General features: G+C 42.5%; 4 protein-coding genes across 13 annotated transcripts; all 4 read right to left on the bottom strand.

The window, feature by feature from the left end:
- Positions 1-12,121: 12,121 nt before the first annotated feature.
- On the bottom strand, positions 12,122-76,730 carry LOC140486423 (interleukin-10 receptor subunit beta-like). Of its 2 annotated transcripts, XM_072585533.1 has the most exons (9): positions 76,298-76,434; positions 50,300-50,417; positions 44,567-44,724; positions 37,944-38,055; positions 35,024-35,211; positions 33,391-33,554; positions 31,306-31,453; positions 26,945-27,102; positions 12,122-17,563 (listed from the first exon to the last, which is right to left on the bottom strand). In XM_072585533.1, the coding sequence occupies exons 1-9, from the start codon at positions 76,347-76,349 to the stop codon at positions 17,264-17,266; spliced, it is 1,398 nt and encodes a 465-aa protein (XP_072441634.1). In that variant the 5' UTR covers positions 76,350-76,434; the 3' UTR covers positions 12,122-17,263. The 2 variants fall into 2 exon arrangements, with proteins under 2 accessions (XP_072441634.1, XP_072441635.1); XM_072585534.1 differs by lacking the exon at positions 50,300-50,417 and having other exon boundaries at positions 76,298-76,730.
- A 49,973-nt stretch (positions 76,731-126,703) lies between these two features.
- On the bottom strand, positions 126,704-166,097 carry LOC140486422 (interferon alpha/beta receptor 1a-like). Of its 4 annotated transcripts, none has more exons than XM_072585530.1 (8): positions 165,904-166,097; positions 151,035-151,158; positions 148,208-148,249; positions 146,122-146,297; positions 143,651-143,814; positions 137,863-137,998; positions 135,633-135,790; positions 126,704-133,604 (listed from the first exon to the last, which is right to left on the bottom strand). In XM_072585530.1, exons 1-8 carry the CDS (start codon positions 165,962-165,964, stop codon positions 133,308-133,310), a joined length of 1,158 nt encoding a protein of 385 aa, XP_072441631.1. In that variant the 5' UTR covers positions 165,965-166,097; the 3' UTR covers positions 126,704-133,307. The 4 variants fall into 4 exon arrangements, with proteins under 4 accessions (XP_072441631.1, XP_072441629.1, XP_072441633.1 ...); XM_072585528.1 differs by lacking the exon at positions 165,904-166,097 and adding an exon at positions 157,328-157,472; XM_072585532.1 differs by lacking the exon at positions 148,208-148,249.
- A 9,301-nt stretch (positions 166,098-175,398) lies between these two features.
- Positions 175,399-198,828, bottom strand: LOC140486421 (interleukin-10 receptor subunit beta-like). Its single transcript, XM_072585527.1, has 7 exons — positions 198,709-198,828; positions 190,408-190,531; positions 187,349-187,533; positions 187,085-187,245; positions 184,205-184,349; positions 180,439-180,596; positions 175,399-178,423 (listed from the first exon to the last, which is right to left on the bottom strand). The coding sequence occupies exons 1-7, from the start codon at positions 198,764-198,766 to the stop codon at positions 178,259-178,261; spliced, it is 996 nt and encodes a 331-aa protein (XP_072441628.1). The 5' UTR covers positions 198,767-198,828; the 3' UTR covers positions 175,399-178,258.
- A 20,838-nt stretch (positions 198,829-219,666) lies between these two features.
- On the bottom strand, positions 219,667-259,922 carry LOC140486420 (interferon alpha/beta receptor 2-like). 6 transcript variants are annotated; one of them, XR_011962561.1, is made up of 10 exons: positions 259,722-259,922; positions 258,683-258,815; positions 254,128-254,218; positions 250,451-250,580; positions 247,575-247,798; positions 246,823-247,001; positions 243,136-243,307; positions 232,106-232,224; positions 227,576-228,592; positions 219,667-219,993 (listed from the first exon to the last, which is right to left on the bottom strand). XR_011962561.1 is itself a non-coding variant. In XM_072585524.1 (9 exons), exons 3-9 carry the CDS (start codon positions 254,174-254,176, stop codon positions 227,942-227,944), a joined length of 1,524 nt encoding a protein of 507 aa, XP_072441625.1. In that variant the 5' UTR covers positions 254,177-254,218; positions 258,683-258,815; positions 259,722-259,922; the 3' UTR covers positions 219,667-227,941. The 6 variants fall into 6 exon arrangements, 3 of the variants coding, with proteins under 3 accessions (XP_072441625.1, XP_072441626.1, XP_072441627.1); XR_011962562.1 differs by having other exon boundaries at positions 219,667-227,684; positions 227,769-228,592; XR_011962563.1 differs by having other exon boundaries at positions 227,769-228,592.
- Between the last annotated feature and the right edge of the window lie 28,436 nt (positions 259,923-288,358).

Genomic DNA, 288,358 nt, shown 5'->3' with positions numbered 1-288,358 from the left:
TCCAGACACAAGTTCTTCCCCTAAAGAATATCAAATGACTTCTGTGTTCCCAAATGTTGGCTTGAGCACCTTGACTGCAATTGGCAACTAATAGGACAGTGTTTCCCTGATGGATGAGGAGATCTCTAGTTACTTGTTTAGCTGATGATGTGAGAGTTACAAAAGTGTGGGCAAATGAAAACAAGCACCTCCTTGCAGCGCTGGAAGATGGCCCATATATTGTTGCATTAAATTGCAACTTACTTTAGGACAATGGAAGTGATCATATATTATAGAGTCATAGAGATATACAGCATGGAAGCAGACCCTTCGGTCCAAACTGTCCATGCCGACCAGATATCCCAACCCAATCTAGTCCCACCTGCCAGCACCCGGCCCATATCCTTCCAAATCCTTCCTATTCATATACCCATCCAAGTGCCTCTTAAATGTTGCAATTGTATCAGCCTCCACCACTTCCTCTGACAGCTCATTCCATACACGTACCACCCTCTGTGTGAAAAAGTTGCCCCGTAAGTCTCTTTTATATCTTTCCCCTCTCATCCCAAACCTACACCCTCTAGTTCTGGAGTCCCCCACCCCAAGGAAAAGTGCCTATTTATCCTATTCATGCACCTCATAATTTTGTAAACCTCTATAAGGTCAACACTCAGCCTCTGATGCTCCAGGGAAAAAAGCCCAAACCTGTTCATAAGACCATAAGACATAGGAGTGGAAGTAAGGCCATTCGGCCCATCAAGTCCACTTCGCCATTCAATCATGGCTGATGGGCACTTCAACTCCACTTACCCGCATTCTCCCCCTAGCCCTTAATTCTTTGTGACATCAAGAATTTATCAATCTCTGCTTTGAAGACATTTAGTGTCCCGGCCTCCACTGCACTCCACGGCAATGAATTCCAAAGGCCCACCACTCTCTGGCTGAAGAAATGTCTCTGCATTTCTGTTCTGAATTTACCCCCTCTAATTCTAAGGCTGTGTCCACGGGTCCTAGTCTCCTCACCTAACGGAAACAATTTCCTAGCGTCCACCTTTCCAAGCCATGTATTATCTTGTACGTCTCTATTAAGTCTCCCCTTAATCTTCTAACCTCCAATGAATACAATCCCAGGATCCTCAGCCGTTTCTCGTATGTTAGACCTATCATTCCAGGGATCATCCGTGTGAATCTCCACTGGACACGCTCCAGTGCCAGTATGTCCTTCCTGAGGTGTGGGGACCAAAACTGGACACAGTACTTCAAATGGGGCCTAACCAGAGCTTTATAAAGTCTGAGTAGCACAACGGTGCTTTTATATTCCAACCCTCTTGAGATAAATGACAACATTGCATTCGCTTTCTTAATCACGGCCTCAACCTGCATGTTTACCTTTCGAGAATCCTCGACTAGCACTCCCAGATCCCTTTGTACTTTGGCTTTACGAATTTTCTCACCGTTTAGAAAGTAGTCCATGCTTGTATTCTTTTCTCCAAAGTGCAAGACCTCGCATTTGCTCACATTGAATTCCATCAGCCATTTCCTGGACCACTCTCCCAAACTGTCTAGATCCTTCTGCAGCCTCCCCACTTCCTCAGTACTACCTGCCTGTCCACCTAACTTTGTATCATCGGCAAACTTCGCTAGAATGCCCCCAGTCCCATCATCCAGATCATTAATATATAATGCGAACAGCTGTGGCCCCAACACTGAACCCTGCGGGACACCGTTTGTCACCGGCTGCCATTCCGAAAAAGAACCTTTTATCCCAACTCTCTGCCTTCTGTCAGACAGCCAATCCTCAATCCATACCAGTAGCTCACCTCGAACACCATGGGCCCTCACCTTGCTCAGCAGCCTCCCATGTGGCACCTTATCAAAGGCCTTTTGGAAGTCTAGATAGACCACATCCGCTGGGTTTCCCTGGTCTAACCTAGTTGTCACCTCTTCAAAGAATTCCAACAGGTTTGTCAGGCATGACCTCCCCTTACTAAATCCATGTTGACTTGTTCTAATCCGACCCTGCTCTTCCAAGAATTTAGAAACCTCATCCTTAATGATGGATTCTAGAATTTTACCAACAACAGAGGTTAGGCTAATTGGCCTCTAATTTTCCATCTTTTGTCCTGATCCTTTCTTGAACAAGGGGGTTACAACAGCGATCTTCTTATCATCGGGGACATTCCCTGACTCCAGTGACTTTTGAAAGATGTCAACCAACGCCTCCGCTATTTCCTCAGCCACCTCCCTCAGAACTCTAGGATGTAGCCCTTCGGGGCCAGGAGATTTGTCAATTTTAAGACCTTTTAGCTTTTCTAGTACTTTCTCTTTTGTAATGGCAACCATACTCAACTCAGCCCCCTGACTCCCTTTAATTGTTGGGATATTACTCATGTCTTCCACGGTGCAGACTGACGCAAAGTACTTATTAAGCGCTCCTGCTATTTCCTTAGGCTTCCAGCATCAGTTTGAAGTGGCCCAATGTCTACTTTTGTCTGTCGTTTGTTTCTTATGTATTGAAAGAAACTTTTACTATCATTTCTAATATTACTGGCTAGCCTACCTTCATATTTGATCCTCTCCTTCCTTATTTCTCTCTTTGTTATCCTCTGTTTGTTTTTGTAGCCTTCCCAATCTTCCGATTTCCCACTGCTCTTGGCCACTTTATAGGATCTCTCTTTTTCTTTAATACATTTCCTGACTTCCTTTGTCAGCCATGGCTGTCTAATCCCTCCCCGGATAATCTTTCTCTTCTTGGGGATGAACCTCTGTACAGTGTCCTCAGTTATATCCACAAACTCCTGCCATTTTTGCTCTACTGTCTTCCCCGCTAGGCTCTGCTTCCAGTCTATTTTCATCAGTTCCTCTCTCATGCCCTCATAATTATCTTTATTTAACTGTAACACCATTACATCCAATTTTGCCTTCTCTCTTTCAAACTGCAGACTGAACTCTACCATATTATGATCGCTGCTTCCTAAGTGTTCCCTTACTTTAAGATTTTTTATAAAGTCTGGTTCATCACATAGCACTAGGTCCAGAATAGCCTGCTCCCTTGTGGGCTCCATGACAAGCTGTTCCAAAAAGCCATCCTGTAAGCATTCCATGAATTCCCTTTCTTTGGATCCACTGGCAACATTATTTACCCAGTCCACCTGCATATTGAAGTCTCCCATGATCACCATGACCTTGCCTTTCTGCCATGCCTTCTCTATTTCCCGGTACATGTTGCGCCCCTGGTCCTGACCACTGTTAGGAGGTCTGTATATAACTCTCATTATGGTTTTTTTGCCTTTGTGGTTCCTCAATTCCACCCACACAGACTCCACATCTTCCGACGCTATGTCATTCAGTGTCATAGATTTACTTTTGTTCTTAACTAACAAGGCAACCCCGTCCCCTCTGCCCACCTCCCTGTCTTTTCGATAAGTTGAAAATCCTTGAATGTTTAACCTTCAGTCCTGACCCCCCTGTAACCACGTCTCTGTGATGCCTACCACATCATAATCATTCACGATGATCAGTGCCATTAGTTCATCTGCTTTGTTACGAATGCTACGAGCATTCAGGTAAAGTGCCTTAATGCTAACTTTCTTATCGTTAGAGATATTGGAAGTCATAAGATGTCCTAAGTTATTCTTCCTTTTTGCTACATTCCCAGTCTGCCTCAAGTTTAAATCCGCCTGCACATATGCTATCCTGCTGCTTATCTTTCCATTTAACTCCATATTCCCTGTCGCTTTCACTTTCCCTTCCCCCCAACTCAGAAGTTTAAAGTCCTACCGACCACCCTATTTATCCTCTTGCTAGAACATTGGTACCAGATCGGTTCAGGTGGAGACCGTCCCAACGGTACAGATCCCCTCCGGTTCCAAAACTGATGCCAATGCCCCATGAAGTGGAATCCCTCTTTCCCACACCAATCCCTTAGCTACGTGTTTACTTCCCTAATTTTCTTATCCCTATGCCAATTGGCATGTGGCTCGGGCAGTAATCTGGAGATTATGACCCTTGAGGACCTGTACTTCAATTTCTTTCCTAGTGCTCGATAATCCCCAAACAGGTCCTCCACCCTAGCTTTGCCTATGTTGTTGGTCCCAACGTGGACCACAACAACTGGATCCTCCCTCTCCCGCTCCAATATCCTTTCAAGCCGGTCGGAGATGTCCTGCACCCTGGCACTGGGCAGGCAACACATCATGTGAAACTCCCGATCCGGCTTGCAAAGGATACTATCTGTCCCCCTAATTATAGAATCCCCTATAACCACTATTTGTCTTTTTGCTCCCCCGTCTTGAATGGCCTTCTGCACCATGGTGCCTTGGTCAGTTGGCTCATCCTGTCCAGAGCCCTTTTCCTCATCCGTACAGGGAGCGAGAATCTTGTACCTGTTGGACAAGGTCAAGGGCTGAGGCTCCTGCACTCCTGAACTCAAGTTCCCCCTACCTGCCTCACTTACAGTCACACTCTGATGTCCCTGATCACTAACTGAATGTGAATTACATAATCTCCCAGGTGTGACTGCCTCCAGGTAACTCTGCCCCTCCCGGATGTGCCACAGTGTTTGAAGCTCAGATTCCAGATCATCAACTCTGATCCAGAGTTCTTCCAGCAACCAACACTTGCTGCAGATGTGGTCACTGCCTTTCACAATGGGATCAGCCAGCTCCCACATCATACAGCTACAGCACATCACCTGCCCAGCCATCTCTGTTTAATTAATTATTTTATTACTTTGTATAAATTTGAGTTAAAATACTTTCTGATACCTCTCTGCTATAGTCTTTTTTCTAAAAACCAATTAATAGATAAACCAAAAAAGTAAATTTTTAACCAGTCACTGATAAAGAAATAGAAAATACTTACCTTAACAAACCAGAGTCCTTATTCACTAGGTTAGAGGAGGAGGGCGGGTGGGATACACTACAGTTGTAGAGTCTCGGGTCTAGCTGCCTTCCTGATTTATATACTCACCGCTTTCCTTCCCGGCTGCCCCTCTGGTCGTCATCACTTTCCCCCGCTGCTCCTGCTCCTTCTGTGAAGAAAAAAAAATCGCTGCTCGCTACCGGTAAGTAGTTTTAAAACAAATTGTCTTTACCTGAGCTGCAGTCTTCCGGGTTCGTTTAACCTCAGCTGCTGCTCGCACTCAAAATGACCGTTGGCGTTGAAGGGTGAGTATTTATACTCGCTGCTTTCCTTCCCAGCTGCCCCTCTGGTCGTCGTCACTTCCCCCTGCTGCTCCCGCTCTTGAGCCTCTCCTTATAGCTCAAATCCTCCAACCCTGGTAACATCCTTGTCAATCTTTTCTAAACCCTTTCAAGTGTCACAACATCTTTCCGATAGGAAGGAGAACAGAATTGCACGCAATATTCCAACAGTGGCCTAACTAATGTCCTGTACAGCCGCAACATGACCTCCCAACTCCTGTACCCAATACTCTGACCAATAAAGGAAAGCATACCAAACACCTTTTTCACTATCCTATCTACCTGAGACTCCACTTTTAAGGAGCTGTGAACCTGCTCTCCAAGGTCTCTTTGTTCAGCAACACTCCCTGGGACCTTTTGCTTTCCCAAAATGCAGCACCTCGCATTTAGCTGAATTAAACTCCATCTGCCACTTCTCAACCCATTGGCCCATCTGGTCAAGATCCTGTTGTAATCTGAGGTAACCCTCTTCGCTGTCTACTACACCTCCAATTTTGGTGTCATCGAAAACTTACTAACTGTACCTCTTATGATCGCATCCAAATCATTTATGTAAATGACAAAAAGTAGAGGACCCAGCACCGATTCTTGTGGCACTCCACTGGTCACAAGCCTGCAGTCTGAAAAACAATCCTCCACCACCACCCTCTGTCTTCTACCTTTGAGCCAGTTCTTCTCCAAATGGCTAGTTCTCCATGTAATCCGTGAGATCTAACCTTGCTAATCAATCTCTCATGAGGAACCTTGTCGAACATATTACTGAAGTCCACATAGATCACATCTACAGTTCTGTCCTCATCAATCTTCTTTGTTATTTCTTCAAAAAACTCAATCAAGTTTGTGAGACATGATTTCCCACGCACAAAGCCATGTTGACTATCCCTAATCAGTCCTTGCCTTTCCAAATACATGTACATCCTGTCCCTCAGGATTCCCTCCAACAACTTGTCTCCACCGACGTCAGGCTCACCGGCCTATAGTTCCCTGGCTTGTCCTTACCACCCTTCTTAAACAGTGGCATCCCTAGCTTCCCACAGAGTTCTCGGGTACACCTGATCAGGTACTGGGGATTTATCCACCTTTACCCATTTCAAGACATCTAGCAGTTCCTCCCCTGTAATATGGACATTTTGCAAGATGTCACCATCTATTTCGCTACAGTCTATATCTTCCATATCCTTTTCCACAGTAAATACTGATGCAAGATATTCATTTAGTATCTCCGCCATTTTCTGTGGCTCCACACAAAGGCCACCTTGCTGATCTTTGAGGGGGGCTATTTTCTCCCTAGTTACCCTTTTGTCCTTAATGTATTTGTAAAAACTCTTTGGATTCTCCTTAATTCTATTTGCCAAAGCTGTCTCATGTCCCCTTTTTGCCCTCCCGATTTCCCTCTTAAGTATATGCCTACTTCCTTTATACTCTTCTAAGGATTCACTCGATCTATCCTGTCTATACCTTACATATGCGTCCTTCTTTTTCTTAACCATACCCTCAATTTCTTTAGTCATCCAGCATTCCCTATACCTACCAGCCTTCCCTTTCACCCTGACAGGAATATACTTTCTCTTGATTCTCGTTATCTCATTTCTTAAGGTTTCCCATTTTCCAGCCGTCTCTTTACCTGCGAACATCTGCCCCCAATCAGCTTTTGAAAGTTCTTGCCTAATACTGTCAAAATTGGCCTTTCTCCAATTTAGAACTTCAACTTTTAGATCTGGTCTATCCTTTTCCATCATTATTTAAAATCTAATAGAATTATGGTCGCTAGCCCCAGAGTGCTCCCTCACTGACACCTCAGTCACCTTACCTGCTTTATTTCCCAAGAGTATATTAATGTAGGAACAGAGTATATAAATTGCTACCGATGTGCAATAAAGGTATTTCTTCCCTCATTACATATAGGTGCTACCCTAACGTCTGCAGCTAGGATGAAATCAGTTTTTCTTAATGATTGTACAGGATGTGGGAGTTGTTGTCGAGGTCAACATTTGTTGCCCATTCCTATCCTTAATTGCTGTTGAACTGACTGGCATCTTCCAAGAGCAGTTATGAGTCCAATCACATTGCTGAAGGCTGGAGTCATATGCAGCTAGAATGGGCAAAGACATTATTGATGGACTTTTACAACAGTGGTTACATGGTGGCCATGAGGCTAATTTTCAATTCAACATGATTTGAAAAATTAAATTTAAATTTCATCACTTGCCATGGTGGGATTTATACCCATATATGCAGAACCTAGACTTCTGAATTACTGTCACTCATCTAGTGGACAGTATCCTCTGGTGACTTTGAAGGCTTTAGAGGGTACTCTAGGCCTTGAAGGCTCTGGATGCTAAACATCTTCTGTTTAAAGTGCAAATGTTCTCTCCTCAGCCTGAGATGGTGCAGGCAATGGAGTTGCTGAGAGATGCATGGTGTAGGAGTAGACTGCGCAGAAATTTAGAAGGATATAGACAAGTTGGTGGGCAGATTGCAGGTAAGGTTTAATGCATAGAAGTGTGAGGTGATACATTTTAGAAGAAAGAACACGGAGAGACATTATAAAATATTGTGTCCTAATTAAAGGTTATGCAGGAGTAAAGGGACATCGGTAAGTCTGTGCAAAAGTGGTTTAAGGTGTTGGGACATCTTGAGAGAGCAGTCAATAAAGAATAGTGTCAGAAGCTGTATCAATGGGGAGATAGCTGGAGTATTGTGTCAGTTTAGCAAGGTTGGGAATGGATTGGAGAGGGTGTAGAAGAGGTTTCTATACCCTCTCCTCATTAATGAGGAACTTTAGTGTTGAATATTATTTGGAGAAGTTGGGACATTTGTCCTTGGCGAAGGGAAGCCTCAGGGGTTCAAAATCATGAGGAATGTGGACAGAGTAAATAGGGAGAATAGTTTATCCTCATGATAACAATGAGAATGAGGGGGCTCCAATTTAATGTGATTTTAAAGTAGCAAAATGAGAAAAGGAAAATCTTTCTCATGCTATGAGTGCCAGGCTGTCATTGCTGCTGCCTATTGGTGCCTGATGATACCTCTCTATCTCTTTGAGAAGATGGCGTATCTGGAATGAGATTGAGGTATCTCTTCCAGGTATTGCATTGAAGTTAATCAATTATTTCAAACTGAAATTAGATATGCTTTTAAGGAAAATAAACTATTAGGATTTGGGGATCCCTCTGCAGAAGAAGCCCTGTATGGACTGATCAAGTTAAATGGTCTCCTGTGGTGTAATAATTATGACTTATCCCCTTTGAACAGTTGAGTTTGTCAAGAGGGGTACTGAGTACAAAGGCTGCTAAGTATTGCTTACAATTAATTGCAGAATCTACCTTTTATAGACATGAGTAGATTTTGTTTCTGTGTCAGAATGATATTAAAGTGCAGAGTTCTCTTCTCCAGAATGGAGAGAGGCCTGGGTTTTCACATTTAGTCAAGACTGGGTTAGATAGATTTTTTATAGAGAGGGGAATCAAGGCTTACTGGGGGCGGCTTGGATGGAGGAGGCAGCCAGGGTGCAGGAACAAAAACCAAATCAACCAGGATCTTATTGAATGATGGAACAGGCTTGAAATGACCCACACCTACTGAGCTATATGTTCCTCTAATGCTCTGTAGCATACTTTAGGAAGGCTTTGGTGAGGTGACATTTACCAGGATGTTGCAATGGTGAATGTGTGGATAGTGTAGCGAGGGAGTAACTGTTCTCCCTCCAGCTGAGAAAGTCAAGGGAGACGTAATGGCAATATTAAAACTATGATGGGTTGGATAGAGCATGGAGGGAAAAATTGCTCCGTCTGGCAAGGAAATCAATGATATACAAAAGAACAAGAAACAAAGAACAATACAGCACAAGAACAGGCCCTTTGGCCTCCCCAAACTTGTGCCGACACATATTGAAACTGTCTTTAGTTACAGGATTTGTATCCCTCTATTCCCTTCCTACTCATGTATTTGTCCAGGTGATTCTTGAATGTTGTTATTGTGTCTGATTCCACCTCGGGCCGTGCATTCCCAGCACTCACTACCCTTTCTGCGAAAAACCTGCCTCACACATCTCTTTTCAACTTCCTCCCTTGCACCTTGAACCTGTGTCCCCTAGTAATTGACCTCTCCACCCTAGGAAAAAAGCCTCATGCTTTCCACTCTGTCCATGTCATTCACACATATTTAAAATTATTGGCAAGAAAGTGGAAATAGGAACAGCTGATACAGGTATTATAACTCGGGAGGTTATGACACAGTGGTTTTATTGTTGGACTATTAATCCAGGGACCAGATAATGTTCTGGGGATCTGAGCTTGAATCCTGACTTGGCAGTTAGTGGAATTACAATTCAATAAAAATCTGGAATTTAGAGTCAAATGATGACCGTAGAAATTGTTGCCAAATGGGGGGAGAAAAACCCCAGCTGGTTCATTAATGTCCTTTAGGGAAGGGACTGCCATCTCTACCGGGTCTGGCCTACGTGTGAATCCAGACCTACAGCAATGTGGTTGACTCTTAACTGCCCGCTGGCTGTTAAGGATAGCCAGCAAGGCCCACATCCTGTGAATGAATTATGTAAAAAAACTTGGATAAGCCATGGAATCGGTTTCCAAAGAAATCTCAGTAAATAATTTGACATGCATTTGGACAGAACATATTCCCAGGATTATGAGGAGAAAACCAAGTGGAATTCATCAGAAAGTTCACTTAATGTGATTCTGTGGAGAAGGTGAGTAATAGTAGCCAAGGCACAGATTCTTTGAATCCGTGATTTCTTGAGTGACCCTGCATTTAGTTTGGAACAAAAAAAGGCGATAATTCTGCAACTTTATCACCTTGATTCTCTAACTTGCTTTCCCTTTCTCGAGTACAAATCCCTATTGGAAATGTTGAACTATTTAATTTATCCTAAAGTCCATGTCTATGTCTATTACTTGGAAACTTATGAAACCTGTTTTCTTACATTACAGATAGAAAACTGGAAGGTCAAGGAAAATGGTAAGTGTCAGACCACAGAGTTTTCAGGAGATCAGTCATACAAATCAGTACATGTCCGCAAGAAGTTCCATTGCACAATGAATCTTTAATACTGAAAATTACAGAAATGATTGAGATGTTCTGGTTGGCTATTACGTAGGTGGTCTTTATCCCAACTGTATTGCTGCGATTTGACAAAAAGGACACCCATTTTCATTTCACTCAATTTCTCCTATTGCCTCATTACAGAGAAGAATGATCCACAATACAGAGGCGGCTCTGGTCCAGGTTGGTGAGGACCACTGCCCATTCATTTGGTGATGCCAAAACAAGTGACCATGTGAGAAGCATTGTCCATTGCTGTGCTCCTCCCTTTACTGCCACTGTGAATGAACTGTTAACATGCCAGAATTCACACTTGTTCATGATGCATTCTCTCTTCTGCCTCCTACAGTTAACAGTGATATCTGACTGGTCTCAGCTGCCAAGGAAGTAACTCGACAACAAAGCTCTTCTTCCCCCTCTAATGGAGAAGCTGCAGACCCCTTAATGGATGACATAGTAAGGCTGCCTCCAGATCACATTTTATTACAAGCTTGTCATGCAGAATAGTAATATTTTACAAGTGACTGATCCAACAATGAGGAGTGGAAATGAAAAGGGAGGAGCATCAGCCATGATGCAGGAGCAAACACCAGATCAGCAATGAACTTCTTGAGTGGTGGAACGTGCTTAAAATAAGCGACTCCTACTCAGTATACATTCTAATAATGCTCCATAGAATACTTTAGGAAGGCCTGAATGAGATGAGGTTTACTAGGATATTGAAATGCAGGGACAGTGTGAAGTAACAATGGACTTATTTGCCAGGGCCTCCTGACTGAGGGCCATCTCCTGTGACTTTACTGATGATTACCTCCCTTAGCCATTGAGACAATGTCATTTAGTGAAGCACATACAGTGTGTTTGCTGTGTATGTAGCTGGCACATAGGCTCTGTCGATCTTACACCTGCACTATTATTATACAGCAGCATGTCCACCCTCTTGAATGAACACTATTGGCTACCTAGCTTTGTGTCTGTGTTAATAGACAAGGCAAGACATAAGTACAGTGAACATTTATATTCTGGTTAAATGCAAGGCAGAGATGCTGAGATATTGAAGTGGGCCCAAAGTTAGTGAGTGATAACAGAGTAAACGAGGAGCCTGGAAATGAACCCTGGTTGACTCCATGCATTGGGTGTCTGACTCTGCAATGTGCCCTGGCAGCAGTATTGTACTGAAAGGTGCTGGTGCATTCCAAAGTGCAGAACAACCCTGCAAGTGGTTTGAGGACATGATATGAAGGTATGGTGAGGCTGGTATGTGTCAGATGCCAGCATCCATGTGCGGGCTTCTCTGCAGTCTCTGCCTATACGGGTTGCCTGGTGTCCAAGACGGATGTCCTGAGGGGCAAGCAGTGAGATGGAGTTGTAAGGTAACCATTCTGCCTTTTATACCAGGAATTCTCAGCATCTAGTTTGTGACTGAGAGTGGGAGAATGGGAAACTGCATAGCTGAGGCCAGCTCATGTAATAATATGTTAATGCATGCAAATTGCCTCTCCCCACTCATTAGCAAGAATCTTGTCTCAGCAATGAACACTTGGTTGGAAAGTGAGGCTTTTTAGTTTTGATCTTAAGAAGTACTTCAATGGCCATTGCATGCAATTTTCTTAACTTCCTTCCCAATGTCCACATCATTCAGTGTCTGAGAAAATACTGCCCAGGATCTATGCTTACTGGTATGGGTGGATGTAGTTCTGCTCATCTATTTTTGCTTTGGTGAATCGGGATCCCAGGAATTTCAGAACCAGAGCCTATCTTTGGGTAGCAGTAACTGATTGCCTGAATACCAACTGCACAAACTGTAGAGAATGGCACTGTTGTTACTCTCTCCCAATGTGATGAACACAACATCTTGTCAAAACCTAAGCACATTACAAAAATGAGTCAAACAGTCTTTATTTTCAATAACTTTCACATTCAGAAAAAACAAATGAAAGACATAAATGGATGAAAAATTACAATTTTTGAAAGCTCATACATCAAAATGGAAGCATGAAGACAAAAATGTTTGTACTCCTGATTGGTATTCACAAAGGTACCTGCATATGAGATGTTCGTTGAACTAGTGGTGATGTATTAACAGTGGCTATTACAAAACACAGGGATTGTTATTTCCACAGTAAATGAAATGTGACATGGTTCACCATAATTGGCTGAACACTTGACGAAACAGTTTTACTTAATTTTATTGAGTTGAACCTTCCACGAGTTTGAAAATACCAGATTGCAAATTTATAAAATGACAATTGTCAAAGTCTAATGTTAAGATACCTGTATGCAAAGAACTAATGTATGTTAACAAATACAGGATTTTCTGAAGAAACTCAGCATGTTTGGCAGACTCTGTGGAGAGAAAACAGAGTAAATGATTTGAGTTCAGTGACCCTTCTTCAGAATACTCCACAGATGCTGCCAGATCTCCTGAGTTCCTCCAGCAAATTGTTTCAGATTTCCAGCATCTGCAGTTTGTTTTAAGATAGTAATGAACATAGTTTGAATGATCAGAAAAGTGAATGTTCACTTTCCTAGTTTATGACATTACCCAAATTCTTTTAACACAAATCACACATAAACGTGTGCAATTCCATTGTCACTTATTTCTTCCACAAAGATCTAAAACAATGTTCTGTGTCTTAACTCAGTATTTACATTTTCACTTGATAAAATCAAGTCCTAAACATCTAACCTCACACTTCCTTGTAAAGGTGTAAGCTGTATATTATATCAGTACCAGGGAAACTGAACAATCAACTGAACAATCCTTGCTCCTAAACAGTAACATGAGTGGAAACTCTTCATTATTTAAGACAAGACACAAGCAACTTATGAATTGACAGTGTTTTACAATAATGAAATGCATTTTTTTCAGATGTGATATTAGAAAAATCGCTACTACCATTAATCTTTAAAAAAATAAATTCAGGAATGTGCGCTTTGCTGACTGGGCAAAACATTTATTGCCCATTCCTTTATGATGATGATCCGTTTGCCATGATCTATATAAAACAGCAACTTGCCTGCTGACTCCTGAATGCCTGCTCACCAGCTACAAGACACAAGTCAGGAGTGTCTTGGAATACTCCCAACTCGTTTGGGTGGGATGCAGCTCCAACAGCACTAAAGAGCTTTACCATTTCAGAGAAAGCTGCCCACTTGATTGGCACCTAATCACAACCTTCAACATTCCCTTCCTGCACCACTAATGCACAATGGCAGCAGTGTGTACCATCTACAAGACACAATGTGCCAACTCATCAAGGTTCCTTTAACAGTACCATTCAAATGACCAACTTTAACTGACTAGGACAGGGTAGCAGATGTGCATGGGAATAATATTATTTGTTAGTTTCCTTCCAAGTTATACACCATGTTGATTCTTCACTGTCCCTGAGTCCAGACCCTGGAACTCCCTTCCAAACAGCACTGTGGGTGCATCTACCCCTCACAGCCTATAGCAATTGAAGAAGGAGGATCACCATTCCCAAAGGCAATTAGGAATGGGCAATAAATGGTGATTTTGTCAGCAACGCCCATATTCCATGAACAAATAGAAACAAGAACATTGCTTCAGCATCACACTGTAGGAAGGATCTGAAAGTATTAGAAAGGTTGCAGAGAAAAATTCACAAGAATGCTTCCAGGTTGAGAAAATTTGATTACCTAGAAAGATTGGAGAAGTTAGGGTGCTGAGAAAATTGACAAATGAATTTATGAAGATGTTCAAAATCAGAAGTGATCCTAACAGGTCAGGTACGGTCACATTATTCTTAATAATGGAAGAATTGAGAATCAGAGGGCAAAGATTTAGAAAGAAGCAAAAGAAGCAATAGCTACATGGGGAGTAATATTTTTACACAGTGAGTGATTAGGATCTGGAACTCATTGCCTCATTGTGCAGAGTCATTCAAAAATGAGTTGGATCACTAATTGCAGGGCTATGGGGAGAAAGCACAAGTTTCAAAGTTGAATTGCTCCTTCAGGGGATTAGCACAAACACAATGGAGCGACTGGCTTTCTTCTATGTTATTATCAATATTGTATAATTAACTACAATAAACGTCAGTTTTCATGAATATGTAGATTCTGAATCCCAGTAAAAATAAAAAATTATAAAATAGTGAAGAGAGTTGTGCTGAATTGGTGAAGTCAACTATAAGGTTGCCAGTTTTCACATTGACACGATTTTTAAATAATTTTCTGTTTAAATTTTGCATAATTTTCCTAAATGCACCTCTGTTTTGCCACCATTTACTACTGTTTCCCATTTCATTTGGGAATCTGAGACAGTCTGACCCACTGAACTGGTCTCTGTGGCTTAACAATTTACATCTGTGAGAAGCTATTGATTGCAAAAGGTATTGAGCACAAAACTGAATTGTCTGACCCGACTGACCTTTGCTGATTGTTTATGCTCTGAGTTTTCCCTTACCCAGTTTCATTTAACCTTATTGACAAAATAGCAGGAAGTATCCATGCAGGGATCAATCTAGGAACCCATGAGTGGCAAAAACTTGCTCAGTAATGAAAAACAACCTAAAGATGATACTTAAGACACAAGTTCACGTCTGTGGTTTGTGTTTGCTAGAGCAAATAGGCCATTTAATACTGAAAATGTTGATGTCATAACGTAATTTTCTTCCAAGTTAACTGAGCTTCCAAACAGAACTGTCGAAAGAGTGATTATTGCCAAGTTATTTGTGCTATTTATTTAGTAAACATATTTTAATGCTCACATCATCAACTAATAATCTAGCTGAATAAATGTTATTTCCATATTCAATAAAAAATGATTGTGTGTAAAATGAATGTACCTTTTTTGAATTTTAACAAAGGTAATTTACATGGTGGGTCTATAAAATCCACTTTCCCCAAGTACCTACCTAGACTATGGCTTAATAATACGTATTCAGTGCCAGTTACTGTTAATAATACTGTAAGTCTCATTTCAGCCAATGGACATGAAGCGTGTTAAAATAGCACAGAATGAAAGTTTTCTTTATTGAATTGTTCTGACTAACTTGAGTAGTACATGTGCCACATTTATATTGAAGTGAAAAGAGAATGGCTGTGGAAAGTGAAGCCAGTAAACTTGTACGCTTTGTAAATAGCATATTATGGACGATATAAAGTTTAACATCAATGAAATATCTCTCCAAAGAAATGTTAATTCTTTAATTGAACTAACTATAAACACAATAGTCAAAATATTCTATTGTTTTATACTACAATGCAGGCAACCAAGAATTTATGTCAATTTTATAAGTTATTTCATTAAATCAGGGATGTGCGCATTACCAATATATCCTGTTGCTAATATCTGGGAGGACTGTTCAGTCAAAATAGGAGGGCAGTTATGGGTTAACCACATTGTTACAGGTTTTGTTTCACATACAGATTAGATTGTAGAGCAAATTTTCCTCCCTAAAGGACAAAAATCAGATTGGTTTTTACAACACTCACCATTTACCATTACTGACACTGGTTTCCTTATTCCAAGTCTCCTCATCAACAAAATTTAATTCCCAGATGCCATTTGAACACATCCCTTCAGACTGCTAGTTCAGTAGCATGACCGCTATACCTTTCCTTAATGACAATGCTGTGCAATATCTGAGGTAAAGGACACTTGTTCTTTGTGTAGGGCAAATGCATATTGCCAACCCACAACAGCAGGGTTAATACTAAGTGGAGACCTGGTTCCTAGCTCCATATAAACAGGAGATCGGGTTGAAGTCATTCATGTTTTATCCAGCTTTCTACATCTGTTACTCACATACCAACATTGGTAGAAAGCCGGGAGGTCTCGTTTAAGCCATCGATTCACTACATGCAAAGACTATCACTGAAAGGGACAACCAAAAAAAAAAAGCATATTTCACAGGGTCTGTTCACTGAGATAAATAAACCTTGGACTTGACAACATCTTGAATCTCTCAACCTTCCAATCCATGTTGTACATTTTGCTTTATTTAACCATGGGATGTGGGTGTTGTTGGCTGGGCCATCATTTATCACCCATCCATAGTTGCCCTTGAGAAGGTAATGGTGAGCTGCCTTTGTGAACTGCTGCAGTCCACTTGGTGCAGGTACATGCACAATGCTGTCATTGAAAATAAAACAATTTGGTGGAAATTGTTTCAGGAGATGTCCTGTTCAGACAGTGCCTTGGAGAGATGTGGAAAGGTGGAGTCAGGTTTTGTGGAAGTGATATATGATCTGCCATCGGGTATGAAAATGGAAGGCAAATGGGTTTCCCCACTTTTCCGTTTGTGGCCAATTAAGTGGCTCCTCCAGTCAGGCCTGCGCCACATGAAGGCCCCAAGCTGGTACTGTGTCTGGAGGATAAGGCCAGCAACCTTGAAGGCAGGTCTTATTTGACAGGTCGGAGTGGTGTGTGTGTGTGTGTGTGTGTGTGTGTGGAAGGCTAGGGCCATGTAGAGTCCAGTGATGGAAGAGAAGTTTGTTGAGGGCATACAATGCTGGGGAAGTGCCACTGACACTTGCCGGCCCCTTCATGGCCCATAGTGAGCCCTAGAATGCAACACTCTCATGTTACCTTCACCCCATGTCAGGGTGGGCCAGTATTCCATCTGCTGCTGGCTTAATAGGGAAGGCATTATCACTTTAACCACCTCTTTTTACCTATTCCTATTTTAGAAAGAATAACTTGGAGGGCAACCTTCTGTTAAGTATGCCTAGAAGTTAAGAAAGATTTTGCACAAATATTTCAATTTTCCAATTTGAGTTTTCAAATTAGATTGTGGCTTGGCTATTTAGTTCCCTCAGCAGTCCTATGAATTAAAATGTTAATACCAGGAAGCTATTTATGCTTTCCGATTAGCTCCCAAATGTCTGTTGTTCAGTACTGAAAATAATGTTGATCACAGAGATTCTCAGTTCCATTTCCCTTTGTGAGTGCGTCAGTCCTTAGTATACCACAAAGTCAATTTCAGGAGGCCGAAGGAACCTAATGTTAATCTGCTAAATCCGTATCGTCTTTGAATTGCAATGGTTTAGGTGTTTCTTCTCAAACTCTGTGGAGTTTTATGGGCAGAATTTTCCGTACTATTGGAATAATGTCCAGAATCTACACTTGATTGACTGCTTTGCACATCATCTTCTTCATTAAGTATTTTCCCACCAGATGTGGTTTCATTCTTGTTTGACTTTGAACCATCAGTTTTAGTTGAATTTGGTAATATCGAAGGAATTTCAGACTGTGAGACAATGGAGAGCTTGTCCCAGTGCTCTTCACGCAGGTCCTCCTTAGTCAGTGTTCCAAGCATCGGTTGTTGGGATGGCTCAGTCAAGTACTGAAAAATTAAGAATATACTACTATTAATATTAGTTTGGATCATCTATTGATCATTTTAACTGCAAGTGCTAAATTAGCACGATTTGGAGTCTTGTCAAATTCAACGACAGATCCCACAAGTTCCCTCCCTAAAGATTTTGTTATTTTGTGCTGACGTGCCAATCAGCCCAAGCACCTATAATTTGTAATTTTATCCCCCCCTCATCCACACCTTCCCCATCCCCTAAGTCCACTGCCATGGTTCGAGAGCAAACTGCAGTCTGACACTGAAAGCTTCAGAAGAACATTACAATTGAGCAGACAAAGGAAGCACATGGTGAGGACAGTGCAGGGGAGAGAGAGAGAGAGAGAGAGAGAGAGACAGAGAGAGAGAGAGAGAGAGAGAGAGAGAGAGAGAACCTGCACAGTTACCGCCTTTGCTGTTTGAATTTGTGTATTGCTGGACATCGGAGTACATCTGGGAAAATTAACAAACAGTAAAATTCACAACGAATCTTGGAGGAACTGTTGGGCGAAGTTCACAGCACAGAATCAGATAAGTTAATCATTGTTTTAAGTCTGTCCAAGAGAAAGGCTGCAGTAGTGAGTATAGTGGATTCTTTCTTGATTATATGTTTTTGGAGAAAAGTCTCTTGATTAAACTTAAAATATAAGCCTTGGCTATTAATTTAACCTGAGGCAGTGTTTGTAGAGGAATAAGACAGTGTTATTTTCTGGGTCTGTAGATTGTGAAGGAGCAAAAATGGCCGTTGCAGTGATATGTACTTCTTGTCAGATGTGGGAGTTTAAAGTGAGTTTATGGGTTACTGCGGATTATATCTGCCATAAATGCTGTTGGATGTGAATCTTATCAGATCGAGTGGATTGGTTGGAGAGACAAATAGAAACGATGAGGAATTTGCAACAGCAACAGTATGTGATGGATGGCAGTTATAGGAAGGGGGAAAGTCTCAGATACAGTCACATAGATGGGTTAACTCCAGGAAGGGTAAAAGAGGTAGGCACCTAGGGCAGGAGTCTTTTGTGGATATACCCATTTCAAACAGATATGCTGTTTTGGAAAATGTAGGGGGTGATGGATTCTCAGGGACAGCCAAGTTTCTAGTATAGAGTCTGGCTCTAATGCAATGAGGGGTACATCGGCTTCCAAGAGATCAACTGTGATAGGGGATTCCGTAGTCCGAGGTACAGACAGACATTTCTGTGGCCAGCAGAGAAAAAGCAGAATGGTGTGTTGTTTCTCTGGTGCCAGGATCAAGGATGTCTCAGAGAGGGTGCAGAATGTTCTCACGGGGGAGAGGGCCGAGCAGGACGTCATTGTCCACATTGGAACCAATGACATTGGAAGGGAAAAGGTTGAGACTCTGAAGGGAGATTACAGAGAGTTAGGCAGAAATTTAAAAAGGAGGTCCTCAAGAGTAGTAATATCTGGATTACTCCCAGTGCTATGAGCTAGTGAGGGCAGGAATAGATAGACAATAGACAATAGGTGCAGGAGTAAGCCATTCTCCTCTTCAAGCCTGCACTACCATTCAATATGATCATTGCTGATCATCGTTAATCGGTATCCTGTTCCTGCCTTATCTCCATAACCCTTGATTCCACTATCTTTAAGAGCTCTATCCAACTCTTTCTTAAATGAATCCAGAGACTGGGCCTCCACTGCCCTCTGGGGCAGAGCATTCCACACAGCCACCACTCTCTGGGTGAAGACGTTTCTCCTCATATCTCTCCTAAATGGTCTACCCCGTATTTTTAAGCTGTGTCCTCTAGTTCGGCACTCACCCATCAGCGGAAACATGTTTCCTGCCTCTAGAGTGTCCAATCCTTTAATAATCTTTTATGTCTCAATCAGATCCCCTCTCAGTCTTCTAAACTCAAGGGTATACAAGCCCAGTCGCTCTCCAGTCTTTCAGCATAAGGTAGTCCCGCCATTCCAGGAATTGACCTCGTGAACCTACGCTGCACTCCCTCAATAGCCAGAATGTCTTTTCTCAAATTTGGAGACCAGAACTGCACACAATACTCCAGGTGTGGTCTCACCAGTGCCCTGTACAGCTGCAGAAGAATCTCTTTGCTTCTACACTCAATCCCTCTTGTTATGAAGGCCAGCATGCTATTAGCCTTCCTCATTACTTGCTGTACCTGCATACTTACCTTCATTGACTGGTGTACACGAACACCCAGATCTCTCTGTACTGCCCCTTTACCTAACTTGATTCCATTTAGGTAGCAATCTGCCTTCCTGTTCTTGCCACCAAAGTGGATAACCATACATTTATCCACATTAAACTGCATCTGCCATGCATCTGACCACTCACCTAACCTGTCCAGGTCACCCTGTAATCTCCTAACATCCTCCTCACATTTCACCCTGCCACCCAGCTTAGTATCATCAGCAAGTTTGCTAATGTTATTACTAATACCATCTTCTATATCATTAATAGAGCAGATGAATGCATGGCTGAGGAGCTGGTGTATGGGAGAAGGATTCGCATTTTGGATCATTGGAATCTCTTTAGGGGTAGAAGTGACCTGTACAAGGACGGATTGCACCTAAATTGGAAGGGGACTAATATACTGGCAGGGAAATTTGCTAGAACTGCTTGGGAGGATTTAAACTAGGTGGGGGAAACCCAGGGAGATAGTGAGGAAAGACATCGATCTGAGACGGGTACAGCTGAGAACAGAAGTGAGTCAAACAGTCAAGGCAGGCAGGGACAGGGTAGGACTAATAAATTAAATTGCATTTATTTCAATGCAAGGGGCCTAACAGGGAAGGCAAATGAACTCAGGGCATGGTTAGGAACATGGGACTGGGATATCATAGCAATTACAGAAACATGGCTCAGGAATAGGCAGGGCTGGCAGCTTAATGTTCCAGGATACAAATGCTACAGGAAGGATAGAAAGGGAGGCAAGAGAGGAGGGGGAGTGGCATTTTTGATAAGGGATAGCATGACAACTGTGCTGAGGGAGGATATACCTGGAAATACATCCAGGGAAGTTATTTGGGTGGGACTGAGAAATAAGAAAGGGATGATCACCTTATTGGGATTGTATTATAGACCCCCCACCCCCCCCACCCCCTCCGAATAGTCAAGAGGGAAATTGAGAAACAAACTTGTAAGGAGATCTCAGCTATCTGTAAGAATAATAGGGTAGTTATTGAAGGAGATTTTAACTTTCCAAACATCGACTAGGACTGCCATAGTGTTAAAGGTTTAGATAGAGAGGAATTTCTTAAGTGTGTATAGGACAATTTTCTGATTCAGTATATGAATGTACCTACTAGAGAAGGTGCAAAACTTGACCTACTGTTGGGAAATAAGGCAGGGCAGGTGACTGAGGTGTCAGTGGGGAGCACTTTGGGGCCAGCGACCATATTCTATTCGTTTTCAAATAGTGATGGAAAAGGATAGAACTAAAAGTTGAAGTTCTAAATTGGAGAAAGGCCAATTTTGACGGTATTAGGCAAGAACTTTTGAAAGCTGATTGGAGGCAGATGTTTGCAGGTAAAGGGACGGCTGGAAAATGGGAAGCCTTCAGAAATGAGATAACAAGAATCCAGAGAAAGTATATTCCTGTCAGGGTGAAAGGGAAGGCTGGTAGGGATAGGGGATGCTGGATGACTAAAGAAATTGAGGTTTTGGTTAAGAAAAAGAAGGAAGCATATGTCAGGCATAGACAGGTAGATCGAGTGAATCCTTAGAAGAGTATAAAGAAAGTAGGAGTATACTTAAGAGGGAAATCAGGAGGGCAAAACGGGGACATGAGATAGCTTTGGCAAATAGAATTAAGGAGAATCCAAAGGACAAAAGGGTAACTAGGGAGAGAATAGCACCCCTCAAAGATCAGCAAGGCAGCCTTTGTGTGGAGCCACAGAAAATGGGGGAGATACTAAATGAATATTTTGCATCAGTATTTACTGTGGAAAAGGATATGGAAGATATAGATAATAGGGAAATAGATGGTAACATCTTGCAAAATGTCCAGATTACAGAGGAGGAAGTGCTGGATGTCTTAAAATGGTTAAAAGTGGATAAATCCCCAGGACCTGATCAGGTGTACCCTAGAACTCTGTGGGAAGCTAGTGAAGTGATTGCTGGGCCTCTTGCTGAGATATTTGTATCATCGATAGTCACAGGTGAGGTGCCAGAAGACTGGAGGTTGGCAAACGTGGTGCCACTGTTAAAGAAGGGTGGTAAGGACAAGCCAGGGAACTATAAACCGGTGAGCCTGACCTCGGTGGTGGGCAAGTTGTTGGAGGGAATCCTGAGGGAATCATGGAATACAGGGAGAACTAGCCATTTGGATACAGAACTGGCTCAAAGGTAGAAGACAGAGGGTGGTGGTGGAGGGTTGTTTTTCAGACTGGAAAGGCAAGGACTGATTCGGAATAGTTAACATGGCTATATGCATGGGAAATCATGTCTCACAAACTAGATTTGAGTTTTTTGAAGAAGTAACAAAGAAGATTGATGAGGGCGGAGCGGTAGATGTGATCTATATGGACTTCAGTAAGGCGTTCGACAAGGTTCCCTATGGGAGACTGATTAGCAAGGTTAGATCTCATGGAATACAGGGAGAACTAGCCATTTGGATACAGAACTGGCTCAAAGGTAGAAGACAGAGGGTGGTGGTGGAGGGTTGTTTTTCAGACTGGAGGCTTGTGACCAGTGGAGTGCCACAAGAGGCCTTGGAGTGCAGGTTCATAGCTCCTTGAAAGTGGAATCGCAGGTAGATAGGATAGTGAAGGCGGCGTTTGGTATGCTTTCCTTTATTCGTCAGAGTATTGAGTACAGGAGTTGGGAGGTCATGTTGTGGCTATACAGGACATTGGTTAGGCTATTGTTGGAATATTGCATGCAATTCTGGTCTCCTTCCTATTGGAAAGTTGTTGCGAAACTTGGAAGGATTCAGAAAAGATTGACAAGGATGTTGCCAGGGTTGGAGGATCTGAGCTACAGGGAGAGGCTGAACAGGCTGGGGCTGTTTTCCCTGGAGCGTCGGAGGTTGAGGGGTGACCTTATAGAGGTTCACAAAATTATGAGGGGCATGGATAGGAAAAATAGACAAAGTCATTTCCCTGGGGTCGGGGAGTCCAGAATTAGAGGGCATAGGTTTAGGGTGAGAGGGGAAAGATATAAAAGAGACCTAAGGGGCAACATTTTCACAAAGAGGGTGGTATGTGTATGGAATGAGCTGCCAGAGGATGTGGTGGAGGCTGGTACAATTGCAACATTTAAGAGGCATTTGGATGGGTATATTAATAGGAAGGGTTTGGAGGGATATGGGCCGGGTGCTAGCAGGTGGGACTAGATTGGGTTGGGATATCTAGTCAGCATGGACGGGTTGGACCAAAGGGTCTGTTACCATGCTGTACATCTCTATGACTCTAATTCAAAGATTACTGAACATAAAGATAGCTATTTACTCCATCCAGAACCTGCCACCAGGAGATCTGTTACAGTTAAGTAGTACAATTAAAAAGTTGTCTGTATAGCGGGCTGATAAAAGAAGACAACAAGCCAGCCAAGGCGATGTTAGACAACCAAAATCACCTGGGGAGGCAATGGCCTAGTGGTATTATTACTAGAATATTAATTCAGAAGCTCAGCTAATGTTCTGGGGACATGGGTTCAAATCGCACCCTGGCAGATGGTGATTTGAATTCAATTTTTAAAAAATCAGGAAGTAAGGTTTTAGCGATGACCATGAAGCCATTGTAGAAAAATTCCATCTGGTTTGTCAATGTCATTTAGGGAAGGAAATCTGTCATCCTTACCTGGTCTGGCCTATTTGTGATTCTTGACCCTGAGTTAAATGGTTGATGCTGGACTGCCCTCTGGGTCATTAGGAGTGGGCAATAAATGCTGGCCGAGCCAGAACCACCCTCATCCCATGAGTGAAGAAAGGAAAAAAAGGGGCGTGGTCAAAAAGGCCGTTTCGAGATGCGTTTTAAGGAAGGAAAGTAAAGTGGAGAATTTCTGCAAGACAATTCCTGATCTTAAGGCCTAGGCAGCTGAAAGCCCAATTATCAATAGATGAAACAATTAAATTATGGGACACTGAAGAGGATGGAACTAAAGAAGTTGAGATAATTCAGAGAACTTTTGTGTTGGAGGGGATTACAGAATTAGGGAGGGGCCAGCATGGACAGCCTTGAAAACAAGGACAAGAATTTAAAATCAAGATACTGATTAATCAAGAGCCAGAGAACATCAGCACAGGAGGCATGGGTGAATGGGATTTGGTGCAAGTTAGGGCGAGGACAGCAGAATGTTTGACAATCTCAAGTTTATAAAGGGGAGAATGTTGGAGGCTGGTCAGGAATGCAATCTGAAGGTACTCAGTATTTGACACATAGAAAATTCAAGGTCGTTACAGTATCATCAATGCAAGCTGAAGAGCTGATGTTGTTGAAAGCAAGTAATTCAAATCCATTACCATGGTATGGCACATTCATAATTGCAATGTGGGTACATGGGAGCTTGAACACACATTTGTGAATGATGGTTATCATGTATTGAAATTTACCATCAACTTCCTCAATGTTGTACTTTTCCAATCAGTCCCCAATTCTGTAATCTTTACATAACATACATAAAACTATTATTTGTAAACCCAATTCAAAAACTGACAACACTATAATAACCTCCCATGAGGAGGTTGAACAGTTCATCAACTTCACCAACGCATTCTATCCTGACCTTAAATTCACCTGGATTATCTCTGACACCTTCCTCCCCTTCCTGGACCTCCCCATCTCCATCAACGGTGACTGACTCAACACTGACATTTTCTACAAACCCATCGACTCCCACAGCTACCTGGATCACAACTCCTCCCACCATGACTCCTGCAAAAATACTATCCCTTATTCCAAATTCCTCCACCTCTGCCGCATCTGCTCCCAGGACGACCAATTCCACCACAGAACATAACAGGAGGCCTCCTTCATTAAAGACCACAAATTCCCCTCCCACGTGGTTGATAATGCCAGTCTTCACCTTCCACCTCACCAACCTCCACATACTTCGCATTATCCTCTGCTATTTCCGCCACCTACAAACGGACCCCACCACCAGAAATATATTTCCCTCCCCATCCCTATCTGCTTTCCGAAAAGAACGTTCCCTCCACGACTACCTCGTCAGGTCCACAGTCCCCAACAACCCATCCTCCCCTCCCGGCACCTTCCCCTGACACCGCAGGAATTGCAAAACCTGCGCCCACACCTCCATCCAAGGCCCCAGAGGAACCTTCCATATCCATCAAAGTTTCACCTGCACTTCCACATGCCATTTACTGTATCTATGCTCCCGGTGCAATCCCCTCTCCATTGGAGAGGCAGAATTGCACAGCACTTCAGAGTACATCTCCAGGACACCTGCACCAACCAACTCCACCGCCCTGTGGCTGAACATTTCAACTCCCACTCCCACTCCGCCAAGGACATGCAGGTCCTGGGCCTCCTCCATCGCCACTCCCTCACCACTCGATGCCTGGAGGAAGAAGACCTCATATTCCACCTCAGGACCCTCCACCGCCATGGCACCAGTGTAGATTTCACCAGTTTCCTCATTTCCCCTCCCCCATCTTATCCCAGTTCCACCCTTCCAGCTCAGCACTGCCCTCATGACCTGTCCATCTTCCTTCCCAACCATCTACTCCACCCTCTTCTCCGACCTATCACCCTTACCCCCACCTATTGCACTCTCAGCTACCTTCCCCCTCCCTTCCATTTATCTCTCCACCCCTGAGGCTCCCACCTCATTCTTGATGAAGGGCTTTTGCCCAAAATGTTGATTTCCTGCTCCTTGGATGTTTCCTGACCTTCTATGCACTTTCAACACCACACTCTCGACTCTGATCTCCAGTATCTGCAAGTCCTCACTTTCGCCTAATACTAACATCAATCTCTAAAGTATGTGATTTCACTGTCTGGATCACTGGCTACAAATTAATATTGCTAAACAAGCAGCCAAAAGCGTTGAAGTATAAGGTAAATGTGGAGTAGTTTAAAGATATTCTGGTTTATGAATAAATAACATTGCCTGCTAATTGTAATCATCACAGGAGCTTTTTCAATTAAGGGCCTTGCTTTCAATATATAATGCCACACAAAAAAAATCAGTCAAAAATATTACTGTTTATCAACTGAAGAGGAGAATTTACAGATTATTTTAAATGACAGAAAGTGAAACCTAATTTCTTGCTAATTTTTCTCCTTTTCTTTAGATCACCCTGAGACACAATGTCATTCCTTATCTAAGTTAATTGGGAGTTAGTAGGTATGCAAGGCTGGGTTGAGGTGATGCTCCATTTTTTTTGTTTTCTTGTTAGTAATGCGTGGCTGGCCCTAATGGCTGACTAAGATCATGGCTAAGACCACGCATTTCCTGTCACAGAAATTTTGGGGACTTCTCTGTATGATGTAAAGCTTGTGAGTTATACATATTTTAACATTATTTGTTTTAGAGCTTGGATTTTGAACTCATGGCATGTGGAGTTTGGTCTATGTGTATGAGGGGGTTTAATGGTTAATTTGTCAGTATTTCTGGAGCCATGTTTTCTTAAGAGACCCTGGGAGTAATAATAAGGATTTGTTTGCATTGGCTGAATTTTCTGAGCAGCCAGAGTAATCATAGAGGAGCATTGGCTTGCTTTCTGTGAAAAAGATCAGAATTATTTTTTGCTTACATGGGAAAAAACCCATAGCTATTGGAAAAGCTGTTGTTTTTCAGTTTGTAGAGATCCTGCTATAAGTTAGATATTTGAGTCAGCTTCTCTTGAAGAAAGGAAGCAGTTTAAAACTGTTAAGAGGTAGCTTGCTTCAGTATAAAGACTTTAGTTTGAAAGTTCTAGATCAAAAGTATTTGGTTAAAACCCTAGATGACTTATTCAAGGTATAGAAAGTCTCAGCTTAGTTGGAATAATTAGGAAATAGGCTACCAAACTCTCAAGACTACGTTAAGTTGAACTTGTAGATACAGTACAGAATGAACTTCTTTCGTGGTTAAGCACTGTAACATGATGGAATTGCATTTTTACTATGTTTCAAAATCTTTCAAATTCTGTTATATGTAAATAGCTTTAATAATTCTGTTTTATCTTCCCTTTTTCACATAATAAACTTTCTATCTGTTGTGAAAACCAGAAATGTGCACCCCATATTTCCATGAAAGACCAGTTCCTTAAATAAAAATAAAATTATGATCCATCAAGCCAGTTTTTTTAGTCTGGGATCTGACTTGTTCAGTAATAAAATCAGCTGGGATCATAACATCTGCAACACTATGTGGCCAAACAGTAGTCAATTAAACATTCTCAATGTACTAAAATAAAATAAAAACAGATAAAAAAGTAGTCATACCTCTCTTATGTGTACTGGGAGACTGTAGGAAGGATACATTAAATACTTAATAGCTTTGCGAGCATAGATCACAAAGAAGAAACAGCCCAATGTTACCACCAAAACAGCAAGCAGTGTTACAAAAAGGATCTGTGCCATTGCCAAAGCTCTTCTCCGAGCTGCAGACAAAAGAAAAACATGCTTTGTTGTATGTAGATGAGTAAAACAAGAAATCAACACTGCTAATACTGCAACATGCCAACTACAGCTGAGCTGCTAACTGTATCTTGGACTCCCTGTAGTTTGGGTTGTGACCTCAGACAATGAAACAAGGTCAGGATTCTCTAAGTATTGGTCCCATTTCCAAAACAGACCATAGCTATTATCCTCAAGTTATTGTATCTTCTTTGTAATTGGATACATCACTAGTTCAGTGTTCAGCTCAGCGGTTCAATACTAGGATAGGGTAAATACTAGGAATAAAGAGTGAGTGGAGATAAACACAAGGCTGCAGGGCTGGTGTAGGAGAGAGGGCTTCAGATTTGTGGATCATTGGGATACCTTCTGGGGTAGGTAGGACCTGTACAAGAAAAATAGGTTGCGCCTGAATTGGAGGGGCATCAATATCCTGGGTGGGAGGTTTACTAGAGCTCTTTGGGAGGATTTAAACTAAATTGGCAGGAGGGTGGGAACCTGAGCTATGGATCAGATGATGGATTAGGTAGTGGATAGTCAGATACAGCATGCAGAGAGTCTGTGAGGAAGGACAGGCACTTGATAGGGCAAAGGTGCAGTCAGTGTAATGGGTTGAAGTGTGTCTATTTTAATGCAAGATGTATCGAGAATGAGGGTGATGAACTCAGAGCACGGTTCAGTACTTGGAACTATGATGTTGTGGCCATTATGGATACTTGGATATCACAGCAATGGTTGTTGGATGTTCCAGGATTTAGATGTTTCAAAAGAAATGGGCGAGAGGTAAAAGAGGTGAGGAGTGGCATTGCTAATCACAGCTGTAGAAAAGGAGATCATTGAGGAGGGTTTGTTGACAGAGTCAGTATAGGTGGAAGTCAAAAACAGTAAAGAGCAGCCACTTTAATGGAAGGTTTCTATAGGCCCGCCAATAGCAACAGAAACAGGAAGGAGTGGTTTGGGATGCAGATTTTGTAAAGGTGCAGAAGTAACAGGGTTGTTGTCATGGGTAATGTTAACTTCCCTAATATTGACTGGAACCTACTTAGTTCTAATAGTTTGGATGGAGCAGTTTTTGTCAGGTGTGTCTAGGAAGGGTTCCTGGCACAATATGTAGATAGGCCAACTAGCCAGGAGGCCATATTGGATTTGGTGCTTGTCAATGAACATGCCAGGTGTCAGATCTCTCAGTGGGAGAGCACTTTGGTGATAGTGATCAAAAACTCCATGACCTTTACTATAGTCATGGAGAAGGATAGCAGCAGACGATATGGGAAAGTGTTTAATTGGGGGAGGGTGAATTACAATGCTATTAGGCAGGAACTGGTATGCCTAAATTAGGAACAGATGTTCTCAGGGAAATACACAACAAAAATGTAGAGGTTGTTTAGGCAGCACTTGCTGATAGTAACGGACAGGTTTGTCCCAGGGAGGCAAGGAAGGGATGATAGGTTGAAAGACCCTTGGGTGATAAGGGATGTGGAACATCTAGTCTAGAGGAAGAAGGAAGCTTACTTAAGGTTGAGGAGGCAAGGATCAGACAGGGCTTTAGAGGGTTACAAGATAGCCAGAAAGGAACTAAAGAATGGAATTAGGAGAGCTAGAAGGGGGAATGAGAAAGCTCTAGTGGGTAGGATTAAGGCAAACTCTAAGGCATTCTACACTTACGTGAGGAACAAGAGGATGGCCAGGGTGAGGGTAGGGCCGATCAGGTGTAGTAGAAGGAACGTGTACCCAGAATAGGAGGACATAGGGGAGGTCCTTGATGAATACTTTGCTTCAGTATTCACGACTGAGAGGGACCTTGATGTTTCTGAGGACAGCATGAAACAGACTGATATGCTTGAACAGGTGAATGTTAGGAAGGAGGGTGTGCTGAAAATTTTGAAAAACATAAGGATAGATAAATCCCCTTGGGCTAGACAGGATATACCCAAGGATACTACAGAAAGTGAAGGAAGAGATTGTTGCACCTTTGGTGATGATCTTTGTGTTCTCACTGTTCACTGGAGTCGTGCCAGACGATGGGAGGGTGACAAACGTTATTCCCTTGTTCAAGAAAACGAATAGGGATAATCCTGGGACTTACAGACCAGTCAGTTTTACATCAGCAGTGGGCAAAGTATTGGAGAGGATTCCGAGAGACAGGATTTATGATTACTTGGAAAGCCATTGTTTGATTAGAGATAAATTTAAAAACCACACAACATCCAGATACAATCCAACAGATTTATATTGAAGTAGTGGCTTTCAGAGCACTCCTCCCTCGTCTTGAGAATGTGACTGAAAAGAAGTTCAGGGATTTACATAATAATGAACTGAAACCTGCAACCCATTCTGTAAGATGAAAGACTTACCAGCAATCTAGGTTTGTTCAATATATAATTTTAATTACATAACACTGTAATCTTTTGCTATAAATTCTGTGTCTGATAATCCTTGCCCACTAGTTACCTGATGAAGGAGCTGCGCTTTGATAGCTAGTGCTTCCAAATAAACCTGTTGGACTATAACCTGGTGCTGTGTGATTTGTAACTTTGCCCACTCCAGTCCAACACCACACCTCCACATCATGATTACAGAGAGTCAGCATAGCTTTATGAGGGGCAGATCATGCCTCACAAAACTTAGTGAATTCTTTGAGGATGTGACAAAACACGTTGATGAAGGTAGAGCAGTGGATGTGGTGTACATGGATTTGAGCAAGGTGTTTGATAAGGTTCCCTATGGTAGGCTCATTCAGAAAGTAAGGAGGTAAGGGATACAGGGAAATCTGAGCTGTCTGGAGACAGAATTGGCTGGCCCATGGAAGACAAAGAGAGGTGGTGGGCGGAAAGTATTCAGCCTGGAGTTCGGTGACCAGTGGTGTTCCGCAGGGATTGGTTCTTGGACCTCTGGTCTTGGTGATTTTTATAAATGACTTGAATGAGGAAATGGAAAGGTGAGTTAGTAGGACTGCCGATGACACGAAGGTTGCTGGAGTTGTGGATGGTGTGCAGGGCTGTTGTAAGTTGCAACGGGACATTGACAGGATGCAGAACTGGACTCATAAATGGCAGACAGAGTTTAACCTGGAAAAATGTGAAGTCATTTATTTTGGAAGGTCGAATTTGAATGCAGAATATAGGGTTAAAGGCAGAATTCTTAGCAGCGTGGTGGAACAGAGAGATCTTGGGGTGCATGTCCACAGATCCTTCAGAGTTGCCATCCAGGTTAACAGAGTTGTTAAAAAAGCGTATGCTGTGTTGTATTTTATTAACAAAGTGATTGAGTTTATGTACAGCTCTATAGAGCCCTGGTTAGACCATACTTGGAATTCTGTATTCAGTTCTGGTCACCTCATTATAGGAAAGATGTAGAAGCTTTAGACAGTATGCAGAGATGATTTACCAGGATGCTGCCTGGACTGGAGGGCATGTCTTATGAAGAAAAGTTGAGGGGGCTAGGGCTTTTCTCATTGGAGCAAAGCAGGATGAGAGGTGACTTGATAGAAGTGTACAAGATGTTGAGAGGCATAGATAGAGAGGATAGCCAGAGACTTTTTTCCATGGCGGAAATGTCTATCATGGGGGGGCGGGGGGGGCCATAATTTTAAGGTAACTGGGGAAAGGTTTAGTGGACTTGTCAGAGGTAGGTTCTTTACTCAGAGTGGTGGTGCAGGCAGTGGTAGTAGAGGCAGATACATTAGGGACATTTAAGCAACTCTTGGATAGGCACATGGAAGTTAGTACAATGAAGGGTATGTAGGTTGGTCTTATCTTACAGTAGGATAAGAGGCTGGCACAACATCAAGGACTGAAGGGCCTGTACTGTGCTGTACCATTCTTTGTTCTTTTATTCTAAATGGTCAGTTCAATGGAGCAATGGATGAGATATGTTTGGAGTCCAAAATACATTCAAGCACTTTAAAAAAAAGTAAAGTCAGTTTTGAACTGGTCTTATTTGCTTTAGCATGGGGTAAAAGCTGGAATGTAGGATTAAATTGGGTAGCTTTTTCAAAGTGCTGATACAAGCACATTGGGCCAAATGGACTACTCCTGGGCTGTGAAATTCTGCAACTGTGTCATTGGCATCGATTGATGAGCATGCAATACCTTTCCTTGTTTCCTGAATGCAGCAAGCAACAAACCTAATCATTATAAACATTAACATTATTCAAATATAATGAAGAATAAATGTAAAAATCTTACTATCAGCATTGACATCTTCACAAATCACAGGACTGAACTGTCCTTGTTTAGAACTCGCCTTAGAATAGGCCTGTACTTTCAAACAGTATCGGGTCCATGGTTGGAGATTGTGCAAAACAGTTGATGTTTTAACAGATTTGTTATCCATCTGAAAGATAACAAGCACAAGCCAAGTGGTTGGCAGTTTTTGTTAGCTATTAGTTTGTGGAGTGGAAAATAGTTGCTAAGTTGTTAGCTGCATCAAGCAAAACCCCAGAATAAAATCTGCATTGAAATAATTCCATTCAAATATTTGATGACAGACCAGTCACAATAGAATCTGAGATCTGTAAATGAAAAAATACTGAGAACTGAAAATAAGAAATGCTGATGTCCAATAACATCATCAAAATTGCTAAAGGTGATGTTGACAAAAAATCTGGAGAGTTAAAATTAAATACTGCAGATGCTGAAAATCTGAAAGAAAAATAGAAAATGCAGGAGAAACTCAGCAAGTCTGGCAGCATCTATGGAGAGAGAAAGAGAGTACAGAGGAACCTTGAATATCTGAATGACATGAGCGGGAAGTATTTTGTTCAAATAATCCAATGTTTGGATAATTGAATACCGGCTAACACAGTTTAGCTAAGCATCAGGACCTTGCGATCTTGTCCGGATAATCTGAAATTCGGATCATCGAATGTCGGAAAATCGAGGATCCTCTGTAAACACATTTTCAGCCCAATATAACTCTTTCTCACAACAGTCTTTTCAGAGATATTGGAAGATATAACATTTTAAGTATTTCTGAAAGAAATATTTAGTCACAATATATTGTCTTGCATTCATCAGGATGTTTCACAAGAATGCCAATTCAAGGGGAAAACCAATATTTATGCTGCATGAACGGAATGTTGATTGGATAGCAAACAGACTGATTTGTGGAAGCATTGGGGAGAATGCACCCATTTATACTTTATTGAGTGTCCTTTTAAAATGCAAACAATTTATATTCATTGAGTCCTCCCTGTTTACCTCACTAAGTTACACATTGAAAAATCTCTTGGCAGATCTGTCAATCATAGTTTCTCTATCATAAACCATGTTGAACCTACTTAATCGCATTGTGATTATTTTTAGTGCCTGGTTACCTAATAATTCCAACTTGCTCCTTACTGTTTATGTCAGGATAACAAGCCTAAATTTTCCTGTTTCTTCTCTCTGTTCTGTGGGATTACATTTGGCACCTTCAAATCTGTAGAGACAATTCTAGAGATTAGAGAAGCCTGGAAGATGCACCTAATGCATCCATGAGCCCTGCACTTACCTTTAAAAATCCTAGACCCATGGAACATTTTGTTTACCTTTAGTCACATTAATTCCTCCAGTACAGTTTCTCTAAGTTCTCCAGTACAATTATTCTAAGTTCCCCAAGCCCTTGGTTCCTCTTTCAATATTTTTGTATCCTTCAAATGTGAAGTCAGATACTAATACTTGTTTGACATTGCTATGGTTTCCTTATTTCCCAATATAATTTCTCTTTTCTTTTAAAGAGCTTAATTTTTACTTTTGCTATTCTTTTCCATTTTAGATTCTTGCAGAAGATCATATTTATCTTTCTTTCTAGTTTACTCTCAAGTTCTGCTTTTTCTCTTTTTCTTGATCATCCTTTGCTGATTTCTAAAACCTCCCAGTTCTCAGGCTTACTGCTCTTCCTGACAACATCGGACACGTCTTAAGCCAACTTCTCTGGCGAATTATGGTTGGACCACTTTTCTCATTAAATTTTTATTCCTCATGGAAACGCATGCTAACTGAGAATTAATTGTGAATTATTTCTCTAAATATGCACCATTGCTTTTAATTTCCCGAAGTAGTCTCAGCATTCTAGACCCTTACATGTACATAATTGTCTTTGTTTAAATTAAGAACTTAGTTCTGGATAAAACAAATGAAGAAGAAAGCACAGGAAGAACATATTGAAAGGATGAAATGAAGCTACTGTGGAGCATTGAAGCTGGTATGAAAATTGCCAGGCTGAATGCTGAATTCTAATAATCAACATTTCTTAATACCGGTGCCAAAGAAATGCTAAAAAAAACTTACTTTTACATTTCCATCTTCATTCTCTTTCCAATAGAATATATGGTAAGCAAAATCCTCATAATCATTGCTCAGAGGGTGTTCATTTTCAGTGAATGGCCCTTTAATAGCGACATGGAGTAAACCTGCCTCGGACAACACATCAACTGATGGAGGCCCAAACACAGCTATAATTTCAAGACAGTGCACATTGTCAGAGATCCAGTGGTTTACATTTCAACAAGATTCATAATTTATACTGTGTTAAAAACCTGATTGATTGGCAGTTGAAGGATTCTGGCTTAAAGTGTCACTGTTTTTTACTTTCTCCTTTATATTTTTCCAGTCCTATCCTGTAGACCCACTGAAGAGCATAGTTTGAGGTTCTAAGGGCATAATCAGCTGTTCCGTATCTAACAAAGCAGCCAAACATCATTTCTGAGGTCATAGAGTAATAGAGGTGTCCAGTTTAAAAACAGGCCTTTGGCCCAACTGGTCCATGCCACCCACTTTTCACAATTTAAACTGGTCCCAGTTGCCTGCATTTGGCCTATAGTTCTCTGTACCTATTCCAACTACGTACCTGTCTAAATATTTCTTAAATGACAAAATTGTACTCACTTCCACCACTACCTCCAGCAGCCTATTCCAGATATTCACTGGGTGAAAAATTGCTCCTCTGGACCTTTTTACCTTTTTATATCTCTCCTCTCTCACCTTAGACCTATACCCTCTAGTCTTAGACTCCCCTACCACGGGGAAAATGTCTGCTATCTACCTTATCTGTGCCTCTCCTCATTTTATCTCATCTTTGAGGTCACCCCTCAATCTCCTATACTCCAAGGAAAAAGGTCCCAGCCTATCTGTCTTAAACAATCAGCTCTCCAAAAGTGTCAGGCATAATAGACAAAAACCAGATCAGACTACCTGCAATTGGACTAGGAATAAAAATGTTCCTCTAACTCCAGAGAATGAAATTAGTATCTCTACTCTTGTTATTGGGGTGTGGGATGGAGAGGACAGTGAATGAGGGATGCGGGGGCAACCAAAGTTGCTACAGCTCACTAAATAAGTAAATTTCTAACTAAGTAACAAACGGTTCAATCAGTCACTTCAACTTATTATGGTTCAGTGAGTGCTGGATTCACAGCCCATTCCAGACAGACTGTGCACAAAGCCCAAGCTGACAAAGGAGTACTGCACCCTTGTAAATGCCATCTTGCAGAACAGATCTACAACTGAGGTCCTTACTGTCCTTTCAGGTAGTTGTCCCATGGTGTCCCACATAGAAGAGCAGAGAGATCACCTTGGAGTTTGGTCAATATGCATGTTCTGAGCTGGATTATCAGCTCATTGTCACACTGCTGCCTGTGACACCTTGCTGTGTGCAAATTGATGCCACATTTTCCAAATTACAGCAGTAATTACATTTTAAAAAAGGCTTCAATAAGCTGTAAATAATTTTGGACACCCTGACAGCAAGAAATCCATCATAAGTATGCTTTTCTATTTTAAGATATAGTGTCTGCAATTTTGTGGTTGCAATCAAATACCTATCAGAACAAGGCAGCTAATCATTTGAATATGTTAAAAAGTTTAAAGGTACGGAAGGCAAAAGTGTTCAAACAAACATCCTGAATATAAATAAATTTCTTACTGTCTTTATATGGATAAAAGGCTGGTATTTCAACCCAAGGTGATGTTGCACTTCCAAGTTCTGCTCTCACTCTTAGAAAATACTTTGCGTAGAAAGCCAAACTGTCCCACAAATCACAATCCGTTTCAGTAATACGTGTACAGTTCTGTGCTTCTGACCAACTTTCATTGTGCAATCTTTCATAATTTCTGGAGAAAGTAAAAGTTTGAATTGTGAAGATTGACTAAAAGGTGATACCATAACAAGTTAATCAATGTTAAGAAGGAACCTTATCTTCTGTAGAAAGCAGCTAAGTCAAGAGTGGACATGGTGACCTGTATTTTGCTATCAGTTAAACAATCGGATAAATCAAACTAAAAAAAACTGAATTTACCTTTTTAATATGATTTAACTGAGTTGTTTAAAAGGAAACTTACATTAAAACAAATGAAATAGCACTATAAATCACTAGATTTAACAAGTATAATAGTGTTGTCAGTAAATCAATTCAATTTAAAACTTAGAAGATATTTTCTGGTGTGCATCTTTTCAGTAAGTATTTGCAAAATGACAGAAGCCTCCTTAATGCCCGGAAACACCAAGAATAAATTTTCTAGTGGGTGGTAGCTCTTAATTATTGAGCAATCTGCCCAAATTTCAGCTGGTCCCATTTCGCCGTTAGAAGCAGTGAACTCTCAGGAGCAGTATTCATTGATGCATCACAAATTCTGGATTTGTGTACCACAGAGCTCATACTACAGAAAATTAACAGGACTTCCTGGTATTCAGTAGCAGTTAATGCAGAATGCATCACAATTCTTAGAACTGTAAATTCCAGGCCTTTTAATTCATTTCAGACAAGTCCTCCTGCTTGTTAATTGGTACTGTAATCTGGGATTACTGTGAGAGGTAATTATAACATGAATGCTTAAACATTTGAGCAATACTATTCCATAAATAATGAAAATAAACTAAGTCAGTATTTATAAACAATACAGAAATGAATTTGAGATAAATTGTGCAATAGCACCAATCATAATCAATTCAGGTCTGTCTCTACGCTCTCTTTCTTTAATCTCAGAGAGTATCCAAACACAACATAAAAATCAAAGAAGTTCAACATTATTTCGCTAAGGACCACAACGTCAATCAATACTGGTACTAAATTAAGTATTATAAAAGGAACAACTTTGTTCAGTTAGTCACATGCAAAATAAGTACATATTCCTTGCCTGTTTAATGTCAGAACTCCAACAGATTTTACATGATGGATCTCTCAAACAACAGGGAGCACAAACCACTTCCACAATTACATGGGCATTCAAAGACATTATTTCAATACTTTGATAAGCATTTCTAAATTTATAACCAACACAGTTCCCAGAATATTCTAATAATGTGGGGAAGTGTGTAATGGAATTTTCCATCAAAACTTAAAACCAAACTTAAACACACAATTGTCAGTATATTAATAATTTAATTTTTAAAAATATCCAAAGCAATAAAAGATGTCTTTAAAGAAAGATAATTAAATACAAAAGCAAAATGAAGATTGCAAGCAAAATATGAAGAAATAGTTAAAAATAGAGGTGATATATAATAGATTTGTTTAATATAATGTATAATAACGTATAATACCACAGGAAATCAATAAGACTAAAAATAGCAATGAGAATTGTAAAGCATTGAATCTGACTGGAGAAAATCACTCCACATAGCACTAAAGAAACTAAATGTAACTCTGACTGTGGGACAGTTCCTCAACTGGCACAAGAAGCACATAGTATAGTTGATGACTATATGAAAAATTACACACTCAGAAAATGTTCTTGTGAATCACAAAGGAAATGCTTAGAATACTTGCTGCTTGGAATTTGCCCTGGCAACAGTCCAAGAAGCAGGCAACATTGAACAAAGCTAGACAATGTGATGAACTGGTCATGTAAGGTAATTATCCTGACATTTAACTCTGTTTCTCTCTACAGAAGTTGCTTGACCTGCTGAGCAAATTCAGCAGTTCATAGTCTCAGTTCAGATTTTCAACACCTGCAACATGTTGTTTCTCCACAATCTACATGTAAGAGGAAGATTTGCCCATGAACTAATACTCCCCTCTGATCTTTAGCTGTGTGAGAATGGGGGGAGGCGGGTGGGGGGAGGGGACCAGGGAATCCAGTGCCTCATATATGTCAGCCTACACAACAAATGTACAGTGCTGAAGGAGGGCCAATTTCTGTCAGCTGAGAAAAGAGCTATCCTGTTTAATCTCACTTTCCAACTCATGGCTCTTCAAATCCGAGCATTTTGCAATTAATTTAGTCTTTCTGCCTCTACCAACCTTTGAGGGAATAAATGCAAGATCAGCTCACCCACTAGGTGAAAATATTTGTTTCAACTAACTTCGAATAATTCTGTCAATTAATTTAAATATATGAGTTATCAACTTCATATTCTCAGAAAAATTATACTTTCCTATCACCTCATCTGGGCCCCTCTTAGTTTTATACAACAATTAAATTATCCCTTAGCCTCCTCTTGTTCCAAGGTAAACCACCCCAGCCTATCCAATCATCACTCTCAGCTAAAATTCTTAATTCCTGACGATGTCTTTAGAAATCTCCTCGGTTGCATCATCCTACAATTCTACAATGAATCAGAGAGTAGAAATGTACCCTTCAAACTGCTATGGATGGAACTATGGCCAGATTGAGCTCTGGTTGTAGTATTGTGATCCAAGGCTATAAAATACAGATGTTTGGTCTCTCAAGTACTGAAGGGATATAGGGAGTGGACAAGAAGGAATATGTGAGTTGAAGCCCAAGATTAACCATGATTGCTACCTCTTTGCTCTGATCATTACTGCACATTTGACATCAGTGTAAGTTCATTTGTAACAACAATAACCAAGCCAAATTCTTTAATTTAAAGTCCATTCTCTTACCCTTGGTACTGGACAGAATAGGTCACTGAGCCAAGTTGGCAAGCATCTGGTTCCCATTTGACAACATGCTTTTTATTCAAAGAATCAACTCTCACATTTTTTGGTTCAGCCACTACAAAATAAAAAAAGACGTAGTAAGAGCAAATCAGAATATTATAAGGATTTTTAAAAAAAACTCTAGGTTTGATTACATAAAGTGGCATTGTGCAAAACAGTATAATCATTGTTTAAATAATGTGTTTGCAAGTAGCAGATACATGCCTCCTAGGGTTTTTCCAATTCTAGATGCAGCCAGTCCATCGTGAACTCAGATTGAGAAAGCCATCATTTCATAAGAGTTTAGTATTGCAGCACTGTTATGAAATGCAATTTCTCAGTGTTAAGGGCAAGATCATAACTTCCTTGCTTGAAGTAAACATAGGATTACCTCTGTGGGATGGTAATGTTAATTATGGCTCTGTGAGCAACTAACTTAGATACTAATGGCTTCAGTACAAAAGGAGGCCATTCGAACCATTAAGCTCATGCCAGCTCCATGCAAGAATAATTTAGTTAGCCCCCCCCCCCCCCACCCCACCCCCCCCACCCCTGATCTTCACAAGAAAAAACTTGTTGCAAGTAGCCTGAGTGAAATTGGCCACATTATCTATGCACACACACTATTACCTGTGAAAGCATGTAAACTTTGAAAACCCTGTGACAAAAGTGAGGGAATCTGCCATTTTAATGCTAGTGGTTGCTGCTGCTGATGAACTGTCTTTCATTTTCCAGTTTGACTGGAACTTCTGAATACATTATAGGCTAATCATTAATGACCTTAACAAGGAGAACTGATTTCTTCCTTTACTTTTAAAACAATTCTCAGCTCTGAATCTGAAGGAATAAATACTTTCAGAGGAAGCTAAACATGATCAGACAGTCTCCTCATGTTTACCGAGCACTGTCTATTACTACTTCTACCTACTAAGTGACATACAGTTACGATATACAGCAACTGATCATTTGAAAAAAGGTGGGTTGCAGAAATCTGATGCTAAAGTATGTAGGATGGGGAATAATGCAGCTCCAGGGAACTGTAGGCCAGGCAACTTAAAATCATTGGTAGGGAAAGTAACAAAGTCCTGAATCAAAAAAGAAAATAAGAGTAACATCTGGACCCAAATACATAATCCTCATGGATTTCAAAAGGAAACCTTTGCTTGTCCAACCTTATTGGATCCTTTGAAAAGTTGAAAATGAGCAAGCAAGGGTAGTGTGGTAAATGAAATTTATTTAGATTTCGAAAAGACCTTTGATGCCACGTAATAGATTGACAAATAAGGTCAGAACAGGCAGGGTTAAGGGTCAACTAGTAAAATGGATAGCTGGTGGCTTCAAAACAGCAAAGAGCAGAAATCAGAGAGCTGATCAGAGAGGGAGAGTGAAGTCACACAAGAAGTAGTGCTGAAGCCATTGGTGTTCACAATGTAGGTTTTTTGAATTAAAAACATAATTTCTCTGACACTAGACTGGGGGCAACAGCAAATACTGAGAAGGGCTGGAGGAGACATTAAAGGGGACGTTATTAAATTGAAACTAAGCATGGACACATAACTTGGGTTGTTTTTATTCTTTCATAGGATATGTGCATCACTGGCCAGACCAGAATTTGTTGCCCTTCAACTGAGTGATTTGCTAGACCATTTCAGAAAGCAGTTAAGAGTCAACTATAGTACTGTGGGTCTGGATTCAAATTCAGACAAGGTAAGGACAGCAAATTTCCTTCCCTAAAGATATGAATATATGAAATATGAGGAGAGTATACTTGCTCTCGCAGGGGAGGACCAGGATGCCTCCGTGAGGTCTCCTCCTGTGGATATGCAGAGATATCAATGTCCCAGCCACCTGGTAAGTACCACTCATCATTGCAACGAAACACTGGCATTAACCAGGTGGTCAATGCATTGGGTGCCACATGTAACCAGTGGCTAAGCGGCTTTCTGGCTCTTCTGTCTTACATGTGCAGCTAGTGTCCTCGGTATATTGGTTGAAAAATGTGGTGCTGGAAAAACACAGCAGGCCAGGCAGCATCCGAGGAGCAGGAGAATCGACGTTTCAGGCATAAGCCCTTCTTCAGGAAAGTCCTCACTTTCTCTTTGGTATATTGGCAGAATGCCAATCTTTGCAGGCAATAGCGCTCAAGGCCAGGTGGAAGTTTTGACAAGGGAGTTTTCTGTGCCCTACCCCTCCACCAGCTCTGCTAGGGAAATGGGTGTGGGATCGAATGCTGCTGAGGACCTCCCACTAATTGTTCTGCAGAAAATGCCCCAAGGCACTGACAGTGAGAGAAGTGTTAGAGATCAGGCACCTGCTCAGCCACTGGCAGAACAGGACCATGTGGTCTCAGTTCAACAGGGTGTTCGTGCAAATACAAAGGGAGGGGCAGTAGCAGCCTGACTTACAGAATGCTCTAGCTGTCACTGCTCAGATGCAGCTGCAATGGCCCCAGCTCCCCAATGACGGAGAGTCATGGCCACCTGTAGACTATCACCCCCAGGTATGGCTGGTCAGGAGTGAAGGAAGGGTAAGTGTGGGGCAGGGGAGCCTTGACCTGAGTCCAGGTGCCCTTCCTCACATGGAGACAGGGCAGTGCCAGGAAGCACCAAGCCAGAGGAGGAGCCATGCATTCTTTTCAGGTCACTGCATCTGTCCCTGCCTGCCCCTTCCAACACTTGGAAGGTCAGACTGAGAAGGGTTAGCTTGCCTTTTGTAGGAAAACCCTCACCTATGCCTGGCCAGTCCAGACCCAAATGCTCCCGATATTGTCTCGGCAAACCTCCAGTGTCAAAGGACTCCACTACAGAGCAAGTACCCTCCACCCCACCTGCACATCAGGATAGTGCAGTGAGCGCAGTGGCGGGGAAAGGATAAGGAAAGGTGGGGGCCAGGCCTGACAGTAACCTAAATCATTTGTCCTGCTGGTAAAAGTTTGTTTTTTCATGGTTCGTTGGATGTATGATTCTCTGTGTAGGTTCTAGCTGCATTGTTCCATCCAGCAGTATCACTCTTTGGCCAGTTATGAGGCACAGCAGTTGGAGGTTGATGATAAGCAGGGTTAGAATACATGTCCTGGCTTACTATAGAACTCTAAGACATAAGAGCAAACATAGGCCATTCAGCCCATCAGGCCTACCCTACCATTCAATGAGATCATGGCTGATCTGATAATCCTCAACTCCACTTTGCTGCCTTATTCCCATAATCCTTAATTCCCTGACTGTTTAAAAATCTATCTCAGCCTTGAATATATTTAATGACCCCACCTCAACAGCTCTCCATGGTAAAGACTTCCACATATTCACTATTCTCTGAAAGACAAAAATCCTCCTCATCTCTAGCTTCAATGGGCGACACCCAATTCTGAGTTTACTTCCTCTGTCCCACAAGGGAAAACACAATCTACTCTGTCAAGTCTCTTCAGTATCTTCTATGTTTCAATTAGATTGCCTCTCATTCCTCCAAACTCCAATGAGTACAGGCCCAACCTGCAGACCCCTAAGAGATTCTGCCCAGACAGTCATAGAGTAATAGAGATGTACAGCATGGAAACAGACCCTTCAGTCCAACCTGTCCACGCTGACCAGATCTAGTCCCATCTGCCAGCACCTGGCCCATATCCCTCCAAACCCTTCCCATTCATACACCCATCCAAATGCCTCTCAAATGTTGCAATTGTACCAGCCTCCACCACTTCCTCTGGCAGCTCATTCCATACACGTACCACCCTCTGCATGAAAACGTTGCCCCTTGGGTCTCTTTTATATCTTTCCCCTCTCACCTTAAACCTATGCCCTCTAGTTCTGGACTCCCGGACCCCAGGGAAAAGTCTTTGTCTATTTATCCTATCCATGCCCCTCATAACTTTGTAAACCTCTATAAGGTCACCCCTGAGCCTCCAACGCTCTAGGGAAAACAGCCCCAGCCTGTTCAGCCTCTCCCTATAGCTCAAATCCTCCAACGCTGGCAACATCCTTGTCAATCTTTTCTGAACCCTTTCAAGTTTCACAACATCTTTCCGACAGGAAGGAGACCAGAACTGCACGCAATATTCCAAAAGTGGCCTAACCAATGTCCTGTACAGCCACAACATGACCTCCCAACTCATGTACTCAATACTCTGACGAATAAAGGAAAGCATACCAAATGCCTTCTTCACTATCCTATCTATCTGTGACTCCACTTCAAGGAGCTATGAACCTGCACTCCAAGGTCTCTGTTCAGCAACACTCCCTAGGACCTTACCATTAAGGTAAGTGTACAAGTCCTGGTAAGATTTGCTTTCCCAAAATGCAGCACTTTGCATTTATCTGAATTAAACTCCATCTGCCACTTCTCAGTCCATTGGCCCAACTGGTCCAGATCCTGTTGTAATCTGAGGTAACCCTCTTCACTGTCCACTACACCTCCAATTTTGGTGTCATCTGCAAACTTACTAACTGTACCTCTTATGCTCGCATCCAAATCATTTATGTAAATGACAAAATGTAGAGGACCCAACACCGATCCTTGTGGCACTCCACTGGTCACAGGCCTCCAGTCTGAAAAACAACCCTCCATCACCACTCTCTGTCTTCTACCTTTGAGCCAGTTCTGTATCCAAATGGCTAGTTCTCCCTGTATTCCGTGAGATCTAACCTTGCTAATCAGTCTCCCATGGGGAACCTTGTCGAACACCTTACTGAAGTCCATATAGATCACATCTACTGCTCTGCCCTCATCAATCTTCTTTGTTACTTCTTCAAAAAACTCAATCAAGTTTGTGAGACATGATTTCCCATGCACAAAGCCATGCTTACTATCCCGAATCAGTCCTTGCCTTTCTAAATACATGTACATTCTGTCCCTCAGGATTCCCTCCAACAACATGCCCACCACTGAGGTCAGGCTCACTGGTCTATAGTTCCCTGGCTTGTCTTTACCGCCCTTCTTAAACAGTGGCATCACGTTTGCCAACCTCCAGTCTTTGGGCACATCACCTGTAACTATCGATGATACAAATATCTCAGCAAGAGGCCCAGCAATCACTTCTCTAGCTTCCCACAGAGTTCTTAGGTACACCTGATCAGGTCCTGGGGATTTATCCACCTTTCCCCGTTTCAAGACATCCAGCACTTCCTCCTCTGTAATATGGACATTTTGCAAGATGTCACTATCTATTTCCCTACAGTCTATATCTTCCATATCCTTTTGCACATTTAGTGTCTCCCTCATTTTCTGTGGCTACACACAAAGGCCGCCTTGCTGATCTTTGAGGGGCCCTATTCTCTCCCTAGTTACCCTTTGTCCTTAATATATTTGTAAAAACCCTTTGGATTCTCCTTAATTCAATAGATGCTTTAAAATTGTGAGAAGTTTTAATTGAAGTCACACTGAGAGAATCTTTCCATTTGTGGGGATGAGTAAATCTAACGTTCACAGGTCAGTGCAACATCGAGGGCCGAAAGGCCTGTTCTGCGGTGTATTGTTCTATGTTCTAAAGGCCATCAATATAAGATAGTCATAGAGTCCCTATTGTGTTGAAGCAGGTCATTCAGCCCATTGAGTCCACACTGATCCTCTGAACAACATCACACCCAGACCTATCCCCCTACCCAATCCTTGTAACTCTGCATTTCCCATGGCTAATCCAATCAGCCTGCACATCTCTGGACACTAAGGGGCAATTAAGCATGGCCCATCCACTTAATCTGCACATCTTTGGACTGTGGGAGAAAACCAGTACAAACCCATGCAGGCACAGGGAGAATGTTTGTGTGGAGTTTGCAAAGTCACCCATGGTCCTTGGCGCTGAGGCAGTAGTGCTAACCACTGAGCCATGGGGCTGCCCTATTCAAGAAGTCATCAAGAGAGTAAATGGGAAATTTAGCCAGAGACAGGTGACAATCTAAATTCACTACAGGGTATTGTTGAAGAAAATAGTACAGATGCCTTCAAAGAGAAGCTCAACCAGTATATGATGGAGAATGGATTAGAGGTTTATGCTGTTAGAAATAGATTAAGAAAGATAAGAGGAAGTTCAAATGAAGCACAAATACCAGCATTACCACTAAATACTTGTTGAGCCGTTTATTCAGTGTAACTCTGTAATAGTTGCTGATGCACAATTCCATGATTGCTGACAATCTTCTGCTAGTTGCTTCAATGTCTATTCATTGTACGTAATTTCAAATATTCCAACACAGAAGGCAAAATATCCCATTTACAAACAGGCATCCTTCTGGCTGAATATGGGGCTTCCTCATTAGGGCTTTCTGAATTCATAGTACTAGAATTCAAGAACTGAACCTGGGCCTTTACAGATACTTTTGAATTAACCTGTTCAGAGATGTTGTCAAACTCCTCTGGAACAGGTGGGACCTGAACCAAGGCCTCCTGGCTTAGAAGTCAGGACACTATCACTATGTCACAACAGCTCTTATGGAGCCCTTACTGTCTCTATGACACAGTAACACAAATCCAATTCAATACTGTTGTCATAGAGCATGAGAAATTCCTAGTGTTCAATTTGAAGTTTCAGTGTATGAAAAGCAGAACTAGTCGAGAAACAACATAGAAAACGTTACTGATGGAAGTGTATTTCTTACCTGCTTCAACCCAGTTTGAGGTTTCATTTCCATGTTCTGCTCTCACTCTTAGGTTGCAAGTCACATTGACATCGTTCAACAAATTACATCTTGTTTCAGTGGTCAGCATACAGTTATGCACGTCCAGCCAACTTCGATTGTCATTGCTTTCGAAAGTTCTAGAAAAAGTAGGTTACGACAGAAAAGACATTGACACAAGTGAAGAGCATATGAATCTGTTCCAAAGAGAAGGTAAAATTATTTAGGGGTTACTTTTGGGTGCCCTACAATAGGCAGGGAATCAAGGCCATGGGGAAAGTGCAGAAAAGATATCAGGATCAGTTGCTATAGCTATATAGGAGAAAGTGAGGACTGCAGATGCTGGAAATCAGAGTCAAAAAAGTGTGGTGCTTGAAAAGCACAGCCCATCAGGCAGCATCTGAGGGGCAGGAGAGTTGATGTTTTGTGAATAAGTCCTTCAGGAATTCCTGCTGAAGAGCTTATGCCTGCTCCTCAGATGCTGCCTGACCAGCTATGCTTTTCCAGTGCCACACTTATTGAATGCTATAGCTATATAGCCTAATGAAGGTAGTGCTCCTTTCAACACAACAGGGAACATTAAGAGTTCTGCTACAGATGTTCAATATTATCATTTCCTGTTTTTCATAAAATCAGTAGAGAAGAGGGATTCTTGTGGTGCCATGGTAATGTCCCTACCTCTGAGTCAGGAGGCCTGGGTTTGTGTCCCACCTGCTCCAGAAGCTTAACACCAATGAACAGGTTCATCGGAAACTATCTGAAGAAAGTGGAGAGAAAAGCTTTTTCCAATGATCAGTGTAATTAATAACTGACAGACATAACGTTTTAATGATTTCACCAGAAGAAAAAGATGAGGCTTTTTTTATACCTAATACTTTTTTATTAGGAAGTATTGATGAAAGTAGAATCCAAAGTAGTTTTTTCAAAAGGAAATTGATAAATATTAGCAAAGTGAATAATTATACAGGTCTGAGTAGAAGAGGAACAACTTGACTGTTGCCTTCACAGAGTGCTGTGAGCTGAAATACCCTTTGGGCTGAAAGTTCTATTAGCCTGCATGGTTACAGGGTACCTAGTAATAAGGAAAGTGGATAAAGGGGAGCCACTTGATATGGTTAATTTGGATTTTCAAAAGGCTTTTGACAAGGTCACACAAAAGAGATTAACATGCAAAATTAAATTGCACAGGTTTCAAGTTTGTGCACTAAAATAGATTGGGAATTGGTTGGCAGACAAAAAACAAAGAGTACTAGTAATAAAGAAGATGTTTTCTGGGGTACCACAGGGATCACTGCTTGGACCCTGGCTATCTAAAATACATATTCATGATATCAACGCAGACACAACGTGGCATATTTCCAAATTTGCAGATGACACAAAACCTGATGGAAGGTACACAGTGAGGAGGATGCAAAGAAGCTTCCGTGCAATTCGCACATGTTAAGTGCATGGGCAAGCACATGGCAGATGCAGCATAAAGCAGGTAAATATGAGGTTATCTATTTTGATAGCAAAAGCAGGTAGCACGTTATTTTCTGAGTGGTGATACATTGGGGAAGGGGTGGTGCAATGACACCTGGGTGTCTTCATACACCAGTTGCTGAAAGTAAGCATGTGGCTGCAGCAGGCAGTGAAGGAGGCAAATGCTTTGTTGGCTTTAATAGTGACAGGATTTGAGTACAAGAGCAGGAATATCTTGCTGCAACTGTACAGGGCACTGGTAAGGCCACACCTGAAGTATTATGTAAGATTTAGGTCTCCTTATCTGAGATGTTCTGCCTATACAGAGAATGCAAAGAAGATTTACCAGATTGATTCCTGGGATGGTGGTACAGACATACAGGGAAAGATTGGATCTATTAGGGCTAAATTCACCACAGTTTAGAAGAATGAGGGGTGTCTCATAGAAACCTATAAAATTCCAACAGGATTAGGCAGGGTAGATGCAGGAAGGATTGTTCTTGATGACTGGGCAGACCAGAGTCATAGTCTAAGGATAAGAAATAGACCTTTTAGGACCGAGATAAGAAGAAATTTCTTTACCGAGAGAGTGGTGAGACTGTGGAGTTCTCTGCCACTGGATGATATTGAAGGCAAAACATTTAAAACTTTCAACAAAGGGGTAGATATCTTTCTTAGGACTAAAGAGATCAAAACAGAGAGAAAATAAAAACAATGTTCTGAGTTGGATGATCAGACGTGATCATATTAAATGACAGAGCATGCTCAAAAGGGCTGAATAACTTGCTCCTGCTCCTGTATTATATGTTTATTTAATATTTCATTTCTACTTTTTTTAAATGATTCATTCTCCCTGCATTCCGGCTAATAAGACTGAACAAAGGTTTCTCCAGCAAAGCTTCCTTTGAAAAAGCACAAGCTTCCCCATGGCCTGAGTCAAGTATGATGAAAACCTCGAGAACTGTAAATAAGGCAGACACACCAGGTGAGAGGTTTACAGGCAGAATTTGTGTATTTGCTGGATAATCTAATCTCACTGGGTCAAATGAAGTTCTACAAATTACCTACATAAGCTACAGACTTGTAAGATGTACAAATCTGGGAAATTAGAATGGAAAATCCCACACAAGACTCCTGCCAACTCCCATCACTAACGTAACTTCTCTCTTTTGTCTGAAGTATTTTGTGAAAATTCCACTCCCTGTTCACTTTGAAAGCCCATTCTGCATGAAACCATTTCTTTATACTCTGTGAAACACCCACTCCACATTCCCTCACACCTCACTCTCTCTAAGAACAACAGCACAATCCTTCTGTAACTTCAAAGCTCAGCGGCATATTTGCACTGAAAGCCTCATGTCTTGTTCGCTTCCACATTAGCACTGCTGCCTCACAGCACCAGGGACCCAGGTTCAATTCTAGCCTTGGCTGACTGTGTGGAGTTTGTACATTTTCCCTGTGTCTATGTGCATTTCTTCCCGATGCTCCGGTTTCCTCCTACAGTCCAAAGATGTATAAGTTAGGTGGATTGGCCATGCTAAATTACCCCATAGTGTCCAGGGATGTGCAGGCTAGGTGGGTTAGCCATGGGCAATGTGGAGTGGGGAGGATGGCATGCTGGTTAGAGGGTCGGTGCAGAATTGATGTGCCGAATGGCCTCTCTCTGTACTGTAAGGATTCTATATTTTGTTCTCTTGCTCGCCCAACTCCCAAACGTTTAGAAGTCATGTCCCCTTGTTTATTAAAAAGCCATCATACATAGTTAGAGCTTTTGATGAGACATTGCGGGAGCAGCACCACAAGTAATTCAAGGAGGAAACCCGAAACCAAACTCTCAGAGCAAGCCAGGAGGAATATTTAAATAGTCATACCCTAGATGATACCTACATTCTGGGTATACATGAAAAAGGAAAATAAAGCAGAGACAATTTTGAGGTTTTCTAGGTCCTGTGCCCAGTTTGGATACCCCAATGAATCACATCTGAATCCTTCATACATGTGAACACTGGTTTCCTGTTTGCATCCAGATCACAGGTTGGAAAGGAGTTGTTTGCCAGTCCTAACTTCATGTGTAAACAGAGTAAGTGTATCAGGCAGATGTACATTTTTCCTATCTCAGATCTTATTGATTGTAGACTTCCTTCTGGGAACAAAGCCAATATTCCCAGAACTCATCTAATTTACAGCACTGCACGCTTTTATTTTGTCCCTCTCCCATTATGACTGCAGTGTCAATAAACTCAGGAACAAACCTTATGAACTTGTATTTTATAGAGTACCATGTTAATCAAATATCCTACATCCAAGAATTTGATTTTTGATCCATGTCTTGTATTGGAATTGGACAGAAAGAGAAACCTGTTCAAACTAAATGCGTAATATCTGTCAGCTGATTCCATAAAGCAAATACAGAGAAAATTTAATTCTACTGGGGGTTCTTATACTCTTTCTGATTCTAATCACTTAGACATTTATCCCATTTGTCTTTTCGACCAAGAAGGACATGAATGGTAAATTCATGGGAACATTTAGCACATTTGAGTCACACAGCATCCCAAATTAGACATTTATAATGGATATATCATTATCATTGGTCAGAATACACTACATGAAACTGTTGGGAGGGTGGAGGAGGCAGGCTGGAGGTGGAGAGGAGGATTAGCACAAGAACTACAGCAGCTTAGTAAGTCATATCCTCACAGTAACTAAATTTGGACTCAGTTTTACCAAAATCAATGTTCCTCCAAGACAATGATTCCTGAAGCATATATGAGAAAGCTACAGGAAGGTCCGGGGCTATATTGATATCTTTTACCCTGTGTACAAAATTTATTCAAATGGGGGCTAACTGACCTGAACCATACCTTTTGCAATAATACCGCTTTTGAACAGTTTCTTCAGCTCCAAATTACTTACCTATTCTTAACATGTGCTTCATCTGATTTCTCTTTATGGGATCTCTCTTCATAGGTCTGCAGGTCCCATTTCACAATTACTTACTTTCTAAACTGTAGCAAATACTACGTTAACATTACAGAATGAATTGATGCGTTTTTCTTGGAATTGGTCAAATGAACTTTATATTCCTACACATCTTCAATGTTCTGTCAATTGTTGCACCTGTCTGAGTTAAACCCTTGCACTTTATTAGCCAAATCACTTCCTTGAAATAGTCCTGGAACTCATTCCTTAACACCGAGTGACTGTATATTTATATACACTATACGACTGGCCTGATATTTCTCTTCTTCAACATCCCTCTGCATGTTGTTATCTGAATGTTAATCATCATTGTTAAATACTGCAAGGAGAGTAAATGCATTTTCAAAAGGAAATTTGGATAGAAAGTAATTAAACATATATAACTGCACATGGTCAATTATCTTTAGACAATGTAGAGTCATAGAGATGTACAGCACGGAAACAGACCGTCTGGTCCAACTTGCCCTGCCGACCAGATATCCCAACATAATCTAGTCCCATTTGCCAGCACTTGGGCCATATCTCTCTAAACCCTTCCAATTCGTATACCCATCCAGATGCTTTTTAAATGCTGCAATTGTACCAGCCTCCACCATATTCTCTGACAGCTCATAACATGCACCACTCTGTGCGTGAAAAGGTTGCCCCTTAGGTCTCTTTTATATCTTTTCCCTCTCACTCTAAACCCTCTGGTTCTGGACTCCCACACCCCAGCAAAAAGATTTGTCTATTTATCCTATTCGTGCCCATCATGATTTTATAAACCTCTATAAGGTCACCCTTCAGTCTCCGACGCTCCTGGGAAAACAGCCCCAGCCTATTCAGCCCAGGACTGAATATGCAGCATTCATTAAAAACAGTGCAGGGATCAGTTTAGAAAAATTATTTAAATTTCTTGTCTGTGAAATTGTTCTGAAGGGCCTTTTATTGCTAAACACTTCAAGTAGAATCTTCGTTACTAACTATAACTGACATAAGCCAATGGTGAGTTATGGAAACTGGATGAGTAAGTATCCATAAGTTAATCACTCGCACTTAGGGCATATCAATATCTTAAGTATGGAACAAAAACCATAACTTAATTTTTTGGGAACTGTGACATTGATTTATGTCATAATCACATAAATGTAAGTGTGCTCTGCAATCTAGCACCATATCATACAAGGGCATATTCAATGAAAATTACTCCAGGATAATTGGGAAGTGAATAATAAGGATACAGACAATATAGTTTCCTCATTTTTTGTCCTGAATTAAAATGCAGTGTCTTACCTTTGAACAGAGTATGTTACTAAATTGCCTTGATAAAATACAGAGTCCCATTTGAGGATACGCTTTGAATCGACAAAACCAATTTGCACGTTTTGTGGTTCTGGGATCTGTCCGAATACTACAGAAACAGAAATGATATTAAAATAACTTTAATCATGAAGAAATTAGTTTTTACTTTAAAAAAAAGCTAGATATGCAAACTTGCAAATATAAATTTCTGAGTAGGCATAATTCCATGTGTTTAGATCGGTTGTGATTGTAATGAGATCAGCCAGGTGGACCACATAGAATATGAGTTCCCTGATTGGACCAGTTTAACAACCCCAATCAGGGAGCCATGGCAGCCAGATAATAACGGCAGTGCCAGACATCCTGTTCACTCTGATAGCTAACTCTGAGGGAGCTGGATCAGTATCAAGGATTCTCCATGTGTAAATAAAAGGTGACTTGATGATGAGATATCAGCCTCTGTGGCATTACTTCAAGGACCAGTAGTAATTTTACATTTTAACACAGCCAATAGGAAGTCTCACTTACACCCTGGGCTTAAATTTATCCCTCATTTCCTCAAAGGTGACACTTCGAGGTACATATTCAGTGAAACTCAAATCCATTTTAGCTTGTGAACAACAAACAAAGACTTTCAGTGGAAAGATCATCGGTTTTTATTATTAGAGGTTACTTTTAGGTTATGTGAAATTTGTATACTTTGCAAATTAAAATACTCAATAGACAGCTGTCTTTGTTTAAATAGTACTAAACATTGACATGACCAAGACTGCTCCTTTGCTAGAGAACTATTCTAGCATGAGCTAGGTGGAGATATCCACTCCACGCTACAGTTCAAATATTCATACTATTCATAATCAAAACTGCATCAGACCCCCAACTCTGGAAGTCCCACTCCTGAATGTGGCACCCAACATCATCAGGAGGGGAATGGGTCAGGTTGAACTTTGCACATTTGTGGTGCATGGAAGCAGTTACATAGATCAAAGCGCAGGTGCCTTCAAAGAAATCCTGCTTTTCACAGAGGGATGTCTACAAGATGACTTGTTGGCTTTACATTACTAGAAAATTGAAAGCTGCCAGGGTTATTTCAAGAGGTAGGGTAACTTTTTGGATATGTTCGAAGACACCATTTGGACAGGTCAGGTAACTTCAGGAATTGTTACAAGTATACATAAGTGTGCATGAAAAGTGGATAAATTCCTGTCCTCTAATTATATCAAAATATTTGTTTGAGGTATAAAACAAAAATATGTTTTGCTATTTCACTCTATATATTGGTATAAATAAGGGCTATCATGAGAAAAAATGTTCCGCACTATTGATTTCACAACCTATCATTATCACAATGAGGGGACGGTTTGGTGTCTGCCAGTTCACATTTTATCTGACAGCTCCACTAGTTGTCTTTGTACGGGAGCTATGTATACAAATGCCTGTTTTGAAAAAAAAATAACTTGCTGCAGGAACTTAAATGTGGTAAACAGGAATTAAATCAAGGAGAACTCTACTTTTGAATAGTGAATTAATCAATAGACATTTAGAACTTCAATTTATTTCAACCAAGAATAGCTCCAGTGGTCTGTCCAAGATGGATATTGAGTGAGTTGGCACAGAGGGTGAAGAGGCAAAGGGTAGTGGGGTGGAAGTCAATAGGTTGGCATGAGTTGGCACTACAATAACATGTTGGCTACAAAGATCCATGGGGGATGGTAGCTCCTATGGTTGCTCCAAACCCTTGCCAGAGCAGCTGGCTGGACTCCAGTTAATATCCACTCCCCTGTAACAAAATGTTGACCATCTGTGGCACTTTCCCTTCTGTCAGGTTTGCAAAACCAATAGGTTTGCTAACTCTGTCCCAACCCAGTACTGAAATTCAGGTGAACTAAGTGTGGGGGCATATATTAGATTAGATTAGATTACTTACAGTGTGGAAACAGGCCCTTCAGCCCAACAAGTCCACACCGCCCCGCCGAAGCGCAACCCACCCATACCCCTACATCTACCCCTTACCTAACACTACGGGCAATTTAGCATGGCCAATTCACCTGACCTGCACATTTTTGGATTGTGGGAGGAAACCGGAGCACCCGGAGGAAACCCACGCAGACACGGGGAGAACGTGCAAACTCCACACAGTCAGTCGCCTGAGGCGGGAATTGAACCCGGGTCTCCGGCGCTGTGAGGCAGCAGTGCTAACCACTGTGCCACCGTGCCGCCCACATATTCTTGTGGTTAAGCGTTAGGATTTCACAACTGAATTCTCTCAGTACTAAAATATCTTGACACTAATGAGTCTCTTAACAGGAAACCATTTAAATATGGTTAGCTTAGTTGGCTGATGGGAGATTCAGATGAATGCCAACTTTGCAAAGCACAATTCCCATTCTAACAGGATTCGCTCTGCAGTGTCCCTTCTCATCCTGTTCCATTGTAAAATTACAACATAAACCATGGTTCAGCAGTTCTTGAATAATCAGTCTCCCTGGAGGTGACAATTCGTCTTGCCATGACTTGTTTTTTCCAGTTTCCTCCTAGTACAAAGAAACTGGAAATATTCCTAATCATTTTATTAGGAATGTGTCATTTTAATGAAGAAACTCCCAGCTGTTGTTTTTCTCTGCGGTTCAAAGTGACATAATTCTTCAATTGGTGCACAGAAAATCTACAGGGTCTTTTCCCACCACAGGATATCACAACCAGGACCACTTGTAGGTGTCAGTCTTTAAGCTGGGGTCGCCCTCTCCTCTTGGAGTCAGAAAGTTCTAGGTTCAAGCTCCACTCCAGGTATTTGAATGTATTATCCAGGGCTGATACTTCACTGCAGTACCAGAGGGCATTTGGATTGTCAGATGAGCTCTTAGTTGAGGGAGCAGAAAGAGACGCTGCCACAAAAGATTCCACAGCACTTTACGAACGGCAAAAGTGCTCTTCTGATGTCCTTGCCAATGTTTACTCGTCCGACAACTTCCCTCAAACATACTGCCATGTATCCTGCAGTCTGTAGGCCTTGCTGAACTCTAATTGCCTGCAAAGTACCTTGACATTAAAGAAGGGACAATACTGCAAAAGTATTTAATTGGCTGTAAATTGACTTTAGGGCCATCCCAAGGTTGTGAGTGAAAGCACATTTTGTGTTGCCTAGTTGTAGGGAAAGGCAGTTGAGTAACCCTTGAAAGCTTAAAGAAGCAGCCTCTAAAATGTCATAATCTTGCAGTGATGACTGCTCATTGGAGATGATTAACCTCCATGTTCAGTTTCAAAGTGGCTTTGACGAGCTTGGTCCTAACCATGAGAATGGCAAACAATGAAGATGAATGCACATGGAAATCAGCTCAGATATTCATTCGTAAAGAGCAGATTATTTGTTCCCTTCACCCTATTGCAAACAAATAAAAATGGCAAGTTATTTACCAATTAGCTTTGAAGCTGAGAATCCAATGTTGGAAGTGATTGCTCAATAAATTTCAAAATTGAATTGCGAGATTTGACCCATTGTAACACGAACACTCCAGTGAGTCCATTCACGCAATTTTTGAAAGATATCCGTTCTCCTCCAATCTAGACTCGACAACAGGCTTATGGCAGACTCTGAATGTTTCCAATTCATTGTTCACAATGTTATGTTACTTAGAGTCATAGAGATGTACAGCATGGAAACAGACCCTTCAGTCCAACCTGTCCATGCCAACCAGATATCCCAACCCAATCTAGTCCCACCTGCCAGCACCCGGTCCATATCCCTCCAAACCCTTCCTATTCATATACCATCCAAATGCTTCTTAAGTGTTGCAATTGTACCAGCCTCCACCACTTCCTCTGGCAGCTCATTCCATACACGTACCACCCTCTCCGTAAAAAAGTTGCCCCTTAGGTCTCTTTTATATCTTTCCCCTCACACCCTAAACCTTTGCCCTCTAGTTCTGAACTCCCCGACCCCAGGGAAAAGACTTTGTCTATTTATCCTATCCACGCCCCTCATAATTTTGTAAACCTCTATAAGGTCACCCCCTCAGCCTCCGACGCTCCAGGGAAAACAGCCTCAGCCTGTTTAGCCTCTCCCTTTAGCTCAAATCCTCCAACCCTGGCAACATCCTTGTAAATCTTTTCTGAACCCTTTCAAGTTTCACACCATCTTTCCGATAGGAAGGAGACCAGAATTGCATGTGATATTCCAACAGTGGCCTAACCAATGTCCTGTTCAGCCGCAACATGACCTCCCAACTCCTGTACTCAATACTCTGACCAATAAAGGAAAGCATACCAAACGCTAGTACAAAATTTAGGTTCTTCATTATACACATTTATCAGCATTTGATTAAGCATTAAATGGACCCAAGATTCATCACAAGTAGTCAATAATTATGGTGCTTATAGTAAAGCTGAGGCTAAAGAAAGACAGCAGTTAACATGCTCGCCTCTGAAGGTTTGCTGACGCTCATCGGTTAAACTCACAGGGGAATAATAAACACTTGGCTGAGATATCAGAGGCTGAGGTCTTTTGGGACCATATTCCAGCCAGAAAAAGCCAACAGTAAATGGGGAAGGAGATTTACGAAAAAGTAACTAATTTCAGTTACTATATAAACATAATTGCATATATGGGATTTTTATATGACTGTATTCCTAATCCTTGGCCTGAGGTTTGTCAAAAGCTGGAAGTATGTTTTTAATTTGAAATTATGCTGTCCAACATTGGTAAGACAGAGGTTCATGCATTTGTGTGAAACCAAGTTCATGATATTTTAAATACAGGTGACAGCTTTGAATTTGTTACTTAGTTCACAATCCTTCCTCAGAGACCTGAACGTGATTTGATCTGATCGAGCAAGGTCACAAAAAATGATAATTAAAAACATGCAGGCAATATTCTTTATATAAATAAAAACATTTTTGAATCGCAAAAACACATTATGATGGTGGTGTCTGGTGTCTAGCTTTGACATAAAAGCTATCAACTTTCTAAACATGACAAACACGTGGAGGAGAAAGTGAGGACTGCAGATGCTGGAGATCAGAGCTGAAAATGCGTTGCTGGAAAAGTGCAGCAGGTCAGGCAGCATCCAAGGAGCAGGAGAATTGACGTTTTGGGCATAAGCCCTTTCGTGAAGAAAGGCTCATGCCTGAAACGTCGATTCTCCTGCTCCTTGGATGCTGCCTGACTTGCATGACAAACACTTGCTCTGTCACACAGTGTTTGGAGAGGGTGGAATGCCTGACAGAGCACGAATATATTGAAGCAGAATTCATGGCAGAGGTGATAGCAATGAAACAAGTACAGTGCACATCATCCATGTGGCTCTACTACAGCTATTATCTTTATTATGATAAGAATTGCATCAACATATTAAAGGGAAAGCAAGATAAATACATGAAGGAGAAATGCCTATGAAGAACCTGTTAATGGTTGTGGATGAGGAAGGGTAGAAAAAAGCTCATACAGAGAACAAAGATTGACATAGACTTACTGGGTTGAATGGCCTCTTTCTGCACTGCCAATATAATGTAGCAATTCTACTCCACCCCCATGTCAAACTTTTCTTCGAATCTTCCCTTTAAAATCTCACCTAATTCCATTTTAAAAGGTACAGTAGTAACCTGACTCAATGGCCACAATGTCCTCAATAAGATTTTGTGTTCTAGTATCTCCTGAGGCAAAAGTTCTTTTAATTCTCCCTTTTGTTCTTGAACTTCTCATCTTCATCTATCCTTTGTTGCACTAATTCATCAATCAGATAAAGTAAATTTGCATTCGTGTAGCAACCTCAGGACGTCCCAGCTGATCAATTACTTTTGAAGTGCAGTCATTGTTGCACTGTAGGAAACATGAAAGTCAAATTGTCCTCAGCAAAGGCCCACAAATGACAATAAAATGACAATAATCTCTTATTTAGATGGTGCATGAGGAATAAATATTGACCAGGAGAGCTGGTAGAACCATGAGGGCTACCTTGCTCTTCTCTGATGTAGTGCCTTGAGACTTTCATATTCAACAGAGAAAGTTGATGGAGCCTCAGGTCTCATCCCAATGGCAGCACAACTGATAGTGTAGCACTCCCATAACAGTGCATGCAAGTGTCAGCTTTGACTTTCTGTACTCAAAAATCCCTGGAACAGGTTTGAAATTGCAACTTTCTGTCTTAGAGGCAAGAACACAACCAATTGAACATGAATAACCTTCCAAAATGTAACCTTAAATTTATACTAAGCAAAATATAGAAGTGTCTAAATAAAACAGAAAATATAACCAAGGGAAAATATGTAAGGAATAAGGAACAATTTAGCAAAAGATAACATTTTAAAAAAAAAGGAAAGCACCAGCAACAATACCACAATAGAAATATAAAGAGCAAGAAATCTGCAGGTGGAAGAAAAGGCAGAGGGAAAATAATGAAAGGAATTGCATTTTAACTGTCACTTGTACTCTCCATAGTATCCCTCAACCTCCATAGTAAATTACCATCTGCTGTGTAGCCACTGCGGTTACACAGACTATCACAATGTATAAACCCGAGGACAAATGTGAGTAGAGGGAGGAAGAGATGTCAAAGATACAGGTAGAAATAGAAAGAGATCACATCAGCATTTTCAATAAGCAGCTAGTTTGAAATGCTAGCCAAATGAGTGTTGAAATAGAGACTAAGGTTGGTCATTTTGAAAAACAGAAAATACTAGAAATACAATTCCATTAGTATCTGAAAGTAAATTCAACAGAGGTTATCATTTTGAATATAATTCTTCATTGGGGGTAGAGGTTGGAGGACAAGATAGTTGCTGTGAGTGGACAAACAAAACAGAGAAAGGCAAAACAAGAGTCTGAAATCAGGTATACTGACAACAGGAGGCATTTAGTAAAGTTTAACGTGAGTTTAAAAATGATTTGCGAACAGGAGCTTGGCCTCATCCTCATCCACGCCTCTTCGGACTCTGCACTTATACAGTGCACTGCCACCCCGCCCCCCCCCCCCCGCCCCCCCCCCGCCCCCGCCCCCCCCCCCGCCCCCGCCCCCCCCCCCGCCCCCCCACCCCAGTCCAAGCATTTGGCTCTTGTATTGTTCTATCAAATTCACCACAAACCTTAGGAACATTCAGCAAGGTCGTGATAATACCATGAAATCTCTAAGTGTAAAAGAGCAGGTTAGAGAATCAGCAGATTGGAGAATGGATCAATGGTTTCACTCAGTTAGGGTGCACGCAAGATTTGTAATATCATCAAACTTTGCCTGGTGATGCTTCTCAATGCTTAATATCCCTCACCCTGCAATGCTTAAGCCAGACTTTCAATGGCTTGTGGGAGTTAGAGGCGGAGAGGACATGCTTCAAAAGTAACTCTTCAAGGTGTTCAATCTGTGTTCCAGAACATCAGGGACATATTGGCATTTTGAGTCCTAATAGGATCTTACTCCAGATGGAGGTGCATTCTCTTGAATTGGCCATTTCACAGATTCACATCTGTGCACAGTGAGGGACTGCCCTTTGAGGTGCTGCCTTCCTCTTTCTGCAAGTCCCATTGCTAGTTTGATCTACTTTTGCTGCTCTACATGATGCTCCTATTCCCCTGCTACCCCATGATGTTTAATAAGTGAGTGCTGAGCTCATCTCTGGTGCAACTTGGGCATTTACATTTGACACAGTGGTGCTGTATAAGCAACACACATGCTGCAGGATCTGGACCTGGAAATTAGCCATAATTCCAAGTCCTCGGCTCTGGATTGAAACTCAACTCCAAGCATGAGTTTAGAAGTTTCAATCCAATTTCTCTCACCCTCCTTCCCCCACTTCCCCCACCTCCACCACCACCCCCCACACCCCCCAAACTTTGTAAGCCTTAGTTTTGTTTTCCTCTTACTTTTTGCACCCCTGATTTCGGCTATTTCCATGTTATTTTTATTCTTTTACTACTTTTCAGTGGGACATACTAACACACATTATCTTTTCATATCAGAGACATGCCTCCTGACTTTGAATCAAAACACAGAAATGGTTGTGAAAATTTCCATCAAAGCTGTCAAATGTTGCAACATTGGTCACCCAAAAACAGGCTGAAATGTTTCTAAAGATATCAATATTAATTTGCACACGATCAGTATTTTGTGGTGATTCATCAACTTAAACTGAAAAGCCCACAAGACGCATTTTCTTGTTAAAATAAAGAGCTACAGCACAGGCAGAACTCTGTCGGATGGAAAAGATTTCTATCCCCAATTCTACAAACCAGAATTTCATCATAACTTTTATTCCATTGATTCAGGGAAAGCAGGGTTTTGCTGGCTATGCCACATTTATTTCCCATCCCTAACTTCCCTCAAGCAGATGGTAGTGAGGTGAGCCACCTTTATGAATCATTGCTCTCCGTTTCCATCAGTCCACATGACTGTTATGAAAAGGCTTCCAGGACTTTGATCCAGTGATAAGGAAGGAGTGGTGATATAGTTCCACGTCAGTTTGGCATCTGGGCTAGAGGGAAAATTGCATGCGTTGGTGTTACCATGAGTCAGTAGTAACGTGGTCTTTCTGGAGAGTAGAGGTCACAACTTTGCAAGGCACTGCTGAGGAAATGTTAACAAAGTGCTGCTTGGCCTGGTGTCTGTAGTGGTTTTGACAGTGAACATGTCACTTTTCTCCACTGAAACTAATAACAAATTCAAGAGTCCACACATGTACAAAGTAATGCACAAATCCAGAACTTGCTGTCAGTGTTTTTCCTTCCAAATCTCAGAACACAGTGTTAAAAAGTAGATGTGCTTCTGTAACAGGGCAATATTTGTTGAATAATCCTGAATGCACAAGGAATGACACTGAGAACCAATTAGGATTGCCAGTGCAATTTGAGTGTGTTACACTTGCATGCTGTGGAAGCTACAAACTATATCAGCAATTCCTGATTTTTGCAGACTGAAAGAATGCACTGTGCCTGTTTCAACTCAACAAAATAAGTGACAGCCATTTGCTATTTATTCCTCAGGGTGCAGGACTGACAATTCAGTCAAACTGCCTAGTTTACAATTTGAACAAAGTTTGGCTATTTACCATCAATCAGCATTAATGGTGCCTTCCCCATGGCAAACCATCAGATTCTGCTTACTATCTATTAGCACTCTCTGCTCATGCAGTATAAATGTTGGATCACCCATTCCTGAATTTGTAGATTTTTGAATCAACCCGTTGTTATGAGACATCTTTGGTACAGTTCAGACTTCAACTTGTGCCTTTTAGTCTAAGGGTAGTAACACTAGGAATGCGCCGAACAACCTCTACCTCTGCAAATTGGCGTTCTTGCAAAATGTCCTGATGAGTACAAGACAGAAAGTTTCAACAGACTGTGTATTTTTATCAGCAGTACTTTTAAATTCTATACCAACAATAAGTCGGTAAAAGTAAGGCATACTCAGTGCCTTGAACTTCCTCATTTATTTTCTGAAAGAATACACAATGTGATTGGCTGCATACCCTGAGTACTGACTTCACTGATGCTGGATGCCTGAAGATCCCTTAGGCTCAGCATATTTCAATTACCATATGGAAGGGGGAACTCCATTTCAGAGACTACAACATTTTTGCAGACAGTTTTTTTTAAGGTCAGCAGTAAGGACCATTGCTTTGTGCTGCTGACAGCAAAACTCCCCCCCATTACAGTTCATGGAAAGCGTTTTCCCAAATTTATCACTTGCCAAGTGGCTATGTCAATTAATCACAATATTAGCATCTGGACATTTCTGGGAATGGGTAGGATGATATGCTGCATCTGTTGACAGTAGCATTTTTAATTAAAGGGATCATACTGGGGGTCACAATGGCTCACCCGAATTTGACTTTTTGAGGCTTCAGCACCCACAGGCAGGGAGGCTTGGGAAAGCTACTCCCCCCCCTCCCCAACTCCCAGCTTCCTCATTTGCGCCTCGAGGTCATGATGTGGAACCTAATGGACAGCAGCAAGGTGGTCTCTGCAAGAGTTGGGAGGGAGAGGACAGCTTCTCTAACCGAGCAGAAGGGGATGGAATTGAGTTGCAGATGTACAGTCCCTTCGACATGGAGACTGTGTAATGAAAAGGATCCAGGGTGACACAGCCACATGGTTTGTGAGTGGTGTTGCAATTTCTGGTTTCAAGCCGCACACTCAGACATTCCCCAATGTTCTACTCCACAACGCTGCTCAGAACAATACCCTATGCAGCTCCACTCTTCGTCAGAATCTCACATCTTTATACCTCACTCAGCATTCACGTTTCTTCTCATCCTACTGCCTTTGCACCTCCATGTCTCATAGCCACCCTTGTCAAATCACACAAGCAGTCAAGAATATTCACAATGCCCTGCTTTCATGCTTTCAGAAGAGCAGGTCATCCCATGTTGGGGGTGGCAGAGGCCTGAGTTGGGGGCTGCCTTTCAGTGACAGACACCTTACCGACAACGAATGATGCAGATACGCACACTCTATTGGGAAGGAAGTCTGTTTCCAGAGGCTGCAGGTGTCAGCAGTGATCTGCCAAGAGATCTTGAGCCATCATCAGACATGTCGAGTGGACTGTTCGTCCGTCTTTAAAGCCTGAATTGGGGTCTTGCTTCCAGTCGAGTAGGACTATTGTCCATCCCCTCTCCCCTATCGAGGCACAAGTGGAAATCCTACTTCTGGTCCTGCTCCTAGTGCTCATTTTGCTGTTCCTCCTGCCCTCTGACCTGTGACACTACATAATCTGCCACTAAAGCCTGGTACCAGCTGCTAAGAAGATAATACTCCTGTAGGTGAATAAAGTGCTGGACAGGTGTCAAACAGTGATAGTACAGTCTCTGAGAAGTGATTTGAATCTCCTGCCTGATCATGACTGGAGCTCTTCAGTATAACTGCTCAAAGCCTCCTCATCTTTCAGTTTCACTGGGGAAGCTTTCCTATCTGCGTACAAGCCCTAGTGACCCTGTTGAGTTGCTGACAGTCAGGGAAAAGGTGCATGAGCTGAACTAAAGGTTCAATAAGTAACTATTATAGAGAAGTTTTACAGACAGCTGCTGAGGAATTCGTCACTTGCCTTCAAAGCCACTCTTGTGAAATCCAGATTTTGGGCGGAGGGTTAATGGGGTCCTGGCTGAATGTCACTTTTAGGGGATGCATACACCATAAAACACCTGCCTTTAGCTGCAAAAGATTTCCCTCCAAGTTTCTGCCTGGGACTTGCCCATTTTATTCATTCTTCATTCCTATTTCTCACCTCAGTCTCTGATTCCAGCCACGGCAACCCACTTGCACCCTCATCGAAAACATCCCCCTTGCCTACACCAAACATTCACACAGATGAAATCTAAACTAAAGGGAATCCCTGTGTGGTGAATTCTGAACAAAATAAGCATAACTGTAGTTCCCAAATTTCTTATCACAGAAACTCACAGAAAAATACCCAGTACTAAAGGTTTCCAGAAAAAGTCAAATTTGCAGAACAGATATTGTATTTCTACCCCAGCAGCAGGAAGTCCCCACCTTGGTTTCAATAAGAATTGAAAAGAAATTGTGCATTTTGAAGTACATTACAATTTATCACAAAGTTTAAGTAGCTACAATTGAGAAACAGCAGTTGTCTACTTCAGAAGAAATGACTGCCAATTTCCTCATAGAATAGATTAGATTCCCTACAGTGTGGAAACAGGCCCTTCGGCCCAACCAGTCCACACCGACCCTCCAAAGAGTAATCCACCCATTATTTCCCTCTGACTAATGCACCTAACACTACGGGCAATTTAGCATGGCCAATTCACCTAACCTGCACATCTTGGACTGTGGGAGGAAACCGGAGCACCCGGAGGAAACCCACACAGATACAGGGAGAACGTGCAAACTCCACACAGACAGTCGCCTGAGGCTGTAACCGAACCTGGGATCCTGCTGTTGTGAGGCAGCAGTGCTAACCACTGAGCCACCATGCCACCCCCATAATTTTGTACTTATTCAGGATTCAGTAATACAAGTGATACCTGCCTCCCACCCTTGCTCATTTTGTGCTTAAAGTTCTCCTATATCTGTATAGATGGGATATTTTATAATGAGCACTCTTTCTATACAAGAGCTTAACAGGAGAGGAATTCATTCATATGGTACCATTAATCAGTCTTACAGCCATTCCCATAGGGCACTATCTGAATGACACTCTTTACTGAGCACTGCTTGCCTCCATAGAGCTGCCAAATCTGTACAACAGCGCTGCATGACTAAATTCCTCCCTCAATATTCTCACCTTAATTTCTGTGTATGTTACTTTATAATAGCTGTGAACCTGAGTTAATGCCTGTGTTTGAAAACACTGTTCCTGGAAATCCAGCACAAAAACATTGAGTTCTTATTTAAAGACAGACTGATCAGGGAATGTGCAGCAGGTCAGGCAGCATCTGAGGAGCAGGAACATCGATGTTTCAGGCAAAACCACTCTAATCTTGACTTTAATCTCCAGCATCTGCAGTACCCACACTTCCACTTGATCAGTGCATGCATTACAGCCCTGCAATTTCTTCTTTAACACCAGCCCTAGGCAAGTCATCCTACTTTAGACTCAATGGAATGAGGATTAATAGCGTACTGACTGAAGAGTGAAGAGTTTACTTGTCATTCTTATCGATAGTGCTTCTTCTATCAAGGAAAGTTACAGACAAGGAGAGACGTTTGAGATGTTTCATTCTTGCCTTTTTGGCTAAGATCCACCGCAAGCCCATGGATGCAGTGAAATTAAATGGAATCCTATTACTTACTCTGTATAGTTTAGAATGCTGTTAGAACCAAAAGCAAACTAATGCTTTTAACAAACAAAAGGTGGTTGTGCAAAATGAACTGAATATCAACTGAGTATTGAGGTAATTTACAAAATGACAAAATAGTTTTTTTTATGAAATTGTGGGAGAGTACAAAGTAGGTTTAAATTCATACTATTTTTACTTGTTGACTCATTAGTCTGAAGTAATCTGTTTCGGGAACTCATTGACTGTCGGCCAAATATTCCTCTGCGTGCCAAGTATGATAGAGAGGTGATATTGCTTGCCTACTATTTTGCTCTTAATGGTGTACAGGCAAGGACTGTATGTTTTCATATATTTTGGTGAGTGGGAACACCAAGGAGCCAATAACCTTTCTGTCTGTTTTCCACAAGGTTTACCTCCATTTGGGCAGAAAACAAGATTTTGGACAATTTTGGAGACATCAGCAAATTCTGAATTTGCTTTTCTGATGCTTAAATTGTTTGTGCAAGTGCTCAATAGTGGTCCCAGCACCGACCCTTGTGGAACATCACTTCCCACTGTTTGTAATCTGTGCAATTATCTTTAGTCGATCATTTCTGTTTTATTGCTGGCTTCCAACCATTTTACTACTTGTTGTCCAACTCCAAACGATTTCAGCGTAGATGTATCTACTGTGTGGTAACTTATTGAAGGTTTTTTCAGAAGTCCAAATATATTACCTCTGCTGCATTCATAAAAGTGTCTATTTTGGTGTTGGTCTTGGTGTCTGTTTTCATCATTTTTTGGATGACTTGTTAACTCAGTTTTGCCAAGTACCTCAAGCTAACACGTACCTGCCCCAACAGATATGCTACAAATTAGGAAGGCAGCTGGATCAGTGAATTATAGTTTAAAGACTTAGAGAAAGTGTTTCAAATTGGAATTAGAATTACCTTGTGTCTCGTGTACTTTTCTGAATGAATACACTTTTCAAAAACCAACGTTTAACAGTAACCTTTTTCCAAAATCCTACATCTATTTTCATATAATATCCACACATTAAAAGTGCAAACCTACTTTCCCCATACTACAAGTAGATTTTGTTTTGTGTAATGAAACACTATTTATATTCAAGAAATAAATTAAAGATCTTATACTGCATCATCTGACTAGACAATATTTTCACTGGTGATACATCCCCACTTCTAGCTCCATACCTCCAGCATTTGTTCTCATAGAAATCTACACTCTAATTCACTACAAGTAAAGCTCCAAGCCATTTGCTAATTATTGGTTGGCTTTAGCACACTTTAAGATATCGCATTCCAATATATTGAAAACAGCCACTTGCTCCCATTTTTGTTCGAGGAGACACATTTGAAAATTTCTGACAATTTACAGGAAAACTTTCCCAAAAAGTAATCATTATTTGACCATAGGATAGGCCCATGTGAAAGAAATAAAGAAGATATTCACTGTTTTACCACGGTAACAAAATAGTACATTGGATAAAGCACCTGATTTAATACAACAATGTACTATCCAAGTTACTATTAGCAATGCAATGTAGGATCAACTCAAAATTGAACCTCTTAGAGCACAAATGTGAATTTGTTTGCAACCTGTTGATTAATTTTGTCAACATACTGCCAATTAGTGTTAACCTTTGAAGAAAACATGCCAAGCATTCCTGTTCTAATCAAACAAAGACTGCTCTCTTTGGCATGTGCTCAGTTTGGAAGCTAGCTGCTTCCCCGTGGATATATTATTTGGGGAGGTACCTGACGTTAAGTTGTGGGCAGAAATTTCCCACCACTATGGTACTACCAAAGCTCTAAAACAAATTGCTTCAAGTGTACAGCACAGCTGTGTCTTCAACAAGGGGACTTTATTGAAGTGAAGCTTAAGTTGTCTGCCTCAAGGTGTTTGCCCCATGGCAGAGGTCACGTGACTATGGCAGACTAGGACAGACACTTGTACATAATTCCATTTATATTCAAACATCCTATTTTGAGACAAAAATGAAGAAGAAGACATGAATTATCATGTACATTTTTAGCTACAGAAGTTATCAACTACATATATTACTGGTCTCTTGCCTTAGCAATTTATTATTACCATCAGTCTCTGCACATGCATCCCACACATTGTCTTTAAGTTGTGCTGGTCTTTTAATGGGTGTTGCTGTTGTTGGTTGCTAATCTGGGTAATGTTGTTTCACCACTGAATTTCATTCCTGCGTCAGTCATTGTTGCTATGTAGCTGTTGTTGTTCTTTTTCTGTTATTGGGCTGTTGTGGACCTCTGGCTCTGATGTCTAATGTGCGTTCTGTATAAATTATGCATTCGTCCTCACCTATCACCTTCAGTTGAGGAACAGCTTCAGTAAGTCTATGTGCTTGTCATTATGACCGTAATTCTGGTCATTTGCTTCCACCAAGTACAACTGAGTTGATGACTGGCCCATGCAGGTCTCAAGTTGTCACTTTGCCACTGGCTTTTCTTGGGATCATTGAATGTTTGTACCTGGGCTGGCTCTCTAATACTCAACTCTGGCAATGATTGCGCAGCTGAAATGGAATTTAGCTTTCTGCTATTTCACTTTGACATTTATCACTCACACAGATTACTACATCTGGCTTTAGTAGTTTTTTCTTTGCTATTGGAGGAGTAGTTTGTGTGCAATGCAACATTAGTTTTTGTACTGAGCTACTTTCCATGCCTTCAGTATGTGCATTTTTCTGCTTGAGAATTGCCTTGTATATACGTATGTGCTGGATTTGCCAGATTTCTTTATAATTCCTTTGATGTTTTGACTGAGGATAGTGAAGAGATGATGGCTAGTGATGAATTTCCCAATGTTTCATAGAGTGACCGAATTTCTCATTCATGAACTAAGGCCCATTATCACTCATGACAATATCAGGAATACCAAAATGGCCAAAGTGTGCTTTTAGATACTTGACAATCTCTATTGTGATCACCAAAGTCAACTGGTCCATTCCCAGTGGTCACAAGAGTAGTCCATGGTGACAAGATAATCAGTTCCTGTGAATGTGAAGAGGTCTTCTCCCAGTTTCATCCATGGTCTGTCTGAAATCTCTTATATCATCAGGGGCTCTCTACCTTGCTTAGTTTAGCAGTGCACTGGCCAACTTGGGGCTCTTCTGCTGGTGTCCCTAACTCCGAGCCAGAAGGCATGGGTTCCAGCCCCATCTGCTCCAGAGGTATGTCATAATGTATCAACCAGTTAATTTAAAATATCTGCATTGGCTAATGTGGTCCTTGATTTTGTTGCTAATATTCAGCCAGTAGAGTGTATCCTCAGATTTGACTTAAATCCTTGCTGGTGTGCATAGACACACATTGGCACCTCTCCTCTCAATATGTTTGGGACAGTAACACTACTTCTCTTGTAAAATAGGTGACCTTAGACTGTCAATTCATTTCTATGTACCCAACAAATTCTAAAAGCAAAAGATATGACCTTGATATTCTCAAACCATCTTAATATTACTAGTTCTTGTAACACTTCTAAGAGATATGCATCATGTTGGAGAACTTGCTTGGTTTAGAGTCGTAGTCTCATAGAGATATACAGAATGGAAGCAGACGCTTCTGTCCAACTCATCCATGCTGACCAGATATCCTAAAAATTTGAGCAAGGAGCTTTTTGTTTTTAAGAACCTCTACAGTGTGGAAACATGCCCTTCGACCCAACAAGTCCACACTGACCCTCCGAACAGGAACCCATCCAAACCCATTCCCCTACTGCTCTACATTTTTACCCCAGACTAATGCACCTACATTCATGACAAAATCTGGAAGGCCAAAACAGCCAAAGTGTGCTTTTATATACTTGACAATCTCTATTGTGATCATTGAAGTCAACTGGTCCATTCACAGCAGTCACAAGAGTAGTCCATCTACAGATCCCTGAACACTATGGGCACTAACAGCATGACCAATTCACCTAACCCACACATCTTTGCATTGTGGGAGGAAACCCACGCAGACATGGTGAGAATGTGCAAATTCCACACAATCACCCAAGGTGGGAATTGAACCGTGTACCTGATGCTGTGAGGCAACAGTGCTAACTGCTGAGCCACTGTGTGCTTGTCTGTTATATTCACTGTCTCTGCTGGATTGATGACTTCTAGAACATGATGAGCTGCTGCTTCATTTTGAATCTGGATGATATCATACTCTGTTGCAGCATCTTTCACTTTCTTCAATGGGAATGCTGCTCTTAACAGCAAGATTGCAACATGTTTTTGCCTCTTTTGCTTGAATGTCACATCCAGATGGAATCTGTAATCAGAGTAATATTCTTTGCGGTTGCTCTGAAGCACGTGATAACAGCTTGAGGGAAATGTTTTGATACAGCTTGTCACTTGTTTCTTCCAAATAGATCCTGAAGAAATGCTTTGGCACACTTCCTCAGTCTTAGCACAGCATCTTTCTGTTGTGTTAGTGCTCTGGATACAAATGTAACCAGTTGACCTTTCTGCATTAGGGTTGTTCCAAGTCCTGTCTCACTGGCTTCATACTGCAACGTGGCTTCATCACTTATATCACAATATTTCAACACTGGTCGCTTGATTTTAATGAATACCGCTTCTTGTTCTGTGCCCCAGTACCACAGTACGTCCTTGACTGAGTTGGCGTAATGGTTCACACTCCAACCACAAATTGGGCAAGAATTCTGCTTAATAATTGACACATTCAACAAATTGTTGCACTGTATTTACATCTGTTGGTGACTGCATTGCTGTTGGACACTGCATTGCTACTGCAAATGCAACTCTAACATTTTCCAGATCTGGGTGAAGAACTTTTTCTGTCAGTTCCTGGCCAATGCACTCGACTTTGAGCATCCTCAATTGTAACTTTGTTTCTCTTGTTTGACTTCAGGTTTACCTGAGGAGCTATTGCATTAGATTTGGTCACAGTCAGTAATAACTTCTTTCATCATGTCTCCACAAACTAGCAGATCACCCACTGTAGCTTCCACTTGACGAAGGTCACTAATTATCTCAGGCTGTCTTCATTGGTACTCTTTTGATTTAGGATGGTGAAAAACTTTGGCTTTGCAAGTTGCAGCAAAATTGTTTCAATGGATAGGCATGGGATAGTGAAATCTATTCAGGGCTTTACTTTTTTTTGGTCAATGTATGTTCTCAGCTTTCCAGGTTGTTTGATTGATCTAATGCTGTTAATCAAGAAACTGACAACTCTTCTTTTTCAGCTCTTCTATCTTTTCTTTCGGGTTGGCAGCTGGAACTTTCCTCAACAACTACTGAATTCTTATCTATTTTGAGATGATATTCTCCTAGGAGGTATCCCAACCCCATCAACACATCTTTCTACTCATCTAGGATAGTTCCACAATCAGTGCTATGACATGTTGCAAATCTCTTTTGGCAAGTCAAGATTTGTTGGGCAAACCTGAACATGTACAATTCACTATCCTTAATTTAATCGCTTACGGGAAAAGATTGGTTGGTTCAAAATATATTCCATCTTAAATCTCTCTGAACATCAGAAACTTTAAAAGTTTTGATGGCAGATTTTGAGCTCCAAGTATGAAGTACATATCAATGAAACATATTCAATACTAGGGAACAAAACAAAAGAGTTCATTGATCAGTGCATAACATCATTAACTGAGCTTGTTGAAACCCGTGAATTAAAAGGTTAAACTAATAGAGATGGGATTGTATTAGGAATAAAGGATCCATACGTGAAAGAGTACCTATTGAGAGAAGGCAGAGGTGCACTCAGGAGAGCAATTTACTTGTGTGGAAGTACTGAGGTTGTGATTCAATGTATTCATGGCAGAACAGATCAGGTCTTGCATTCTGCTGACACATACTCCAGGTATACAGGGTAGAACAATCAGAGTCAATGGTAAGATGCAAATACTGCAGAAGACATTATGCAAAGCGAATAGGCATCCCCATTGGTTGGAAAATAGTGCTCTCACTGCAAGAAGCTGAATCATTTTGTATGCAAGTACGTGGCTAAAAGGAAACAGATACAGGTAACCACTGAAGAGATACCAACTGAAGATTCTGATAAATCACTTTATAATAGGTTAGATCAAGTTTAACCATTGGAATGAGGACTGCGGAAGAAAAGCAATATAAAATGTTAGATAGACACCAACCAATGTCCGCTTTATTTCGGAGGACAAAGGCAGCAGATACATGGAAAAACTACCACCTGCAAGTTCCCCATCAAGCTGCTCACCACTTGATGTGAAAACATATCATCATTCCTTCTGTGTCGTTGGGTCAAATTCTGGAATTCCCTCCCTAACGGTATTATGGGAGGTCTACCAAGAAAACATGAGTTGCAATGATTCAAGCAGTCAGCTCACCACCATCAGGTCAAAAGAAACAAGGATTGGTAATAAATGCTGATCCAGTCAGCAATACCAATATCTTGTGAGTGAACCAGTAAAAAAATACACCACGCAACACCATAAACTTCACATGCAAAGAGAATGGCGATCCAAAAATGAAGTCCTCAAAAGTAAGGTTAATGCTTTATGATGACAACTATTTTGTCCTGACAGAACAGATTACTCTGAAGACCTATTGCGATAACATGAACAAGGATTTGGAGTTCCAGATCAAACACAGCAAGCAAATGTCATTCAAGTCAGCTGGAGCTTATCTGAAGCTTGGACTGATGACCCTTTACATTTTCCTAGCACCAGCCCCATAAATTACTACTTTTTTTCTGTTCAGTTTCACAACCTGGTTTTGTGTGTTTGTGAGTTCTCTCTTTTTTCTGTTTAAAATTCCAATGTTTCAGAAAGGGAAACTTTACAGTCGGGAAACTGAAACCATTATAAATTAGGCAAATTTTATTGCAACCATAATTCTCCCATTTTTCATGGAAGAATTCTAAATTTTGTTTCAGATCCCCAGTCAATTGAGCAGGTGTTAATAGAGAAAAAAAATTGCAGCTAGTTTCCCTTAAGAAGTGCATGTTCTTAATTGTTTTTTTCTGCATCATTGGCAGCTCAAAGCTCTACAAATGTGCTTTTTTTATATCAGTTCTGGACACACACCATTTCTGACACTATCTTGCAAATGTACAGCACAGCAGCATTTTCAAAACAAAGATTTTACTGAAGTGAAACTTAAGGTATCTGCCTAGAGGGTGTGTGCCGCATGGTAGAAGTCACATAACTATCCACTTTAATACAAGGATCAAACAGTAGCCATGAAAACAAGGCATCAGTAAAGATCATCCCACACCAATAGTGAGGGATAACTTTATGTCTGGCACTTGTGGCAAACTTTGCCTTTCTAGAACTAATCTTGTTCAGCCATCAAAGCAATGCAGCAGATGATCTCATCTAACCTCACCAAAATTCTGAGTCACTTTCCCATCATCACTTGAAGACAGAAAGAAGCCAACCAATTGCAAATCCACAACAAGCAGAAGCTGAATTAATGCTGGCTAAATTCACTTCATCCAGGACTGATCCCGGACATCGGAAATATAATAAGCTATTACTGTTGGGTTAGATTTAAACAAGAGGTCCCAGGTGGTAAAAGATCAATCTTTTAAAACATTGCACCACCCAATCCCTAGAGACATAACACGCTTGACATCTTTGACAGATGTACAATACTATCCATATCAATGGTACCTACAACTAAAGAGGAAGTCTCAGTTATATGCAAAATCAGGACATGAATCTCTGTGAGGTTTGTAAACTGACACACAGCTACGTGACAAGAATACTAAAGATTAAATGTGTTTCTGCTTTGTCAGTCTTTGTAAATCCTCCATTTCAGATTTATTAGTAACAACATGTCACTATAAAATGTTACGCAAAAATATTAATATTAAGAGGAATGGAAGAAATCACAAGTATAAATGACCCAAACGATGTACGCAACCAACAAGCTCCTCTTTAACTGAATGCCATTAACTAAAATTGGGAACTCAAGATCTTCTTCCACAGGCTTGGTTTTTCAACATAATTTCCTTTCTATTAATCAATGTATCAGGCAATGACTGTCTCACTTCAGTCAACCTTAACAAATAAGTATTCCAGCATGCTAGCTATATCAATAACATCGTGTATTCACAGATTAAGCAGTTACTACTGGATTAGTGGTGCTGGAAGAGCACAGCAGTTCAGGCAGCATCCAACGAGCAGCAAAATCGACGTTTCAGGCAAAAGCCCTTCATCAGGAATAAAGGCAGTGAGCCTGAAGCATGGAGAGATAAGCTAGAGGAGGGTGGGGGTGGGGAGAGAGGAGCATAGAGTAGGGAGTGAGTGGGGGAGGAGATGAAGGTGATAGGTCAAGGAGGAGAGGGTGGAGTGGATAGGTGGAAAAGGAGATAAGCAGGTTCGACAAGTCCGGACAAGTCAAGGAGACCGTGCTGAGCTGGAAGTTTGAAACTAGGATGAGGTGGGGGAAGGGGAAATGAGGAAGCTGTTGAAGTCCACATTGATGCCCTGGGGTTGAAGTGTTCCGAGGCGGAAGATGAGGCGTTCTTCCTCCAGGCGTCTGGTGGTGAGGGAGCGGGGGTGAAGGAGGCCCAGGACCTCCATGTCCTCGGCAGAGTGGGAGGGGGAGTTGAAATGTTGGGCCACGGGGCGGTTTGGTTGATTGGTGCGGGTGTCTCGGAGATGTTCCCTAAAGCGCTCTGCTAGGAGGCGCCCAGTCTCCCCAATGTAGAGGAGACCACATCGGGAGCAACGGATACAATAAATGATATTAGTGGATGTGCAGGTAAAACTTTGATGGATGTGGAAGGCTCCTTTGGGGCCTTGGATAGAGGTGAGGGAGGAGGTGTGGGCGCAGGTTTTACAGTTCCTGCAGTGGCAGGGGAAAGTGCCAGAATGGGAGGGTGGGTCGTAGGGGGGTGTGGACCTGACCAGGTAGTCACGGAGGGAACGGTCTTTGCGGAAGGCGGAAAGGGGTGGGGAGGGAAATATATCCCTGTTTGTGGGGTCTTTTTGGAGGTGGCGGAAATGTCGGCGGATGATTTGGTTTATGCGAAGGTTTGTAGGGTGGAAGGTGAGCACCAGGGGCGTTCTGTCCTTGTTACGGTTGGAGGGGTGGGGTTTAAGGGCAGAGGTGTGGGATGTGGACGAGATGCATTGGAGGGCATCTTTAACCACGTGGGAAGGGAAATTGCGGTCACTAAAGAAGAAGGCCATCTGGTGTGTTCTATGGTGGAACTGGTCCTCCTGGGAGCAGATACGGCGGAGGCGGAGAAATTGGGAATACGGGATGGCGTTTTTGCAAGACATAGGCTGGGAAGAGGTGTAATCCAGGTAGCTGTGGGAGTCGGTGGGTTTGTAAAAAATGTCAGTGTCAAGTCGGTCGTCACTAATGGAGATGGAGAGGTCCAGGAAGGGGAGCGAGGTGTCAGAGATGGTCCAGGTAAATTTAAGGTCAGGGTGGAATGTGTTGGTGAAGTTGATGAATTGCTCAACCTCCTCGCGGGAGCATGAGGTGGCACCAATGCAGTCATCAATGTAGTGGAGGAAGAGGTGGGGAGTGGTGCCGGTGTAATTACAGAAGATCAACTGTTCTACATAGCCAACAAAGAGACAGGCATAGCTGGGGCCCATATGTGTGCCCATGGCTACGCCTTTGAGATTAAGTAGTATCTAACCCACAACAAATTATACATGTTCTTTTTTATGTCAAATGCCACATCTTGGAAAGAGCACAGTGGTATTACTGTCAAACAAATATTCCTTAAAGCAAATTAAGCTGTCACCTTAAGTCATTTACACAGAAAAAGGAAACATTCCACCATCACCCTGTCAAGTTGATCAGGGACAGGCAATAAATGAAGATTTAAAATCGTCACTCATAGTTCCAGAACAAATCTGAAATAAAATCTTCAATCAACCAAATTCTGAACTGTTCCTTCCTACACATTACAGAGGACTGGCAAAAGAAATATGTTGATAGCCAAAAAGCTATCCATCCAGGGTTTTCTTTCCTTTACATACTTTCTCCTCTTGTACAGTGGAATGGGGAGGCATGCAGTGATTGAAGTTGGTTTTGGGTGCTGTTGTAAAATCAATAACAGCAGATCAGGAACCCAGTTTACACCCATTTTGAAGAATTCAGACACGTACAAAACAATCCATTAATTTTAATGTGATTTGTCCAACTACACAGTCAAGATCAATTTCAACCTGACCGATTCTTCTTGGAATAATCTTCCAAGGTCCCAGAAGCTTAGCAATACCTTGATCATGTACAATGATTATTGGCAAGATAATCAAATGTAAGAGGATCATGGCTAAATGCAACCCCACCCTCTCCCAAATTCCACAACATACATCTTCCAGAAGAATTGTTCAACTGCATTTAGGAAGCGGGATGTCTGACTAATTTCATTTTTCTTTTTTACCATTAAATCGAATTGTCACTTCATTGTGATTGAGACTTGGATATTAAACATTTGTTTTTGTCCTACAGAAGTAATTGTAGTACTCAAAACTATAGCACATATATTCAGGCAACGTATTTATTTTATAATTAAGAACCACGGAAATGGAGAGGATTCGAAAGAATATGGGAGGTGACTGAGTTCAATGAAGAACTACTAAGTAAGATCTGTTTAGAATTGGTGATTGAAAGCTTTCACACAAACAGAGACTAATGTGAAATAGGTTTCAGGATAGATTCAGTGGTGGGCGAGTGGGAGAACAAAAACAATGGACAAATTGAAGTGACAATCAAGTGCCGTTGGTGGAATTGTAGGTTATTTCCGGGTGTAAGTTCTCAGATAGGCTAAATGGCTTTCCTTCTCTATATGGTGTTCATGGCCCTATGAACTGAAGGAGATCTAGTTAATGGGTAGGGTCCATGTTTCTGAGCCTGAAGTTCCAGGTTCAAGTCTCATTCCAGGACTTGAAGGCATTTGAGTTTCAAATTGTAAACCTTTCCAACATTTGCCAATGGTGGGCGATAAGAGCAGGAGATCATTCTGGTTAGCCACGTGGTTGAAACAAATTTGAGCCTCTATCATCACTGTCCACAGCTCCAGGCTACAGCATGCATGCAAACTTATGGGTTGCTATATCAAATGGAACTTTAAAGTGAGGAGGTCAATTGGCTTAAAAGCCAGTGTGGATCACACTAGGTTTCAATTTCACTTTTCGAATTGGGGTTGGATTTAGGAGCTGACCCCTTGCCCTATCCGTGGTGAAAAATGTGGACCTGTGGAACAAACCAGCTTTTGCACAGATAATTCAAGAAGGAGAAGCATTTATGAACATGTGATATACCTTTAAACAGTGCAAGCAACAGTGGTTGTACTACAACATTCTATGATCCTATGGTTTCAGACATAATCCAGCACCACGGGTACTGTATTTACACAAATCAAAGTGTACAAATGGCACATTCACGATCTCTTGTAAAAATTCTTTTATCAATCAAATCAATCATTTAAAGGCCATTCATTATTGATAGGAGGGGCCGATGAGATAATGGTGTGGAAGGAAAGTAGAAGGAATAGCAGAGGAAAGAGGGATAGTGCGTGAGAAGACTGGGGGAGACATATTATGATGATGGTGAGGGGAGTAGTGAAGAAGACTGAGAGATAATGGGGGAAGAGAGAGGGATAGTGGAGGAGGAAGGGGAGATGATAGGGAGAAGGGGGGATAGGGGGAGAGACACAGTGAGGGTGCTGTGGGGAGGATAGTGGGGGAGAAAAGGGGGGAATAGTGGGGGGGAAGGGGATGGGGAATGAGCAAGTAGGGGAGAGGGAGTAGTAAGGGGAGAGAGGGGCAGAGGGATAGGACAGGGAGATAGAGTGAGGGAACAAGGGAATAGAGAGAGGGGACGGGGAAATATAGAAAGGGAATGGGGGGAATATAGAGAGGGGACGGGGAGGATAGAGTGAGGGGACGGGGAGGATAGAGTGAGGAGATAGGAGGATAGACTGAGGGGAGTGGGAGGAATAGAGTGAGGGGACAGGAGGAACAGAGTGAGGGCACGGGGGAAATAGAGTGAGGGGACGGGGGAAATAGAGTGAGGGGACGGGGGGAATAGAGTGAAGGGACGGGGGGAACAGAGTGAAGGCACGGGGGAATAGAGTGAGGGGACGGGGGGGGGAATAGAGTGAGGGGACGGGGGGGGAATAGAGTGAGGGGACGGGGGGGGAATAGAGTGAGGGGACGGGGGGGGGAATAGAGTGAGGGGACGGGGGGGGGAATAGAGTGAGGGGACGGGGGGGGGAATAGAGTGAGGGGACGGGGGGGGGAATAGAGTGAGGGGACGGGGGGGAATAGAGTGAGGGGACGGGGGGGGATAGAGTGAGGGGACGGGGGGGGAATAGAGTGAGGGGACGGGGGGGGAATAGAGTGAGGGGACGGGGGGGGAATAGAGTGAGGGGACGGGGGGGGGGAATAGAGTGAGGGGACGGGGGGGAATAGAGTGAGGGGACGGGGGGGAATAGAGTGAGGGGACGGGGGGGGAATAGAGTGAGGAGACGGGGGGGGAATAGAGTGAGGGGACAGGGGGGGTTAGAGTGAGGGGACAGGGGGGGTTAGAGTGAGGGGACAGGGGGGGTTAGAGTGAGGGGACAGGGGGGGTTAGAGTGAGGGGACGGGGGGGTTAGAGTGAGGGGACAGGGGGGGTTAGAGTGAGGGGACGGGGGGGGTTAGAGTGAGGGGACGGGGGGGGGTGAAGAGGATAGAGTCAGGGGTAGAGGTAGATGAGGGGACGAGGATAGTGAGGATAGTGAAGATACGGGGAGGGGGGGAGTGGGGGACGGGTCATAAGGTTTGGCCGGGGGGGTGTGAATGAGGGGAGTTGGGAGGTTATTGTGTCTATGAACTCGCATTCCTCTGGCTGCCGATGAGAAACAGAAACAAAATCTGGAGAAGGAAGTGAGAGAGGCCGGGCCCAGTGCTCAGTGTCCCCGCCGGCAGGAGGTTTCCGAACCGCCCGGGGGAGGGGGCTGGGGCTGGGGCTGGGGCTGGGGGGGTTAACTGCGTGAATGAAAAAGCACCCACAGCCCCCCAGAGTCTCCCCGCCCTCCTCTCTGTCCCTGTACCCCCCGGCCCCAGGTTACACTGAGGGCAGGAGGCCGGCTCCCCCAGCCCCAGCCCCAGCCCCAGCCCGTGTCCCTCAGGCCGGCTCTGGGCTGGAACACACCAGCTTCTCTCTCACTGCCCCCCGCCCCCCCCCTCATCCACCGGGCAGTGCCCCCCCTCCCCTCCCCGAGCCCAGACACTGAGCCAGATTAAAGCAGGGAAGGCTGCAATCAGACAAACACTCCTTACCCAGAGCCCACAACAAGCCAAACACGGAGGTCCTGGATATCAGAGAGATCATGTTTGAGCAGCTCTCCCTCAGATAGACTTGTGTTCATCAGCTTCCTCTTCTGGCGTCTAAGTGCTTCACTCCACCCTCCCCTCCCCTTGCCCACGCAGACACAGCACCCAGCCCGGTCCTCCTTCCTCCCTCGCCGCTTGTCCCGAGAGTGAGTGACGCGAAGCGCAACTGGGAACCGAGCCAAAAACACAACGCTCTCAAACCCAAAATAACAAAGGCAGCCTCTTGATCAAAGATCCCCCTGTACTTCCAGTCCAGAAAGGATACCAGCTTCTTAACCCCCAGCAAGTCAGCCAAAGAGCAATGCGCCACTCGTCAACCTCTTAACTGCAAATCCATTCAGATTTACTGAATATTGTGGAAACCTTTGCGGGAGACGCTGGAGAAAGCGCTGGAATTATGTGAAACCAAGAATGGTTCTAGCTGTCAGGGGAGAATGAAAATCACGGTGCCCACTAATCTCCAGGTGGCCATGGTGGGATCTAAGGCAAAAGCGAGGACTGCAGATGCTGGAAACCAGACTTTAGATTAGAGTGGTGCTGGAAAAGCGGAGCAGGAAAATCGACGTTTCGGGCAAAAGCCCTTCATCAGGATTAGAGGCAGGGAGCCTCCAGGGTGAAGAGATAAGTTGGGGGTGGGGAATCTGAAGAGAAGATGGCAAAGAGTACAATAGGTGAATGGGGTGGGGAGGTGAATGGGGGTGGGTGGAGCGGATAGTTGGGAAGGGAGATTGGAAGAGCTTCAGGGCAGAGGAGATGTCCTGGGGGTTGCAGTGAGATAAAGACTCACTGAGAAACTTGTGGAGAGAGGAGGAGAACTTCTTCAAGGAAGGCATCCTTGCAAGAGGATTCGCAGTAGGTTAAAATCAACTAGGCAAAAGTGAGGACTGCAGATGCTGGAAACCAGAGCCATTCACCTATTGTACTCTTTGCTACCTTCCCCCACCCTCCTCACTGACCTATCACCTCCATCCCCACCCCCACTCACCACTCATCTATTGTACTCTTTGCTATCTTCCCCCACCCTCCTCACTGACCTATCACCTCCATCCCCACCCCCACTCATCTATTGTACTCTTTGCTACCTTCCCCCACCCTCCTCTCTGACCTATCACCTCCATACCCACCCCCATTCATCTATTGTACTCTTTGCTACTTTCCCCCACCCTCCTCTCTGACCTATCACCTCCATCCCCACCCCCATTCACCTATTGTACTTGTTGCTACCTTCTTCCCAGCCCCACCCCCCATTTATCTCTCCACCCTGGAGGCTCCCTGCCTCTATTCCCGATGAAGGACTTTTGCCCGAAACGTCGATTTTCCTGCTCCTCGAATGCTGCCTGACCTGCTGTGCTTTTCCAGCACCACTCTAATCTAAAAAATGGTGGGATCTAATCAGAGTCTTTACAATTCTGAAAGGGTTTTGATAGAATAGGCAGCGAGAGAGACCCAGATTTATCAATCTCTGGAGACCATGCACATTCTGAAAGATTTGATTCCAAAAGCATTGACAACATGGAACCCGGAATTTATCAGCATCTCTAACGTTTCCCACTTTGAGTTAGAACTGGAGACTTTGGTGGGTTTCGACTTACATCTCTGGAAGGCTGCTGATATTTTCTGAGCACTGCTCAGAGGTGATGTACCTCTCGTGCCAATGGGGCTGAAAGCTGGCTTCCTTGTTCAGAGGAGAGTACTCTATGACTGCACAAGAGCCCTGTTGTATTATGACAGATTCCATACAGACTTGTACCTTTAAGTCAGTTATACAACATCAATGTGTGATGTATTATAAAAGTGCCCACCTCACCTTCTGACAGACCCACTGTAGTGGACTCACTTTAATGTCTTTACTCAGTCTTTAGTCAGTCATAGAGATATACAGCACAGAAACAGTTCCTTCGATCCAACTTGTCCATGCCAACCAAATATCCTAACCTAATCTAGTATGTATGCAATGTATAATAACATCAGTAAGCACAAAACTGGCTTTGTGAATAAGTGTACAATATTGCAGCTGTGTAAATAGTGTTGTAAATAAACTTTATAACATCTGCCTCAACAAGAACCTAACTTTTTGTGACATATGGGTAAATAGGTGTGATGCTGGAGAAGCACAACAGGTCAGGCAGCATCTGAGGAGTGGAAAAGTCAATGTTTCGGGCTGAAACCCTTCGTCAGGTTTGACCTGCTCTGATCTCCAGCATTTGTTGTTTTCAGTACAGATTCCAGCATCCGCAGTAATTTGCTCCTGTTTGTGATATATGTTATGTGACAATATTGAAAAGCACAAAGCTGAGAAATGTTAAGTGTATTGAAACCATATCTAACATAGAAGTGACACCTTTTCCATTTCCCTACTAGATCTGCCTAAATCTCCAACAATCCAACCTACCTAATGTAGCTACATCTCTATTCACACCTGATCCCTCACTCACCTGCCACCAAGCCCCTCACCCACTCACGTCCCCACCCATGTCATGATCCCAGACAAGACCAACAAGTTTATGTTATGGTCTGGCTTGAGACCAGTTACTTATTTTTCTGTTTGAACTAGGTAAAGTTTGAGATCCCCAACACTTTCTGTTGTATTATTGCACAGATTTCAGAAAGACATATCTTTGAGAGAGTTAGATAACCTCAAAACATGTGATTGGTATAGGAGGTATCTGTTTTGCTCTCTGATCAATCAGTCGTCAGTCATTATGCAGATGGTCAATCTGCTAATCAGTCTGTTAGTTGTACAGTCAACTCAGTATGTAATATAGTAACCCAAATAAAATATAAACCAAAGTGCATACATAAGTCTGAAATGTCACTTGAATATATGTAGTTAGTTGTTAGTAAACTTTCAGATATATGATTCAATATGAACCATATTCTCTGTTATACATATATATAGTAACATAGAGAAAACCATGGGGTTGTTAAAGTACAGATTTGAGATGGCCCAGGGAATTCCTTATGGACTCAGACCTTTAAGCCTCTCTCTTGTTTCGTCCCGGAGATCGTACTCTTTGGAAGACTGGAATAAAAAACACCTCTTACAGACAGATTAGTTTAATTTTAGTCATCCCTTTTATTTACCAATAGCATCACTGTTACAACATAACACTGATACCTATAAGCTAAACTAACTAGGTTCTAATAACCTAGAAGAATAGGGTACCAGCTCTTCAAGTGCCCCAAGAGGCTACTCTGCTGTACTGATACAAAGTGGCTTCCTTTGTACAAAAGTTTTTAAAAAACATTGCATGTTCTTAATTAGACAGATAACAGTGAAAGACAATAATTTGTAAGCAAGAAAAGCTAATTGCCAGGTCTGTGTATGCTTGACTAATCACTCCTATAGGCCCTAAGCCATTCATCAGGTGGGAAAAACATACCCAGCCGAGTTAGGTGCCTGCTAGTGAGATAAAGTCCTATCATAAAGAGGTATCAGTTTGAGTTAATTGGAGAGTTCATAAAGTAACCTTGCACAGCTAACGTCTGATACAATTTTTTTTTTATTTCAAAAATATACTTTATTCATAAATGATTTGATGGTCTGTACATTGGATCATGCAATACATATGTCCATATTTACAAACACAGATTCGACTTTATTCTTGTCCTTTACAATCCTGTGCATTTTTTCAATCTTGTATATATACATATATTTGGCTGAGGCATCAGCAGAGCCCAAAAAAACGTCTGTATGGGCCCCCTGTTCTTCTTTAGGCAGGCCGATCTTACACGGTGGTCTTTCCCCACCGCGCCTTGGCGGCAGCTGCCCCAAGCTTCAGCGCGTCCCTCAACACGTAGTCTTGGACCTTGGAATGTGCCAGTCTGCAACACTCGGTCGGGGTCAACTCCTTCAGCTGGAAGATCAACAGGTTTCGGACCGCCCAGAGAGCGTCCTTCACTGAGTTGATGATCCTCCAGGCGCAGTTAATGTTCGTCTCGGTGTGAGTCCCGGGGAACAGGCCGTAGAGCACGGAGTCCCGCGTCACGGCGCTGCTCGGGACGAACCTCGACAAGCACCACTGCATTCCTCTCCAGACTTCCTCTGCATAGGCACATTCCAGAAGGAGGTGTGTGACAGTCTCGTCCCCCCTGCAGCCACTTCGAGGGCAGCGTGCGGTGCGGCAGAGAGTCCGGGCGTGCATAAAGGATCTCACAGGCAGAGCCCTTCTCACCACCAGCCAAGCCACGTCTTGGTGCTTGTTGGAAAGTTCTGGCGATGAGGCATTCTGCCAAATGGCTTTGACAGTCTGCTCAGGGAACCACTCGACAGGATCCGCCCTCTCCTTTTCCCGAAGGGTCTCAAGGACGCTACGTGCTGACCACTTCCTGATGGACTTGTGGTCAAAGGTGTTTTTCCTCATAAATTTCTCCACGAAGGACAGGTGATACGGAACGGTCCAACTACTCGGAGCGTTCCGCGGCAGCGAGGCCAGGCCCATCCTTCGCAACACCGGGGACAGGTAGAACCTCAGTACGTAGTGACACTTGGTGTTTGCGTACCGGGGATCCACGCACAGCTTGATGCAGCCACACACAAAGGTGGCCATCAGGGTGAGGGTGGCATTGGGCGTGTTTTTTCCCCCATTGCACCGGTCTTTGTACATAGAGTCTCTTCGGACCCGGTCCATCTTTGATCTCCAAATGAATTGGAAGATGGCCCGGGTGACTGCGGCGGCACAGGTCCTGGGGATAGGCCAGACCTGTGCCACATATAGCAATACTGAGAGTACCTCACACCTGATGACCAGGTTTTTTCCCGCGATGGAGAGCGACTGTTGCCCCCATCTGCCTAGTTTCTGTCTCATCTTCCTGATCCGCTCCTCCCAGGTCTTGGCGCACGCCCCAGCCCCCCCGAACCAAATACCCAGCACCTTCAGGTGGTCAGTCCTGACGGTGAAGGGGATAGAGGATTGGTCGGCCCAGTTCCCGAAGAGCATGGCCTTGCTCTTGCCTCGGTTTACCTTGGCCCCCGAGGCCCGTTCGAACTGGTCGCAGATGCACACGAGTCTGTGCACGGACAGCGGATCCGAGCAGAAAACAGCGACGTCATCCATGTACACAATTATTTTACAAAATGGCATCTTAGCAAGGAGGGAAAACTTTTGACCATAAAATGGCTTCCTGACACATTGTGCCAGAATCTCTTCAATGTTAGGCTTAGAATAATTTCTAAGCTAGGAGCAGGCTCCTGCTTTTTAAGCACTGAATCATTTTGTACCTGAGGCTGAAATGTTACCATAAGGGTGCATTTAAACTGATTCATTCGTCTTTGAATTAACATGCTTTCTTTTTAGGTTTGTGATTCAAATTCAAATAAGACATAAGATCTGATTAGTTAGAATTGACAGTGGGGCAGTCTGTAAGGTCTATAGAGTGGTCTGCTAGAATAGCAAGTAAGTTAAGGCTTCATCAATATTACCTTTTACAGAGTTTGTATTTAATAACCGGAAATGGCTACTCAATATCATTATAAAGTCCCAAAATGCAATTAAATTCAATCCATTAGCAGGTAAGCACTGAGAGTTAATTTTCTACTGGCTCCAACAGCCTCAGCACTAAAACGGTCTCTCTCTCTAGTGTCCTTTTGAACTCTCAAGTCAGGGTTTTGTAACAACAAAGCTTTTTATCTCTCTCTATGTCTGCCCTGCTTGCAAGGGGTAATAAGAATCCATTATAATTACAAAGCTTTTGATAGTACCGAATTTCGTTTCAGGGTCAAAATCAAACATTGTCATTAATTTCACAAGGGAACGGCTGTGAATGCTATCACTTGGTGTCCTGTTCACATACATTCACCGATGCTAAGGCAAAAGTTCTTAATTGCCTTACAGCATCCTGTTATCACTTGGTGAGCCCAGATGTCCCTATCTTCTGCATTCCTTGAATTCCCCCCTTTTTCTAAGCTTTCCTGCCTGTCTATTTTCTAGTGCAGTAAATATGTTCTATAATTCAGCATTACATTTTAGTCTAAATGTTTAAAGCCAAGTGTTAAGGCTATAGACTTTCTCAGGGTTAGTTGTGGCAATAAATGGGTACTAGAAGATAGTGGTGATACTAAGTTAGAACCAAAGGTTGGAAAACAGATTTCTCCCGTGACAGTTCTTGAAAGGTTCATTCATCATACATCTGAGTCCAGAACTGAGATTCCAAGTACAATACTGAAGCAACTTTTGAGAAGATTTGTAGCTCAAGTTGACGTCAGGTTGTAAGTTTGCTGCTGAGCTGGCAGATTTGTTTTCAGACATTTCGTCACCATGCTAGGTAACATCACCAATGAGCCTTTGGTGAAGTGCTGGTGTTCTGTCCCGCTTTCTATTTATGTGTCTTGTCTGTTAAGATGGGTGATAACATTTCTGGTTCTATTTTTCCAGAGGTTGTTAAATGGAGTCCAAATTGATGTGCTTATTGATGGAGTTCCGGTTTGAATGCCAGGCCTCCAGGAGTTCCTGTACATGTCTGTGTTTAGCCTGTCCTAGGATGGATGTGTTGTCCCAGTCGAAGTGGTATCCTTCTTCATCTGTATGTAAGGATACTAGTGAGAGTGGGTCATGTCTTTTGGGAGGCAAAAGTGAGGACTGCAGATGCTGGAAACTAGGATTTAGATCAGAGTGGTGCTGGAAAAGCACAGTAGGTCAGGCAGTGTCCGAGGAGCAGGAAAATCGACGTTTCGGGCAAAAGCCCTTCATCAGGAATAGGGCTATCCAGCACCACTCTGATCTAAACCCACATGTCTTTTGGTGGCTAGGTGGTGTTCGTGTATCCTGGTGGCTAGTGTCTGCCTGTCTGTCCGACGTGGTGTTTGTTACTGTCCTGGCATGGTATTTTGTAAATGACATTTATTTTGCTGCTTGTTGGTACAGGGTTCTTTCGGTTCATCAGTAGCTTTTAAGTGTGTTGGTAGGTTTGTGGGCTACCATGATGCCAAGGGGTCGGGGTAGTCTGGTAGTCAGTTCCAAGATGTCTTTGATGTATGGTAGTGTGGCTAGAGTTTCTGGGTGTGTTGTGTCTACTTGTTTGATTTTGTTGTTTAAGAATCGGCAGACTGTGTTTATCAGGTACCTAGGTGTCAGGTGTCCTTGAATACGCTGTATAGGGTTTTTTTCTTCTGCCGCTCATAGTTCCTGGGTGCTGCAGTGTGTTGTGGCCCGTTTAAATAATGTCCTGATGCAGCTCCATTTGTGGGTGTTGGGATGACTGCTTCTGTAGTTAAGTATCTAGTCTGTGTGTGTGTTGCTTTCCTGCAGATTCTGGTCTGCAGTTCACCATTAACTGTTTGTTCCACGGTGACATCAAGGAAGGGGAGTCTGTTGTTGTTCTCCTCCTCTTTTGTGGAATTTATGCCAGGAACAATGTTGTTGATGATGTTGTAGGGTTCCTCTAATTTGTTTCATTTTGCGAATACAAAGTTATCATCCACATAGCAGACCCAAAGTTTAGGTTGGATCGTGGGGAGAGCTGTTCATTCAAGTCTTTGCATCACTGCTTCTACAAAGAAGCCTGATATTGGTGATCCCATGGGTGTTTTGTTGATTTGTTTGTAGGGCTTGTCATTGAAGGTGAAGTGGGTAGTGAGGCATAGGTCTACTAACTTGAGGATGTTGTCCTTGCTGATGAAGTTGGTGCTATCTGGTGTTTGTGTCCTTGGTTCATCTCGTAGTGAGACCAGTGTTTCTTTGGCCAGGCTGATGTGAATAGGCCTTTTACATCAAAGGAGACCATTGTTTCATCCTCTTCTATCTTGGTGTCTTTGATGATGTTCCGGAATTCTTGGGTGGAGGCTGAAAGCTCCAATTGTATTGAAACATTTATACACCCTCTCTCTCAAAAAAGGATGCCAGGGAATCCTTATGACATTAAAAAAAAGAATTTAAGAAGTTGCTGCAAGGACAGGTCGACTCTATTAATGCACTTCTAACACAAAATACAAAAAAATTGGGAAAACCATTTTATACATTAAAAAAGGCCTTGCCTGTGTCCAGATATCAGTTGATTCTGTCATCTTGCTGTATGGAGTGTTGTAAGTATTGCCGTCAAGGCAGGATGCATTGTCCATAACAAATCGCCCTTGAGGAGATAGTAATGGACCACCTTTTTGAACCACTTCAGTCAGTCTGATGAAGATAAACCCAATATTGTTTAAATAGTAACAATGAAAGCATATTGGTACATTTTTGAAAAGTGTGGTGCTGGAAAATCACAACAGGTCAGGCAGCATCCGAGGAGCAGGAGAACCAATGTTTCAGACATAAGCCAGATTCTCCTGCTCCTCAGATGCTGCCTGACTAGCTGTGCCTTTGCAGCTCCACACTTTTTGACTCTGACCACCAGCATCTGCAATGCTTACTTTCTCCATATTGGTACATATCCCAAGCTGCAGAGATGTGTGACTAGGAGAGGAGTTTGGAGATGTTGGTGTTCTCGTTTTTCATCTGCTGCTACCTTTGACCTTCCAGGATTCCACATTTAATCATGTTGTTGGAGCCTTGGCTAGTTGTTGTGGTTTATTTTATAGATGTTACACATTGTGACCATGTAATCTGAGCCAGTGCTGGTTTTAAGGTAGGGTATACTGATCAGTGAATGTGCTCTGGATGATATTACATTTCAAGGTTGTTTTGGGGCGGCACGGTGGCTCAGTGGTTAGCACTGCTGCCTCACAGCGCCAGGGACCTGGGTTCGATTACAGCCTCAGGTGACTGTGTGGAGTTTACACATTCTCCCTGTGTCTGCGTGGGTTTCCTCTGGATGCTCTGGTTTCCTCCCACAATCCGAAGATGTGCAGGTTAGGTGAATTGGTCATGCTAAATTGCTTGTAGAGTTAGGTGCATTAGTTAACGGGAATGGGTCTGGGTGGGTTACTCTTTGGAGGGTCGGTGTGAACTAGTTGGGCCGAAGGGCCTGTTTCCACACTGTAGGGAATCTAATCTAAGTGAGCTCACGTGCATTTTCAAGCACATTTTAAATGTGATTAGGCAATGAGTTCAAGACCCAAGATTCTTGAACTGAAAAATAAAATTCTTCTCAACTCCCCTTAATCTATCTACAAATCACTATATAACTATGTCCCAAAGTTATTGGACTCTTTTAAGGGAAATATATCGTTACTGTCCATTCTGACTAGGCAGCTCATACACTTTTCGTACAAATCTCCACTCAGTATTCTCCATTTCAAAGAAACAACTCTAGTGTGTCAATGCTTTTGTCATTGTTAATATTTTCTATTTCTGGCAATATTCTTGCAAATTTTCTTCATACCTTCTCTGGTTTGACCACATCCATCCTGGGATATGATGACCAGATTGTGTGCAGGACTAGCTCTGCCACATATAGTGCCTTTGAAAGTCTAGCAAATTATCTCCCTACTTGTGTATTCCATTCTCATCTAATATAAGATAGTTATATTTAAACTTTCTTATTCTTTTTGGGGAAAGATCCTGGAGTATTGGTAATGCCACCAGACTAAAGTAATCCAGAATCAGTAAGTGTGGCACTGAAAAAGCACATCACCCCCACCTTCATCGACCTATTGCATTCCTAGCTACCTTCACCCCCAGTCCCACCCGTCTTCCATTTATCGGTCAGCACCCTTGCCCTCAACTCCCCGCCCCCCCCACCTTCCCCCCCCCCCCCCCCCCCTCCACCCCTCCACATTCCTGACGAAGAGCTTAAGCTCAAAACATCAACTCTCCTGCTCCTTGATGCTGCCCTGACTGGCTGTGCTTTTTCAACGCCACACCTCTTGACTCTGATCTCCAGCATTCTCCTAAAGTAATCCATAAGCCCAGGCTAATGTTCCAGGGCTGTTGATTTACGTCCCTCCATGGAAACTAAACTAAGTTTCTAAAAACTCTGGAATTAAAAGTCTCATTAATGCTGACTATACATTATCACTGATTGTTATAAAATCCGATCTGGTTCGCTAACCCCTTTTAAAGAAGGGAATATTGTTCTGATTTACATTTGACACCAGAGCAAAGGCATTGTGGTTGACTCTAAACTCATCTCACGGACAATTAGACATGGGCAATAATTTTTGGTCCCACCAGTAATACCCTTATCTCAAGAACAAAAGAAACACAGCTCAGTGACCTACCCTGCTTGGTTCAGAGATCAATAGACATTCACATCAAGCTCCTTCTGTTTCTCTACACTTCAGAATTTCCGCTAAAATACTGTGTATTCTCTTGCCTTATTTGACCTACCCAGATAGATTACTTCACACATTTCTAAATTGAATTCCATTTGCCACATGCTTTCCACTTGACTAATCCATTGATAGCCTCCTAACTAAGAGCAGCACCCTCAGCAAGAGTATATTCTGTGTGATTGTTTCCCTCAATGTATTTTCCAAGTGCTGTTCGAGGTGGAGAAATATTGATTCCTCGGCCGATGAAGGATAACAGGTGGTGATCAGCAAGAGGTTTCCTTGGTTGTATTTGATCTGAACCTTTGAGACTTTGTGGAGTTCAGAGTCATTGTTGAGGATTCCCAGAACCATGAGCCCCCAACTGTATACCTGTCGCAACATAACCTCCCAACTCTTGTGCTCATTGCTCTGACCAATAAAGGAAAGCATACCAAATGCCTTCTTCACTATCTTATCTACCTGCGACTCCACTTTCAAGGAGCTATGAATGTGCACTCCAAGGTCTCTTTGTTCAGCAACACTCCCTAGGATGTTATCGTTAAGTGTATAAGTCCTGCTAAGATTTGCTTTACCAAAATGCAGCACCTCGCATTTATCTGAATTAAACTCCATCTGCCACTTCTCAGCCCATTGGCCCATCTGGTCAAGATCCTGTTGTAATCTGAGGTAACCTTCTTCGCTGTCCACGACACCTCCAATTTTGAGGTCATCTGCAAACTTACTAACTATACCTCTTACGCTCACATCCAAATCATTTATGTAAATGACAAAAAGTAGAGGGCCCAGCACCAATCCTTGTGGCACTCCACTGGTCACAGGCCTCCAGTCTGAAAAACAACCCTCCACCACCACCCTCTGTCTTCTACCTTTGAGCCAGTTCTGTATCCAAATGGCTAGTTCCCCCTGTATTCCATGAGATCTAACCTTGCTAATCAGTCTCCCATGGGGAACCTTGTCGAATGCCTTACTGAAGTCCATATAGATCACACCTACTGCTCTGCCCTCATCAATCCTCTTTGTTACTTCTTCAAAAAACTCAATCAAGTTTATGAGACATGATTTCTCATGCACAAAGCCATGTTGACTATCCCTAATCAGTCCTTGCCTTTCCAATTACATGTACATCCTGTCCCTCAGGATTCCCTCCAACAACTTGCCCACCACTGAGGTCAGGCTCACCGGTCTATAGTTCCCTGGCTTGTCCTTACCACCCTTCTTTAACAGTGGCACCATTTTAGCCAACCTCCAGTCTTCCAGCACCTCACCTGTGACTATCGATGATACAAATATCTCAGCAAGAGGCCCAGCAATCACTTCTCTAGCTTCCCACGGAGTTCTAAGGTACACCTGATCAGGTGCTGGGGATTTATCCACGTTTGTATTTCAAGACATCCAGCACTTCCTCCTCTGTAATATGGGCATTTTGCAAGATGTCACCAGCTATTTCCCTACAGTCTATATCTTCCATTTCCTTTTCCACAGTAAATACTGATGCAAAATACTCATTTAGTATCTCCCCCATTTTCTGCAGGTACTCACAAAGGCCGCCTTACTGATCTTTGAGGGGCCCTATTCTCTCCCTAGTTGCCCTTTTGTCCTTAATATATTTGTAAAAGTTCTTTGGATTCTCCTTAATTCTATTTGCCAAAGCTATCTCATGTCCCCTTTTTGCCCTCCTGATTTCCCTCTTAAATATACTCCGACTTCCTTTATTTTCTTCTAAGGATTCACTCAATCTACCCTGTCTATACCTTACATATGCTCCCTTCTTTTTTTTAACCAAACCCTCAATTTCTTTAGTCATCCAGCATTCTCTATACCTACCAGCCTTTCCTTTCACCCTAACTGGATTCTCGTTATCTCATTTCTGAAAGCTTCCCATTTTCCAGCCGTCCCTTTACCTGTGAACATCTGCCCCCAGTCAGCTTTTGAAAGTTCTTGCCTAATACCGTCAAAGTTGGCCTTTCACCAATTTAGAACTTCAACCTTTAGATCTGGTCTATCCTTTTCCGTCACTATTTTAAAACAGATAGAATTCTGGTCGCTGGCCCCAAAGTGCTCCCCCACTGACATCTCAGTCACCTGACCTGCCTTATTTCCCAAGAGTAGGTCAGGTTTTGCACTTTCTCTAGTAGGTGCATCCACATACTGAATCACACAATTGTCTTATATACACTTAACAAATTCCTCTCCATCTAATCCCTTAACACTATGGCAGTCCCAGTCTATGTTTGGAAAGTTAAAATCCCCTACCATAACCACCCTATTATTCTTACAGATAGCTGAGATCTCCTTACAAGTTTGTTTCTCAATTTCCCTCTGACTATTAGGGAGTCTTTAATACAATCCCAATAAGGTTATCATCCCTTTCTTATTTCACAGTTCTACCCAAATAAGTTCCCTTGATATATTTGCGGGAATATCCTCCCTCAGTACAGCTGTAATGCTATCCCTTATCAAAAATGCCACTGACCCTCCTCTCTTGCCTCCTTTTCTATCCTTCCTGTAGCATTTGTATCCTGGAACATTAAGCTGCCAGTCCTGCCCATCCCTGAGCATGTTTCTGTAATTGTTATGATATCCCAGTCCCATGTTCCTAATCATGCCCTGAGTTCATCTGCCTTCCCTGTTAGGCTCCTTGCATTGAAATAAATGCAGTTTAATTTATTAGTCCTACATTGTCCATGCCTGCCCTGACTGTTCTCACTTCTGTTCTCAGCTGTACCCGTCTCAGATCGATCTCTTTCCTCACTATCTCCCTGGGTCCCATTCCCCCCCACCTTACTAATTTAAATCCTCCCGAGCTGCTCTAGCAAATTTCCCTACCAGTATATTAGTCCCCTTCCAATTTAGGTGCAATCCGTCCTTCTTGTACAGGTCACTTCTACCCCAAAAGAGATTCCAGTGATCCAAAAATGTGAATCCTTCTCCCATACACCAGCTCCTCAGCCATGCATTCATCTGCTCTATCTTCCTATTCCTGCCCTCAGTAGCTCATAGCACCAGGAGTAATCCAGATATTACTACTCTTGAGGACCTCCTTTTTAAGTTTCTGCCTAACTCTCTGTGATCTCCTTTCAGAATCTCAACTTTTTCCCTTCCTATGTCATTGGTTGCAATGTGAACAATGACCTTTTACTGGCCCCTCTCCCCCTTGAGAACATTCTGCATCCTCTCTGAGACAACCTTGATCCTGGCACCAGAGAAGCAACACACCATTCTGCTTTTTTGCTGCTGGCCACAGAAACATCTGTCTGTACCTTGGACTAGAGGGTCCCCTAACACAATTGATCTCTTGGTACCCGACGTACCCCTCGTTGCATTAGAGCCAGTCTCAATACCAGACACTTGGCTGTTCATGCTACGTTCCCCTGAGAATCCATCACCCTCTACATTTTCCAAAACAGCATACCTGTTTGAAATGGGTATAGCCACAAAAGACTCCTGCACTACCTCTCTTACCTTTCCTGGAGTTAACCCATCTATGTGACTGTATCTGAGACTTTCCCCCCTTCCTATAACTGCCATCCATCACATTTTATGACTTCAGAGTAGGCTTCTTTTGATTGAACATTATGCCACCCCAAACCACACTATTAAAAAGTAACCCTGGACAACATCCAGACTTAATTTACTCTGTAGGAAATAACATTCACACCTTTAAAGTGCTAGATAATAAGCAACTTCAACAAGAGAGAATATAACCAACTCCCTTTGACATTGAAAAGTACAACTATTTTTGAATCCCCTAGCACTAACATATTGGAACTATTGGCATTTGATTAACCAGAAAGTCAATTGGACCAAACAAATAAATACAAGAGTCAGTCACAGGCTGGGAACTATGCAACAAGTAATTCAGCTTCTAACCCCAGTACCTGTCCACCATCTATGACGCACAAGTTAGGAGTGTGATGCAATATTCTCCATTTCGATCATTGAATCCCTACAGTGCACAAAGAGGCCATTCGGCCCATTGAGACTGTACTCTAAAGACCATCCCAATCAGACCTAGCCCTCTGCCTTATTCCTGTACCCCTGCATTTACAATTGCTAATCCATCTCGCCTGCACTTGTCTGAATGAGTGCAGCTTGAACAATACTAAAAAAAGTTGACACCATCCAGGACAAAATGATGGTGAATAACGCCTAGCCACACTTTAGACCTTCTTCCCTCACTGCCAGGACATAGTGGTAGCAGCGTGTACCTTTTACATGTGACAACTTGCTAAGGGTCCTTCAACTGCAAATCCATACCCTCTACCACCTAGAAAAATAAAAAGCAGCAGACCCATAGGAACACCGCCACTTGCAACTTCACCTCTAAGTATCACAGCATCCTAGCTGAGTAACACTACGTAGACCTGTTGATCTACTGCTGGTGGGTTAATATCATAGAATATGGGTTTACTTATGCCACAGGATTTTAAGAAGCTGGTTCACTAATACCTTCCAGAAGGCAGTTAGGGTTCGGCAATAAATGTTGGCTTTTCATAGATGTCTACATTCCATCACAATTTAAAAATGGATGTCCATTGCCCAAGGAACCATAACCTGACCAGGAGTCAACACCTTTAAGCAAAATGTAAGGAAGACACAGGAAAAAGAGAATTCAACTGATGAAACCATGAAATTTGATATATATATATATGGGAGGCAGGGAGGTACTGAGGAAAGTTGAAAGTAACTGAAGAACGCACTTTGGCCAGGAGTGTAAAGATCTTACTAATTTGATGCTTGGATCTCATTACCACTTTTTAAATTCTGTTTCATATCTAGCAGATGGTCGAAATCGACAGGCTGTCAAAAGAGCAAACCGCTGCAGGAAATCGCTGTCAGAGTGACTTTGAGGGACAGTCCCTGAAATCAAGAGATGTGTAGACTGCAGTTCAGGGCTTAGGGTTGAGGGTGAGGAAGGTGCGGTCTGTTGTGATTGCTGGAGAGAGTACAGAGAGGCCATTACTGGTAGAAGGGAGGTCAAAGTCTTCCCCAAGTAATCCAGAGGAACCCTCCTGCTTCCCCTGGTCCATGAGTAGTGCTGCAGAAGGCGACTAACCTTTTTGGAGACAGCAGCAGGTAAATTTACATCAAGCTCACAATTGCACTATAGAAAGCTGATTTACAAATGTTGATAATGTGCCCAGTCTTCCATGGTGGGACACTCACCATGTTGTCCACAAGTGGAAAAGGAGCAATGTGTACATGGGTTTGCTTCTCACATTGCTCACTCTTTTAAGGTTTAAACCATCCCCTCTACCCCAGCCTTGCCCCACCAATTATGAGTGGGTTAGTTTTTAACATCTTGAAGTTTAATCATCCCCTACCGTCTGTCCTGGGGAAAGACTATGAGGAGCCAAATACAGTTGCACTGGGGTGAAAATGTTCTCTTTACCAGCTATGTTGTTTAAAACAAAATGTACATTTAAAATAAAACGTAATGTGGTAAGCATTCCCAGCTAAAACATTGAGACACTCACATATTCATGTGTAATTTAAATATTTTCTATTATTATTATTTCAGATTCCCCTTCAATGGCAACATTACCTCAAGTTATTTGAATTGAGACATACTTGGTGATTATAGCACGTGCCAAGGAAATCAATAAGGGAAGTGTTTTTCACCAGTCAGCTATTTTTGTTCTCTGCAGTTTTTGTTGGTTTCAGAGAATAGTTTTCACCACATGACTGCCACCTGTAATGAATGATTAATATTTGCAACACAATTGATCTATTGCCTACAACAACAACTTGTGTTCATATAGCACATTGTAAAAAGTTCCAAAGCACTTCACAGGACAAGGGTCAGCACACAGCCAAAGCAGAGGACATGAGGACATTTGGCCAAGTGTTCAGATAAATGGGTACATTTTCATGAGCTTCCTGAAGGAGGTAGAGTGACATAAAGGTCTAGTGAGGAAATTCCAAAGTTTGGAGTCAAAACATACGGGAAGCACACAGGAAAATGAAGTTGAGACTACAGTCAGATTGCAATGACCTCATTGAATGGTGGTGCAGGATTGAGGGTTGAATTGCCCATTTCTTCTAAGTTCATTGTTCCAGAGTTGGAGCTCAGATCATTAAAGACAAAGTTATTAATGACAGGGTAGAGGAAGTAAGGGATGCACAAGATGGCCTAATGGTATTATCACTCGACTAATAATCTGGAGACACAGATAATGTTCTGGGGACCTGGGTTTGGATCCCACCATTGCAGATGGTGGAATTTGAATTTGTTAAAAAAATCTGGAAATAAAAGTCTAGGGATTACCTTGAATCCATTACTGATTGATGGAAAAACCCATCTGATTCACTAATGTCTTTTAGGGAAGGTAACTGCCATCCTTGCCTGGTTTGGTCTACATGTGACTCCAAACCCACAGCAAAGACATTGACTCTTAACTACCTTCCGGAGAATTTGGGATGGGTAATGAATGCTGGCCTGGCCAGTGATGCCCACGTCCTGTGAACTAATTTTACAAAGGCCAGTATGGGAATAGGACTATGTTGTCAGAGGTTTGTAGGACTATTGGAGGTTCTAGATACAATGAGGGATATATGCCATAAAGAGATTTTAGACAATAGACAATAGACAATAGACAATAGATGCAGGAGTAGGCCATTCTGCCCTTCGAGCCTGCACCGCCATTCAATATGATCATGGCTGATCATTCCTAATCAGTATCCTGTTCCAGCCTTATCTCCATACCCCTTGACTCCACTATCTTTAAGAGCTCTATCCAATTCTTTCTTAAATGAATCCAGAGACTGGGCCTCCACTGCCCTCTGGGGCAGAGCATTCCACACAGCCACCACTCTCTGGGTGAAGTAGTTTCTCCTCATCTCTGTCCTAAATGGTCTACCCCGTATTTTTAAGTTGTGTCCTCTGGTTCGGCATTCCCCCATCAACGGAAATATGTTCCCTCCTGCCAGAGTGTCCAGTCCTTTCATAATCCTATACGTTTCAATCAGATCCCCTCTCAGTCTTCTAAACTCAAGGGTATACAAGCCCAGTCGCTTCAGTCTTTCCGTGTAAGGCAATCCTGCCATTCCAGGAATTGACCTCGTGAACCTACGCTGCACTCCCTCAATAGCCAGAATGTCTTTCCTCAAATTTGGAGACCAGAACTGTACACAGTACTCCAGGTGTGGTCTCACCAGGGCCCTGTACAGCTGCAGAAGCACCTCTTTGCTTCTATACTCAATTCCTCTTGTTATGAAGGCCAGCATGCTATTAGCCTTCTTCACGACCTGCTGTACCTGCATGCTTGCCTTCATTGACTGGTGGACAAGAACACCCAGATCTCTCTGAACAGCCCCTTTACCTAATTTGATACCATTGAGGTAGTAATCTGCCTTCCTGTTCTTGCCACCAAAGTGGATAACTAGACATTTATCCACATTAAACTGCATCTGCCATGCATCTGCCCACTCACCTAACTTGTCCAGGTCACCCTGTAATCCCCTAACATCCTCATCACATTTCACCCTACCACCTAGCTTTGTGTCATCAGCAAATTTGCTAATGTTATTGCTGATACCATCTTCTATATCATTTACATATATTGTAAAAAGCTGCGGTCCCAGCACGGATCCCTGCGGTACCCCACTGGTCACTGCCTGCCATTCCGAAATGGAGCCGTTAATCACTGCCCTTTGTTTCCTATTAGCCAACCAATTCTCTATCCAATCTAGTACTTTGCCCCCAATCCCGTGCGCCCTAATTTTACTCACTAACCTCTTGTGTGGGACTTTATCAAAAGCTTTCTGAAAGTCCAGGTACACTACATCCACTGGATCTCCCTCGTCCATCTTCCGAGTTACATCCTCAAAAAATTCAAGAAGATTAGTCAAGCATGATTTCCCCTTCATAAATCCATGCTGACTCTGTCCTATCCTGTTACTATTATCCAGATGTGCCGTAATTTCATCCTTTATAATAGACTCCAGCATCTTTCCCACCACTGAAGTCAGACTAACTGGTCTATAATTTCCTGCTTTCTCCCGCCCACCCTTCTTAAAAAGTGGCACAACATTAGCCGCCCTCCAATCCTCAGGAACCGACCCCGATTCTATTGAACTCTGGAAAATAATCACCAGCGCATCCACGATTTCCCGAGCCACCTCCTTCAGTACCCTGGAATGCAGGCCATCAGGACCCGGAGACTTATCAACCTTCAGACCTAACAGTCTCTCCAACACCAAATCCTGGCAAATAGAAATTCCCTTAAGTTCAGGTCCTTCAGCCACTTCCTTAGTTCAAGGAAGAGAATTTTAAATTCACACCACTCTTGGAATGGGAGTTAATGTAGGTCAGAGAACAGAGGGATAATGAACGAATGGAACTTGATGTGAATTAAAACTAGAGAGGCAGAGATTCAGATAAGATCAAATTTATGGATGCTGGAAGATGGATTGCAATTTTAAACTTTTCCCACTTGCTCTTTATTTTACTTCCAATGATTTGTTCTGATCTTGTTAATTCCCACTGAGATTTTGTTGCCTATTTACATAAGTAACCTGAACTGAATTTAAATACTGTGTGCTTGAGTTTTTCATATATTCACTTTTGTCTCTATCTTACTTAGACATTTACTTAGAAACACAAAGTGTGTTCCCATAATTTTCTTTTATTTACTAAAGACATTAATATTTGCTGGGATATAGCTGTTGAATGCTTATAGGTCCCAATGCCGAGACCAGGCGTCCATCCCTGAGAGGTGAGGTGTTAAGACCATTAGCAGCTGACCTGATAGTACCCATGCCTGACATTTTCTCTTTCGCACAATCTATGTGCCCAGCTTTACAGACCAAGGCACTTTTTCTGTCCTGAGTTCAGGAATGCTGAGTTGAATTGTGGTATCTTTGAGAGATCAGAGACCAAACCTGAAACTTTGGTCTTCCTGAAAGTTGTTGGCCTTCCAGAACAAGGAGTTGCAGATTGGCACATTCCAAGGTCCAGGACTATGTGCTGAGGGATGCACTAAAGACTGGAGCAGCTGCTACCAAGGCACAGTGGGAAGGCCTGTGGAAAAACAGATGATAGGAGCAGGAGGAGGCCATTTGGCCCATCTGAGGTCTTCCTGCTGAAGGCAAATGGAGGTCCATTCAGCTATTGGATCCTCCTTGTTTCTCAAATGCACGTAAATATAGTCTTGTATGTGCAAGATGTCCTTGTTTTATTTGGATAGAGCCAAACTCAAATGTGTGCTTGTTTCCTTGATATGCTGCTGTACAGAACCGAGCTGCATTTGTGACTACGTATATATACAAAGATATCTTTTATGAATAAAGTATATCTTTGAAATAAAAATCTACTTTTACCATGATCTATTGGGCAATACACCTAGAAAGATTCTGTCGCTCATGATGGTACATTTATTTCAGTAACAATGAACAGGATGCGTACCATTCAGTCCCCTCAGCCTACTCTGCCATTTGACTGACTGGCCTAAACCTCAGCTCTTTTCCTGTCGTAGCTCAACTCCCTATGATTCTGCTATGTAACAAAAATCAAGCTAACTAAATCTTGAAAGCCTCAGTTGTCCTAGCACCTATATCCTTTTGGGGGGGTAATTTTGGATTTCAAGTACAAACCAGGTCAAAGTGCAATGGGGTGGGGCACTCTTTTAAAGCTGAGTTACAGCATTAGCTTTGCTTTGTATTTGATTTTTATGATACTTGACTGAGATTGCGATAGAGGGTAGAACAGAAATAACTATCCTGTCCTTGGGCAATTACTAGGATAACTGAGGTTTCTCGGACTAATTTTGATTAATTTTTATTGCATTACAGAAGCAAAGGACATTTCTCACTTTGACGACCATCAAACAATACAAAACAACAATACTGGTCAGCTGTTAAATGGGCTGACCAGTACAGAATTGAACTCTAAATACGTGAAAGTCTGAGTTTAATCTCCAATTTGTGTGAAATTACCAATTTATAGCTGAACAGCACTTACCGCTGATTTTCTTTGGTTTGGGGAAGTTATTAGCTCTGACCATTTTACAATTTGTCTTGCCTGAAAACCTGCCAATGTGAAATTTGACAAGCACAGAATAGTATTTGGCTGTGATAGCAGCCTATGCTACCTACTGCATAGGTAACGAATAGCCAGTTGGAGTAAGGACTTTTGATAAACTAAACATGTGATTAAGCTGGGACTTGGGGGAAAAACCTTCCAGTTTAAAAAAATAAGTTATTTACAAGAAATCATTGGTTTTCTGATTAGGGAACCAACTCTTGGCACTTGCAGCTTCTGAGTATACATCGAGAACTAACATAGGAAGTAGTAGTTCTCAATGCTTGACTTTTGATCTGTATATGAGGAAATAAGTCCATGTGAGTTATTTGGGACTCTCCCCCCCGCATTTTTCTTTTTCCTTCTGGAGTGTCTAATAGGATAGGTTTTCAAAAGGGCCTGCTCCTCCACTGTTCTGAAAATGGATTAATGGATTTGAAACATTAACTTTGCTTCCTTTCCACAGATCCTGCCAGACCTGCTAAGTTTCTCCAACAATTTCTATTTCAACTCCTCCACTTATTGCACTCCACACTGTCAAATTAAATTTTTAAAATTTTCATTCACAAGATGAGGGCATCCCTGGCTAAGCAGCATTTAATGCCAATCTCTAATTGCCCAAAAGGCACTTAAGAATCAATCACATTGCTGTGGGTCTGGAGTCCCATGTAGGCCAGACCTGGTAAGGATAGCAGTTTCCTTCCCTAAAGTACATTATTGAATCAGGTGAGTGTTTCCAACCATTGACAATGGATTCAAGGTCTTCATTAGACTCTTAATTCAAGATATTTATTGACTCTAAATTCCATCATCGGCTGTGGTGGGATTTGAACCTGGGTCTTCTGAACATTATCTGGATCTCTAGATTAACAGGGAGAAGATGAGAACTGCAGATGCTGGAGAGTCAGAGTCGAAACGTATGATGCTGAGAAAGCACAGCAAGTCAAGCAGCCTTCAAGGAACAAGATAGTTGATGTTTCAGGCATAAGCCCTTCATCAGGAATGTGGAGGGGGAAAGGGGCTGAGAGACATATAGGAGGGTGGGCTGAGGCTGGGGAAAGTTAGCTGGTGGCAGATAATTGTGATAGGTTGGTTGGGAGGACAGAGCGGATAGGTAGGAAGGAGGGTGGACAGGTAGGACAGGTCAAAGTCAAGAGAGTGTTGCTGTGTTGGAGGGTTGGTTCCGTTTCCAAAGTAGGAATTTGTAAAATGTCACATGGACTGACTGTTTTGTGTGTGTGTGAGAGAGAGAGAGGAGGAAAGCACGTGTGTGTGAATTTGCGTGTGGGAGAGGGAGAGTGTGTGTGTGTGTGTGTGTGTGTGTGTGTGTGTGTGTGTGTGTGTGTGCATGCTTCCTCTCTCCCTCCCTCCCTCTCTCTCACACACACACGCGTCTATGGGTGAATTTGTATTTGCAGATTTGTATTTGCCAGTACATGCTATTTTGTTCAAAAAGCACACAATCTGTAGGCAGTCAGTCAATGTGACGTTATATAAATTACTACTTTGGAAACAGAACCTGTCTGACTTAAGGTTGGGACACAGGTGGAGAGATCCAGCTCTCCAACATAGCACCACCTGCTTAACCAGTGCTTCACCAGAGGCTCACTGGTGATGTTACATCTGAAAACAAACCTTCCAGCTCAGTGAGCTAACTTACATACTTATCATCAATCTGAGCTATAAATCTTCTCAAACATCACTAACATTTTGTAAATTGCTACTTTGGAAATAGAACCAGTCTGAATCAAGGCTGATATACAGACAGACTCTAACTTCACACCTTTAATGCATTGTCTGAGATGAGATGTCACTATTTTTATACTGATAAAACCTTAACTTATCACAGATATGTGACTTGAAAGAAATTCTGGGATTTAAATATTAATGAATGGAAACCTGCATCCTCATTCTAAGTAATTAAAGACTTAACAACAACCTAGGTTTGTTCAATACATCACATCAGTTGTATGACACTTTGATCTTTTACGATAAATTCTGTGTCCTATGATCCTACCCCAGTATCTACCTGACAAAGGAGCAGCACTCTGATAGCTTGTATTTTCAAATAAACCTGTTGGATTATAACCTAGTGTTGTGTGATTATTAACTTTGAAGTAAAACAAAATATTCTGAATGTCCAATGGCTTGAATGTCTTCTCCAATAATCAAGGAGGAATTCATTTGTCAGTTTGGAGCTCCCTTCCTAGTAGGTCCAGAGGGAACACAAACCATTTGTACTACTTAGACTCATAGCGTCATAGAGATGTACAGCACGGAAACAGACCCTTCGGTCCAACCTGTCCATGCTGACCAGATATCCCAACCCAATCTAGTCCCACCTGCCAGCACCCAGCCCATATCCCTCCAAACCCTTCCTATTCATATACCCATCCAAATGCCTCCACCACTTCCTCTGGCAACTCATTCCACACACAGACCACCCTCTGCATGAAAAAGTTCCCTGTTAGATCTCCCTCATATCTTTCCCCTCTCTCTGCCCTCTAGTTCTGGACTCCCCGACCTCAGGGAAAAGACTTTGTCTATTTATCCTATCCATACCCCTCATGATTTTATAAACATCGATGAAGTCTCCCCTCAGCCTCCGACGCTCCAGGGAAAACAGTCCCAGTCTGTTCAGCCTCTCCCTAAAGCTCAAATCCTTGAATTCTGGCAACATCCTTGTAAATCTTTTCTGTACCCTTTCAAGTTTCACAACATCTTTCCGATAGGAAGGAGACCAGAATTGCATGCAATATTCCAACAGTGGCCTAACTAATGTCCTGTACAGCCGCAACATGACCTCCCAATTCCTGTACTCAACACTCTGACCAATGAAAGAAAGCATACCAACCGTCTTCTTCACTATCCTATCTACCTGCGACTCCTCTTTCAAGGAGCTATGAACCTGCATTCCAAGGTCTCTTTGTTAGCAACACTCCCTAGGACCTTACCATTAAGTGTACCAGCTAAGATTTGCTTTCCCAAAATGCAGCACCTCACATTTATCCGAATTAAACTCCATCTGCCACTTCTCGGCCCATTGGCCCATCTGATCAAGATCCCGTTGTAATCTGAGATAACTCTCTTCGTTGTCCACTACACCTCCAATTTTGGTGTCATCTACAAACCTACTAACTATACCTCTTATGCTCACATCCAAATCATTATATAAATGATGAAAAGAAATACCGATGCAAGCACAGACAAGGATATCAATAAGTCATGAAGATGAGTTCTATTCCAGCCCCGGGTGATTGTCTGTGTGGAGTTTGCACATTCTCCTCGTGTCTGAGAGGGCTTCCTCCAGGTGCTCCAGTTTTGTCCCACAATCCAAAGATGTGGAGGTTAGGTGAATTGGCCATGCTAACAATGCCCATAGTGATCAGGGACATGTAATCAGCAGTAAACATAGAGTAATAAGGTCGGGGAATGGGTTTGGGTGGGATACTGTTCAGATGGTCAGTGCGGACTTGTTGGGCCGAAGGACCTGTTCCCACACTATAGGAGTGCTATGATTCTATGATTCTAAGTGGACTCAGCACCGATCCTTGTCGAACTCCACTGGTCACAGGCCTCCAGTCTAAAAAACAACCCTCCACCACCTCCCTCTGTCTTCTACCTTTGAGCCAAAGGTATCTGTATCCAAATGACTTCTACACTTCCAACATCCTTTCTTGATACATCCATTTCCTTTCTTGATACATTCCTCAGACATTTGGACAACAGCAATAGGTCTCCTATTCTACATCCCAGCGATTAGCTTTCGTATGTTAATTATTTTTATTCTTACAATAAAAGTGTATCATTTTCTTTATCTTGCTTTCAGGTTCTAGACTTTCTCCTTTATTATTCTGGCATTCTTCCATTTGTTCCCTAAAATGAGAACATTTCCACATAGAGATTTCACCTCCTCCAATATGATAAGATCAGAAAAGTAAGACTCTTGACATTGAAAAGAAAACGCCTGACTTCTTCACTCAAGAGTTTAATGGTGAGATGAGAATCTTGTAGTTAGTGATGCGGGGCCTATTTGCAGGCATTAACATCTCATTGGTACCTAACCTTGCCTCATGCTGATTAACCAGCAGTGAGGAGAAGTTAAACAGCAATAATTCCCGAGATGAAAGTTGGAGTGGGTACTTGGCAGGTCCATCTCACTGCTTGCTCATTTGACCTCCACCAACACACCCCCCCCCCCCCCCCTTCAATCCAACACATTTCTGATGAAGGGCTGATGCTCAAAACGTTGACTCTCCTGCTCCTCGGATGCTGCCTGACCGGCTGTGCTTTTCCAGCGCCACACTTTTTGACCCCCAGTAATCAACACCAAAACATCAGAGTCTACTCCATTGGCAGCAATTACTTGTATCCTTCAAACAAGAAGGTTGGCATTGGACATACGCCAGCTTCATTACATAATCATGGCACATCTCCATATCCACCCAGAACAGAGTTCTCCACTTCAACAGTACGTGGAAACCTTTTATTGTAATGCTGCTGCCAGGCCACCCTGCACACAGTGACAGGACCTCATACATTGGAACAGGGTGTATCTCAGGACTCTTAGTGTGTACTCTTAGTGTTCACTTATTTTGCATCTATGTGGATGCTCAGAGTATCTTATGTTTTAATGCATTGCCATATCATTCAGAACTTGCAGCAACACCGTACTTTTAGTCCAGCCACAAAGCCAGACAACCTGTCGTGTGTTGTCAGCTGTGATCAGTTAAGCGGGGGGGCATGAGCTATATGGCACTGTGCTGTGTCAATGCTAAAGCTGCAACATTTGCCAGCAGCTAATGTGGCAAACATACTGCATACAAAATTAGTTGAGCATTAGGAACAGAGAATGATGGTCAATGGATTGTTTTGGTCCGGAGGAAATTTTATAGTGGAGTTCCCCAGGGGTTGGTATTGGATTCCTGGTAGGTATTAATCTTGGTATGCAGAGGACATTTTCAAACTTTGCAGATGACACTAAACTAAGAAGAATTGTAAACTGTGAGGAGGAACGTGTGGAACTTGCAAAGGATATTGGCAAGTTGGTCGAGTGAGCAAATGTGTGGCAGATAAGATTCAGTGCAGACAAGGATGAGGGAAAAATAATGTAAAATAAAGGGTAAAGTTGTAAAGGGCATACAAAAGCAGAGACACCCAGGTGTATGTGTGCACAGATCATTGAAGTTGGCAGGGGGGGTATAAAGAGAAGTGTACTGTTTTTTTTTAACAGGACCATAGGGTACAGGAGCAAGGGTGTTGATGGTGAACTGTACAAAATACCTGGATTAGTGGTGCTGGAAAAGCACAGCAGTTCAGGCAGCATTCAAGGAGCTTCGAAATCGACGTTTCGGGCAAAAGCCCGGTTTCCAGCATCTGCAGTCATTGTTTTTACCCTGTACAAAATACCTATTAGACCTCAGCTGGATTATTTTGTATATTTATGGGCTCCACATTATAGTAAAGATATGAATGCATTGGACAGAGTGCAGATATGATTTACAGTAATGGTTCTATGAATGAGGAACTTCAGTGATGAGGAAAGCTTGAAGATGTTGGTATGATTTGGAGATGCTGGTGTTGGACTGGGGTGTACAAAGTTAAAAATCCCACAACACCAGGTTATAGTTCATCAGGTTTAATTGGAAGCACACTAGCTTTCGGAGCATCGCTCCTTCATCAGGTGATAGTGGAGGGCTCAATCCTAACACAGAATTTATAGCAAAAATTTACAGTGTGATGTCACTGAAATTATACATTGAAGAATTGATTGTCTGTTAAGCCTTTCATCTGTTAGAATACAGTGATAGTTTCACTTCTTTCACGTGTAAATCACAAAACCTTTTTTTAAAAAGTTGCATTCTCAGGTTAGCTATAGGGAGGGCCTCAACCAGGACCTTGGGTTCATGTCGCATTACAGGTGACCACCATTGCACTATACACACACACACAGACACACACACACACAGATATTCCTCCACACACACACTCTCACACACACACACACACACAGACACTCCTATACACACATACATATACACAGACGCGCACACAGACACCCACACACACCCTTACAGACACACACACTCCCGCACTCATACACATGCACCCCCTCACAGACTTAAGGCACTCTGCACTCACTACACACACACACACATACGCTTTCTCACACTCACAACCCCCGACCCAGACAGACATACACACAGACAGACAGACAGATAAACACCCAAATGCACACGTATATTTTGTGGGGTGAATTTGTACTTTCAGGGTCACATTGTACTTTGCTCAAAAACTGCATGCATTCATGTAGAACTCTGAGCTCAAAAACTGCATGAATTCATGTAAAACTCCGTTATCTCACTTTTTAGATTAGAATCAATCTAAACATCAGGTCATAGACAGAGAACACAGGGGGCTAACACCTTCAACATATTGTCTAGCTATCGCCATTGTTAACAGCTAACCCGAGAATGCAACTTTTTAAAAAAAGGTTTTGTGATTTATACATGAAAGAAGTGAAACTATCACTGTATTCTAACAGATGAAAGGCTTAACAGACAATCAATTTTTCAATGTATAATTTCAGTTACATCACACTATAAATTTTTGCTATAAATTCTGTGTTAGGATTGAGCCCTCCACTATCACATGATGAAGGAGCGATGCTCCGAAAGCTAGTGTGCTTCCAATTAAACCTGTTGGACTATAACCTGGTGTTGTGTGATTTTTAACTTTGAAGAAGTTGTGTTTCTTGGAGAGACAAAGATTGAGAGAAGATTTGATAGTGGTGTTCAAAGCCATGAGTGGGCTGGATAGAGTAGAGAAGAAGAAACTGCTCTGCTCGTTAAAAAAATTAGAATGAGAGGGCATCTTATAATCTTAATGGTAAGGTCCTCGGGGGTGTTGCTGAACAAAGAGACCTTGGAATGCAGGTTCATAGCTCCTTGAAAGTGGAGTGACAGATAGATAGGATAGTGAAGAAGGCGTTTGGTATGCTTTCCTTTATTGGTCAGAGTATTGAGTACAGGAGTTGGGAGGTCATGTTGCGGCTGTACAGGACATTGATTCGATCACTGTTGGAATCTTGCGTGCAATTCTGGTCTCCTTCCTATCGGAAAGATGTTGTGAAACTTGAAAGGGCTCAGAAAAGATTGACAAAGATGTTGCCAGGATTGGAGGATTTGAGCTATAGGGAGAGGCTGAACAGGCTGGGGCTGTTTTCCCTGGAACGTCGTAGGCTGAGGGGTGACCTTATAGAAGTTTACAAAATTATGAGGGGTATGGATAGGATAAAAAGACAAAGTCTTTTCCCTGGGGTCAGGGAGTCCAGAACTAAAGGGCATAAGTTTAGGGTGAGAGGGGAAAGATATAAAAGAGACCTAAGGGGCAACTTTTTCACACCAGAGGAAGTGGTGGAGGCTGGTACAATTGCAACAGTTAAGAGGCATTTGGATGGGTATATGAATAGGAAGGGTTTGGAGGAATATGGGCCGGGTGCTGGCAGGTGGGACTAGATTGGGTTAGATATCTGGTCGGCATGGAAGGGTTGGACCGAAGGGTCTGTTTCCATGCTGTACATCTCTATGACTCTAAATGAAGCAAATGTGATGTGAGGAAAAACATTTTCACTCAACAAGCAGTTGCCTTTGTCTTTGTCTTCATCAGTTCAGTCATAGATTATAAGAGCAGGAAGATGATATTGGAGCTGTGAAAAACTTTGGTGAGGCCATAGCTGGAATACTGTGCACAGTTCTGGTCACCACACTTGGGTGAGATGCGATTGGACTGGAGTGGGTGCAGAGGAGATTCACCAGGATGTTGCCTGGGATGGAGATATTTAGCTGTGAGAAGAGGCTGGATAAGCTTGGGTTGTTTTCTTTGGAGCAGATAATGCAGATAGAGATGTGAAAAATTATGAGGGGCATGGACAGGATGGTCAATTTAAAAAGGGCATCATTTTAAGGTGAAAGGCAGTAGGTTTAGTAGGGACTTCAGGAAAACAATTTAACTCAGAGATTGGTGGGGACCTGGACTGCACTACTGGGGAGGGTAATTGAGGTGGGCAAACTCATAACCTTTAAAAACTCACAAACTTTGATGAATAATTGAAATGTGATAACATTCAAGACTCTTTTTTTTTGGATTAGTGGTGCTGGAAGAGCACAGCAGTTCAGACAACATCCGAGGAGCAGCAAAGTTGACGTTTTGGGCAAAAGCCCTTTCCTGATGAAGGGCTTTTGCCCAAAACGTCGATTTTGCTGCTCCTCGGATGCTGCCTGAACTGCTGTGCTCTTCCAGCACCACAAATCCAAAATCTGGTTTCCAGCATCTGCAGTCATTGTTTTTACCCATTCAAGACTCTTGGCCTAGTGCTGGAAAGTGGGACGAGTGTAGACTTACTATAGCTTTGGCAGTACAGGCTTGATGGGCTGAAGGGCCACTTCTGTATGGTATGATTCTATGATTCTACATTGGGTATAGAATACACTGCCCAGAAGTGAAGGCAGGTGCAATTGAAACATTGAAGACATTCAAGAGGATTTTTTTTTGGAGAGTAATAGTGTGGAGAAATGACAGGGAATAGCACAAGGTAATAAAACTGGCCTCCTTCTGCCATGATAATGCAAGGATACTGTGAACGTGATTTCCTTACCTTATTATTTAGCAGCCTTGTAGAATGATTTTGCCTTTTTGACATATTACATACAGCCTTATGTTTCTGGAGCTTTTCTTTTAATAAGGTCTAAGCCACTCAGGACATTTTTTTCTTCTGTCTATTTTGGAGATGTTAGGTTGGACTGTCCATTTTACAGACCTTCTCTGTCAGAATGATATGCTCTGAAAGAAGCCTGCTGAATGGTTATACCTTTGTAAAATAAATTTACACTGATGACGCAAATGGATCACCCAATAATATTTCACAAACAAATTAAAATCAACATTGACTAAATATTACTAAACAAGCAATTAATATACTATAAAAAAGATTGAACTTACTAGTTGTTTAACACGGCTGGCTTTCAAGATAGTAGCAGGTTTAATTTTTATGTCAGAAAATTGCAGCAGGGTAGGTACCACGTGTGCCCTGAATAAGTTATGAATATTCTGAAATGAAAACAGAATCATAGAATCTTTACAGTGTGGAAGCAAGTTATTTGGTTCATCAAGTCTACAGTGACAATCTAAATTCACCATTATAGGGAATCGTTGAAGAAAATAGTACAGATGCCTTTAAAGATGAGCTCAAGGGAGAATGGAATAGAGGTTTATGCTGTGAGAAACAGATTAATAAAGATGGGAGGAGGTTCAAATAAAGCAGAAATACCAGCATTACCACGAAATACTCATTGTAACTCTGTAATAATTACTGATGTACAGTTCCATGGCTGCTGACAATCTTCTGCTACTTGATTTCATGTCTATGACTAACTCACCTGGCCTGCACATCCCCAGATACTATGGGTAATTTAGCATGGTGAATCCACCTAGCCTGCACATCTCTGTACTGTGGGAGGAAACCGGAGCACCTGGAGGAAACCCAGGCAGACACGGGCAGAATGTTCAAACTCCCAAGGGTGGAATCAAAACTAGGTGCCTGGCAGGCTGTGAAACAGTGAGCTACTGTGCTAAAATGCTAGCAATGCGCAGCAGGTCTGACTGGATCAAAAAAGGCAAGAACAGTTTAGTATTTTGGGTAGAGGACATTTCTGACGCAGGATATCTTCTGAAAAACAAATATATTTTTTGCCAAAATGATAATTGATCTGTTAAGCATTTCAATAATTTTCTAATATTCTTTCATTTCTTTTACAGTTTCTATCTTCATTTTACTTCCAAATTATTTTTATTCAGCTCCATCTTTATTCACACTGTCTTTCAGTGGTAATATTCTTGACTCTGAATTAGGAGAATCGACGTTTCAAGCATAAGCCGTCCTTGGATGCTGCCTGACCTGCTGCGCTTTTCCAGCAACACATTTTCAGCTCTGATCTCCAGCATCTGCAGTCCCCACTTTCTCCTCTGAATTAGGAGATTCCATTTCAGTGACGTAGTATAAAGAATGGGCTGTCTCATGATCTACCTGATTTGATTTCGCTGGTATTCTATCTTTACAATTTTTGGCCTTTTACCTATTCTTTTCCCAATTCATTGGCCTATTTTTTCACAACTGACACCAATGGACCTGTTGTCTATGTGTAAACTTTTCTTTTTTTATTTTCAACTTCAGGATTGGCACACTTTATTTCAGTTTTTAATTCTTCTGCAGTTCCCAAACTGGCCTGTAGTATTTGCTGCAGACTACTTTTCACCTGGAGTTAACTATTGTCACTATACTGCACTCTGCCTGTGAAATGAAGTTCAATTGTAAATAATTGAGGACATGTTCTGTGGTCAACTAAACCCAGCCACACTGAAACTGGTAACTTTAGCATTTATTTTGCTGTTTGAACTCAACCACAAAAGTTGTTTTTAAACTGTTAATTAAAGAGTAAGTTTTTAGGTTAACAGATCACTAGCAGTGCAATTTCAGAAAAGATAAAGTAAGCACACATTTAAAATATGAAGTAAAACATTCTTTTGCTTTTTTATCAGAGGAGATATTCAGTTCAAAATGTATTTTGTTTACTTTACAAACAATTATTTGGAAATTAGGAGCAGAACAACAGAGAAGGACCATGGTCTTCACCATAATTGAATAGCAATATTGCATTTATTATAATTAAAACAGAGCTCAGGGCTGATGGTGTGGTCACCACTGGTAGGAGTGGGGCAGGGGGTGGGGGGGGGGGGGGGGAGCCGTGGTAATACACTAAAGACTAGAGTTGGCAGAAAACAGAATTCTCAGTGGAAGCTGGAGGAGTTTACAAAGATAGTAAGAAGAAGCAAGTGGAGGGATTCGAACATGTGGATAAAACTGTTAAAATATAGGCATTAATGGACTGGGAACCAGTGTTGGTCAGCAAGTAGAGTAGTTATAGGTGAGTATCTTCTTATATCCTCATGTGGCTTGGCTGCCATTTCAAGTGAATACCATTCCTTTGACACTGTGTAATGTTTTATTTCATAAAGGTGCTAGATAAATGTAATTTGGTGTGGTTTGTTAAGTTTTAGTGTTTTCTTTTATTCACTTGTGGGATATGGGCAAGTATTTATTGCCCGTCTCTAGTTTCCCCTTGAGAAGGTGGTAGTGAGCTGCCTTCTTGAACCACTGCAGTCCACGTGCTGTAGATGGACTGACAATGCCAATAGGGAAGGAATTTCAGTATTTTGTCCCAGTGATCCTGAAGGAATAACAATATATTTCCAAATCAGGATAGTGAGTGGCTTGTTCAGGAATTTAAAAGTGGTGATGTTCCCATGTATCTGCTGTCCTTATCCTTCTAGATGGAAGTGGTCATGGGTTTAGAAAGTGCTGTCTGAGAATATTTGGTGAATTATTGCAGTGCATCTTGTGGCACTCACTGTTGCTGCTAAGTGACAGTTCTGGGTAAAGTGAATGTTTGTGAGTGTGGTGACAATCAACGGGGCCTACTTTTGTGGATGGTTCAAGCTTTCTGAGTGTTGTTTGAGCTGCACTCATCCAGGCAAGTGGGGAGTATTCCATCACATTCAAGACTTGTGCATTGTTGACAGGCTTTCAGGAGTCAGGAGGTGAGTTACTTGCTGCAGAATTCCTAACATTTGACCTGCTCTTGTAGCTGCTGTGTTTATGTGTGGAGTCCAATTGATTTTCTGGTCAATGGTAACCCCCAGGATGTTGATGGTGGGCGATTCAGTGATGGTAACACCATTGAATGTCAAGAGGCAATTATTAGATTGTCTCTTGATGATCATTGCCTGGCATTTGTGTGGTGCAAATGTTACCACTTGTCAGCCCAAGGCAGGATATTGTCCAGGTTTTGTTGCATTTGTACATGGAGTGCTGAGAAGTTGTGAAAGGTGCAGGACATTATTGACGGACATCTCCATGTCTGACCTTATAATGTAGGGAAGTGCATTGATGAAGCAGCAGAAGATAGTTGGGCCTAGGACACTACCTTGAGGAACTCCTGCAGAAACCTCCTTAAATTGAGATGACTGAACTCCAAGAACCACGACCATCTTCCTATGAGCCAGATATGACTCCAACCACATAGACTTTTTCCCCTGATTTCCACTGATTTGGCCTTGAGGTCATGGGCTGTCACTCTGACCTCACCTCTGGAAATCAGCTCTTTTGTCCATGCTTGAACCAAAGATGTCATGAGATCAGGAGCTAAGTGGCCCTGACAGGTGTCAGTGAGCAGGTTATTGCTGAGGATGTGCTCTTGATGTATGTACATGGACTTTTTGATGAACTTATGTTTATGGAAGGCAGAAAATAGCAAGCTGTAAGTGCATTCTCAAAGGGACCATAATATTAAAATGGAGATAAGAGCGGTTTCTATTCTGTATTTAATTTTTCATTACTCTGTTCTATTTTTAATCCTTCCTCTCATTTTCACAGATTGTTCTTTCATAAGCAGAATGAGCAGATTGTTAACGTTTTCTGTTGTGACAGCTGATGCAGTGATGCGTGCTTCTTGAAAGGTGAAAAATAAGTAACAACTCAAGGGATTGGCACTAGCCTCTTGGGAGAGCTTTGTTCTGGTGACCTAGCAGGGTCTTATGCCTCAGGGCTAATGCTCCTGACAATGTTGTGGGTTATACAGGCACATAGTCTTTGGTCAACCTGTACAAATGTGCAATGACACAAAATCATCTGAACAAAACACAGCTTCCTTCTGAGAGAAAGTGAGGACTGCAGATGCTGGAGAATCAGAGCCGAAAACTGTGTTGCTGGAAAAGCGCAGCAGGTCAGGTAGCATCCAAGGAGCAGGAGAATCAAATTTTCGGGCATAAGCCCTTCTTCAGGAATGAGGAAGGTGTGCCAAGCAGGCTAAGATAAAAGGTAGGGAGGAGGGACTTGGGGGAGGGGTGTTGGGAATGCGATAGGTGGAAGGAGGTTAAGATGAGGGTGATAGGTCGGAGAGGGGGTGGGGGTGGGGAGGTCGGGAAGAAGATTGCAGGTCAAGAAGGCAGTGCTGAGTCCGAGGGTTGGGACTGAGATAAGGTGGGGGGAGGGGAAATGAGGAAGCTGGAGAAATCTGCATTCATCCCGTGTGGTTGGAGGGTTCCTAGGCGGAAGATGAGGTGCTCTTCCTCCAACCGTCGTGTTGCTATGGTCTGGCGATGGAAGCCAAGGACCTGCATGTCCTTGGTGGAGTGGGATGGGGAGTTAAAGTGTTCAGCCATGGGGTGGTTGGGTTGGTTGGTGCGGGTGTCCCAGAGGTGTTCGCTCAAATGTTCCGCAAGTAGGCGGCCTGTCTCCCCAACGTAGAGGAGACATTGGGTTAAGCTTCCTTCTGCTCCTGTACAAGTCCAAATAAAAATTTCAAATTGCGCGATCCAATGAATCTTTGAATTTTCTGCGGTTTTTAAAGAGATTTGTAGAAAGTCCAGCAATAAAAGTTCCATTGGGCGAACTGAAATGCAGCATAATACTTGGATGTTTGTGACACTCTGAATTAACACATTTTGTTGGGGGGGGGTGGTCAGATTTAAATGTAAAACTCTTCCTTTTCTGCCACCTATTGCATAGATCAATTTTAAGATATTTAACAGCTCGCCAGTTGGAATAACGACATTATTCAGCCTGGTACTAAGGTTTTAAGTTCAGTTCCTCATTTATGCTGAATTGGAAGTAAAACTAGGAAGCATTTTATCACACTGAGAGTCCTGTAAATATGGAATGTGATGATGCACTCCCACCCCAACTAACCACCACCTAAATGCTATGGTTATTGGCTAAATTGAAATTTTCAAGACTAAGACTGCTATCAAAAGAATATTATCAAACTGGAGATGGTTCAAAAAAGATTTACCAGGTTGTTACTGGGAATGGAAGGTTTCAGTTATAGGGACAGGCTGGACAAACTGAGATGTCTTTCACTGGAGTACAGGAGTACAGGAGTAACCTTATAGAGGTTTTTAGAATCATGAGGGCTATAGAGACGGTGAATAACAGTGTCTTTTCCCTAGGTTGTGAATTTCAAGATTAGGGGACATATTTTTAAGGTGAGTAGGGAGAGATTTAAAAAGGACATGAGGGCCAATTTTTTTTTACACATTCGTGTGTGGAATGAACTTCCAGAAGTGGTGGGTGTGAGTACAGTCACAACGTTTAACAGACACTTGGGTAAGTTCAAGAATAGGAAAGGTTTGGAGGGATATGGGCCAAGCACAGGCAGGTGGGGACTAGTTTAGTTTGGGATAATGATGGTATAAACTGGTTGGACTGAGAGGTCTGTTTCTGTGCTTATGGTTCTATGTCTCTAAGACTGGAAGGTGTTTGTTAGATAACGTATATCCAGGGATATGAAGCAAATGAGGTTCTATGGAACTGAGGTTCTAATCAGCCCTGATCAAATTGTATGTTGGTACAGAGCCTAAAGGCTGAATGGTTTGCTCCTGCTCTTATGTTATTCACAATGATCAACAAATGATCACAGATGGTGCAATTCTCCTTTCCATTTTACCAACAAAAACATACATGCAAGAACTACAGGGGTGGCATGGTGGCTCAGTGGTTAGCACTGCTGCCTCAAGCACTAGGGTCCCAGGTTCAATTCCAGCCTTGTGTGGAGTTTGCACATTCTCCCCGTGTCTGCATGGGTTTCCTCCGGATGCTCCGATTTCCTCCCACAGTCCAAAGATGTGCAGGCCAGTAGAATTGGCCATGCTAAATTGCCCATAGCGTTAGGTGCATTAGTCAGAGGGAAATGGGTCTGGGTGGGTTACTCTTCAGAGGGTCGGTATTGAGTGGTTGGGCCAAAGGACCTGTTTCCATACTGTAGGGAATCTTATCTAAACTGTGCATATACAGCATTAAGATCACATGCCCACACAAATTGTTGTTTATTAATATAAAAAGCAATGACCCACAATCCTATAATGGATTTCCAATTAGTCACATGAAAATAATGATTAATATATTCAACAATACTGAGAGCTTTACCTTGCATGTTAAATCTGCTACTTGCACATTGAGATACAAGTCTGGAATATCTCAGGCTATGAATGTTTACATACACTATCTCTGTGGCTGTTCTTTACTACATCTGGCTCTACAACCCCTCATAGAGTCACAGAGCCATAGACTCATTTACTGTAGTTCTCCTTAATTTATGTCTATACATGTAGATTCTCAAATACAGCTCTATAGTGTAGTGTCTAGAACCTCCCTCTTAGCAACTACATTTGAGACTGCGGTAGTCTCTTGCTGATGTCAGAGTCACATGATAAGTTACATCATTGTAATTTACATTGAATCTCATGAAACCACACAGTGCTTGTAGAAGCTTGGATGAGAAATATATTAATCTGGAAATGAAGGCTGGGAACCAAACTGAACATTTACAGAGTAAATGTCCTGCCCAATTTACTACATGCTTACAAGACTTTGACTGTGAACCAGAAAATCTGAAAGAAAGTCAGCTACTTTCACTTGCACTGCCTTTGGAAGTTTCTGAAGATCAGATAGCAGGATTGAAGGCCAGATATTGAGGTGTTCTCCTGAGCTGATGTGCCAAGCCTCCACATCATATTGGAACAATCACAAGAGTGTTGAGTTGGTCACGGAGCCAGAATGCCAGACAATCACTATCCAAAGCAAGTCTTACATGAAGAGATTGATCTGGAGTGGGGTCTCATGGCAGTCAAAGGAAGCACAACTGAGAAACTTGGAAGATTTTGTTTTGGAGTTTTGACATTGACATTGGGCCTTGGAGAATCTTGCCCTGAATAATTGCAACTGATGCAATCAAAAAAAAAGGGTGGTTTCTTTTGAAAACAAGGGGCTGAGAGAAAATGCAAGGAGAGGAAATCCAAGCTAGCAATTTATCTAAACCTCATTCGCATGGTCGTTCATGTCCTGTTTGCAGCAGAACCTGTTGGGTACAGATTCATCTTAGCAGTCACAACGTGTCATCGAACATTATCAAAACTGATGAAAATGGTCATCTTCACCTTAAAGGAAGAACGAGACATTGAAGTAGCTTGCTTTAATTACTTCAACTATTTGCACAGTGTTCTTTAGTGGCATCATTTCGGAATGCTATTGTCATGGACCAGACGAGACCCCCTCAAAACCTTTCAAGAAAGTAGCCCAGACTCTAACTTTGCTCGTTGCTTTAAGCAGATGTAAAGTGGATATTCCAGGAGGGATGCAGCTGGCCCAACCACTTGGTTTTAAACAAAACAGAATTTATTTGCAAGATTACCGAATGAAACACAAACAAAAGAAAGCCGAATGTAGAATAACTTAACCTATCCGAAAACCCAATAGATTACCCCAATTTAATGATGCTGTTCCAAATAATTGAAACAATCCTCATAAACATCCCTTGGCAAAAAAGGTAAAGTCAAACACAGGATCTTACAGGAGAGATGTCAGACAGAGGGAGGATCAGCAGGGACTTGCTTCTTTGGGTCGAGCAGCTTCTCAACTGACTGCCTGCTAAGACCAAACCAAGCCAGAGAAAAGCTGAGCTGGGAGAACTGACCACTCCCCTTTCATTGTACACGTGTTTTTTAAAACTTGAAAGCTTGAGGCACTATCTCTAAACTATAAGCAAATTGGCCCTAAAACCCATCTAAACCCAGACCTCTTGGCAACTCTGCATCTATGACCCCTCTGAGAAAAAGACCAAGGACAACAAAATTTGTTAAAGGAGCAGCATCATCACACTATGTTGGTCACATAGGGAATGACCCATGATGAGGGGCTGAAATCTATAAGTAATATTTCACAGGATGCAGTCAGAAAGTTTATCTTATCATAGGTAGCATTACCCTAGGCATACAACATCCTACTATGACAGCGTTACTGCTAAGGTAAGAGGATATCACTCTTTACAATGGTAGAAACTTATGTAGAAGCTCTGTGATTATAAATTAAAATCTACAGCACATATGGGAAAACAGAGAAGTTTCTGCACAAAACTTGGGATCTTCTGCTCAAAACCACCAAGATCGCCGCATTGTTTTCATAAGTATCTCAGATCTGTCCACCATGTTGAAAAGCAGCTGAGACTTTTCAGAGGCAACACTGTTGACTAAGGCAACAAGTATCCATTTAAACACCAGCAGAAAACTCAAGACTGAAGGGAAGCTTGTCTATATTGCAGAGGTCATCATATAAAATGAAAGAAAGACAGTATTGGGAAACCAGTGTGTTAACTGCAAGAAGCTCAATCATTTTCCATGTGATCGTTCAGCTATGAAGAAGATAAATTAGCTTAGATAGCTAATAGACACAATTGATATGGAAATGTTGGACAATGATTCTGACAAATTAATTGTAGGTACTAATTAGATAAACTCTAGAACAGGTTGGCAACATCAAGTCTAAGACAGAAAAAAGATTTGTGACTTCTGTAATGAAGATAACAGAATGAGAGGTAACAGATGGAGACTGGTGCTTCCTGGAATGTTATGAGCTTTACAGGCCTGTGTAAAGTCACACCGGATGGCAATCCAAAACACAAATCCCCAAGTGTAAAATTGTCTCTGTAATGGGATCAATTCTCAGTCCATAATGATAAATTAATCTCAGTGCCTAAAGCAATGATGAGACTGAAGACCTGAACATGATAGTCGCAAAGCTACTGCCACTTAACACACCAGAAGCAGGGTGAAGCTTAGTCTTGGAGCCCTAAGTATGTCAGGACAGATTTACAATACTTGGCTGGTCACATGATTTGGTGAATAGATAAACAAAACGTACGGGACAACAATGTTCCAACGACAGCATCACAAAGGATGCCAAGGTTAAAATAAAACTAAAAAAATTGCTTTAGGGGACACAAATAATGCAACTAAAGGAAAGAGATGTCTAAGACAATAATGTAGATCAGCAGAGTCAGTCAAGAAGATATCAAAACAGAACCAAAGAGCACATCGTTCCAACCAGCTATTCTGATGCGAAAACCAACAACTTGCGCTTGTGCAACTTAGGCCACCATAGTCCTAACAGACCCCAGGGTTTCTTTCTCATTAGAGAGAGATTATTGGTAGTGGTTTAATCTGGGAGTCATCATGCCCCAGGTGAGGGGAGAGGTTGGGAAGGGAGTCATAGAATCATAGAGATGTACAGCAGGGAAACAAACCCTTTGGTCCAACTCGTTCATGCTGACCAGATATCCTAAATTAATGCAATCCCGTTCGTGAGCATTTGACCCATATCCCTTTCAACCCTTCTTATTCATGTAACCATTTGGATGCCTTTTAAATGTTGTAATTGTACCAGCCTCCACCATTTCATCTGGCAGTTCAATCCATTCACGCATCAGCCTCTGTTTGAAAAACACTGCTCTTTCAGTGCCTCTTAAATCTTTCCCTTCTCACCTTAAACCTATAGCATCTAGTTTTGGACCCCCTATACCCGGGAGAAAAGATATTGATTAGATTTTATAAACTTCGATAAGGTCACCCTTCATCCTCCAGTGTTCCAGGGAAAATTGCCACAGCCTATTCAGCCTCTGCCCATAGTCTCATAAATCTTTTCTGAACCCTTTCAAATTTGACATCTTTCCTGGAGAAGGGAGAGTAAAATTGATTGCAGTATTCCAAACCCAGCCTAACCAATGTCCTGTACATCTGCAAAATGCCCTCCAAACTCCTATACTCAATGCAGCTTACCGAACACCTTCACCACCTTGTCTATCTGTGACTCCACTTTCAAGTCCCTCACAGTACACCCAGCCAGTGTAGGAATTGAATACATGCTGTTGATGTTACTCTGGTTTGCAAAGCAGTTGAGAGAAAGTAAGGACTGCAGATGCTGGAGAGTCAGAGTCGTAAAGTGTGGTACTGGAAAAGCACAGCAAGTCAGGCAGCATCCAAGGAGCAGGAGAGTCGACATTTCGGGCATAAGCCCTTCATCAGGAATGTGGGGTTGGGGAAGAGGGGCTGAGAGATAAATAGGAGGGTGTGGGTGAGTCTGGGGAAGGTTGCTGGGAAGGTGATGGGTGGATGCAGGTGTGGGGGGGGCAGTGATTGTGATAGGTGGGTGGTGAACGTGGAGTGAATAAGTGGGAGGGCTGATAATCAGGTAGGACAGTTCAACAGGGCGGTGCCCTGTTGGAGGGTTGGATCTGGGATGAGGTGGTGTAAAGGATATTTGGAAACTAGTGAAGTTGCTGTTGATGCCGTGTGGTTGGAGGGTTCCAAGACATTCTTCCTCCATTTCTCAGGTGGCTTTGATTTGGTGGTGGAGGCGGTCTAGGACTTGCATGTCCTTGGGGGGGGGGAGGGGGTGGGAGGGGGAGTTGAAGAGTTGAAGTGTTCGACAATAGGGCAGCAGGGGTGTTTGGTGCATGCGTCCCAGAGATGCTCCTTGAAATGCTCTGCAAATTGGCATTCTGTCTCCCCATATAGAGCAACGGACACAGTAAGTAAGGTGGGTGGTTGTGTAGGAAAATCTCTGCCATATGTGCAAAGTAGCTGTCTAGCCAACTGAGCTGACCAATCCCCAGTGAAGTGACCAACAAAAGAGGGACAAACTTGAACAGTGCATAAGAAATGTTCATGCATGAGAATGGTTCTATGCATCACGGGTAACTTGGGTAATTCACAGTGTAAATAAAAATGCATGCAAAGGTTTTGTTTTTTTCCATTTGAAAACAGAATCCTTGGATGGAAATGCAAAACTGCACGAATGTGTTTCCTGGTCTGCTGTGGACAGGTGGCCTCTACTATGAGGCATACTCACTGCAGCTGGCCATTTTATTATCAGTGCTAATGCTGACTGAATGCAAGCAACATTTTCTTATTGAACATGTGACGGTATTGGAATGTGAGAATTGTTGGTATTACAGGCATTTTTGTGTTGAATTGATGTCTGGGATTAAATGCTGAACACATGCTGATATAACATTAGGTATTTCAGTCAGTTTCATATCAAAATGACTGTGGACATAAAGAAGCAGCTGCAAATGGAGGAAGGAAATATAAAGGTTCAGAGAATTTTCTCTAATTGAACCTCATTGGTATAAAATTCAATAACATGAATTTATCTCTCAACGAATTAGAGGTTAGGAGAGTAAGCACTAGCTTGGACATTTCTTCTCTATATAGCATGACTACACAGCCAATAACAGGAAGGGAAAAATCTCACCCATAGGCTGCAGAAAACTGGAACATGGTGGCTGGAGTCAATGTGGGACATCCATGAGGTGAAGGAATATGTGGATAGCACTCTAGGAAGATCTTCACACCTCAGGAAAGGAACATACGGCAGGCGGGAGAATGTATAACTGCCAGATAGGCAGTGCAAGTGGTGAAATGAGATTATTTTCCATTTTGGGTACTGTTAGTTTGTCAGAGAAGTGTATTGCAGGTGGCTCAGCTGTACAGGCAGGCAGAACAGTGGAAAATCAATAATATTAGGGCATTCCTTTGGGGAAAATACAGGTCTGTGTGTGCATCCAGAATGGTGTGTTATTTCTCTGATGCCATGGCCAAGGATGTCACAGGGCAGCAATGGGGCATACATCTGGGCAAGGCTGATCAGTCAAAAGTCATGGTCCATGTTGGTACCAACAACATAGAGGCTGGGGGGAATAGGGGCCTCCATTTGCAGCTTCTTCTTTATGTCCATAGTCATTTTGATATGAAACTGACAGAAATACCTAATGTTATAGTCAATAGTCAGAATTTAGGGAGCTTGGAAGAAAATTAGCAAACAGATCCTCAAAAGTAGCATTCTCCAGATTATTTCCAGTGCTTAGGAATTTATCAGCTTCAATCCCACCAATTTCGTCAACACCATTTCTTTGTCAATACTGATTTCCTTCACTCGACTGTGAATTCCCCAAAACTTCAGTAATGTTATTTGTGTCGTCCTTTATGAAGACAGAACCAAACTATGTATTGATTGGTCTGTCATGTCTTTGTTCCTCATCATAACTTCCCCTGTTTGATGTACATTTGTCTTCACTAATCATTTTCTCTTCACATACCTATAGAAGGTTTTACAATCTGTTTGCATGGTTCCTGCAAGTTTATCCTCGTAATCTATTTCCCCCTTTTAATCAATCCCTTTATCTTCTGTTGCCGAAATCTAAACTGTTCCTGATCCTAAGGTCTGCTGTTTCTTTGGCTAATTTTTATGCCCCTTCCTTGCATCTAATACTACCCCAAAGACTTTCTAGAAAGGAAGGTTCTAAATGTGTGATATTACTGTGATACACCACAACTTCCTGGGAATTTACATCATTCCATGAATACTTCTATTGAAAGCAAGAAAATTGTCACAGCCACTTCATCAATGTAGTCAATAACAATTGTGAGTTTGCTGGATTCAGGTGTATTGTCTCACTACAACACATACAGCCTGCTTTTTAAGTTATCTCTGAAAGACCACCATGGGAACCATTAAAACAGCGGAGCTTCAGTCTTGCAACATGGAAATTGTCCTCAATTATTCCTCTTTTCATGTTTCCTCAGGCTTGGCAGTTTTTTGGTCCCAGTTTTACCATTCAGAGTCACATGTGACTATTTCTCTATGCATTAAGAAAGTGAAAGAATTGCAATGGAATTTTGTTCTTGATTATTATGAACCAATGAAAGAGACCAGGAGGCAACATGGTCATAGACTGTTTTGAACCCACTATTTCTCCCTCCAGAGAGTGAAGGTCAGTCAAGGCACATAGTCAGAGAAGATACGCTGAGCTTTATGAAGGAAGCAATCGGCCACTATTGCAGAAATCTCCATGAAGATCTGAAGGTATGGTTTACTTTTGATAGGGCAGTGTATATGAAGGTAATAGATATGAAGGTAATTCTGGCTTTTTATTTCTATGGCAGTCCTTCCTTTCAGTCAAGTACGGGAGACCTTTAAAACAAGAGTTGGAAGCTGTGGGAATGTAGACTTGTAACATTTCAGTGAAGGAAGATGAAACATAAACATGAGAATACGTCTGGTAAGGAGTGTAGCTTGTCTCTGTGCATTATATTTGAAACTGGATAGCCGCTCCTCGGACATGATGACATTCTTCCCAGAAGTGATGGTCTTTCAGTTATGGTGCAGTCAGTAGCACTCAACCTTCTTAAGAAAGATATCAATGGTTCTTTAAGTTGCAGTCCAGGATGAGTGCACTGATACTTCAGCACAGTATGAGATTCCATTTCTCAAGTGAGGTGTTAAACCAAAGTCCAACCTGCTTGCTCAAGTGAATGTACAAAATTCCACACTAGTTCTTTGAGGAACAGGAGAGTTACCTCTAGTATCCTGGCCAATATGTATCCCCTAATCAACATCACAAAAACTGATTGTCTGGTCATTATCCAATTTCTATTGAGGGAACCTGCTGTGCAAATTGGCTGACATGGTTCCTATAATAACAACTATATGTCAAGTTTACTTAATTAGCTGCAATGCACATGGAGTGATCCCATTGTTGTGAAATCCTTTCTGCATAGATGCAGGATTTAATGTTTGGGTAACTCCGCAGTCCTGGATAGAGGTGTTATATTTTTCTGTATGCGTATATGTATACAGAAGAGACAGAGATCGATTTCTGCAGAGTAAGCTGCTATCTGAGTAGATGAAGTGTGCAACGTTTCTGTTCCAACCTTGATTTCCTCTCTTTAATTATGCAGTAAGACAGACTTCAGGGAACAGGGAAGGTTTGACTTTAAAATATGTTATTTTGTCCTGGGTTATTTTGAAGAGAGGTTGTAAAGGCAGAGGTGCCGAAGTGGCTAGGGGGCCAGCCTGAGTCAAGTGTTTTTTAAAAACCATTTAACAATGGAAGGGGAGCGGCCAGTTCTCCCAGTTCAGGGGTTTGCAGTTTTTGTTTAGCTGTAGCAGTCACAAGATGTAGGAGTCCAGCAGGGTTACAAGCTTCAGTAAAGGATTCAGAACTGACTTTCTCTGAAATGTCTCTGAATGTTGTTCCCTCCTGCCTGTAAAAATTGTGTTTGATTTTACCTTTTTTTTGCCAAGGAGGTTGTTTATAGGATGTTAGTATATTGGAACAGTTAATTAGTTAAGTTGGTGTATTGGGTCAGTTAAGTTTTCCAATAGTTATTTTGAATTCCGCTTTCTTTTGTTCATGTTTCAACTTTAGTGTTTACATAAACTATGTTTTATTTAAAGCCAAGTGGTTTGAACAGTTGCACTCACTTCACCTCTACCTACAAAAATAAGAAAAAGTTTATTCTACCTTCTTATAATATTTTGAGGGGGTCTGGCCTGGTCCATAACAGATTGGAGGTTCTTGTCAGGATTATTCTATAATTCCAATTTGAGTTTAGGGCTGTTGGACTCAAAGGTCTTACTGTCTTTTGTTTCGGGTGTTGAATTCAATTGGTTTAAATAGTGCTTTGTGTTGTAATGGCCCTTTCAGTCAGCAAGATATTTTGGGGATGGAAGAAGTGACTTTGGGGCCTTTACAAAAAGTGAGCAAGACATAACTGTTCAAATTGGCAGATAAGCTGAAGTTGGGGTTGCCTTTGTGAGAAAAGGCGAGGTAATTACAGTTATACTCAATATTTAAGAAATGGCTTGAATTCAATTGCAGATGAAGCAGCTTGAGCATGAGAAGGAACTGAAGCAGTTTGAATTATGATTAAAAGCAGAGGAAGGAGAAAAGGAAAGAATAGCCTTAGCAAAACAAAAAGAAAAGGAGAGGAAGGCCATAGCAGAAGAAAGGGAAAATGAGAGAGAAGAAAAGCAGAAAGAGAGAGAGTTTGAACTTCAGAAGTTGGCAATTAGACAGGAAAGACGAATTACAAGGATGGAGGTCAAAGTAGAAGGTAGATTTAGTGAAAAGGATAGTGATGATAAGCAAACCCATTTTAGCCGAAGGCCTGGTAGGGATCTGTTTAAATATTTCCAAGCATTATCTTAATTTGCTGAGAAGGATGTGGAAGCCACTTTGATCTAATTTGGGAAAGTAGCTAAACAAATGAAGTGGCCAATAACCATGTAGGTTTTGTTGATCCAAACAAAGTTGGTCGGTAGAGCTAGTGAGGTATTTGCATCACTATCAGAGGAGGTACCTGGGGCGTACGAGGAGGTAAAGAAAGCCACCTTTAATGCATATGAGTTTGTGCCAGAAGCCCACAGACAATGTTTCAGGAATCTAAGGTGAGACCCTGGTCAAATATACATTGAGTTTGAAAGAATCAAACAAAGTAATTTTGATAGGTGGATAAGGATATTAAAAATAGATCAAAGATATGATGCTCTTAGAGAGACAATTATTTTGTAAGAGTTCAAAAATTCACCTCCTGTGATAATGAGAACTCCTGGTAGAACAGAGAGTTTAAAACAGCATGATCAGCAGCTGAAATATCTGATGATTATGAATTGATTCATAAATCAACATTGTCTTAAGACATCAATTTCAGTCTGTGAGGAATAGAAACTGGGAAGAGGAGAAATCCTCAGGTGGTAAGGGAAAAGTAGATTTCAATGAAGATAATATAGATAGCTTACCACAGGGTAAAAGAGAAACTCATGAAGGGGAAAGGGAAGTTAAAAAGCTCTAGTACTTTCACTGCAATAAAATAGGCCACGTGAAGATACAGTGTTGGTGGTTTAGGAAAAGCACTGGGAAGACAGATGCAGGAAAACAGGATAAGGCAGTGAATTTTGTCAAAGTGGTAAAGGAAGACACAGTAGAGGCTAAAAAGCTGCTTTAGAATATTGGAGATTGGTTGAGAAGGAAGTGCCAGATCTTTTTAAACCACTTTTTTGTGAAGGCAAGGTTTACTTACAAAGGCCAGGAGCATCTTGTAAAGAAGCTACAGTATTAAGAGATATGGGATCACGTCAATCTATGATGTTGCGAGATGAGGAGAAACATAACTCAGAATGACTGTTGCCAGGGGAAGTGCTAGCATGTGGAATTCATGGTGAGGCAAGGAGCACTCTTATTTTATAAAGTGAGGTTGGAGTGAAAAATAAAGAAGTAATGGTAGGAGTACTGGAGAAACTCTGAGCTTGAGCAATACAATTTGTCTTCAGTAACAATATAGCTGGTTCAGAGGTAGGAGTGTTGCCTACTGTGGTTGCAAAGCCAGTGGAAAATCAGGCAACTTAGGTATTACAGTAAGTATATCCTGGGACATTTCCTGACTGTGTGATAAGAAGGTCACAAAGCGACCAGTTGAACTGGAGGAGAAATCAAAGAATACAGATAACGAAGTTGTAATAGAAATATCAGAGGCCATGCTTGATGGAATGATTAAGAAAAAACAAGTGGAAGAGAAAGTGGGTATTTTTAGTTCAGAGAAAAATCACTGAATTACAACAGAAAGATGAAAAACTGAAGCAATTGTCTGGAAAAGTGTACACAGAAAAAGAATGAGTGTTTTGTAACATGCACATGTTACTGTCTTAAAAATGATCTCTTGATAAGAAAATGGAGACCATCACACATTCAGACCAATGAGAAATGGGCAGAAGGTCATCAAGTTGTACTATTGGTAGGTTATAGAAAGGAGGTGTTGCAGGTAGTACATGAATTACCAGTAGGAAATCATTTAGGGGTAAGAAGAACTCAAACTAAATATAAAATCATTTTTACTGGCCTGGACTGCATAAGGATATAATTGACTTTTGCCAGATATGACATACATTTCAGGTAATTGGAAAACCTCAGGCAATAATAAAACCAGCACCTTTAGTACCCATTCCTGCATTTGAGGAACCTTTTAGAAAGATCTTAATGATTGCTTAGCACCCATTTATAAATCAAAAAGTGGGAATTCAGTATTTGTTGACAATAGCGGATATGTTCACCAGACCTCCAGAGACCAATTCATTATTCAATATCACTGTGATAAGGATTGTAGAAGAGTTACTCAATTTTTACTAGATACGGACTAAACACAGAGGTATAATCAGATAATTTTATACCAAAATTATTCAGGGAAGTTATGGATACTTTAGAAATAAAACAATTCAAATCCACTGCATACCATCCAGATTCACAGGGAGAGTTAGAAAGGTGGCATCAAATTTTAAAGACCATATTAAGGGCTTATTGCCAAGACTACCTAGACAACTGGGATAAAGGAATTCCGTTTGTACTTTTTGCCATTAGAGATGCACCAAATGAATCAACCAAATTCAGTCCACTTGAATTTTTAGGCATGAGGTATGTAGACCACTGAAATTAATTAAAGAGAAATTGGTGAGCCAGAATTCAGAGACCACAAATTTGCACAATGTGTCAAATTTTAGGGAACAATTAAGTAGCGTAGGGGAGTTGGCTACACAGCATTTAAAAGTATCACAGCATACAATGAAAAGGAAGCAGACAAGACATCAAAAATTTGCAATTTTACTAATGGAGTGAACATATATTACTTCCAGTGATAGGTAAACCTTTTAAAGCAAAGTTTAGCGGACCCTATCAAATTGAAAGGAGATTGAGGTGAATTATTTAATAAAAACTCCAGATAGAAATAAATCTCCCAGAGTGTGTGATGTGAATATGCTCAAAAGGTATTTTGATAGGGAAAGAAAGTCAAAGGAGACTGTGTTACTGGTTACAACACAGAGTGAAGAGCAAATTCAGAGGATTCTGAACAAGACATTCCTCAAATTAAATTGGACAATGAGGAAGTTCTCAAAAATTGGGATAAATTATTGAATTACTTTCCAGAGGAAAATCAAAATGACCTGAGAAGCTGAATAGGCTGTGGCTATTTTCCCTGGAGCATCAGAGGCTGATGGATGACCTTATGGAGATTTATAAAATCATGAGGAGTATGGTTGGGTAAATAGACAAGGTCTTTTCTCTTGGTATGGGGAGTCCAAAATTAGAGGGCATGGGTTTAAGTTGAGAGAGTAAACATATAAAAATGACCTAAGGGACAACATTTTCACAGAGGGTGATGCATGTATGGAATGAGCTGCCAGAGGAAGTGGTGGAGGCTGGTACAATTACAACATTTAAAGGCACCTGTATGGGTATATAAACAGGAAATGTTTAGAAGGACATGGGCCAAATGCTAGCAAATGGGATTCGACTTATATAGGGTCTGTGATTGGCATGGATGAGTTATCAAAAGGGTCCGTTTCTGCACCATATATCTCTATGACTGTATGGTTTCAGGAGGCAGGCTTGGTAATAAACCTGGTTAAGAGAGAATTCGCCAAAGCCCAAGTCACATTCCTGGGCTATGCTATCGGATATGGACAATTGGCCCCATGGAATGTGGGAAAAAAAAGGTTACTTGGGAGTATCCCACACCATCGATGAAGACAGCAGTACTACGATTCCTGAAATTGAGTGGGTTTTTCAGAAAATTTGTACCAATTTTTGGCAGTATGGTTGCTCCACTGACTGAATTATTGAAGAAGTGCAGAAAATTTCAATGGACAACAGACTGTCAGAATTTGAAAGGTGAGAGAAAGTGAGGACTGCAGATGCTGGAGATCAGAGTCGAAACGTGGTGCTGGAAAAGCACAGTCAGTCAAGTTTCATCCAAGGAGCAGGAGAAAAGTTAACCACTGCCCCAGTGTTAGCCACACTTAATTATGCAAAGTTATTCAAGTGGCTTTTGATGTGAATGATATAGGTGTCAGTGCTGTATTCTTACAAAATCATGACGAGAAGATAGCCCTATCAGGTATTCCCCCAGGAAATTGAATATTCATCAACAGAAAATTCCACAAATGAGGAAGAGATCTTGAGCTTGATGCTGGCGTTACAACATTTATATTGCTACCAGCATGTCTGAGACAATTGTATATACTGATCACAGTCAATAAAGTATGGAGCTGGAAAAAGCACAGCAGGTCAAGCTGTATCACAGGAACAGGGGAGTCGATATTTCAAGTCTGACAAAAGGTTCTGATGTGAAACATAGACTTACCTATTCCTGGGTGCTGCTTGATCTGCTGCACTTTCTCCAGATCCACAAGTCATCAACTCTGACTAACCAACATCTGCAGTCCTGACCATCTCCTAAATATTGATCATAACTGATTAAAGCTTTTGGAGAAACTTAAGGACAACAATTCCAGACTGTTTAGTTGGAGCTTATTAATGCAGTCACGCAATTTGAAAATTATACACGTGGCAGGATGAGAAAACACAATTGCCAATGTGTTGTCACAACTTGGATGAAGGCAAGTTGTTCAGCGGCAGGAGTAAACCAACTGAAATAGGATATAGTAGTGAATGTTTATCGGGTTAGAGTCAACGTTAAGTACAGGTATTGCAGTGTACTAAGAGTAAGACTAAAGGTTTTAAAATAAAGCCATCTTTGTATACTAATGATTTTTTAAAAAGGGGGAGGTGTAACAATGCTGTACTTTAAAGAAAGTTATTTTGACCTGGATTTCATTGAAGAGATGTTGCAAGGGCAGAGGTGTTGAAAAAGCTAGGGTGCCAGCCTGAATCAATGGTGTTTCTTTAAATCAATTTAATACTGGAAGGGGAGTGACCAGTTCTCCAAGTTCAGATGTTTCTAGTTTTTTTAAGCTGTAGCACTCAAGATATTTGAGTACCAGAATGGTTGTCAAACTTCAATGAATGATTCCTGACTTTCTCTGAAATGTCTTTGGATGTTGTTCCCTCCTGCCTGTAAAGACCTAAATTTTTGTTTGAAGAGTTGGGGGCGGGGGGGCAGTGTTTATGGGATGCTACTATATTGGAACAGTTAATTAGTTAAGCTGCTGCATTAATGTTAAGTTTTCCAATAGTTACTCTAAATTCCACTTTCTTTTGTTTGTGTTTCAACTGTATTGTTTAAGTAAATTCTGTTCTGCTTAAAGCAGTGATTTGACCAGTTACATCACACCTGGAACACCCACTTTACATCTGCCTTTAAAATAAGAAAAATCATTTAGAATAGAATCCCTAGAGTGCAGAAACAGGCTGTTCAGCCCAACAAGTCCACATCACCCCTCCATGACCCACCCAGACCCATTCCCCTACCCTATATTTACTCCTAAGTAATGCATCTAACCTACACAATTTAGCATGGCCAATTCATGCCTTTGGATTGTGGGAGGAAACCAGAGCACCCAGGAGAAACCCACACAAACATGGGGAGAATGTGCAAACTCCACACAGATAGTCGCCAAATACTGGAATCGAAAACAGGTCCCTGGCATTGAAGCAGCAGTGCTAACAACGGAGTCATCGTGTTGCCTACTTAGGTTCTAGGCTACCTTCTTAGAATATTTTGAGGGGGTCTGGCCTGGTCTATAAAACTTATTAAATAAAATGATCAATTCCTGAATGTCAGAGTAACCAAGGCAGTCATGGAGTTTTCTGAAAAAAAGTGCTGGAGAAACTTAGATCTGGCAGCAACTGTACAGAGAGAAACACTGAGTTAACATGTCAAGACCAATATGTCTCTTGCTTGATAATTCCAGCATTTGCAGTACTTTACTTTTATATTACAGGGTATGCTAATGATTGGTTTGCAAGACAGAGGGATACCAAGTGTAGTTCAATTCCAACACTAGCTGAGGTTACTATGAAGGACTCAGCTTCTCAGTCCCTCCCATTTACCTCTCCACCTCAGAGGCTCTCTGCCTCATTCCTGATTAAGGGCTTTTTCCCGTAACGTCGATTTTCCTGCTCCTCGGATGCTGCCTGACCTGCTGTGCTTTTCCAGCACCACTCTAATCTGGACTCTGATCTCTAGCATTTGCAGTCCTCACTTTCACCCTTCTCAATTTCTTCCCGCACCTGAGGTGTGGTGACTTTCAGGTTAGATCAGCACCAGTCATCTGTCTAATGAGAGAGCAGCCAAATGGCCTGGTAGAGCTATCCCAGTGTAGGTCAATGAGTATAGGAAGAAGAGTACTAAATTATTTGCCATATCAAGCAGAAAAATGTTAACTGAGATCATAGCTTAAGCATTGACAATGCCTCTGACTTTACTCTGCCACCTACAATTTATTGGATAAACAGACATATTGACTCTGCAAGGCACACAAGGTGGTGAAGAGGAACTTTAGGATGTTTAAAGCATGCTGCAGGCCTTGGGTAAGTTGTGGGATTCTATAGTGCAACTTAATGTAGTAGAGAAGACTGTGGTGATGTCTTCCACCTCTGGAACAATTATACTCAAGGTTGGCTTCCATGATACTGTGAATGAAAAGGATAACAGACAAGAATGCAATAGATTTTTTATTCAGCTGAACAGTGCATTGTAGAGAACAGTCAGCAAATTGCCTGTAAACAACTTGCAACACAAAAGCTGTAAACATTCATCCAAAGCCAACTTTAGTAATCCATTGATTTAAGAGGCAACAATAGAAAACTGAGGATTTTAAAATCAGAAAGTAATGAGATTTGGATCATGGAAGGACATTGCTCTGCAAAATGCTGCCATCAAGTGTCAGAAACATGGTACTACAGACTGCTGTTGCAGCAAGTGACACTGGTAAACAGGATGTGACGCAGGATACAGTAGTATTATTGTGAAGGAATTTCATTCCACCCACTAGATAAAGCTAGTTAACCTCCTAGCAAAGAGTCAATCGTGCTCGAAGGTCCCCCAGAGTTTGTCAATATCAGAGATGCTTTTGCAGCAGACCTCTGTCACATAATTCCTAGAATAGGGTTACAGGTATATGAAACAAACCATACACAAAACATACACACACGGATCTGTCTGTGCCACATCTTCTATCTTTATTCTGATATACCATAATTTGCCTTGCAGAGACATCTGGCAAACTACCCACGAGTGAAAAGTGACTTGCTGGCAGAGCAAGAGCTGGACATCAATGAGGGATGAGGCATTGGTCTCAGGTAAGGTGCACAAGAGGTGACCACAGTCTTCTCTTCCCCCTACATTCAAACACACTGCAGTGAGAGGATGGGCAAATTGGTTTCTACATCATTCTCCCAAGCGTAACCATCCAACCTGTGGATAATTCATCCTGCAAACTGCGTGGAAAACAATGGTCCAGCAGATACAGCAAACTTTTACAGTATTTTAAAGCTTTTTAAGAATTTGTCTAAGGTGATTTTTAAAAAAGATTTCCTACAGTGTGGAAATTGGCCCATCGGCCTAATGAGTCCACACCGACCCTCCGAAGAGTAACCCACCCAGACCCATTTCCCTCTTGACTAATGCACCTAACACAAAGGGCAATTTTATCATGGCCAATTCACCTGACCAGCACATCATTTCATAACAAGAAGCCTAAAATAAAATGTTCTGGCATCTGTTTCTCAGCTTGCGTTTGGTCAAGAGAAAAGACATTGGTAGCAGTGCAAACATGGCCCTAAATTTGTTACTATATTCACTGCAATGCTGTGTGTTGTAACACTGAGCTGGACCATACATAGAATTCAACTAGCCAGGATTTCTGTACCCAACTGGGACAATGGTTTGAAATGCTAATTGAGGACCCTGGATAATATAGTAATACAGGAGTAAGTTTGATTATAAATCCTGTTTATACTTGCTAGATTTCTTGGCCATTTATCTCTCGAACAGATTCTGGCCTGATTTATATTAGAATGTTATTTAAAATGAACTCTCAAAGCAGTCTGCCGTTTGGTTTGAAAGAGAAAGAGAAAGATTCATACGACAAACCAAACAAAGATGAGCTGTACTCTACATTAATGGGATCAAATTCAGATTGGGGTCATCATTTTACTGAAAAACGCACTTCAGACTGAAAGCAGCACCTCAGATTTGAACTCTCTTTTTAGTTCCCTGCCCATACTGACCTTGGCTTCTGACACTGGTCCAGTTAGATTGAGAAACAGTCCCTCATCTTTCAACTTTACACAGTCATTATTTTCCATGCTTTTTTATGATTTGACTCCATAAATCACTGACCCCATATTTATACACGAGGGTTCTGCTGCTGCTATTTGTAATTCCTCTAATTCCATCTTTTGTTCTATTTCTTGCACCATCACCACATCTTCGCCCATGTACCCTCAGTCCTTTAGGCAATTAATTAGCTTCTTGTTTTTCATCGCTCACAGACCTTTTTTGTTCTTTTCTCCCAACCCTCATCTTTTGCTTATGTTAAATCTCTATCCTCTTCCAGTTCTGATTACCTGAAGCACTGTCTCCTCATGCACTGTCTCCTCGGATGCTGCCTGACATATGCTTTTCCAGTGCCACACTTTTTGACTCCGATCTCCAGCATCTGCAGTCCTCACTTTCTCCTAGCTGCTAGTGGGGGCCAATCTGAAGGGTCACTGAACCCAACATTAACTCTACTTTCTCTCTATGGATGCTGCCAGACCTGTTCAGTTTTTCCAGCAATTTCACTTCTCGATCCTAAAATTACGGAACTGAAAATTGAGTCTAGAAGGCTGCAGTCTCTCCGGGCATAAATGAGATGCTGCTCTTCCAGCTCACACTAAGCTTCACTTGTGCATTGCAGCAAGCCCGAGACAGATGTTGAGCAGGGAACATTGTGGTACATTGAGGTGGCAGGCAAGTGGATGCTCGGGGTCATTTTCAGAGGCAAAATACTATGCTCTGAAAAGCAATCACCCAGTGTGAGTTTTGTCTCCTCAGTGTATAGAGCAGTGAATACAGTAGACTAGATTGAGTGATGTGCTGCTCCGCCTGCAAGGTGCATCTGGGGTCTAGGATGGTGAGGAGAGAGAAAGTTAATGGGAAATCAGTAACAAAACCAGAAATCACTGGAAAAAAACCTCAGCAGGTCTGGCAGCATCTGTGGAGAGAATTCAGAATTAACATTTCAGGTCCAATGACCGTTCTTCAGAACTGATTACAGCTATGAAAAGGTTGGTATATATGCTGAAGATGGGGTGGAGGGGAGGAATAAATTATAGTTGGAGACTGATCCCAGAGGAAGAGAAATACAGTTGGACACACAAAGGAATAGGTAAAGGTCAGCCTGGGGAATGAGTAGCGACTAATGGGCAGCAGTAGTGGTTGATAGAATTGTTTGTTGTAGCAGCCCATATGATGACAAGGCCTGTTGTGAGGGGGTTAGGGACATAGCACAAGGTGCTCAAGCCCTAAAATTGTTGAATTCAACGCTGAGTCCAAGAAGGCTGCAGAGTTCCCAAACAGAAAATGAGGTGCTTACCTTTCAGCTCACACCGACCTTCACTGGAGCACTGCTGCAAGCCCGAGACACAGATGTTGGCCAGGGAACAGGGTGGTGTGTTGAAGTGGCAGGCAACTGGTAGTTCAGGGCCATGAGCTTGAAATTGTGACCCCTAGTTACTGACAAACCAACTAATGGAAACAGAATATCCTCTTTTATCTTGTCAAAATTGCTGTTCGTTTGAACACCACAGTAAGGTCACATATTAATCTTCTCTACTCCAAGAATGAGCCCAATTTCTCTCATCTTTCCTTGTATCTAAAACGTATATTATTCTAGTAAATCTACTTTGCACTCTCTTCAGGGCTTTAACATCCTTCCTTAAACAAGGTGTCCAGAACTGAACATAATACTCCAAATGTACTCTGACCAATGATATTGTAGAGGTGCGGCACCATTTCCTTGCTTTTATACTCTACGGCTCTATTTATAAACCCAAGAATCCTATAAGCTTCCTTAACAACTATTTCAACTTGGCTGACCACCTTGAGATAAGTATGCATTGAACCCAGAGGTCCCCCTGTTCTTATATTCCCCTTAAAGTTGTACCATTGAGCCTGTCTCCACGTATCTCCTACATAAATGCATTACCTCACATTTGTCTGCATTGAAAATCATCTGCTGGGTATCTGTTCATTTAAACAACTTGTGAGTATCCCTCTGAAGTCACAGCATCATTCTCAATTCGCTACTCACCTTAGCCTAGTATCTGCAAATTTTGTCCTCAACATCCATTTGCAAATAATTTATATAAATCAGAAAAAGCTAAGGTCTCAACACTGATCCCTGGAGAACACCACTTTCAAATTCACAATTTGAAGTGACAAAGGAAAAAAAAACTGTACAAAGAAAGAAAAAAAAATCCAGATTCTTGATCCCATTAATTGAAAGATGGTGGCAAGAACAACCAGAAATAGTCAGGAGACTGGAGGAGAAAGCACTTGCATGGAGAATGTAGTATGCTTGGTCCATTGGATATAGATAGGAAATGAATATTCATAACAGATAACTAATATGAAAAGAACAACACCAATGATTAACTAAATTTAGAGAACTTTGGAGAGGTAAATCAGAGCAGGACTTACACACTTAATGGTAAGGTCCTGGGGAGTTTTGCTGAACAAAGAGACCTTGGAGTGCAGGTACATAGCTCCTTGAAAGTGAAGTCCCAGGTAGATAGGATAGTGAAGATGACATTTAGTATGCTTTCCTTTATTGGTCAGTGTACTGAGTATAGGAGTTGGGAGGATGTTACCAGGGTTGGAGGATTTGAGCTATAGGGAGGAGAGGTTGAATAAGCTGGGGCTGTCATCCCTGGAGCTTCAGAGGCTGAGGGGTAACCTTATATAGGTTTATAAAATCATCTGGGGCATGGATAGGGTAAATATCCTCGGGTGGGGGAGTCCAGAACTAGACGGCATCATATTAGGATGAGGAGGGAAAAATTTGAAAGGGACCAAAGGGGCAACTTTTTCACGCAGCAGGTGGTGTGTGTATGGAATAACCTGCCACAGAAAGTGGTGGAGGCTGGTACAATTTAAAAAGGTATCTGGGTGGGTATATGAATGGGAGGAGTTTTGAGGGATAGGGGCCAACTGCTGGCAAATGGGACAAGATTAGGTTAGGATTTCTGATCGGCATGAACAAGTTGGACCAAAAGGATGTTTCCATGCTGTACATCTCTATGATTCTATAACTGTGTAAATGTCTCCCCCTCTTGGTAAAAGATCCTGGTGAGGAGACTGCACAAGAGAAATCTCAAAGACTTAACACAATGTGATCTGAAAAATTAGTAATTTGAAACTACACAGTGGAAGTTCTACAGGTCATTCTTGCATCCTCAACCCATTACATTGGAGTGTGCACAGATAACTACTTACATTCTTAACCATATTGTTTGAAAGCTTTACGTTAAATTTAGTTTACTACCAGACACCAGTCCATTTACACGCTTTGCTCATTAACATGTTCTCTATCTCTTTTGTCATCCAGTCAGCTCTGGATTTGTTTGTCCTACTTTTTCCATTCTCCTTCCCCATCTTTTCTGAACATTTTGTAACCAAAAATGTCAAACATGTCCTGCCAAATCTCAAGCCAGGTCTATTATTGCCACATCATAATTGCACATGGCAATTTGTGCCTGTAACCCTCCAATCTCATTTACCATATTCCACGCACTCACATGCACATTCGCTGATTTAGATTTTGTTGCTTTCTGCCTGACTCTGACTTCACTTAATGACTTTCTAAGTATTTTGTGCACCATGGTATCTATGTAAAACACAGTCTCTCTTGGTTCCCACACTTCTCGTGAACCAGCTCTTTAAAAGAATCTTTACTCCTGTATTCAAACTCTCCAGCATAAAAAGCTTAATATATCTTTTGCCTTCCTAATTGCTGAACGTACCTGCATTTGTAATGAAATGGATCACTGTCTCCATGTTTATGTATGTATCATTTTTACCATCTGGATTGTAGAGCAGTGGCATATAGGGTTGTGGTAACTTTTCTGAAGAGCTTTTAAAAAATGATCTTGGTCAGGCAGTCTTTCTGGAGCAGTGACCTCATCCAGTATCTGTCAGAGAGCATGAAACTTTTAGACATAATGGAGAATTGTTTTTAATGTGGTGGTTTATGAATGTGGGTAAACACGGAGAGTCATCAGCTAGTGTTTTTTTTTGGTTCAGGATGATCAAAGATTGACTGATTATTCGGAAACCCAGAGATCAAATGTTATTTGGAACTTGAACAATACTTGGCTGGGTTAGAAGCAAATATAGCTTCTCTCTAAAAAAGGAGAATAGAACAGCTCATGGCAAGCACCACTACCTCAGTAGAAATATTAAGTTTGTGCAACATCCAAACCAGGAGTATCTGGTTAGAAATTTGCAGACTACTAGGGACTGAGAAAATTTAAACTCTTAGATTTGTGCATACTCATGTAAAACAATTTCACGTTTCACATGTAAGAATGGAGGAAGATCAATTAAGTCAAAATTAGTAATTAGATATATAGCGGTAACCTCTATGAATTTGAATCACTGTGAAGTGACATCAGAGAACAGCTGTGACTTTGTTTTGCTGTGCATTTTAAGATTTCTTTTCTAATTATGTTTGATCTCATTAGCTTTTTTTTGTGTTTTCACCATTTTATAACAAAATTCTGTTCTATTGTTACAGAAACACTGCAGCCTCAAGTGACAATGTTTCAATTAATGACCATCATATTAAATAACTTTAAAAAAATAAATCTGTTCGGCCAGAACGACTTCTCCAGTAGTAGTCTCAGCTGGGATCATAAAAATGTTAACTTTCAGTGATGGATGAATAAGGCCACCTGGGTCTCTTTGAAAATCAACATTTTCCAATCTTTCACCATTTAAGAGAAACTGTTTTTCTTACCAAGGTTGACAATTCCAAAGGTTTTCATATCATTTTTCATCTGCCAAACTCTTGCCCACTCACTTAGTCAGTTTAAGATTTACTTGAAGCATCTTTGCATTCTTCTTACAACTCACATTTCCACCTAGTTTTGTGCCATCAGCAAGTCTGGAAATATAATATTTGGTCCCCACATCCAAAACATTTATTTTTTTCACACCCATATTTGCTTATGGCAGCTTGAACAACCATTTCCCTGAAATGTTGAATATCAGCAGAATCTTTAATCATAAAAGGACCCAGTTGAACTCTGCAGATCTAGCCTTGTTAATACACTTCCCTCTGATTCTTCCGAACTGTTACTGTTGGAACTTCCTTCATTAGAAAACTGTCCAGAATCTGTACTGGTTTGACCATGGTCATCACTTATCTCATTTCCAGTATTTGGTAAAGTTAAAGAACTGGAGTATGTACTCAGGTTTTCATTTTTAAAAATGACTTTGAGTTGATCACAGCACTCTTCAGCATCTTCCTCTGGTGCTAGTTCAATGAATGCATTCTGGGTAGGTTCACTGAAATACTGCAACAATAAACAAAAAAATGATAAATAGAATTGTAATCATTTGCTATATTATTTATGCCAAGCTAAAGCATGTCTATTTTAAAAAAAAATTCCAGTTGTATTGTGTTGTTTGTAAACCCAGGACATTCAAGTACCTTACGAGCAAGAAAATATAATTTACAGCAGTGTCACTGCTGTGACGTAGAGAAATAGTCAGTAAGAACTCTCAAACAGCTTCAGATATAGGATCAATAACATGGAAATATACTTGCTAGGACACCAAGATTTCAGAGTGCTCTTATTGAAGATCTTTTATTTCCACTAAAGGGCAAATGGATGTTTTAAAGTCAGATGTACAGCACAAAAACAGGCCCTTTGGTCCAACTCGTCCATGCCAACCAGATATCCCAACCTAATCTAGTCCCATTTGCCAGCACCTGGCCCATATCCCTCCAAACCCTTCCTTTTCATATATCCATCCAGATGCCTTTTAAATGTTGCAATTGTACCAGCCTCCACCACTTTGTCCAGCAGCTCATTCCACACATGCACCACCCTCTGCATGAAAATGTTGCCTCTTAGGTCTCTTTTATAGCTTTCCCCTCTCATCCTAAACCTATGCTCTCTAGTTCTGGACTCCCTGTACCCAGGGAAAAGAACTTTTCTATTTACTCTATCCATGCTACTCATGATTTTATAAACCTCTATAAAGGTCACCCCTCAGCCTCCGATACTCCTAGGAAAACAGCCCCAGCCTATTCATCCTCTCCCTACAGCTCAAATCCTCCAACCCTGGCAACATCCTTGTAAATCTTTTCTGAACCCTTGCAAGTTTCACAACATCCTTCCCATTGAAAGGAGACCAGAATTGCACGCAATATTCCAAAAGTGGCCTAATCAATGTCCTGTACAACGCATCACGACCTCCCAACTCCTGTATGCAATACTCTGACCAATAAAGGAAAGCATACCAAATGCCTTCTTCGCTATCCTATCTACCTGCGACTCTACTTTCAAGGAGCTATGAACTTGCACTCCAAGGTCTCTTTGTTCAGCAACACTCCCTCGGACCTTACCATTAAATGTATAAGTCCTGATAAGATTTGCTTTCCCAAAATGCAGCACCTCATATTTATCTAGATTAAACTCCATCTGCCACTCCTCAGCCCATTGGCCCATCTGGTCAAGATCCTTTTAGTTTAATATCTTGGTTGAAAAATACACCTCAAACAGTACACTAGTTCTTCAGTGATGATCAAAGTGTTGACTGTTTGGTCAATAATTAAAAACCAAATTAATTTCTCAAGCCTTTGGAATGTAGCTCAACCCCACAACATTCAGTTTTAAAAATCAAAATGCTTCCACTAATCAAAACTAACATTTTGTAAATAAGCTTATTCCCTGCAAATTGTGAAGTGCCTTCCTTTCTTCACCTTCACTTTACTACTAATTGGATATGACTAAGTTGCAGATGAGATCCTGAGATAGCTATTGGAATTCAAAGTCACTATTATTTCTCAAACTTACCTCCAGAAACTCCAACCCAAATACATGGAGGGATACTGACAAAATATATGGGAAATATTTGTGAATGTAAACCTTGGAATTGGTGATTCCTTGTAGACATTATTCTTAAAGAAATATTTTCTGTGCACTGCTTCTAATTCTTTCGATTACTTAAGGAATATTTTTCATGGGAGCTTTCAGCCATCTTTTCAAGGTGAAAAATGTCAACTAATTCCCTATAAACCTATGATACCGAAAAGGTTTAATACCTTGATTATACTGCTGTCATATTAAGACAAGTGTTGACACTCAAGTGAAGGCTAGAGTCCAGTTTTCAACAAGTCCACAATTTATGAATCAAACTGTGGACTTGTTGAAAACTCAAACATATTTATGAATCAAAATAAAATATTTAATGTAACAAGCGTCAACCTGTAATCAATTTCTCAACAGTTTGCAGCATGACTCAAATATCTGCCTTAAAAAGAAGTTTGCTTTTAAAAAGATATTCAACATTTAAATTTGAAATAGAACACATACCTCTTGTAAATGCTCTGGCAAAATGTGCGGTGGAAAGAAGGCATACTTTATGCATCGGTATGTGCAATATATACAGAATAAGCATCCTAATGTCACACCAAAAATAACCACCAGCGAGATGATAAAGGTTACACCAATCTGCCACCGTGGAATAGGACCTATACAAAATTAGAAAGAACACCTCGAAATGGATACTATTTCTTGAGAATAACTCCACAACAAAACATATTTAAAGAGCACATAAAATGCAATAAAACATCCCAAGTCACATCACAGGAGCATTATGGACTACGATTAGATTACTTACAGCGTGGAAACAGGCCCTTCGGCCCAACAAGTCCACACCGATCCTCCGAAAAGTAACCCACCCAGACCCATTGCCCTACATTTACCTCTTCACTTAACACTAAGGGCAATTTAGTACGGCCAATTCACCCAACCTGCACATTTTTGGACTGTGGGAGGAAACTGGAGCACCTGGAGGAAACCCACGCAGACACGGGGAGAATGTGCAAACTCCACAGAGACAGTTCTGAGGCGAGAATTGAACCCAGGTCTCTGGCACTGTGAGGAAGCAGTTCTAACCACTGTGCTGCCCCATGATATGAGACTACTTAAGGAAACATTGGGCCAGGTGACTTCAAGCTTAATCAAAGCGATGGTCTTAAAATACTATCTTAAAAGGAGGAAATAAGGTAGAGGGGTGAAGAGGAAGGATATTCAATAACTGAGGGTCTAGACAAGTGAAGGTGCAGTCACCAACTGTATAGTGATTAAAATTAGGGATGCTCATGAGGCCACAATCAAGGGACTGTAGAGGGTTGTGGGAATGGAAGAGATTGCAAAGACAGGGATTGGCAAGGCCAGGGACAGATTTCAAAATAAGAATAAAAACTTTAAAACCAAGCCATTGCTTGATCAGCAGCCTATAGAATAAAATATTCAATTTAACACATTACTCAGTTTGCTATATTTAACCTCTTCAAAAGGATTAATTTAATTCAGTATTTAAATAAAAGACACCTAACTCTATAGAATCTAATTAAATTAATTTCCTGTTTAGTACAATATTTTGAGTGATAGGAGAATGGGACTTAGTGTAAGAAATGGACAGTGGAGTTTGGATAAACTCAAGTTAGACCATAAGATTACAAGGGATGTAGGACGGAAGTAGACCTTTTGGCCCATCAAATCTACTTCATCATTCAATGAGATCGTGGCTGATCCGATAATCCTTAACTCAATTTTCCTGCCTTTTCCCCTTAGACCTTAATTTCCTTATAGATTAAAAATCTGTCTATGTCAGCCATGAATACACTTGATGATCCAGCCTTCACCATTCGAGGAAGTTTACAGATTCACTATTCTTTGAGAGAAGCAATTCCTCCTCATCTCTGCCCTAACTGGGTAACTCCTAACTCTGAGATTGTGTCCTATTGTCCTAAATTTATGGAAAGTACAATATGGGAGACCAGCGATGTGTGAATTGGAGCACTAATGTCTAGAGGCAACAGACATAAATGAGGATTTCAGCACGAGTTGAATTGAGACTGGGAGAAGCTGTGTGATGTCAGAGGTGGATAGGCAGCCTTAGTAGTGGCATAAATGAGGCAAAATAATTAAATCAAATCACCACAAGCACCAAAACACCTTAGTGCCACTGGATAACTAATACATCATGCTTGATTTTTCTCAGAGTGGAAAAGTGTGGGGTCTCGGCAGCAAATGAACTAATGGCAGTGTGAACAGTAACAAACAAATCTGCCAATAGATTGGGTAAATAAGAGGTTGAAACAGAATAATTTTTTTGTCCCCTATCTCACTAGCTTCTCTTTACACCTTCAGTTGACAGTTTGACTGACACTGATTGAACTAAGAGTGCAAATCCTTTGAAACAGAAATGCTTGAGCTGCCAGACCACCTTCTGACAGCACCCCGAGCAAAACTGCCCTTCGGCTGAGACAACATGATTCAGTCAGAAAGACTACTACACTCAATATTTTCAAAATTCCAACCCAAATAGGAGCAGAGACAAGACTAAGCATGTTTGTGCAAGTTTAACATATGCCTGCTCAATCACTTGGTCAGGGAAAAGCATGTGCTGTGGAAGCATGGGAAGTTAAAGAATAAATTATTGCTATGGGTAGTAGGTGTTGAAGACGGGGGTGTGCTTTTTTTGTTATGCGATACAACCACTAATATTTTTAAAGAGATATAACTAAAAGCATACCTTTAGTCATTTTGCATACCACCTCACTAAACTGTCCTTCCACTCCAATTGTAGAGCTGAAAATCTGAACACGCAGACAGTATGTAGTCCAAGGTTCAAGTTCCAGTGACACGAGTGTACGCGTGCTGTTTTTCACCTGTAATTTAAGTAACTAAGTTAATACAGAATTATAAATCAAATTAACACTGTTCAATTTGCTACAATTTTATCACTCCAAAGAATTTCTTTAACATGGTATACAGATTGAAAGCATTTGATTCCTCAAAGTCGATTGTATTCTAATTAGCATTTTTGCGCACACAGCATCAGGTAAGTATTGAAAGTGAAGCATTAATAGCAAAACCACATTTTCATGGTGGGATATGGCCAGCAGACAAAATTATATTAGCAACCAATGCATCCATGGATCAGAAAGGAAGAGGCATTATCAATTTTATTTCATCGAAAAAGAAGTGTACTTTGAAGAGCAATCACAAAGTTAACGCTAATATCCTGACAGTTGGAAGTTTTCAAGTTCTCAACCAAGTGCTTGGCAATCTTTTCGGTGACTAAAATGGAGGTGGAATGCAGACAATGAATAAAACTGTCTGAAAATATACAAAACAGAAAATATACCAGATAAATCTATGAAATGACTTTCTATAAAGTGGATACTGACATTTCTCTTAACATCAGGGATGGAGACTGGTTATCTGATAGTATGAGACTGCTCAATCTGATCCTGTCGTCAACACAGTAGTGCTGAAAGTGAGCAATCTTGGTGGAAATTAAGTAGTTTTAAAAGATTTTTATACTACTTGTCAAGTCAAGCAGCCAAGTTCAAATAGACTTGAAGCTCATAAATAGCAGGCATGACTATACCATGAAAACAACATGGACTTATGACAATTAAGGACTTTCAGTGTGCTTTAAAGCAAATTAAATACTCTTTTTGAACTGTAGTCACCTACGCAACATAGGAACAATGACCAAAGCTTCAAAATGAACATGGTAACTATTAAAGGCAATGGATGCATAATAGGTAAACAGGGGAGGTTGTCAAAAGCCTCTTTAAAAGGTACTTCAGCAGCGCAACCTTATAAAGAGGAAAAGCAATGGCTTCATTTGTATTACTTGGCACAGATTACAGTAGAAGTATTATATTTAAACTCAAAATCTTTGGCAATATTTGCACACGGGACCACCATGTCCAATTTTGATTGTTACAGTGAAGGATCTTGATTCTGGACATATGACACAGAATGATCCAAAACTTTGAAGTATTTGGATAAGTTCCAAGAGTTCAAAAAATTGGGGTTATTCACTTCCAACGGTATTAGATTAAGTTTTAAAAATGACATAATTGAATACTTTCAGCTTTGACAATGCATAAAAGGTCATTAGTCTGAAACTCACTGACAATCAATGCATTTACAAGGAGTTAAAAATCAGACCCATTTAACTTTTACCACAGCTTCATGCCTGTTGAGAATTTCCAGCACTTGCTGCTCTTCCTTAAAATTAAAAATCCAAATATCTTCCTGTTATATTTATTCATAGAACTGCAGAGCTGGAATGGTGATAGCAATAATGGCAGATAAGTCCATGAAATGATTTGATAATAAGTAAAAACAAATTGTAACAGAAGTGTTGCTGGATAAGGATCCAACATAGTCCATGAGTAGAATGGGATAGGTGAATGCAACTTGGTGCAAACGTTTGTTTAGTTTAAGATTATATAAGATGAAAGATGGTAGGCGATTGGGGAAACATTGGAACACCGAGAACTAGTGACCCAAATACACAGATTATGGTTTCTGTTGCAGATTAACTGCGGCAGGGCAGACAGGAGTAATGTTATGCTTGCATGATTAAACAGCATTGCTAATAGGGTGCATATGAAATTGGAAGCTCACAGTAGTCATATGGGACATCAGATTTGTGATGTGTTTCGTTCACCCTCAGACACTCCCCAGGGAGAACTATTCTGCTGTTAAGTTATTAGTTGCAATTGAAGTTAGGGGCAACCAGAACTCCTTGTGCTGTCTGGAATATTTCTTCCTGATTTCCAAACAGCTTTCTTTTAAATTGGCTATTTAAGAAATAGCATTGCAAGTATGTAGAAAGTTGCTCTGTTAATTGGATGAAACAGGATTAAATGGACCCAACTGCTTTGATCCTGTTAAAATTAAAATAGAACTCCTGATGGAGTGTAATATTCTATTTTTTATTACCATCAACCTCATTGACTTCAGTTCAATTCCAGATATCAAACAGACTATTCTAGTTTTAATTGTTCCTAGTTTAACAGCTAGCAACATCTTCTTCATTGCTCCATAAACATGTGCAATCCTAACAATAACCAATGACAACAAGTCTTTGTTGAGCAAAGCTGTGATATAAAAACCATCACAGGTTTGCAAATCCTTGTACGACCTCAATTCACATCGATCCACCCCTCAACTCTAACTGCTTCCAGGTCAAAAGATCCTTCAAGACCTTTGCGCTCCCCCAATTCAAGCCTCTTGCACATCCCTAATTTCAACTGCTCCATGTGATGAGTTGTCAAAATGCAAAAATTGAATTCCTTCTGTAAACCGCTGTCACTTTTTTGTCTTTTTAAAATGCTCTTTAAACCCCCCCCCCTCTACAGAACATTTCTAAAAAAAAGGATTGATCAGTGCATCCCTTGTTCATTCAGTGAAATGTCAAACTCCCGTGAAGAACTTGAGACTTCTTACTATAAAGGCTGTGACGACACGGGATACATCCTCCTGCTTAATTTAAAACCAACAACACAGAAAAGAATCATCCCGAGCAGTAAAAGTTCGAGTGGCCAAGTACTAAGTAAAAATCAACAACTTTATTTCTTAAATATAACAGAATAATTAACTAACCACTATTTACAATTTCTTTCTCTAACCTATCTTTTACCTTCCCTTCTATACTACTAGTCCGATAAAACTCCCAATTAAAATTTACAAAACAACACTTCTTATCTCAAAACCAGGCAGCTGTACGCTGTCTTCGGATCTTCCTGTGTCTTCTTTTCTCCTTGTTAGAAATTTCTGTGTCACAGGTTACTGATCGAAAAGGTACTTTTAAGAAAGATATTTTCTCAAGCAGGGCTTGAGGTTAAATGCCAGTGCTTGGCAATTCTCCTCTCAACTGTTCATTTTTCCCCAGGTCTTATACCCCAGAGCATTGGATTGTGCCAGCTTTTAAGATTGTCAATTCAAACTTGATTGGAAATTGGTATTTGTTGCGGGATATGATTTAAAATGATTGGCTGAATTTGAATTTGTTTTGGTCTCCAGGCAACAAGCTAATCAAGTTGTTCGACCAAATCTAAAGCTGATTGGGGGCAGATGTTCATAGGTAAAGGGATGGTTGGAAAATGGGAAGACTTCAGAAATTAGATGAGAGTCCAGAAAAAGTATATTCCTGTTAGGGTGAAAGGAAAGGCTGGCAGGTATAGGGAATGCTAGACGACTAAAAGAAATAGAGGGTCTGGTTAAGAAAAAGGAAGCATATGTCAGGTATGGTCAGGATAGATTGAGTGAATCCTTAGAAGAGTGTAAAGGCAGTAGGAGTATACTTAAGGAAGAAATCAGGAAGGCAAAAAGGGAACATGAGATGGCTTTGGCAAATACAGTTAAGTAGAATTGAAAGGGTTTTTACAAATACATCAAGGACAAAAGGCTAACTAGGGAGAGAATAGGGCCCCTCAAAGATCAGCAAGGCGGCCTTTGTGTGGAGCTTCAGGAGATGGGGAAAGAGACTAAATGAGTATTTGGCATCAGTACTTTTTGTGGAAAAGGACACGGAAGATATAGACTGTAAGGAAATAGATGGTGACATCAGGAAAAATGTCCATATTACAGAGAAGGAAGTGCTGAATGTCTTGAAATGCATAAAGGTGGATGAATCCCCAGGACCTGATCAAGTGTACCCTAGAACTCTGTGGGAAGTTAGGGAAGTGATTGCTGGGCCCCTTGCTGAGATATTTGTATTATCGTTAGTCACAGGTGAGGTGCCATAAGACTGGAGGTTGGCTAATGTGGTGCCACTGTTTAAGAAGGGTGGCAAGGACAAGCCAGGGAACTATAGACCAGTGAGCCTTACATTGGTGGTGGGCAAGTTGTTAGAGGGAATCCTGAGGGACAGGATGTATTTGGAAAGGCAAGGACTGAGTAGGGATAGTCAACATGGCTTTGTGCGTGGGAAATCATGTCTCACAAACTTGATTTGAGTTTTTTGAAGTAGTAACAAAGAGGATTGATGAGGGCAGAGCGGTGGATATGATCTATGGACTTCAGTAAGGTGTTCAACAATGTTCCCCATGAGAGACTGGAGGCCTGTGACCAGTGGATTGGTGCTGGGTCCACTACTTTTTCATCATTTATATAAATTATTTGGATGTAAGCATAAGAGGTATAGTTAAGTAAGTTTGCAGCTGACACCAAAATTGAAGGTGTAGTGGACAGCAAAGATGGACCAATGGACTAAGATGTGGCAGATGGAGTTTAATTCAGATAAGTGTGATGATCTGCATTTTGGGAAAGCAAATCTTAGCAGGACTTATACACTTAATGGTAAGGTCCTATGGAGTGTTGCTGAACAAAGACCTTGGAGTGCAGGTTCATAACTCCTTGAAAGTGGAGTCGCAGGCAGATAGGATAGTGAAGGCGGCATTTGGTATACTTTCCGTTATTGGTCAGAGTATTGAGTACAGGAGTTGGGAGGTCATGTTGCAGCTGTATAGGATATTGGTTAGGCCATTGTTGGAATAGTGTGTGCAATTCTGGTCTCCTTCCTATCGGAAAGATGTTGTGAAACTTGAAAGGGTTCAGAAAAGATTTACAAGGATGTTGCCAGAGTTGGAGGATTTGAGCTACGGAGAGACGTTGAATAGACTGGGACTGTTTTCCATGGAGTGTCGGAGGCTAAGTGGTGACCTTATAGAGGTTTGTAAAACCATGATGGGATGAATAGGATAAATAGACAAAGTCTTTTCCCTGGGGTGAGGGAGTCCAAAACTAGAGGGCATAGGTTTATGGTGAGAGGGGAAAGATATAAAAGAGAACTAAGGGGCAACCTTTTCACGCAGAGCGTGGTATGTGTATAGAATGAACTGCCAGAGGAAGTGGTGGAGGTTGGTACAATTGCAACATTTAAAGGGCATTTGGATGGGTATATGAATAGTAGGAAGGGTTTGGAGGGATACAAGCTGGGTGCTGGCAGGTGCGACTAGATTGGGTTGAGATATCTGGTTGGCATGGACAAGTTGGACCGAAGGGTCTGTTTCTGTTCTGTACATCTCTGACAGAAAGTGTTACATACATTGTTGCCTTATTGAGAACACTGATGCAATGTCCAGTAGTTCTGTTGCTTTTAACTCTCAAAGTACACCCACATCTTCATAACAAGGCACTGTTCAACATATGTAAACTGTTGTTGCTCTGCCTTGTCATGTTTTCCCCAAAGCAAACAACTTCTTGACGAAGGGCTTTTGCCCAAAACGTCAATTCTCCTGCTCCTTGGATGCTGCCTGACCTGCTGCGCTTTTCCAGCACCACACACTTGACTCTAATCTCCAGCATCTGCAGTCCTCACTTTCTCCAACTTGAACGAAGATAAATCCTACATTTCAAGAATGGCCAAGTATATATTAAAAATACATCAATATAAAGCAAGTTTAGGTTGGGCCACAGCTTCACTAATAAATGGGAGAAAGAGAACTATTCACATTTCCAATATAGACTAACAGGTTATAATACATTGTAAACATGTGCTTCACAGAACATACATGTATAGTTTTGTTTAAATATTTTTTCCAGAAAATTATCCTGTATTTAATATCTTTGTAAGTTTTCTGGATGGATTTGCTATTTTCTGTTTGTAGGTCTGAGATGTAGACATTAAGAGTATTTTCGTTTGAGTCCACTTGTATCGACGGAGGACCGATTTTATCTGTAATTTTAAAGAAAAGATTCAAATCAATGATTAAATGCAGAATTACTATTAATACAGATTTATGCAGATAATTTAAAAACTTTTACTTCATGAATAATTTAACTGTTCTACAATGTTGAATCTCATTACAAAGCTATCATAAGTCTACATTTTGATCCTGGCCCATTATGTATTTTAGTCAGAAGTTCAAAGTTCTAGATCCATACAGAGTCAGAATTACTTTCTGATGAGGGGTCATTGACCTGAAACATTAACATATTCTATTCTGTACTATGCTCCTGACCTATTAAGGATATTCATCAGTGTCTGTTCCCAATTCCTAGTAATTAGGATGGTGAGGTAGACTTAAATGTCATCAATAGAGATGTGACAATTAATAGCTTATGGATAATATTGCCCAAAGGGCAGCATATAGATGAAAAAAAAGGAGACATCAAGGATAGAAATAGTTACTGATAGCTTCTGGCTGTGATAGCTAACAGAACCAGGAACTGTAATCCCAGATGTTAGAGAAGCATTACAGGATGTTGCAGTCAACTGTGTTGAAAGCTAGACAAGTTGAAAGGACAAGGCATATAGCTTATCATTGTCACACTTTTATAGGATGCTATTTGACTTTAAGAACTTCAGTGGAGTAAATACTGGATTGGAAAGATTCAAACTCTTCTGGGAAAGACAAGTACAGATGTGTGAAGAGACAGGATTTTGAAGGATGTGCAGGGAAAGGAAGGTTGGAGATGGGGTTCAGAGTTCAAAGGACAATGGAATTAAGGGTTAGTTTGTTGAGAGGAGGCTGATGGAGGATTTCTAGAAGATACACACATTCCTGAAGACAGAGAACCATTAATAATGTCAAGTAACATGATGAACAAGAGGTAAAACTAGGAATCTATAAAGATTTATGCGAGGTAGGCAAATCTGACAGTGAAAAGCTGAACCAGTCATCTGTCCTAATCATTCAAGCCTGTGTCTTTTCAACTTAAGGACTGGTGTTAAAAGCTAAATTGGAACAACAACCAGGGTGAGAGAGATTAATGGTTATAATGGGAGCAATGGCAAGGGTGGAAATGAAGATGTGGTTAAGATGATCAATAACTGAGAAATGTTGAAATGAACAGAGAATCGAGGACTGTTTAAGCTAATGTACCATGCTCTTACGTCCTTCCGGTATCTATTCTCATAGAATCATACCTTATAGAAAAGACCCAATGGCCCATCAAGTCCACACTGACATAAAAAAACTACTCTAAATCTGCACTCGTCCCATTTCCAGCATTTGGTGCAAAACCTTCAATATTATGACATTTCATAATCTAAATATTTTTCTACTTCAACTATTCTCCGAGGCATTGCATTCCAGGTCTCCAAAACTCTCAAATCCCCACTTTCAACTTCAAATTATGCCCCTCATTATTTACCCTTCACAACTAAGGAATCAAGTACTTGAGAAAAAACTGAATAGATTGGGTGTCTGGTTGCTGTGGATAAGTTGGATCAAAAGATTTGTTTCTGTGCTGTATGACTCTAATAAACAAGAGTTTATCTTGGATCAATTCTTAGCTTTGGTCCTCATAAAGGGGGTCAGTGATTAAATCCAGTCACCATGAAGTCAGCGTCTTGGCTAGTCAAGGAACACATGATGTAGCACAGAAACCTCTAGCCAGTCTGACGGCATCAGGATTTCAAGTGGAAAATGAAGAATGTAATTTCGTGTTATGCATGGACCCAAAGTACTCCTAATTTGGCATCATATTCAGACAAGTCACAACAGATAGGGCAACTGGAAAAATATACTATTGCTGTACTTTAAAGGGTGACATAGATGGATAAAATATTTTGTTTGCACTTAAATCATAATTTTTCTGAACTAATGACATCCTAATTAAAGTCACACTTTATAAAAACTCTAATATCCCTTAACCTGCAGCACAAATTCATTTGAAAAATAACATGGTATGTCAAAATATCACAAGCTATTACCTGTGAACTGGATAATTTACTTATGTGGTCAGCTTGAGAATACACAAATGGAACCCACTGAAACACTACTTAGACTGTCATGCTGCAAAGTATTACGTTACATACTTTGCAAAGTCTTTCCACGAGTATCACAAATGACACTGTTAGTGTAGAGGCAAAACTAAAATTGGCTTATACCAAATATGCACTTGATGCAGAATCCTTAAAGCTAGCGGAAAGGTTTCCATTCCAGCAGAATTTCCGTGGATTGAATTCACATGCCAAAGGTGGAAAGCCCTAGTGGCCCAAATATTGTTTGATTTTAATCACCAAAAAGTTTCTTACTGTGTTTATAGGGCGCAAAGCATGCTGATTTCAACCAAGCTGATGTTTGATTCCCCTGTTGTGCTCGTAGACGGAAGGTATAGCTTCCAAAAAAATGGATGTTCTTTGAAGTTAAATCACATTGTGTTTCGTTGATGCTTTTACATCCCTTCACGTCTGACCAGTTTCCAACATTACTAAGAAACAACAATTAACAATTCAGTATATTGCTACAAGTATGAGTTATGAAAATATGTTTCAGGGCAATGCTTTTAAACAAAGGATAAAATAAAAGGGTTATTAGTCTCCAGACGTTCTGAAGACTGCCTAACAGGTCTAGATTGAATAGCTGTTAAAGATTAAAGGGAGACCCGTTGCTTCACTGGAAAGAACGTTCAAACTGTTCATGCCTAAAGGCAATGATTGGAGTGTCTGTGTTTACACACTTTCCACTCCTAGGCAGGTTGCGAATGTCAAGTTAAATAGTTATAAATAAATGTATTTTAAAGTATAAGATAAAATACAATTGGGATTTAAACAATAGACCCATGCGATACACATTGACTTGGAGATGGGAAGGGCTACTAAGACATCCTGGCAGACGCTCACATAAGGAATTGGGAGGGAGTGTGAAGCTACAGGCTGAAAGACTCTGCCATGTAAAGAAGAACGCAGGGGGTAGTTTACATTTAGATTGAAATGATCAAATTAATGGGGATTTGAAAATAGTCTGGAAAATGTGCTTACCTTGTGCTGGAAAGAAATCTCCAGGAGAAACCTGACCATGTAAAACTAATTGGAGATCAAAATTAACTGGCTTGGAAATGAAAAGTATTGAAGTAAACCTCAAGAATCAAGAATGACCTTGGGCTGGTTCTGGGAAAAGTGTCTGTTTCCTTAAGGGACAGATTGAAGTATAACTGTAGCTGGAGAGATTTCCAGCTTTATTACAAGTAAAGGAGAAAGTTTTGTTTTGTGTCTTAAAGCAAGTTTTAATAGTAAGTTTTGAGAAGATTTATAGCTCAGGTTGAGGTTCTGCATGTAGGTTTGCTCGCTGAGCTGGAAGGTTCATTTCCAGATGTTTCATCACCCTACTAGATAACATCTTCAGTGGGCCTCAGGCAAAACACTATACATGATTCCTGCTTTCTATTTATTTGTCTGGGTTTCTTTGGGTTGGTGTTGTCATTTCCTGTTCTTTTTCTCAGGGGGTGGTAAATGAACATCAACTAGACACAAAAAGACATGACCCTCTCTCATTAGTATCCTTACATACAGATAACCAAGGACACCACTTCGACTGGGACAACATACCCATCTTAGGACAAGCCACATAGAGACATGCACGAGAATTCCTAGAAGCTCGGCATTCCAACTGGAACTCTATCAACAAACAGATCCATTTAGACCCCATCTACCACCCCCTGAGAAAAGAATAGGAAATGACATCACCACAGGAAATGACAATACCAACAAAAAGAAACCCAAGCATATAAATACAAAGCAGAAATCATGTACAGTGCTTCACCTGTGGCCCACTCAAGGTGTTACCTAGTAGGGTGACGAAGTGTCTGGAAATGAACCTTCCAGCTCAGCCAGCAAACCTACATTAGTCTAATCAATGTTGCTTGTTGCAGTAAACATTGCAAAAGTTGAAACCTTGTGTGATCCTTTAGATTAGTGAAAGAACTCAGCCTTCTTTTTGAAATTCCATTTCTGCCATTGTAACAAAATGATAAAAGTTTATTATGTAGTACAAACACAATTTCATTTCAAACAAGCTGAATAAACACAATAATGCAAAAGCAGCTTAAATTCAATGACATGCAAAATAGTAGTGCCCACCAGCAAGCCAATTCACATGCTGCTTATGATGAATAGTACAGACGCTGGTCAGAAGAACAGCCAGAATATGCCACCCAGAAAATTAGGACCATTTTGACTACACTGGGAGAGTGAAACAGGAAATATGGTTACAGATAGAGAAAAGGACAGGGCATAGAAAAAGCATACATGCAAACTAGTTTTGGAAATTGCAGAGTGATTATTATACCCACATTATCGTGAATTTTTTTTATTATGTTCACACCTTTTCACACGTACTTACGTATTAATGTTCAGTATGTGGTTTACTTGTGCTTCACAAATTCTGGTAAGACCAGAGGATACAAATTTAAATAAATTGAAAACATATTTTACAGTGAACCTTTTACAGTAATGAATAAAAAAAAAAGACAAGCAGGTTCACAGATATAAAATGTATCAAAGAAATTAACATATATCTAGATATTAGCCTGACAGCTTATAGCAAAAAAAAAGTAAATGCCCAAATTTTTTTTTAAAAGAAGTTTTTTTTCTTGGAATATGGAGATTCCTGGCATGGCTACATTTGTTCCCCAACACTAACTGTCCTGGAGAAAGTGGTGGTGAGTTGGCTTCCTAAACCCCACAGTATATATGGTTTTCCATTTTGATGTTTCCATAACTATTTTGTACAACTGAGTGACTTGCCAAATCATTTCAGAGACCAGTTAAGAGTCAACCATATTTCTGTAATTTGGAATCATATGTAGGACAGACCAGGTAAGGACCAGGTTAGGCTTTTATAAAAACAAATGACAGTTTCATGATCACCATAACCAAGACTAGCTTTCAATTCTGAATTTTTATTAATCGAATTTATTAAGTTTAAACTCCATGAACTGCTGTAGTGGGATTTCAACCTGAGCCCTTAGAAAATTAGCCAGAGTCTCTGTATTATTAATCCAATTACATTACAACTAAAATAAAACCAAGAACTGTGGATGGGGGAAATTTTAAACCGAAACAGAAGTTGCTGGAGAAACTCAGCAGATCTGACAGCATCTGTGGAGAGAAAGCAGAGTCAATGTTTCAGATCCAGTGATGCTTCATCAGACCCTTCTAAAGAAGGGTCACTGGACCTGAAGCATTGACACTGCTTTCTCTCCACAGATGCTGCACACCCGAGTTTCTCAAGCAACATTTGCTTTTGGTACATGACCATTATATTACTGCTTCTCCCTGTGGAGTTACAAAGTGCAAAGAGACAAAAAAAAGTGATTTCTCATAATAATTCGACTCATCCAACACAAGAGGAGTGCTTAGTGATGATCAACCAGGGCATGATGCTCAACACCACCTATGTGCTAATTTAGATCTTCATATACTCATCAACGCCCACCTATATATCCAATGGCTGTGAAAGACATCAACAGTTTTTACTAAGTTGGATGGAGGTAACATTTCCTTCAACATAAATCAGAATGCACCTTGTGTGCTTTTCCAGTCACCAGATTCAAATGGGTGTCAGCCTCTGGTCTACCAGCATTTACCAGGTTGCAGCAAAGCCAAACACAGGTCTAGTGTTGAGGATAAAGAAAAACATGAATGAAGAACATAACAGCTGAAATCAGCAGCCATAATTTTGAACATGAAAGTGATTTTGGTGCCAAATTTTGGTTGTGAGCTTTCACGGTTTTCCAGTGATTTCCTAAACCTGCTTTCACAGGGCAACTTAAAGGTACCCTTGCAAAGCCAGGCAATCAATCCTTAGCACAGTCAAAGAACTGAAATATTTTGCATCATGAATACCACCATGACACAAATGACAGAGGTTATCTTCAATGCTTATGATAGCATTGAAGTCATTTAGATATTAGGATATTACCTTGAAACAGGAACAAGATTTATTAAATCAAATCACATTTAATGATCTTGCTTACTCATTCAGTTAAAACACTAAACCTTTATAACCCCAAAGCTAGACTGTTCTAATAGTTTTCTTCCTAACCTCTTATTTTGATCAATCTCCATTGATCCCCTTGTCCCAGTAAATCTCTTATGATTTTCTCGATTAGCTTCAAGAAATCTCATCGCTAGGTGAGGATGACAGTGAAGTTATGTCACTGAAGTAGTAATCCAGAGCTTCAGTGTGATTCTCTGGAGATATGGGTTCAGATCCCACTAAGACAGCTGGTGGAATTTAGATTCAATTAATAAATAGTTAATTAAAAACTGAAAGCTAGGTGTCAATAATTTCCATTCGGGGAAGGAAATCTATTGCCTTTATCAGGTCATTGTCTTAGAGATGTACAGAACGAAAAAGACTCTTCTGTCCAAGTTGTCCATGCCGACCAGATATCCTAACCTGATCTAGTCTCATTTGCCAGCACTTGGCCCATATCCATCTAAACCCTTCCTATTCATATACCCATCCAGATGTCTTTTAAATGTTGTAATTGTACTACCTCCACCACTTCCTCTGGCAGCTCGCTCCACATACGCATCACCCTCTGCTGAAAAAGGTGCCCCTCAGGCCTATTTTATAACTTTCCCCTCACACCCTAAATCTATGCCTTCTAGTTCTGGACTCCGCCACCCCAGGAAAAAGACTGTCTATTTATCCTATCCACACCGTTCATGATTTTATAAACCTCTATAAGGTCAGCTGGCCTTCATGTGACTCCAAACTCAGTGCAATGTGGTTGCGTTGTAACTGTCCTCTAAAAGGGCCTAGCAAACTACTCATTTGGAATAGATAGGGAATTTTTTACATGGAATAGATAAGAAATGCAGGCCTTGTTAATGACACACATACCCTGCAAAAGAAACTGACTGATCATTTCACGTGTGTTCAGGATGCACATGTCTCTGTTGCAAATTACTTCACATTCCTCGTTGACACAGGACCTCTGTTACTTTAGTGGCCTCTGGAACCTTCTAACAAATTTCTTCTGGAAAACCCATCTTTAATATTCTTTTGGTCCCTACTCAGTTTTGTTTTTCTCACCCCTGCTCCATGTTTTCACCTTTACTTCTGCAGTGTGAAGTGCGATAAGATCATTTTCTGTATCCAAGAACTGAGAATTACTAGTTGATTTTCAAAAACTTAAATACAAGAATTACTGGCTTACCTTTTGCACTGTACAGTATAGCTCACACTGTAATTATCTCGTTGCACATCATCCCATTTAAGCTCATACTTTAGATTATAAGCATGAATCTGTAAATTTGTAGGTATCGGTATTTCTCCAAGCACTGCCAGAAATAAAAACAAAGCAATGAATGTCATATGCACTGAAAAATAAAAGCAAAAGAAACTCCAAATGTTTTAACCTTTCCTGGACAAGTTAAGACTTTTTTTCATACAATTTACAGTACAGAAGGAAGCCATTCAACCCATCTTGTCTGAACCAGCTCCCGAAACAGCTACATCCATTCTCCAGCGCTTTTTTTGTAGCTTTCTAAAGTCACCACATTCAAATATATATTCAGCTCACTTTTGAAATCTCACATGGAAACTGCCTGCACCACTCTCCCAGGCAGCACATTTCAAATCCTAACAACTGTCTGAGTGAAGAAGTTTTTTCTCATCTCATTTCCAGTTCTCTTGTTGACAATCTTGAAATTGTGACCCCTAGTTAGTGACATATCAACTAGTGGAAACAGAATATCCTTCTTTAGCTTGTCAAAATTGTCAGAATTTTTAATACCTCAGTAAAGCCACCTCTTAATCATCTCTGCTCCAAGGTGAATAAGTCCAATTTCTCTAATCTTTCCTTGGTGTATAAAACCCCTCCTTGCTGGGATCATTCGAGTAAATCTCCTTTGCATACTCTCCAGAACATTAACATCCTTTCTTAAAAAAGATATCCAGAACTGAACACAATACACCAAATGTGGCCTGACCAATGATTTGCAGAGGTGTAGCATCACTTCCTTGCTTTTATAAACTATGCCACTATTTTAAACCCAAGGATCCTTTAAGCCTTCTGAACAACTATTTCAACTTCTGCTGACATGCCCCCCCACAGACCCCGTTGTCACTATCCCCACCCCCCAGAACCCCGAGGGGAACATTACCCCTGCTCATGCCTCCACCCCCATTCCCCCCACCATCACATCCACTCCAGGTACTTGCTCCGACCCCACTCCCAGCTCCACACCCACACCAGATCCCAGCTCCCGGCCCTGCCGAGTTTTCACCCTCCCCCCAGACCTCCCACTCACTGAGGACGAACGATCAGTTCTCAGCAAAGGACTCACCTTCATCCCCCTCCGTCCACGCATCAATGAATTTAATGCACGCCGTGACATTGAACACTTCTTCAGTCGCCTCCGCCTCAGAGCTTACTTTCACAATCAGGACTCCCGCCCATCTTCCGAGGACCCCTTCGCCCACCACCAACACACTGCATCCACCTGGACACTCCGCGCTGACCTATTACCTGCCCTCGACCTCTTCATTTCCAACTGCCGCCGGGACATTAACCGCCTCAACCTGTCTACCTCCCTCCCCCACTCCAACACCTCACCCTCACAACACGCAGCCCTCCAATCCCTCTGCTCTAATTCCAACCTCACCATTAAGCCAGCGGATAAAGGGGGCGCAGTGGTAGTCTGGCGCACTGACCTCTACACCGCTGCAGCCAAACGCCAACTCGAGGACACCTCTTCCTACTGCCCCCTCGACCATGACCCCACCCCCTATCACCAAACCATCACCTCCCAGACCATACAGAACCTCATCACCTCAGGAGATCTCCCACCCACAGCTTCCAACCTCATAGTCCGAGAACCCTGCACTGCTCAGTTCTACCTCCTTCCCAAGATCCACAAGCCTGACCACCCTGGCCGACCCATTGTCTCAGCATGCTCCTGCCCCACTGAACTCATCTCTACCTACCTCGACACTGTCCTATCCCCCCTAGTCCAGAAACTCCCCACATACGTTCGAGACACCACCCACACCCTCCACCTCCTCCAAGACTTCCGTTTCCCTGGCCCTCAACGCCTCATCTTCACCATGGATATCCAATCCCTCTACACCTCCATCCGCCATGACCAGGGCCTCCAAGCCCTCCATTTTTTCCTCTCCAGACATCCCCAACAGTACCCTTCCACTGACACTCTCATTCGTTTGGCCGAATTGGTCCTCACCCTTAACAATTTCACCTTTGAATCCTCCCACTTCCTCCAGATCAAAGGCGTAGCCATGGGCACACGTATGGGCCCCAGCTATGCCTGTCTCTTTGTTGGCTATGTAGAACAGTTGATCTTCCGTAATTACACCGGCACCACTCCCCACCTCTTCCTCCGCTACATTGATGACTGCACTGGTGCCACCTCGTGCTCCCACGAGGAGGTTGAGCAATTCATCAACTTCACCAACACATTCCACCCTGACCTTAAATTTACCTGGACCATCTCTGACACCTCGCTCCCCTTTCTGGACCTCTCCATCTCCATTAATGACGACCGACTTGACACTGACATTTTTTACAAACGCACCGACTCCCACAGCTACCTGGATTACACCTCTTCCCACCCTATCTCTTGCAAAAATGCCATCCCGTATTCCCAATTTCTCCGCCTCCGCCATATCTGCTCCCAGGAGGACCAGTTTCACCATAGAACACACCAGATGTCCTCCTTCTTTAGAGACCGCAATTTCCCTTCCCACGTGGTTAAAGATGCCCTCCAACGCATCTCGTCCACATCCCGCACCTCTGCCCTCAAACCCCACCCCTCCAACCGTAACAAGGACAGAACGCCCCTGGTGCTCACCTTCCACCCTACAAACCTTCGCATAAACCAAATCATCCGCCAACATTTCCGCCACCTCCAAAAAGACCCCACAAACAGGGATATATTTCCCTCCCCACCCCTTTCTGCCTTCCGCAAAGACCGTTCCCTCCGCGACTACATGGTCAGGTCCACACCCCCCTACAACCCACCCTCCCATTCTGGCACTTTCCCCTGCCACCGCAGGAACTGTAAAACCTGTGCCCACACCACCTCCCTCACCTCTATCCAAGGCCTCAAAGGAGCCTTCCACATCCATCAAAGTTTCACCTGCACATCCACCAATATCATTTATTGTATCCGTTGCTCCCGATGTGGTCTCCTCTACATTGGGGAGACTGGGCGCCTCCTAGCAGAGCGCTTTAGGGAACATGTCCGAGACACCCGCACCAATCAACCAAACCGCCCCGTGGCCCAACATTTCAACTCCCCCTCCCATTCTGCCGAGGACATGGAGGTCCTGGGCCTCCTTCACCGCTGCTCCCTCACCACCAGACGCCTGGTGGAATAACGCCTCATCTTCCGCCTCGGAACACTTCAACCCCAGGGCATGAAAGTGGACTTCAACAGTTTCCTCATTTCTCCTTCCCCCACCTCATCCTAGTTTCAAACTTCCAGCTCAGCACGGTCTCCTTGACTTGTCTGGACTTGTCTGACCTGCCTATCTCCTTTTCCACCTATCCACTCCACCGTCTCCTCCTTGACCTATCACCTTCATCTCCTCCCCCACTCACCCATTGTATTCTATGCTACTCTCTCCCCACCCCCATCCTCCTCTAGCTTATCTCTCCACGCTTCTGGCTCACTGCCTTTATTCCTGATGAAGGTCTTTTGCCTGAAACGTCGATTTCGCTGCTCGTTGGATGCTGCCTGAACTGCTGTGCTATTCCAGCACCACTAATCCAGTAACTTTTTCAACTTGCCTGGCTGCCTTCAGAGAATTATGCATGCGAACCCAAGGCTCCTTCATCTGTACTTCTCTCAAAGTTATACTATTGAGTCTGTATTGTTTCTTCTACCAAAATGCATTACCTCACATTTCTCTGCATTGAAATTATCTGTCAGGTGTCTGTCCATCTGACCAATTTGTCAATGTCCCACTGAAGTTATCTAGAGATTACAAGGAGATCTTGATCAACTGGGTCAATAGGCTGAGGAGTGGTTGGTGGAGTCAATTAGGATAAATGCAAGGTCTTGCATTTTAGTAAAACAAACAGGGGCAGGACTTATACAACTAATCATTAAGTCCTGAGTAGTGTTCAGAGAAAGTGAGGACTCAGCTGCTGGAGATCAGAGTCAAAAACTGTGGAGCTGGAAACAGCACAGCAGGCAGCATCTGAGGTGCAGGTGAGTCAATGTTTCAGGCACAAGCCCTTCATCAGGAACTCCTGAAGGGCTTATGCCCAAAATGACGACTCTCCTGCACCTTGGATGCTGCTTAACTTGCTGTACTTTTCCAGCACCACATTTTTCAACTTGAGTAGTGCTTAGAACAGAGAGATCTAGGGGTTCAGGTATATAATTCTTTGAAATTTGCATCACAGATAGACAGGGTAGTTAAAAAGGCATTTAGCATGCTTGCCTTTATTGCTCAAACTTTGATCAAAGGAGTTGGGATGTCATGTTGAGGGCATACAGGACATTGGAGAGGCCTGTTCTGGAGTGCTATGCGCTATTCTGGTCACCTTGTTATCAGAAGGATATTATTGAACTGGAGAGGGTTGGGTTTGAGATACAAAAATGGACTGGAAAGGCTGGGACTTTTTATATTGGCATGGAGGAGGTTGAGGGGTGACCTTTTTAAGGTTTATAAAATCACAAGGGACATAGATAAGGTGAATAACAAGGGTCTTTTCCTTATGGTGGGAGAGTTCAAAGCTAGGGGGCAAATTTTTAAAGTGAGAAGAGAGAGTTTTAAAAAGGACATGAGCAGCAACTTTCTTTTTAACAGAGTGGTTTGCGTGTGGAATGAACTGCCAGAGGAAGTATTGGTTATAACATTTAAAAGCCATTTAAAGAAGTTCATGATTAAGAAATTTTTGGAGGTATTTGGGCCAAGTGCAGGCAGGTGGGACTATTTTAGTCCGGAAACATGGTCAGCATGGACTGGTTCTACCAAGGGGTCTGTTTCCATGCAACATGATTCTAAGTTGCTAAGTGTCAGCTTCACGATTTTATTTTAGATTAGATTAGATTCCCTACAGTGTGGAAACAGGCCCTTTGGCCCAACAAGTCCACACCGACCCTCTAAAGACCAACCCACCCAGACCCATTCCCCTACACTTACCCTGACTAATCCACATAACACTATGGGCAATATAGCATGGCCAATTCACCTAACCTGCACATCTTTGGACTGTGGGAGGAAACCCACGCAGACACGGGGAGAACATGCAAATTCCACAGTTGCCCGAGATGGGAATTGAACCCGGGTCCTTGGTGCTGTTTCTATTCTCCTTAGCTTCAGATCATCTTGCTCTCAACACCCATCTCCATTTATAGAAATCATGTATGTAAATCAGAAAAAGCCAAGGTTCCAACACTGATCTCTGGGGAACATTACTTTCAACTCATCTCCAATCTGAAAAATGCCTACCTATACCAATTCTCTGCTTCCTATCTTTCATTCAACATCTAATTCATGCTATCAAGGACACATCAACCCTAAACATTTATAATTACTAATCAACTGGCATGTGGCACCATATCAAATGGTTTCAGACAATCCAAATATACAACATCCACAGTGATATCCTCATTCACTGCCTGCGTCACTTCGTTAAAGAACTCAATCAAATGGTCAGTTAAGTCAAGTATTAACCTGTTTTACTAATGTGATTTCATATAAAACATTCATTTTCTCTTTTTCAAAACAAAACGATCAAATCTGTAGGATTAATAGTCATAATCAATACTGATAAGACCATAAGAAACAGGAACAGGAGTAAACTGTGCAGCCCCTTGAGCCTGTTCTTCCATTCAATTGGACCAGAATTGATCTGACAGTCCTCATGACCACTTTCCTGTATTTCCCATAACCCTTGATTCTCCTACTGATCAAGAATCTATCCATTTTTCTTAGCTCTCTGTGGCAGAGAGTTCCACAAACTTGCAATCCTCAGAAGAAATTCCTCATCTCAGTCACTGAATTAAGAGCTGCCAATTTAAGACAATGCCCTCTGGTTGTAGACTGTCCCATGATGGGAAACATCCTCTCAGCATTTATCCTGCCAAGCCCTTTAAGAATCTATATGTTACAGTGAGATCATAATTCATTCTTCTAAAGAGTAGAGTCCAAATCTGTTTAGCCTTTGCTCATAAGACAATCCCTCCACACTAGGAATCATTCTTTCCTGAACTACCTACAACAAAATAATATATTTTCTTAAATAAATGGTCCAAAATTATTCACAATACCTTAAATGTGGTCTCACTTTGTACAGTTGCAGTAAGACTTCTTTACTCTTCTACTCCAACCCCCTTCAGGGACCAATATTCCATGAACCTTCCTGATTCCCTACAGCTTGTATGCTAGCTTTCTGTATTTCAAGTACACCCATGTCCTTTTGTGTTGAAGTTTCCTGAATTTAAATATTATTTGTTTAAAGTGTTCACCCCCCACCTCCTAGTTCCTGAGTTTCCAATGATTGGTATAGGGACAACATCCACACAAAAAGTCTCGGGCTGGTACTGATGAAACATCTTGAAACACTGCAGTCTTTATTCATTGTTAGGTGTTAAGTGGAGGGCAAGCATTCTTCTGTACCTGATAGGGTAGAGGAGGTACAAATGAGGGAAATCAACCTCAAGTTATTCTTCCAGACTTACAACAGCAGAGGGTCACTGGACCTGAAACATTAACAGGTGCAGCCAGATCTGCTGAGCTTTTCCAAAAAAAGTTCTGTCTTTGTTTCTGATGCCATATATGCTTGCATTTTTAAAACCAAACTTAAAAGGACAAAATTTGGACGTTAACTTTTACATGGCTAACATTTTCAAGGAATGGACATGAATTCGTGATTTGGGCCAAAATGAATGGATAAGGTCACCTCTCATGGCCAGGAACACAAAATATTGCCAAATTAATTTAAATAGCATTTAATAGTATTCATGGGTGGCACAGTGGCTCAGTGATTAGCACTGCTGCCTCATAGCGCCAGGGACCCAGGTTCAATCCCTGCCTCAGGTGACTGTGTGTGTGGAGTTTGCACATTCTCCCAGTGTGGGTGGGTTACCTCCGGGTGCTCCCGTTTCCTCCCACAATCCAATGATGTGCAGGTTAGGTGAATTGGCCATGCTAAATTGCTCATAGTGTTAGGTGTATTAGTCAGGGGTAAATATGGAGAATGGGTCTGGGTGGATTACTCTTTGGAGGATCGGTGTAGACTTGTTGGGCCGAAGGGCCTGTTTCCATACTGTAAGGAATCTAATCTAATCTTAAACCAATATGAAAATAGAGCAGTGGCTCATTTCATAAACCCCTCAAACCCAATCCATGACACACACCCCTGAGGAATACTGCAGGGAAAAAAAACAGCCTGAAATTGCATTTCTATCGCATTTCACAAAAATATTGTTCATTCCTCCAGGCAACTATTTCAGTGATATCAACAAATCCACCATCCACTCTTGCACAGCGCTAGGTGCCCCTGGTTAAAAATAGAATCAACACTTACTTTAATTATCTCTTTGTAACTTTTATTTTTTGTTGTTGTTACTCACATTGAGAAGCATTTGTTAATTTCACCCTTAACTTTGCATCTGCAGTCCAGCTATTTCGAGCAATGGCTTCTTTCCTTCCAATATCAAATAATGTTTCGCCTTGACTTTCTTTTTGCTTTGACCCCCAAAAACCTAGCATTCACAAATCATGTAGTTGACTTGTACAGGATCAACTTTTACATGAGTACATAGTTTTATTGTTATTGCTACCACAAAACTCTGCACCGTGTCTGAATTTTGACCACAGTTGGTGCACACTCAGAGCAGAAAATAATAAGCAAAATATTAATTTGATCAGTGCCTGATGTTGTATTACTCTAATTTCGCAATGCACCCATTAGAACAAAACTAGATTAAGTGAACACATTGTTACCAATACTAAATATATAACCAAGTTCCTATTGCAGATTATCATGGATGAACTGATCAAGTTAATTACTTGGGTAAAAGAACGGAAAAAAAGACATTCTGCTTCCTGAAACTTATCAGCCATGACTGAATGATAGAGCAGACTCAGTGAGCTAAATGACATGATTTGGCTTCTATATCTTCTAACCATATCATCTGCTGGGACAAATGATAGCTTGGGAATGGAACTCAAATTAGTGTACGAAGAGGCTAAATAGATTAGTCTTTACATGAAATTGTTGTTTGGTAGGTTTGCCTTTTTTGGTCAGTGCATTGAGTATAGGAGTTGGGAGGTTGTGTAACAGTTGAATAGGACATTAGCTAGGCCACTTTTGGAGTATTGTGTGCAATTCTGGTCTCCTTCCTATAGGAAGGATGTTGTGAAACTTGAAAAGGTTCAGAAAAGATATACAAGGATACTGCCAAGGTTGAAGGGCTTGGGCTATCGGGGGAGGCTGAATAGGTTGGGGCTATTTTCCCTGGAGTGTTGGAGGCTGAGGAGTGACCTCAGAAGTTTATGAAATTGAGGTGGTCATGGATAGGGTGAATAGGCAAGGTCTTTTCTCTTTGATGGAGGAATCAAAAACTAGAGGGCATAAGTGTAAGGTGTGAGAGGAAAGATAGAAAAGGGACATAAGGGACTTTTCCATATAGAGAGTGGTACGTGGAATGAGCTGCCAGAGGAAGTGCTGGAGGCTGGGACAATTACAACTTTTAAAAGGCATCTGGATGGGTACATGAATAGGAAAGGTTTAGAGGGATATGGGCCAAATGTGGCAAATGGGAATAGGTTTACATAGGACATCTGGCCAGCATGGACGAGAACAAAGACTGTTTCCGTGCTGTATATCTTTATGACTAAATCATGGTTCTTTGGGCACTGAAGTGAAAACAAGCTCTGTAGAATGTCAGTAATGAAAGTAATCTTTGGCTGATTTTTAAGAGAAAAGTTTAGCAGGCAGTTGTGAGATGTTTCTTGCAAGACTTCGCTATACAAATATCCTAATGGGTGATGAGGAAAGCAGACAATTGGAGCAGACAGTGGAGGCGAGGTGCTTGCAATTTCATTAGTAAGAGAAATATAGTTTCATTTTTACCAATTACTTCAAAAAGAATTTAACTCAGAACTCCCACTTCTGAAATGTCAGAAAACAAGACAAAATGCTAAATTCAGCATTACAAGCAGGTTGAACAAAACCTTATCATTTTTAACTGGTGCCATTTAGAACAAATTTCAACTAGAAACCTCAATGACTAGTAATGAATGTCACGTAGTAATTGGAGCTGTTCTGATTCCACAGAAATGAAGCTTTTAGCTATATGTTAGCAATAGAAGCTTTATTATCAGCATCTCTTTACAGCAGATATTATTTTTAAGGAAACATATCACTCATGGGAAGCCCAAATTTTATTACATAGGAGTCAAAAGTTCAGCTCTCTAAACCAGTTCAGTTCACGGATAGTTCATAATTGAAAAATTACTTGATTGCGGAAATCAAAGCACACCGCAAAGCTGTTTAAGTATATAAAATGTTGGAAAGACATCAAAAATAATACACACTCATTCAAAATTGCAAGATCAACATGGATGAAGGGTTATACAGAAAATCACTACTTTTCAGATCAACATATTGTACACAGCCAAAATCTTCTCTTTTCAATTCAATTTACTGGTGAACAACCTTCTCCATCAAATTCCATTTGTTTCACTGCAATGGTGATAGGTAGATTTTCTAACCATAATACAGTTAGGAGATATAGAAGCCAAATCATGCCATTCAACTCACTGAGTCTGCTCCACCATTTGATCATGGTTAATATATTTCTCAACCTCATCTCCTGCCTTCTCCCAGTAACCCTTACTAATCATGCATCTGTCTACTTCTGTGTTAAATACACAGAATGATTTGGCCTCCACAACCTTCTGTGGCAATGAGTTCTACAGATTAGCCACCATCTGGCTGAAGAAATTTCCTTTCTTTTTGATTCTAAAGGGTCATCCCTTCATGAGGCTGTGGTCTAGTCTCTCCTACTAGTTTTCCAGAAGAAGGGCTCATGCCCGAAACGTCGATTCTCCTGCTCCTTGGATGCTGCCTGACCTGCTGCGCTTTTCCAGCAACACATTTTCAGCTCTGATCTCCAGCATCTGCGGTCCTCACTTTCTCCAAGTGGAAACATCTTCTCTCTCTTCACTCTATCCAGGCCTCTCAGTATTCTGCAAGTTTCAATGAAATTCCCTTCATCCATTTAAACAGTCCTAGAGTCCACAACCGCTCCTCATATGACAAGCCCTTTATCCCCAGGTTCATTATTGTAGACAGCCTCTGGGACCTCTCCAGTGCCAGCACATTCTTACTTAGATACATGGCACAAAATTGATCACAATATTTCAAATGCAGTCTGACCATAGCCTTACACAGCTTCAACAGGATATCTCTGCTCTTGTACATTAACTCTCTTGAAATGAATGCAAACATTCCTTTTGCCTTCTTGACTGCCAAATGCATTTTCATATTAACCTAAAAAAGGACTCCAAAGTCTCTTTGCACTTCAGATTTATAGAGTCACACAGCACAGAATCTCATCTGCACTAACCAGATATTCCAAAGTGATGTAATCCCATTTGCCAGCATTTGGCCCATCTCTCTTTAAAAAGGGTAAAAACAATGACTGGAGATGCTGGAAACCAGATTCTGAATTAGTGGTGCTGGAAGAGCACAGCAGTTCAGGCAGCATCCAAGTAGCTAACTCTTCCTACTCAAATATCTATCCAGATGCCTTTTAAATGTTACAATTGCACCCACATCCACCACTTCCTCTGGCAGCTCATTCCATACATGCACTACCCTCTGCATGAAAAACTTACCCCTCAGATTCTTTCCAAGTCTTCCCCATCTCACCTTAAATCTATGCCTCGAGTTTGGACCTCACCACCCGGGAAAAAGACCTTGGCAATTCATCCTACCCATCTGATGCATGATTTTATACATTTCTATAAGGCCATCTTCAGTCTCTGACAGTCTAGGGGACAAAAGCCCCAGCCTATTTAGCACCTCCTTATAACTCAAAACCTCCAGTCCTGACAATATCCTTGTAAACTTTTCTGTGCTCTCTCAAGCCTAACATCCTTCCTATGGAAGAATGATCAGAATTGTGCACAGCATTCTAAAAGCCTCACCAATGTCATGTACAGACACAGCATGCTGTCCCAACTCCTACACTTAAGGTTCTGACAATGAAGGCAAGTGTGCCAAATGCCGCCTTAACCATCTTGTCCACCTGCAACTCCACTTTTAAGGAATTATGCACCTGCATCTCTAGGTCTCTTTGTTCAGCAACACTCCTGATTGCCCTCCCATTAACTGTATAACTCCTGTCCTGGTTTGCATTACCAAAGTGCAACACCTCACATTTATCTAAATTAAACTCCATCTGCCACTCCTTGGCCGACTGGTGCATCTCATCTGAGATGATCTTCTCCACTGTACACTAAACCACCTATTTTGGTGTAATCTGCAAACTTACTAACTACGCCTCCTATATTCACATCCAAACCATTTATATAAATAATGAAAAACAGCGGACTCAGCACCGATCCTTGTGGCACACCGATGATCAGAAGCGTCCAGTCCAAAACACAACCCTCTATCACCACCTTCTGACTCCTACCTTCAAGTCAATTTTATATCCAATTGGCTGGCTCCCACAGGTCTCATGTGATCTAATCTTACTGACCAATCTACTGTGCAGAATCTTGTTGAATGCTTTGCTGAAGTCCATATTGACAATATCTACTGTTTTACTTTCAATCATCTTTGTTGCCTCTTCAAAAAACTTAAGTTAGTGAAACATGATATCCCATGCACAAAATCACATTGACTATCCCTGATCAGTCCTTGCCTTTCCAAATGCATGTAAATCCTGTCCCTCCAACAACTTACCTACCACTGCCTTCAGGCTCATTGTCTATATTTCCTTGTTTTTTTCCTTACAGTCTTTCTTAAACAATGCACATTAGCCAACCTTCAGACTTCTAGCACTTTACCCATGGTTGTTGATGATACAAGTATCTAAGAGGCCCAGCAATCTTCCTTCAAAGGCTTTCCCCATTCAGAAAATAGTCTACTCCCATATTCTTCTTACCCAAGTGACTTTATACTTTCTCAGATAGTATTCCATCTGTCACTTCTATGTCCCATTCTCCTTGCCTGTCCAGGTTTTTCTGCAGTCTCTATTTCCTCAACACGACCTGTCCCTCTCCTTACCTTTGTGTCACCTGCAAACTTAGCAACAATGCCCTCAGTTCCTTTGCCCAGATGACTAATGTTTAACATGAATAGTTACGGTCTCAACACTGACTTTTGTATAACTCCATTAGTCACCGGCTGCCATTCTGAAATAGACCCCTTTATCTTCACTCGGTGCCTTCCGACAGTCAGCCCATCCTCAAATTGTGCTAGTACCTGGCCCCTAACACCATGGACTCTTATCTTATTTCAGAACCTCTTACGTGGCACCCTGTCAAAGGCATGCTGGAAATCCAAACAGATCATGTACATTGGCTTGGTTTTGTCTAAATTGCTTGTTACTTACTTGAAGAATTCTAACACTAAGCTCCCTGCTAATAAACTGCATAAGAACACAGTATTACTAAATCTATTAAAATGAAATAAATCAAACAATTGCATGACTATGTTATTTTAATTAAATCACAAGTGATGGGCTAGTGGGCAGATATGAATGAGCAAGATTATTTGGCCCTACTTAACACCTATAAACAATACTTCTTTTTAAAATACCAAAGCTTTTGTCCTTATCAGTCTTCCTGAATGTTGCTTCCATTTGCAAAAACTTCATAATAATTTAATTTGTCTTTTACATTAGTTTGAACTCATGCTATTTTCCCTGGGGCATCAGAAGTTGAGGGGTGACCTCATAGAAGTTTATAAAATCAAGAAGGACATGGATAGAGTGAATAGCCAAAGATTTTCCTCCAGGGTAGGGGAATCCAAAACTAAAGGTCATAGGTTTAAGTTGAGAGGGGAAAGATTTAAAAGGGACCCAATGGGTAATTTTTTCAAGCAGAGATGGTGCTGAGTGTGTATGGAATGAGCTGCCAGAAGTAGAGGAGGAGGCTGGTACAATTGCAACATTTAAAAGGCATTTGGATGGGTCCATGAATAAGAAGGCTTTAGAGGGATATGGACCAAAAGCTGGCAAATGGGACTAGATTAATGTAGGTATCTGGTCAGCATGGAGAAGTTGTACTGAAGGGTCTGTTTCCATGCTGTAGAGCTCTGTGACTCTGTGTGTGCTGTTGTCTTACTGTCACATCTTTTCCACTGTGATTTACTGTATAACTTTAAACACCTACTTCCAAAGCTGAAAAACTGAAGTTCCACTTCCAATAAGTCTACAGTTAGGATTCTATTGGTTTCCTTGTGTAAAAGTAAAAAAGCAGAATAATATTCCATAATTCAAGCCTACCTTTCTGTACCTTGTTCTCTATTATGAGTACAAGGATGAAAATCCATTGATTGATTGATCTGCTGCGATGGATCACACCGTCAACTAAATTCTTGAGCTCTTTCAACATCATTCACATAGTACTTACAACAGTCGCCCTACTTTATGTGCCCTAATTAAACTTCAATCATTTTAACAGATATTTTTGAAAATTTATTTCATAAGGTTTCAAACTTTTAACCTTGGAGCTAGTACATGCCTTAAAATTAGAGTTATAAAACTGTGGGAAGGTTTTAGTACTTTTCCTTTGTCTCAATTCTCTACCTCCGATTTTTCTTTGTCTCTTTCACATGCCAGAGTTGACTCCTGAATTCACTATGATTTACTTTCTCTTTGTTCTTGGTTCTGTTTCAATCCTTAAATCACATTGGCTGAATAAAATAAACTATGGATCCCATGCTTTCATTACATTGTCAGCTTACACTTTAACTTCCAGATAAAACCCATGAAGAGGAAAACATCCAATGGCATATACACAAGGTACTATGCCCCATGAAAATCAGTGTCAATATTGCAAAGAGGAACTAAGATAGGCCAAATAGTTTCCCGAATTTTTATCTGTTTACTGACACTACTGTATTACTTTTGGTTCAAGCTAACTTAGTTCTGCATTTGTTACACTCTTTTGTGGATTAGTCTTCAGAGCGTCAGTGTGGACTTGTTGAGCCAAATGGCCTGTTTCCACACTATAGAAATTCTATGAAATGAAAAAATTATCTGGTTACCATGTCCTTTCTTCTACACTGAAGACACTCAATGCATAATTAAATGAATCATCAGATTACTGACAGCACTCTTAGAACAGATGGAAATACTGTAGGCGAGAGAACAGAAACCTTGGCCGAGCAATCATTTCCAAACAAGTGTTGTAAATGTAAAATTTACAAGAAACACTAGCAAGTACTGGAAATCTGAAATCAAACAAAAAAAAGACAGGCTGGAAACGCTCATCAGGTCTATCTGATGAAGGAGCAGCCCCCCACCCCTCCCGAAAGCTAGTACTTCCAAATAAACCTGTTGGACTACAACCTGTGGTGTTGTGATTTTTATTTCTAAATGCATGACCTGGTGGTGAAGAACCTTACATGTCCCGTCTTTATGCAAATGCGTGTTCAATACTGTCAAATCCAAACAAAATAAAAATAGAGTTAAAAATCACACAACACCAGGTTATAGTCCAACAGGTTTAATTGGAAGCACTAGCTTTCGGAGCACCGCTCCTTCATCAGGTGGTTGTAGCGGCGCTCGGAAAGCTAGTGTGCTTCCAATTAAACCTGCTGGACTATAACCTGGTGTTGTGTGACTTTTTTTTACCTTTGTACACCCCAACACCGGCATCTCCAAATAAAAGTGAACCGCGTTCTATTTAGCAGTTGACCACGAAATGTTAAGTTACAATAATCAATTTAGTGAAAGATAAAGACGGGGCCCTTCACTTAATTCTTCAGTGATGAAAGCGCATCATTTGATCCCAGTAGCAGTTGGGATGGGCCGCGTCGACTGCCCCAAAGGTGAAAGCTGAAGGAAAAGCCCAGGTCTTACCTTGGAGAGTAGCCATTGTCAGGATAAAGGCCCACGGCCGTCCCCCCGCCACCACAGCCATACTACTCAGCTCTTCCACCCCTCGCTCGTTCCCCCACTCTCTGCAGACTCTCGTTCAGCTTCCATGTGATTTACAGGAAACATTGTACCACAGCCTGACTCCACTGCGTCACCAACATCCGAAAGCCCAACTCACCCGCTCCGCTCCGCCCCGCCCCACTGGGCCGGCTGACAGATGGCGCCGCCCACACTCCCACTCACATTGCCCCCAGCGGCCCGGCAGACTCACTGCACCATTGACACTGAGCCGGGCACAAAGTCATGAATGAACTCTTCACTCGCGCCAGTGTGAATGCACGGAATGGAGAAAACAGGGTTTTAGGAGTTACAGGCACCGACTTTGGCGTTAACGGAGACTTAGCTCTAGGAATGGCATGCCTGGACGTTCAATATTCCTGGTTGCAAGGTGTTTGGAAACTGCAGGGAAGGAAAAATGAATGGAGGGAAGGACAATTGATGTTACGGACAGCATCGCTGCATTGGGGAAAGAGGACGTTTCAAGGAGATCAAAGACAGAATCGATTTGATTATAGTAAAAGAGCAAGTCGGGTGTAATTACATTAATTGAAACCAAGAACTGTGATGTCTCAAGTCCGAAGCAAACAAAACCCCTGTTTGGCAAAAAAAAGCCCTGAAGAAGGGTCACCAGCCTCAAAATGTCAACTTTGCTTTCTCTCGACAGATGCTGCTCCACCTGCTGAGTTTCTCCCAGCAATTTCTGTTTTAGCTTGTATAATTACATTGCTAGGTGTAATCTAAAGACCATCAAACTAGTGAGAAGAGTATGGAAGAACAAATATACAAATGGGACTTTATAATGTGGGACTTCAGTTGTCTGTATATAGACTGGGGTAATGGTAATTTAATGGGCAACATTCTTGGATTGTGTTCAGGAGAATTTCCGGCAGCAAAATGTATCCAGCTGAAAAGAAAGGAGGCAGTGCATACAGTTCTCAGCAAAGGACTCAGCTTTGTACCCTTATGTCTCTACCTCAATGAATTCCGGGCTCGACATGATGCTGAGCTCTTCTTCCTTCGTCTTTGTGCTCACTTCTTTGGGTAAGAGTCCCCTCCCCCCGCTCCACAGATCCTTTCACATCCCTCCAACATTCCACCTTTAATTGGACACCCCTGCCAGGACAATTTCCTGCCCTCGATCTTTTCATTGACAATTGTCAACAGGACATTAACCGCCTTAATTTCTCTGCCCCTTTTACTCATTCCAACCTCTCTCCATCCGAACTTTCTGCCTTTCGCTCCCTTAGGTCCAATCCCAACCTTGTCATCAAACCTGCTGACAAAGGGGGTGCTGTTGTCGTCTGGTGTACTGACCTCTACCTCGCAGAGGCTGAGCGCCAACTCTCAGATTCTTCCTCCTACCTTCCCCGGAGCATGACCACACCACTGAGCATCAAGCCGTTGTTTCCAACACCGTGACTGACTGTGCCTCCCCCCCACAGCTTCCAACCTCATAGTCTCCCAACCCCGGACAGCCCGTTTCTACCTACTCCCCAAACTCCACAAGAAGGACTGTCCCGGCAGGCCCATTGTGTCAGCATGCTCCTGCCCCACTGAACTTATTTCCTCCTACCTCAACTCCATCCTTACACCTCTGGTTCACTCCCTCCCCACCTATATCTGGGATTCCTCGGATGCCCTGCGACACCTTGAAAGCCTTCAATTTGCAGGCCCTAACCACCTTCTATTCACCATGGATGTGCAATCTCTTTACACCTCCATCCCACACCAAGACGGCTTGAAAGCTCTTCACTTCTTTCTTGAAAAGAGGCCCAAACAATCTCCATCCACCACCACTCTTCTCCCGCTGACTGAACTTGTTCTCTCTCTCAACAACTTCTCCTTCAACTCATCCCATATTCTCCAAATCAAAGGTGTAGCAATGGGTACCCGCACGGGTCCTAGCTATGTCTGCCTTTTCATGGGGTATGTGGAACATTTCTTGTTCCAAGCCTACCCAGGTCCCCTCCCACAATTGTTTTATCGGTACATCGATGACTATTTCTGTGCAGCTTCATACTCTCATCCTGACCTGGAAAATTTCATAAACTCCGCTTCCAGTTTCCATCCCTCCATCACCTTCACCTGGTCCACCTCTGACACTTGCCTTCCTTTCCTTGACCTTTCTGTCTCAATTTCTTGCAATAGTCTATCCACTAATATCCATTACAAACCCACTGACTCCCACAGCTATCTGGACTACAGCTCTTCTCACCCTATGTCCTGTAAGGACTCTATCCCTTTCTCTCAGCTCCTTCGCCTCTGCTGTATTTGTTCCAATGAGGCCACTTTCCAAAGTGGTGCTCTTAATATGTGCTCCTTCATCTCCAACTGTGGCTTCCCACCTACAGATGTTGACAGGGCTCTCTACAGCGTGCGGTCCATCTCCCGTGCCACGACCTTCACCCCCTCCCTCCCCTCCCAGAACAAGGATAGAGTGTCTCTTGTTCTCACCTTTCACCCCACCAGCCTTCACATGCAAAGGATAATCCTCCACCATTTTCGCCAACTCCAACACGACTCCACCACTAAACACATCTTCTCTTCCCTCCCCCTGTCTGCATTCTGCAGATCGTTCCCTCCGGGACAACCTAGTCCACTCCTCCATCACACCTAACACCTCTCCCATCACACACGGCACCTTCCCATGCAATCGCAGAAGGTGCAACACCTGCCCCTTTACCTCTTCCATGCTCACCATCCAAGGTCCCAAACACTCATTTCCGATTAAGCAGCGTTTCACTTGTACCTCTTTCAATTTGGTCTATTGCATTCGTTGCTCCCAATGTGGTCTCCTCTATATCGGAGAGACAAAACGCCAACTGGGTGATCGCTTTGCTGAGCACCTTCGGTCTGTAAGCAATCAGGTCCCGGACCTTCCCTTGGCTTGCCACTTCAACACACAATTCTGCTCCCATGCCCATATGTCTGTCCTTGACCTGCTGCAGTGTTCCAGTGAATCTCAGCACAAACTGGAGGAACAGCATCTCATCTTCCGACTAGGCACGTTACAGCCTGCCAGTCTCAACATTGAATTCAACAACTTCAGATGATTATTCCATCTCAACCCCTCTGTTTTCATTCTGCTCTGTAATTTTATTTTATTTATTTTATTCCCCTTTTTAAATTTTTTTTTCACTGTTCTGTACCTCTTATTTCTTGATTGTCTCTCTTTCTCTCACTCCCCACACTCTCATCACCTTTGCCATCTCCTCTTCCCCCTTTGCTACCCTTCTCCCCTGTTTTCCATTTTGCCTCTGCTTCACCCATCCTCCCCATCCCACACATATTTTGTCATGTAGCACCGGCTTCAGCCTTGGTCACTCACAGCTCCTAATCTCCCTATAATCTTTCTATGCACTATCATTATCACCTCTTTATTGCTACCTTTGCTGCTGGAGCCATGACTCACCTTCTCTCAGCCTAGTATAAATACCTCCCTATTTCTTCCTTTTTTAACTTTGACAAAGGGTCAGTTAGACTCAAAACGTCAGCTCTTTTCTCTCCTTACAGATGCTGCCAGACCTGCTGAGATTTTCCAGCATTTTCTCTTTTGGTTGGAGAAAGGAAGCAGTGGTCCAAGTAGATCAAGTGACAGTGAGGGTATACTTAGGAGACAGTGATCATTGTATCATAAGGTTCAGGATGCTAGTGAAAAATGATATTGGTCAGTCCAGAGTATGAGTAATCAACAGGCAGAGAGCTGACTGTAATGGTACAAGAATGATTTGGAGATGTCTGTGTTGGACTGGGGTGTACAAAGTTAAAAATCACACAATACCAGGTTATAGTCCAACAGGTTTAATTGGGAGCACACTAGCTTTCGGAGCGTCACTCCTTCATCAAGTGATAGTGGAGGGCTCAATCCTAACACAGAATTTCGATCTTCTTGGAGATCCTCTCCACTTTAAGCCGACAGTTAGTGGTGTCGATAGTAGTCATGATTTGGAGATGCTAGTGTTGGACTGGGGTGTACAAAGTTAAAAATCACACAACACCAAGTATATAGCTGGGCCATGTAGACCGGAAACAAAGGGATGTCGGCAAAAGCAGTAGCTGCATTTGAGTGGACTTCAAAGGGGAGATAGCTTCGCGCGCTCAAGACATATTTACACAAAAAGTCGGCTCAAAAAAATTCTGAACTCACTAGGCGACAAAGTCGATAGAAATGACAAAAAATTGTGCTTATGGCAGGTGTGAGGCAGTGAACATAATTGAGGACCAACTTGAATACAATAGGTTCAGAAGGGAAATTTAAAAAGTAAAAGAATGAAAGGAAGGTTATAAAAGTAGCAGCAAACTAAAATGGAATACCAAATTCTTCTATAAGGAAATCATTGGTAAAAGGATGATAAAAAGAATAGAACTGGTTAGGGACATTGGCATAAATATGCCTGCAGTTATAGAATTAGCTTGCTTCATCCAGCATTAAAATGAGGTCATAAATTCTCACAATGGTAGTTTGAGAAGGAGTTATCCCAAAGTAACATGGTCTACTTTGAACAAAGAATCTTACAAACTAATATATAGGGAGTTCTGTAAAAACAGCAGCATTAGATATCTGTAGGAGCCAGTTAGATAAGAGATGTATGAGAACAGACAGCCTGAAGGATGTAGCAAACTTTAAAAAAGTAGAATCCCACAATAAAAGAGACAAATGATAAGGGTGGGATTATGTCAGGTAAAAACTTTGATCAGACAAGTTAATTGGTCTATGAAAGTGACTGAGTTTTAGTCTTATGAATGAAAAAGATATCTTATTAGGTAAAAGACTTAGTCAAAGTAGAGGCAATTAATTTCATCTCAGAATATAACTGGAATGAATTATAATGTTGCTGCAAGATAGAGAGACCTTCCAAGGTCAAGAGCGACAGAAACTGCAAACAACTCAATAGATGAAGAATGCTAACAGTAGGCGTAACCATAAAACTTAACATATAACTAACTTTATATTAGAACTAATATTATGAATCATGTAGCAATTAGTAAGCTCTAACCTCCTTATGTATCTCCTTTGATTAGGTCAGTAAGAAATATGAGTAACAGAATTTGTTAGGGATAGCCATGAATATAATGAATAACAAAATTTGAGTAGTCCTTAGAGATAAACAAGTCTGAGAAATGTCTGAAAAAAAATTATTAACTTTGGCATGTGAATTAATTGGATACGTTGTAAGATCCCAAGGCCTGATAATTATGATGTCTGGTAAACATCATGAGGTCAGGGGGAACTTAGGGCTGTCCATAGAGGTGTCCATCCTTGATCAGGTGGTTCACAGGATTGGATGCAAATATTAAGGGGGAAGGAACAATAAAAATGTTGCATGGAATTATTGTAAAGTGAAATGTATAAAATTGCTGTATCCCACTGGGCAATCCCAAACGTCATTGACCTCTCCTGATCTGAGCTGTAATTAAGTGGGTGACCAGGCCCCACATGAAATCCAGAGGTCTCTGGCCTCTCTTGCATAAAGATCAATTGTACTTCTGAACACAGAACTTGAGGCTGCTTTTTGATATCTCCAACAGCAACCAGAAAAAGGAATTTATACCTGGAGGCAAGAGGCTGAGCTGAGATGTTAAATTAACACTTTGCATCTATCTTTACCTATGAAGCAGATGCTGCCTGGGCTGTGATGACAGAATTAAACTTTGTCACTAGCAGGCTTTAAAATTAATAGGGGTGAGGTACTTAATATTGATAATGTGTTGGGTCAGGTGAGAAGTATCCAAGAGTATTTTTTGAGTTGATTTATTATTGTCACATGTACCTAGGTATAGTGAAAAGTTTTGATTTGCATGCAGTATAGGCAGATCATCTGAAGTGCATAAGAATATAGAACAGAGTGAGGAATAACATGTAATTTGAAAAGAACAGAATGATTGTATGATATGTAAAAATAAAATCTGCTGGAGAGAACTTGCATAAAGTCACCATGCTTTGACGCCATCTTGGATCAAATATCTTGGCTATTGATGGAAATGAATGTGTAAATTGTTGAGACTGTGGAAATAATCTTTCAGTGTTCAGTGGTGTGGTGCCAGATGATTGAAAGATTGCAAGCATTAGGTCTTTCGCAAGAAAATTTGCAAAGATATGCTCAGCGATTACAGACTAGTTAGTTCAACGTAGGTGATGGGGAATCTTCTAGAAACAATTATTTGAGATAATGGTCACATGGATAAATATTCGTTGACTCAGAAAAGTCAGCATGGAGTTTTTAAGGAAAATCATATATAACTAATGTGCTGGAGCTTTTTTAAGAGTTACCAGATTGGGTAGATGAGGGCAAAGCTGATGATGCAGCATACATGGACTTTCAAATGACTGACAATGCAATGCTTTGTCATCATGGCTTTGCCAAGGGGAATGTCATGCCTAATAGATCCATTAGAATTCTTTGGGGAGGTAACAAGCAGGTTATACAAAGGTGAGTCAGTGTACTTGATCTAATTGGATTTCCAGAAGGTCTTTGACAAGATGCCACACAGGAGGTTGCTAAATAAGATAAGTGTCCATGGTGTTAGGGGTAAGGTATTGACATGGTTAGAGGATTGCCCAACTGCAGAAGGCAGAGTGAGGATACAAGGAACTTTTTTAAGATAGCAGCAGGAGATTAGTGGAGTTCCAGAATAGTCAGTGTTGGGACGACAACTATTCATGTTATATATAAACGATCTGTATGAAGGAACTGAGGGCATTGTTGCCAAGTTTGAAGGTGACACAAAGGTAGATGGAGGGACAGGTAATGTTGAGTAGGCAGAGAGGCTGCAGAAGGACTCAGGTAGTATAGAACAATGGGCAAAGAAGTGGCAGATTAAATATAACATGGGAAAGATAGGTTATGCACTTAAGTAGGAAGAATAGTGGTGTAGACCTTTTTCTAAATGGGAAAGGCTTCAGAACTCTGAAGCACAAAGGCACCTAGGAGTCCTAGTTTTTTAAACATGATTCGGAGATGCCGGTGTTGGACTGGGGTGTACAAAGTTAAAAATCACACAACACCAGGTTATAGTCCAACAGGTTTAATTGGAAGCACACTAGCTTTCGGAGCGATGCTCCTTCATCATGTGATTGTAGAGGGCTCGATCGTAACACAGAATTCATAGCAAAAATTTGCAGTGTGATGTAACTGAAATTATACATTGAAAAATTGATTGTCTGTTAAGCCTTTCATCTGTTAGAATACAGTGATTGAGCCCTCCACAATCACCTGCTGAAGGAGCATCGCTCTGAAAGCTAGTGTGCTTCCAATTAAACCTGTTGGACTATAACCTGGTGTTGTGTGATTTTTAACTTAGTTTTTTAAAGGTTAACATGCAGGTTCAATTGGCTGATAGGAAGGTAAATACAATGTTTACATTCATTTCAAGAGGGGTAGAACATAAGAGCAAGGCTGAATAGCTTTCTAGTGAGAACACATTTGGAATATTGTCAGCAGTTTTGGGCTCTATCTCCAAAGAATGATGTGTTGGCATTAGAGAGGTTCCAGAGGAAGTTTACAATAATGATCCCATGGATGAAGGGCTTGTCATATGAGGATAATTGTGGATTCTGGGTCTGTACTTGATGGAATTTGGAAGGATGAGGGGGAAATCTCATTGCAACTTACAAAATGCTGAGAGGTCTGGATAGAGTGGAGGTGAAGATGTTTCCACTCATAGGAGAGACAAGAACCCGAGGGCACCACCTCACAATGTGCTTGTGTCCTTTGAAAAATGTGTTAAGAAAGGCAGAAAATTTGAATTAATACAAATATCAAATTACCTGTGACAACTTGAAAGATAGCTGACAACAGGACTAAATTACGAGAAGCTATTTGAATTGTTTATTGATGGCAATGGCATTGGTGTCAGTATTGCTTTACTACAAGATGATATGGGAATCAAATGGCGTGTCAGTTATTTTTGCAATCAACTCAAGACATGTGAACAGAAATATTCAACAGTGAAGAAAGAAATGTTGTGTTGGTTCTACATTAGTTTGAAATCGGCTCAGTGGTTAGCACTGGTGCCTCACAGTGCCAGGGACCCAGGTTCAATTCCTGCCTTGGGCAACTGTCTGTGTGGAATTTGCACATGTCTCCCTGTGCCTGTGTGGGTTTCCTATGGGTGCTCTGGTTTCCTCCCACAGTCCAAAGATGTGCAGGTTAGGTGACTTGGCCATGCTAAATTGTCTGTAGTGTTAGGTGCATTAGTCAGGGGTAAATGTTGGGAATGGGTCTGGGTGTGTTGCTCTTCAGAGGGTCGGTGTAGACTTGTTGGGCCAAAGGGCCGCTCTCCAAACTGTAGGGAATTTAATCTAATCTATATCACCAACAATGTGGACAAATCTATTATTTATATGGACCATAATCTTTTGACTTCTTCAGAGAAATTTCAGGCAGGAATTTAGTTGTTTTGGTGTTTTGTTTTAGCTGTATAATTTAAAAATAATTCATGGACCTGGAAGAGGTAGTGCTTTAGAGAATGCTTTATCAAGAGCAGACATGAAATAAACTGAATGCTGTGATTCAAATAGACTTAAAGTAATGTGGGAAACTCATTAAATGTTTAATTTCAATATATTATTAGTGCTAATGAAAAGGACTTAAAATTGATGGGAAATAAAAATACCTCTTCAAGATAACATTTCTTTTTGGGGGCAAGTGTGATGAAAGGTATGTGTTTTTTTTATATTTTGTCATTTTTGAAATTTAGGAAATAGATGAGACTTTGTTTTGTGTGTTTTAAGTTTTTTAACATTGTGTTTTATAGTTTGGTTTCATATTTTTATAGTTCTTTTGTTTTCCTTTTGTGTAATAAACATCTGTTTCAGCCCTAAGAAAGATCTATAACTTTGTGCATTAATTTTTCAAGGAATAATCATTGTTACCTAAAATAAATGATTTATAGAATCCCTACAATGTGGAAACAGGCCATTTGGCCCAACAAGTCCACACTGGCCCTCCAAAGTAACCCTCCAAGACTGCTCTATATATACTCCTCAGCTAACCTACACATCCCTGAACACTATGGGCAATTTAGCATGGCCAATCCACCTAACCTGCACATCTTTGGATTGTGGGAGGAAAGCAGAGTAAAATCCAAGCAGACAAGGGGGAGAACGTGCAAACTCCAGTCACCCAAGGCTGTAGTCGAACCCAGGTCCCTGGTGCTATAAGGTAGCAGTGCTAACCACTGAGCCACTGTGCCACCTGATCAAGTCAGATTTCGGTTTGGGTTCTGACTTGCCCAGCACTACCATAAGCTGGGATCATAATGGATATCCATTAAGGTTGCATCCTCTGAAGGTTTTTGTTAGGCTGAAAGTGCCTAATGGGTTTTTTAAAGTCTAACCAAAATGAATACAAGAAGAGGTGTGCACTTTGATATGAAGCAAGTTTATTTGCTTAATCAAATTTATATATATGCAAACCAATGAGTGAATCTATTAGCTTAAACTACTTTCGATACATTCAGCAAGTGAGTCTTCCTGCCTTGTGCCCCTCATGGACTCCTGGGTGATGGCTAGGTCTCTGAGCTCTATCTCACTTTCTACCCACTGGTTCACAAATCCCAGTCCAATGGTGTAAGTCCACAGACCTGGCCTTGCGAACCCCAGTCTGATGGTGACAGGCAGCCCGAGCTGGGAAAAGTTTTCAGTATTGATACTATTCTGAATTTGAGGTGTGTACTGTGTCCCCATTTGTGCACCTTTCCAAGTATTCTTTTCTGAAAAAAGCAGGTCTAGCAGTCTCTGTTCCCAAAACAGACAGTTTTTACATTAAGTCTCTTTTGCACGTATTTCCTTCAATTGCTTTTTGCCATGTCTCATTAACCCATAATGATTAACCCTTAATAATGTGATTTGGAGATATCAATTTTAAGGCTGACATAACAGAGGGCAATGGCTTCCTCCTCACAGTTGGAGCTGAAGTCTGGCCCTTGCCTCTTCTTGGCCAGTTGACTAGAGGTCATTATCGTGTGCACAAAAGAGAGGGAATTAGTGATCAAAAATATAAACGGATTGTGGAAGTCAAGCGTGACAGGGCAGCACAGCACTGCATGGTGAAACATACAGGATTGGATGGACACTGCGGTCATCTCATTCCTACATAAGCAGTAGTGCACTTCTCCATCAACTAGAGAATATTCTCTTTGCATAGAGTGAAGGAGTGAGGTGCTGGATGTATGCTATAACCTCCCTAACCCCCTCCCAATTACCACCACCATCCCTTGCTGTTCTTGGCCTTCTTGTGGATCAATTTTTCTTGCAACAAGGAAAAGGGAGAGTTTAATCATGATGGAAGTGGATGGAAAAGTTGCTAATGGTGAGACAGGAGGAGGACACATGTGAGATTCCCCAACTGAGTAGGAAGCACAGAGAACATTTAAAAGGCATCTGGATGGGTATATGAATAGGAAGGGTTTGGAGGGATATGGGCCGGGTGCTGGCAGGTGGGATTAGATTGGGTTGGGATATCTGGTCGGCATGGACAAGTTGGACCAAAGGGTCTGTTTCCGTGCTGTATATCTCTATGACTCTATGACAAGGATGGTTAATTGTTTGGGAGGATGAGGTGGTGTGAGCCGTTGAGTGGACATGATAATTGCAATAGTTGAGAATTGCAGTCCATGAGCCTCAGTAAGATGAGTGTGCACTGACACAGTTAGAGTGACTGGTGGCTCTGTAAATGTGAGATAAGAATTAGTAGATGCCAGCACTTACTGTTGCGGAGCCCACAAGGTCATTGATCTCCTTCCTGCACTGCTGTGCATTCCTTTTTATCTGTGACACAGTCCTAACCCAGGCTGCTATCTCAGCCGAGGCAGACTGGGCATGACGGCGTGGCTTATTGTGGCAATCAACAAGATGGAACACTGCCCGCCTCTCCACCATCCCACCCATCACATCCCTGCTGGTGGAGCAGGGTGCAATCTTTCAGTTCTAGGCTATTTTTATCAAAGTCAAGGAAATAAGAGTTTGCACCCTAGATTTGAATAGCTGAACATGAATCTTGTTAGTGTAGTGGTCTATTTGCATCAGTAACATCTCATTAGTAGCTAAATTGTGCCTAATTTATAAGTGGTTTTGTATTCTTCCAAATACTAGATAGAAACTGGATAGCGACAATTCCTGACAGGAAACTTAGAGCAGGTGCCTAGTGGATCCAATTCACCATCTACTCCTTCAGGCCTCCATCCTGATCATAAGTAATCCTGACAATGGTCATTCACCATTATAAGTTGATCATACTCAAACAGTTCTGTGAAGAAGACATCATTACAGGCAACCGTAACAGTCTCAATATTGGGCCACAATTCACAATGAAGTGATAAGATTCAATGATAAGATGTTGTGCTATGCTGGGCATTGGAGGAAGAGTAGCACTCTCTTAAAAAAAAATCCTAAACATGGTGTGCCACCAAGGAAAGTTAGCTTGTGTAGCTTGATTCTTGTAGCCACAGTTACAGTGACAAGTCAATCAGACAGGCAATAGTGTAAAGAAGCAATGTATTTACGAAAGTATGCTTCGACTTGCACTGAGCTGTCGCTTATGCCACCTATGTACCCTCTGTTCATGTGACCTGTGAAAGACAGTTCCTGGCCAGCAGTGCCTGACTTGGTGCACAGCTTGACTTTAGATGTGGCACCAGGACAGGTAATTGCAGACGTTTTGGCAGTGCCTTCTACCAATGCTCAGCAATGGATAGTGGGAACAGGCACCATGGAGACATGGTGCATCCATAATGAAATTAGCCAGTGGAAAGTTGTGTGAAGAAATCCTCACAAACCCTTCACAAAGCTCTCCAAAACCGCAACTTAGCTGATGTTTGGTAAAATTCAGCCCATTAAATCCAAATGAATGTTCGTTACAAAACATGAAAGAGAAAACAAAATAGAGAAGTTGCAAAAATCTTAGCGAAAGCATTTCCAAAAAACATTTAAATCATCAATTTAGTGCTAAAATATAATGAATAACACTTTCCCAGCTTTACTGAAATTTGCAAGAAATGTCCGTGGTTCACCGAAGAGGAAATGAAAGAAAGCTATGCAGACACACAGGATGTTAACTTCATGTACAACTGAAGGAAATATACAGAACTAAATCTTCACAAACATTTCAGAGAAGTGTAAGTTGTATGTGTGACATTTTCTTTCAACATCTCTTCAGCTTTGACTCACTCAAGTAACATTATCTGTCTGTATTCTTCCATAAAGATTGCTGTTGGTACTATTTTACACCCCTTTGACTTCTTCTCCATCATCAGAAGGAGGAAGGACTTTCCTCCTTCACGGCTGTTTCTCGACCATTTCCATATTTGTATTCATGTCAATGTTTGTGTTATCAAAACTCTGTTGGATGTCTGAAATAATACTTAGTTTGTCAAATGATTCTTCATACATATTGGGCGGGGGCAGCAGAAATTGAGAAGTCAGTGAAGGTTCTTTCAGGTACTGTTAAAAAAAAATGCATTTAAGGGTAATCACTCTCAATTCAGCAAAAAATCAGCATAATTCCATAGAATATAATTGATGTTGCACTTTTGTGATCATTTACTGAGATTCAGTGTTCAATATGCTGGAATTGAACTAACAACGAATCCATTGACAATAAATAAGAAGTTTGGAGTTCAGAAAACAATCATAAGTTCACACATAGAGTATTCAAATATTCTTGGATACTATACACCTAAAGAATATTTGTGTGGCTGTTATTTAATTTTCATCTACTCATGTCTCAATCCTATTTACAAAGTTTCACTTGAACTTGATTTGTTAAATCAAGTAGGGAGTAGGGATCTGTTACTTCTTGTGAGATATTGCTGGCACAGAATAGCTGAAACATTTACCTTCATATCCACCTTCACAAAGTCATCCTGATTATCAATTAACCTGCATGTTTTCTCCATCACTGCAGACATCATCCTGCCCTCAAACCTTTGTCCCACAGACAGGATCAAGGATGGAAGAGTAGATTATCTGCCTGGAGCACCCCCTCTACAATGATGGCCAGATAACGACGATCTTTTTCTTTGATCATAAGTTTTAAAAGCTGCTGATGGAGGCACCTGTGCCCATCTTTATCTACAATGACAGGCTGCAGCACCTTCTCGGCTGAAGAGCCTCCAATTGGAGCTCGAGCTTTGAGAGCCCACTCTCAGCCCTTGAACGAATGGCCAGAGAGCCACCTCCAACTCTGATTGGGAACATCTAAGGAAACCACTGCCGGTAGGCAGCTCATGATGCGAGTTCCATTGGGGATCACCATTTGATCCCAACATGGAGGTTCTGACTCAAAACCCAAAATCCATCCCTCTGATAATGCACAAAGTCACACGAGGAATTTAAAATCCCCTGAAGAACAAATATCAGGGCTGACTATCCAAAGGACATGCATTGAAAGCTAAAAGATGGCGGGCTTGCCTCAAAAGTATGCATTTAACAACTGTGGATGGAATTTAATGCCCTTGCCTGTGGCAGGTTTGGTGATGGGGATGGTCATTTAGCACATGATAAGTCGGGTCTTTCTTGAGGAAGTGATGTGGGAGTCTTGCCAATTCTCTAGTCAGGGATGAGATTCCTGTCACCTCTATCAAATACTGCCCAATGTGTTGTTGCCATCTGGTGACTAGAAACTAATAGCAGTTTAGAATCTGATAAGGAATAGCTAGTTTGATCTATTCACTTTCAGGAGAATTGTTCTGTTACAGTCAGCTGCCCTAAAAGGCCCTTATCTTGAAACCGTCCACAGACATGGTCTGTAAAACTCTGCTGTCTATCATGAAAACAATTACAACATATTCACAGCAGTCATGTCATGTACATTAAGCTTATTAAAATGGAGATAACAATTATTAGCAGCTAGCAAGAAAATGACAGTTGGAATTTACTCATGTTTTGCCAAATGTCAGGAGATTAGGAATTAGAAAGACAAACAGCATTCATTTTAAAGGAATTTAAATGCAGTTGTAAAGATTTGCTGCTGGTGAGGAAAGATTTGGTGAAATCTCACCTGCAATATTATGTACAATGGATTTCCGTTGTTGCCACTGATACTTAACAAAATTCTTACAGAATGTAGCATGGTAGATTTAGAGAGGATGTTAACCAGGGCTGGTGACCCTAAAACCAGGGACATATTCTCAGGTAGAAGGCAGGCATTTTAAGACTGAGGTAAGGAGGAATCCCTTCAGAGGGGGGTGAATCTTTGGAATTCTCTACACCAGAGAATTCTGGTGGAAACTCAGCTATTGAGCAAGTCCAAGATACAAATTGAAAGACTTTTAGAGGCTGATGTCATTTGAGGAAGATGGAGATGATGTGCTTAAGTGGAATTAAGGAGATGACCATCCACGATCTACAATGGCATTGCAGACTCAATGGGCTAAATGGCCTACTGCTGTGGCTATGTTTTAAGTTTAGTGGTTTGTTATTCAGGAATGGAGATAGACAACTGCAGTATTACATACCTCTTTTATGTGCTCGGGGAGATTGTAGGAAGGTTGGAAACTATGTTTGACAGCCCTGTGAATATAATGTGATGAGTAGAAAATTCCCATCGTCACACCAAAAACAACACAGATAGATGCTAGAAGAGTCACAATCACTTGCCACACTGGAGCTCTACCTGCAAGCACAAACAAAGGGGAGAACATTTGTAAGGAAATATTATTTGGACACACAACATTAAACCTATTACTGATGGAGCCTGAAACTACCACAATGGAGGTGAAACACAAGAGGCCTAAAACTTCAATTGTGTTGCAAGAATGAATCAATTTGGTTGGCCACAAGGTGTAGTTTTGCACTTGACAAAGTGGTTCTGCCCTATGTTTCCATCAGCATAGAGGGGAGGAAAGAGCAACAGGATGTGCATTACCTTGCATAGTGAATCTAGAAGTTTAAATGAAAAACACAACACACTATGAATACAACTGACAGCAAAACAACACATTTTAATGTTTTTTTTTGAAAAGGTGCTTTTCACCTTGACAAGCTAATGTGGATGTACTATGGAAAACATAAGACAAAGGTTTCAAAATCTACTAAAAGAAATATTAGAACAGCATGATTTGTTGTAACACATTAACAGTGTAGGTTTTCTTGCACTATCCTGCGTGTTACAATGCTTGATCACCTGACCTGCCCCAGAAGGAATCTGATCTCCACATTAGGGCATTTGATCTTCACCAAAGACAATTATCCCACCCTCGTGGTATGCTGACACCAAATGCAAGTGAACTTCTTGCATCTGTGCAGTCTAAACCTACAATCACAAGGCCAATTTTGCATACCTTGGTTTTCAGGCCTTCAAGACTAGCATAATTCCGAGTGGTATTTGATTATTTAAGTGGTCAGCTCTCTTAGTGAGTCATGGAGACACAAATCCTAATCCAACCCCATTTCCACCCCACTGAAAAAGAGAAGTGCCATGTGGATTGCAGGATTTCAGTTTCTAGGTTTTACTGCCATTTATGCATGAAAGAGAGCCTCTTGTCATGGCAAAAATCCAGTCCTAGGGCTCACGAGATCAGAAATAATATATTAGCATAGATTAAGAATTGGTTAACAGGCATAAATAGAAATTAGGAATTAATGAATCACTTTTGGCGTGAAAGATTGCAACTAATGGCGTGTCACAGGGATCTCTGCTTGAATCTCAACTATTTACAATCTATATCAATGACTTAAATTAAGTTATAGAGTGCCATGTATCCAAATTTGCTGATATACAAAGCTGGATGAGAAAGTATGCTATGAAAAGGACACAAAGACATTGCAAATAACCAATGTCATGAAGACGTGCATTATACTAAATAACGATTATTAACCAGAGTTAAGGTTTTGGGTCTGGTTTCTGCTTTCTCTCCTGCTGAGTTTTTCCAGCAATTCCTGTTTTTGTTTCTGATTTCCAGCACCCAGAGTTTTTTAGTGTTTTTTGTATAGTGATTACAATCCCTCTGTAGGAAACATGAATTAAACTTTAAAAAAAACAGAAGCTAAGTAACTTAAATTCACAGCCAAGATGGCCAACTAATTGACATTATTGTGCATTCTGTATTTAAACTCCACTAAAATGGAGACAATATGCCTGCAAAACCCATTTAAGATTGTTTCTCCGGGGAATGTGAAGAACTCCCTCCTCCTCTCTCTTTAGTGACACATTAATTACAATCATCCAGGTCGGAGTTGGGTAATTAAGACTAATCACTTAGAGAATGGGATATTGGCTAAATTTGCTTCCAAACATAACCAATCAAATCAACTTTGGCCTACATGCACTTTTATTTTGTCCTCCTGAGTTGGGGGAGGCAGATCACTCTGCCCTGAAGCTCTTCAACCATGTCATGAAACAAACTCGCTACCACAGCCACATTCGCTTCCTTAGTGCCTGCCTCCGTAACCAACTCATCCCACACGGACTCTGGGTCACCTTTAAACCAGCAGAGTTCAGACCCGAACAGGACAAACAGTACAGACTACAGATTCAAAAACACCAGCAATGGTTCTCCTTCAAGATCCTCCACTCCACGCTCGCAGCAATGCGCCGGCACCTAACCTCTCTACAGTCATCCCTATCTCAGCTGAGGGCCACACTCTCTCAGAATTGCAAAGGACCCATTCTGTACTACATCCTCAGGAGAATTCATACTCTCAACAAACAGTATTTCAATTCCATCTCAAACATCAAAACCTCTAAGTACAACAAACTTTTATCTACCCACCTCCATAACCAATGCTCCTCAAACATTCCAGAAGATTCCCCTGGCCTCAGAAACTACTCAGATGCCATTAGCCATGCGGCTGATGCAGCTGCCACCCCCATGCTGATTGATGATGTCACGTCCGCCCCGTCATGGCCATTCAAACAACCACTTCCGCCCCTCACAATTCCTCATGCATCACACATGACATCACTTCCGCGAGAGTTCTTAATTTTTTGGAATTGTCTACTCCCAAAGTTATGGATGCTCAACCATTGAATACCTTCCAGACTAAGATTGACAGATGTTTGGATAGCAAGCGCAATGTAGAGATAGTGTAGGAGAATGGAGTTGATGAGGAAGTTCAGCTAAGCTATAACAGAATGTCTTCAAGGGGCCTCAGGATTTAAAACTAGTTCCTATTTCTGGTGTTTTACACTCCATTTTACACACAGCAAGTTCCAGTAAAATAAATGGAATTGATTTCAACAAATCCCTTTAGAGGCAAGAGATGAATCTTGGTTATAACATAGATCACCTGTCGTCTTTTTTTCTAATACTTGCAGAAAACTACCAATCTGAGCCATCAGAACTCATTGGGCAAAATAATGAGCTGGGTATCTGTTACAGCTTTCAATCTTTTCAGAAAGAAAATCATGAAAGTCCACTTAAAACCTTAAAAGTCCCTTATGTACTCAATCCCTTATCAAAGCAAATAGTTCTATAACTCTAAGCCCACTTTAAAGACTGACCTCTTTAACCTCTTTGAACTGCTAAACAAAACTAAACTTATAATCAATCTGTTGCAATAATTGGTCACTTTGAAAATCAGCCAACAATTACCAATAACTTAACTGTTCTCCTTGGGGTAATATCAACAAATAGCAGTTGTTGTTACTAGAATAGACTTTTTTCAGTTCTCATTGACACATGTAGGCTTTTATGTTTCAATTTTTAAAGGGGTGAGGATTTAAATAGCTATACATCTTGAGTCTTTTCAACTTCCATTGACATAAGCAAGATTCTCACTAAGTTTTAAAGGGCTGGGGATTAGAATAACTTTGCTGCTTGACAATTCTATAGACCTGATCTGTCCTTTGCAGATACTTACATCTCTTCCTCAAACTCATGACTTCCACACTGTGGGATAAGACCACAGTGAATTCAAAGGATCCCGTTGAGTTTGGATTTCATGTCTAAATGGTTCACGTAATGCTTCTTTTCCTCGACTAGCAACATTTGGATCTGTTGGAATTTGGGTGGAACATCCAGATCTGGATTCTACCTGTCATTTTTAAAGGTCCACAGAATCTCAACAATGTTAAAAAAATCTGGCCCATACTGTCCAGCAGCATGAGGGGCCAGGAATATATGGTTTAGCAGTACAACATCAGTGCCAAGAAAACCCTGCTTTTATGAACAGTGAAAATGCCCACAAATGCCATGTGGTTTTATCCTGTAGTATTCCTGTAAGTGTTGATTGTACTAGTATAAATACCATAATAGTGCAAATAACGTAACATAGTAATACCATTATCCATTGTAGTTCCACAGACAATTGAACTTGGGTGTGTTTTTCTGTTATGCAAGACAGGTTCCACTTTCAGGCAGTAGGTGGTCCAAGCTTCAAGATTTGTGAGGGTTGTCATCTTCTGATTAGTGTTAATACTCTCAACCTGTACGGCAATTCAAAAGGTCCATTAAATGGTTACAAAATCTAATAAATGAAGCAAGTCAGATAAAACAAGATATATTTAATGAAGCATTACAAAGAATTACTGTCAATATTTTCATAAAGCTATGTGTAGGCACGCACAATTCTTCTCAATATACAGGACTGTATTACTGCTGAATCCATGGAAACTCTGGTTTCAATAGGTATTTTCTACAGTGTGAAAACAGGCCCTTCAGCCCAAACAGTCCACATCGACCCTCTGAAGAGTAACCCATCCAGACCCATTTCCCTCCGACTAATGCACCTAACACTATGGGCAATTTAGCTTGGCCAATTCACTTAACCTGCACATCTTTGGACTGTGGGAGGAAACCGGTGCATCCGGACAAAATCTGTGCAGACACAGGAAGAACGTGCAAACTCCACAGAGACAGTCACCCGAGGCTGGAATCGAACCCAGGTCCCTGGTGCTGTGAGGTAGCAGTGCTAACCATTGAGCCACCATAGCATCAGAACAGAATACAATTTATTAATTATATTCCAGTTTTCCATTGATGCACATGTCTGAAACTGCTACACAAGGTGCTACTGTTTGAGAATTAACCTATTGGACATTTGCGCATTTATTCTCAAGGATTTTAATACCCAGACTATACAAATTAATGATTTTTTCTGCGATTATCCTTGGAGATACAGGAAAAGCATCTTTGAGAATTTCCTCTAATTAGAATTGTAGCTGTGACCAATTCCCTTTCTCAATAGGTGCAAAAGTACAAACTGTTTGTAAGTAATTGAAAAGAGCTGCCTCTGTTGAGAAATTTAAACTGCTTTTTGCTTTACTTTCTCTCATATTCTTACCATTGATATATTCTGCTCAGGACAACATGCAATAAACAAGGACATCAAGGACATATCATGTATACACCATGTATAACACACAATCAGACTTCACTGGACATTACTGTGCACATTTTGAATTGCCATTACTGTAAACAGCGAAACCAATTTTAAAATTAACAATAGCCAATAAAGGAGTAATAACTAACAGTCAGCCAGTTGCTATGCAGTAATAAAATTGAGTAATTGTAATAAAGTTGTAAATTGTGAACATTATAACTTGATTGAGTTTGTTGATGAAGTGAAGCATGGGAACTCCACCACTTGCAGATTCCCTTCAAGTCACACAACACGCAGTGCTCTGAGGAAGGATCACTCAACCCAAAACATTAACTCTGGTTTCTCTCCACAGATGCAGCCAGACCTGCTGAGCAACTTCAGTTTTTGTCTCTGTAGCCTTTTAGGAAGCTGGCTGAACCCACCACCTCATGGGTAATTGGGGAGGGGCAATAAACTCCATTGCAACATTCACGTACCATGAATGAGTAAAAACGTAATGTGGAAAATCTGGAGAGGCTGTTCTTTTAAGGGAAGGCTGAAAGGAGATTTTGCAAAGTCATTCAAAATCAGGAGGTATCTGGACAGAATAAATAGAAAGAAACTGTTCCCAGTGGCAGAATGTTTGAATACCAGAGAACACTGACTTAAGGATGAATGGCTAAAGAATCAGCAACGTTAAGGATAAACATTTCCATGAAGTGAGTGGAAGGATTTGGAATGTGTAATCTAATGACATGAGATGGAGCAAAATTTAATTGTGGTTATCAAAAGGGAACAGGATAATTATCTGAAAAGAATCACAAAGCATGAGTTTTTTTTAAGAGAGCCACCATGGTCAGAATGGGCCAAATGGCCTCCTTCATCACTAAATTTGATGAAATGAGCAGTTCACAAACGAGTAGAACCAGGCTTTGATTGCAGCTATAAATTCAGATAATCGTTGTGACCTGTAATTACATCCTTATAGGAAAATTGCACTTCGCATGGGTGAGACAATGTCAGTGAGGATGGATAAAAATAGTAAAAATGCTTGCAGGAAGGATATATTATTTAATAACATAATAGGATAAATTATTTCTTAAACAATTTTAGTTGACTGCAAAATTATTTTTGGCATATTGAACGTATTGTGCATGCTTACCAAAATGTAGAAAATAGGTGCAAAAGTAGGCCATTTGGCCCTTTGAGCCTGCACCACCATTCAATATGATAGTGGCTGATCAAGCAATCTCAGTATCCCATTCCCAACTTCTCCCCGTACCCCTTGATCCCTTTAGCCACAAAGGCCATGTCCAGGTCCCTCCAAATACGTCAAATGAAATGGCCCCAACAACTTCCTGTGGGAGGGACTTCCATGGGTTCACAACACTCTGAGTGAAGAAATTCTTCCTCATCTCAGTCCTGAATGGCTTACCCCTTATTTTTATACTGTGACCCCTTGTTCTGGATTTCCTCAATATTGGGAATGTCCTTCCTGCATCTGACCTGTCCAGTCCCATCAGGATTTTATATGTTTCTATGAGATACCCCCTCATTCTTCTAAATTTCAGCAAATACAAGCCCAGTTGATTCAGCCTTTCCTTATATTTATGCCATCCTGGGAATCAGTCTGGTGAATCTTCGCTGGACTCCCTCAATAGCAAGGATATCCTGCCCCAGACTAGGAGACCAAAACTGCACATAATAGTCTATGTGTGGCACTTCAATTGAGCAGGACCCTTGCAAACTGGTGGGATGACATTAGAGATGTTCTAGCTCAGCAGAATTTATAAATACAAGGCAGTTGTGCTTTAAAAAAAAATGAAAAAAACTCTGTGTTTCTAGTCCAGTCAAACGTACCTTTTCTTCCTCTCCAACTTTCCAGTAAGACACTTTGTAAGCCAAGTCGAGAAAATATTCTTGCATGGATTTGTAATTATTCTCATTTACGGGTCCAATGATGTTGACATCGAGCATATCTAACCTTGGCTTCACAACCACTGAAGGCGGTCCAATTTCAGCTATGTCACAAAGACATTGGTAATCCATTTAGAAAATCAAGACAAATACTTAATTCCAAAGCAAATTAAATGGAAAATATAAAAAAGCAAAAAACAATCCTACTATGTACAGAAGGTTCAAATTCATCGATAACAGCCCATTCCGATGTCTCATTTTCATATTCAGCTCTTACACGCAGGTAATAACCAACCATAACAGATAGTATGGACAAGTCGCATTCTGTCATTGTGATGCTTGTGCAGCCTTTCTTAAAATGGGCGTGTTTTTTAAAAGCTTTATCATAATAGCTGAAAACAAAATGGATAAGAAAGCTTGTCATCATCAGGTACATTGTATGTGTGTGCCAATGGTGGGTCATTTGAATGAACCCTTATCTCTGGGTTTGGATTCACATTCCATGTCAAGATTCAATCACAAAAACAAGGCCAACACTCCACTAACACCGAGGCAGTGCTACATTATGGAAGGTGCTGCAAAGTGTGATAGACATTTGTGAAATGATGTTTAGCAATTTTCAAACTCAAGAGATTTTTATTCAGCAAAGGTATGGAAGGATATGGAGAAAAGATGAATTGGTGTGGAATATTGGAGTTAGGCTGCAGATCAACCATGATCTCGTTAAATGAGGAGAAAGTGAGGACTGCAGATGCTAGAGATCAGAGTCAAGAGTGTGGTGCTGGAAAAGCACAGCAGGTCAGGCAGCATCCGAGGAGCAGGAGAATTGACATTTTGGGCATATGCCCTTCATCAGGAATGACACTTTTCAGGGGGCTGAAAGATAAATGGGATGGGGGTGGGGCTGGGAGGAAGGAAGCTGAGAATATGACAGGTAGATGAAGGAGGGGGAGAAGGTGATAGGCCGGGGAGGAGGGTGGAGCGAATAGGTGAGAAGGACAATGGACAGGTCAAGAGGGTGGTGCCGAGGTTGAGGCATTCTTCCTTGAGGCATTGGGTGGTTAGGATTTGGTGATGGAGGAGGCCCAGGACCTGCATGTCAGTGGAGTGAGAGGGGGAGTTAAAGTGTTCAGCCACGGAGCAGTGGTGTTGGTTGGTGTGGGTATCCCAGATATCTCTGAAATGATCTGCAAGTTGGCGTCCTATCTTCCCGATATAGAGGAGACCACATAGGGTACAACGGATACAGTAGATGACATTTGTGGAAGTACATGTAAATTTCTGTCAGATGTGGAAGGATCCTTTGTGGCCTTGGATGGAGGTGAGGGGTAGGTGTGGCCGCAGGTTTTGCACTTCTTGCTGTGGCAGAGGAAGGTGCCGGGAGTGGGGTGTGGGCTGGTGGAGGATGTGGATCTGACAAGGGAGTCGCAGAGGGAATGGTCTCTCTGAAAAGCTGACAGGGGTGTGGAGGGAAGTATATCTCTAGTGGTGGGGTCTGTTCGTAGGTGGTGGAAGTGGCAGAGGATGATGCGATGTGTATGAGGGTTGTTGGGGTGCAAGGTAAGGACCAAAAGTTGGGGAGGTTTCTGTCATTGGTGAGTTGGCAGGGGTGGGGGTACAAGGGCGATGGTAAGGGAAGAGGAGGAGATGCTCTGGAAGGCATCGTCAATCACATGGATGGGGAAATTGCAGTCTTTGGAGACCATATGGGATGTTCTAAGGTGGAATTGGTCATCCTGAGAACAGATGTGGCCGAGGCGGAGGAATTGGAAATAAGGAATGGCATTTTTACAGGAGGCGGGTAGAAGGAGGTGTAATACAAGTAGCTGTGGGAATCAGTGGGTTTGTAGTAGATGTCTGTGGTTGGTCGGTCGCCAGAGATGGAGATGGAGAGGTCCAGAGATGAGCTGTTTTTCTCCAGGTGTCAGGTGGTTAGAGTTTGGCGATGGAGGAGGCCCAGGACCTACATGTCCTTGGTGGAGTTGGGAGGGAAGTGGAGTTAAAGTGTTCAGCCATGGGGCGGTGGAGTTGGTTGGTGCAACTTGACCTGTCCATTGTCCTTCCATCTATCTCCACCCTTCTCTCCTACCTATCACCTTCTCCCTCACCTTCATCTACCCTGCATTCTCACCTTCCTTCCGAATAAATGCTGGAATAAATTTAAGCTTTACTCTTGTTCCTTGATTTTGAAAGGTGAAAATGTTTTCTCATATTGCCCTGTATATATTTATCTCCCAACCACCATCAGAAAGTTACATTACCTTACCATTATTACGTGGTTGGTTGTGAGAGCTTGCTAAGTGCAACTTGACTACTGTTCCTACATCACAACAGTGACTATACTTCAAAAGTAATGCATTTGATGATTGGGATGACCCATGATCCTGAATGTTTCTATACAAATGTAAATATTATTGAAATTCTAGATGAAAATATGCATTGAAAAAATGTTTTCAAAATTCTTAGTTTCATAACTTAAATTACATATTTGGATCGGTCCCCTTTTCACCAAGCACTAAGTTTCGGTTACCTGATGTACAACATAGCTGAAAATGTGTTGCTGGAAAAGCGCAGCAGGTCAGGCAGCATCCAAGGAACAGGAGAATCGACGTTTCGGGCATCAGCCCTTCTTCAGGAAGGTTCCTTGGATGCTGCCTGACCTGCTGCGCTTTTCCAGCAATACATTTTCAGCTCTGATCTCCAGCATGTGCAGTCCTCACTTTCTCCTCCCTGATGTATAACATAATTGAGTAACAAACTATTCACCTCTTAAGTGATTATGTAATATATTGAAAGTACAGTGGAAGTAACAGCACTCACAATAGTCTCTGCAAGTAACTACTGTAAAGTGAATATGCTCAACTTGGGGCAGCACAGTGGCTCTGTGGTTAGCACTTCTGCCTCACAATACCAGGGACACAGGTTCCATTCTCTGCCCTGGGCAACTTTGTGTCGAGTTTGCACATTCTCCCCATGTCTGCATGGATTTCCTCTGGGTAGCTCGGGTGTTCTCCCACACTCCAAAGATGTACAGGCCAGGTGAATTGGCTATGCTAAATTGCTCATAGTGTTAGGTGCATCAGTCAGAGGTAAATATAGGGTAGGGGAATGGGTCTGGGTGGGTTACTGTTCAGAGGGTTGGTGTGGACTTGTTGGGCCAAAGAGCCTGTTTCCATACTGTAGGGAATCTTAAAAAATGTACAAACCCATATTCTTTTCCCATTTATGTAATTTTTATAAGCTCCAGTCCCATTGTTGCCACTCACCTTTGGTACTCTACTGAATAATTAACATTGCCTTTGTGGTAGGTTACTGGGCTCCACTGAAGCAGATTTTTAAAATTGATGGTATGCATTTTCACATTCTGTGGTACAGGTAGCTTTCCAAAAACTGTATTGATGATAAAAGAAAAGTTATATATATATTTGTATACAATATATATTTGCAAAAAGGAATATTGTTTTGGACTGCATTTTCATCAAATTCTTCTATTGGTATGCTTCAGATCAACTGGCATGAAATCATACATAATCATTATTTTAACCAAAGGAAGTATTTTCCTCAGTTTTTATTAACCCCACTCCATTGAGAGGGAAATTAAGTTGAATTCTGGAAATAGCGGTTGGGAGGCACACACAAGTGTCATCTGTTTATAATTCCTCCCATGAGGAATTTCTTTGCTCCCACTGATTACCTTCCTAAGGATGGCTGGGATCAAATACTCACACTGTGATTAATATTAATCAATTAATTAAGGTGAATGCACACTATGCCATTTGATATTATTTCATATCTACCATCAATCTACACTTTAAAGTGCAAAATAATGTTCCCCTTTCCTCTGAACTGTTCAATTAGACTATGTCCTGAAGAGGATTTTTGAAATTTAACCTCCTGTACCATCAGTGGAAGGGATCATTGAGAGAAAGTGGTCAATATTGGTTTTCCCATAAAAATGAAAGCCCATATTTGATCTTCATTCATGTGATATGATATGGAGGTTATGGTAAATGTTTTCTGTTATTGTCTTTGGTACAAAGGATTGCCAAAAGTGTGGAAAGCAAAATTTTACAGGAAGTGTACAAAAATGGGTTAATAGTCTGATGGTAATGAGATTGCGATATATATCATGTTGTAGCAGGGACACTGGCAATCATGTGCAAGAGTCAGAGAAGAGAGATGCAATTGCTTCTACACGAGAGAGATTTGATTACCTAGAGTGTATAGCGTACTATTATGTAAAGATAAGAGTTTTGAAGAAGGATGTCAGGATTTAATCTGAGTCACTTAAATGTTGAGAGAAAACTTCCAATCCAGAAGAGTCACATATTTTTCCGAAGAAAGATCCAAATAGTATTCAAATTGGAACCAAACTAGAAACAGCTGCATGCTCGTACAGATCCTAGCTGGTATTTTTCACACAGTTAGACAAATGGATCTGCTGTGATCTTCTTGAATGGCACAGCAGACTCTATGGGTTTAATGACCTATGTCTGCTCTTACATGTTATGATCTTATGATGGAAAATGAGGTGAATCCAATTTGGGACATGCAATTCACTCCTGACGACAAACCTCTTCTCTTTTGTGGTATTCTTTAACCCAGCAACAGGTGTCCAGCTGCATTTCATGCTGAATTACTCCAAAGACATTCCAATTTTTGGAGCAGCTCACAATTAAAAGTGAGATGACTCAATGATATGTAACAGTCCACAAACCACCTCCTTGTTTTTTGGTTTAGGCAATAAGCTGTTTTACAACACACTTTATTTCTATAGTTAGTGGTTGCAAATTTACCTTCAGGCCAATTTGATAGTTGCTGCAATGCAAATAGTCGCTATATCAGCCTGCTCAGAGAGACTGTTACATATACCTAGAGCAGTTGGATCTGAGAATCCAGGTGTCCTGGCTCAGGGGTAGGGACACTACCACTGGACTACAAGTTAGTCTAATGCTAAATTACAAAACTGAGTTACTGGAATTGGTGTGAAAGTATCTTAAGAAAGTCTGCCCTTACTACTTCGACTTTACTCCAAAAATAACTTTAAAAGGAGAAAAGTAATGTTTGAAAGCTTTCTGGACTGTGTTTCAATTTTTTAACTATCCTTCAGATTTTCATTTTTAAAAGCTGTCAAACATGTAGTTAAACATGTAAACAGTTCAGTCACAAAGGCAATGGCAATCTCTACTTCAGACTTATAAAGAGTAATTAATCTCAGGCGGAAAAGATCTAGCGAGGATAAGAGACCAGAGGGAGGGGTGACGTAGGGCAGGAATCCTGAAGGCAGGTGCTGTGCAGGGTGGAGTGGGACAGGGCCCAGACCACTGACCAAAAGAAGTGGAGAAGACGAGGAGTTCTCATTGTGCTTGTCTCAAAATTCATGTGTTGGTTATGTAAGGGAAGGATACTGCGGATTGATTGGCCAGACAGGAGAAGGTATAAGGGGATAGTGAAAGCAATGTTTCTGATATGTTTTCCTTTCCTCTTGACCAGGAATCTATCTCCACCCAGGTCGTCAACCATGTCCATCTATTTCCCACATCTCTGCTCTAAGCTCTACTCCTCCCTCCCAGAAGCATAAGAACATTCCCTTGTCCTCATCTTCTATTCCACTATCCTCTAGATTCAATAGGTCATTCTCCACTTCCTCTACACTCGACCACTCCTCAGCAATCTCCAACTCTCATCTCCTGTACCAAGGTGCTTTCCCTGGTAAGCTGAGAAGATACATCACCTGTCATTTTGCTTCCCCGCTTCTCACGTACAGAGCCCCACAGATAAATCAAACAGTAATTTACTTATACTTATTGCAATTTAACATTCTGTACCTGCTACACATGATACGGCCTCCTCTATGTTGAGGAACGCAAACACAAATGTGGGTAATTGTCTTGGTGGAGCACCTTTGTTTTCTACACAAGCACAACTTTGAGTTTCCATTTCAATTCTCCATCACACTTCCACTCTGACCCCTCTGTTCTCCCACACTGTGCAGAGATTAATTGAAACAATCTCAATGGACAACACCTCATCTATCAAATTGGCAATTTCACTGCCTTCAAGGCTTAACATACAGTTCAACAATTGCACACCACATCTCTGACCCTACATTTCAGACAGGAAGTCAGAGAGAAGTACAACATAGAAACAGGCCCTTTGGTCCAACTCGTCCATGCAGACCAGATATCCTAACCTAATCTAATTCCATTTGCCAGCACTTGGCCCATATCCCTCTAAACCCATCCTATTCATATACGCATCCAGATGCCTTTTAATTGCTGCAATTGTACTAGCCTCCACCACTTCCTCTGGCAATTCATTCCATACATGCACCACCCTCTGCATGAAAAAGTTGCCCTTTAGTTCCTTTTTCTATCTTTCCTCTCTCACCCAAACCTATGTCCTCTAGTTCTGGACTCCCGTACCCCAGGGAAAAGATTTTGTCTATTTATCCTATCCATGTCCCTCATGATTTTATAAACTTCTATAAGGTCACCCCTCAGCCTCTGACACTCCAAGGAAATAGACCCAGCCTGTTCAGCCTCTCCCTGTAGCTCAAATCCTCCAACCCTGGCAACATCCTTGTAAATCTTTTCACGTTTCACAACATCTTTCTGATAGGAAGGAGACCACAGTTGCATGCAATATTCCAAAGTGATGGTTGCGTTTCCTCTATTACAATGTACACCTCCTGTAAACCCATGTTTGTTCCCCAATTATCTCCTTTTTTAGCAGTAGAAAGTTTTTAATTTGTCAAATATTATGCTATTAAATTATTATTGTACTTTCTTGGTTATGATTAATACTATATTTGCAGATAAATTCAAAATGCTAACCTTTGAATTAGTGTGCTGTTCTGACATTGAATTGAATTTACTGAATTGAATTTATTGTCACGTGTACAGAGGTACAGTGAAAAGCTTTGTCTTGCGAGCAATACAGGCAGATCACAGAATTAAGTAGCATAGATAGTAAATAATAGACAAACAGCAGCAAAAACAAAAACACAGGTACAGGCAAATATTAAGAGTTTGTGAATCCGTTCAATATTCTAACAACAGTCAGGTAGAAACTGTTATAAAACTGGCTCGTGCATGTGTTCAGGCCTCTGTACCTTCTCCCCAATGGTAGAGCTTGTAGAAAAACATTGCCAGGGTAGCATGGATCTTTGAGAATGCTGGCGGCCTTTCCTTGACAGCAGGCCTGGTAGATGGATTCTATAGATGGGAGGTTGGCCTTTGTGATTGCCTGGGCCGAGTTCACCACGCTCTGTAACCGTCTCCTATGTTGACTGGTACAGTTACCATACCAGGTAGTGATACAGACAGAATGCTCTCGATGGCGCACCTATAAAAGTTGGAAAGGATATTCGCCATCATGCCAAATTTCCTCAACTGCCTGAGGAAGAAGAGATGTTGGGCCTTTGTAACCAGTGGACCCACATGAAGTGTCCAAGAAAGCTTGTTGTGGATGACCACTCCCAGGAGCTTGACACTCTTCACTCGTTCCACCTCTGTGCTGTTAATGTGTAGGGGGGCATGAGTGAATAATGAGTTCCTTGGTTTTGCTGGCATTGAGAACTAGGTTGTTCTCAGTGCATCATTTTCCAGGACTTCCATCTCCGTCTGTAGTCTGGGTCATCGCCATCTGGGATTTGACCGATTATGATGGTGTCATCAGCGAACTTGTAAATGGCATTAGTCTAGTATTTTGTGACGCAGTTATGGGTATATAATGAGTACAGTAGCGGGCTGAGTATGCACCCTTGGGGGATTCCAGTGTTAAGTGTTAGTGACGATGGAATATTGTCCCCAATCTTCACTGATTGTGTCCTGTGGGTCAGGAAACTGAGGATGCATTTGCAGAGAGTGGGGATTATTCCGAGATCACTAAGTTTAGTAATCAGTCTTGGGGGGGATAATAGTATTGAAGACTGAACTGTAGTCAGTGACTAGGATTCTTACATAGCTGTTCTTGGTGTCAAGATGTTCTAGGAAGGAGTGAAGGGCAAGTGATATGGCATCTGATGTGGATCTGTAAGTCCAATAGGCAAATTGGAGTGGGTCAAGAGTAGTGGGAAGGCTGGAGTTGATTAATGCCATGACCACCCTTTCAAAGCATTTCATGACCACCGAAGTTAGGGCCACTGGGCAGTAGTCATTGAGACATGCTGCATGAGCCTTCTTAGGCAGAGGGATGATGTTGGCCCTCTTGAAACAGGCAGGGACAGTGGCTTGCAGTAGGGAGAGGTTGAAGATATCTGAGAAGACTTCTGCCAGTTGATCTGCACATGCTGTGAGTGCACGGCCTGGTACTCCATCTGGTCCCATCACTTTCCTTGGATTTGCACAAAGGAAAACTGATCTGACCTTTGGTGCAGTGACTGTTGGGATAGGTTTGTCAGGACTTGTCGGAATAGGTGTTACCTCTCTGCCGAAATTCTGCTCAAAGCGAGCACAGAAGGCGTTGAGACAATCTGGGAGGGATATGTCTTCGTCTGCTATCTTGCACTGTTTCTTTTTAGAACGTGTGATGTCATTCAGTCTTTGCCATAGTCGCCAGGTGTCTATTTGGGTCTCTAGTTTGGATTGATATTGGTCCTTGGCTGTCTTAATGGCTCTGAGAAGGTCATACATGGATTCCTTCTATTTATGTGGGTCTCCTGATCTGAAGGCCTCACACCTCATTTTTAGCAGGTTCTGTATGTCCTGATTCATCCAGGGTTTCCTGTTGGAGAACACCTGGACTGACTTCCTTGGTACACACTTGCTGATAAATCAGCCGATTCCAGTCAGCACCAGAGTTGATCCTCTGCCTCCTCCGACCAGCACTGGACCTGTATCCACAAGGGGATTTCCTGCTGGAGCGTTTGCCTGTAAGCCAGGAGAAGAAGCAGTTCAGAGTTCCCGAAATGAGGATGGGGGGGGTGGAGTGGTAGGCATCCTTCATGGTGGTGCAGCAGTGGTCTGGTGGGGGAGGTAATATTCCGGTGGTACTTAGGCAACATCTTCTTTCGATCGGCTTGATTGAAGTCGCCAGTCACAGCAAACAGGGCCTCAGGGTGTTCTGTCTCCAGGGTGTTACTGGTGGAGTACAGCATTACCCAGAGCTTCCTCAACCATTGCTTGTGGTGGTATGTACACAGCAGTTAGTATAGCAGTGGTAAATTCCCGTGGTAGATAGAAGGGGTGGCATTTGATGATGAGGAGTTCAAGGTTTGGGGAGCAACGGCTGCCCAAGATTGCAATAAGTTGTTGATTAAAAATAAACCCGTCCACCCTTTGTCTTACCCGAGAATGCTGTGCAGTCCATATGATGGATTGAAAAACCATCAGCCTGAAGTGCAGTCGGGAATGGATGGGTTGAGCCAGGTTTCCGTGAAGCAGAGTGCGCAGCAGTCCCTCAGTTCACGCTGGAAGCTGAGCTGTGATCTGAGTGTGTCCATCTTGTTCTCCAGAGATTGTACATTTACTCGGAATAAGCTAGGAAGTGGGGGCGGGGGGTTCTTGAAACCACGTAGTCTCAGTCTTACTAGCAGGCCGGCACGCTTACCTCGCTTCCTCGCAGGTTTCTTACACTTCTGTGGTCCAGTGGCCTGGTGGAGTGGATTCTAAATGCTTCCAGTTAAGTGATCATTCCTTGGACCCTGTGGAGCAGGTAGGCTGCAATTTGGTGTATTTCTGCAGAGGGTCTGCTTCGGACCCAGCGTAGCAGGTAATTTCCTGTGTGGTTTTTTACATTTTCTGGTGAGCATACCATGTGTGTTGAAGCATGATAAAGAGGTATTATTTGGACATATGTCATAAGGTTTTGAGGCTTAGGAGATTCAATTTTATACAAATGATCTTTTCATTGAGAAGGTAATTAAGAACATTGTGAAGAAATTAAAAATGTAACTGTGAAAGAGTAACACGATTAAAACTTAAAATAATTCATTGTCAGACTGCAATGTTCTGTTTATGTTTAAAAAGAGAAATGAGAAAAGGGAAGAAAGGAGAATGACAATTACAAAGAACAAGAGATAAAAATTTTTATTCATTCATTGGATTTAGGCGTTATTGACTGGAAAAACATTTATTTCCCATGCTAGGCCATTTCAAAGGGCAGTTATAAGGCAGATCAACTAAGCATGGCAGACTTTACCCTTTAAAGGACATGAGTGAACCAGATGAGTTTTACAATTGACAATAGTTATATGATGATAAAAGTATTTTTTTTAATTTAGTGCTTATGTTGTATTTAGGATTAAGTAATGGGTTAACATTGATGTGAGTGCAATAGTGTTGGTAATAAACACCATTTAAGGATATTAACCGCAACCTGTTACCATGAAAGTCCAGCCTCTCTCCTTAGCCTCTGCCCGATGCATGATGACTATCAGATTGAACTCACTACCCAGCGACAGTGTGAGAATGCTGATATTGTTCCAAGACAGAACAGGGTGTGCATTGGTGAGGGATTTTCTGAGGCCCATGCCAAGGTCATGAGCAGAGAAGATTGGCTCAAGCCAGTGGAGAGTTTTCTTCCTGATCCCTACTGCTCCCAGTTTTGCTTGGGTTCCTTGATGTCACAATGGGTCAAATGGTCACCCTCACCTCACCTCTTGAGTCTAGCTCTTCTATGTTTTGGCCAAAGTTGTAATCGGGTTCCATAGTTATGTGGTTGTGGTGGAATTCAGAATGAGTATCAATGAGCAGGACATTGCTGAATAAGTGCCACTTAACAGCAAATATCAATGACCCTCTGTGTCACTTTGCTGATGATCAAGAGGAGGCTGATGGGGTGATACAACAGAGGGGGCTTCATCTTCACAAGGACACCCCTGCCATTACTTTAATGTACAGATGCATCTACCACATGTAGATTGATAAGGACGAAGTCCAGTGGCTTTTCTCCACCAACCTGAACCCTCTCACTCCCACTTCTGCCTGCCACTAGTCCAGGATAATCTGGGCCATCACCTAAAATTCCTCTTTTAACCAAAATAGGTTGGTGAAGCACTTCTCTGAAGCAGTAACTCCACTTGTAAATCGTTAGGAGCCTCCCCTTCCCATGTAAAATTATACTCTCTATCCTGCAATGATCACTGATGCAATAATGGTTATGGGGAATCTGATGGTTTTATCCTTTGTACATCAGATCAGAGGCTGATCTGTATCCACAGGGTCAGAACAAAACTGGCCTTGTCCTGTTCCACCACAGTACATTTGTGTGTCGGTCTCTCTTATAGTTCTGCACTCTTCAAGGAAGATCTTTCAGTAAGTTTTCCCAACATTTTTACAAACCATTTAGTAAGGTTCGTTGTGGATCCGATTGCAAGACAGAGAAGGGGAAATAAACCATATGAAACCGTGAACAGGTCACAACGTTGAATTTATGGATTTAACGCCTCCCATAGCTCCAAGAACAAAAATACATCCAACTTGGATCAAGGACAGCGATTACAAACTGAAACCATAATTCCTCGACTCTATTACTTTCCTGAACATCGTCACTCACGGTTCTATCGTGAAGCCGACACAACCACGCCGTTAAAAATGCTTTAAACGATACTTTTGGTTACTAACCTGTAAATATGAAAGCTGCTGTGAGGCCGCAACGAATCAAGTTTGTGTCCATAGCCATGTCTCTCCCTTGAGTCACTGTGTCTCAGATTACTGGATTACTGACATCAGTGTTTCCTCATTCTTCCAATGCAGGTGCTAAAAACTGGAACAAGGATTACAATGTTGGGCGGAGAGTTCCTGAAACAGTCATGAATGACACATCCCACAAATATGCAATCAGTGTTCACCCTTGGACCAACGTAATTGTAAACAAATTACTGGTACACGGAAAATGCAGGTATATTAGCAAAGAAACAGTTACGGATACACTGTGGGCACATTATCTACTGAATGTTCATAGCGGGAACTGATACTATTTTTCATTGAATAACGTGTTGCAGGAGGTACCACCACCTGCAGAGAAACGAGAAGGGGCCATTAATACTGGCCTCATCAACACCACCTACACCCTGTGAACAATTTAAAAAATATATACTTACCTGGGCCCATCATCCAGTCACTGTACACATCCGTACGCCAAGGTGAAGGCCTCCAAGCCCTCAGTTCCTTCCTCTCCCACCGACCCAACCAGTACCCCTCCACCAACACATTCATTTGATTGGTGGAACTGGTCCACACCCTCAACAACTTCTCCTTCAAATCCTCTCACTTCCTTCCGACCAAAGGGGTAAGCCATGGGCACCCACATGGGACCCAGCTATGCCAGCTTCTTCATCAGATACGTGGAACATTCCATCTTCCGCAGTTACACCTGCACCACTCCTCACCCGTTCCTGTGCTACATTGATGACTGTACTGGCGCCACCTTGTGCTCCCATGAGGAGGTTAAACAGTTCATCAACTTCACGAACACCTTCCACTCTGACCATAAGTTCACCTGGACCATCTCAGACACCTCCCTCCCCTTCCTGGACCTCTCTGTATCCATCTCCTGTGACCGACTCAACACGGACATCTATTTCAAAGCCACCAACTCCCACAGCTATCTGGACAATACCTCCTCCCACTACACCTCGTCCCACCACACCCTCCCCCCCACCCCCGTAAAAATGCTATCCCTTACTCCCAATTCCTCCACCTCCACCATATCTGCTCCCAAGAGGAGCAATTCCACTCCAGGACATCCCAGATGGCCTCCAATTTCAAGGACCACAACTTCCCCTCCCACATGATCAACAATGCCGTCCAGAGCATCTCCTCCACTTCCTACACGTCTGCCCATGAACTCTATCCCTCCAACCACAACAAGGATAGAACCCCCCGCCCCCCCCCTCCCAGCCCAGGTCCTCACCTTCTACCCCATGAAAATCCGAATACAGCACATTATCCTCTGCCGTTTCCACCACTTACAATCAGACCCCACCACCAGTGATATATTTCCCTCCCCACACCATCTGCATGTCACAGAGACCATTCCCTCCATGACTCCCTTGTTTGGTCCACACCTGTTCCCCCCCCCCCCCCCCCCAACCAACCCACCCTCCACACCTGGCACCTTCTCTTGCCGCCACAAGCCTGTGCCCACACCTCACCCTTCACCTCCATACAGGACCCCAAAGAAACCTTTCAAATCCAGTGGAGATTTTCCTGCACATCCACCCACCTCATCTAGATTAGATTAGATTAGATTAGATTTACAGTGTGGAAACAGGTCCTTCGGCCCAACAAGTCCACACCGACCCGCCGAAGCGCAGCCCACCCATGCCCCTACATTTACCCCTTACCTAACACTACGAGCAATTTAGCATGGCCAATTCACCTGACCTGCACATCTTTGGACTGTGGGAGCAAACCGGAGCACCCGGAGGAAACCCACGCAGACACGGGGAGAACGTGCAAACTCCACACAGTCAGTCGCCTGAGGTGGGAATTGAACCCGGGTCTCTGGCGCTGTGAGGCAGCAGTGCTAACCACTGTGCCACCGTGCCGCCCACCATGCCGCCTACTGTGTCCTTTGCTCTCGATGTGGTCTCCTCTACATTGGGGAGACACGACAACAACTTGCAGAACCAGTCTGGGACAAACGCACCAAACAACCCCCATGCCTTGTGGCCAACCTCTTCAACTTCCCCTCCCACTCCACCAAATACATGCAAGTCCTGGGCCTCCTCCACTGCCAAATCCAAGCCACCTAACAACTCGAGGAAGAACACCTCATCTTCCACCTTGTGACCCTTCAACCACACGGCATCAACATCAATTTACTAGTTTCCAAGTCTCCCCTCCTCCCACCTCATCTCAGATTCAACCCTCCAACCTGGCACCACCCTCTTGGACTGTCCCACCTGTCCATCTCCCCTTCCACCTATCACAGTCACCCTTCCACCCGCATCTACCTATCACCTTCCCAGCTACCTTCCCCTCAACCCCACCCTCCTATTTATCTCTGACCCTCCTTCTACCTTCCACTCCCAAATTCCTGATGAAGAGCTTATTCCCGAAATGTTGACTCTCCTGCTCCTCAGATGCTGCCTAACCTGTTGTGCTTTTCCTGTGCCATACGTTTTGACTCTGACTCTGCAGTCCTCATTTTCTCCATGTTATTAGTCACTGACCGTATGTTTTAATTTTTAAGTTATATTTCTTGCAGTTCCAAATTTCATGCAGTTGGTAAATGAACAACAGGATGCAAGGAGCTGTGCCTATTGTTCTTAGGACACTCCTCACTGAAGTTCCAATACCACAAAAAGCTCAGAATAGATTCTGAGCTGCTCTAGGAGTGAAGTAGATTCTTGATAAACAAGGGACTGAAAGGTTATCATGGGGATGTGGAATAATTAGATCAAACATGACCTTATTGAATAGCAGGAAAAGTCATTTCGTCGGGACCTGATCTGAAACGTTGACTTTCCTGCTTCTCCGATGCTGTCTGACCTGCTGTGTTTTTCCAGCTCCATCTTTGGAGAAAAGCCTGACTTCCAGCATCTGCAGTCCTATCTCCCAGTTAATGAATGGCAGGGCAGGTTCAAAGGGTGAGTTCCTGTTCCCAACTTCTGTTCTCATATGATCTTATTGAGTGGTGATGCAGACTCAAAGGACCAAACGGCGTACTCCTGTTCCTAAGTCCTATGCTTCTCAAAGTGAACTGGAAAGCAAACGAACAATGCTTGCATATCATTAGATTATCTGCCATCTTGAAATATACTTTTGCAATGTCTGTGAAGAGACAGTCAAGTGTGGGAGAGAATAAGTGAAAAGTAGTTGTTTTTCCATGAGTGGATTAGATTAGATAGATTACTTACAGTGTGGAAACAGGCCCTTCGGCCCAACAAGTCCACACCGCCCCGCCGAAGCGCAACCCACCCATACCCCTACATCTACCCCTTACCTAACACTACGGGCAATTTAGCATGGCCAATCCACCTGACCTGCACATCTTTGGACTGTGGGAGGAAACCGGAGCACCCGGAGGAAACCCACGCAGACACGGGGAGAACGTGTAAACTCCACACAGTCAGTCGCCTGAGGCGGGAATTGAAACTGGGTCTCTGGCGCTGTGAGGCAGCAGTGCTAACCACTGTGCCAACGTGCTGCCCACGAAAGTGATAACTTTCTTGATTAACCATTCATAACAGATAAGTTTAAATTATAAATGATAGTGCAATTTCTTTTATGCAAAGGGAGATGTTTGAAGAAAAACCCAGCACAAGAAATGTTGATAAGAGTTGCAGAACACATCAGGTGCAGATGTTTGTAGCTGCAAATCATGCAACTGTCTTGGAGAAGGTGACCAACTGCCCCTTATTTTTACTTTGACTCCTTTTCCTGCACCCCTTAACAGGAAACTCCTTTTCCTGCCCCACATTCTCGGGTAGCCTTGGCGTCTGTGTTAGGTGATTTGTGCAGGCCTGCAGGGCTGAGTCAGGTTAGAAATGATAATGTTTCAACTCCACATTAGAAGTTGTCAGCTGTGATTGCCTTAAAAGGCATGGTGTACCCTATCTCCAACCCCGCCCACCCCAACACACTTCCCAGTTTTTGTGGTTATCAGAAACCCATGGTTGAAGCTTATCTTATTTTACTTCATAGGAGATGGTCATCCCAGCACTGGGATGCCTCAAAGAGAGAAATGTGTTTACAATAATAGCAATGGATTCAAATGTGAAAAGTCATCAGTAGAACTGTGGCCTGGATTATTGATCTAATTATTCCACATTCCCATGTAAGCATGATAACCTTTCAGCCTTTTTTTTCAAATCAAGAATCTACCAAACTCTTCATTAAAAAGATTCAAAGACTACTTCAACATCCTTTCAAGGAAGAGGGATTGAAAGGCTTAAGACCTTCTATGAGAAAATATTTCCCCACCTTTCTGTTGTAAATAGGCAACCCCTTATTTTTAAACATTTTGGAATCTCCCAAATACACCCTATCAAGATCCCTCAGAATCTGATATATCTCAATAAGTCGCCTCTTATTCTTCTCATCTCCAGTGAATACTAAGTGATCCTATCCAATATTTGCTCATAAGACAACCAACATTGCAGGTATTTCTCTAGTAAGCCATCTTTGAACTGTTTGACTCACATTTACCTATTTCCTTGTTTTAGGAGACCAAAATGGTACAATGCCCTTCAGATGTTGTCTCAGTAATGGCATGTCCAGCTGAAGCCTACTCATGTAAAACAAAATAAGGCAGATGCTGGAAATTTGTAACCAGAGCAAGAATTGCTGGAGGAACTCAACAGGTCTGGCAGCACCTGTGTAGAGAAGACAGAGTTAATGTTTCAAGTCTAGTGACACTTCTTCAGAACTGATAATAGCTAGGAAAAGGTGGTATATACACTCAAGATAGAGGATGGGGGAGGAGGAGTGAGGAGATAGACATATATGGAACCCAGAGAGAGAGAGAGAGAGGAAACAGCAGTTAGATAGACAAAGGGGTGGATGATTGTATGCCAGGGAGAAAGAACAGCTCATCATGGGGACTATAGGTAGATGAAAAAGGTTTGGATGTGTTGAAAGTAGCCATGAGCTGACAGGACTTGGTGTGTGGGGGCTGGGGTAAGGCCATGAAAGCAGATGTTCAGGCTCTAAAATTATTGAGCTCTGTATCAAGATGCTGTTCTTCCAGCTTGAACTGAACTTTGATGGAGCACTGCACAAGCCTGAGACAGAAATGCTGGCCAGGGAACATGGTAGTGTGTTAAAGTGTTGGATAACTAGAAGCTCGGGGTCCGAATGAGAATAGGAATGGAATTTTTACAGGAAGCAGGGCATGAGAATGTATAGTTCAAGTAACTGCAGGAGTCAGTGGGTTTGTAGTGGTTATCGGTCTTGTAGAGAAAATGTACAGGTCATTCTGCTATAATGCATATTTTATTAGTGCAAATTGGCTATAACACGATTGATGAATTATAGACGTTGTTTGGATATCACAAACTTTTATTGAACATGTACAGTGATTTTCTTTTAGTGATTTGCCACAGAACGATTTTCTATAGCGCAAGGTTGCAGAGGAACACAATTGTCACGTTATAGCAGAATAACGTGTAGGTCTTTCGCAAAGTGATCACCCAGTCAAACGAACCTTCTATGAACTGCTGCTAAAGCAGTTCCTGCAGTGATGTTTATTCACTGGGGAATGTCATTTGCCACGGTAACTATTGTTGCCAATTAATTTTGTTGGAGAATGATGGAGCCCTGGAACTGATTGTCATTCTGTACAGCAGTTGCTGACATCACATTTTTAGGCATTTTCAGTGAAGTTGCAGGCTCTGTAGTTATAAAGTCATAAAGCTGTGCAACATGAAAACAGACCCATCGTTCCAACCCACCTATGCCAACCAGATATCCTAAATTAATCTAGTCCCACGTGCCAGCATTTGGCTCATATGCTAAATTGCCTGTAGTATTAGGCGCAGGGGTAAATGTAGGGGAATGGGTCTGGGTGGGTGCGTTTCGGCGGGTTGGTGTGGACTTGTTGGGCCGAAGGGCCTGTTTCCACACTAAGTATTCTAATCTAATCTAATCTCTCTAAACCTTTCCTATTCTTATACCCATCCAGATGCCTTTTAAATGTTGCAATTGTATCAGCCTCCACCACTTCCTCTGGTAGCTCATTCCATCCATGTACCACACTCTACATGAAAAAGTTGCCCCTTAGGTCCCTTTTAAATCTTTCTCCTCTCAACTTAAACCAATGCCCTTGGTCTTTGGACTCCCCTACCCTGAGAAAAAGACCTTGACTATTCACTCTATCAACACCCCTTATGGTTTCATAAACTTCTATAATTTACCCCTTCAGCCTCCAATGCTCCAGGGAAAATAGCCCCAGCCTACTCTGCGTCACCCTATAGCTCACAAGCTCCAACCCTAACAACATCCTTGTGAATCTTTTCTGAATTCTTTCAAGTTTCTAAAAGCAGGGAGACCAAAATTGAATACAGTATTCCAAAAGTGGTCTAACCAATGACCTGTATAGCCACAATATGCTATTCATAGAAAATTCCAAAAATAGTTTTGAGTTGACTTTTAAGAAAAAGTACATTGGGATTTGTCATTCCTCAAAGTTTCGAACCAGTTGCAAAAAAATGGTACATAAAATCTCTGTGTACGATTGAGGTGACAACTGCTGTACGCAGGTTCCATTTGCAAGGTGGGATGACTCTTGTTGAGAGTGTTTAACGTTTGCAGTGTGACTGGCTGGCCAATGCTCAGTTCTGGTAATGATTTATCAAAGCAATATTTGGCTTTCTGCCATTTCAGTTTGACCTTGTGAGGTGATTTCCTCAAATTCCAGGAGCTGCAATTACTGCTTCATATGCTGTTGCATCGTTTTAGAGCTTTGGGGGAAAAAAAAGTCAAACAACAGCAGTTTTAAAAAGGGAGGGGTACAGACAAAGGAAGCAGATGGTGAGGTCAGTGCAGGAGAGAGAGAGAGAGAGAGAGAGAAAGAAAGAACGAGAAACTGACACCACAGTCAACCTGCACTGCTACTGCCTTTGTTGTTTGAATTCGCCTGAGTGCATCTGGAAAAATCAACAAACAGTGAAATTCACAACTGATCTTGGAGGAACTGTTTCAGCAAAGTCACAGCACAGAAACAGATATGTGAATAGCTTTAACCTGGAGCAGTGTTTTGTAAAGGAATAAGACGATGTTATTTTCTGGGTCTGTAGATTGTGAAGGAGCAAAAATCGCCTTTAGTAGAGGGAAATGATCTTCTTGTATGTGGGAGTTTAAGGAGAGTTTATGGGTTACTGTGGATTATATCTTCAATAAATGCTATTGATTGCGAATCCTATCAGACAGAATGGATTGGATGGAGAGACAGTTAGAGGCAATGAGGAATTTGCAACAGCAACGGTATGTGATGGATGGCAATTATAGGAAGGGGGGGAAAGTTGCAGATACAGTGAGAGAGATAGGCAGCTAGTGCAGGAGTCTTCTGTGGCTATCCCCATTTCAAAAAAGTATGTTGTTTTGGAAAATGTAGGGCTGATGGATTCTCATGGGAATGTAGCACAAACAGCCAAGTTTCTTGTATTGAGACTGGCTCTAATGCAATGAGGGGTACGTCGGGTTCCAAGAGATCAATTGTGTTAGGGGATTCTTTAGTCCGAGGTACAGACAGATGTTTCTGTGGCCAGCAGCAGAAAATCAGAATGGTGTTTTGCTTCCCCAAAAGATCAAGGATGTCTCTGAGATGGTGCAGAATGTTCTCACAGGGGAGAGGGGCCAGCAGGAAGTCATTGTACACATTGGAACCAACGAAATAGGAAGGGAAAATGTTGAGATTCTGAAGGGTGATTACAGAGACTTAGGCAGGAATTTAAAAAGGAGGTCCTCGAGAGTAGTAATATCTGGATTACTTCTGGTGCTACGAGCTAGTGAGGGCAGGAATAGGAGGAAAGAGCAGATGAATGCATGGCTGAGGAGCTGGTGTGGGGGAGAAGAATTTTGGATCATTGGAATCTCTTTTAAGAAGGACAGATTGCACCTAAATTGGAAGGGGACTAATATACTGGCAGGGAAATTTGCTAGAGCTGCTCAGGAGGTTTGAACTAGTAAGGTGGAGGGGATGGGACCCGGAGAGATAGTGAGGAAAGAGATCAATCAGACTGGTACAGTTGAGAACAAAGGCGAGTCAAACAATCAAGGCAGACAGGGACAAGGTAGGACTAATAAATTAAACTGCATTTATTTCAATGCAAGGGGCTTAACAGAGAAGGCAGATGAACTCAGGGCATGGTTAGGAACATGGGACTGGGATATCATAGCAATTACAGAAACATGGCTCAGGGATGGGCAGGACTGATAGCTTAATGTTCCAGGATACAAATGCTTCAGGAAGGATAGAAAGGGAGGCAAGAGAGGAGGGAGAGTGGCATTTTTGATAAGTGATAGCATTACAGCTGTGCTGAGGGAGGATATTCCTGGAAATACATCCAGGGAAGCTACTTGGGTAGAACTGAGAAATAAGGAAGAGATGATCACCTTATTGGGATTGTATTAAAGACTCCCTAATAGTCAGAGGGAAATTGAGAAACAAACTTGTAAGGAGATCTCAGCTTTTTGTAAGAACAATAGGGTAGTTATGGTAGGGAATTTTAACTTTCCAAAACAGAGACTGGGACTGCCATAGTGTTAAGGGTTTAGATGGAGAGGAATTTGTTAAGTGTGTACAAGACAATTTTCTGATTTAGCATGTGGATATACGTACTGGAGAAGGTGCAAAACTTGACCTACTGTTGGGAAATAAGGCAGGGCATGTGACTGAGGTGTCAGTAGGGGAGCACTTTGGGGCTAGCGACCATAATTCTATTAGATTTAAAATAGTGATGGAAAAGGATAGATCAGATCTAAAAGTTGAAGTTCTAAATTGGAGGAAGGCCAATTCTACGGTATTAGGCAAGAACTTTCAAAAGCTGACTGGGGGCAAATGTTTGCAGGTAAAGGGATGGCTGGAAAATGGGAAGGCTTCAGAAATGAGATAACAAGAATCCAGAGAAAATATATTCTTGTTAGGGTGAGAGGGAAGGCTGGTAGGTATAGGGAATGCTGGATGACTAAAGAAATTGAGGGTTTGGTTAAGAAAAAGAAGGAAGCATATGAAAGGTATAGACAGGATAGATCGAGTGTATTCTTGAGAGGGAAATCAGGAGGCAAAAAGGGGACATGAGATAGCTTTGGCAAATAGAATTAAGGAGAATCCAAAGGGTTTTTACAAATACATTAAGGGCAAAAGGGTAACTAGGGAGACAATAGGGCCCCTCAAAGATCAGCAAAGCGGCCTTTGTGTGGAGCCGCAGAAAATGGGAGAGATACTAAACAAGTATTTTGCATAAGAATTTACTATGGAAAAGGACATAGAAGATATAGAATATAGGGAAATAGATGGTGACATCTTGAAAAATGTCCAGATTACCAGGAAGTGCTGGATGTCTTAAAACGCATGAAGGTGGGTAAATCCCCAGGACCTGATCAGGTGTACCCTAGAACTCTGTGGGAAGCTAGGGGAGTGATTGCTGCGCCTCTTGCTGAGATATTTGTATCATCAATAGTCACAGGTGAGGTGCTGGAAGACTGGCGGTTGGCTAACGTGGTGCCACTGTTTAAGAAGAATGGTAAGGACAAGTCGGGGAAATATAGACCAGTGAGCCTGACATCGGTGGTGGGCAAGTTGTTGGAGGGAATCCTGTGGGACAGGATGTACATGTATTTGGAAAGGCAAGGAGTGATTAGGGATCATCAACTTGGCTTTGTGCATGGGAAATCTTGTCTCACAAACTTGATTCAGTTTTTTGAGGAAGTAACAAAGAGGATTGATGAGGACAGAGCTGTAGATGTGATCTGTATGGACTTCAGTAAGGTGTTCAACAAGGTTCCCCATGGGAGACTGGTCAGCAAGGTTAGATCTCACAGAATACAGAGAGAACTAGCCATTTGGATACAGAACTGGCTCAAAGGTAGAAGACAGAGGGTGGTGGTGGAGGGTTGTTTTTCAGACTGGAGGCCTGTGACCAGTGGAGTGCCACAAGGATCGGTGCTGGGTCCTCTACTTATCATCATTTATATAAATGATTTGAATGTGAGCATAAGAGGTATAGTTCGTAAGTTTGCAGATGACACCAAAATTGGAGGTGTAGTGGACAGCGAAGTGGGTAACCTCAGATTACAACAGGATCTTGATCAGACGCGTCAATGGACTGAGAAGTGGCAGATGGAGTTTAATTCAGATAAATGCGAGGTGCTGCATTTTGGGAAAGCAAATCTTAGCAGGACATATACACTTAATGGTTCTAGATTAGAGTGGTGCTGGAAAAGCACAGCAGTTCAGGCAGCATCCGAGGAGCAGGAAACTCCTCGGATGCTGCCTGAACTGCTGTGCTTTTCCAGCACCACTCTAATCTAGAATTTGGTTTGCAGCATCTGCAGTCCTTGTTTTCACCTTATACACTTAATGGTAAGGTCCTAGGGAGCATTACTGAACAAAGAGACCTTGGAGTGCAGGTTCATAGCTCCTTGAAAGTGGAGTCGCAGGGAGATAGGATAGTGAAGGCGGCGTTTGGTATGCTTTTCTCTATTGGTCAGAGTATTGAGTACAGGAGTTGGGTGGTCATGTTGCGGCTGTACAGGACATTGGTTAGACCACTGTTGGCATATTGCATGCAATTCTAGTCTCCTTCCTATCGCAAAGATGTTGTGAAACTTGATAGGGTTCTGAAAAGATTTTAAAGATTGTTGCCAGGGTTGGAGGATTTCAACTAAAGGGAGAGTCTGAACAGGCTGGGATTGTTTTCCCTGGAGCGTCAGAGATGGAGGGGTGACCTTATAGAGGGTTACAAAATTATGAGGGACATGGATAGGATAAATAGATACAGTCTTTTCCCTGGGGTCAGGGAGTCCAGAACTAGAGGGTGAGAGGGGAAAGATATAAGAGAGACCTAAGGGGTAATTTTTTCACGCAGAGGGTGGTATGTGTATGGAATGAGCTGCCAGAAGAAGTTGTAGATGCTGGTCCAATTGCAACATTTAAGAGGCATTTGGATGGGTATATGAATAGGAACAGTTCGGAGGGATATGGGCCGGGTGCTGGCAGGTGGGACTAGATTGGGTTGGGGCATCTGTTCGGCCTGGACGGATTGGATCCAAGGGTCTGTTTCCATGTTGTACATCTCCATGACTGCAAGTCTCTATGTCTCGCGCCTGTGGGTCTTGGCATTTATGCAACAGTTCTGAACAAGTGTCACGTTTAACTCAAAATACAATCTCTCTCTTTCCATAGTTACTTCCAGATGGCTGAGGATATGCAGCACTTCCGGTTTTCACTTTAAGTTCTTGTGGCTTGCATGGGAGCTGAAGAGTATGTGTAAACCATAGCATCATGACACAAAGGATAATTTAAATTGGGTGAAGAAAGAGAAACATAGCAGTTGTCAGGGATGGTATAGTTGGGGGGGGGGGGGTGTAGATCTGAAGCTGAGAATGGCTTTGGTGCTTGCCTGGTGCCAAAGTAGATGACATTGCCTTAGTGCTAATATGTAACTTGAAATGGCATTGAAAGGAACCTGTGTGCATCGTCAACCTGGATACCAATGTCATGGGTATGAGTGAGAACAATATTCTGCTCAGAGAGGATGAACAGTTGGAATTAAATCGAAAAGCAGAACCACAAATTAATAAACTCTGGATTATTATCTGAGCCACAAGCAAATTGGCACAGGAGAAATAGCAGTAACTTGTATGTGTGGCTCATAGCTTTGGATGGGAGAAATGTGTTTCAGTTCATGGGGCATCAGTACCAGGGAATGAAGGAGTCGTACCTTTGAATGAGCGGCACTTGAATTGCTCAGGGAGTTGTGCTCTGACATAACAAGGTTGTAGAAAGGAAGTTTGACACAATAGGAGAGAGAACACAATCATGACTGCACCAGAAAATAGGGTCAGAGAGGGGAAATGGTAAGGATACAGAAGTAATGGCTCTTTATCTGAAGGCATGCAGTATTCATAACAAATTGAAATTATTAATATCACAAATAAAAATAAATAGGTATAATAGAAAAGCCTTTACAGAAATATGATTGCAAAGTCGTCAAAGCTGGGAACTGAGTCATCAAGATATTTTGTGGATAAGAAGAAAAGGAGTTGGGGTAATCGTGTTAATAAAGGATGAGATTGATTCAGAGGTAGAATTAGAGTGAGTGGCAATAATCAAAAGAAATCAATGCTGGGAGTAGTTTTTAGGCCACTTAAAAGTACTTTATTTCTCGGACAGAATATAAATCAAGACATATGAGGGCTTGAAAGAAAGATGCTGTAGTAGTCATAGGAGTGATTGTAATCTTCATTTGTCGGTCACATGGGTGAATGTACCCTAAACGATAAGTTCATAAAGTGTATTCGTGATAATTTCTTACCACATTTGTTCTGCAATCAAACAGAAAACAGGCTTTTTATGCATTGGTAATGTGTAACAAGACAGGATTAACTTGTAATCTCATTTTAGGATCTTCTAGACAAGAATAATCAAAATATAAATCCTCTAACTTTTTAATTTCTCCTCAACTTATAATTAGCACTTACTTTGTCTTTTATCAGAGCAACCTCAGCACCTGTTCAAACTGCTTCTCCTCCTCCTTGACAACATCATTATCCCAGCACCCTTCAATTCTGAAGAAGTCGTATTATATTCAAAACTTTAACTCTGTTTCTCTCTCCACAGATGCTGCCAGACGTGCTGTGTTTTTCCAATATTTAGTGTTCTTCTGATCACAGCACCTGCAGTACTTTGCTCTCATGTCACCAAGTGAGGCAAATATGTTCTCACAGGAGCATAGTCGATGTAGCCTAATTGGAGTATGAATGTAAGAATCTTACTCATTGACTTCAGTTTAGGCTATTATCCCCTTAAGGCCGATTACTAAACTTAGTGATCGCGGACTAAGCCTCACTCTCTGCAACTGGATCCTCAGTTTCCTGACCCACAGGTCACAATCAGTGAAGACTGGGGACAATATTTCATTCTCACTAACACTCAACACTGGACCCTCCCAGAGGTGCATACTCAACCCCCTACTGTACTGTACTCACTGTATGCCCATGTCTGCATTGCCAAATACCAGACTAATGCCATTTACAAGTTCGCTGATGACACCACCATTGTCGGTCGAATCTCAGATGGCAGCGAAACAGACTAAAGACCGAGAGAAATGGTGCACTAGCTCTCAATGTCGGCAAAACCAAGGAACTCATTATTGGCTTTTGGCAGGATGTTACTCATGTCCCCCCTAACAATTCAACAACACAGAGGTGGAATGAGTGGAGAATGTCAAGCTCATGGAGTGGTCATCCACAACAAGCTTTCTTGGACTCTTCATGTGGATGTACTGGTTATAAAGGTCCAACAATGTCTCTTCTTCCTCTGGCAGCTGAGGAAACTTGGCATGACGGTGAATACCTTTGCCAACTTTTATAGGTGCGCCATCAAGATCATTCTGTCTGGATGTATCACTACCTGGTATGGCAACTGTACCATTCAAGATTGGGGACGGTTACAGAGAGTGGTGAACTCGGCCCGGACAATCACAAAGGCCATCTCCCATCAATAGAATCCATCTACCAGGCTCACTGGCAAGGAAAGGCCGCCAGCATTCTCAAAGATCCATTCCACCCTGGCAATGATTTTCTACAATCTCTACCCATTGGGGAGAAGGTACAGAAGCCTGAACACATGCACCAGCAGTTTTGAAACAGTTTCTACTCTACTGTTGTTAGAATACTGAATGGACACACAAACACTTAACATTTGCCTGTACCTGTGGTTTGGTTTTTGCTACTGTTTATCTATTATTTACTTATCTATGCTGTTTAACTCTGATCTGCCTGTATTGCTCGCAAGACAAAACTTTTCACTGTGCCTCGGTACGCATGACAATAAATTCAATTCAATAAACTATTTGCCAGAATCACTCGGCTATCAAGGACATGTGTTTATTGCAAAAAGTGCTCCATTGTTTTGTTACAGCTGCATTGATAACCAATTTAGCAAAGGAAAACAAATGATCTTCAAGGTTAAGACAAAAGTAGAGCCTGGAGTACAAGATGAACCAATTAGTTGTATGTCTATCCTAGATTAGAGTGGTGCTGGAAAAGCATTACCTGCCAAACTTCCTTCCCACCTATCTGCTCCAACCTTCTCTCTGACCCATTACCTTCATTCCCACCTCCATCCACCTATTGTACTCTTGGCTACTTTCTCCCCAGCCCCACTCTCCTCCCATTTATCTCTCCACCCCAAAGGCTCCCTGCCTTCATTCCTGATGCTCCTCGGATGCTGCCTGACCTGTGCTTTTCCAGCACCACTCTAATCTCCAGCATCTGCAGTCCTTACTTTTGCCTGTATGTCTATCCTATTCATACCTCAGGGATCTATACCAGATAGCCCTTTGCAAAGATGCCATTTGTTTCCCTGACATCAGTGGAATTGTTATCCAGTATACCATCTATGCAGTTACTTTAGCCACCATAACCTTGATCCCTTGGATCCTCTCTTCCAAGTAGCCCCCACTACAATGTGCCTATTAGCTCTCCATCTTGCTACTTTAGTCTTTGCTTTCAAAATCATTTTAAAAACATTTTTTACATTTTACATCTGCAAAAAAATGTTTACATTATTTTTGACCACTAGTGTATTTCTCTTTATCAATCTCGTACCTTTCTCACTGTAAGAAAAAATCTCTATCAGTTAAAGTCCATGGAGATGCCTTTTTTAAACCTGAAAAAATCATAAAATTGTAAGTTCTTATTCCTTCAAGCTCCTTTCAGAGCTGTTTTTAAATACATTCAAAATCCTTCCAAATAAGTTGCTTAACATTTGTAGACTTGCCAACCCAAAAATGAATTGTTATTATTAAAAAGAATACTGCAGATACTGGAAATCTGAAATAAAACCCAAGTCTGGTCAAGCAACATTTTTATGGATATACTTAACATCACAAGTTAATAGCATTGGAACAGATACTGCCATAAGCAAAAGGCCGAAAGAGTTAAATTCAGATCTATGACCTTTCATCAGAACTGGGAAGAGATGTGGTCAATTTAATTAGGGTGTTGATGGGATAAAAAAAACATTATTAACTAAAAGAAAACTATGGTTCCAAAGAAGAGTCGTACCAGAAACACGAACTTTATTTCTCTTTCCACAGTTGCTGCCAGACCTGCTGACCTTTATCAGCACTTTGTTTTTTTTTGTGTGTGTTGGTGTAGGACACAGAAGAACGACGAGTGCAGAAATCTTTATTTATATTCCACTGCCAGGAAGAGAGGAAAGAACACCCGAGTGGCCAGTGACAAGCAGTGCTGTTCTCAAAAAAGGAAATGCTGAGTGATCAAGAAAAGTGAAAGGGCAGGGAGAGATTAAATCAAAATAGAGTCAGAGGGGGAAATAAAGCACTCCACACCCTGTAGTGCCCACCTCTCTCTGAAAACCTCAAGTGTTTTGCTAGACACCACTTCTCCAAGGACACCCAGGCTCGTACATAACTACGGAAGAGGGGCAGGCAATCAGCCATAATGACCCCCTCATGGCCACACTTTCTGATTTATTTTAATAGGATTAGCATATCCATTTTAGGAGGAGAATAGGGATTCCATAAATTCCTATGCTGGGTATAAGGAGTGGGAAGTCAATTAGTTGGCAGCTAGTTTGCAAAGTGGAGTGATGTCAGCAGAATGGGTTCAATTCCTGCACCACCTGAGGTTACCACAAAGGGACTTCCTTCTCAACCTCATCCCTTGTCCTTCGCCTGTGAAGTGATGGCCCTCAGTTTGAATTCATTACCAGTTATCTACGTCATGAGAGAGCAGCCCCATGATCCTCTGAGATTATGGCAACTTTACTTTTATTTTTTGTTGAGTGCATTTGATTATGAAATAAATTAATTTGAATTAGCTTCATTGTCTCATAATGAATTTAATCCAAGTTCAACTTTAGGTGGTGCAGGAATTGAACCCAGGCTGGAAATAGAAAACTGAAATGAATATGATTTGCACATTTTCTTAAGATAGTGTTCAGGCACAAACAAATTACGATAAAATCACAATAATTTTTGGATTTGGTGTTATTTTAGGTTCATTTAGGGGATTTTCAAAAAATGTACCTAAATAATTGTTGGGAAGGGGAAGCTGAAATAATGGTGATATAAATAGTTTTTCATGTTAGGCATTTAATAATCAGAGATAACAGAATAAGCCACTGTGAAACGTATCAAAATAAAATTTGATAGCCAACATTTTAAAGGTGGGTCTCAGAATTAATTTAGGAGACATAGGGGTACGTCTATAGCTCAAAAAGCATCGTCCCTGGTGGAAAAGTGTCCTAGCTCAACAAGTTATTATTCTACCCTTCCATCTTAAGAAATATCATATTGTTTCTGCTCAACCCTTTTGTACCATTTGTCTTAAACATAGTTGCTTACATTTTCACTCAAATCCCTTGCAAAAACTATGGCAAGATTATGGAGCCACAGGATACATTGACTCATGTTATTGTCCTCACCGTTGCCTCTTTTTTTCAGCATCTGCTTAGAATTTGTTACATCTAAAACATTATCCTGCTCCAGTGAAGGGCTGCTAGACCTGAAGTGTTAATGCCTTTCCAGAAGACACTTACATGGTGTTACAACATGTGACTTTCTGGTATAAAGGTACCCTGCTCACCTGCACTCTCTCTTTGTAATGATGTAGTCAGTTAGCCATGTAACATTCAGTAGCATAACTATGTACAAAACAGAGACTAAGTCTGTAATGTTGTTACTTTGTTAATATAGTTAGTGTTGTCAATAAACTTAAAGACACCTGTTTTACAAGCACCAGAATCTTTATGGTATATATTACATGGCTAACATATATAAAATGACAAATGGCATCAATGGTGGTAGCAAATGGGTACTAAATGTTCATCAAATCAGGAAGTTAGTGGCAGTAATCGGACAGTAAATGTTGGGAAGGTGATAGCAGAGTAAGCAATTGTGATAAGGCTTTTTTTCTGACAGTAAGCATAGAACCCAGATGTGTGAGAGTCTGCAATATTGTGCAAACATGTTTCTAAAGAGTCTTTGGATTATTTTATTATTGTAAATAGCTAGTAAATAAAATTCATGACATCTGTCTTTCAAGAACCTGACATTTGCGGCATTTCTTACAGGGGCTACCATATGCAAAAACACAAATGACTTCAGAAGCTACACACCATCCTGACCTGAAAGTATTTCACTCTTCCCTCATTGTCACCAGGTCAAAATCCTGGAACTTGCTTCCTAACAGGGTACCCTACACCTCAAGAACTACAGCAGTTCAAAATGGCAGCTCATCACCGTCAATTCCAGGGCAATTGGGATACCCATAAACATTGAAAGAATGCAACAAAAATTCTGAGCTCATTAGTTTTACATCAGTGTCAACAAGGTATCAGGAGAAATCATTCAGGATACTCTGTATTGATAGCTGTGAGGTAATTAAAAACTAGAAACCTGGTTTCTTAAGAAAGTAATATCTTGTTTTCTGTTTGATAGGCTTTTCACACAGATGAGTAATGTGGTATATGAATGTCATTAACAGTATGATGCCAAGTATGTGGGCTGTGTATCCCAAAGTTAACTTATCAAATAGCATATCCTTTAGGTTGTTTACAACAAGCACATTACTAATCATGCCTAACTAGTCTGTGTTTGCAAAATTTCTAAAGTAGAATCTAACATGAAATGTTATTCTGCAATTGGACATTTACTGGAAATTGCAGAAGTGTGAATAATTATGCTGATGATCAATTTAGGATTGGTAGCGAGTACTGCAGAGATCAGAGTCGAGTGTGTGGTGGTGGAAAAGCACAGGTCAGGCAGCATCCAGGGAGCAGGAAAATCAACGTTTCAGGCATAAGCCCTGCATCAGGAAGGGCTTATTCCTGATGAAGGACTTTTGTCTAAAACATCGATTCTCCTGCTCCTCAGATGCTGTCTGACCTGCTGTGCTTTTCCAGCACCACATTTCAGACTGTGTGGCACACATGTACTGGAAGCTACATATATTCACATTTACAGCCCTGGTCTTTGCAGATAGAAAGAACACACACACATTTTGTTTCAAATCAACAAAACAAGTAACTACCATTTGCTGGTTTACTTCAGAGACAGCCTCCTTGGTTTAAAATTTAACAAATTTGGCTGTTAATTGTCAATCAATATGCATGCGCATTGGCAACGCCTCTACAAATCAGTCTACTTGCCAAACAATTAGCACTCTCCTCTCATGCGGTGTAAATGTTGGTGTTCCCCTTAACTTTATATACTTGTAAAACTGTTTGAAACACTAGTTGAATCACAGGTGGAGAATTTTGTATAGTTCTGTGCATGCGTTTGACATAATCCTTTAATGAACCATTTGCTAAAATAACTGACTTTATTAAATTACCTCAAATAAAGAAATTACCACCAAGATTTCACTTTTTGAATTTCTACTTTAACATTTTCACCTCTCAGTTTGACTGGTAAGATTATCACTAACAAGACATGCTTTTACAAACCCTGACTCCCCTCAGACCAAGAAAGTCCTGTTGGTCGACCTTTTGAGAAGGCCTTTGCAGTCAAATAACCAAAACAGTCAATTCCTAGTCTGGTCTTCTGGAGACTCTTGGCTAGTTTGCAGTATTTGGACTTTTTTTTTCCCAGATTCCATCTCTTTTAACTCACTCGTACATGTGCTTCCCAAAAGCTTTTGGAATTCTATTTTTATTGTTGCTCCACACAGTAAACCAAATTATTTCATGGAACGTAAGCATCACATTGAACTTAAAATGTTAATTGTGTTGCTCTCTCCACATATGCAACCAGACTGACCGAGTTTCTCCAGTTTGTACTCTTTCATAATACTTTGCTGGCTTCTCCTCTCATAAATTCTGGATTTATCTTTGCATTTTATCATTATATTGGCAACCATGTGTCTGTGTGCTGATCAGCTTCACCCTTCAGATCTCTTGCTTGTTACATTCCTTTATCTTTTACAACAGTAACTTCTTTGCTTATCAGACTCTGGTCATATGGCTTTTTGTATCTCAATTCCCTTCCAGTTGGTACAGCTTCAATGTCAAGGATCAAATCACATGGACCAAGATTCTTATTTCAAAGCTACAATTTTTTATTTTTCAAATTACCACAATTTCTTAAAATTCTTTACGTATTCTTTAAAAAATTCCACACATTTTAACCAAATTAGAATTTTCCTACTGTCCTGCTTCAATGTCAAATATCACCACTAACTGCAATACCTTAGAGCTATAGAGAAGTAACTCAGAAATAGAATCAAGTTGGTTGTCTTTTTTGCTGACAATATTTTCTAGACCTGTAAATTGTTTTGTTCTGTGGAGAGTATCAGACGATTGAATATTACTGAGAAAAGTTGGATTGTATTTGTTTTGGAAAGTAGGTTTTGAGAAGTTAAGTTTTTTTTAAACAAATGGAGAATGCAGTTTTGATATAGTATTCTTAGCAATATTCACAAATCATGAAGAGCTATGGAATTGAAAAATCTAAGTGAGCTATTTAGTTTAAAAGCATGATGATCTGATATGATAAACAATCTCCTATTCTAATTTTAATAATCTTGACTTCTAGTTTCCCCTGTACATCTACACAAAAATGCTTTCGGAGTTGTTAGGGTCTAGAATGAAAGCAAAATACTGGAAATCTGAAACAGAAATCTAGCAGATCTGGTAGCATTTGTGGGGAGAGAAAGAGTTAATGCTTTGATTCCACGACATCGCTTTTTCTGACCTCTTGCTGTGAAACCCCAGTTCTGGAGAAATCACATTAACCCTGCTTTTCTGTTTGGGGATGAGGCAGGGAATGGCATGAAGTACATTGCTCCTGTGGAGAGCTGGCATAGACATCTTGTTAGGAGCCAATTGATCACCCTCTAAGCAGCATCAACTCAGATTTTTATTTTTCTATACTTTTCAATGCCTGCACTATTATTTGTGCAATTTCTTATACAGATTGTTTTTCCCCCCCTTCACCATCACAAGATACTTATTTTTGTAATTTTTATTTGGTCTAATTGACGTGTTGAGCAGTCTAATTCCTTTTCTCAGTTTTGACCAACAATTGGTGTTCCCCTGCAGCTGTTGGCTTTGCTTTTCGGGATGATAGGTTTGGAAAAATGCTGAAAACTGTTAATTTAGTTTCACTGATTTTCTACATCGCAACAGTGTGAATCCTGAGGCTGTAATTGTAATGAAACAATTCTGGAGGAAATATCAAAGAGAACACAAGAGGTGCTAACCATTTTACATGATAGGCTAGACAGACCTAGAAGTAGTAATGTTATATGGACCACAATAAATCTTGGAAAATTGAACAGAATTGTCAGAGATATTTAGCTTTTAATGTTTTACTTATGTTTAACATATTAAATTTCTACTGTCAAATGATTTGTGTAAGTCTATGTAATTATTAGTGTCGAGAACCTCTATGGTTGAACTAGAAACTTCTGTAAGTAAAGCAGACATCAGGCTGTGCAAGATGCTCTGGCATGTCATATGAGTCCATGGGCACCCCTATGTTAGATTGTGGAAAACTGGATAGATGCTTCTGTATTGGCTGTTCTAAAAATGTTATAACATGGAACAGCTTAGCTTAACAAATAAGACTGATAGCTAAAGTAACTGAGCTTTAAAAATTTGAAAGGTTTAAAGGACTGTAATATTGATTTTTATTTGGAATGGAATATCAGGTGAATTCAGATTTTAGGAAGGACAGAAGAAATGAAAAGGAAGTGGGGCAACATTGCTGATTGAAGGAAGACATTTAAGCATTAGTGAGGAAAGATCAACTCTGGTGAAGTGGAATCTGTATGGTAGATCTTGGAACCAAGGGGAAGAAGCAATACAGAGAGTTCCAAACTGTAGTGGTAATGTAGAGGAAGGCATTAAACTGGAAATTAGAGACGCAAACAATAAAAAGGTTCATTGGCAATTGCAGGTGATTTTAATCTGGATATAGATTTGTACAAATCAAATCAGTAACAATACCAGAGAGGAGGAATTCCTGAGATGGTTCCCTGAATTAATACAATTAGGGACCAACTAGAGAACAATAATTCTCTCTCCAGCCTGGAGGCTTCCTGCCTCTATTCCTGATGAAGGGCTTTTGCCCAAGACATTGATTTTCCTCCTCCTTGGATGCTGCCTGACCGGCTATGCTTTTCCAGCACCACTGATCTAAACTCTGGTTTCCAGCATCTGCAGTCCTCACTTTTGCCTAGAGAACAAGTCATCCTAGACTGGGTATTCTGTAATGGAAAAGGAATAATTAACAATCTTGCAGTGGGTGGACTCTTGGGAAGAGTGACCATAATATGAAAGAATTCTTTATTAAAAGATGTGGCATGACATAGTTGATTTGGAGACTGGGGTCCTGAATCTAAAGAAAGGAAACATGAAGGTTATGAGGCATGATTTGGCTATGATAAGTTGGGGCATGTTACTTAAAGGGATGATGGCAGATTGGCAATGACAAACATCTTGCATGGATTAATGCAAGTGCTTATTCCTGTCCAATATAAAAATGAAACCTTAAATAGGTGACTATAGCTAACAAGATCAATTAGGGATGATTTAGATCCAAAAATTTCAAATTGGCTAAAATAAAAACCCCACAACAAACCCAAGGACTGGGAGCAATTTAAAATTCAGCAATGGAGGACAAAGGGATTAAGAGGGGGAAAGAGTACAAGCAAGCTCACTGATTTGAAAAAGTATAAGAGGAATAGATTGAAGTTACGTAGGAGTTTATAGTCAGAAACAGGGGTGGGTATAATGGGAAACAAAAATGGCAAACCAATTAAATACACATTTTGTTTCTTCATGAAGGAAGACCCAAATAACTTCAAGATGTTGGGGAACACTGTCTAGTGAGAGGGAGCAAATGAATTAAACCAGCATTAGGAGAGAAAAGGTGTTGGGGAAATTTATGGGATTAAGTGGCTGAAATTCCCAGGCCCTGATAATGTACATTTCAAAGTGATCAAGGAAGTGGCTCTAGTGCATTGTTGGCCATCTTACAAGATCCTATAGACTCAAACAGTTCTTACGGATTGGAAAGTAGCAAATGTAATTACAGTATAAAAAGGGGTAGACAAAAACACGAAGTTATCAGGCTAATGGACCTATATTAGTAGTGTGGAAAATGCTAAAATCCATTACAAAAGGTTTAATCACAGAACACTTGGAAAACAGTGATAGAATTAGACAGTCAGCATGGATTTACAGAACGGAAAAATAACACATGACCAATCTACTGGAATTTCGAGAGAATGGAACTTGGAGAATTGGTAGGAGGATGGATGTGGCTTATTTGGACTTTCTGAAGGCTTCCAATGAGGGCTAAGAGATTAGCATGTAAAATAAAATGTATGAGATTGGGAGTAGAGTACTGACATGCTTAGGGAACAAGTTACCAGACAGATAACAATGAGTAGGAATAAAAGGTGCCTTTTTCTGAGTGGTAAGCAGTGACTAGTGGGGTACTGCAGGGGTCAATTCTTGCACCCCAGCTATTCACAACATATTATTTTACATGATGGAACTAAGTATGATATTTCCAAGTTTGCAGATGACACAAAGCTGGGTCAGAGGATGAGCTGAGGAGAATTCTCAAGGCTGACACAGCAGCATTGTCTTCATTTGCTTTTCTCTGAAATCTCTCAAAGTTTGAGTTGAGAACCCACTGACAGACCTCAACACAAGACAAGGGTTCTCCTTAAAATAGAATTTGCCACGGTCTCTGGAAAAAACCAATTCAGATAGCCAGAACTGAACCAGGAGGAAATCCCAGTGCCAACATCTGGTGTGGAAAGGCACTTCAGCATTTTGGAGTGTAACTCTCGGAACTTAAAGTTTATTTGGGAAAAGTACATTTGACAAAACATTTTGCAGTTTTATATTTCTTCCCAGGTTGGAAAATTGTATGTGTTAAGAGGAACAATATATTTTCACCATTTAAACCTTGATAATTTTTACATCTTTGGAATAAATTGCAACAACAAGTTCATTATTTGTTACTTAAGGTATATGGCTGACATGTATCACATTAATCAATTCCAGACATAAATCCCTGTTTAAATTGAAACATTGATGTGATCAGTGGAGGAATGGGAAAAAGTCATCCATTTACACCTCTTACCTACTGCAGAAACTTAAATAAATCAGTGCATGGGATGACATATTGACATGGACAGAAGATTGACTTGCTAACAAGCAGGGTAGAAATATGGGTCTGAGATTTGGGGGAAGATTTGTAGCTCAGGTCGTGGATCACATTATAAATTTGTTGACTGAACTGGTAGATTTGTTCTCAGACATTTTGTCACCATGCTTGGTTACATCAGTGAGCCTTGAGTGAAGCACTAGTGTTCTGCTCCACTTGCTATTTATGCGTCTTGGTTGTTGTGGTGGGTGATATAATTTCTGGTTCTATTTCTGAAAGATTGGTAAAGGGGGTCCAATCTATGGGTTTGTTAGAGAAGCAGTTATGCAGAGGTAAGATGAACCGCCCTTCCCACAATCCAGCCCAAGCTTCAGGTTTGGTATGTGGATGATACCTTTGTCACTACAAAACTCAAGTTAAAAAGAAACCCACAAACATCCTTACCGGTAGAAGGTTCATCAAGGAGGAAGAGAACAACAGACTCCCCTTCCCAGAAGTCACAGTGGAATGAAAAGCCAACAGAAAACTGCATACCAGCATCGACAGGAAAGAGACAACTCCAGGAGCAATCATCCCAACCACCACAAATGGAGCTGCAGGACATTTCAACAAGCTACATCACACTGCAGCATCCAGGAACTAATTGAATCCAAGGAAAAACTCGTCTACGTTTTCAGGAATGACAGGTACCCGATAAAGCATAGTCCACTGATTCTTGCACAACCGACCTAAACAAGTCAACACGACACACCCAGAGACTCTAGCCACCCTGCCATACAATGACATCTCAGAGGTGACGACCAGACTACTTGGGCTCCTTGGCAACATGGTAGCCCACACATCTGCCATCACAAACAGCTCCTGATGCATTTAAAGGACCCTGTACCAACAACCAGCAGAACAAATGTCATATACAATATATCTTGAGGACTGCAACAAACATTACATTGGACTGTTATGACACAAGGTAAACCCTCCTGCTCAACTTAAACCAGCAACACAAGACTTATCCTGTACAGTAATCTGAAAATTCAAGAGGCCAAGAACTATTTAAAGTAAATCTTAATGTATAGAGAATAATTAAGCAACAACTATTTATAACTCCTTCCTCTAACTTACCTTTTACTTTCTCTTCTATAATACTTGCCAAATAAAGCTGATTAAAATTTATCAAAAGTCAAATTTCAAAACCAGCCAGCTGTCAAATCTTCTCTTTACAGATTTGCTCACCAGATTGGTATTAAGTCTCTCTTTACAAACTACTTCTTTAGAAAGGTACCTCTCAGACAATTCTGACTAGCAGTCTACATCCATTGGTAGAGTGGCAGTTCTCTTCCAAGTGTTCAATTTTCCCTGCTCTTATACCCCAAAGCATTGGATTGTTTCATTAGTTTAAAAAAGTCAATATACTAAATTCTACCTTGATTGGCGGTTGATATTTTGGGGTACAATTTAAACTGATTGGCCAAATTTGAATTTGTTTTTGTCTCTACGCAACCAGCTCTACTAACTGCTGGATCACATGCTACACTATAACTTAAGAGAACACTTGGTGCTGTCAGGTGATTCAGCTAACTTTTAAGAAAGTTCAAAGATACAGTACACATCTTCATAGGATGAATAGGCAGGAAACTAGCCACCAGAATACATGAGCACCAACAAGCCACCAAAAAAACATGACCAACCATCACTAGTATCCACACATACAGACAAAAGGAGGACACCAGGGACAGGCTAAACAAAGACATGCATGGGAATTCCTGGAGGCCTGGCATTCAAACCAGAACTCTTAAACAATTGATTTGGAGCCCATTTCCCAACCTCAGAAACAGAATCGGAAGTGATATCACCCACCACACACCGAGACAGATAAATAGCAAACAGGACAGAACACCAACACTTCACTGGAGGCCCATTGATGTTACGTAACATGGTGACAAAATGTGAGAACAAGTTTACCAGCTCAGCAAGCAAATTTACAATCCAAGGAATATGGGTTTTTTTTTAAAAACATGCTTGCAAGGGTGTCAGAAGGTGCACAAGGGTCACTGCTGGAGCTTCAACTCTTTACAATTTATATAAAGAATTTGTATGAAGGAAGACATTGAAAGTATGGTGGCTAAACTTGCTGATGACAAAGATAGGTTGGAAAGTGGGTTGAGATGACAATGGAACCTTTAAAAAGGAATATAGATGGATTAAGTGAATTAGTAAAGATCTAGCAAGTGCAGTACCAACTGGGAAAGTGAGAAATCTATAATTTGGCACATCAAAAAAGCACATTATCTGTGTTAAAAAAGGTTGCAGAGAGACCTAAATGCCCCAATAGAAATTTATTGTTCATTGCAGGGGGAAATTGAACACATAAATAGGAGGTAGCAATGTTTTAATTATATAGGACATTGGCAAGACTGCATCTGGAGTACCGTGTACCATACTGGTCACTGTAGTAGACAAATACCTGGAATGCATTATCTTATGGAGGAAAGACTACATAGGTTAGGCCTTTACCCTCGAGTTTAGAAGAGTCAGGTAACTTAATTGAAACATGCAACATCCTGAGGGGACTGGACTACTGTTGAAAGGATGTTTCCTTTTGTGAAAGAATTGAGAACAAAGGGATCATTGCCCAAATGGGCAATCCTTATTTCTAAAGCGGAGAGGAGGATTTCTTTTCCCCCCCGCCGGAGTTGACAGCCTTTAATATTCTCTTCTTCACAATGCAGTATTGTAGAATCTTTAAAATTTTTAAAGAGGGAAATAGGTTCAAGATTATCATGGGATGAATGATGATCAGGGATGCACAGAAACGTAGAATGGAGGTTAAATTTAAATCAGACGTGATCTTATTGAAATGGTGAAGGAGGCTCAAAAGGACTGCATGACAGCAAAGTCATTGCATTTTTCAATGAGTATATAGAGCTTAAGTATTTGTCATTTATTTTGCCATTTTCAGTTTGATCACTTTCATGTTTCACATTATAATTACAATTTTTCCCCACAAAAACTGCAAATCAAAATTTGCAATGGGATTAAAGATTACAATTTCCACAGAATACCCTGTATGTCCTGATAGCACCTAGTGCCATGTCATCTGCATTCTTAATATAAAGCAGTGCCAGAAGTTTTTATCCTATTGGGATAACAACCCAAATTTGTCAAAAGCTCTACATGTCTAGTACACTTATGGACAGTCCAATATGCTTCAGCTAGCTTCTTAGCAAGATGCTTTTTCATTTTATAGCTGTAGAACTGACAATTAGGAGACATCGGTTTCAGTCCAAATTTCAGCAACAAAATGAAACTATTTGTACTGTGACAAGATATTGCAGGCAGTCTGAATAGATTTATGTATGGCTTAAAAAAAACTTTCAGCCTGCTCTGTCCAGCTAGCGACTTATTAATTGATCTTGAAGGCAAGGGAAGACATGACAATTTTGGGAGGCAGTGAAGACAATCTCCACCTCAGCCTGCCAATGTGCAGCACACAAAGGCAAATACCACCTGAATGCTCATTTCTGAACTACTTCCCCTCAGGACATGAAGAATAAGAGTAGCCAACACCGCCTCTTGTACCTCCTCCACCATTCAATAAAACCATGGATGGTCTTCTATCAAAGTTCTATTTCCTTTATTCTTTTTTCCCCTTGAAAGAGCAAAAAAATCTAATATGCTTAACTGTGGAACATCCATAATTTTCTGGGACAGACAAGAAATATCTCCTCTTTCTTGGTCCGGAGTGATTTAACTCTAACAAGTATGCCCTACTGTGCTAGTTTCCCAGACTGGGGAAACAACCACTGACTGTCAAGCTCCTTCAGAATGGTTCCTGTTTCAAAGGCTCATCTTTTTTTCCTAAACTCCAACATGCACAAGCCAATTTACATTTCAGAATAATCCTATCATCCCAGGACTAGATCTAGTGAACTTTCCCGCCTTTTGCGAGCATACCTAACCTTAGATCTGGAGTTTGATTCCTAAAATTCTCCAGTAGTCGTCTCACTAAAATATAAGTATAGCACAATTTCATTACTCTAACTCCAAATCCATTGTTTAAACAAAGGCCAAACATCATATCATTTGCTCTCCTACCTGCCTACTTTGCACAAGTACACCCAAGACATTCTGAACATCAGCATTAAAATGGTCTCCTCTTCTGAAACACACTGTTTCATTCTATTCTTAGGAGCAATGTGAATGACCTCATGCCTATCCACATTAATTGAGTGGTAGGCAAGATATATAAACAGACTATTTGTAGACTTACTGATCTCTTCACAGCTTTACAGTCCCATCTAAATTTCTTGGTCTATTTACACCTTTCCGCTAAGGCTTCAGCATGGATTCTTCCAGCATTCTTACTGGAGCCTACCAGCCTGAAGTAGTCCCTTTTCTCCCCAGTTGTTACCTTGTTCTACCTTTCATCTGTGTTAACCACTGCCCCTAACTCAACAAGCCCTCATCTTCCAATTAAGCCTTTGTGTGGCACCTTATTGAATGCCTTTTAGAAAGCCAAGAGGTCCCTAGTCACACCCTTGGAAATGTAAGAAATTTGTCAAATGTGATCTACCTTGCATAACACCACACTTTTATCATATTATGATTTCTATGTGCATTAAGGCTTCCTTAATAGATTTCAGCACTTTTCCAGTGACCAATGTCAGGCTAACTGGATTTGAAGATTTTCCTCATGCTGAGAATGATCGGAACACAATAGTGGCCCAGAGGCAGGGAAGGGGTCCATCTTGGAGGTATTTTGTGCCCCTGCATATTCAATTGAAAGCAGTTTACAAATTCTAAAAAGTAAAAAATTGCATAAGACTTTACATAAGCTGTTCTAAAAATAAGAAAACAAAAAGTACAATAAACTTTGATATAACCACATACAAAGATTCAATCTTTAAGCCACACCACATCCATCCTTAACTGCAGCAAACAGTGAAGACTTGGTTATTTACAATAAAAGAGCCATTACTTGAGGTAGCGACATTTTCAGCAGGAAACAAAATGAACAGACAGCAAAAGCTCACTGACTTTTCCTTAGTCCACTATGGATATTGCCAGATTTCCAGCATTTTGTTTCAGCTTAGAAACATGCTTGGAGATGAAGATAAACTATGATTAGCCCGCCAAATTTTCTAAGATGGAATAGCTGATACCAGTGTGAAGAAATTCATGATTTTTAAAACCAACTTTCTGAAAAAAAGGATTATGCATTTTTGTATTTTGGAGGAACAAGTCAAAGTGAAAACTTTTCAAAATGACCAAAAATGCAATTCAAAATATTCTAGATGACCACAAATAAAGACAGAATAGAACAAGATAGGGGTGCGAAAGACCATTCAGCTCAATTGCAATGCATGAAAATGCAATTATAAGCGTCACTTTGTATCACTTGATTATTCTCATTTTAGGGAACACTCATTTCCTTTCCTCACCTTCACCAAGAAGGTTTTTCTTTTCCCATATTTCAGGATGACAATTGGTGAAAGGTATACCAATTTGTGGCAGCCAGCTCCATCGCTGGACTGTGTTGCATTGCAGTGCTGTGTTCCTGCACAAGTGCACTCATTACACCAGCTAATACTGTTAATCATAAGAAATGGTCTTCTCTTGTATCCATCTCATCAATATTTTTCAGTACTTTGCAGCAGCTTATTCCTTACCTGAAGAACTTCTTTCCATGTCTAACAAGTTACTTAGAACCTTTTCCCTCTGACCAAGTTTTAGCAGATTAACAAATCCGACAGCAGGATAAAATATGCCAGCACCAAGCTGAAACAGTAATCAAATATTCAATGGGGTTGCTGAAACAATTGTTTGTTTTGCAAAGCTTAATTATATATTACAAATCCTTACAGCAGCTTATGGTACTCCAGGCAGTTATATTAAGATCCAAAAGGGAAGTTCCATCAGCCGAACCTTTTCAGGTGAAGACATGGAAAATGGTAGGCAGCAATGTTTGTCATTCCAAGCTCAAGATATTCTAAACAGTTTTGCAAAATTAATCACATCGCATGCAAAAATTTACATCAACGTTGCATATCAGCATGCAAAGCCCAGGGAAGTGATGAACTACTTGGTATAAAAGAGACACTGGGTTTTTCATATTCATAAACTACAGTATTTTCAGAAACCTTAGACAGCAAGTCATTTGAATCATGTTGTATAATATCAGATTCATCTGCCTTTGGCTCACACAAACTTTCATTTGAGCAATTTTCAAAGCAGTCTGGGTCTTGAATTTGGATAGACCACAATGGGACATCAGAAGTGTTAGTGGTTGCAGAGGTTGAACTATTCCTTCTGCTGTGCGTTGCTTGCATCATAGACTCAGCATGTGGGCATTCAGTTTGCATTGTAGCTGGTGTAGTCATTTGACACTCATCAAAATTAGCAAGAATATGTTCAGGTACTGAATCACACCATCTATCACATAATTTAGTGTCAGAGTCATCGGTTTCTAGTTTAGAAGACGCACTGGAACGCTGAGTACAGTGCAAAGGCATACTCAGTGCATTACTTTCATAGCCAGCTTCCTCAATGTAATTCATTCGCTCGTCTTCACTGTCATCTTCAATGTTTTCAATTTTCTTTACATTAAAACAACCTTGTTCCAAAGTACTGAGCTTTTCTTGCACATTATCACAAGTGCAAACAGGATGGAGGTGTTTGAAATTATTCTAAGAGAGAGACCAAATAAGATACATTCATTCAATTTACATATTCAAATGACATTAAAATTCTCAATTTTCAGTTACTTATCAAATCTGATCCAATCCTGTCTAACATACAAAAGTTTGCTGAAAATGAATACATTTGCACAGAAACTAGAATGTTAGATTCTTACACTTGGTGCATCAATTAGAGTAACCTTAGGACTATTTGGCACATCAGGTCAAGTTCATCACAAATGAGGGAAGGTCAACGTTGGCCCCCTTCTGATTGTATGATAACACGGCACACCACTTGGTACATTTATCCACTAAAGGAAGTATTCCAACTAAGATTATAAAGAGGGTGGCCTGGGGATATTGAACATCTACACTTCATTGAAATATAGTCATTAAAAACAAAATGAGTTTGGTGTGTCACCATAGTCTTTCCAGACCATAAGTTTTAATAAATCATTAAACTACTGCCATTCTGGTGCAATTTAAAAATAGCATGAACAAGATAGGATATTTAAAGAGTCATGACATTCAACACCTTTACCTCTTTATGCAAAGATCAATCCCATTTTAATATGTAGCTTTATTCTCATTTGCTATTATGAACAACACACTTTTAGAACAAAGAACAGTACAGCACAGTACAGGCCCTTCAGCCGTTGATGTTGTGCTGGCTTTCGATCCAACTAAGATCAGACTAACCTACATACCAAAAGTCTCTGGCTATCCACTCTACCTATACTAGATGTTGAGAGGCATACTTCTATCAAGTCACTGCTCATCGTTCTTCACTCCAATGAGAAAAGCCCTAGCTCCCTCAATGTTTCTTCACAAGACATGCCCTCCAGTCCAGGCAGCATCCTGGTAAATCTCCTCTGCATTCCTTCAAAAGCTTCCACATCTTTCCTATAGTGAGGTGACCAGAACGGAGGACAATATTTCAAGTGTGGTCTAACTAGGGCTCTTGAGCTGCAGCATAACCTTGCAGCTCTTAAATTTAATCACCTTGCTGGTGAAAGCCAACACACCATACAGCTTCTTAACAACCTTATCAACCTGGGCGGCAACTTTGAGGGATCTACGGACATGGACCCCCAAGGTCCCTCTGTTCCTCCACACTGCCAAGAATCCTGCATTTAACCCTACATTCAAATTCAACTTTTAAAGTGAATCACTTCATACTTTTCCACATTGTTCTACACACTGTCAAATGTCTCGATGCAACTTAAAACAGTCCTCCACACTATCCACAACTCCACCAGTCTTTGTGTCATTGGGGTTAGTAAGTTTGCCACCTTCCACTTCCTCATCCAAGGCATTTAGAAAAATCAGTAGAGGTCCCAGACCAGATTCCTGTGGAACACCACATGGTCACCAAGCTCCAGGCTAAATACTTTCCATCTACCAACACCCTCTTGTATTCTACGGGCCAGCATATTCTGTATATAGACAGACAGACTGCTTTCCTGTATCCCATGCCTCCTTATTTTCTGAGTGAGACTACCATGGGGAACATTAAATGCCTTGCTAAAATCCATGTCCACCACATCCACTGCTCTACCTACGAAGTGTTTTGTCACATTCTCAAAGATTTCAATAAGGTTTGCGAGGCATGACCTGACTCTCAAAACCATGCTGACTATCTCTAATCAAACTACGATTTTCCAAGTACTCAAATCCTGTCTCAGAATCCTCTCCAATACGTCGCACACCACAGAGGTAATACTGACTTGTCTGTAATCCCCATGATTATCCCTATTCCCTTTCTTGAAGGAAATAACATTTCGCACCCTCCCATCTGGCCCAATAGGATCAGTCTATCCTTAGATTTTTCAAAATTTTCAGAACACACTCATTCCTAACTACCACCTGTTCTAGCATATCAGTCTGTTTAACACTGTCCTCAAACATCAAGGTCCCTCTCAGTACTGAAAACTGAAACAAAGTATTCAGTAAGGACCTCAACCACTTCCTCCAACTCCAGGTGCAAGCTCCCTCCACGATCCCTGATCGGCCCTAGCCTCACCTTGGCTGTCTTCTTGTTCCTCACATAAATGAGGAACACCTTAGGGTTTTTTTTTAATCCTATCCACTAAAATGTTGTCGTGCCCCTTTCAAGCTCTCGTAAGTCCATTCTTCAGTTCCTTCCTGGCTACTTTGTAATCCTCTAGAGCCCTGTCTGATCCTTGGCTCCTCAACCTCAAGTAAGCTTCCTTCTTCCTCTTGAAGAGATGTTCCATATCCCTTATCACCCAAGGGTCTGTCAACCTACCATACCTTCCTTGCTTTGGTGGGACAAAGCTGTCCAGCACTATCAGATGTTTCCTAAACAATCTCCACATTTCTGTCGTGGAGTGGTGATCACTAAAATGCTCGAGATCGGACATCTGCCATGGTTCATTGCCAAGCACCGAATCTAATATGGCCTCCCCTCTAGTCAGCCAACCTAGATATTGCGTCAGGAACCCTTCCTGGATACACCTGACAAAAACTGCTCCATCCAAACTATTCAAATTAAATAGGGTCCAGTCGATATTAGGGAAGTTAAAGTCAGCCATGACAACAATCCTGTTACTGCTACACATTTCCAAAACCTGCCTCCCAATCTGCTCCTCCATGTCTGTTGCTCAGGCGGGGCGGGGCGGGGCGGGGGGGGGGGGGGGGGGAAAGAGAAGAGGGGAGGGGAGAAGATGTAGAAAACTCCAGATAAATTGACTGCCCCTTTCCTGTTTGACTTCCACCTATATTGACTGTAGACAAATCATCCTCAATGAGCACCCTTTCTGCAGCTGTGATACTATCCCTGATTAGCAATTATTCACATTCACCCCCATTCCTTTTGAAAGGTCTAAACCTTTGAATACCCAACAATCATGCCTGCCCCTGGTGATATCCAAGTCTCCATAATGGCCACACAGCTCCAAGCACTGATCCACACTGAGTTTGTCACCCTTATTCCTGATACTTCTAGCATTAAAATAGACACTTCAATCCATCACACTGACCGCACCTTTCCCCTTTCAAGGGCCTATCCTTCCTCATAGGCTCTCTGCACACTGTATCTGACTGTTCACTACCTATTCTATCTGATCTGCAGTTCAGGTTCCCAACTGGCTAACCAGACTGCAAATGGAGCCATAGATAAAGCATCTTTTGTAAGCTACATGATCTCTCATTTTTAGCTGGTCTCTCTAATGCACAGCATTACTTGTCATTTATTCATGGTTTCAAATTTAGCTGGCATAACATCTTTAACTGTCTTGATTAGCACACGTACCAATGAGAATTAGCAAGTGCATCAGGAAATAGAAACTAGGCATCTTGAAGACAAAGTTAAAGTTCAAAATTATCTGAAGAGAGGAATGCTACCCTTTCCAGTGCAAAAAGGACTGAACTTCTGCTAAAACTGTACATGCATCTTTAGAAGTTGTGTGCAAACTTTAAACAGAAAAATCTTGGAGATCCCATAACTTTAATTGAGCACTGAAAACAACAGTTTGATAATTTGAGTGAAAATTTACATACCAGAGCTTGTGGACCATATTTATTCAAAAGACCAAGAAAACCTCCTTTGTATAGTACAATGCTGATAATGGCCAAGCCAAACACCAAGATGGTTATAAGTGCTATCAGAATCTGAGGAGCTGCAAAAGAATAGGATACATCAGAAGCATTCCTTTGTGCCAGTTTGCCCCCCATTCTTTGGATTACCCAAATTAAATCCAGTAAACCACCTCACTTCTAGATTTAAACCCAGCAAAAATAATCTTTACTCAAGTTAAATTTAGCACAGTTTCTAAAAATTTGTTCAGTCCACACTAATATTTGTATCCTAATATGGCATCGGATACAGATGACAGAAACAGGCCATACAGATGCAGAAATAGCTGGAAGTCTGACTATAATAGTTAATGTTTCAGAACATCTACTGAAATGGTCAAACTGAAAACTGAACTCTTTCTCAAAAAGATGCTGCCTGACTTGCTGAGTTTTTCCAGATTTTATTACTTAGTACAGAAACAGGCTCCTTGGTCCAACCTGCCCTTGCTGGTGCTCATGATCCACTCAAGCCACCTCCTAGGTTCTCATCTAAATCTATTAGATATTCCATTCTTTCATGGTTATCTAACTTCCCCTTAATAGTATTTATGAAATTTGCTTCAATTATTTCTGGGCAGTAGAGAATTTCATATAAATTAGCACTCATGAGGTAAAGGAATCTTTTTCCCCCTGAATTGCTTGTTTCTAAGATAATCTTTTATTATTTTAACTTTTATTAAAATGTATCAAACATAGTCACCAATAATGATATTCCTAAGTCATATGAAAACTTAGCCAAATATTGTTTAGCACATCAGCCTATTCATACCAATTATTTGGCTGTCTTTTTTGGGAAATCTGTTTTTAATGCAAAACTGTGTCAATTGTGACCACCTAAATTGCACGGCCAGGAATAGGCGTTTCTTTGAAGACGGACATTTACACAGGTTGAAAAAGCATCTGGCTAAACTAATGGGATTTCAGCTTAACATTGCTTGACCAATTATAGTATCAAAGCTTACTTGCAAACACCACAAAGGAGATTAACCCGGTCTTTGTACTTGCCCCAACCTCAGGTTCTCAACCATAAGCTTTGTGAACCCCTGAGCAATACAGATTAGAAAAGTATTAGAATAGGACCAGTAGAACTAAGTGCTGTTTCAAATGATACAAGGTTCCGGTTTGTCATTGCCACAGTCATTTGACACCAGTGGTGAGAAAATTACAAGAAACCAGATTCAGGGATAAAATATTTACTTGGAGAAGCAAGGATTAGCAAATTATAGCTAGCACAGATTTAGTAGAAAAAAAAAGCCAGACTAACCAACTGGAGATCTTCAATAAAAGGAGAAAATTAAAGCTAGTGCACTGCCATAGTGTATAGAGACTTTAAAAGGATTTAGTTGAAAAATGGAAGTTTTTTTTTGGGGGGGGGGGGGGGGGCACGCAGAAAGCGGGGGTTAACGGGGTAGATAACTTGGCTATTTATCAAGTCAACAGGTAGAAGACAGAGCATAGAGAATGGATATTTTGGACAGAGGAATATCATGAAACCTATCAAGGGCAGTTTTAGGACAATTGTACCTGTGTAAAAAAGGATTACAATTTTGAAGTTGTGGACCAAACAATGACTGCAATAGGTGAAATAAGTGGGCAAAAAAAAGTTACCAAATGGAGTTTAATGTGGGAAAAGGTGAACTGTTTATTTTGGAATGAGAACAGTGCATTATTTAAATGGAGAAAACTATAGAAACCTACAGCATAAAGCAATTCCAGTGGACTTATACAGAAAACACAAAGCTAGTACATAGGTGCAGCAAGTAATTAGGAAGACTCATGGAATGTTGGGCCTTATTTCAAGGCTGTTCAAGTAGAAGAGTGGGTCGCCTTAAAGGAAATATTATTTTATTGTATTCAGTTCAGAGAAAGCTCACTAGGATGATCCCCAGTATGGAGGGATTGTCTTGTAAAGAAAGTTAACATTGGAATTTAGAATGAGAGATGATCACATTGAAATGTGAAAGATTCTTAAGGAGTTTGACAGGGCAAATGCTGAGTACATTTCCCCTCATGGGGAGTCTAGGACCAGAGGGCATCGCCTCAAGATAAAGGGACGTCAATGTAAGACTAAGATGAGAAGGAACTGCTTTAGGTGGAGTCTGTTTTGAACTCCATGAAACAGAACTGTTGGGACAGAGTTCTTGTATATACTGGAGGCTGAGATAGATAGATTGTTGATCAGTAGGGTAATGAAGGGTTACAGAAAAATGACAGGAAAGTGTACTTGAGTGCAAGATCAGGCATGGACCAATGGTGGAGCAAGCTTGAGTAGCATAATGGCTTTCACCTGTTCCTATAATGGAATTAGTAGCCTCATGGGCAAAAGCTGGTGGGGAGGGGGAGGAAGGAAAGGAATTAGTGGATCTTTTAGTCACTAATCATTCCTCAAGCAACACCAAAAAAAAAGGCATCCTGATCAGTATACAACTGCTTTGCAAGACTTGTGCTGTAGTAGTAACCTCACCTCTGAGCCAAGAGGCCTGGGTTCAAGTCCTACCTGGTCCAGATGTGTCATAATATCCCTGAACAAATTGACTTAAAGAAAACCCTATAGCTACTTGTGGGAGCTTTTGGGGTGATGGCTACTGCATTTCCTATGTTCTAATTTTAAAAATTAGAGCATTATCAGTGTTTATGACCTATCTTTGAACTGTCCTGAAGGTAGTGGTGCTGAGCAGCTTTCTTGAATCATTGCAGTCCTTGGGGTGTAAGTGTATTCCAATGCCATCATTGACTAAAATTCCTGGAACTCCTAAGACACTCCAGGTTTTTGAGGTATTTTAGGTGTTGGAGATGGCTTCCCCAAACGCCAGGAGTAGCAAATACTGTTTTATATGTTGCATTGTTCCGGAACTTGAGTGCAACAAGAGTCATGACGGACGGAAGGAAGGAACCTACACTGCTAACTGACTTAGTGAACCTGCGCTATTAATGCCTTTGCTGTTTGAATTCATGCATTGCTGGACATTGGAGTGTGTCCAGGAAAACTGAAACAGTGAAATTCACAACTGATCTTGGAGGATTCTGTTTGGAAGAGGTCACAACACAGAAACACAAGTTCTTTTTGATATATTTTATTGAGATATGCCTCTGAAGTTATAAGTATTAAGCTGGTCTGAAGCAGTGTTTTGTGGAGGAATACAACTGCTATTTTCTGGGTCTGTAGATTGGAAGCAAAAATGGCCTTTAGTAGAGTGATATGCTCTTGTAGCAGGTGGTAGTTTAGGGAGAGTTTACATGTTACTGAGGATTATATCTGCAACAAATACCACTTGCTGCAAATCCTATCAGATCGAATGTATTGGTTGGAGCCACAATTAGAGGCAATGAGGAATTTAAAAGAGCAAGGAAGTGTGATGGGTGGCAGTTATAGGAAGGAAGAAAAGCTGCAGATACAGTCACATAGATGAGTTAACTCCAGGAAAGGTAAGAGATAGGCAGGAGTCTTCTGTAGCTATCTCCATTTCAAACAAATATACGGTTTTGGAAAATGTAGGGGATGGATTCTCAGGGGAACGTAGCATGAATGACTATATTGCTGATATCAAGACTGGCTCTAATTAAATGAGGGGTGCATCAGGTTCCAAGTGACCTATTGTGTTCGGGGACTCTAGTCAGAGGCACAGACAGGCGTTTCTGTAGCCAGCAGGGAAAAGTCAGAATGGTGTATTGTCTCCCTGGTGGCAGGATCAAGGAGGTCTCAGAGGGTGCAGAATGTGCGCAAAAGGTACAGGGACCAGCAGGAGGTCACTGTACACATTGTCATTGGGTCCAGAGGAAGGGAAAAAGATGAGATTGTGAAGGGAGAATATAGAAAGTTAGGCAGGAATGTAAAATAGAGATCCTCGAAAGTAGTAATATCTGGATTACTCCCGGTGCTGCGAGCTAGTGAGGGTGGGAAGAGGAGGATAGAGCAGAAGTATGCATGGCTGAAGAGCTGGTATATGGGAGAATGATTCACATTTTTAGATCGTTGGAATCTCTGCTGGGGGTGGAAGTGATCCCTACAAGGGTGGATTGCAACCGAGTTGGAAGGGAACTAATATACTGGCAGGGAGTATTGCTAGAGCTGTTCGGGAGGATTTAAATTAAGGTGGGGAGGGGGGAACCCAGAGAGATAGTGAGGAAAAAAAAGTCAATCTGAGACTAGTAAAGTTGAGAAAAGTAGTGAGTCAAGCACTCAGGGCAGACAAGGACAAAAGCAGAGAATGATGTAGGACTGATAAATTAAACTATTTATTTCAATGCAAGGGACCTAACAGGGAAGGCAGATGAACTCAGGGCATGGTTAGGAACATGGGACTGGGATATCACAGCAATTACAGAAACTGGCTCAGGGATGGACAGGACTGGCAGCTTAATGTTCTAGAATTCAAATGCTATAGGAAGGATAGAGAGGGAGGCAAGCGGGAGTGGAGTTTTTGATAAGGGGTAGCATTATAGCTGTACTGGGGGAGGATAACTTCTCTGGATGCATGTCTGGGAGTATTTGGTGGAACTGAGAAATAAAAAAAGGAATGGTCACCTTACTGGAATTGTATTATAGACTCCCTAGTCAACAGGAAATTGAGAAACAAATTTGTAAGGAGATTTCAGTGATCTGTAATGAATAATAGGGTGTTTATGGTAGGGGAATTTAAACTTTCCAAACATAGACTGAGATCGCCACAGTGTTAAAGGTTTAGATGGAAAAGGAATTTGTTAATTGCGTACAAGAAAAATTTGAGCCAGTATGTGGATGTACCTATTAAAGATGATGCAAAACTTGACCTTATTTTAAGAAATAAGCAGGGCAGGGTGACTGAAGTGTCAGTGCGGGAGCACTTTGGGGCCAGTGACCATAATTCTATATGTTTTAAAATAGTGATGGAGAAGGACAGACCAGATTTAAAAGTTGAAGTTCTAAATTGGAGGAGGGCTAACTTTGATGGTATTAGACAAGAACTTTCAAAAGCTAATTGGATGCAGATGTTTGCAAGTAAGGGACGGCTGAAAAATGTGAAGCCTTCAGAAATGAGTTAACTAGAATCCAGAGACAGTATATTCCAGTTAGGGTGAAAGAAAAGGCTGGTAGGTGGAGGGAATGCTGGAGGACTAGAGAAATTGAGAGCTTGGTTAAGAAAACAAAACGAAGCATGTGTCAGGTATAGACAAGATAGATTGAGTGAATCTTTAGAGTATAAGGCAGGACGAGCATACTTAGGAGGGAAATCAGGAGGGCAAAAAGCAGATGCGAGATAGCTTTGGCAAATGGGGTTAAGGAGAATCCAAAGGGTTTTTACAAATACATTTAAGGACAAAATGGTAACTAGGAAGAGAATAGAACCTTCAAAGATCAGCAAGGTGGCCTTTGTGTGGAGTCACAGGAGATGGGGGAAGATATTAAATGTGTATTTTGCATCAGTGTTTACTGTTGAGGACATGGAAGATACACAATATATAGAATATGACATCTTGAAGATGCCCATATATTACAGAGGAGGAAGTTCTGGATGTCTTGAAACAAAGGTGGATAAAATCCCCAGGACCTGATCAGGTGTACCCGAGAACTCTGTGGGAAGCTAGAGAAGTGATTGCTGGGCCTCCTGCTGAGATATTTGTATCATCGATAGTCACAGGTGAGGTACCAGAAGACTGGAGGTTAGCTAACGTGGTGCCATTATTTAAGAAAGGTGGTAAGGAAAAGCCAGGGAACTATAAACCAGTGATCTTTACATCAGTGGTGGGCAGATTGTTGGAAGGAATCCTGAGGGACAGGATTTTACACATATTTGGAAAGGCAAGGACTGATTAAGAATAGTCAACATTGCTTTGTACATTGGAAATCTTGCCTCATGAACTGGAGTTTTTTTTGAAGTAGTAACATAGTGGATTAAAATCAACAAGGTAAAAACAATGACTGCAGATGCTGAAAACCAAATGCTGGATTAGTGGTGCTGGAAGAGCACAGCAGTTCAGGCAGCATCAAACGAGCAGCGAAATCGACGTTTCGGGCAATTCCTGATGAAGGGCTTTTGCCCGAAACGTCGATTTTGCTGCTCGTTGGATGCTGCCTGAGCTGCTGTGCTCTTCCAGCACCACTAATCCAGTAACAGTGGATTGATGAGGGCAGAACGGGCGATGTGATCTATAGACTTCAGTAAGGCTTTCAACAAGGTTCTCCACAGGAGACTGGTTAGCAAGGTTAGATCTCATTGAATACAAGGAGCAATAGTCATTTGGATACAGAACTGGCTTGAAGGTAGAAAACAGAGGGTAGTGATGGATGGTTTGATTTTCAGACTGGAGGCCTGTGACCATTGGAGTGCCACAAGGACCAGTGCTGCATCCACTACTTTTCATCATTTATGAAGAATTTGGATGTGAACATAGCAGGTATATTGAGTAAGTTTGCAGATGACACCAAAATTGGAGGCGTAGTGAACAGCAAAGGCGGTTACCTCAGAGTATAGCGGGACCTTGATCAGATGGGTCAATGGGCTGGATCATCCCAGATGGAGTTTAATTTAGATAAATGTGAGATGGCGCATTTTAGGAAAACAAAATCAGAGCAGGACTTATACACTTAAAAAGGTCAGAGGGAGTGTTGCTGAACAAGAGACCTTGGAGTGCAGGTTCATAGCTCCTTGAAAGTGGAGTCACAGGTAGATAGGATAGTGAAGGCAGCGTTCAGTATTAGATTAGGTTCCCTACAGTGTGGAATCAGGCCCTTTGACCCTCCGAATAGTAACCCATCCAGACCCATTTCCCTCTGACTGATGCACTTAACACTAGGGACAATTTGGCATGGCCAATTCACCTGACCTGCACATCTTTGGATTGTGGGAGGAAACTAGAGTACCCAAAGGAAACCCACGCAGACATGGGGAGAATGTGCCAACTCCACACAGGCAGTCACCCAAGGCTGGAATAGAACCTGGGACGCTGGTGCTGTGAGGCTGCGCAGAGCAAACCATTGAGCCACCGTGCCGCCCCAGATGCTTCCCTTTATTGGTCAGAGTATAAAGGAGTTGGGAGGTCATATTGTGTCTGTACAGGATATTGGTTAGGCCACTTTTGGAATATTGCATGCAATTCTGGTCTCCTTATCAGAAGGATGTTGTGAAACTTGAAAAGGTTCAGAGAAGATTTACAAGGATGTTGCCAGGGCTGGAGAATTTCCGAGATTAAATAGGCTGGGGCTGTTTTCCCTGGAGTGAGGGGTGACCTTAGGAGGTTTATAAAATCATGAAGGGCATGGATAGGGTAAGTAAATAAGGTATTTTCCCTGGGGTGGGGGAGAAAAGAGGGAGTCCAGAATTAGATGGCATAGGTTTAGGGTGAGAAGGGAAAGATATAAGAGACCAAAAGGGGCAATGTTTTCACACAAAGGGTGGTACATGTATGGAATGAGCTGCTAGAGGAAATGGAGGCAGCTTGTACAATTGCAACTTAAAAGGCATTTGGATAGGGAGATGAATAGGAATGGTTTGAAGGGACATGGGCTGAGTGCTGGCAAGTGGGACTAGATTAGGTTGTGATATCTGGTGGACATGGACAAGTTGGACCAAAGGGTCTGTTTCCGTGCTGTACATCTCTATGACTGGCGATATATTTACAAGTTGGGAGCACGGTGCTAGAAAAGCACAGCAGGTCAAGCAGCATATAAGGAGCAGAATAATCAATGTTTTGGGCAACAGCCCTTCCCCAAAATGTCGACTCATCTGCTTCTTGGACGCTGCCTGACCTGCTGCGCTTTTCAAGCGCCATACACTCAACTCTGATCTCCAGCATCTGCAATCACTTTCTCAGAATAAATTTCCAAGTCAGGATGGTGATCAACTTGGAGGGGAACCTACAGGTGATGGTTTTCACCATGTATTTGTTTCCCTAGAGGCAGTGGTAATGGGTTTGGAACATAGAAAAATACAGCGAGTACAGGCCCTTCGGCCCTCGATGTTGCGCCGACTGAAGCCTACCTAACCTACACTAGCCCAATAACCTCCATATGCTTATCCAATGCCCGCTTGAATGACCATAAAGAGGGAGAGTCCACCCCTAGCAGGGCATTCCATGAACTCACAACTTGCTGAGTAAAGAATCTACCCCTAACATCTGTCCTATACCAACCTCCCCTTAAAGCTGTGTCCCCTAGTAACAGCTGACTCCATACACGGAAAAAGGTTCTCACTGTCAACCCTATCTAAACCCCTAATCATCTTGTACACCTCTATCAAATCTCCCCTAAACCTTCTTTTCTCCAATGAGAAAAGCCCCAAGTGCGTCAGCCTTTCCTCATACGATCTTCCTACCATACCAGGCAACATCCTGGTAAACCTCCTCTGCACCCGTTCCAGTGCCTCCACATCCTTCCTATAGTATGGCGACCAGAACTGTACACAATACTCCAGATAAGGCCGCACCAGAGTCTTATACAACTGCAACATTACCTCAGGACTCCGGAACTCAATTCCTCTACCAATAAAGCCCAGTACGCCATATGCCTTCTTCACAGCACTATTTACCTGGGTGGCAACTTTCAGAGATCTGTGTACATGGACACCAAGATCCCTCTGCTCATCAACACTACCAAGTAGCCTACCATTAGCCCAGTAATCCATCTTCTTATTACTCCTACCAAAGTGAATGACTTCACACTTAGCTACATTGAACTCCATTTGCCACCTTTCTGCCCAACTCTGCAACTTATCTATATCCCGCTGTAACCTGCCACATCCTTCTTTGCTGTCCACCACTCCACCGACTTTCGTATCATCCGCAAACTTGCTCACCCAGCAGTCAAGCCCCTCCTCCAGGTCATTTATAAAAATGACAGACAGCAATGGTCCCAAAACAGATCCTTGTGGAACACCGCTAGTAACTGTGCTCCAAGATGAACCTATACCATCAACTACTACCCTGTCTCCTTCCAGCCAGCCAATTCCTAATCCAAACCTCTAATGCACCCTCAATGCCATACCTCCGTAATTTTTGCAGTAGCCTACCATGGAGTACCTTATCGAATGCCTTGCTAAAATCCATATACACCACATCTACTGCTTTACCCTCGTCCACTTCCTTGGTCACCTTCTCGAAGAACTCAATAAGGTTTGTGAGGCACGACCTGCCCTTCACAAAACGATGCTGACTATCCTTGATCACATTATTCCTATCCAGATGTTCATAAATCCTATCCCTTACAATTCTCTCTAAGACTTTGCCCACAACAGAAGTGAGACTCACCGGCCTATAGTTACTAGGGCTGTCCCTACTCCCCTTCTTGAACAAGGGGACCACATTCGCTACCCTCCAGTCTTCTGGCACTATTCCTGTAGACAACGACGACATAAAAATCAAGGCCAATGGCTCCGCTATCTCCTCCCTAGCTTCTCATAGGATCCTAGGATAAATGCCATCAGGCCCAGGGGACTTATCTATTTTCAACCTTTCCAGTATTCCCCAGACCTCTTCCCTACATACCTCAAAGCCATCCATTCTAATCACTTGTGACTCAGTATTCACATCAGCAACAATGTCCTGTTCCTGAGTAAATACTGACGAAAAGTATTGATTTAGTGTCTCTCCAATCTCCTCTGCCTCCACGCACAACTTCCCACTACTATCCTTGACTGGACCGATACCTACCCTAGCCATCCTTTTATTCCTGACATACCTATAGAAAGCCTTAGGATTTTCCCTAATCCTACCAACCAAGGACTTTTCATGTCCCCTTCTCGCTGCTCTTAGCTCTCTCTTTAGATCCTTCCTGGCTACCTTATAACTCTCAAAATCGCCCCAACTGAACCTTCACGCCTCATCTTTACATAGGCCGCCCTCTTCCCTTTTACAAGGGATTCCAATTCCTTATTAAACCACGGCTCCCTCACAAGACCCTTTCCTCCCTGCCTGACTGGTACATACTTATCAAGGACACCCAATAGCTGCTCCTTGAACAAGCCCCACATATCATTTGTGCCCTTCCCTTGAAGCCTATTTTTCCAGTCCACACACCCTAAGTCATGCCTCACCGCATCATAATTTCCCTGCCCCCAGCTATAACTCCTGCCCTGCAGTGCACACTTATCCCTCTCCATCACTAGAGTAAAAGTCACCGAGTTGTGGTCACTGTCCCCGAAATGCTCACCTACCTCCAAGTCTAACACCTGGCCTGGTTCGTTACCCAGAACCAAATCCAGTATGGCCTCACCTCTTGTTGGCCTGTCCATCTGCCTGCTCTCTTAATGGGAGGGGTATCCTTGGATATTTAGTTCTTCGTCCATATCCCCTTGCAGCCGTGTCTCTATGAAGCCATCATACCTGCCAATTTTGAACTGCATAACAAGCTTATTTACCTTCCTTCACATATTGCACACAATAAATACTGCACCCTCATCCCTACATTGTTGTTCACTTATATACTGCGCCTCAAAACTCATTTATAATCGCAAATAGGATCCATACCTCAACAAATTGTCACTGGGAATTGAAATTCTCATTCAAACCAAGGAAAGCAAAGTGAACCTGCATGCTTCCAAACAGAATGTACTAATAATTCTTCTGAAACCCACTCTATTCACCAGGTTCTGTATATCAATAAAATTACACAATCTACTAAGCAACTGTACTGAATTTCTGCAGTGTCTGCTTTGGGATGTCTTGGGAATGTGAAAACTGCCATACAAACGCAAGAGACAAGACCGATTATGTTCAGTTATTACAAGTTATCTCCTAATGCTGATTTATACTTATTAATTGAAGTTAATTGACAGCAATATTAGACTGTATGAAACTGGCATTCCATTAAATTTCAGTTTCTAGTCAGGAATGCAAGTTTAAAATTACTCCTAAATTTCAGTCACCTTACATCAACTTTAATCCAAAGTAGCACTCAAATTGCATGAAATCACAAAAACATGGCAAAAATGGAAAATGTCTTCAATTTAACGAAACAAGAGGGCTAGTGCCATCATCCCCACCTTTGCTTTTCATCACACGTTGAGAGTGTACACATTTTGTTTCCACGGGGTCAGAGTGATCTTCTTCAGAAGAAAACATTTTTATTGAGACACAGTATTGCGTGTTAGGTTGTAAATTGTCAATCTGTTCTTTAACACTAATGTCCCTTGTACTACCAAACACTTCTCTATTCTGTTAAAAGAAACAAATCAGAGTTACAATCAAATCAACAGGATGACTTAATCTCAGAAGATTTTCTAAAGTTTATAAGTTAACAAAATATTGCATTCAAATGTTTGAACACCAGTTTTTAAGCGTGCAGTCATAGTTTAATTCTGTACAGGTATCAGCAGCACTGATTCATTGTAGTTTTAGAAATTTTCTCATCTCCATTCAAGCTTAAGCTGACAGGAGGTAGAAAACTTATTTTGAAAACCCAACTCACTTATGGACCCAACACCAGCTCCTCGAATCACCTCATTTACCTTTCCTTTACAAAGAAAGGCACTACCAGAAAGGTGCACTGTACGTGACGAACTAAAGGAGTTATCAAAACCACTTGCATCTAGAAGGTATCTGCCAGCAGATGCATGGTAACACCATCACCTGTGGGCTCCCCTCCAGGCCACATACCAATATATTGCTATTCCTTCAGTGTTGTTGGGTCAGAATCCTGTATTGTGTAAAAACAATAACTACTGATGCTAGAAACCAGATTCTGGATTAGTGGGGTGCTGGAAAAGCACAGTAGTTCAGGCTGCACCTGAGGAGCGGGAAAACCGACATTGCGGGCAAAAGCCCTTCATCAAGGTACTCATTTGAGTATAGGAGTTGGGAGGACATGTTGCAGCTGTACAGGACATTGACTAGGCCACTTTTGAAATATTGCATGCAATTCTGGTCTCCCTCCTATCAGAAGGAGGTTATGAAACTTGAAAGGGTTCAGAAGAGATTTACAAGGATGTTGCCAGAGTTAGAGGATCTGAGCTACAGGGAGAGGTTGAATAGACTGGGGCTGTTTTCCCTGGAGCGGAGGCTGAGGGGTGACCTTAGAGGTTTATAAAATCATGAGGGGCATGGATAGGATAAATAGACAAAGTCTTTTCCCAGGGGTGGGGGGGGGGGGGTCCAGAACTAGAGGGCATAGGTTTAGGGTGAGAGGGGGAAAGATATAAAAGGGATCTAAGGGGCAGCTTCTTGACAGTGATAGGTGTATGGAACACACTGCCAAAGGAAGTAGTGGTGGTTGGTACAATTACAGCATTTAAAAGGCATCTGATGGTTATATGAATAGGGAGGGTTTAGAGGGATATGGGCCAAGTGCTCACAAATGGGACTAGATTAGGATAACTGGTTAGCATGGACGAGTTGGACCGAAGGGTCTGCTTCCGTGCTGTACATCTATGACTCTAAGGCACACAATGCTACAACAATGTAGTATGTTTGAATTTCCAAACATTCAATAAAAAAAGGGTCATAAAAGAATTACTATACAAGATAAGTTAATGGCATTACAATCGATTGGGAGTAAGGCTTTTAACATGGACAGAGATCTGACTAATATGAAAGAGATTTTTTGGGATGGCAAATTACAATTCAGTGTTGAGACCTCAAATGTTTCAAATCTACTATTAATGACGTGAATGAAGGGGCTGAGTGCATTGTAGCCAAAACTTGCTAATGATACAAAAACAGGTCAGAACACAAGTTGCATGGAGGCTACAAAGAGTCTGCAAAAGGGTGCAAGTGGTTAGATTTGGCAGGTGGAGTCAAAAGGTGGGGGAATGCGATTGCCTTTTTGACAAAAAGAACAGAAAGGCAGAGTATTGTTTACATGGAGACTGAAAAATGCAATGGTGCAGGGGCTATAGGTGTCCTTGAAATCTTGTCACAAACCCAACCTCTACATTTTTGCACCCTTACAAAAGCAGGCCATTTGCAAACCTGGTGTTTTGTTCAAAGAGTGGAGCTACAATTTTCACATTTTATACAGCATCACGATCATTCATTCTTCACTTAGTATTTAATAATAATTTGATTCTTTCTCAATGTTCTCTTCCTTAAATAGAACTATGAATACCTTACATCTCTTGAAAGGGCAGACTTTATTTAATATCAGATGAGATTGTACTCCAAAACACATGCACCAGCCTAATTATATAGTTGAGTGTCTGGAAGCACAACACAGGCAAAGCATCAGGACTTTAGATCAGAGTGGTGCTGGAAAAGCACAGGTTGGGCAGCATCCGAGCAGGAAAATCATTGCTTCGGGCAAAAGCTCTTCAAGGCATCAAGACTACCCATCAAGCCTCCTCTAGCTTATCTCTCCATGCTTCAGGCTCACTGCCTTTATTCCTGATGAAGGGCTTTTGCCCGAAACGTCGATTTCGCTGCTTGTTGGATGCTGCCTGAACTACTGTGCTCTTCCAGCACCACTAATCCAGTATTTGGTTTTCAGCATCTGCAGTCATTGTTTTTACCATCAAGACTACCCAGTCAAGTACAGCACATATCTGTAGATTAAAGGCTTTCTAATCTACTCAATCTGGCAGTGAAAACATCTATGGTACCAGAAATAAGAAATCCAAAGTTAATGAACCTTACTCATGCAATTATGGTACTGTATGCCATTGACTGGAGTCGCATTAGTAGACCATACAGATATTCAAGTGACAGTTCCGCATCCTGAACTGCACTGGAGGACTACTGCAGTACTCACCAAAGCAATTCAAGATTTGTTGCCCTCTGGCACATGCCTCACAACCTCACCATTAAGGATAGCACTTCTAACTAGTGCACAGCCACCGCTGGAGGGAGGAAAAAAAAAAGACAACCAAAATAGTTCTCCTCTAGTCAGACTGTGGTTGACTGGCTCATCTAACAGCAATACTATTGAATGCTGATTCCCCACTCACCAACAGTACCACAACTTATCCTTACAGTACTTACTGTTCATCACCTGGGACAATACAAAAACAAAATTGTACAAAACTGACATTTTAAACTGTCAATTAATCTAGCCTGGTTCAATACCTTCAACATGATAGTGAAGGACCTTACAAGTCAACTTCAAGCATGTCTGTTTAGATAGCTCTACTTCAGCAAAGCAGCAGCAGTCTGGGCTGGGTGGCAGGGAGTGTCAGTGGCACAGGGAGGAAAGGTGTTTCAATCCCAAGGACAGGTTTATTCACCAAGGAACTACTGCCACTTCACCTGCGGTGGTATTTCAGCAATTCCACTCGTTAAAAAGGACAGGTTGTAGTTACAACCTGGAATTGAACATCTCAAATGAATTCTAAACCCCAGTGTGCAGTGGTGAGTAAACAAACTTTTGACCAAGAACAGAAATGAAGGATGACATATTTAAATAGCACAATCATATAAATCCATAAATTTAGATATTGTGAATTTTAAAAATTTAACTTGAAGCCGTCTTACAGGAAAGCCAGTAGCACAGAAGGTCAAATTATTTAAAAAGTAAAGGGTCAATTGACGACAGTTCAAAATGGACTCTTTACAATGACATTAAGTTTTCTATGACTTCCATGATTGCATGGAAAGGTTTCCCCAGTGATCAAGGTAATGCTTATAACTGGAACAGAGAAGTGAAAAAAATCTATTATCCAGTTATCCAACATAGTATTGGATGTAATTTCTCTCAAATTGTCTTGGTCTAAAACATGCTATTCAATCTTTTCAAACCATACCTTTTCCAACTTTCCATTTTTATGCACTGAAATGTGATACTGCAATGTTGCATGGAGATCTAGGACAGATATTAATCCTAAATTATAAATACAGGCAGGAGTTGCAGGAGAATCAAAATTAATTTTGAGGACTCCAAGAGGGTTTTCAAAGATTTGAATATTAACTGGTCTTATTTTTGCTGTAGAAGAAAGATAAAACTGAATTAAATGAGGTAAAAATATTGACAAACAAACATTCGACTATTAAAAGAAACTAATACTGGAAGCAACTTTGAATTTTAGTTGAAAAAAAACCAGAAGCATTTTGTTCTGTTGAAATGAATTGACCCGAAATCATTGGTTTTAAAAGTTGACTACAATTTTTATTTTAAATAAGCTAAAATCTAAATCAAACAAGTTAGAATTTGGCTTAGTTTTAGGGGTTACATTCACCTTCACTATGAGAAACAAGAAATGGGAACAACAAAAGTAGTAAAATTTAATTTGCACTCAAATTAACTTGCACATTTATTTGATATGTACATTTGAATAATATTCCCCCCACTATAGATTCTACAAGTCTAGAAAGAGTACAAGCCACAAAATTATAAATGAGTCAGAAATCAGAATGTGTGTAAGACAAAACAGAAGAATTTGTTACACTTTAAAATAATTGCAGAGTGACAAAAACAAAGAGCAAACCATAATTCAAGCAAGTATTGCTTCAAGAAATATTGTACCAATCCAAGAGCAAAGATAGACGGTAAGCTTACTGTCTCGAAAGGGTTGGAATTCCATTGAATAAGACCAATCAGATTCTTCCATTTCTGTGACTGCTTTAACTCGGGTAAAATAAGAATCGTATACATCAGTGAAGAGATTGGTTAGATCACATGTTTGGCTCAAGATCAATGAACAGTTTTCTGCAGCAAGCCACAAATCACTTGGATCGTCTGTTTGGTTCATGGTCGGTGATTCATTTTCTGCACCAATTTTGCTATTTAAAATTTAAACAAATATTTTGAAATAAGAGCGTCATATCAAAACAATACTTTGCAGATGTTCTTTCCTATTATGTCTCAAATAATTACACACAAGTAAAATCATGCTATTGTCTATTTTGGTGAAACATTATTAACTAAGCCAATTTATACTAGAACTCAAAAATATTAAGGGTATGGGGCAATGGCCATTTGACCCATCCAATCCATACTGGTGATATGCTTCACTTGAGCTCTAGACCATCTTTCCTCATCTGAATCTATCACTGTAACCCCGTATTCCTTGTACCTCATACGATTATCTTGCTGCCCCTTAAATCTGAGCTGTTCATCACAATTACTTCTTGCGGCATCAAATTCAACATTTTTACTACTTTGAGCAAAGAGGTTTCTTTTAAATTTCCCTGCTGCATTTTTGCTAAGTACCTTCCATTGAGTAATGCTGTTTTTATAAGAGGAAACATTCATTCAGCATCCACTCTAATTAATGCTTTCGTAGTTGTGAATAAATGTTTTTCAGCCAAACACTCAGCATTCTTTCTTCAAGAAAGAAACCCAGCCTGTCAAACCTTTCCTTATATGTATACCTGTGCATTTCTGGCATTATCCTCACAAACCTATCACTTACTCTCGCCAGCACCTCGTTCTAATAATACGGTGGCCAGACTACATTTAAGAGTTTCAACCAAGATTCAATAAATGTTTAATGTAACCTCCATCCTATTCAAATCGGTCAAGGCAAGACTGGAGCTTAACTTGCTTTTTTTGTTAAGTTCTCACTAACTGTGGCACATCATTTAGCAAGTGGTTTATTTGTCCTACATGCTCAATTACTTTCTGTATCCACTTCAAAAGGAATCAGCAAGTTACCTTTTCTTCCAACTTTACATTTATCAGAGTTGGAATTCATTTGCAGACTGTCCTTCTGGAACTTTACTACTGTTTCCCTATGATTTGTTGCAGTCCTCTTCAGTACTGACTATCCCCATCAAGTTAGTGTCATAGGTAAATTTAATAAATCCTACTTGTAAACTTCCAAAACAAATTTGTACCATTAGCCCCTATTTCTGATGTTTTGTTTTAAAAAACGTATTTCTTTTAAATAGTGTGATTTAGACTTATCACAAAACAACAACAGTACCATTATTACACTGTTCATTCTCCATCTAGCAAGAGAGAGTTAGAGAGAGCTTGGTTACAAATTCATCTTCAGTTGAGTTTCCAATGTCCTATTCGTACCAGACTAAGATTACATCTGTTCTCCACCGTAACATTGCTGGATTTTGTTGCTATATCAGCTCATTTGCCATTGAAACTCTCATCCAGGCATTTACTTCTAGAACCAATTATTTCAATGCACCTCTGGTTGTGTCACACATTGGACCCCCTGCAAACTATCATTTAATTCGCAGCATGTTCCATTGCTCTATCACCCTTGTTTTTCCCCCCTGATTTTGATCAAAATCCTGGTCATGAAATGTTTGTGCAAATTCTTATTCAAATTCCTCAATTGCCTTTCCTTCCAACTTCACAACCCTCCAAATTACCTGTGCTCCTGCGATTATGGATTTTTATGTATTCTTTTACGATCCTAGCAGAGACCCCAAACTTTGCCTTGAGTCCACATGAGACCCCCATATTTTATTCTGATCCAGCTGGGGACCAGTAGCTTTGGTTGTGGATAAAATTTGAAATCCTAAAGAAAACAAAACTACAAACTTCCATAGTTTCAAACAAAAAGAAAATTTACTATAGAAGGGTCACTAAGTCAAATAGTTAACATTATCTCAATACTCTAACATTCAGAATTAACAAAGTAAACATGAACGAACAGACGAACTGTGGTCAAACATAAGTGACAATCTGCACATCAAGTAACAGAAGCAACCAAGACCAATCCATGAATTTCTTGAAAACCAATACAGGTCAGTGATCACATATATACTTCTAAACGTTTGTCATTCTAACGGGGGATTTCATCTCTTATTTTGATGATGTAGCCTCTGATTTGACAACAGTCACTCCAACTCTGACTGCCCCATGATATCTTGCCTCCTAGTCAGGCAAAAAAAAAGAGACAGCAAACTACATATGAAAACATTAAGAGGGGTGACCAAAGACTTGGACAAAAGAGAATTAACAACTTGAAACATTAATTAGGTTTCTTTGTCTTGAGCTAAGTTGTCAAAGCTACAGAGCATGCTTAGCATTTTCTGTTTATCATGAAATGTTATTTGCATAATTAGGGGGATTTCAATGTTGTGAAAAACAAAGACATGACTGGCAAATCTTAAACATGGAATTACAGCAAAGTGGATTTGGTAGACAGAAAAATGCTCTGAGGAGAGAGGGTACAAGGTTGGAAATGTAGAGGTAGTTTGCAAGTAGAGGATGCTGAGGATGTCAAATCTGAAAGGGAAGAGTGGGAAGGGACTGCTTTGTTCCTTTACATTGATCATTGAGGCATTAATGAAAATATTTAAAACAGTTTTATTTCCTTGTCTTGAATGCATTTTCCATTCCTCGTCATTTTGGAGGCTGCTCCACTCTAGTCTCCATCCAAATACGCAATTCTACTTGCACAGGATAAATTGAAACAATAATGAAAATTATAATAGCCTTGTGAAAACAGACCATTGTATACAAACCTTACAGCAATGTATTCCACTGTATAGCGTGTAGGGAATGGCATGTCCGTCCCCGATTCCCACATTAAGACAGGATGAAAGTTTTCTGATGTATATGATAGATTGAGAGGTGGAAGCAGTACAGCAATAACTGAAATATTTAAAAATTGTATAAGCATCAAATTACATTTGAAAAATCAGAAGTAAAATCAGTTATGCATAAAAATCTCAAATTCCCCTTCACTTTTACTAGCAACTGTGATCAGTTAATAAATGCTGAGAATCCAGGTGTCTTTTAATTAGTTAAAATTGATGGAATGAATAATCTATTTCAAGGGTTCAGAAGAGATTTACAAGGACGTTGCCAGGGTTGGAAGATGTGAGCTATAGGGGGAGGTTAAAATAGGCGGAGGCTGTTTGCTCTGGAGCGTCAGAGGCGGAGGGGTGACCTTACAGAGGTTTACAAAATCATGAGAGGCATAGATAGGATAAATAGACAAAGTCTTTTCCCTGGGGTCGGGAAGTCCAGAACTAGATGGCATAGGTTTAGGCTGAGAGGGGAAAGATATAAAAGAGACCTAAGGGGCAACATTTTCACAGAGACAGTGGTATGGTGTATGGAATGAGCTGCCAGAGGAAGTGGTAGTAGCTAGTATAATTGCAACATTTTAAAAGGCATCTGGATGGGTATATGAATAGGAAGAGAGGGTTTGGAGGGTGCTGGCAAGTAAGACTAAAATTAGGTTGGGATATCTGGTCGGCATGGACAAGTTGGACCATAGGGTCTGTTTCCGTGCTGTACATCTGACTAATTGCAAAGCATACAGATATTTACAGCACAGAACAAAGCAATTCAGCCCCCCAGATGATGCTCTCAAGCTTCATCCAACTCTATCAACACATGCTTCTACCCCATCTAAAAGAATGCATCTATGCTGCATTACCTTGTGGGAAGGAGTTCTACATTAGCTCTATTCTCATGGACAGAAAGGTTGCTCCTGAGCTGCCTATTGGATTTATCTATGACCATCTGACATTAGTGGTCCCTAATTTTGGGATCCACTTATTTTTAACTGAAGTTCTATTGAAATTAGCAATACTTCATTGCATTTCAATGTTATTCCCCAGGAATGAACTGTTTTGCCTTTTAAAATTACGAAACAAAAAAGCCTTATTAATCCACATCACGAATTTTAATGCTTTCTGCATCAATGGGCGAAATTCAAGTAGATTAGCAAATGCATTACGCAGAGTTGAAAAGTGAGGTGCGGGAAAAAGCACAGCAGATCAAGTAGCCTCAGAGGAGCATGTGAATCAAAGGGCATAAGCCCTTCATCAGGAATGTGGAGAAGGAAGTGGGCTGAGAGATAGAGGGGGTGGGGGTGGGTGAGGGGTGTGGAAAGTAGATGGGATAGTGATAGGAAAGAGGGATTACTGTCCTGCTCCGCTGTACTTTTTCTAGTGCCACACATTTCAACTGACTCTCCAGCATCTGCAGTCCTCACTTTTTCCTACAAACATTACTCAGCTATCAGCAGACTGCAGAATATTGTAGGCTAGAAATACACACGCCAACCTATCCCACCAGATTCATCTTGAGATTAGATAGTAGGAGATGTGTTGCAAACTTCCAGCAAAGTACTTGAAAATAAAATAAAATCAAAATGAGAACTGAAAGGAAAGATGCTGCCCATGGTCTTGCAAGGTGGCAAAAAAGATACATATCTTAAACAAGCACACTGTCTTTCAAATGAGTTGAAATATTAAGTTGCTACATAGCTTTTAAAGTGCATGCGCTAATTATATGACTGCAGTTCCATCACAATATTTTGTTGCAGAGAAAAAATGGTCAAAAAGACATTGGAGACTTGTCAAAATGCTGATGGAATGCTCAGGGTAAACTGATGAATCAACTTCAAACACCTAGTGGGGAAATCAGTATAATAATTTTTTTTAAAAAATCACAGAAATAAAATGCTCCAAGTACAGACTTTACTGTTACTTAAGCAAACCAAATAACTAAATGGGGAAAAGTGCCAAATCCTATAAATTACAAATGAAAAAAAAAACAAAATTAAGTAAATTGTAGTAAAAGCAAAATATTTCATTTTCAACATCTGCAGTAACAGAAAATATTGGAGGTACTCAGTAGGTTGCCAGCCACTATGAAGAGATAAACAGATAAGAGATGGGGAAAATATGGACATAAGAATGGGTGCAGGCTCTTCAGTCCTCATGATCATTCAACTATTCAATGAGATCATGGTTGATCTATGGTCTAATTCCATATTCCTGTCTTTGGCTCATATCTTTTAATAACTTAGATAATTTTAAATCGGAGATTGCTGAACAAAAAAAACTGATCCAGCATCCACTGCTGAAATTAGTGCTGAGTCGGTCATAAAGAAGTCACGTCAGACTTGAAATATTAACTGTTTATCTCTTCAGACGTCTGAAGAGATTCTCCAGCATTTTCTAAAATTTGTTAAAGTATGTAAGATTTAAAATAAAATAGCAGCAGTGTCCAAATTTAATGTCTCAGGTGAAAGACAGCATTTCTGAGAATACAGTGTACCATTGGGACTGAAGGTTAAGTACTAGAATCGAAGAGTTGGACTTAAAGCTATCATTTAGGGTTAGTTGGCATCAGTAGTGTCACCTGAGCTTTAGCTCAATACAAAAGGGTGAAAATGAAGCTGAAATATGGATTGAGGCAATGTCCACTATAAGGTGAAGGTACAGCAATGCATCAAAAGATATCTGAAACATTAATAGCTGCTATTTTCTGTTTCTCCATAGGATGGAACTGCTACCACAAAAATTTCAGGAACTGCTAGCTTTAGAAATATTTCAACAACCTCTCAGTTCAATTGAACAGTGATCATTATAAGCAAAGGACAGAGCTTAAGCAAAAGCAATCTAATGGAGGCATTTCTTACAACTGTGCTGTTGCATGATTCAGAGTAGCTCTTTTAAAGCTGGGGTGGAAGAAATGGCAAGAGGAGCTTGCATCTTTCTCATATTTGAGATAATATTAGGAAAATCAGTCACCACTACATGACAGTGAGGCATTTTGGCATGCTGTAAACTAGAGTACATTGAAGTGCAGTCACTGCTGTAATCTAGTGAAAGACAGTAATCAGTTTTGCAGAAATCAGGATCACTGCAAGGCATAAAATTAATGATCAGATAATCTAATTTGGCGACATTGGGTAAGGTACAAAATTGGAAGAATTCCTCGATACTTTCTTGGTCACTTCTATTTTATCTTTCATGTGCACTTGTGAGGGCAGATGAAGCTCATGGTTCAAAGTTACATCCAAGAAGTAGTACCTTGACAATACAGCACCAAAAGATATTCATTGAGATCTCAAATCCTTGGAAAGAATTTGAAGCCTCATCTCTCCCAGAGGCAGGGGCATTATAACTAAGCCAATAGTAACACCCAAAGTAGCAATATTTCAAGATCAAAATAACGCACTAACTTTACCCACAATTCTCAGAAGCACAAACTGAGCTTTCAAACTAAGTTTGAAACAGATTTGAATTCTGGAAGCTAAATATGGAATATATTAACTTCAATAAAACAATCACGTGTTTCAGGAGAAAAAGAATAAATCTGAATAAATTACATGGTAGAGACAGCTACAAAACAAAAATATCAGTTCTGATTTCACAATGAAAAATTGCATATTTACCAGTGTTCAGAAATGGATGAAAACACAATAGGCCCAATATTATAAACATTATTGTGTCTGATTAAAATGTTAGTTCTCCCCTTCATTCATCCTATGATAAAAAAAAAAGAGTAAAAAAGTGTAATGCATTAAATCATATAATTAAAAGGAGAGAGTTCAAGAGCAGAGACAAATTCAAACAAATTAACCAGCTTTTTGAAGTAGAAACCAAATAGCAAGACTTATTTTCTACCCATTCTTTCCTGATTAAATTGGTTAACCAACCTGCCACGAGATGACTTCTTAATCAGGAACGAAAAAAGTTAATATTTGGCACCGCTTTCTTGTGACAACATGCCCTCAAATAACACAAGATTTCCCTCACATTGAGGAAGCTCTACACCTTCTGAAACAAGTTACAAGGTGCCAATAAATAAGCCTTTATAAATTCTGTAATACCTGACAGCTTATTAAAATTTCCTTGCTGTTTCTTGATATAGTTCCTTCACCTTTGGTCTACATTGTATTTACTGCTCCAAGTAGAATATGGTGACCATGTTCACCACAGCTACTACTACAGAAAAGAGTTAATTTGTTAGATATGAGAGACTTGGCAAAAAGTATCTTGAATAATGACAAACCATAAGTGAGAAGTTTGATTGCAGAGCTGTAAGATTTATGCAGAACAAGTTGTTTAGTCTCTTTATAATTTTTAGTTCTCAAATTTGCTTTCCTAGTAGACCTTGTGGTATATTGCTGGACTGTTCAGCCAGAGACCCAAGTAATGTTCTGGGGACCCAGCTTTGAATCCTGCCACAGCAAATGATGGAATTTGAATTCAATGAAACTTTGGAATTAAGAGTTAAAATGATGACAATGAATCCTTTTCCAATTATCAGAAAAACCCACCTGATTCATCAACGTCCTTTAGGGAAGCTGATATTTGGCTTGTGTGACTCCAGACCCACAGGAATGTGGCCAACTCTTAACTGCCCTCCAGGCAATTAGGGATCAGCAGTAAATGCTGGTCTGAACAGTGACCCCCTCATCTCATGAGGGAATTAAAACAAAACCTGAAATTTATGTAGTCAATCAATCAATCTCATGATTGTAACATTAACGGAAATATGAATGTAACAATTTGATAAATAACTGCAATTCAGTCCCATGATAAACTAGAAGAATTCTTGCTCTATATTGGATCATAAATAATTTCAGCTGCTCATTTTTGGATAAAGCATACACCTTGTTCTGCAGAACAAGAAACTGGCCACAACTACAGAACATTTTGTGCTTGCCAGAACTCTCATTTTCTATTGTGGTCTGTTATAATAATTTGGTATCGGAATAGTTGACCTATTTCCAGATGGGGTTAACAGGAAGGCTCCAAATATTTGATATAAGCTTTCACAAATACCTGGCATCATTAAATATGGCAGAGTAACTGAGATGCTAATTAGTCACTTATAGGTTGCTTTTGACACTGCTAATGATTCTTGCCTCGAGCAATGTTGCTACCTTTGATTAAAAAAAAGGTGTTTTCTCATCAACCTGTTCAGAAATGTTTTTTCATACCTCTAGAACAGGTGGGACTTGAGCCTGGACCATATGAGACCTTTCCTTATCTTTTGCAATGATCCTCCCTCAAATTTGCCTTGCCATGCTTGTTAAAAGATAGTTACTTGCCAGCTGCACAGTATGTTAATCCCTTTTGGAACCTCTAAATCAACATCTTCCTGTTGCATAGAATCAAAGATCCACTTCAACAGAGATGCCTTATTTCTCTTCACTGTGTTCAACATTTACCAACTGGCCTCAATTCTGAAAATGACCAGTTTGATACAAGATGACAAAATTTAAAAGCTTGACCATATTTTATATCAGCATACTTTGTATGGTGAAAATTTATCTTCAAATTAAACCGCACTGTTAAATTTGGAAATTTGAACTCCAGATAAAATCCTCAACACGTTATCATTGCAGTGCCATTGGCACATTGAGTCTGCAGCAGCTCTACAAACAATTCACTTATTGCCATTCTCCCATCTCTACGCATTCTTCCTTTTATGAAAGAGATATACTGCACAGAAACAGATCCTTTGGTCCAACTCATCTATGCTAACCAGATATCCTAACCTAATCTTCTCCCATTTGGGAGCACTTGGCCCATATCCCTCTGAACTCTTCCTACTCATATACCCATCCAGATGGGATTTAAATACTGTACTTGTACCAGCCTCCACCACTTCCTCTGGCAGCTCATTCCATACACTCACCATCCTCTACATGAAAACATTGCTCCTTAGGTCTCTTTTATATCATTCCCCTCTTATCCTAAACCCAGGCCCTCCAGTTTTGGACCCCCACTCCAGGGAAAAGACTTGTCTATTTATCCTATCCATGCCCCTCGTGATTTTATAAACCTCTAAGGTTATTACTCAGCCTCTGACACTCTAGGAAAACAGCCCCAGCCTATTCAGCATCTCCCTATAGCTCAAACCTTCCAACCCTGGCAACATCCTTGTAAATATTTTCTGAACTCTTTCACATTTCAAAACATCCTTCTGATAATAGAGACCAGAATTGCATGCAATATTCCAAAAGTGGCCTAATCAATATCCTATGCACCCGCAACATGGACCTCCCAACTCCTATGCTCAATGGTCTGACCAATAAAGGAAAGCATAACAAACGCCACCTTCAAACATTCTATCTACCTGTGACTCCATTTTTCAAGGAACTATGAACCTGCACTCCAAAGTATCTTTGTTCAGCAACACTCCCCCAGACCTTATCTTTAAGTGTATAAGTCCTGCTCTGATTTGCATTTCCAAAATGCAGCACCTCGCATTTATCGAAATTAAACTCCATCTGACACTCCTTGGCCCATCTGATAAAGATCCCACTGCACCTCCAATTTTGGTGTAATCTTACTAACTATACCTCCTATATTCACATCCAAATTTATATAAAAAGAAAAGCAACGGACCGAGCACCGATCTGTGGCATACTGAAGGCCTGTGACCAGTTGTATGAAAAGCAACCATCCACCACCACCCTCTGTCTTCTACCTTCAAGCCAGTTCTGTATCCAAATGGCTAATTCTCACTACATTCCATGAGATCTAATCTTGCTAATCAGTCTCCTGAGAAACCTCAAATGCCTTACTGAAGTCCATACAGATCATATTTGTTGTTCTGCCCTCCTCAATCCTCTTTGTTACTTCTCAACAAATGAATCCATTTCAAATGCTTCAATTGAAGCTGTCTCCACCACACGCCCAGGCAGTGTACTATAGACTTTAAGTGCTCACAGAAAGAAAAAAAAAGATTCTCATTATTTTTGCTTCATTTGCTATTATTTTTAATGTTTGTGGTTTGTTTTTCTCTAATCTTTTCAAGAGCAGAAGATTCTTTCCACTTATTTGGAGACTCTCTCATGCCATGGAAACGAGAAAGAAAAACAGCAAGCGAGAAAGCCCTCACGTGAGTGGGTGAGGTGTAGAGGATGGAACCACAGTCACCAATGCAATGCAGGAATTAAATCTCCACTGTTGGCAATGTTGCAAAGCAGTCATATAGCCAACTAAGCAAACAGACACCATGGTCTGAATATACCCCACATTGCTGTCACAAAGGGAGTTTCAGGATATTGACCCAGTGGTATGGAGGAAATTGCCATATAGTTCGAAACCAAGACGGTATTTGGCTTGGAGGAGAACTTGCAGGTGAAGTTCCCATCTCGGTGGCATGGTCAAAATAATCCCCTCAACGCTTTCTTTCATAGAGAAAGGAACAGCAAATGCAAGACAGAACTAGCCCATGATTGGAGGGGCAGCTCCTCACTAATTCTGTCAGAATTTGATTCATCCCCCCGTAATTGTAGCTTTCCCAGGAATTTTAGGGAAAATTCATTTACCCACCCCCATTTTGTTTCAGCATTGATCTGCTGCCCATGTTGTTTCAGGTGGTAATAGTCACAAGCTTGAAGAAAACTAGCTGTTGCTGGAACATGTTGGTTAATTAACATGCTGGCCAGAGTGATATATGGCTTGATTAGAAGTGAGGACAGTTAAACTGGATAATTATGAACAGGTCTGAACATAAATAAAAGATAAGTCAGCAAGGGAGTCTGAGAAGTAGTTGCAAGGCATGGTACTGGATGTAATAATGGAACATTGTACAGCTATATTTTCAAGAATCTCTTCACACAGAGTCAAGGATTTAACCAAATTAATTTATAAACATTTTAATTTGAAGTTAGTTTCAATACATTTTTTAAAAAAATCATGAATCAGTCACAAATAATCTAATGAATTCTATGTGCAAAGACACATCTTTAAAGAACCAAGACAATCCCTAACCTATTTAATTTCATCTGCTAACTGCATACCTTTCAGTGCTGATATGCCATGGTTAATCCATTGGAAATTCAACTAAACTGATCATACATAGTATCAAGCTGTCAGCAACGCAAATCTGGCAATAATTAATTCAAAACTAGAATGCTCTTTCAGTCACTTTGAGAAAAATAACTGTAGCTTTCTTAAAATTATTCACACTGCACAATTTCATACCTTTTAATCACCATGTCCTTCTCAGACTCATTTTAACTCCATCACTTGTATCTTCCCACTTGCAATTTCAACTCACATCTTTCAGTGGCCTCAAATTCCTACAGCTCGGCCATCATTCATATTCTGTGCAGACCTTTAATACAGACATTAGATAGAATACAAGTCACTGATGAAGCTTTTCTACAACCTCTATCAGGGAGAAGGCACAGAAGCCTGAACATATGCAATAGCTGGTTTCAAAACAGTTTCTACCCTATTGTTAGAATACTGCATGGACTCACAAACTCTTAGCATTTGCCTGTACGTATGTTTTGGTTTTTGCTACTATTTACCTATTATTTACTTACCTACGCTATTTAACTATGTGATCTGCCTGTATTGTTCGCAAGACAGAGCTTTTCACTGTGCCTTGGTATGCGAGACAATAAATTTAATGCAATTCAATTATGTGATTTTTAAAACTTTATTCACCCTAGCCCAAGACCGGCTATTGCGAATTAAGACAACGGCAGGTTTGAACATTACAGTGAAACAGAAACAAGAACCCGTAGTAGAAAAAGCTCCAAACGCAAAAAAAATTGTCAACTCTAACACTCACTTGAAGATGTCCCGAGTGGCTTCATATGAGCTGATATATTGACAATATGAACACTTCGTTCTGGACCATGTAGCCCAAGGTCAAAAATCTAACGACACCAGGTCGTTTTCTGACCTTATCCACCTACAGCATTTCCACATCCTGCAACCCAAGGGCTGCCGGCAGAAATAACAATTAACACGGATCCCCTTCCCTTTGGGGGCCTGAAACTGAAATGCTCGCAAGCTCATCTCAACCTTTGCTGATTTTTTGGACACTTTTGCAGGAGGTTCAAAACAGGGAAGTTTTGAGAGGTGACCTGTGCATTGGAATAAAACGTTACACCATTTCAAACGGTCAGAACAAACCTCAGCCTGAACCCCCGACCTCACTAACATTGCATTTCCTCGTCACCCTCCGACAAAATTATTATTATTATATCTTTCCTTTTCGGGACCTTACCTGATGTCCGTGAGAGGAAAATAAAAATCCGCTAGTTACGTGGGAGAGAAACGACCTTTAGAGCGTTTCTTCCCCCCCCGCCCCATACAGACTTAAACGTCTTTCTCCACAAACATCAGAGCAACGGCACCGAGGCGAGAGCTTCCTCTTCCAGTTTCCCATCAGGCTCCATGAACGTCGGTCTCCCTTGCCTCGGTTCGATATCGTTGGCAAACCGCAGTGGGTGGACCATGCCCCCAAGGCCTGTCCATCACACCCATTCCCCCCGCCTTCCCCGCCCACAGATTGTGAGGTCACAAAGCCCGCAGCTGTCAGCCTTTCCTGATAATCACGTGACTCAGGGCTGGGCTTGCCAATGGAAGCACAAGGGAGGGAGGTAACTATGACTCATGGCTACAAATAGCAACACAGATATTGTGGAATACTGCAACCCCCTCTGCATGTGACACATACAAGTACCTGTAAAGAACACATGGTCGTCAGCCCCACAGTTATTAACTTTACATTGAACTTTTAACACAAACCACTCCCTACTGGCCAGGATGGGTGGGACTGAGACAAGACGACACTACCCAGGACAAAGCAACCTGCTTGAATGGCATCACGCCCACTCCCTTCACCCCTGGCTTTCAGTGGCAGCAGTTTCCTCAGACAGCACTTTCCAAAGGAGAAAGTGAGGAATGCAAATGCTGGAGATCAGTCAAAAAGTGTAGAAAAGCACAGCAGGTCAGGCAGCATCTGAGGAGCAGGAGAGTCGACTAAGCTCTTCATCAGGAATGGAGGGGGGGGGAGGCAAGGGGTTGATAGATAACTGGGAAGGGGTGCGAGGCTGGGAATGCGATAGGTAGGTGATGGTGGGGGGTGATGGTGATGGTTGGACAGGAGGGTGGAGCAGATAGGTGAGAAGGGAGATGGACAGATAGGGCGGTGCTGAGTTAGAGGGTTCGATCTGGGATAAGGTGGGACAGGGGAGATGAGGAAACTGGTGAAATCAACATTGATTCTGTGTGGTTGGAGGGTCCCAAGGTGGAAGATGAGTTCATAGAGTCATAGAGATGTACAGCACGGAAACAGACCCTTTGGTCCAACTCGTCCATGCGAACCAGACACCCCAACCCAATCTAGTCCCACCTGCCAGAACCTGTCTATTATCCTATCCATGCTCCTCATGATTTTATAAACCTCGATAAGGTCACCCCTCAGCCTCTGATATTCCAGGGAAAACAGCCCCAGCCTGTTCAACCTCTCCCTATAGCTCAAATCCTTCAACCCTGGCAACTTTCTTATAAATCTTTTATGAACCCTTTCAAGTTTTGCAACATCTTTCCAATAGGAAGGAGACCAGAATTGCATGCAATATTCCAACAGTGGCCTAACCAATGTCTGTACAGCCGCAACATGACCTCTCAACTCCTGTACTCAATACTCTGACCAATAAAGGAAAGCACACCAAACGCCTTCTTCAACATCCTATCTACCTGTGACTCCACTTTCGAGGAACAATGAACCTGCATTCCAAGGTATCTTTGTTCAGCAACACTCCCTAGGACCTTACCATTAAGTGTATAAGTCCTGATAAGGTTTGCTTTCCCAAAACGCAGCACCTCACATTTATGTAAATTAAACTCCATCTACCACTTCTCAGCCCATTGGCCCATCTGATAAAGATCCCATTGTAATCTGAGGTAACCTTCTTCTCTGTCCACTACACCTCCAATTTTGGTGTCACCAGCAAACTTACTAACTATATCTCTTATGCTCACTTCCAAATCATTTATATAAATGATGAAAAGTAATGGACCCAGCACCGATCAGATTGGCACTCGACTGGTCACAGGCCTCCAATCTGAAAAACAACTCTCCACCACCACTCTCTGTCTTCTACCTTTAAGCCAGTTCGACATCCAAATGGCGAGTTCTTCCTGTATTCCAAGAGATCTAACCTTGCTCAACAGTCTCCCATGGGGAACCTTGTCAACACCTTACCGAAGTCCATATAGATCACATTTACCGCTCTGCCCTCATCAATCCTCTTTGTTACGTCTTCAAAAAACTGGAGGTGTTCTTACTCTAGGCATTGTGTGGCTTGAGTTTGGCAGTGGAGGAGGCCAAGGATTTGCATGTCCTTGGCAGTGTGAGAGAGGGACGGCCACAAGTGTTCGGCCACAGGTCTGTGGGGTTGTTTAGTGCCTGTGTCCCAGAGATGATCCAAACACTTTCCAGACCACTTTCCAAACCAAAGGCCACTTCCACCTCAAGGACAGGGCTGCAGCTGTATAGGGACACCACCCCCACTGCAAGTATGCCACCAAGCCACTTACCATCATAACTTGGAAACAGAGGTAAAGGTAAAAATTCTAGAATTCTTTCCCTCAGGACATTGTGCGTCTACCAACAGCATATGAACTGCAGCGGTTCAAGAAGGCAGCTAGGGATGGGCAACAAATACTGGCTCAGTAGTCATTCCCACATTTTATGAGTGAATAAAAATAAGTTGAAAACATTCAGTAGGACCATCAGTTTCTACAGAAAGAGGAATAGGGGGTTAATGTTCTGGGTGATCAACTTGAAATATTACATTCTTGCACCCTACAGAAGCATTCTCAGTTTTTATTTTAGAGAAGCCGTGAATAACAAGGGAAGTTTTATTTGTATGAATTGCCATCCATGACAAACAAAATTGAAACTATGTGCAATCTTAAACAAACATTAAATATGGGCGTTTTTATAAAAACATCAATTAGGTCAGATATACAGAGCCAGGAATGAAAAAAAAGTTTAAATATTCACATGGCTATTTCTCTGGATGCTTTTAATCAACCAATGGTCTATTGTGACACAACTCTGGAATAGGTGGGAGTTGAACCCGACCTTCTAGCCTACAGATAGGGAGATTACCACTGTACACAAAGCATTGTCATATATTTGTTTGTGTTGACTAATGTTTATGTAAGCAAATTTCTGAGTGGGTAAATGTCCCTGAATTTATTGACACCCCTTCCACTGAGTCACACCCTCCTAAGATCTCCATCATAATAATTTAATGTAGAATCCGAAAGGCAGTCGCTGTGGGTTAAAGCTTCTACTAGCAAAGTAACATTCCCCTAATGTTAATCTATTATTTGCTCAAACCCCTGGAATTTGACTTGAAACCACAGCCTTGTATCTCAGAGACAAAACAGTTACTACTGAGCCAAGATTAATACCTTTTGTTGACAGTGGGGTCCTTCATAAACTCCCTAGCACCAGGGATTCTTTATTTGAAAATGTGTCCTGCAGTAGAGGTGTCCAACACAGCTCAAATCTCATTCATTAACTTCATTTATCATGTTACAATGCTGTTGTTGATCTCCTTTTCTTTTGAAATTCAAAGTCAATTTGGACTTAAGTTTCAGTTTGTTAAACTTAAACTGGACTGAATGACAAGGGAAAAAGGGAAATGTGTGAATGTAACAGGAATTGAGTTGACACTGCAAGAAGTATTTTTTGTAGCCATCTACTAGCATAGGTCAAGAATGGACATTTTTGTTGGATAAATCTGGTCTGGATACCAAAGATTTTCTGGTTGTCAGTGTTCTTTGCTTTCTTCCTCTCCAGTGCAGTCATTGCCCCACTTCACCAATGTATTACCAGTATGAGATACAGGAAAATGTATTAGCTATATTTTGGGCCAGAAATAAATAAGTCTCATGCAAAAAGAATGAACGTTGGCAGATTTGTTCAGAAACTAAACAGTTTCTCCTGGCAATATTTGATGTTGGTTTTGGAGGGAAAAAGACTTCCATTTTGATTCCACTGAATCCTTGCTAAGTGACAAACCATACAGTTATGAGGTGTGTTCTATTCATGAAGGATAATTTGTTCCATCTGCCTGAGTTTTATAAACCTGCCTCTTAAATTAGCAACTGCCTTCTTTTTCAGTCAGGAATGGTACAATTGATCTGTTGAATCTCTTGTTGAATGAACAATGAATTATTTGATATTCAACAATCATAGATATGCTTTGAATTTATAGTACAAAAGTATGCCAGTAAACCAGCATTACAGGTCTTCACTTGTTTTTACGTGAGGTTACAGATAATGAACTAGTTATATTAGAAGTAATTCTCCTTTCTATTTCATAAGATATTCTTTCATACTGGCTCCACTGGGAAATTTCCAGCAATGTCACAGCATACCGCAAATCTAATCATAGCAAAGAAGTGACCCAATAGCTGCATGTTTCTGTTTGTGCACCATATGGATGTCATCCATCTTCATGTCACCCAAATCTTATTCCTTCTCTTCTTATATACTGATTTGTTATCAACATAGATTATTCCAACACTATCGGCCCGATCACAAGCTATCAGACCTACGTATAGTTACAAACTTCTGACTTTATGTGTAAACTGAGTTAATTAGAATGCGGCAGGATTAACAATAACCACTTTACTGAGGTTTTTCTGTTTGCAGTTCTTTGTAATTTGCTCACCACGTGTTTCTGTTCTTTTTGATCAGTGAAACCCAACCATATAATTCAGGCTGGAATATCAGTTCTGTATCACAAAAATTAATTTCAAATTGAAACAAAATAAATAAGAAAAATATTACATATACACACAACATACTTCTCAACATTAAACCAACAAAAATCTCTAATATCTATTTTCAGAGTCTCATGTTAATATCTGCTTCATTGCTGTGATGTCTGAGTACATTTGAACTCAACAAATTGAATTCAGAAGGCTGTTTTCCAGGTTTAACAATCACCTTAGTCATAGAGTCAGAAAGATGTACAGCACGGAAACAGACCCTTCAGTCCAACTCAAGTTTCACAACATCCTTCCAACAGGAAGTTGACCAGAATTGCACGCAATGTTCCAAAAGTGCCCTAACCAATGTCCTGTACAGCCGCAACATAACCTCCCAACCCCTTTGGTCAATGCTCTGACTAATAAAGGAAAGCATACCAAATGCTGCTTTCACTATCCTATCTACCTGCAATTCTACTTTCAAGGAACTATTGACCTGCACTCCAAGGACTCTTTGTTCAGCAGTACTCTCCAGGACCTGACCATTAAGTGTATAAGTCCTGCTCTGATTTGCTTATCCAAAATGCAGCTCCTTGCATTTATCTAGATTAAACTCCACTGCCACTCCTAAGCCCATTGGCCCATCTGGTCAAGATCCTGTTGTACTATGAGGTAACCTTTTTCGCTCTCCACTTTTGGTGTCATCTGCAAACTTACAAACTTCTTTAGAGTAAAGACATTGAAGCTCCTTTGGAGAGCCCTTTGTCTTTTATGTATTAGGCTCTATTTAAAACCTTGATACACAAATAATACTTGGTTTAAATGGTGTATGCTGTTATTAATGTGGAACTTATACAAATATCCGTATGACAAAATTGGGTGAAGTTGCAAGGAAGATGCAAGAGCATTCAGACAAGTTGAGTGAGAGGGCAAACACATGAGAGATGCACTACAATGTGGCTAAGTGTGAAGTTATACACTTTGCTGTGAAAAGCAGAAAGGAAGTGTATTATTTAAACAGTGATATAATGGGAAATGCAAATGTACAAAGTGACCTAGTTGTTCTTGTTCAGCAGTCAATGAAAGTAGACAGGCAGTAGATGCAATTAGGAAGACAAATGGTACATTAGCCTTCATTGCAAGAGGGTTTGAGTTCAGAAATTGGAATGTCTTACTGCGTTATACAGGGGCTTGGTGAGACCACTCTGGATATTGCATGCCATTTTGGTCTCCCTACCTAAGACAGGTTGTACTTGTCATAGCAGGGAGTGCAGCTGAGGTTCTGAGGAAGGCAAGACTGTCCTATGATGAGAGATTGGTGCCAATGGGCCTGGATTAATGGAAGTTTAGAAAACTGAGAGGGGATCTGATTGAAATATTTAAAATTCTAATGAAGCTGGACAGACCAGATGCAGAGAGGATGTTTTCCCAGCTGATTCAATAATGAATATGGTCACGGAAGGAGATTTCACAAAATAGTTAAAAACAGGTATGACTATTTGCATTTGACTGCATGGGTTATGCATCAGGAAAAAAAAAATCAATATTATATCAATTCACTGCAAGATAATGTGGAATTGCAGAAAGGACATGGTCATTGGGTTATGGTATTCAATGCCAAGAAAAAAGCTATGTCATATGCATTATCTAAAATATATGTAGCAGACAGCTTTAAATTTTGTAATAAAAATTTCCAACAAGTAAATAAAAGACCATAAACAAAACGAGAAATTGCTGGAATAGCTCAGCAGATCTGCAGGATCTGTGGAGAGAAATCAGAGTTAATGGTTCGGGGTCCAGTGACCCTCAGAACTGATGATAGCTCAGTAAATGTTGGTTTATGTGCAGAAGATAGGGTGAGGGTGGGGATGGGTTGGGGGGGGGGGGCACTAAGGAGTAAACAATAGGTATGGATAGCATCTGCAGTTCTTTTGGTTTTTAAATAAAAGACCATGTTTTGAAATAGTCTATATTGGGGATTCCACATTCAATAAACAACACCCAAACCAAACAGAATTCATTTGAAGAGAAATCATTGGTATCACAACAAAAATACTAGAGATTAGCTTTCCAAATGTTTATTCACTGAATCCTGGAGCATGTAAGTTGTATGTAGGATTCTTGTTTGCGGAAGGACATAAATAAAATTGAAGGAATCTGAAGACATGGTGCACAATCGACAAAGGAGATAAACCAGTGTCACATCCTTGATCAAGGGTTGGGAATGGGAATCACTTAAGCAAAAGAGGAAAGGGTATTCTGATCATGTGTCATTAAAATATGGAATGGATTGGTGGGAATTGACAGAAACTAGCACCTGATACTCTCTGGCAGTAACAAAATGGCAGTAGTCAGCTATGCAAACTGCAAAGATCACATGTTTCTATGACAGTGTATCAACAATCTTTCTCCCTGAGGACAGCACCATAACAGAGCAAAGAACCAAAGGAAATAACACAGGGCCATCAATTAAGATGTTCAACACCAATCTTTGGATTATTTACATTTCAAAGTTTTCATTATCAGCACTACCAGTCTGCAGCTCATAATAGGTTCAGTTAGTATTATATAATAGGTAAAAGTGTCGACTGCAGATGCTGGAAACCAGAGTTGAGATCAGAATGGTGCTGGAAAAGCACAGCAGGTCAGGCAGCATTCGAGAAGCAGGAAAATCGATGTTTCAGGCAAAAGCCCCTCATCAGGAATCTATATTAGCCAAGTACAGAAATTATTCTGATGCTGACACAATGAAAGAGCAAAATCATAGCTTTTTAAACTTTTATTCAACCTGCAAATCTTTCTGAAATATTAGAAGATTGGATGCAATTGTACTCAACTAAGAGCATAATATATTGGATATCTGTAATGTTTTTCAGTGAGGCTGGTATACACCTACTGAAATATTTCTAACAATATTTTGGTCCCTCTTTTCTTATGACTGGAAATACTAACTTGCATACAAACTGGTGAGCTATTGCAAGCACAGAATATTTTGAAGAAGCCATCTCTGTAAATGTACTCACAATTTTAGAATTATTAATCAGAATCAAAAAGTAGTTAATAACATTGCAAAAGGAATATACACTATACTGTGTACTTTATGGGAAAAAATGGCTTACAATTGAAGTGGGAGTCGGAAAGGCTGATAAGGTTGAACTGTCAGTTGGAAGAATCAGAAGTGTAAAAACAACCTTCATCACCCCCACAAATTCATTCCCAATGCTAAAAAGGGACATTTGCTTGGATTGGACTAGTAATCCGGAGAATGTGAGTTTAGATCCTGTATTGCAGTTAGAGAATTTGAATTCAGTTTGTTTTTATAAAATGTGAAAGCTAACCAAAAAGAATAAGCTGAAAAAAATGACCACATTGAACTAATGTAAACGCACAATTGCTTCAATTATATTCTCTGAAAAATTGGATTGCAGTGTTCATGACTTCAGGTCACTTAAATATATTTTACAGCCAATTCTGTACTTTTGAAGTGTAATCACTGTTGTCAAGTCACAGCAGCCAAATTATGTGCAATGATGCACAAATGGCAATTCAATAAGTAACCAGAAAGCACACTACATCAGACATTCCAATAGTTTTAAATAATGCACAAAAAGTACTTTTGCTAATATCAAGCATTATCTCATAGCCACAAACACAGACATGTCCAGGAAACCTTTAATTGTTGCAAGAAAAAGCTTAATATCAACTGAAATAAGAGTTATGTATTGGATAAGGCAGATCAGTGGTTAACTGTAAGAACACATCCTAAATACTACTTAAGGTTAGGTCATTATTAATGACTTGTTTACCACTTGCCTTGTACTTTGTGTTTTTTTGCACATTCTGAAGTGAAATGGTGGCTCAGTGGTTAGCACTGCTGCCTCACAGCGGTAGGGACTCAGGTTTGATTCCTGCTTCAGGCGACTGTCTGTGTGGAGTTTGCATATTCTCCCCCCTGTCTGCGTGGGTTTCCTCTCACTGCTCTGGTTTCCTCCCACATTCCAAAGATGTGCAGGTCAGGGGAATTGACCATGCTAAATTGCCCATAGTGTTAGGTGCATTAGTCAGGGGGAATGGATCTGGGTAGGTTACTCTTCAGAGGGTTGGTTTTGTCTTGTTGGGCCAAAGAGCCTGTTTCCATACTGTAGGGAATCTAATCTAATCTATTACCATGTCCATACTCAGTCATACTGGAACATTCTGTATTGAAATATTAAGGAGAGGAAGAGAGTGCAGGGTTGGGCCTTGTCTGGTGGTGGTTGCAGGGGAATGGTCGAATTGTATTGATCAAATGGTGGGTTTGGTGAGTATGGTTGGGTCTGATCTAGTCATGGTTGGGAGGGGGAGTGGTCAAGTCGTGTTGAGTCCAGTGGCAGGTTTGGTGATGGTGGTTCAGTCTGGTCTGGTGGTGGGGTGGGCTGGTTGGAGGTGGAGCAGAGTGAGGAAAGGGTGGAAGGAGCAATGGGAAAAGGGGTTAGGGTCCTGGGGGTTCAGGTCAGTTTCTGATGGAGGTGAAAATGATTCAGTTGAACAGTTGCTCAGTGGTTAGTCTTTGCATGTCTGTGTTTTCCTAAATAGTTATTTTACTTAATTGCATTGGATCCCTTTGAATTTTCCAGATTAATTGGAGATTTTTGAAGGGATCCAGGCAGAATGGAATTGCTCAGTACAACCTTCAACTTCCCAGGCAATTCCTTCAGAGACTGCTCTAATGAAGATTCTGCAGGACCATCACATGCAAGTCCCATCTATGCTGGAATAATGACTGTCAGGGTATTGGAAAATTGGGCCTATTTTCTTCAATTGATGCTCTTGGGGCAGTATTTGTACTGTCAAATAGAGGTGTTCATATACAGCTGGGATGGAGTGGTTAGGGCTCTGAAAAAGGGGTGTAAGGTTACGAGAATGACATTCCCACTTCAGTGTTTACTCATTCAAATTTACAGGTGAGTGGGGAGCTGTGCAACTTAATAGTTAGAATAAAACAAGTTGCTGGAAATCTGAAACAAAAGCAATTACTGGAGAAACTCAGCATGTTTAGCAGCATCTGTGGGAAGAAATCAGATTTAATGGTGAGGATCCAGTGAGTCAAGTGATGAAAAAGTCACCTGGCTTGAAATGTTAACTCTGCTTTCTCCCTACAGATGCAACTAGACCTGTTAAGTTTCTCCAGCCGTTTCGTTATTTGTTAATAATTAGAATATTCAAAAAGGCAATCATCTGAGAATTTAACCCAAAATTCTAGCTTTAAGAGCCAGGGTTTTTCAAACTGAATGCAGCTATCGAAATACTGTCAAAAACGCACACACTTACCCTCTTCTGCTCCATGCTTTGGGAGAAAAAAATGATTTCTCACCTTGCAATTGTGTCTTTTGGAAAACACTTTAAAACTGTGCACTCTGGTTGTGAAGGGACTAAATATTTGCTCCCATTTAACTTCCAAGTTTAAGTGATAAAGAAAATAATATTGTAATAAGGTAGGATAACAAAGCCAATCGTTGGAAGTTAAATAGGAGGCCTATTGTTAGTATTAGGAAAGCCTCAGGATTCCTCACAAAAGCTTGCATTAAGGAAGGAAATAGATGTTAAATTGTTATTTGTATTACAAAGGGAATACGCTTCTTTAGAATCCATCAGGAAGGGATTGCTTCCTCAGCAGCATCAAGAAAAATCTTCAATTATTAATATGAGGATCAGATCATTGGATGTCCAATATATTTTATTTCCATAATACCCTAAGATATAGGAGCAGAATTAGGCCATTTGGCCCATCAAATTTACTCTGCCATTCGATCACAGCTCCACAACCACAGTTTCTCAACCTCATTCTCCTGCCTTCTCCCCACTTCCATTGATTCCCTTACCAATCAAGAAGCTATCTCTGACTTAAATACACTCAATGAATTGGCTTCCACAGCCCTCTGTGGCAATGAACTCAACAGATTAACTATCCTCTGGCTGAAGAAATTCCTCTTCATCTAAGTTATAAAGGGTCATTAAACATCATTTGAATTTTCAATATTTTCTTATTATTAACCTACCTCTCCAAATGAAGGAGGTAAACAAATAAAGATATTGAGACAAATTGGAGCAAGTCAGTCACTAATGTTGGCCAATGATACAATATATCTTCCAAAATGGTTATTGAAGGAGAAAATTGGAGGTAGACATAGAGGTTACAATTTTACTTCTTGTATGGAGTCAGATTACAGTGCTGTAGAGTCATAGAGTCATACAGCATGGAAACAGACCCTTCAGTCCACGCTAACCTACTTCTCAAACTAAACCAGTCTCACCTGTCTGCATTTGGCCCATCTACCTCCAAACATTTCCTATTCGTATACTTATCCAATTGCCTTTTAAATGTTGTAACTATACTCACATCCACCAATTCCACTGGCAGTTTATTCCACGCACGAACCATTTTTTTTATAAAACAGTTACCCCTCATGTCCTTTTTGAATCTTTTTCCTGTCACCTTAAAATATGCCCCCTTGTTTTGAACATCCTCCAACCTAGGGAAAACACCTTTGCTATTCAGCTCATCTGTGCCTCTCATGGTTTTGTAAATCTCCAATGAGGTCACCCCTCAACCTCCTATGCTCCAGTGAGAAAAGTCCCAGCCTATTTTTAAAGCTGAAGCCCTCCATTCCTGGCAACATCCTGGTATATCCTTTCTCCAGTTTAATAATATCCTTCCTATAACAGGGTGACCAGAACTGCATACAGTACTCCAGAATAGGCCTCACCAACATCCTGTGTGTCCTCAGCATTACCTTCCAACTTTTATACTCAAGGGTTTGAGCAAAGAAGGTGAGTGTGCTAAATGCTTTGTTAACCACCCTGTCTACCAGTGATGCAAATTTCAAAGAATTATGTACCTGAATCCCTTGGTCTCTCTCTATCCTACAACACTACCCAGGGTCCGACATCAATTGTACATGTCCTGTCTTTTTTTTTGTTTTACCAAAATGCAACTTAGATTTTTACTTAGATTACTTACAGTGTGGAAACAGGCCCTTTGGCCCAACAAGTCCACACCGCGCCCGCCGAAGCGTAACCCACCCATACCCCTACATCTACATCTACCCCTGACCTAACACTAAGGGCAATTTAGCATGACCAATTCACCTGACCTGCACATCTTTGGACTGTGGGAGGAAACCGGAGCACCCGGAGGAAACCCACGCAGACACGGGGAGAACGTGCAAACTCCACACAGTCAGTCGCCTGAGGCGGGAATTGAACCCGGGTCTCCGGCGCTGCGAGGCAGCAGTGCTAACCACTGTGCCACCGTGCCGCCCATAAACACATTACATTTATCCAAATTTAACTCCATCTGCCACTCCTCAGCCCATTGACCCAATGAGAAGTTATTGTAAAAATAGTATAACAAATCATTCCAGAATGAATTGATTTTATCTTGCAGAATAGTCAGGCTAGTTCAAAAATATTGGCATCACCAAGGCTGCTGAAATAACTGGAAGAAATAAATGTACCAGAGGTACTTGAGGAGGAATATAATGGACTTTTCCTGACTGTGTTGTCATTAGATTTCAAACCCATAGAATTACACAGGAAGTACTGTCATCTTCGAAAAAGGGAGATGAGTGGAAATTTAGTTGTGGGCTGCAATTTTTGAAAAGTTAAACACAAAGTTTGAATGTTAAGAGAATGAAGTTGACATATATATCTGATCATCTTTAATAGAAATGCAAAAAATAAATTCTGAACTTAGAGAGTTATACCAAACAGTTTTAAAGAACAAATTGAGTCACAAAGAATACTTGAGTATTTCTCTTCAAAAGATGAAGCGTTAATGTGGAAATGCAGTCCATCTTAAATACCAGTCAATGAGAAATAGACAGTAGTCCTACAAATGGTAATCCATTTGAGTATTGTGACAACGTTTTATGAGTAGTTCAGGGAATTCCAATAGCAAATTATCTAGGGATTAGGAAAGCACAGTTTAAAATATTAAAACATTGTTGGGCCTCAATTTCCACCAGGAAGAAAGAAAACCCCAAATGGCCAGTGACAAGTAATGCCCTTCACATCAAAGGGCAATACTGCGACCTCCTGGTTATATATATATTTTTCTTTTATTCTCCTTAATGCAAAAACACCAACAAAATCAGTCTCCTCTCCTATTTAAACAGCAGAGTCCTTCACTCCACACCGATTCCACCTCCCTTGGAGGCAGCTCTCAGTGTAAACACTCCTGTTTCTTTTATTTTTTTTAACGTGCACGCAGCACACTGGCTATGGCCAGCCAGCTCGGAGTCGGGCACCTGAACTAAAGTGATACTAATCTCCTGGTTATTTTTTGTGTGTGTGCAAGTGTGAGACACAGTGAAAGACAACAGGTGTACAAATTTTTATTCAATTCCCACCATCAGGAAGAAAGGAAACACCCAAGTGGCCAGTGACAAACAATGCCCTTCACATCAAAGGGCAATGCTGCGACATCCTATTTTCTCTTAAAAATAAGAAAGGACTTCAAAATAACCTCTTCCTTCTCAATACAAAGACACCAACAAAAATCAGTCTCCTTTTCTCTTTAAAGAGCAGAATCCTTCACTCCACATTGGTTCCAGCTCCCTCAGAGACAGCTCTCAATGTCATCCCCTGTTTATTTTTTTCCTTTGATTTTCTTCTTTTCTCCCAGTGTGCATTGTGAGACACATTGAAAGACAACATGTGTATAAATCTTTATTCAATTTCCACCACCAGGCAGAAAGGAAACACCCAAGTGGCCAGTGACAAGCACATCACATCAAAGGGTCCATGCTGCGATCTCCTAGCTATATTTTTTTTTTAAGGGATTAAATCAAAATAGAGTCGGACGGGGAAATAATACACTCCACTCCCTGCGGCGCCCACCTCTCCCTGAACGACTCCAGGGTGTTGGTGGACACCGCATGCTCCTTCTCCACGGACACACGGGCTCTAACATAACCCCAGAAGAGGGGCAGGCAGTCGGCCTAAACGACCCCCTCCATGGCCCGCTGCCTGGACCTGTTGATGGCCAGTTTGGCCAGGCCCAGGAGCAGACCCACGAGGTGGTCTTCGGACCTGACCTCCCTCCTCCGTACCGGGTGCCCGAAGATCAGGAGCGTGGGACTGAAGTGCAACCAAAAGCAGAGGGGGAGGTTTTTAAGAAAATCAAAAAGGGAGTGCAAGTGCCCACACCCAATATATACATGGTCCACGGACTCCACAGCGCCACAGAACAAGCAGTTGGCCTGGGAGTCCGTGAACCACTGCACCCTCCACCCCAGATCCCCGAGAGAAAGGGGGAGGACTCCTGCGTAGAGAGCCCTCCACTGGGGATCTCCACTGCTTGGTGGCAAATGGGCACGCCAAGGCGTGTCCGGATGGTGGATGAGGGAGGAGAGGTGGACGGTGTGCAGCAGCAGTCTATATAGGGCCTGCCTTTAATTTCCTTTAAGGGGACAAAATTAAAATCCTGGAGGCGGCTCAGGTTGTGGGGCACAGGTTCCCGCGGGAAGTACGGGACCTTGGGGCCAATGTGAAATTCCGTCCGGGCCGGGGTGAGCGCGGACAGGATCCCAACGAACACCTGAGCGTCCTCCAACCGGTGCACTACGTCGGGTCCGAGCACCGCCGTTTTAAGGCGTCGGATGGCGGTGGCCACGTACTGGACGTTATCCGCTGCCCTGCTAGCTATGTCCTGTGGCAGCGTCCAGCCCAGGCCCTCGGCACCCAGCACGTCCCCGACCCTGGTCACCCTCGCTGCCACTGCCCTCCCCTCTGAAAGCCACTCAAACCCGCGAGTACGGAGGTGCGGATTCCTGAGCAACGGCTCCCTGACGACAGCCACTACTCCAGCCGGAGGGTGGATGCAACGCGATTCGACCGTGTTCCAAACAGTGATCAGGTCCTGGTAAAAGACAGGCAGCGTCTTGAGGGTGACCTCCAAACCGTCAAGGTCGACGAACAAGAGCTGCGTATCGTAGTTGAGGTTACGTACCTGGTGGAAAAAAAATACGTCGCCAGGGCGCACCACCTAGGTGGAGGCTCGACGTAAAGGTATCGCTGCAAGGTCTGAGGGTGGAACGTCGCGACCTGGGTGTGGACGCACACCAGCGACTGACCGCCCTCCTCAATAGGGAGACTCAGAACCTGCGCGGCGACCCAGTGCATCTTTTTGTCCCAGAAGAAGTTGACCAACGTTCTCTGGATGTTAGCGACAAAGCCAGGAGGAGGGACCGAAGTGACCAGCCGGTACCACAGCATGGCGGCCACCAGCTGGTTTATGACCAGCACTCTACTCCTGTAAGATAGTACTCTGAGCAGTCCTATCCAGCGGCCTAGGCGAGCTAAGACTTCGGCCGCCAGCTCCTGCCAGTTGGCCGGCCAGGATTCCTCAGCGGGGCTGAGGTAGACCCCCAGGTAGAGGAGATGGGTGACACTCCAGCTGAACCCCCGTAACTCCTCTGGCAGAGAGTCCACCCGCCACGGACCGACCAGTAGTCCGGAACATTTGGCCCAGTTGATCCTGGCGGAAGATGCCGCTGAGTACACGGCCTGGCATTCGCGCATCCTCCCCAGGTCAGCGAAAGTGAGGAGCACGTCGTCGGCGTAGGCCGAGAGGACCATCCCCGTGCCCGCGTCACGCAGAACCAGCCCCGACAACCTCCTCCGCAAGAGGCGCAGGAAAGGCTCCACGCACAGGGGGCAGCCTTGACGCACTCCTCTCCCGAAGCAAAGGGGCGCCGTCAGGGACCCGGTAACTTTAACCAGACACTCTGCGGTGGCTTACAAAAGTTGGATCCGGGTGACGAACCGCGTCCCGAACCCGAATGCCCACAGAGTCCCGACAAGGTACTCGATCGACCCTGTCGAACGCCTTCTCCTGGTCGAGACAGGAAGGCGCTCGGCAGACCAGCCGGTCGACAGAAATGGATCAGGTCCCGGACCAGGTGGACGTTGTCGTGTATCCTCCGGCCCGGGACCGTGTAGGACTGGTCCGGGTGAATCATGTGGGCCAGCACGGAAGCCAGGCGAGAAGACAACACCCTGGCAAAGATTTTGTAGTCTGTGCTGAGGGAGGGGGGGGGGGGGGGGGGGAAAAAAGACCGGACGCCAGTTCTTTAAGGAATGAAAGTCCCCCTTCTTTGGCAGCAGGACAATGACCACCCTGCGCCAAGAAAGGGGCAGCTGTCCGGCATTTAGACACTCCCCCAGGACCTGTGCGTAGTCGCTCCCCAGGACGTCCCAGAACGCCCTGAAGAACTCCACAGTCAGCCCGTCCAGCCCCGGGGTTTTGCCCCTCGAGAGCCGGTCGAGGACGCCGATCAGCTCCTCTAAAGTGACGGGAGCGTCGAGCCTTCCAGCGTCCTCCGGGCTGAGCTGCGGCAGGTCCTCCCACAGAACTCTGCGAGCATCCTCGCTGGACGGATCCGGAGAGAACAGAGCCGTGTAATAGTTTTGAACGTGGCCCTAATGCCCTCCGGATCAGAGACGAGGGACCCGTCGTCGGCCAGCAGCACAAGGAGCTGCTGACGGGTGCCACGCCTTTTTTCCAGCGAGTAGAAGAAGGGGGAGCCGCGGTCCAGGTCCTGGAGGAGCTGGATCCGCGACCTCACGAACGCGCCCCGAGCCCCGACGAGCTGCAGGTCCCGGAGCGCGGCCTTCTTCTCTTCGTACACCCCGCGCAGGGCAGGGTCCGCGTCGGGCTGACCGAGGCGTGACTCTAGGTCGAGCATCTCCCTCTCCAACTCCACGATCCTGGATTTCCGCCTCTTGGTCGACCCCCTCGCGTACTCCTGACAGAAGACGCGGACGTGAGCCTTGCCCACGTCCCACCATAGCCTCAGGGAGGGGAAGCTTCCCCGCTTCCTTCTCCAGCCGGCCCAGAAACGACGAAACGAGTCCCGGAACCGCTCGTCCTCCAGCAGCAGGTTGTTAAAGTGCCAGTACGTGGAGCCGAGCCTGGCGCCGAACGGAAGTAGTTCTGCCCACACCAGGTGATGGTCCGTGCACGACACCCGCCGCGTGGAGGCCTTCGGAAAACAGGAGGCATACGCCCGCGAAACGTACAGGCGGTTGATTCTGGACGCTCCGACCCCAGGCCTCACGAAGGTGAAGGCGATGGAGTCGGGATGGAGATCCCGCCAGACATCCACCAGGTCGAAGGACTTTACCAAGTCCCCCAACCTCTTCCGGCTCCCAGCCAGTGCGAGCACCGCCGTGGTCCCTGCCCTCGAGGATGCAGTTAAAATCTCCCCCGAGGACGACGCACTAGTTCTCGTCGATGGAAGAGAGATGAGCGGACACTTCTTCGACGAGGCTCGCTTGCCTCGGCCCGGCCAGGGGAGCGTAGACGTTCACCAAGTGAAGCACCGCGCCCCCCAGCCGAACCGTCAGGTGAAGCAAACGGCCTGGCACGGGCTCCCTGACCCCCAAGATCTCTGGCTGAAAATGCTGGGCCAACAGGATAGCCACCCCGCCAGATTTGCGGGTGAGGTGACTCATGTAGACGCCCCCCCCCCCCCCCGCCCCGCCACTCCAGGAGCCAGGTGGCTTCGTCTCCCGGGGTAGTGTGGGTTTCTTGCAGGAAGCACACCGCATACCTCCCGTCCCGAAGGGCCGAGAGGGTCTGGAATCTGCGCTGTGACTCCCTGCTGCCGTTGATGTTGAGGCTGGCTATAGTAGTCTCCATGTCGGAAGCATTGTGCTACCACCACCAGTACAGTTAAAAAACAAGTACAATTACTGGGAGGACGAGGGAGGGGCACAGGAGTCCCTCGCCCTCACCAGGAGTGCCCCCAAGAAGTTCCTGACTCGCTTTCGCTCGTTGACGTCGAGCCCAGGCGCCTGGCGAGCAGCGTGGGCCGACCAATAAACTTTTTCATAAGAGCTCCAGCGGTCGAGAGCCAGTTGGGCTCTATCCCGGCGACCTCGAGTTTCCTTGACAAATTCCCGGAGTTCCTCGAGGGGGGATGAGGGGGAGATCGGCGGGGGGCACCTGGGACTCAAAAATGTCACTGCAGACGGAGTCCACGTCGTCCCCGGTGTCCGCCACCGATCCCGAACCCTCCTCCGGGAGGTCGCCCTCGGTCGCCGACCCCTCCCCCACCGAGAGGATGGGGGCTGGTCCGGCGCCGCCAACAGGCCTCGAACCCCCGGCGACCCCACCCCCAGGGTCACCGGCGGTACCTTCCTTGGCGCACCCCGTCCCGGAACGCCCCGAGTTCGGGTCGTCGGGCGGCGGAGGCTCGGGGCCCCGCTCTCCTCCCGACACCGGGAGGGCTGGCTCCTCGGGGAGAAGGTCATCCCCCAGGGCCAAGGCCCCCGGAAAAACAGTCTGGGAGGGAGGAGCGGGGATAATACCTACCTCCCCTCCGCCGCTCGGTGACCCAGTAAAGGGTCCTTTGTCGACGTCCGCACCGCGGCCCTCGTCGTTGTCATTGGGCAGGTCAGGCTGCGGTGCGGGATCGTTGGGGGGCACCGTGGGCCCGTCCCCTGGAGAGGGGCAGCGCCGCTGGCGTGCTGCAGGACTGTCTCTCCCCTCCAAGGGCCAGCCCCTCTTCCCCAGAGAGACGGGGGGGGATTTATGGGCCTTCCCCCTCCCCGCCCGCCTTGGTGGTCATGGGGCCTGAGGCCCCTCCCCACAGCCTTTCCTGGAATACGATTGGCTGGGGGAAGGCAGGGGGCGTGGCCAAGGTGGGGAGGGTCAGCCGCGTCACTTCCTGCCCCACCCCTGGTTTATCAGGTGATGGCGGGCGGGGCAGGGGCCCAGTTCCCTCTCCGGGGCCCGGAGACACTGTCGCTGCAGGAGGTTGGGCAGCGGTGGTCTCCCCGTGGGCGGGCCTGACGCGTCGCGTCTTCCTGAGCGCCTTCCGGCCGGCTGGACGCTCACCCCCCTCCCTGGCGGAGGCTGGAGGATTGGAAGCCTCCGGCTCAGGCTCCGGTGCCGGGGCCTGTGGTGTTGACTTTGGGGGAGGGGGAGTGGGTGCGGCAGCACCACCGTCAGCCGTCGGTGAGGGCTGGGCGGCCTTCTGGCTGGGGCAGTTCTTTCTAATGTGCCCCACCTCGCAGCACAGGTGGCACCGCACGCCGTCCGCAAGGCGTGGTAGGCCGCACCCTCGTGGTGGAGGGTAAACGAGCCCTCCGTGACCTCCTCCCGGGCCAGACAAATAAACACCTGGCGACGGAAAAAAATAGATGTGCCGGAAGGCGGAGTCCCTCAGACCGAGCAGGAGCGGTTGGATCCCTGACCGGATCTCCCCCAAGGTGGTGAGGTGGGGGAGAAGGAGCTCGCTGGCAATGAAGGGCGGGACGTTGGAGATCACGACCCTCTGGGCCGTAACCTCCAGAGGGTCGACGGGCAAATGTGTCCCGCCCACAGCGAGCCCCCTCTCCACGGCCAGGTGGACCGCCTGCTCGGTCTTTAGGAAAAGACGGCCTTCCCGTACATCCGGGCCGCAGCGACGATGGCCAGTGGGCCGACCACACTAGCCATGGCCTTGCTGCAGGCCTCGATGGTCATGTTCGGGTGGGGATAGGCCTTGACCCCCAGGCATTTAGTGAGGTGCCTGAAGGGGGTGTGGTTTGCCGCCGGGGCTGGGACAGCAAAGCCTAAGGCAGCGGCTACCCCGGCGTAGGTGCGGCTGGGCCCCGCGACCTTCGGGCTCGCCATACTCTGCTGCTGGTGGTGGAGTCGGGCCTCTGGCAGCAGCAGTGGTGGAGGTTGCAGGGAGAGTCCCAGGTAGCGACGGTGGAGACCTGCCTCAGGTGACAACAGCGGCGGAGGCAGGCCTCAGGCGAGTCCCAGGTAGGCCCTCTGTCGCAGTGGTGTGGGGCAGACCTGTTGGGGAGGGTCCCCAAGGCAAGTCCCAGGCAGCCCCAAAATCAAGTCCTAGGCAGCGGTGGTGGAGGCAGGCCTCAGGCAACAGCAGCAGTGGAGGCCTCTGGCAAGTCCTGGGCAGGCCCTTGGTCACAGCAGTTGGGGGGGGGGTGGGGAGGCAGGCCTGTTGGGGAGGGTCCCCAAGGCAAGTCCCAGGCAGTGGTGGTGGAAGGCAGGCCTCCGGCAAGTCCTGGGCAGTTCCTCCAGTCACAGCAGTGGTGGGTGGTTGGGGGGGGGGGGGCAGGCCTGTTGGGGAGGGCCCCCAAGGCAAGTCCCAGGCAGCCCCAAAATCAAGTCCTAAGCAGCGGTGGTGGGGACAGGCCTCAGGCAACAGCAGCAGCGGTGGTGGAGGTCCTGGGGAGGGGCCCCAGGGCGAGTCCCAGGCAGCGATGGTGGAGGTAGGCCTCAGGCAGCAGCAGTAGTGGAGGCAGGCCTCTCCTCAGGCAACAGCAGCAGTAGTGGTGGAGGCCCTGGGGAGGGGCCCCAAGGCAAGTCCCAGGCAGCAGCAGTGAGGCAGGCCCCAAGCAGCAACAGGGAGAGTCCTTGCACGTGTGCACACACAGTCACAGTCACACACTGATCCAATTTCTCCAGAAGGGGGGCAAACACCTGAGTGCTCAGTGACAAGCAATGGCCCTTCACAACCAAGGTAAAAACGATGACTGCAGATGCTGAAAACCAAATACTGGATTAGTGGTGCTGGAAGAGCACAGCACGATGCTGCCTGAACTGCTGTGCTCTTCCAGCTTCACAACCAAGGGTCCATGTTGTGATCTCCTAGCTATATTATTTTATTAACCAAATTACAAAACACAGTTTACAAAAAACAGTTAACATTTACAGCTGTTTACAACAGCAATTTTACAAGGGAGAGGAACAGCAAAGCTAGGCACCAAACCCTACCACTCAACCAGTTTACAGGGAGATGAGCACAAACCCCAAATCCCAGTTCCACATATAAAGGTCAGCGACAATGACATTTGATCTCCTAGCTATATTTTTTTTTTTTTTTTTTTTTTTTTAGTTTGTATTTTTTTTTTTTTTTTTCCCACACTACCGCCTAAGTGCGGTAGTGCTTATTTTTTGCCCAGCACCCATGGTGTGTGTGTGCAGGTGTGAGACACAGTGAAAGACACAAAGTGTACGAATCTTTATTCAATTTCCACCACCAGGAAGATAGGAAAAACACCCGCGTGGCCAGTGACAAGCACTGCCCTTCAAACCACAGGGCAATGCTGTGTGATCAAAACAGTGAAGGGGAGGGTAGGGACTAAATCAAAATAGAGTTGGAGGGGGAAATGAGGCACTCCACTCCCTGCGGTGCCCACCTCTCCCTGAACGACTCCAGGGTGTCGGTGGACACCGCGTGCTCCTTCTCCAAGGACACCCGGGCTCTAACGTAACCCCGGAAGAGGGGCAGGCAGTCGGCCCTAACGACCCCCTCCACGGCCCGCTGCCTGGACCTGTTGATGGCCAGTTTGGCCAGGCCCAGGAGCAGACCCACGAGGAGGTCCTCGGACCTGCCCTCCCTCCTCCGTACCGGGTGCCCGAAGATCAGGAGCGTGGGACTGAAGTGCAGCCAGAAACAGAGGAGAAGGTTCTTAAGAAAATCAAAAAGGGAGTGCAAACGCCCACAACCAATATATACATGGTCCACGGACTCCACAGCGCCACAGAACAAGCAGTTGGGCTGGGAGTCCGTGAACCACCGCAACCTGCGGTTGCAGGGGACTGCTGCGTGCAGCACCCTCCACCCCAGATCCCCGAGAGAAAGGGGGAGGACTCCCGCGTAGAGAGCCCTCCACTGGGGATCTCCGCCGCCCGGTGGCAAATGGGCACGCCAAGGCGTGTCCGGGCGGTGGATGAGGGAGAAGAGGTGGACGGTGTGCAGCAGCAGTCTATACAGGGCCTTCCTTTTAATATCCTTAAAAGAAACAAAATTAAAATTCCGGAGGCGGCTCAGGTTGTGGGGCACAGGCTCCCGCGGGAAGTACGGGACCTTGGGGCCAATGTGAAATTCCGTCCGGGCCGGGGTGAGCGCGGACGGGATCCCACCGCACACCTGAGCGTCCTCCAACTGGTGCACTACGTCGGGTCCGAGCACCGCCGTTTTAAGGCGTCGGATGGCGGTGGCCACGTACCGGACGTCTACCGCTGCCCTGCTAGCTATGTCCTGCGGCAGCGTCCAGCCCAGGCCCCCGGCACCCAGCACGTCCCCGACCCTGGTCGCCCTCGCCGCCACCGCCCTCCCCTCCGACAGCCACTCGAACCCGCGAGTACGGAGGTGCGGATTCCTGAGCAACGGCTCCCTGACGACAGCCGCTACTCCAGCCGGAGGGTAGGCGCGACGCGATTCGACCATGTTCCAGACAGTGATCAGGTCCTGGTAAAAGACAGGCAGCACCTTGAGGGCGACCTCCAAACCGTCACGGTCGACGAACAGGAGCTGCGTGTCGTAGTTGAGGTTACGCACCTGGCGGAAAAAATACGTCGCCAGGGCGCACCACCTAGGAGGAGGCTCGACGTAAAGGTATCGCCGCAAGGTCTGAAGGCGGAACGTCGCGACCTGGGTGCGGACGCACACCAGCGACTGACCGCCCTCCTCGATAGGGAGACTCAGAACCTGCGCGGCGACCCAGTGCATCTTTTTGTCCCAGAAGAAGTCGACCAACGTTCTCTGGATGTCAGCGACAAAGCCAGGAGGAGGGACCAAAGTGACCAGCCGGTACCACAGCATGGCGGCCACCAGCTGGTTTATGACCAGCACTCGACTCCTGTAAGATAGCACTCGGAGCAGTCCTGTCCAGCGGCCTAGGCGAGCCGAGACTTTGGCCTCCAGCTCCTGCCAGTTGGCCGGCCAGGATTCCTCAGCCGGGCTGAGGTAGACCCCCAGGTAGAGGAGATGGGTGGTACTCCAGCTGAACCCCCGTAACTCCTCCGGCAGAGAGTCCACCCGCCACGGGCCGACCAGTAGTCCGGAACACTTGGCCCAGTTGATCCTGGCGGAAGACGCCGCCGAGTACACGGCCTGGCACTCGCGCATCCTCCCCAGGTCAGCCGGGTCGGTGAAAGTGAGGAGCACGTCGTCGGCGTAGGCCGAGAGGACCACCCCCGTGCCCGCGCCGCGCAGAACCAGCCCCGACAACCTCCTCCGCAAGAGGCGCAGGAAAGGCTCCACGCACAGGGAATACAGCTGGCCGGACAGGGGGCAGCCTTGACGCACTCCTCTCCCGAAGCGAAGGGGCGCCGTCAGAGACCCGTTAACTTTAACCAGACACTCTGCGGCGGCGTACAAAAGTCGGATCCGGGCGACGAACCGCGTCCCGAACCCGAACGCCCGCAGAGTCCCGAGCAGGTACTCGTGATCGACCCTGTCGAACGCCTTCTCCTGGTCGAGGGACAGGAAGGCGCTCGGCAGACCAGCCCGTCGACAGAAATGGATCAGGTCCCGGACCAGGTGGACGTTGTCGTGTATCCTCCGGCCCGGGACCGTGTAGGACTGGTCCGGGTGAATCATGTGGGCCAGCACGGAAGCCAGGCGAGAAGACAACACCCTGGCGAAAATTTTGTAATCCGTGCTGAGGAGGGAGACCGGACGCCAGTTCTTCAAAGAACGAAGGTCCCCCTTCTTCGGCAGCAGGACGATGACCGCCCTGCGCCAAGAAAGGGGCAGCTGTCCGGCATTTAGACACTCCCCCAGGACCTGTGCGTAGTCGTTCCCCAGGACGTCCCAGAACGCCCTGAAGAACTCCACAGTCAGCCCGTCCAGCCCCGGGGTTTTGCCCCTCGAGAGCCGGTCGAGGGCGCCGGTCAGCTCCTCTAAGGTGACGGGAGCGTCGAGCCTTCCGGCGTCCTCCGGGCTGAGCTGCGGCAGGTCCTCCCACAGAACTCTGCGAGCGTCCTCGCTGGACGGATCCGGAGAGAACAGAGCCATGTAATAGTTTCGGACGTGGGCCCTGACGCCCTCCGGATCCGAGACGAGGGACCCGTCGTCGGCCAGCAGCACAAGGAGCTGCTGACGGGTGCCGCGCCTTTTTTCCAGCGAGTAGAAGAAGGGGGAGCCGCGGTCCAGGTCCTGCAGGAGCTGGATCCGCGACCTCACGTACGCGCCCCGAGCCCCGACGAGCTGCAGGTCCCGGAGCGCGGCCTTCTTCTCTTCGTACACCCCGCGCAGGGCCGGGTCCGCGTCGGGCTGACCGAGGCGTGACTCCAGGTCGAGCATCTCCCTCTCCAACTCCGCGATCCTGGATTTCCGCCTCTTGGTCGACCCCCTCGCGTACTCCTGACAGAAGACGCGGACGTGAGCCTTGCCCACGTCCCACCATAGCCTCAGGGAGGGGAAGCTTCCCCGCTTCCTTCTCCAGCCGGCCCAGAAACGACGAAACGAGTCCCGGAACCGCTCGTCCTCCAGCAGCAGGTTGTTAAAGTGCCAGTACGCGGAGCCGAGCCTGGCGCCGAACGGAAGGAGTTCCGCCCACACCAGGTGATGGTCCGTGCACGACACCTGCCGCGTGGAGGCCTTCGGAAAACAGGAGGCGTACGCCCGCGAAACGTACAGGCGGTCGATTCTGGACGCTCCGACCCCAGGCCTCACGAAGGTGAAGGCGATGGAGTCGGGATGGAGAGTCCGCCAGACGTCCACCAGGTCGAAGGACTTGACCAAGTCCCCCAACCTCTTCCCCGACGCGCAGCCAGTGCGGGTACCGCCGTGGTCCCTGCCCTCGAGGACGCAGTTAAAATCTCCCCCGAGGACGACGCACTGGTTCTCGTCGACGGAAGCCAGATGAGCGGACAGTTCTTCGAAGAAGCTCGCTTGCCTCGGCCCGGCCAGGGGAGCGTATACGTTCACCAAGTGAAGCACCGCGCCCCCCAGCCGAACCGTCAGGTGAAGCAAACGGCCTGGCACCGGCTCCCTGACCCCCAAGATCTCGGGCTGAAAATGCGGGGCCAACAGGATAGCCACCCCGCCAGATCTGCGGGTGAGGTGACTCATGTAGACCCCCCCTCGCCACTCCAGGAGCCAGGTGGCTTCGTCTCCCGGGGTAGTGTGGGTTTCTTGCAGGAAGCACACCGCATACCTCCCGTCCCGAAGGACCGAGAGGGTCTGGAATCTGCGCTGTGACTCCCTGCTGCCGTTGATGTTGAGGCTGGCTATAGTAGTCTCCATGTCGGAAGCATTGTGCTACCACCACCAGTACAGTTAAAAACAAATACAATTACTGGGAGGACGAGGGAGGGGCACAGGAGTCCCTCGCCCTCACCAGGAGTGCCCCCAGGAAGTTCCTGACTCGCTTTCGCTCGTTGACGTCGAGCCCAGGCGCCTGGCGAGCAGCGTGGACCGACCAATAAACTTTTTCATAAGAGCTCCAGCGGTCGAGCGCCAGTTGGGCTCTATCCCGGCGACCTCGAGTTTCCTCGACAAATTCCCGGAGTTCCTCGAGGGGGATGAGGGGGAGATCGGCGGGGGGCACCTGGGACTCAAAAACGTCACTGCAGACGGAGTCCGCGTCGTCCCCGGTGTCCGCCACCGATCCCGAACCCTCCTCCGGGAGGTCGCCCTCGGTCGCCGACCCCTCCCCCACCGAGAGGATGGGGGCTGGTCCGGCGCCGCCAACAGGCCTCGAACCCCCGGCGACCCCACCCCCAGGGTCACCGGCGGTACCTTCCTCGGCGCACCCCGTCCCGGAACGCCCCGAGTTCGGGTCGTCGGGCGGCGGAGGCTCGGGGCCCCGCTCTCCTCCCGACACCGGGACGCCTGGCTCCTCGGGGAAAAGGTCATCCCCCAGGAAAAGGTCGTCCCCCAGGGCCAAGGCTCCCGGAAAAACAGTCTGGGAGGGAGGAGCGGGGATAACACCTACCTCCCCTCCGCCGCTCGGCGACCCAGTAAAGGGTCCTTTGTCGACGCCCGCACCGCGGCCCTCGTCGTCGTTGTTGTTGGGCAGGTCAGGCCGCGGTGCGGGATCGTTGGGGGGTCCCGTGGGCCCGTCCCCTGGAGAGGGGCAGCGCCGCCGGCGCGCTGCAGGACTGTCTCTCCCCTCCAAGGGCCAGCCCCTCTTCCCCAGAGAGACAGGGGGGGATTTATGGGCCTTTCCCTCCCCGCCCGCCTTGGTGGTCATGGGGCCTGAGGCCCCTCCCCCCAGCCTTTCCCGGAATACGATTGGCTGGGGGAAGGCAGGGGGCGTGGCCAGGGTGGGGAGGGTCAGCCGTGTCACTTCCTGCCCCGCCCCTGGTTTATCAGGTGACGGCGGGCGGGGCAGGGGCCCAGTTCCCTCTCCGGGGCCCGGAGACACGGTGGCTGCAGGAGAGTGGGCAGCAGTGGTCCCCCCCAGGTTAGTGCCAGGGTGTGGCTGGGCGGGGCAGGGCTCGGGCTCGGGCTCGGGGTCCCCGGGGCCAGGCGTTGCAGGGCCTGGGGCAGGCGTCGCAGCCCCAGGGGTTTCTCCATCGGGGCGGGGGGTAGACGTGGGGTCAGGGTCGGGTACGGGTCCGGGGGTTTGGGGGTCAGGGTTCCCGCGCCGGGGCGACGCTGGCACGGCCGCAGGGGCATCGTCGTGCCGGGGCGGGGCAGGTCGTGGGCTGGGTGTCGGGGATGGGGATAGGGTGGTCTCCCCGTGGGCGGGCCTGACGCGTCGCGCCTTCCTGAGCGCCTTCCGGCCGGCTGGACGCTCACCCCCCTCCCTGCCGGAGGCTGGAGGATCGGAAGCCTCCGGCTCAGGCTCCGGTGCCGGGGCCTGTGGTGTTGACTTTGGGGGAGGGGGAGTGGGCGCGGCGGCACCACCGTCAGCCGTTGGCGAGGGCTGGGCGGCCTTCTGGGTGGGGCAGTTTCTTCTAATGTGCCCCACCTCGCGGCACAGGTGGCACCGCACGCCGTCCGCCGTCCAGAAGGCGCGGTAGGCCGCGCCCTCGTGGAGGAGGGTAAAGGAGCCCTCCGTGACCTCCTCCCGGGCCAGGCAAATAAACACCTGGCGACGGAAGGAGTAGATGTGCCGGAGGGCGGGGTCCCTCAGACCGAGCAGGAGCGGCTGGATCCCTGACCGGATCTCCCCCAAGGTGGTGAGGTGGGGGAGAAGGAGCTCGCTGGCAATAAAGGGCGGGACGTTGGAGATCACGACCCTCTGGGCCGTGACCTCCAGAGGGTCGACGGGCAAATGCGTCCCGCCCACAGCGAGCCCCCTCTCCACGGCCAGGTGGACCGCCTGCTCGGTCTTTAGGAAAAATACGGCCTTCCCGTACATCCGGGCCGCAGCGACTATGGCCAGTGGGCCGACCACACTAGCCATAGCCTTGCTGCAGGCCTCGATGCTCATATTGGGGTGGGGATAGGCCTTGACCCCCAGGCGTTTGGTCAGGTGCCTGAAGGGGGTGTGGTTCGCAGCCGGGGCTGGGCCAGCCGAGCCTAAGGCAGCGGCTACCCCGGCGTAGGTGCGGCTGGGCCCCGCGACCTTCGGGCTCGCCATCCTCTGCTGCCGGTGGTGGAGTCGGTCCTCTGGCAGCGGCAGTGGTGGAGGTCGCAGGGAGGGTCCCAGGCAGCGACGGTGGAGACCTGCCTCAGGTGACAACAGCGGTGGAGGCAGGCCTCAGGCGAGTCCCAGGTAGGCCCTCGGTCGCAGCGGTGTGGGGCAGACCTGTTAGGGAGGGTCCCCAAGGCAAGTCCCAGGCAGCCCCAAAATCAAGTCCCAGGCAGCAGATGTAGAGGCAGGCCTCAGGCAACAGCAGTGGTGGAAGGCAGGCCTCCGGCAAGTCCTGGGCAGTTCCTCGGTTGCAGCTGTGGTGGGGGGCAGGCCTGTTGGGGAAGGCCCCCAAGGCAAGTCCCAGGCAGCAGCAGTGGAGGCAGGCCTCCGGCAAGTCCCAGGCAGTTCCTCCAGTCACAGCAGTGGGGGGGGCAGGCCTGTTGGGGAGGGTCCCCAAGGAAAGTCCCAGGCAGCCCCAAAACCGAGCCCAAGGCAGCAGTGGTGGAGGTAGGCCTCAGGCAACAGCAGTAGCGGTGGTGGTGGAGGTCCTGGGGAGGGGCCCCACGGCGAGTCCCAGGCAGCAAAGGCGGAGGCAGGCCCCGGGCAGCAGCAGTAGAGGCAGGCCTCTCCTCAGGCCACAGCAGCAGCAGTGGTGGTGGTGGAGGTCCTGGGGAGGGGCCCCAAGGCGAGTCCCAGGCAGCAAAGGCGGAGGCAGGCCCCGGGCAGCAGCAGCAGTAGAGGCAGGCCTCTCCTCAGGCCACAGCAGCAGTGGTGGTGGTGGTGGAAGTCCTGGGGAGGGGCCCCAAGGCAAGTCCCAGGCAGCAGCAGTGAGGCAGGCCCCAAGCAGCAACAGGGAGAGTCCTTGCACGTGTGCACACACAGTCACAGTCACACACTGATCCAATTTCTCCAGAAGGGGGGCAAACACCTGAGTGCTCAGTGACAAGCAATGGCCCTTCACAACCAAGGTAAAAACGATGACTGCAGATGCTGAAAACCAAATACTGGATTAGTGGTGCTGGAAGAGCACAGCACGATGCTGCCTGAACTGCTGTGCTCTTCCAGCTTCACAACCAAGGGTCCATGTTGTGATCTCCTAGCTATATTATTTTATTAACCAAATTACAAAACACAGTTTACAAAAAACAGTTAACATTTACAGCTGTTTACAACAGCAATTTTACAAGGGAGAGGAACAGCAAAGCTAGGCACCAAACCCTACCACTCAACCAGTTTACAGGGAGATGAGCACAAACCCCAAATCCCAGTTCCACATATAAAGGTCAGCGACAATGACATTTGATCTCCTAGCTATATTGGTCAGCCAAGGTGTTCCTGATTGGCTCAGGTTAACAACCTCAATCAAGAACCTCATACTCAACGAGGTCCACCTGGTCCCAATCAATACAATCAATTAAACTAGTGCCTTTAACTTCAATACCAGCTTTGAAAGAACCATTTAGCAGGATCTTCATAATTTGTGTTGGAATACTACCTAAAATTAGGAGTGGCAATATATATCTTCTAACAATTACAATGTATTAGCAAGACTTTCTGAAACAGTTCCTTTGAGGAAATGAGAGCTAAATTGATTGTGAAAAGGTTAATTAATTTTTTGGCAATATTTGGATTACACAAAGAAATATGGTAGAAGAAATCAAACTTTACCTTGCAAATTTTTAAAGAAATAATGAATAGTTTAAGAATAAAACATTTCATATTCACCTTATCACCCACTATTCATAGAATCCCTACAGTCTGGAAACAGGCCATTTGGCCCAACAAATCCATACTGATCCTCTG

The sequence above is a fragment of the Chiloscyllium punctatum genome, chromosome 15 (genome assembly GCF_047496795.1).
Source record: "Chiloscyllium punctatum isolate Juve2018m chromosome 15, sChiPun1.3, whole genome shotgun sequence".
Taxonomy (NCBI): Eukaryota; Metazoa; Chordata; class Chondrichthyes; order Orectolobiformes; family Hemiscylliidae; genus Chiloscyllium; species Chiloscyllium punctatum.
This window is presented reverse-complemented; position numbering and strand designations above follow the sequence as displayed.

What these genes read in the sequence shown, in the direction of transcription:
- LOC140486423 (XM_072585533.1), bottom strand. Translation starts at nt 76,349, where the DNA reads ATGATCTCTCTGATATCCAGGACCTCCGTGTTTGGCTTGTTGTGGGCT. An exon ending in TATTCTGTCCAGTACCAAGG is followed by an intron (nt 35,212 to 37,943) that starts GTAAGAGAATGG and finishes TACTTTCTCCAG; the next exon opens with AAATTATGAAAGATTGCACA. An exon ending in CTTTTATCCATATAAAGACA is followed by an intron (nt 33,555 to 35,023) that starts GTAAGAAATTTA and finishes TTGAAATTATAG; the next exon opens with CTGTGTTTGGGCCTCCATCA.
- LOC140486422 (XM_072585528.1), bottom strand. Translation starts at nt 157,433, where the DNA reads ATGAATAAAGACTGCAGTGTTTCAAGATGTTTCATCAGTACCAGCCCG. An exon ending in TATACTGTACAGTGCAAAAG is followed by an intron (nt 148,250 to 151,034) that starts GTAAGCCAGTAA and finishes TGGTCTTACCAG; the next exon opens with AATTTGTGAAGCACAAGTAA. An exon ending in ATTTAAACAAAACTATACAT is followed by an intron (nt 137,999 to 143,650) that starts GTATGTTCTGTG and finishes CTTAAATTACAG; the next exon opens with GTGAAAAACAGCACGCGTAC.
- LOC140486421 (XM_072585527.1), bottom strand. Translation starts at nt 198,766, where the DNA reads ATGGCTATGGACACAAACTTGATTCGTTGCGGCCTCACAGCAGCTTTC. An exon ending in TATTCAGTAGAGTACCAAAG is followed by an intron (nt 187,534 to 190,407) that starts GTGAGTGGCAAC and finishes TTTTGTTTTCAG; the next exon opens with CTATTATGATAAAGCTTTTA. An exon ending in TCCCCGAGCACATAAAAGAG is followed by an intron (nt 178,424 to 180,438) that starts GTATGTAATACT and finishes TTTTTTTAACAG; the next exon opens with TACCTGAAAGAACCTTCACT.
- LOC140486420 (XM_072585524.1), bottom strand. Translation starts at nt 254,176, where the DNA reads ATGTTTATAATATTGGGCCTATTGTGTTTTCATCCATTTCTGAACACT. An exon ending in TCATCCATTTCTGAACACTG is followed by an intron (nt 250,581 to 254,127) that starts GTAAATATGCAA and finishes TAAATATTTCAG; the next exon opens with TTATTGCTGTACTGCTTCCA. An exon ending in ATTCCAACCCTTTCGAGACA is followed by an intron (nt 247,002 to 247,574) that starts GTAAGCTTACCG and finishes TTTCTTCTACAG; the next exon opens with CAAAAATAAGACCAGTTAAT.